The sequence below is a fragment of the Gadus morhua genome, chromosome 18, assembly GCF_902167405.1.
Source record: "Gadus morhua chromosome 18, gadMor3.0, whole genome shotgun sequence".
In the NCBI taxonomy this organism is placed as follows: Eukaryota; Metazoa; Chordata; class Actinopteri; order Gadiformes; family Gadidae; genus Gadus; species Gadus morhua.
In genome coordinates this window covers 23906286-24194643 of record NC_044065.1, presented here as the reverse complement: position 1 = coordinate 24194643, position 288358 = coordinate 23906286, and the positions used below count along the sequence as shown (strand labels likewise).

Here is a 288358-nt window from a genome sequence, read left to right as displayed (position 1 = left end):
AGACACGCCGGCCACTAGGTGGCGCTATACCAAGGGAAAACGCGTTTGGGACTATAACTCCCACACCGAACCTCCCACAGTCAAAAACTTGTACCCACTTATTCACTGGAGTCTGCTGCATCTTTTGGCATAGGCCACGCCCATTTGCGTCTATAATTTTTTTCCGCAAAATTGCGAAAACCGCAAAACAGTTTCTTCCCTACTCCTCCCACATTTCTTGACCAATCGACACCAATCTTTGCACACGGCATCTTCAGACCTACACGAAAAGAAATGCTGCATTACTTTTTTGATCCGACCTTCGACGACGAAACGGTAGCGTTTTGAATATTTTTTTATTAGCTATGTTTTACGTCGAAACGCAAAAGTTCGAAAAATACCAAAATTAGGCATCGGATCAAGTCCAGATTTTAGACACATGTCGGTGCTACCCTTAATGGCGTTCAATAAAAACTTCGGAATATTTCACCATTAGGGGGCGCAATAAACGAGGAAATTGTATATTTTCTAATTGGCCAAAGGAATGTTCTTCAAACTCAAGGGAAACCATCACGGGGTAAACCCGAGTCTATATAAAAATTATGGTCAAGAATTATTAATGTGGGCGGGAGTTATTTGGAAAAGGAAAATTGTCTTTGGAAAATTTCGCCACAAGAGGGCGCAAAAAAACGACGAAATAATACATCTCCCAATCGCCAATGGAATGTTCTGAAAACGCGTTTTGGGCTATAACTCCCACACCGAACCTCCCACAGTCAAAACCTTTGTATCCACAGATTCACTGGAGTCAGCTGCATCTTTTGGCATACGCCGTTTCTCAGTTTCGAACACATGCTTCGCGTTGTGCCGGCGAAATGCACACTTCTTGTTATACTTACCTCCTTGAAAGTGGTACCGCAGCCCAAACCGTAAATGGTGCCGACACGCCAATTGCATGACTAGATCCAGATCCATGGGGACTACGCAGACGCCAAAATCCAGACATGCCGGCCACTAGGTGGCGCTATACCTAGGAAAACACGTTCGGGGCTATAACTCCCACACCGAACCTTCCAGAGTCCAAAAACTTGTACCCACAGATGCACTGGAGTCTGCTGCATCTTTTGGCCTAGGCCACGCCCATTTGCGTCTATGAATATTTTTCGCTAAATCGCGAAAACCGCAAAAATGTTTTTTCGCTACTCCTCCCACATTTCTCGACCAATTGACACAAAACTTTGCACACGGCATCTTCAGACCTACACGAAAAGAATTCCTGCATTACTTTTTTGATCCGACCTTCGGCGACGAAACGGTAGCGTTTTGAATATTGGTTTATTAGCTAAATTAGACGTGGAAAATCCAAAATCCAAAAAAATCCAAAATTACACATCGGATCGACTCCAAGTTTTACACACATGTTGGTGCTAACCTTAATGTCGTACGATAAAAATTTCGGAAAATTTCGCCATTAGGGGGCGCCATAAACGAGGAAATTGTATATCTTCTACAAAATTTTGCCTCGAAAACGCTACACTGACTTCTCGCTACTCCTACCACAGTCAAATCCTTTGTATCCACAGGTTCAGGGTAGCGTTTTGAACACATGCTTCGCGTTGTGCCGGCGAAACGCACATTTCTTGTCGCGTTGTGCCGGCGAAATGCACATTTCTTGGACCCCTGCATAACTGCTTGCAGTTCTAGTTATTATACTATACGCCTTAGAAGTGGTACCACAGCCCAAACCGAAAATGGTGCCGACAAGGCAATTGCATGACTAGATCCAGGTCCGTGAACACTACGCAGACGACAAAATCCAGACCTGCCGGCCACTAGGTGGCGCTATACCAAGGAATACGCGTTTGGGGCTATAACTCCCACACCGAACCTCCCACAGTCAAAAACTTGTACGCACAGATTCACTGGAGTCTGCTGCATCTTTTGGCCTAGGCCACGCCCATTTGCGTCTAGAATTTTTTTTCGCAAAATCGCGAAAACCGCAAAACTGTTTTTTCGCTACTCCTCCCACATATCTTGACCAATTGACACCAAACTTTGCACACGACATCTTCAGACGCACACAACAATTTAAATAATAACACGTTTTTGATCAGACCTTCGACGACGAAACGGTAGCGTTTTAAATATTTGTTTATTAGCTAAATTAGACGTGGAAAATTAAAAATCCAAAAAAATCCAAAATTAGACATCGGATCGAGTCCAAATTCTACACACATGTTGGTGCTAACCTTAATGACGTTAGATAAAAATTTCGGAATATTTCGCCATTAGGGGGCGCAATAAACGAGGAAATTGTATATCTTCTACAAAATTTCGCCGCAAAAACGCTACACTGACTTCTCGCTACTCCTACCACAGTCAAATCCTTTGTATCCACAGGTTCAGGGTAGCGTTTTGAACACATGCTTCGCTTTGTGCCGGCGAAACGCACATTTCTTGTCGCGTTGTGCCGGCGAAATGCACACTTCTTGGACCCCTGCATAACTGCTTGCAGTTCTAGTTAGGGGTCCAAGCCAACAGGTTGGATCCCTATTGTTTTTGTAAGGATTATTATTATTATTGGGTGTCAAGCAACTATGTTGCGAGACAACCTATTGTTATTGTACGAATTCTTATTATTGGGTGTCAAGCAACTATGTTGCGAGACAACCTATTGTTATTGTACGAATTCTTATTGGGTGTCAAGCAACTATGTTGCGAGACAACCTATTGTTATTGTACGAATTCTTATTATTATTATTATTATTATGCTGCCATTGGAGTCAATGGCAGCCCATAGAACCGCTTGGCGAAAAGTTGTGAAATTTGGCACACTTGTTCAGGACTGCCCCATTAGCCCATTAAGCCAATCTAAGGTCGCTAGCCCAACAGCTCTAGCGCCACCAACAGGTCAAATTTGGGCATGCATTCATGTTCATAACTTTTGACCTATTCGACCAATTTTCACAAACCAGGTATCATTGGATTCCTTGAACCAAGCCCAGTTCAACACACCCTATGACGTCATTGTGCCATGACGTATATTTCCGCCATCTTGGTTTATGTCAAAAACCTTCAAAATGCTACTTCTATCACAAATCTTGTCCAATCATCTCGAATCTTGACACACATGATCTTCTGGCCATGCTTGATAAAAAACATCGAATAGATTTGTCAAATTCAAAACCGTTTGTCCGCTAAAGCCAATCAAATTTAACCGCCAAGTTGCCAAACCGGAAGTAAGCCCATATCTCAGAAGCCCTTTGACCTATCATAACCAACCTTGGTAGAGAGACCCATGACCGCATCACGGTGACACTGAATGAATTTGGTGACCCTTGACCTCTAGGTGGCGCTGTTATTAATGTCGATGTGTTTTGACTCCTCTCTCTTCACATGAGTACATTTAAAACTTATTTTCAATGTCTGGTGATACTATCAGACCTCCCCATATAGCTCATATATTACGTCTTGCAGAAATATCCGCGACAGCCAATGATATTCGAGCGCGAAGCCGGAAAACCGGAAACATGCCAATATCTCTGCAGCCCTTTGACATATCATAACCAAACTAGATACATTGACCCATACCATAATCATGGGGACACTCAAAGAATTTGGTGACCATTTACCGCTAGGGGGCGCTATAATTAATGAAGACGTGTTTTAACTCCTCTCTCTTCACATGAGTACATTTCAAACTTATTTTCAATGACTGATGATACTGTCAGACCTACTCATATAGCATATAAATTATTTCTCATTGCAACATCAGAACTTGGCCGCCATGTTGAAAGTTGTCAAAATCAGTTGTAAATTCCCACAGGCCACAAATTATGTCCAATCTTCATGAAACTCTGCATATATGATCTTCAGACCAAGCTGAACTAATGTGTTAAACAGCTTTCTCAAATTCAAAACCGTTTGGCCGTGACAGGCAATCAAACTTGACGGCGCTCATTAATGGGTAGACACTGCACTCGTGTGGCGATAAGCGGTACTTAATGTATAATGCAACAATGACTATATTTACCATTCCGCCCACTTAAAATATAAACTGCAATTCCCACTGGATCAGATGCTTCACGAACCACCTCCAGAAGGGATGCTTGTTTACATGGTGTCTCTTTTAGGGATATTGTTCCGAATACCCCTATGTATTTGTGACATTTGTTCTGTCAGGCAGACTGCATTGCCCCCTTACCTCTAGGTGGGGTCCTTTTCCCATTTACTCATCCCACCGGCTGTCGGTATTGCCGATTTCCGAGGCGGTCGTCATGTAGCCCCCTGGCCGATTGCGTCCATCCGGCAGAATAAGCCTACCGAGTCCGATTATGCTTGACACCCACATTGCTGCTCGCAGCTATATTTATTATTATTATTATTATGCTGCCATTGGAGTCAATGGCAGCCCATAGAACCGCTTGGCGAAAAGTTGTGAAATTTGGCACACTTGTTCAGGACTGCCCCATTAGCCCATTAAGCCAATCTAAGGTCGCTAGCCCAACAGCTCTAGCGCCACCAACAGGTCAAATTTGGGCATGCATTCATGTTCATAACTTTTGACCTATTCGACCAATTTTCACAAACCAGGTATCATTGGATTCCTTGAACCAAGCCCAGTTCAACACACCCTATGACGTCATTGTGCCATGACGTATATTTCCGCCATCTTGGTTTATGTCAAAAACCTTCAAAATGCTACTTCTATCACAAATCTTGTCCAATCATCTCGAATCTTGACACACATGATCTTCTGGCCATGCTTGATAAAAAACATCGAATAGATTTGTCAAATTCAAAACCGTTTGTCCGCTAAAGCCAATCAAATTTAACCGCCAAGTTGCCAAACCGGAAGTAAGCCCATATCTCAGAAGCCCTTTGACCTATCATAACCAACCTTGGTAGAGAGACCCATGACCGCATCACGGTGACACTGAATGAATTTGGTGACCCTTGACCTCTAGGTGGCGCTGTTATTAATGTCGATGTGTTTTGACTCCTCTCTCTTCACATGAGTACATTTAAAACTTATTTTCAATGTCTGGTGATACTATCAGACCTCCCCATATAGCTCATATATTACGTCTTGCAGAAATATCCGCGACAGCCAATGATATTCGAGCGCGAAGCCGGAAAACCGGAAACATGCCAATATCTCTGCAGCCCTTTGACATATCATAACCAAACTAGATACATTGACCCATACCATAATCATGGGGACACTCAAAGAATTTGGTGACCATTTACCGCTAGGGGGCGCTATAATTAATGAAGACGTGTTTTAACTCCTCTCTCTTCACATGAGTACATTTCAAACTTATTTTCAATGACTGATGATACTGTCAGACCTACTCATATAGCATATAAATTATTTCTCATTGCAACATCAGAACTTGGCCGCCATGTTGAAAGTTGTCAAAATCAGTTGTAAATTCCCACAGGCCACAAATTATGTCCAATCTTCATGAAACTCTGCATATATGATCTTCAGACCAAGCTGAACTAATGTGTTAAACAGCTTTCTCAAATTCAAAACCGTTTGGCCGTGACAGGCAATCAAACTTGACGGCGCTCATTAATGGGTAGACACTGCACTCGTGTGGCGATAAGCGGTACTTAATGTATAATGCAACAATGACTATATTTACCATTCCGCCCACTTAAAATATAAACTGCAATTCCCACTGGATCAGATGCTTCACGAACCACCTCCAGAAGGGATGCTTGTTTACATGGTGTCTCTTTTAGGGATATTGTTCCGAATACCCCTATGTATTTGTGACATTTGTTCTGTCAGGCAGACTGCATTGCCCCCTTACCTCTAGGTGGGGTCCTTTTCCCATTTACTCATCCCACCAGCTGTCGGTATTGCCGATTTCCGAGGCGGTCGTCATGTAGCCCCCTGGCCGATTGCGTCCATCCGGCAGAATAAGCCTACCGAGTCCGATTATGCTTGACACCCACATTGCTGCTCGCAGCTATATTTGGGTGTCAAGCAACTATGTTGCGAGACAACCTATTGTTATTGTACGAATTCTTATTATTATTATTATTATTATGCTGCCATTGGAGTCAATGGCAGCCCATAGAACCGCTTGGCGAAAAGTTGTGAAATTTGGCACACTTGTTCAGGACTGCCCCATTAGCCCATTAAGCCAATCTAAGGTCGCTAGCCCAACAGCTCTAGCGCCACCAACAGGTCAAAGTTGGGCATGCATTCATGTTCATAACTTTTGACCTATTCGACCAATTTTCACAAACCAGGTATCATTGGATTCCTTGAACCAAGCCCAGTTCAACAAACCCTATGACGTCATTGCGCCATGACGTAAATGTCCGCCATCTTGGTTTATGTCAAAAACCTTCAAAATGCTACTCCTATCACAAATCTTGTCCAATCATCTTGAAACTTGGCACACATGATCTTCTGGCCATCCTTGATGAAAAACATCGAATAGATTTGTCAAATTCAAAACCGTTTGCCCGCTAAAGCCAATCAAATTTGGCGGCGAAGCCGCCAAACAGGAAGTGAGCCGATTTCTCAGCATCCCTTTGACATATCATAACCAGACTTGGTATATAGACCCATGGCCTCATAAAGGTGACACTGATTTAATTTGGTGACCTTTGACCTGTAGGGGGCGCTGTTATTAATGTCCATGTGTTTTGACCTCTTTCTCTTCACATGAGTACATTTACAACTTATTTTCAATGTCTGGTGATACTATCAGACCTCCCCGTATAGCTAGTATATTATAACTTGCACAAATATCCGCGACAGCCAATGATATTCAACCGCGAAGCCGCCAAACTGGAAAAACGCCAATATCTCAGTATCCCTTGGACAAATCATAACCAAACTTGATACATAGACCCATAACATCATTATGGGGACACTCAATGAATTTGGTGACCATTGACCTCTAGGGGGCGCTATAATTAATGAAGACGTGTTTTAACTCCTCTCTCTTCACATGAGTACATTTCAAACTTATTATCAATGTTTAATGATACTGTCAGACCTCCCCATATATCTTGTAAATTATTTTGTTGATATTGTTCCGAATACCCCTATGTATTTGTGACATTTGTTCTGTCAGGCAGACTGCATTGCCCCCTTACCTCTAGGTGGGGTCCTTTTCCCATTTACTCATCCCACCGGCTGTCGGTATTGCCGATTTCCGAGGCGGTCGTCATGTAGCCCCCTGGCCGATTGCGTCCATCCGGCAGAATAAGCCTACCGAGTCCGATTATGCTTGACACCCACATTGCTGCTCGCAGCTATATTTATTATTATTATTCTTCCCATCTAGAAGTGGTACCACAGCCCAAACCGTAAATGGTGCCGACACGCCAACTGCATGACTAGATCCAGGTCCGTGAACACTACGCAGACGACAAAATCCAGACCTGCCGGCCACTAGGTGGCGCTATACCAAGGAATACGCGTTTGGGGCTATAACTCCCACACCGAACCTCCCACAGTCAAAAACTTGTACGCACATATTCACTGGAGTCTGCTGCATCTTTTGGCATAGGCCACGCCCATTTGCGTCTATAATTTTTTTCCGCAAAATCGCGAAAACCGCAAAACTGCCTTTTCGCTACTCCTCCCACATTCCTTGACCAATCAACACCAAACTTTGCACACGACGTCTTCAGACGCACACGAAAAGAAAAACTCAAACATTTTTTGATCCGACCTTCGATTACGAAACGGTAGCATTTTGAAAATTTGTTTATTAGCTACGTTTTACGTCGAAAATCAAAAATCCAGAAAAATACCAAAATTAGACATCGGAACGAGTCCAAATTGTGCACACATGTTGGTGCTAACCTTAATGTCGTACGATAAAAATTTCGGAAAATTTCGCCATTAGGGGGCGCAATAAACGAGGAAATTGTATATCTTCTACAAAATTTCGCCGCGAAAGCGCTACACTGACTTCTCGCTACTCCTACCACAGTCAAATCCTTTGTATCCACAGGTTCAGGGTAGCGTTTTGAACACATGCTTCGCGTTGTGCCGGCGAAACGCACATTTCTTGTCGCGTTGTGCCGGCGAAATGCACACTTCTTGTTTTTATACTTACCTCCTTAAAAGTGTGCCCACAGCCCAAACCGTAAATGGTGACGACACGCCAATTGCATGACTAGATCCAGGTCTCTTCGGACTATGCAGACGACAAAATCCAGACACGCCGGCCACTAGGTGGCGCTATACCAAGGAATACGCGTTTGGGGCTATAACTCCCACACCGAACCTCCCACAGTCAAAAACTTGTACGCACATATTCACTGGAGTCTGCTGCATCTTTTGGCATAGGCCACGCCCATTTGCGTCTAGAATTTTTTTTCGCAAAATCGCGAAAACCGCAAAACTGTTTTTTCCCTACTCCTCCCACATTTCTCAACCAATCAACACCAAACTTTGCACACGACATCTTCAGACGCACACGAAAAGAAAAACTCAAACACTTTTTGATCCGACCTTCGATTACGAAACGGTAGCATTTTGAATATTTGTTTATTAGCTACGTTTTACGTTGAAAATCAAAAATCCAGAAAAATACCAAAATTAGACATCGGATCAAGTCCAAATTTTACACACATGTCGGTGCTACCCTTAATGGCGTTCAATAAAAATATCGGAATATTTTGCCATTAGGGGGCGCAATAAACGAGGAAATTGTATATCTTCTAATAGGCCCGAGGAATGTTCTTCAAACTATAAGGGAACCATCAAGGGGCGAACCCGATTCTATATAAAAAATATGGCCAAGAATTATTAATGTGGGCGGGAGTTATTTGGCAAAGGAAAATTGTCTTTGGAAAATTTCGCCACCGGGCGGCGCCAAAAAACGACGATATTGTCTATCTCCTATTTGGCCAATGTTCTGAAAACGCGTTTTGGGCTATAACTCCCACACCGAAGCTCCCACATTCAAAACCTTTCTATCCACATGTTGTTCACGGTAGCGTTTTGAACACATGCTTCGCTTTGTGCCGGCGAAACGCACATTTCTTGTCGCGTTGTGCCGGCGAAATGCACACTTCTTGGACCCCTGCATAACTGCTTGCAGTTCTAGTTTTTATACTTACCTCCCTAAAAGTGTGCCCACAGCACAAACCGTAAATGGTGACGACACGCCAATTGCATGACTAGATCCAGGTCTCTTCGGACTATGCAGACGACAAAATCCAGACACGCCGGCCACTAGGTGGCGCTATACCAAGGAAAGATGCGTTTGGGGCTATAACTCCCACACCGAACCTCCCACAGTCAAAAACTTGTACCCACATATTCACTGGAGTCTGCTGCATCTTTTGGCATAGGCCACGCCCATTTGCGTCTATAATTTTTTTTCGCAAAATCGCGAAAACAGCAAAACTGTTTTTTCCCTACTTCTCCCACATTTCTTGACCAATCGACACCAAACTTTGCACACGACATCGTCAGACAAACACGAACAGAAAAACTCAAACACTTTTTGATCCGACCTTCGACTACGAAACGGTAGCGTTTTGAATATTTCTTTATTAGCTACGTTTTACGTCGATACGCAAAAATTCAGAAAATACCAAAATTAGACATCGGATCAAGTCCAAATTTTAGACACATGTCGGTGCTACCCTTAATGGCGTTCAATAAAGAATTCGGAATATTTCGCCATTAGGGGGCGCAATAAACGAGGAAATTGTATATCTTCTAATTGGCCAAAGGAATGTTCTTCAAACTCAAGGGAAACCATCAAGGGGCAAACCCGAATCTATATAGAAAATATGGCCAAGAATTATTAATGTGGGCGGGAGATTTTGGCAAAGGAAAATTGTTTTGGGAAAATTTCGCCAACAGGGCGGCGCCAAAAAACGACGACATGGTCTATCTCCTATTTGGCCAATGGAATGTTCTGAAAACGCGTTTTAGGCTATAACTCCCACACCGAAGCTCCCACAGTCAAAACCTTTATATCCACATGTTGTTCACGGTAACGTTATGAACACATGCTTCGCGTTGTGCCGGCGAAACGCACATTTCTTGTCGCGTTGTGCCGGCGAAATGCACACTTCTTGGACCCCTGCATAACTGCTTGCAGTTCTAGTTTACTATGAAGTTCGTATTTTTAATTGTTGAAATGAAATCAGCGGTGACGAGCTAGTTGTTTTGGTAGCGGCTAAATTAGCATGTTGCGATACTTTGTACAGGGGATCACGTCTGCGCCGAGTAGATGCGCAGAGGGTTGAAACAGCGCTTGTCCGATCTGCTCACAAGAAGGTTTCTTTGGCCAGTTACTGTGATTAAACACGAGTTGTTTAATGTTCACTATGTATCGTTTTTCATGGGGAAAACGAGATGCGTCCCCGGGACGCATGGATAGTGAGTTTAGTGCGTCCTTTCAGATTTTAATGCGTCAGGGACGCAGGACGCGTACCTAGCAACATCACTGCAATGGCTTAAAAAAAAAAACATCTGTAAAGATCAGTGAATGCATAGAAATCAATGACAAGTGGTGTAGATGGTTTTCCCTCTGTGCAAGGTCATTAGCCCAAGTCCTACAAAAAAATAACGACTGTAATAGCAGATGTTGAAGTTGTTAAATCGTTAACTAACCATTTGTATGGAACAATCGGTTAAGGTAAGTTAAGTGCTTGAGTCTCGACACTTTAGACAATGTCTAGCGCGCAACTTGAATAAGCCAGGTGAAGCCTCAGGTAGCTAGGACCATTCATACAGGAGCAAGCAAGAACGTTACCTTTTTCTGTCCTTGGTAAACGAAAAGACGGACAATCCGTTTCCACTGTAAGTGCAGTTTATCATTGCACATTTACGAGGCATTTCTTTTTTAAACTATCTTTATTTTTGTTACGTATTTTAGGAACACAAGCTGTATTTCCCTCACTTAACCAATGGGGGTAGGACCAAATATATAAGCCGTAAATACTACACATAGCCACAAGGGAAAGCAGGACATTACTGAAGGCTGCAATAGATACTTTAGCCACAGAGGGCAGCATCACAGACCAGGCGAGGAAAACCGAGGATTACGTCACACCGGTTCCTCTCCAAGTCTTCCGGTCCTCGCTGAGTCCATAAAGAAGCCCACCTGGCCATGAAAACATTAGAACTCTCCCGGCAGCGATTACCATACGTGGGTTTGTGGCTAGGATCAGCTAGGAGAACACTCTCGCACGTGCTAAGGCACATCTCCAATCTCTCTTTACTTCAGAGCATCAGTTTACCATACCGAAAATACTTTATACAAATAAAGTCTCTTTAAAGCTATTCCTTTGGATTCGACCCCTCTTTCCATGAAGAACATTGCAATTTGGTGACGCCCTGACGTTCTTGGAGAGTTCCGGACCGAGACTAGCGACCGCGAGGCCGTTCGGAAAGCAGTACAAGCTACTTACAGGCGCCACAAGAAAGGTAAACAGAACCTTTTGTCCATGACTGAACTCTGTATAGTTAGAAATAGTCACATTTAGGTGAATAGCTTGTACTGCATCCGTCTGGTTGAGGGGACGTGTGGTCTCGGCAATCGGATTGAAATTCATAGCAGCCGTTTAGATACACGGCCTCGGATACGCTAACAAATTAAATCAAATAACTATCTCACGAAGCAAAGAGCTAGGAGTGTGTTTCATATGGGTTTGTCGATAGACTGTATCCAATCCTGATTAGATCTAAATGTTTGTACCAACGTGGGAGACGTATTACCTGTGGTTAAGTGTTATTTATTTGGTGATAAGCTTCGAGTTCAGCCGGGCCACCATAAGGTATATTTATTACCGACCATAAACTTCTAAACTCTTACGGCGGAGCGAGGAAAGGTCAGGTTTTTAACGTTAATCTAGCTTAGTTGCATATTAAACCGGAGGCTTGGCCGTCGTTAGCCAAGGAGTTCAAATCGAATTGATTCCTCACAGCCCGGTTCATATAACATCTAAATGTGCAATTTTGGTTAGTATAGAACGCAGCCGTAGAGGTAGACTTACGCAGTACAACCCATCTGCTATCAAGTGCCTCGCTAACCCGCCGTGGGGACAAACTTGCAGGAATCTCATTTATAGAGATCCAAAACTAGTTTGTTTCTGCAGCATTTTGGATGTACCACGTGGTGTACGATTTAAAGGGACAACGCGTCTTGGAAACGTGCGTTTCCTTTGTTCGTACCTCCACAGTCTTTATAGTCAGAGCCCTTTCTGAAACAAACGCCATTGCTCAAGAGCAACAGGGGGCCTCAACTTAAGTGTTACATCCTCTCTCTCTCCCTCCCCCTCTCTCTCTCTCTCTCCCTCCCCTTCTCCCTCTCTCTCTCTCTCTCTCTCTCTCTCCCCCCTGCAAGTCAGTAGGGTCTGAATGGTCAGTCTTTTGTTAAGACTGCATGACCTCTGACCTGGACAATAGCAGATCTCGCTCTCTCTCTCTAGAGATATGTTCTATCTCTCTCCAAGCACACACTTATTGAAGGCAACAAGTGTCATTTTTGTCCTGGGTGTTTTGATAAGGCAATGGTAGCCTGCACAAAGGGACCCCCGGTGTGGTCTGTCTGTCTGTCTGTCTGTCTGTCTGTCTGTCTGTCTGTCTGTCTGTCTGTCTGTCTGTCTGTCTGTCTGTCTGTCTGTCTGTCTGTCTGTCTGTCTGTCTGTCTGTCTGTCTGTCTGTCTGTCTGTCTGTCTGTCTGTCTGTCTCTAGAAATATGTTCTCTCTCCATAAAAATATTCCCTTAAAAATCCATCTGTTTCAAATGATAATGTTTTGGCAGTTACTTATTCAGCCAATGGTGTATAATTGTCACATTTCACTAGTCAATAGCTGGAAGTATTATATTGTATATTTCATTCCAATATTTGAGGTATTTAGTTTGATATTGATTTAAATATCAATATCTAGTTCATAACTACAGTTTCCGCACGCTCATTAAGTGCCCTCATCCTCATCCTCTACGAATCAATAAATCCATAGCAATAAGTTGAAAACCATCGGTAAAGCAATAGTTTCTGACACATAATATTTTGGCTATAGTTTTGTAACTAATAGAATTTAACATCTAATGGAGAACAATATTTATGTATACATGTGATAAATCTGTAAATCCACTTTGTTTGTACAGACATATTACTTTTGGGCAACCAGGAAGGTTGTTCCAGTGTCAATATGGGATATTGAAAAGTAATTAACGTTGTACAATCTTGTAACTCCCAATTCCTCGCTCTTTCTCTCTGTCTGCCTGCCTGTCTAAAGGCAGGCCCTCCCTCACCCCTTAAATTCCTCCCCCATCCTTTAGTCCCTATCTCCCACCCCCCCTCATAAAGACCCCCCCCCCCTTCCCCAGAGAATAGAATGAACCCCCACCCTTCCCACATCACCTCTCTCTATCTCTCTCTCTCTGTCGCTATTTTTAACAACGATAACTTTTATTTGTAGTGCCCCTTATCATCCAAGGAACACATAGGACTATCTGTGTATATATACATGTACACACAGCGCGGAGAAAGTGTACTGAGAGCGCAAAATGCGGTTAAGTGGTAGCCTTATGTTATAAGGTACCACAATTTTCAGCCGGACAGATAGAACTCAAAGAAGTTTCTGTAGTCGGCTGATACGCATGTAGTTTGCACCGCAGCCATATTTGTAGTTCTTGGCAGTGCCCCCTACTCGTTAACACGAGATATTTCCCAATTACATCTCAACATCTCCAAATGTACCACAAGTATATAACTTATGAGTCCCAACTAGACGACCCCCAGCTTTCCAAGTAGCCGATCTCTTGCATTCGTACTAAATTTGTTCTCTTTTCTCGTCAGGCCTTTGCAACCCGAGCAGTAATGGATGCCCGACATCCATCATTTTAATAGTTAACATTACTACAAATATTCTCTTTTCTAATCAGGGAGTGACAACACAACAATCAGTTGCCCACGATCATCATTTCACTTCTGTGCATTAAAATCTTAATTCTCTTTTCTCTTTAGGAGGTGGCAACACAATAGGGCTGTCAACGAATATTCGAAGTTCGAATATTCGTTCGAAATGTATCCAAAAACGCGAATTCGAACGTGAAAATTAATATTCGAATGTGAAAAAACACTCCCGCGGTACAAGCGCCTCTATCTGCTTTGTGAATGAGCCTCTGTCTGTTCGCGATGTCCCTCATAATATTCGAATGTGAAAAAACACTCCCGCGGTACAAGTGTAACAGACTAGTATTGTGAAGAGCGAATGTATTTTATCCCCTCGGGGTTTCCGTACTTGGATATAGGTATTCCAGCTCGGCTATGCCATTCAATAAGCATCCGAAGTAGAGCTCAGGGAGCTAGTAGTCTGGCTGGTGAAAGCTGCTATAACGCAATGTTCTCGGCAAAGTCCGAGACAGCTTTTTTTTCATGAATCCGAACGGTGCGTAGTGCTGGCCCTTTCGCTGGCATGGTGGAAGACGTAGGCGACATGCATTTTTTTCTTTATCGATTTTAATAGGCCTTCTCGATAAATGGTAAGCAAAGCAAGGAACGTTACCACTAGCATACTTTGTAACATTCAGAAGCGGGCGTCTTCTTCAGATTACTATAGTTTGCGCGCTTGCAGGTATGGTGGTGAAATGCAAGCGATACAAAGTTGTGGCTTTTCATGATTAGGCCTCCACGTTACTGGGCTGTTTATATGATATATATATATCCCACTAATTTGAACCATGGTTTTGTCGCATTATTGACATATTGACGGCAACTGCGTAAAATAGGCAACCAGATATTCGAATAGTTCGAATTTGTGATTTTTTTCCAAACGAACATTCGAATGTCATTTTTGAGCAATTTTGACAGCCCTACAACACAAGCACTATAGTTGCCAAACACTCATCTTTTGACTTCTCTGCATTGATCTTAATTCTCTCTCTCTCCAGGAAATGGCAGTATAAGAACGAATGCCAAACACTGACAGTAATTATTTTTTTTTCAGGTTGCTAAGCCCTTCTGTCTATTAAACATGCGTTTTGCGTAGCAAGACAGGTGGAGAACCAGGCTGGTTCAAATAGACATGGGGTTCAACTGCTAGAATAATATGTCTAATTAATAAATGGTGCACATGGTTTTAAACGGTGCCCAAGGAGGGAGTTAGCTCAACTGCGGTAGACACAATTACAATACGTTTTTTGCGGATATTAAATCTACATGGGTTAAATTCTGCTATAATCAGCGAATAAACACTGCGTGAAATGTTCAAAGGTCAACTATTGCTTCCATTGGAGCGATTGCAATAGATATAATATCATACCACCAATATGCATGCAATATCTTGTATTCAACAATTAGGAATGCCGGATTCCAGAACCGAAAGAAGTCCTACAAAAGGACACCAACCCAGGGGTCTTGCATCAAACCAGATCCCTATACGACAGTTACACGGTGATCTTAAGATAGGAATAATTATCTAAACTCCGCATCATGAACGGTTAGCCTTTAAAGTTGTCCATAGCGTGCATACCGCTCGTCCACAGAAGTCCGGGGATTAACCAGGCCTGGGAATTCTTATTAGAAGAGTTTTGGGATAACCTGCCTCATAGGAGAGCAGAAGAGTCCCCCCCAATAGAGGATCCTGAGGACAAGCGGTAGAAATGCATAGTTCAACAAACCTGACGAGGTCCAAAAATACCAAAATAAGAAAGATTAAAATATATATTTCATTACAAACTATAAAAAACGTTAGGGTAATAACAGAAGTATGATGCCTAATATTGAAATGCAGATTTTTAATATTAAGATATTTTTGATAATGTTCAAATTTAAGTTTTGTATGTTTGTATTTTCCCATGTGGTCTTGTCACCCTGTTATTCTGCAGGGTCGTTCAAAATCCTTTGAGGTTAGTGGAAGTCAGTTCTCACTCTGTTCCTTTGTTGTCCTGTGTTGGTTTGGGCCCGTTATCCTTGATCCCCAGAGAAGCGCGGAGACGCAAGTGATAAGGAACGACCACCCCATACTTATGACGGAATGATGACTAAGATGACCATATGGTTAACAAAGGCTTTGGGTTTGTTGTGAGGCAGCTGTCCTCAGCAACACTTCTGAAGGTGTAGGAACTCCTGACCACTCAGCGGACCTTTCTGCGGACCCTTTAGAAAATGAAGGGCTCCGCAGGAAGAAATCGCATCTGAGGTCTCAAATTGTTGAATAATATGCTTATTTTTAGGTCTGTTGATACATATTATGATTAATCATCGTTCGTACTTTTCTTAAGAATGTGTATATCGAGATAAAAATAAAATGAAAATAAAAATCAGTAAAAATATAAAATGAAAACAAATGGTGGATTCATATACCATGTGTAAATGTCCTCTTGTGTGTGCCAGAGCCACCAAAATAATGGAGGTTACTCGACTGTTACATACACGAGGGGATATTGAAAGCATACCACATATAAAACTAAGATAATTAGAAAATGGTTCATTATAATTAACTTTCAGTAACTTTGCTTTATCCAATAACTTCTGAATTTTTATTTTAGGTTCAGGTTTTGTTTTGTTTTAGAATATCACCCTATATTTAATGCCCAGATGTGCATATAGTGTAGGACAATCGGGTAGTATAATAAAGGTAGCTGTTGGAACCAGATACGGTTACAAAGAAGTGATATTGAACATACAAATTTTAACTTTCTAATTTCCCTTTTTTCATCTTTTTAGGTTTATAAGATAGGAAAGGGATTAGCAATACATCTGCTCGCCAGGGACAACATAGGCTCAATTTAGATTCAGCAGTAGAGGGTTAACCTTTCAAATGCCACTGCTACTGCTGTAACACTTAGTTACAACGTCAACGTCTCATAGTCTGATATATATATATATATACTGTATATATATATATATTTTATTTTTTTCGGATAAGTTACGGCACACATGTATACTGACTCATGAAACATTTACGGTTTACTGCATTTAACAACAGCGTGGTCTCAAGACGGCTGCATAGACCCACAACTATCGACCTTTGGTTTTGTATGTACTGGTCTTGATTTCTCTTCATAATGGATTGGTTTATGTACAGATGATTAAGGAAAGGAACTTCAACTTGGTTGCACTACACCGTTGTTAGGATTGGTTAATTCTAATGCGCATGGCTGAAGCAATGCGCAAGGAGGGATGTAGTGTGAATATTAAATCAAGGTTGAAGGTTGAAATCAGCTCAGAATAAGGAATGGGACACTCAAAACAAAAATTTAAAATCTGCACAAGCACTAAATAAATCAATTATAATACAAACATGTTTGAAAGGCATACAATTTTCAGGTCCTATGTTTCCAGAAGCAAGGTGAGTACCGTGTATCACTCTGACACAGCTAACTTCGCACGTAATGCTTACGGTTAGATTCATGCTTACACTTACATTTCTAGGGTCCCATAATGGACTTCCATTAGAACAATTAAAAATAGAATTATAGGAAATGTTTTTGAACAACTAACTGCTGTACATGAGTTTGTATTTCTACAATAGAAACAAAAGTTCCAGAACCAGATGCAGACACACTCGGAGCCGATAAACTGCCTCCGCCGAGCAAGGAGTAACAGTCACATGAGGAGACCAAATAACGGCAGGAGTTGAATTGGTTCTGTTTTGCTTGTCCACCATATAAAAATTATGTATATATATATTGTTTAGATAAATTACATGTATCATAATCAGCAACACTTCGTTCAGTTTAACAGATAAAGTTAAAAGGAATATATATAGATATGGAAATGTTATTGACAGAGCAAGGAGGGGTAAATGCGATGATAGGCACAACGTGTTGTACTTTATCCCCAATAACACAGCTCTGGATGGGTTGCTGGCATAATTACAATCCCTCAGGTTAGAATTGGCAGAGAACTCCGGCATTAATGACCCTTTCACAGGTTGGATGGAGAATATGTTTGGGAGGTGGAAAAGCATGATCCAGTAAGTGCCCGTTGCGGGAATAAATGCAGAGACCGTGTTAATTGTCACCGGCTGCCGTTGTATTCCCTGTGCACGAGGGCTACTGCATCTGCTGATCCCCACAACAGTGGGCGCTACAGAAGCGCCAAGTGCCATTCAGGCTTACATGGGGATCAGATATGATCCGATGAAAGTGAATGATACATCACCTGAGGGGCCCGACCATATCCAGCTGTAATATGTAGAATAGTCAACACCTATACTATTCTAGTAGAAGCGCCTGTATATAAGATAATCAATATCCCGGATTTACTTGAATAACACATTTCTAACAACCATACCAGGCTGTTTGTTATTGTATAGTGTTGCGAATGCAACCCGTTATTTCTGAATCGCTACATTGATAATGGTACTGTTGATCTTCCTTGAGACGATTGTTTTACAGGCCACCTGTTGCTGACACGACGACGGAGAACCTGTGTGGAGGCTCCCATGGTGTAGGAGTAACCTCTCTGAGATGAGCCCTTGACAAGGAGGGACGAGTCTTGGGTTCATGAATTACAGACCCGACGGCGACAGAAAAAACAATGACTACAATAATAACAAGGCCCAAACCACCCACATGAACCGGCGCACCAATACACGAAGATCACCAAAACACCCCAAATCCATGCTAGCCTATCAATCATTTTGAAATTTTAAAATTGTATTATGACCACCAATTTTTACGTTACTTTTGCACCTGTTGAATATTTTATGACCTTGTTGCACATAACCAAAAAGTATTAGCTCAGGATTTCTATGGATAGTTTTGTTTGTGTGCTGTTTGGCCATGTGATTGTATGATAACAAGATTTATGTTCATTGTTGTATTGTTAAATAATGACCTGTATTTCCAATAAGACCCACAAGGTGAATGCCGTCTCAGTATTATGGGGACGCGTAGTGGTTTTTCCCTCTCTTCAAGAGGTCTTTCCACGACGGGTGATGGTGTTGATGATTGATCCTACTTTGACTATGTTTTCGGTGTGGTAAATGGTGTTTATGATTTAAAATATTATTGAATGGTCATCTAAGATGACCAAGGAGGGACTGTTAGGTATTTTAGGAACACAAGCTGTATTTCCCTCACTTAACCAATAGGGGGTAGGACCAAATATATAAGCCGTAAATACTACACATAGCCACAAGGGAAAGCAGGACATTACTGAAGGCTGCAATAGATACTTTAGCCACAGAGGGCAGCATCACAGACCAGGCGAGGAAAACCGAGGATTACGTTACACCGGTTCCTCTCCAAGTCTTCCGGTCCTCGCTGAGTCCATAAAGAAGCCCACCTGGCCATGAAAACATTAGAACTCTCCCGGCAGCGATTACCATACGTGGGTTTGTGGCTAGGATCAGCTAGGAGAACACTCTCGCACGTGCTAAGGCACATCTCCAATCTCTCTTTACTTCAGAGCATCAGTTTACCATCCCGAAAATACTTTATACAAATAAAGTCTCTTTAAAGCTATTCCTTTGGATTCGACCCCTCTTTCCATGAAGAACATTGCATTTTCGAAAAATAGACAATGACAGATTAAATGATATTGAGCGGGATATTGACTGTATTATTTAAGGTGGTCATACCGTACCTACCATGTATATAACACATTGAACATTGAACACAAGAAATGGAAGAAATTCCATTTATGCCCATGTACTTTCACCATACATACTATCTAAAAAATAAAAGGACCTGCAGGAAAATATAAATACAGTACTCAAAAATTGAGTTAACACGTTTCTGATTGCTCTTCAGCTTCAGATGCCGTAAGAGGGGTCTCTGGTCGTAATCAGTCGCAAGTCCGTCCCTGACCAATCAGCATTCATTAGCAGAATGCTAGCGTATATGGCCAACAACGGCCCAAACTGTAAGAAATCGAAAGGACATAAGTACTCACTCATTTGACTTTTGAACCATAATCTATATTGAACTTGCGGAATCTACAATAAAATTTGCGATATTTCAACGACAAGCAGGCGAAAGAGGCATAATTAGCCGTTTAGCCCCATAGACTCCCATTCAATCTGGACTCGCCCGCGATCACCCCCAGTGGATGTCTCATGGAACTACAACCAAAATCGGTACAATGGGGCGTATAGGGAGTACCCAGGCTCTTCGTAGACGGGCTCTGGTGAAACGGCGAGATCGAGCCAGGCCCCCAGGATAGGCATATACTTCCGCAATCCACCCGTGCTCAGAGGCCAAGCCTGGTATTGCAGCTGTTTTAGCTGGGAGTGGACGGGGGTCCGTCATTTCATGTGGCCCAGAAGTAGATATCGCCGTCCACTCCAATACAAGTGGGGAACAGGATTGTGTCTCCGCAAAAAATGTCTGGATATCAATCAAAGGCTCATAATTATCTTTCTACCCTGTTCTAAAAAAATTTAAGTTTTTTCTTTTCAAAACGCCTCCTCAAGCGTTTTATTAGCAGTTGATGTTGGGTGGGCAGCTGAAAGGAGCCGTACTGAAACAAACGGCTCCTTGCTATGGACCTATTTTGAAGTGCACGGCTCCATTAACTTCCGAATTAAATTAAATTCCGAATTAACTTCCATTAACTCCATTAACTTCCAAAGTCTGAGATTTGTCCTTTTACTTAACATGAATGGCGTTGAACACGGATATATAACACACATCATTGAAATAGCTGTAACAGGCACGGACGTATTGATTACCTGAATGATTATGGGAGACCTACGTAATTTTCATAATATTGTTAATTGTCTAACATTAACATTTCAGTTGCGTTGGTAGGTATTTCATTTTCATTTGCTTGTTTAGCTATGTATGACAGGGTTATGGTTAGCTATGTATGACAGTTGACAATGTTGGTGTATTACAATTCAATATTTGGGTAGGCTACTCCAACTTCGTTGCTGGTCGATATGTAAACATTTACTTTTATATAAATTATTGATTGCATTCTTCGTAAAATAGTTAGTTGGAAGGAATCTGTTTCTTAAGCAATAACATTGAACTGAATTTTTTAGGCCTACATACGTTTACTATGTTACTATGGTATTATATGGAGCAATCTTACATATTTATGAAGTTTCCAGATCAATAAAGTTCTATCTCTTTTTATTTGAACTGCCTGTATGTCCTCTTGATTATAGTATTACAGTGTGTACCTTGGTTATCAGCTATCATAGAATGGTGTCCAAATGGCTGCATGTGTAAGAAATAGGATTTGAACCAAGTGTTACAATATAAAAAGCTTTTATTAAAAGACCCCCCACCCCAAATTTTAACAAAACACTTTTTTGGGCTGTTTGACTGGGGCAGAAGAGTGGAAGGGGAAACAAAGACAGGTAGCCTAAGAAGTAAGGAAAGGAATGAGAGGAAGAACAGTGAAATGAATGAACAGTGTGATAAACGCAAATGATTACCAAAAAGGTTATAATTACTGATTTATCAAATACGCAGAGAAGAGCATCATCGAATAAAGATTAAGGACCTGGATTATATCTTACAGTATTGAAAACTGTTGAAATTACAATTCAGAGTGGAGAAGGCTGAAGGCATTGGTCCTAAAAGTGTCAGTTTCACCCACTCTGGATTATCGCTTCAAGAGACTGAAATGCTTTTTAAAAAAATGTAATTTCCCCTATTGGTGAAATGAACCTTGTCTTTTAAGTATAAACCACAGCAGTTACACCTTATTCCAGGATGCTCTACGCTGTTGCTTCCTAGCTCTACACTAACAGCTGCATCTTATTCCATTTCGAAAAAGCAAGCATCTCACCAAGCAAAGTTTTGCTAATGCCTGCTCAAGTTATTTAAATACTTCATTCTATGGATATCTGAAAATATTTACAGATGGTTCTAAAGATCCCAAAGGACAATGTGGTATTGGCATATATATTCCAGAATTTGAAAAAGGATATGGATATAGAGTGGGTGACTTTATCAGTATACTCAATCGAGATGGCCACAATAATAACCGCTCTTAGATGGTTTGTAGATACTAAGTTTTATAACAGATAATTCAGTATGTGAAGATTTGGTGATAGAGGTAAAGCATCTTCTTTTAAATATTATAAGCCTTGGTTTAGTTATTCAGTTCTGTTGGATTCCAGCCCACCATGGAATATATGGCAATGAAATTGCTGATAAATTAGCTAAAAGATACTAACCTAATTAGAAGAATTTAACCTTAAGTATATATATTTTTTTATTTTATTTTTTATTTATTCATTTCTTTTGTTAGTTTGTTTTATTTTGTTTCGTTAGTTTGGTTTTTTCTTTGAATTTATTTTTACGATTTAAAGTATCATTCGCCAACATCCTTGTCACAAACTCCTGTGTAGTAGTCAAGTAGGTGGCGGTATATGGGGAAAAACTATGATCCACCACTAAACTAGAAGAAGAAGAAGATCTCTGCATCCGGTACGTCACGGAATAGGTCACGTGTCTTGGCCCCATAACGCGGAAGCAAATCGCTCCTGTATGTTACCATGCGCCACTGAGCAGTTTGCATAGGAATGAATGGGCGGCCATTTTCCAGTCCGTGGTCCATCCTTTATTATGTCCATGGATCGAGCACGCATCAAGAACACTTCCGGGTTTTACGACAGTACTCGCTTAATGCTTGCTTCAAATTGTGCCGTGTTCCAATACCCGTACTTCCATGAGTACACTTAAAGGAAGTACACTATCTGCACTATCCGTACTCACTTGAGTACGCTAATTTTTCAGATGTGAGTGCTGTTCCAAATCGAGTACTCTGTGGTGCACTTACCGGAAATGACGATCACGACTGCCGCCGCGGCTCCTCCCCCGCAATAAACATCCCGCTTTGAACTGTGAACTCTTTACGCCTAGCAGCTATAAAAATCTATAAAAACTACAAAATGACTCTATTAATGCAGGCTATGTGGGAAATGCGCCGACTTTGGCTCAGCCTGGCTCCGCCTCTTCCGCTACGTAGCTAAGATGGCTGCCGTTGAGTACGGAGTGTGTCCTTCGATCCACACTTCACGATTAGCCCATTTTGAGTACGGCATCCGGGTCCTTGAAGTATACTTCTTTTCGCCGGATCTGAGGCCCCGTTCACACGAAGCCGAAACGGGCGAAACCGTTACGGTTTCGATCTATCCGGTTTCGAAGTATCTCCGTAAAGACGAAGCCAAGCGAAACCGGGTAGATCTGTAGAAACGCTGTAGTACACAAGAGGCGAGCATGCGCATAAAGGCTGCCCTTATGCGCATGCTCGCATGTGATTTCTGAGACTCCGCGGGCTTAAGAGCCATTGGCTAGGAGGTCGAGGGGTGGGGCGATGACGTTGCGGTTTCAGTCGGTTTCAGGCGTACACACGAATCCAAAACGAAACCGGGTAGATTTGAAACCACCTCCGAGGGTGGTTTCAGAAGTTTGCGGTTTCGGTCAGCGGATTCGCCGGCTTCGTGTGTACGGGAGGCCGAACCGTACAAGACCTTTGCGGTTTCGCCATGAAATCGGCTTCGTGTGAACGGGGCCTGAATTGGAACGTACTGCGTACTCAAATTTTGAGTACGCAGTACGGACAGTACGGGTATTGGAACACGGCCTTGGAACAGTGCTCGGGCAACGACTGATGACGTTTCACGAGTCCACGAGCACACGAGCACGCTCAAGTACGCGAATTGAGAAACGGCTCTAGTGTGTCCCACTGGGGGTGCTACCATTATGTCCATGGGTGCTACCTACAGCCCAGTAGAGCAGATCCCAGTCCCATCCCAGTGGGGGCGCTACAGCCCAGTAGAGCTGATTCTAGTCCGAGTAAGTCACGAGGAAGAAGCTGCCCAGCTGCACATGCACGTTACCATAAATAGCACGGAAACAACATATCGTCAGATATAAAAACTACAACTGGTATATTTGGTTACACCAGTTAACTTCTGCAGTGGTTTGGGTTTGTTTGATTCAAAATAATTGAAGTACTAACTATCTGAGAGCAGCTCAGGAGACTAAACAGAGAAATGGAGACCAGAGAAGCAGGTCTGTGAATATAAATGATAATGATAACAAGTCGAAGAATCCATATTGACATCGCATTATACTAATGATTACATTCAACCCATTGAGTGCCTGATATAGAACTGACAGTATTTAACATTTACAGAATATGTTGTCTCTGCATGTCCAGTATAGATAGATAGATAACAACTTTATTAATCCCCTGAAGGGGAATTCCTTCGTTGCAACAGCCAAGCCGATGTAGAAAGCTAACCCTAACCCTACTAATGACGCTAAAGTAAAGACAAACAGGGCAGACAAATCAGACTATTAACAATTTCAATTATAAAGTTATTATAAAGTACCAGTACTTCACAGTATATTAAAGAGTATTGATGTGTGTGTGTGTCTGTGTGTATATATGTATGTGTGTATGCGCGTGTGTGTGTGTGTGTGTGTGTGTGTGTGTGTGTGTGTGTGTGTATATATATGTATATATACCTCCTCTCCTACGCTACCTCCAGACTGTCCTGCTCTAGCCCTACAACAGAGCTGGCCTTCCTAACCAGCTTGTTGAGCCTGCTGCTCTCCCCATCCTCGTATGTGTTGATAATGACTCTTCTTACATCTGGTTTGCAGGTTGGACACAGGTTGACCTCAGACGTCTGCTGGGTCGCATCAAGACCAGCATCCCGGCCAGTAAGAAGGACTGGGGGTATTCCCGGACGCAGAAGTTTCTGGACTGGAAGAAGATCACTTTCTCCCAGTACTCGCCTGAAGAATGTCAAGCCAAGTGGAAGCAGATGTTCCAGAAGGTCAGAGACACTTTGAGTCGGTCAAGAGGACGGTGGCTGGGGCCCCTGACAGCATGTCTTAGAGGGCTGGGGCCCCTGACAGCATGTCTTAGAGGGCTGGGGCCCCTGACGGCACGTCTCAGAGGGCTGGGGCCCCTGACGGCACGTTTCAGAGGGCTGGGGCCCCTGACGGCACGTTTCAGAGGGCTGGGGCCCCTGACAACTCAGGTTATTTCTTTCTAGCAGTGGACTGGATGGGAGTGAGAGACCCCCACGTGTTTTTCAGGCTTACTCTAGACATGAGGTTATAATGAAGGTAAAGATAACGATCCTCATGAAACCTGTCCTGATGGTATCAGTGATTTTGTTTTTTGTTTTTCAGATGCGCAAGCAACGAACGTTGACAGACCTCCTAGAGGAGGCTGAAGGGGCCATCAGTGATCCATTCAGGCCCAAGAAGCAACAGGTCAGATATGACGCATGAAAATGGTTTGCAGTGGAGATACAGAGGGATTTTCCAGATCCATAGGTGGTCTGTGGTATTGTCAGTTAAGGGCCATTTAATGCTACTGATATAATATTAACATAATAGCATAATAATGCAAGTCAACTCTTTCAAAGAGCAATTAACTTTTACTTCTTAAAAATATTCTGATTTTTCTCAAATGTATTTCCAGCCAGAAATGACCTAATTTCAGCTGAAATGATGCAGTCCTCCAGAAACACTGATTTTAACCTATATGCCCCGAGTCCCAGGTTATTCCACCTGTGGCTGTCCGACACAAAGAGCTCATCAGAGGACAGAAGCAGCTTGCCGAAGTGGATTTGTGTTTTCGTGGGAATAAAAATCCAACCAGGAATTGTGATTTCAGATTTCCATTTTGACTTGCGAACATCCCCCAGATCCACCCCGAGCTCCCGAAGAGGCCCCCCCTGGCCCACACTCTGTACCTGAAGGAGCACCTGGAGCTGTATAAGAAGCAGCACCCCGATCTCGAGCACAAGCAGCTGATCGCCCGACTGAGCGCCTGCTACAAGAAGCTCCCAGCCCGTGTCAAGGTGTGTAGTCAGTCATAGATGAGATCCATATGAACAAAACATAATAACAAGGTATGCATCGATATATCGACCAAAATAATATTGACCTGTGACCGGCTTCTAAGATGACTTTTCTTCCAAAGTAGCACTGTGCTGCTCTTAAAACCAACAGATTAGGTGCAAAGAGTTTAAGGGGCACACAAAGAGTTTGAGGGGTACAGAAGGAGTTTAGATTCTATAACTGGTCGCTTCAACACTTTTAAATCTGTTATCCATTTGCAGGTCAAATATGTGAAGAAATACAACCTCTCCCGGGACCAGTACGACAAGGAAATGATCAGACTCCGGTAGGGAGAGAGAATCCCTCCTGGCCCTGGACACGTTAATATTATGAAAGGGCTGTTAATGTAATGACATTGTTTCTCCAAGCATCAGAATCCTGCGGTGCGGTGTTAAGTCCTTCCCCGCTGAACTCTTGAGTGCCTATGTGCTCCCTTCAGGCGGCAGTACGGAAAACCCTTCCAGCCCATGAGCAACACGGGGCATTACTCTGCACTGAAGAGGAAGCTAGAGGAGCAGGATGACCTGGACGCTGTGAGTCACACCGACTTCACCCCTTGGTTGAGATAATGTCACCTCTATATATTCCCTGGCTTCAGGGGGGTCATGAGGTCGGCTGTACCTGGTGACCCCAGGGTCATGAGGAGGTCATCTGTACCTGGTGACCCCAGGGTCATGAGGTCGGCTGTACCTGGTGACCCCAGGGTCATGAGGTCGGCTGTACCTGGTGACCCCAGGGTCATGAGGTCGGCTGTACCTGGTGACCCCAGGGTCATGAGGAGGTCATCTGTACCTGGTGACCCCAGGGTCATGAGGTCGGCTGTACCTGGTGACCCCAGGGTCATGAGGTCGGCTGTACCTGGTGACCCCTGGGTCATGAGGAGGACGGCTGTACTTGGTGACCCTAGGGTCATGAGGAGGTCGGCTGTACCTGGTGACCCCAGGGTCATAAGGTCGGCTGTACCTGGTGACCCCAGGGTCATGAGGAGGTCAGCTGTACCTTCTCCTGCGTGACTGATGGCTGGTTGTGTGATCTCCCTTGTTTGATGCAGGAGACTTCCCCCACTTCATCAGGGCCGAGCAGAAAGAGGGGCATTGTAGAGCTGCCCAACCAGCCCCCCGTGTAAGGCCTGACACCTCCATCACAGCAGATCACATGGTGCTGTTCTCCGTTTGACCTCTAGCTGAGAGGTGGTCCGCACCGGTATCCCATTCCACCCAGTTGACTTGATACATTGCCCGTTTGTAATTTATTCTTGCATGCATTATGGTAATGCTATATATTAGAAGTACTTAGTTAGAACCAGGCCCATTGACAATGCATTGGCATCGCTATTCATCTCCCAACTGTACGAGTAAGAAACTGACTGGGTTGGCTTCATTGTGTGTGTGTGTGTGTCCATAGCAACGGGTTCCAGTTGTTGGTGGCGGAGCAGCGGGTGGCGTCGGGGCCCATGGCCCCCAGGGACCACCTTAGAGCCAGCAGCCTGCGCTGGAGGTCCCTGAGGCAGGCGGAGCGGGATGGATACAACACGCGCGCCAACGGGGTCTGCACACGCACACATTGATCAGGGTTAGGGTTAGGGCCAATGGGGTCTGCACACGCACACATTGATCAGGGTTAGGGTTAGGGTTAGGGCCAATGGGGTCTGCACACACACACATTGATCAGGGTTTAGGGTCAATCGCAGAGTCTGTAGTCTATCGCACAATCAGGCCCCCCCACCCCGGTCTGACGGCAAACCCTACCACCTTAACTAACACATTATCTGTGGGAAACCCTGCTTATGTAACATACAACTTGATTGACACGCCATTCATAATCCAGGGTGTAGATGTGGTGGAATTGCTTATTGCTGACGGTGTATGTGTTCACCTTCATGTATGCCTGCATTGATTGTTTACTGTCACATCTTATCCTAAATGTCAGTGCCTCTGTCTTTCAGCTGAAACAACGTTATGGAGCGACTCTGAATGCCTTCTTATCTGTGAGTACCCTCTGGTCCATGGGCCCATGGGCTAATGGGTTGTTTGTTTGTTGTTCAGGGGGTCCATGTGCCCATGGGCTAATGGGTTGTTTGTTGGTTGTTCAGGGGGTCCATGTGCCCATGGGCTAATGGTTTGTTTTTCAGAATTTGACCAAAGAGCAGAAGGAGATTTTGAAGGAGGACCTGGAAATGCTTTTCCGAACCGCTAAGGTCAGAAACATCGAAGAAGCATTCAAAGAATTCCCCAGTACACTGCAGGCCGTAACACCTTAAGCTTCCATCTGAATGATTGATGTTTTTGTATTTGTATCTGATGTTATTGTTTATGACTTAAGTTGAAGTTTATTTATAAAGCACCAGGTTTGTACCAAAGAACTGTACAGATGATTTAACCGTACACTGTACACCGTACAGTGCAGACAGGCAACAACACATAAAGTCAAATTAGGAATGCAATTAAACGGGTAATAAAGTGCATCAATAAAGAATTGCAGAAACTACGTTTTGGAAGATATATTGACATATTTTACCTACATTGTATTATTTCTAGTGCTGGGCAATAAACAAGACTATAACGCACTCACACAGGCCTGCTGGCCCTTTTGACATGAGAGACAAGCCGCTTGGAGGCACAGCACTTTATGTTCGGCAACTAGAGATTACAGGAGCGGATCATGTGACCCAAAAACTATTGTGGGCACGACGTGTTGTCGTCACTGAGACAATTCAGTCGCTGAATTCATTCATACCATTAACTGGTATATTTAACTTTATTCCTCCTTCTGTCCTCTAAATCGCACAACTCTCAATAATGGTACACTACAATTAACCATAAACATGATACCTGTTTCATAGATCTGTTATAGGATGACCAGGCTGCATCTCACTGGGCTTCACTCTCCCAGTCTGTGGCTAATGGTCCTATTCCCAGTATAGTCATATAATGGTCCAATATCCCGAGTCTGTGGCTAGTCCTAGAACAGGTGGCTCCATCCCTTTACTGGAAGATGAGGCCAATTTCTAAATAATGATGTCTCTAAATGTCATAACCCAAGCGTTACGTAGCCAAGCTACTGCAGTTATCTAACCACATGTCAACATAGTTCAATGTGAGGCAGAACGAGGCTTTGTTAAACCTAGACTGTTTTATATTTTAAATGTCGATTTTTGTTCCCTTGTTTGCAAAACTCTTAGAATGTATCCCAATCAATACCGAAAGAGAAGTATATGCTACCATTGATTGATAGTTGCATGGGCGGGAGTTGTCAAACTGAATGACGTTTGTGAGCTTTAAATCGATTATAATAACTCAGTCACAGCAGGACCCGTAGCAATCATTCAATTAATCGATATCAAATATTTGAATTGCTTGTCAGCCCCAATTATTTAATTCAACTTTCTAAACTGCAGCAGGATAGGACAGCATGACTCCATTTGGAAGGACACAATGTGTACCAACTGCTTCGTAACAATCTTCTGTCTTTGTTTTTCATCCAGAAGTACTCAAAAATCAAACCGCTCCTGTTTGATGGAGAGCCCAAGAAGCCATCCTGGTGAGTTTACACTGTCAGAACTGAGGACTGTAGGGAGTCTGCTCCATGAGACATGAGGACACACAGCGGGGGAATATAGTCTATAGGTGGCTACATGGATTTTACCGCACAACCTCCACAAAACACTGCATTTGGTTACAGACAGCGGTTGGGAAAAGCTTTGAAGTCATGACCAAGGGACACCGGTGGCAAGGTGTTTGTGGATGTGTGGAGCTTGTTTTGGGCCGCAGTTAATTCTGATGTTGGCGTCCAGTGAAGTTTTAGCTACTCGGACACTTCATATGCAGTACAACATCCCTCATAATAACGTTTCTTTGGGATTTGAGCTTCACATTTACATTTTATCAAAAGCGACTTCCAATCATTCATTCACACACCGACGGAGGAGTCAACCAAGCAAGGCACAGCCAGCTCATCAGGAGCAGTGAGGGTGAGGTTTTTTGCTCAGGGACACCTCGACACTCGGCTAGGAGGAGCCGGGGATCGCACTAGCAACCTTCCGCTGACCAGTCAACCCGCTCTACTTCCTGAGCTACTTTTGCCCCCCTCAAACTGAAACAGGGAGTCTAGTCACGCTTTGACCTTATACATTTTCCAAAATGTACTTACATCACTACACGTCATCATCGTGACCTTGTTTTTTCCTATCACATGATTGCGTTTGCTGTGATGTTACTGTGCAATGCTTGGGTGAAGACACTGTATTCCCTGCTGTAAATGATTATCCTGAATCCGAGATCCCAATTCCTTGCTTCCCTATTGACACCTAGCAGGTGCTTGTTGTTATCATCTGAATTATATGCTTTACTCACAGGTGAATCAACCTGGATATGAAGCGTCCACTGGTCAAAATAATATTAGTTTCTAAAGAGATAAGACAAAGCACTCTCTCCTCTTTTCCCGTTCATATGCTTTTTTTAAATTTACCTGGATTTTGCCTAAACGAAGCGCAAAGACAAGAGCAAAAAATTGTGTTGTGCTATAGGGGAAACACTGCTGGAGTTCTTGGTGTGGATGGTGTGTATTTTCCATCTGCAACGTTCACACCCTCATAGAGGCGGTAGACGATGTGTGTCCAAACCGACCTTTAACCTGTCGGACCAACCCGTTTATCTTTTTATCTAGAAATGTGTGTGTGTGTGGTTCCACAGTGCTGGGGCATCGGTGTTCTGCAGTCAGAAGATGCGCTGCCTGATTGGGGACTTCCGCGACCACAGAGAAAAGTTCTCGTGGATCAACTCGAAGTGGAAGACCCTCTCCACGGAGCAGAAGGCTCCCTTCTGTAAGGAGGCCGAAACCAGGTTCCACAGATACACCTTGGACCTTCAGGATTGGTTCAGAGTACGAGACTCTTCCCTTTCTCTCATATCCTCTCTCTCTCTCTCTCTCCTCTTTTACCCAATCAAATACTAAGTGATTCATTCGCAGGGGTAGTGTACCTTTGCATTGCAAAAACATGTGTCAAATAAGAAAATTAAAAGTTGTCCTTTTGCTCTCCCCTTTCTTTGTCTGTCCAAATCTCCCTATTCGCCTACTCCCTTATCCTTCATTTAACTCTCTTTCTCTCTCTCTATTTGTTCCACCCTCTCTCGTGCTTTCTTCAAAGTGTCTTTGGATCCCCTCTTTTCTCTCATTCTAGCTTAACATACATATCCCCAGCAGGTACAGCCTCCTCTAGGCTATCCTCTAATAAAATTGTTCTTCTTTTTAGAATTTATCACCAGAGACCAAGGCCGAATATTTGAACCAAAAACCAAGAGTACGTATGTCTAACTATCTGCCAAGAATCAAGAACATTGAACATTTATTTATACTATTATAGGATACTTGGTATATCGTTCTAATAAAACAATGTATGTTTATTGGCAGAACATGGAATACGTTACCTTGGACCTGGAAAAGCCTGTAAAGAAAGAACGACACATGGCCTCCGTCAGTAAACATGACCAGCAACACCACTTCTACACCACTCCTGCACCATTCTACACCACTTCAACAATACTTCTAGAACACGGCTACACCACTTCTACACCACCTCATCCTACATCCATATCATCCTGGTTAGCATTACATTCAAGCTTATAGCATTGCAGAGACAAATTGAATGATGCACACAGTAATATCCTATCATATCAATATCATTATTTCAAATAGAAAAACAATAATACTCTTTCTGCTAAAGTCAGGTGTGTGTGTTATGTCTGATATGTGTGTGTGATGTCTGAAGTGATGTCTGCTGTGTGTGTGTGTGTGTGTGTGTGTGTGTGTGTGTGTGTGTGTGTGTGTGTGTGTGTGTGTGTGTGTGTGTGTGTGTGTGTGTGTGTGTGTGTGTGATGTCTGAAGTGATGTCTGATGTGTGTGATGTCTGAAGTGATGTGTGTGTGATGTGTGTGTGATGTTTGTTCAACACATGTAGGACTCTGAGGATGAAGAATATCTGGACTGCCCCACAGACATCCCTCCTGAGGTACAAATGGGAAGAGGTTTTATTTGTAAAGAAAAACTGCAATGTTATGGGTTGGATTGTTTTACAATGGTACTCTGCTGCTGTTATTAATTTATTTATTCTAGGCCAATGAGGAAGAGGACCAGGAAGATGAAGAGGCGCTCTGGACACATGAGAAGTTTGCAAAGTCAGCATGCCTCCCAGTTGAGTTCAGCAACGGGTCAGGTTCAGACTCTGATTAAGACTGAGACTATTGAACCACAGCGACCAATGCTCAACGGCGCCGGGGCCAGGAGAACCAAAAGACCCTCACATGTTCGCCCGCCCACTCCCACCTCCAAGTGGTATCATCTCACCTCCAGCACATCACATGTTGGCCTGCTCACTCTCACCTACCCGCGGTATCATCTCACCCCCACCACGTCACATGTTGGCCTGTTCACTCTCACCTACCCGCGGTATTATCTCACCCCCACCACGTCACATGTTGGCCTGCTCACTCTCACCTACCCGTGGTATTATCTCACCCCCACCACGTCACATGTTGGCCTGCTCACTCTCACCTACCCGCGGTATTATCTCACCTCTTCCACGTCACATGTTGTCCTGCTCACTCTCACCTACCCATCTCCCAGCGGTATCATCTCACCTCCACCACTCTGGGGCCTTGCTCCAAATGTTTATTATTTGGAAAGATAATGCTGATGATTTTCAGGATGTGAAAATTAGTAATCAGCTAATGTAAATATGCATGCAGTTCAATTCAGTGAAGACTTTTTAGTTGGATTGTAAAGAAAAAAATCCTACATCCAACCATAGAATTGATCAGTACATACATACATAAATTGACCGTACGCCAGCCAATTTGCGATCCCCCTAAATGTCAAAGGATTGTATGAAATTAAAGATTGATTTACATTTTGTGTTTTCTGTTTCTTGTCTTGCTGGGAACAAATATGCATTCAAACAATTTAGGTGTGAGTTGATATGATTATATGAGGTGGTGTCGGGTTGGAGGACCCTGGTAGAGGTGGTGTAGGTTGGAGGATGCTGGTAGAGGTGGTGTAGGGTTGAGGATCCTTTGTAGAGGTGGTGTAGGGTGGAGGACCCTGGTAGAGATGGTTTCAGAGTGGAGGACCATAGTATAGTATAGGTGGTGTAGAGTGGTGCAGGGTGGAGGACCCTGGTAGATATGAGGTGGGGGTAAAGGACCCTGGTGGTTCAGCAGCAGTGCAGCATTATCCGGTGAGACTCGTTCAGCGATCGATTGCTCCTGCCTGGTCCGGTGTAAAGATGGATGCCGGCCGAATGAGGTAAATAAACACAATTAACAGACTACGATTATGTATTCCTTCACACTACATCACTCATAAATCGGTATTTGTGAAATAATATTTGTCTTTGTGACGGATGGTAGACTCGGTAATGTACCGCCGCAGTGCAGTAGTCGGTCTTGGGGAGACGCGGTGGTTAAACACTCGGGATGTGATCCGCTGCATTCACCCTAAGAGTGAATAGGCGTTTTCAAATCGACACATTGCTATTTTAGTCCATCCATCATCCTCCCAGCCGAGCTCTTTGTTGTGTTTAGCCGGGCTAAGCTACACCCTGGGTCTGGTCCCCCGGTGGGGCCGCTTCAATGACTTGTTCTCCTACTACTAGGTTATGACTGGTTCTCCTACTGCTAGGTTATGACTGGATCTCCTACTGCTAGGTTATGAATGGTTCTCCTACAGCTAGGTTCTGACTTGTTCTCCTACTGCTAGGTTATAAGCGGCTGGGTCGGGAATCGACCCTCGTCCCTGGCTGTTGACCGAGCACTTGTAAGTACATCACGGACAGAAAACAGACGCCCGACACACTCGTTTATCTCTACTGTTTTGTCCGTACCGTGTGTCTGTCCTCCGTCACAGCCACTCCTTGCCCAGGCCTTATTGTGTCTGTACCGTGTGTCTGTAGTCCCTCCTGGCCCAGGCCTTATTCTGTCTGTACTGTGTGTCCCGTCACAGCCAATCCTTGCCCAGGCCTTAATGTGTCTGTACCGTGTGTCTCCCGTCACAGCCCCTTCTGGCCCAGGCCTTATTGTGTCTGTACCGTGTGTCTAGCCCCTCCTGGCCCAGGCCTTATTGTGTCTGTACCGTGTGTCTCCCATCACAGGCCCTCCTGACCCAGGCCTTATTGTGTCTGTACATTGTGTCTCTCATCACAGCCTCTCTTGGCCCAGGCCTTATTGTGTCTGTACCATGTGTCCCTCATCGCAGCCCCTCCTGGCCCATCCTGCTTTACTACAGCATGAACACAGCAGTGTCGGCACATCTTGTAATTCTGGCAAATGAAAATGGAAGAGGTTTCAATGTCCAGCCTGGACAACAGCAAGCTGGAGGTAAAGTGTGTGGTGGTAGATTATGTGCAAGGTTACACGTACGTCTAGCACGTTTAATGTCTCATCAACACTATGGGCCAAGCTATACAACGCAATGGTGGCCCATAGCTTCTGAATGTTGTCACCGATGTGTGTTTTGTTGGGTGGCAGGGCCTAGCGCAAGACATCCTGTCTGATCTGGTGGAGGATGCGTGCCTGGGCCTCTGCTTTGAGGTCCACCGGGCCGTTAAACAGGGCTATTTCTTCCTGGATGACACAGACCAAGAAAGTATGAGGGACTTTGGTAAGCACAACAACAATGTGTTATATCTTCAAAACCGCGATGCACACTGGGTCGTGCTTCTAGTCATGCTGTACATCTCTGCTTGACTGGAACAACAAATCTGGCCTGGCATTCTGTACCAGACAGGGCCAACACAATCCATCCCCAAACCACACCAACGATGCAAGTAGAATATTCCAACATTTGGGGCTTAGCCTGGGATCCTTACCTAAAGTTGAGGGTCAGGGGGAGCCTGGAGTCCTTACCTAAAGGGGGGGGTCCGGAGTCCTTACCTAAAGTAGAGGGTCAGGAGGAGCCTGGAGTCCTTACCTAAAGTAGAGGGTCAGGGGGAGCCTGGAGTCCTTACCTAAAGTAGGGGGATTTGGGGCCTGGTCGATTTGGAGGATTTTTAAGCAAATGTATCTGGTGTGCTTTTTAATAAATAGATTTAATATTTTTTTAGATTACCAAACATCGCTTGTTAATTAGCGATGTTGGGTCACTTCTGTTGTTTGAAGCGAGATCACAAACAAACAGAAACAGATCTCCCCTCCCTTCCGTGGTATATGCATCCAGTAAAAACAATGATGAACGCAGCACAAAACACCAACAACACCCACCCCTTGTCTGTGATTGGTTGGAATACTATTTGTTTTGGTTTTTGAGTGGTTGGTAGTACCATTTGTTTTTGTGTACGATCTCGAACATAGGTACAGAGACGCGTTTTTTTGATGGCCTGCTAATGGGGCGGGCAGCTAGCGGATCGTGAGGAAAGATCAGATGAATGTGATCATTTAGTTTCGGCCTAGAATCGCTTATGCAACCTTTAAAAGGTAAACTTCGCTATTTAGGTTGTATAGTCCTGTATCGTTGAGGGGTAGGACTTATGGATGGACAATGTTATCTTTTAATTACACATTAAAGACCGGTCTATTCATGTCATTGGTTCTAATCAAATGTAATCAAACGTATTGCGCTCCCTGGATTGTGGCAAGCTCAGAGAGCAGTGAAGCCTTTGAAGCAAAAATATAGAACCACTTTTCATTTGGCTTAGCTTTTTTGATGCACTATTTATTGGCTCAATACAACAACCTCTAATATATTTCATAGTGTAGTGGCTAGAGTGTTCGATCCCCAATGTCCACAGTGCAGTTATTACTTGTATCTTACTTCATGATACACTTTGGATGCGAGGCAATCACTAAATAGCAAATAGTGCTGAAAGTGCATTTGAAGTTGATGAGCTGAACTATACTTTAATTATCCCAAACAGGAAATAACGGTTGTTTGTGTTATAAATGTGCAGAAATCGTGGACCAGCCTGGAGTGGATGTGTTTGGACAGGTGTACAACCAATGGAAGAACAAGGAGTGCGTTTGTCCCAACTGCAATCGTAGCATCGCCGCCTCGCGCTTCGCCCCGCACCTGGAAAAGTGCCTGGGCATGGGCCGCAACAGCAGCCGCATCGCCAACCGCAGGTACGCCCCAGGTGGTCCCCCCGGCAGGAGGTCCCTGACCCTGATGCACAGCTATCCTCAGGCGGCCATCACACGGCGGGCCTGCCGCGGCCTCCTCTTTTGCGCTGCGCTTTGCGCTTTTATAGTATTGAAGACGCGCGGATATTCTCAACTTTCAGCGCAAGGCACAGAGTATCACCGCTCGTCAATGACACGGCCCAGGCAGCCAATGGTATTAAGCAAGAGGCGGGCTTTACTACTTTACCACTTCCTTACGGTTTTGTTGCCACAGCAACAGCCAAACCAACGGTCTGCCTATGACAAATGCAGTGCACTGCTCTGACCTCTATCAAAAGTCACTGGGATGCTCTGGGTATAAGCCCCTGCTGAGGTGGTTCTGGGTTCAATACCCAATGTCCTCGACCCCCTGAACGCACCCTGGAGCTCAATGCCCGTAACCCATACCTGCTCAATAATTGTTATTAAATGTAAGGGTATCAGGTAAGCTAGACTAAGGATATTGCCTCAGCATCCCACTAAGGTAAGTTAGACACCTTGAGAAGGAGGGACACATCAGAGGGATCCATATTAGGTACCAATAGGCCAGAGGTATAAGATGCTAACCTAAACTAGTAGAAAAATATAATCGGTAATCCCTATATCTTCCTTAATGAAAAGCAAATGCTAAATGACTAAATGGGCAAAGTAGTAAAGAGTCCTCCTTCTTTGTAGGATAGTCACCGGGAACACCACCAATAACAAGTCCGAAAGCGACCAAGAGGACAACGACGACGTCAACGACAATGACTGGTCTTACGGGGCCGAAAAGAAAGGTGAAGTAGGACGTTTTCTGGACGATTTTATTAGAGAAATTACATCAAGTATTTACTGTTCCCCACGCCTTTTGTTCATGAGTTTTTTTATGAGATTGATGCTTGAATTAGTCAATACTGATAAAATATGAACTTCTAGGAGGAAAACAAATAAAAACCATCATCATCATTGGAATCTAAAACCATGTTTTTGTTTGGGTCTTGCAGCAAAGAAAAGGAAATCGGATAAGGTAAGTTTGATATTGACGAAAAAGATGAACAGTAGCTTTTTTTTATGTCCATGGTGCTTAGCATGCATGATAACACATTCTATTGATTTTAATTTCTCTTTTTCCAATAGTATGATGGGTGATAAGGTTTTTGTCAAGCTTTCCATCTGCTCAAATGCATACCATGCAGTTTTTAATGGCATCTGAACATTTAAATTAGAAAAGTGGTTTGAGAAAGGGAAGACCCGTTGTTGTGCTGACTAAACCAACCAGGACCTTTTGAGGGGACATTCTTGCTTTAGAGGACTGTTGTTTTTTCTGTTGTATAATTTCTATTATATTAGTAATTTTGTTTTGTGGGGAAAGCATTATAATTTACTCAACATTCATCTGGGTAAAAAGTTACCTCAAAATGTAAGATATTCTGTTGAACAGGTTTAAATGGCAAATTGAAAGATTTGGATGGATATATTATGGCGCGTTTCCACTTCAGGGTGCGGTACGGTTCGGTTCGCAAAGGTGCGGTACGGATTGCGTTTCCAACACCAAAAGTGGGCGTGACCCGGACTGAGCCGTACTCGTTTTGCCCTCGTCTTCAGTACTCCTCCGTTGGGGTACTGAGACGACTGAAAGGGTGCCGGAAAATTCGAGCTACACACCACCTCCGTTGATTGGTCGACAAGACGTCACTTCCGGGCGATGTGGGAATAAAAACAAACAAACAGTAGCCTCGAGGTATTATTCTTTACAATGAACATGTCGCGTAAAACGCTTGCTTGGGCGAACAAGGAGGTGGAGACGTTCCTCTGCATTCTTGGGGAGGAAGACGTGCAGAGGGAGCTTGATGGAGCAGTGAGGAACGAGAAGGTCTTCCAGCTGGTTTCCTTTTCCATTGTTTTTATTGAGCAGGCTACGCTGTGTCGCGCTGCTATGATGTCACGATGCTTACGTAGCTGCCGCGGCGATTGACATCCAGCCTACCATAAAGGGTTCGGCGGTGGAAACGTGACCTCGGAACTGAGCTGGGCTATACCGCCCCCTCCCTGCCGGACTGAGGCGAACCGAACCGTACCGCACCCTGCAGTGGAAACGCGGCATTGTTCTCAAGCTTCCCCCCCCCCCCCTCCCCCCATAAATGTGCTATTTTTTCCATGTCCCAAAATGTCAAATTTAACCTAACTTTTGTTTTTTGATATGTCTCAGAATCCAAACTCTCCAAGAAGATCTAAATCCTTCAAGCATAAAAGTGGTAGGTTTATGTTCATAACTATGTACTTGTGCTGCCCTGCTACCCCTTCCTGTTGGTTCATAATTTATTGAATGCACACAGATGTTGAGGAATATGTATTGTGTGTTAAGAAGGTGTGCGGGTTGTGTGTCAAGAAGGGGTGTGGGTTGTGTGTCAAGAAGGGGTGTGGGTTGTATGTCAAGAAGGGGTGTGGGTTGTGTGTCAAGAAGGGGTGTGGGTTGTGTGTCAAGAAGGGGTGTGGGTTGTGTGTCAAGAAGGGGTGTGGCTTGTGTGTTAAGAAGGGGTGTGGCTTGTGTGTTAAGAAGGGGTGTGGCTTGTGTGTTAAGAAGGGGTGAGGCTTGTGTGTTAAGAAGGGGTGTGGCTTGTGTGTTAAGAAGGGGTGTGGCTTGTGTGTTAAGAAGGGGTGTGGCTTGTGTGTTAAGAAGGGGTGTGGCTTGTGTGTTAAGAAGGGGTGTGGCTTGTGTGTTAAGAAGGGGTGTGGCTTGTGTGTTGCGAAGGGGTGTGGCTTGTGTGTTAAGAAGGGGTGTGGCTTGTGTGTTAGGAAGGGGTGTGGGTTGTGTGTTCAGAAGGGGTATGGGTTGTGTGTTAAAAAGAAGGGGTGTGGAATGTGTTAAAAAGAAGGAGTGTGGGTTGTGTGTTACGAAGGGGTGTGGGTTGTGTGTTACGAAGGGGTGTGGGTTGTGTGTTAAGAAGGGGTGTGGGTTGTGTGTTAAGAAGGGGTGTGGGTTGTGTGTTAACAGGCATGATGGGACCCCGGCGGCGCATGGACAATCAGGAGAGCCCCCGCATGCTCATGAAAGATGAAGCGTTTCCTTAGCAACCACCTCAAGAGCGCACTTTACCATCTCCGAGTGTTGTGTGACGTGTTCCTATACAGTATATACACACAAATCGACATGCAAAGAAAACACAAAGTGGGAGACAAGTGTTCTGTGATTCTCACACATTCACGATGAGGTAGCTGTGAGATTCACCAACAGCTATCGTATCTATGATGAACTCGCTCTTTCAAAAAAAAAAAGGTTATCATACCAGCGCTCATGTTTCTTCAATTTCAATTTGTTTTGTAAATGATATGCCGGAGTCCAAAAATTATGAATATCTTTTTAGGACTCAACTAATGGAGCTGCTTATTGATGCCGGTCAGTCGAGTGAAGAGTAACTGATGCTAATATGGTCCGTTATGTGTGCACATACCTTTTTCGCAAAAAATCAGAAAACAAACCAAAAATATATATGCCTGAGTTGTACTATATGTCCTCGTGATTTTGGTTAACCCTTTATTTTGACAAGTTATTGCATCATCAGACAATCATGAATAATGGTTGGTCTATTTGGAACATACACTAGATCATGGACAGGATCCATCTAATTAACATTTAAATAGAAAACATGAAAGGGGACTCAACATGTTGTGATCAACATGGTTGGTAACCAACCATCCCAGCTGACTGTACAGGCAGACTGTGCTGTAAAGAGCGGGGGAGTATGGGCTAATAACGTGGTGCGTTGTTGGTTTGGTATTCTTTTCTAGCATTAAACATGTCCCTGTGTAACCTGTGTTTACATTGTAAAGGTAACATGTATCCTCGGTGTGATGTGATAGTGTACATATTTCAATAGTTTCAATTGCTGCTATCATGGCTCAGTTTTTCATCTGTCTAGCATAATAAAATGAATTGTTACCTGTCTGAATGTGTGCTGTTTGTGTCGGAGAAAGGAAAAGGAATAGCCCTAGTTTAAATGCAAAGCTCTATCACTTAATTGTACAGTTAACTTTAAGTAATTTTTCTGGTTAGTCTGTTTCTCAGCGAGAGTCTACAGCAGCAAAAACATTTTTTGCTTTTATAACTAAAATAAGGATTAACAGCAAAATAATAAGTGTGTTTAACATCCAATCATTAAAAAGCATATCCTTAAACTCCACGTTGTCAATGAAAAAGCATGGAAAATCATTGGAAAAGTGGTTATGGTTATCTTATGGTTACAATGGTTATCTTTGAAGCCGCTCGTCATCAAAATAAATGCTGGCCATGTACTTTTTCTGCCTCAACAGAGAATGCAAACAGCCTCTTATGGTGAGACTAGGGAATCGAAACACAAGACAAACATGGTTGATTAAAAAGGTGGAACAGGCAAGTTCTCAGTGGCTCAGTGGAGTTTGGGCAGGCAGGCACAGGCAGGGTTTGAGATTCTATAGACACAAGAGATCAAGGTTAGGAATATCCTTGGGGATACAGTGAAACACTTGGACAGGAGCAAGTTTAACTTGGTTAGAGTAGAACAAAGTTCTGGCGATGAGTGGATTGGAAACCAGGGCATAAATACTGTTAGTTTAATGAGTTGTTAGGCTGCAGGCGTGTAGGCACAACAGGTGAGATGAATAACTGATCGAATATAGAGAAACTGCTACTGTCTTTCCCTTAGATTCTTTTCCTAGGAACTCTGAAAATGGTCCATGAAAATGTGTTATTATTAATTTGTTTCATACTTCCTACCTTTTGGATCTGATATTATACAATAGAGGTTAAAGTGTAAATATTAAGCATTCATTTTTTGGTATTTTCATATACATTCTCCATAAGTGTGGTTGGGATGAGTGAATGGAATAAAATAGGCCACATAGACGCAGCATTGGCTGCTGACGCGAGAAATGCGGCCGCCATCTTGAAGTGGGGATGGGGAGCCTGGGAGCAGCATAAAGTCTGAGGGGAGATTGGAACAGAGGATTGATTTCTGCTTGGGGAACACAGTTTGGCATCGACAACCCCCATTCGGACTTGTTATCATTGGTTGTGTGTGTTTCATAACATAAGATAAGGCTGCGCCACATTGCCAAATTCGCCTCTCTTGAACTTCAGAAAGGGAGAAAGAAGCTATGCAAAGCAGTCCTCTTTCAGGCTTTTAATCCCACACAGATATTGATATTTTTTACATTCACATTGCCTTGCATACACTACATTGGTCCGTCTGCATTTACCCTTACTGCTTTTTTTATTGTATTTGGAATTTCCCTCCTAATTCATGATAATCAGGCCTAATGCGCTAGATTTATTTTCCATGATAATTCTTTTGTATTGTATTCTCGTATTTTTTAAACACTGTATATGGTAAGTCTGCATTACCCTGGCTGCTTTTTATTGTATTTTGAATTTCACTCGTTCTGCTCTGATCATTTTCCTGTATAAATTCCCACCTGCAAACTCCAGTCCATTCCATCCATCCATCCATCCATATATAAACATTCCATCAGCAGATTTGTATCATGACGCATTGTCATTTTAGACAAAGTATTATGGAAGCATATATGTAGCAAAATTCAAATGGCAATGCAATTAGCAATTTCATAATGTAATTTGTAAATACGTCATTCAAAGTGTATTTTAATATGCAAAGTGACAATGCAATCCTCAATAAAATTTGCAAAAGTTATAACAATAAAAATACAATAACATTTTGTCAAATTCTTTGAGTTCCTTTATTCAAATTGAAAAGCTATAGCGTCCCCGTGATTGCATCCACTTCGCCACGCTCCGTGTGTTGCGATATTCAAATGACATTTCAATCCGAAAAACGAACGCTTTGCAAAAGATTAGGCAAAACGGAATCTAAAACGTTTTCCAAAACCGGAATCCAAAACGTTTTCCAAAAAGTCAATATGCAAAGAGGCAAACGTATCAGCCAATCAGCGTCTGGGCGGCAACTACGTCACTTTCTATTGCCTCCAAGGGTATCTCCACGGTGGGTCTCCCGACCCTATGTTTCGCACCCAGTGCCTGTAGCACTTGGGAAATCTTTGTGTTTACCACACTGGCGTCAAAACGTACCAGTGAGGATAAGTCGTCTATCCTATCTCCCAGAACACGCACTCTATCTACTGCATCTGTGTCTTCAACACGATTGTTCTCCACATCATCGGCGAAACTTCGGAGCGTATCAATAATCTCCATTGGTGACCATGGACCTGACACATACGAACTAGAAGTGAACGTGAACAAGGAAATTACGAGCAAGTGACGTAGTTCCCGCCCAGACGCTGATTGGCTGATACGTTTGCCACTTTGCATATTGACTTTTTGGAAAACGTTTTGGATTCCGTTTTGGAAAACGTTTTGGATTCCGTTTTGCCTAATCTTTTGCAAAGCGTTTGTTTTGCGGATTGAAATGTCATTTCGCAACACACGGAGCGTGGCGAAGTGGATTGCTATGGCGACACATTAGTGCCATAATTCACTAATGTGATAAAAGATGCATTCGGGCGTATTATATAATTCCACACGTGTAGATATTAACTGCGAGCGCGAAAATGATCTCTGCTCGCGCAAAACAGCCTCTCGCGCGCGCAAATTACCTCAGCGCGCGCAAAAGAGCCTCTCGCGTGCGCAAATTACCTCAGCGCGCGCAAAACCTCTCGCGAAAGATGTTTTTACGCTCTCGCTCGAATTTAATTTTGGCACTATGGGGGAGGGAACCAAGGCAGGGCGGGCTTTCCTATGATTGGCCGTTTCTGATGCGCGATATTTGATTGACAGCCCTCCCTCCTCACATTCAATTCTGAATTGTACAGTAAATGGCTGAAACGATAGTTACTTATTGTAACTCTAGATTCTATGAGTATGTGTGAAAGGGGTTATGTGGTAGGATCTTTAAGAATGCTTAACTGGGATATTTATATATTCATGGCTCAAATATTAAGGATCATGCTTTTGACGTGTAACTAACGCATTTACGCGGTCAGCGATCCGCTGCCAGGCTTTGGTTCTCCGGGTTCCAGAGGTTTTAGCGTTCCTTTTTCTTGTGATAATGTCCTTCTCCTCGTCATAGCTCAAGTTTGTTTTTAGTTTGGCGTGGACGCGCACAACTCTGTGTTAACCAACCCAGAGTTGATTGAACTAATGCATAACCGCTGCTGTGGAACCGAAAACTCTGGGTTGGTCGGCACAGGGTCAATCAACCTAGAATTCAGCGTTAACTCAGTGTTTGTTAAACCTCCGTTCGTGGAACACCCCGCTGGTCACTTATAGCCTAGGCCTATAGCATATTAACACAGGGTTGTGCGCGTCCACGTCAAACAGGCGTGATGTATGGATCATGAAAACCCTGATTGAAATGGCGAAACGGGCCACTTATTTCAATGAAATGGAACTCCAGGTTCCCCCAGGTTCTTCTATGACGAGGAGAAGGACATTATCCCAAGAATAGGGAACGCTAAAGCCTCTGCAACCAAGAGAACCAAAGCCTGGCAGCGGATCGCTGACCGCGTAAATGCGAGTTACATGTCAAAAGCATGATCCTTAATATTTGAGCCATGAATCTATTAATATTCCAGTTAAGCATTCTTAAAGATCCTACCACATAACCCCTTTCTTCTAAAACAATATGTAGTCTACTCCGATTGCTTCCAAGCGGTCAGAGGATCAAGTATAAAAATGAAGTATAAAAAAACATACAAACTGGTAAGCTTTTCCCACCATCGTATTGGTATAAATTTAAATAAGCCATTTTTTTAAGCCAATCGTGAAAAGGCCGACAGTCTGCAGACTGGATCTGGCCCTCAAATTGTCTTGACGCCGGTGGAGGAGCTGTTAATAAACATAAATTCAGGGCGCCCTGGCATGGAGGGTGTTACGTATTTTAAGAATCTAAGCTACCCACACATAGACCCAATGAAACACAAGTACCCCTGACTGCAGCCCGCAGACGGAGCCCACATGGAGGGGGCGGGCACTCAGTCCACATGGAGGGGGCCGGCCCTCCGCCCACATGGAGGGGGCGGGCACTCAGTCCACATGGAGGGGGCGGGCACTCCGACCTCTGACGATTGAGCAGATTTCTGCTGCTCTTGTTAATGCAAGAAACGGTAATACTATGTTAAGCTAGCGGGAGCCCATGCTGTTAATTAAACTATACAAACAGATGGTACGGGAGTATTGTGACTTGGTATCTTTCTTGCTGCGTACCATGGAACTATTATAAAGTTAAGCATAGCCTAAACGACTTGCAAATACATATTCTCTTGTTTATTTTTTTTTCGCTTAACTGTTCCACTCATGGACCTATTAAGGTTCCACTTAAGAGTTCACGTTACTACCGTTCGCCGTTGCTCAATGTTTAAATCACAGTGCCTTGTTCGTGACCTGTCTCAAATTCACTAAGTGAAATAGTACCCCCTAGTGATCTTTTTTTTTTTTTACTCAGTATTAATAGCCCTACTATTGCCGTTTTCGCTTGAATTTTTGTATTTCTCTACTGATTGCTTTGACAATGCAACATTAAAAGTTACTAACAGCGACTTCACACAGAAGCTCTGGTTTAGGGCCGCCCTTGGGCCCCTGGGCATGTGCCCGGTGTGCCCGTGCGGTAATCCACCCTTGCCTGTAAACAATGCAACGTGTCCAAACTCCTGTACCCGTGAGTAACAGGCCCAGTAAGAGCCAAAATAAGATTTGGGGAACTATGAAGACTGGGACCCAAAGGTATGACCTTAACAGATGTAATGTGAGGAATAACGAAGTGACCACATCTAAGGGCAAAAAATGTACCTCAATAGACATAATGAAAAGCTACATGTGTGAAGCACATTAAGTTACACCAATCACAGGAGCAATAACAACTGTCTTTTTATTCAACAAAACAATTAAAAAATAACAACTACAAAAAATTGATTGTAAACTATAAACATAAAAGATAAATCAATAAAGAGTAGAACAAACAAAGTCAAACAACAAAAGGGGAACACACTGACGCCTTCCTCAGTGAGGTGGATGCCACTCTTGCTTCACGCTCTGTCGCCCGACATCGCCGTCACCGCCGCCATAGCTGCCAAGCGCCGCCATTATGCTGCATCATCAGACTACATTGGAGTCGTGTGGCGCAGGCGTCACGGGGAGGGGGGACGGGGAGGGGGAGAGGTGTTTGACTCAAAAGAGGCAAACACCTTCAGGTTTCTCCTGTCCATCCTCTCCACACAGAACAGTTCATAGTCAGTATGTAATCTGAATGAGAATTGGAATGGTTTCCACGTTTCTTCCTCATCCCCGCCGTCATGGGATTTGCGCTGTGTTGAAGCTGCCATCTGCTCCCAACCTTCCATCCCAATGACCTCTGGGAGAGAAACGCTGTCCTTGAAGGACTGTAACTGGCACCATGCTGCTGCCTGAATTGTGTCCTTCAGGACAACATAATCTTCCTTGAAGAAGAAAGAAAAATTATTTGTGTCTGTACTTGACACCCTACCCTCCCAAAACCACAAAATGGTATGCAAACAAAGGCTACTACTACTGATGAGTTTTCAGTGATAAAAAACACTATTCAACTAGTCATCAGACTATTTCATCTGGCTATACAAACAACCTCCAACATTACACACATATTATATACCAGGTTCCCAGGTTCCAGTTTCTGGTCTTCAGTTTTGTCTGGAAATAAAACAGATTGTTGTCTGTAATGTTGAGTAGGCCAATACAATGGAATAATAAAAGTAGGCCCTAGTATGCGCAATAGATCAGCCATGGAGTAGGCTATAACTTGTATATTGATGGAGATATGTGTACAACTTAATTTGGAAGTAGAAGCCTAATAGAATCAATCATATCTCACAAACACTCTGAATATGTGCAGGCCTACATGGATTCACCTGGATTAACAGTCTATACATGACCTGATCCTTCAGAGCTGGATGCTGTTGGAGCAACTCTAGCCCTTTTTGTGCAGAGATCTTTATCCTGAAATGTATTAGTGGTGGGAGGGTGGTAAGACTATAGTCTTTCACAATTGCTCTAAGACAACATCACACATTACAGTATATGACACGTACCTGTAGCTTTTTTTTCCTCCCGTCTTCTCTTCCTGCTTCCTGAAAGCTCCTCTGCAGACCTTGGTGAGTAAACGGCATACATTACATACATACAAATATATAATAACAATAATAATATAAATAATAATAATAAAAAAATAAGAAAATGTACCTCTGTATTTAACCGAGGCATGGCATTTAATGTGATGGTCGATATCACATTTTGACCCTTTGTATCTGCAGAAGGGGCAGTGATGTAGACCGCTGCTGTCCAGCTGTATTTCAGGGCTCTCGCCATTCACAATTACACTGACGTGTCTCTAAAAGTCAAAGAAAACCAGTATAAACATAAAAGCAGTTTTCTACAAAAAAACATTGCAGCGTTTCGGTTTTCTATTTTTCGGCTGCTTTGTATAAGATGGCTTGTGCATATACACAATGTAATTAGACTAAAATAATATTGATATTCGATTTCTGTGGACGCTTATGAACATTTCAAGACCCAACATGAAGTATCAACTCATTGCTAAGGATATCCACAACTACGATAAAGTTAGAATGGACCAAGGGAGGAGGAGGGTGAGGGGGGCTATTTTGACCCAAGACACTAGGATATATTTGATCTATATTCACTAAACATATTTATTCCACCAAATGGTTGACATTGGTTGACAGATTCTAAGCTTTCAAACGGTGTATGACATGACTATATCACTCAACCTTATGATGCTGAAAATTGACCTAGCATGTTGGGGGGAACATGCTAGGCGTAACTAAAACTTAAAAGACGATTAAGTAGTTAACAAGACATAATACATAATTGCATGAATATTACTAAATATAGGCATTTTGACAGTCTCACTTACTTGCATGTTTTAGGCATCACTAGCTCGGGCGGGCACACTCTAATTTCAGGTAATTTCAGGTACATTTCAGCTAATTTCAGGTCAGAAACGGGATCAGATGCTGCACATGCTGTTTGACCAGTCCTCAATGTGAACTGAGTGGCCGCCCCCTCGATGTGGACGGGCGTGGCGTCAGATCCGAGATCCGAGTCGGTTCGCAGAGAATACTCGAACGCAGCATGAGTATCCGCCCCCTCCATGTGGGCGGAGTGCCGGCCCCCTCCATGTGGACTGAGTGCCCGCCCCCTCCATGTGGGCGGAGGGCCGGCCCCCTCCATGTGGGCTGAGTGCCCGCCCCCTCCATGTGGGCTCCGTCTGCGGGCTGCAGTCAGGGGCTTCTCATGAAACAGGACCAAACATATAAGCCGTAAATACTATACATAGCCACAAGGGGATCAAGACCTTATTGGAGGCGGTGTCACACTAAATTTGTACCGGCTGCCAAATTTGTACCGGGCGCGTCATCCATACGTAATCCATTCCAAACCTGCCTGCAACAGATGATCGCGTCGTCCGTTGCCGGGCAGGTTTCAAAAAACATTCGCGCTCATGTTGCCAAAGACGAAATAACATAGTACAGTTAACGGATCGCTAGATAACACTTGTTTTTACTTTATATTTGTATTGTATTTCATTTTTTAATAAAATTTAGCTAGTAAACTGAGTGTTTAAAGCGGGTTTCAAAAAACATTTGCGCTCATGTTGCCAAAGACGAAATAACATAATACAGAAAACGGATCGCTAGATATCACTTGTTTTTACTTTATATTTGTATTGTATTTCATTGTTTAATCAAATTTAGCAAGTAAAGTGAGTGTTTAAAGCAGGTCAAGGACGAAATAGCACAATACAGATAACGGATCGCTAGATAGAAGGTTCGCGAATGTTCGTGAACCTTGCACGTCATTCGACGCGATCGTCCGTTGCCAGGCAACGGACGACGCGATCATCTGTTGCCGGGCAGGTTTGGAATGGATTACGTATTGATGACGCGCCCGGTACAAATTTGGCAGCCGGTACAAATTTAGTGTGACAGCTGCTCCAGCCACAGATAGCAGATACGAAGAAGCCGAAGCCAGTACGGCATCCCGGCCACGCCCACTTGACGGTCTCTACCTGAGGACAAGGGGTCCTCAGGTGTTTTCAGCGACACCCGCGAGGGCCCATGTCCCGTAGTAGCCAGAGTTCTTATCTCTCACACGTGTTCAACACGATTCCTAGACTTTCGTTCCATAGCCAGTTACCATACCGAAACATGCCTACTTTAACAATAAAGTCAGTTAAAAGCTATCCCGGACTTGAACCTTTCCTTGAAGAAATACGTAAGAAGGGGGTACTTGGAGGTACCTCCTCAGAGAGTCATGGGCCGTACCCCACACTGGTTGAATGTAGGTTTTTGTGTTTTCTTGTATTTTAGATTTTTTTTGCCTTCGAAGTAACACATGCAAACCGTGTGCTTGCCACAGCGCATAGGCCTACTATTCCAAATGTTTCTTTTTTTGGTAACTGGGTAGAAAACCTAAAAGTGACAATTCATCAACTTCACAGATCAAGACGGATCAGTGCTTGTAATGAAGCCGCCGGCTACGATCGAACATTCTCCAGTGGATGCAAGTCCGTTAGGACTATTTTATACTTTATGTTGTAAATGCCTCTCGGCATAGTAGGCCTACTCAGACAATATTGCTCTTTGATAGGATATTGCTCTTTGGTATGATAGGAGGCCGATACAAATCTTGGATGGGTCATCTGAAACGACTGTGATGTGCTCAGCATCTCCAGCATTATAGCCTAGATAAAACTACCATTTGAAAAAAACGGAGGGCTACGCAAATAGTCTGGAGTGAACTGAGGCCAGGACCTCGATTGGTAGTGTTGGCTATATAAGGCTATTTAAATATATTAAAGATTTGCGCGAGAATCTATATCCCTCCACTCCAGCAAAAAGTCATCCAATATGCCAAGATGTCGAGCCGTGGTCTTATCAATCGCTCCCGGTGGATTGCACGTATAATTTGCGCTCTGATATCAGCAGTTCTCTCATCAAAAGGGCATGCCATTGTGAACACATGAAATCTGCGGTGAGCGCCGGTTGAAATACCCAAAACCGGGTTATGTTTCAAACTTAACCTGCGCAAAACCTGGTCCGACCAGGTTTGATTCAGAGCATATGCTGCTATAGCAACTAACATACCGTGATCCTTTTGGCTGGTTTAACATACTCTGAGTTTAATCCTGCGCTCTGAGTTGGTTGACTCAGAGTTCAGGGTTGAAAAGCAACTCTGGGTTTTCGGTTTCAGAACAGTGGGGTGTTCCACAAAGCCGGTTTTATCACATAACCGGGTAAGTTAACCCAGGGTTTGCTGTAACCCTAGGTTTTCCGTTCCAAAAGGATCACGGTATGTTAGTTGCTATAGCAACATATGCTCTGAATCAAATCTGGTCGGACCAGGTTTTGCGCAGGTTAAGTTTGAAACATAACCCGGTTTTGGGTATTTCAACCGGCGTTCACCGCAGATTTCATGTGTTCACAATGGCATGCCCTTTTGATGAGAGAACTGCTGATATCAGAGCGCAAATTATACGTGCAATCCACCGGGAGCGATTGATAAGACCACGGCTCGACATCTTGGCATATTGGATGACTTTTTGCTGGAGTGGAGACATAGATTCTCGCGCAAATCTTTAATATATTTAAATAGCCTCACATAGCCAACACTACCAATGGAGGACCTGGCCTCAGTTCACTCCAGACTATTTGCGTAGCCCTCCGTTTTTTTCAAATGGTAGTTTTATCTAGGCTATTGATCGATTGCATGTGACGTCACGCGTGACTTCGGCGGCCATTTTGGAGGTCGACTCGTTGTGTATTGGACGCGTACACGTGTGCTGCTGCGTTGTGATTTAGCGTTTTACCCATTATTTTCCTCAACAAGTATGGTTTTAACGTGTTGTGCGGTGGACTGCCACAATAGAGCAGAGAAAATGGTTCTGTAAGATTCCACAGAATCCCTAAAGATGTCGAAAGACGTCGTTTGTGGCTTGGAGCAATAGGCAGGAAAGATTTTCAGGGCACCGAGTGCACCCGACTGTGTGGGGCCCATTTCATAACAGGCAACAATAACTGCTGTGTCATTTATTTTTACTGATAAAGTCATATACCTCAGTCGCAGTGCCACAGTCATTTTATATTAGTCTACTAGTATCAGAATTAAATATTGTGTTAAGCCTGGTACAAAAAATTATCTCACTTGACTTTTGATTGCAAAAACTATTTCAGATCATAATGTGATATCTCCAAGTGACCATCATCTTGATTATTTCAGGAAGTTCAGCTGCTGAGTGGGACAAACAACATCCTGATTGGGTGCCAACAATTTTCCACCACAAATGTGATGAACGCAAAAGCCAGAAAGCAGTTGATCGCTACAACCGATGTCAATCAGCATCTAGGAAGCGGACTAGAGAGTCCCAAGAGCATGATGAGTGCCCTCATGAAATCAACGACAATGGTATGCTTCCCTATCTTATAATAAACAAGAACTGAACATGTAAGATAAATAATCCCTACTGGTATTTATTTATAATAACTGACGTGCTTGTTTTAATACCGCTTTTCCTACAACACGTACATTAATGTATATTGTATATTTTCAGATAACGGTGAAATCGAATCCTGTCCATCAGTGTCAGAGAGCAGTGGAGACAACAGTCTACTTGAATCATATGCAAAGGAGCTGGCATCCGTCCGGACAGAACTTTATTCTCTCCGTGAGGAGAACGCTCGTCTCAAATTCTCGTGGGAGATGCTCAATACACCTGAGCAATGCCACTTTTACACAGGACTACCAAAAATTGGATTGTTTTCTGCTCTTTTTTCATTTGTGACAAAAAATGAAGAAAAAGAAAAAGAGAACACAATGGGGAAACTGTCTCTGAAGGATGAACTCTTCATGGTGCTTTTAAAGCTCAAATTGAACTTACACTACGATGACTTGGGCCAGAGGATGAGTGTAGATGGTACAACAGTGTCTCGAATTGTTCACAAATGGATTGACTTGCTATTTCCCTGTATGAAAAAACTTGTTGATTGGCCTGCCAAAGATTCCATCCTCAATACGCTTCCAGATACCTTTTTTCGATTCAATAGAAATGTGAGATGTATCATTGACTGCACAGAATTTTTCATTGAAAGACCGTCCTCATTCAATGCTAGATCGAAGACTTGGTCCAACTACAAGCACCACAACACTGATCAAGTGCTTGATCGGTATGTGTCCTCAAGGGGTCATAACATTCATTTCCAAGTGCTATGGGGGAAGGATTAGTGACAAGGAAATCACCAATGACAGTGGGTTTCTGGACAAATTGGACCATGGTGATGTCATTCTGGCAGACAGGGGATTTCTTGTTCGAGAGGAGTTTGCTGTTAGGGGTGCTTCGTTGATAATTCCTGCTTTCACTAAGGGTCACAAACAGCTTCCTCCTTCAGAGTTAGACAAGTCTAGGGCTATGGCTAGAGTGAGAGTTCATGTCGAGAGAATTATCGGTGTCTTGAAGCGTCGCTATGGAATATTGAAAGGGCCAATACCAATCTCACTTGTTAAGAAGACTGACACTGTATATGCTACATTGGACAAAATTATGGTCATATGCGCTGGTCTCGTCAATCTGGGAAATGGCATTGTGCCCGCAAAAGAGTCTGGCTAGATATGTGTGAATATGTAAATACTATGTTCTGAACTATCTGGTATCATTGCCCATGATATTTTTGTTATACTGATGTATTGAATCAAATAAAAATGTATATAACAGCAAAAATGATTTATTAATTCCAATACATAGTTAGAGAAATTACATATTACACGACCTGGAATGATTACACCTACACAATAAACATACACAACACAGAATACAATATACATTGAGTATACAATTCATTCCTTCAAACATATGTACAGTGACCACAATAGAGCAAACAATAGCCATTTCCACATATTGATGATTATATACATACATACTAAATGCAAACTTCAGAGGAAATTACTGACAACAAGAGATATGATACAATATGCCAAATATAACAAACTAACAAAATCACTTCCTCTTTTTCTTAGGCGGTTGCAAACTCTTACACTCTGGGCAAAACCAAAGTTTGGTCTTGGGGGCTTTTGATAATGTAAGGCAGCTCAAATGGTACCACTGGTTCACACAGTTTTGGTAATCACACCCAACCATTTCTTCGGAACCATCATCTGGTTTCCTGCAATAACAAAACAATTCTTGTGCAGCTTCAGTGGGTGCTTGTTGGGGAACATTAGTTGAGAGAGGTGCCCTTTGAGTGGCTGGAGTAGAGCTGGATGTTGAGCTGGACGAGGTACCGGATGATGGGCCACAGGGGTCACATATCACATCTCTATATTGGCGTGTCATAAGTTCTGGAAGTATTCCAGATTTGTATACAGCATTTATCCTGTCCAAATGCTTTGGAATAAAATTGTCTTCTCTATACACTCTGGTAACTATGCTACCACGGAAGGTGAACATCATCAAGTCACAGTAACTCTTTTCACAAATAGACAGCTGACACTGGATCTGGGTGTAGTGGGGGTGGTTTTGTTTGAGGGATGAGCCAATGATCTCACCATTTCCAACTTCAAATTCAATGGGGAAATCTGGTTCAATCTGGCTAGCTTCCACTGGGTGGACCATCCTGTGCTTATAGGGGCATTTCACCTCCAGCAGACCCTTTTCGCTGCAACAGCTGCAGCTGATGATACCATCGGGACTAGCCCCGAGATGTGGGTACAAAGGGTTAACGATCAACCCAGAGGATGAGTACCTGTACACATGACAAAATTGTAAAATATAGGATATTAGTTTATAATCATTCATACAATGATAAAGAAAGTAAATGAATAACTATAGTTTTAAACCTGTAAGGTCAAAAACTAGGTTGTACCTGAATTTGGTGTGTTGAGTTGATTTCTCTTTCACATACATCTTACGGGCCTTCTTTTCAAACTTAATCCCATGTGCAGTGGCTTTGGAAGTAAATGATGACAGCCCACATATACTTTTGACAAGGGAGGGAGCAGGTGATGTGGGGTCAGTGTGGAGAACACGGAATAGCGTTGAAGCTGTTATCCTCCCCTTTCTCTGTTCCAGCCAGTCATCACTCAACTGCTGTCTTCTGGTGAACATCTCCAGACCAGCACTTTCAGATTCAGTTATCTGAGCACAGCAAGAAGACTATGATAACAATATTATCTCACCACAAAAAGCCAAAAAAACAATAAATGCATCGTAATAAGTTGAGATCATTCATGTAGTGTTTTCTGGAGGACAGTGCTTACCTTAAGGCTGAGGAACACTTTATCAACTTCTCTTTGAAAGTCTGGTGTTGACATGGTTCTATACTCGGGTTTGTATAGTAGTGTAGTAAGAGGTATGGGCATGTGTAGAGGGGTTGGTTCCTCTGTGGCTGTAGAAAACTCTGGCACTACACTGAGTAAGACAGTGGTGGGGTTTACCTTTTGCACCTAAAACAGACAACAAGAAATTATTTGATCAAACAAAACAAGGTACCAGTGTTTGCTATTACAGATATTAGTCAGATGGCTATCAGATAATAAACATACTCATGAATCATAACATACATCAGCAAGGAATGCAATAAAATCACTGTGATTTGGCTCCTTGATCTCTTTGGTAGGCTGAGGCTCGACTCTCCGTGTTGTTTTGTTGTGATTTGGCTTGGAAAAATCCATATCAACGACTGGCCCAGATTTAATCTGTCAGTACACAAACATTTTTGGCATCAAAAAATGTAACTACCAGACAATGGTACAGTCATCTTTTCGACTGAGTTATCATCTCACACTTACCTTCTTCACAAATGTCTTGTTCCATTCACAGAGTTGTGATGTACATGCATCTGTAGTCAAGCCAGTACGGTGACATGCCTCCACTTTGAAGAGGATGGCTGCGACATGGGAACACATGCTACCCAAGCTGTAAAAACAAACAAAAATCTAAATTATTCACAAGTGTCATTGTGTGCATCTAAAGTAGACTGATTAGTAAACTGTCTACAATTATCACTGATATGACCAAGCAAGTTTATTCAATGTTGATTCACTTACCCAGCCATGCAGGTGCAGTGACCATTGACCACAGTCCCATCATTCTGTGTGTTCACCCAGGCCTCATGTGGCTTGTCTGGAGAGCGTTGGGAAGGGTTGACTTTGGCTTTCAATAGAAATGAATCCGTGGACAACTTCTTCACAAAAATATCTCGCACCCAACCGCTTGCAAAATAGTTGTAAGCCTCGAGACTCTTGTAGGCCTTCATATTTTCATTGGTGTAATGCGACGTTGTGCACACGAAATAGGAATAAATGTCACCATATTCCACAACTGGCCACGTTTTGGGCTCATCAACGAACTCTTTGTCCTCAAAAGGACATTTACTAATGTTCAGCTTCTTGAGCTTTGTTATATATGTAACGGGTACAAATAGACTGCGCCTTTAAGACGAATGACGGGCACAGGAAAGGGGAGGGGAGAGGAAAAAGGCGCGGGAGTGTGAACGACCCCGAAATTGTGCAAACACGCTGGTTTTGTTCGTTTTGTTTTTGTAAGTTCAGTTTATTACTAGGTTGGGTTTGGTGCGGTTTTGCGTCGGGTCGGTCGCTGAGAGTGGTGCGGCGGTTTTGGGCGTTCGTTGTTCGCTGAGTCCGGACGCCAGTGAAAACGACGGGGAGAGAGGCCCTCCAGGTGATTGTTGCGAGGAAGGGCGCTGTCCTACGCGGTTGCCTAGAGCTGCCAAGGTCCGTGGACGTTTCGGGAGAGGTTTGCCCTGCCAGCCATCACACATCCCGAAGTGCGATCTCTGCTGTGGTATTGGTAACCTATGCACCCCACATAACCATTTACACTGAAACAGATGACACACCGTGCGCAGCCCGAACAGAACTGTGAATGAACGAACTAACGCTGCGCCGGTACACACACACACGCACACACACGCATACGCCCCACACACACACACACACACGCACACACACGCATACGCCCCCACACACACACACACACACGCACTGCACTGGAAGGGACATTGCACCGCTGTGCATTCGATGCACATACCCCTGTTCAGGAAGGACGAAAAAGAGTGTCTTTCTGTCCGAGTGTTATAATATGTGTGTAATTTGATTTGTGATCGAACGTTAAATGTGATTGGTGTTTTCCCTGTTTAAATGTTATTGTTGATTGGAGCGGATGAATGCTGTGTTGAACATTGGTAGGTGTCTTTTGAACCATTTCTCTGAGATGTCAGTGTTTCATGTTGAGTAAACACCAGAGGTAAAGGACAAACATTCTCTATTTTATTTATTTTATTTTGTATTGTATTACTTACTTGGGGGTAGGGGCGCTTCACCTGTTTAGCCAAATCTTAGTAAAGTAGGGGGGTGGTGTCAGGTCGCAAACACTGCACACACTTTACTGTGGATCTAGACAGCTAAACTACGCACAACCTGTTCACTCACCTGAACATTGAAGCCAAAGGCATTGGGTGTGGGGGACCTAGATCCTGGCCCACCCAGTCCTCTCCAGGTTAAGAACTGCGTTACCCCTACAAGGCGGCGGCAATAATCCCGTCCGTCACAGTTGGCGTCACGAACAGGATAGATTAAGCTATACCTTTTAGTGGAAACCATGGCCGATTTAGAGAAACTGAGGGAACAGTTTGAACAGATGAAGGAGAGATTCGACGACCAGGCTGAGGCCTTACTACAAGCTAGAAGTGAGCAAAGAGAGGCTCTAGCATTAGCTAAGGCAGTCATAGATCAGCAGAATGAGAAGCCGCCTGCAGCTACTGTGTATATCCCCAGAGACCGCAAAATTTCAGATTTCAATGGCAAGCAAGGTGATGTGGATATTGAAGAATGGATCTCATCAATAAAATCTGCTCTCAAAGTCATGAAGGTCCCAATAGACGACCAAGCGGAGTTCATTAAACAGTACCTTAAAGGTGAAGCCAAACTCACTGTCAAGTATGTGATGGACGACGAAGCGGATGATGCAGCGGGCATATTTGGAGCACTACGCAAGACTTATGGCGACAAAGTCCCTTTAGGCACCCGGCTCAAAGAATTCTATGAACGTAAGCAGATGCCTGGAGAGACCATACGTTCCTACGCATATGACATCCAAGAAAAGCTGATGCGGATAAGGCGTAGAGATTCTAATCGTGTCCCCAATGCAGAGGGAATGTTGAAAGAACAGCTCGCGCTTGGGCTCCGAGATGATATCCTTAGAAGAGAGGTCAAGAAAAGACTAAAGGAAAATGGTGATTTTACCTTTGCTGAGCTAATGCAAGATGCCATCTCCTGGTCTGAAGAGGAAGAGGTTCAGACGTCTGATGCCGTGCAAAGCAGTTCCCGTGCCAAAGGTGCCGTGAACGCTACTAGGGCGATCGATGAACCCTCTTCGCAGTTGACGATGGAGGTACTGCATGAAGCAATACAAAAGATAGCCATGCGTCAGGATGAACTGTTCCAGATGATGGATCACAGGGGCACTACCATGAAACAAGGGAGAGACGTGAAAGCAAGAAGCCCCCCTCTGAAGAATGAAGAGGGGCAGTTTATCTGCTACACATGCAATGAGCCTGGGCACACGAGCAGATACTGTCCTTTGAACAGGGGAGCTACGGGCATAGCACGTCCTCCACTCAGAAGGGATGGGCCATCAGGGGCTGTGGGGAACAACCCGGTAGGGGCGATGCACCAGAGTCCAGGCGGCCCTGTCATTAGAAGTCACTTTGCTAAACAGTCCTATAACACTCCTCAAGCCCCGAGTGCAAGTGTCTTTGGAGACTGCTTGATTGTTGAAGTGAAGATAGCAGGCGTTAAGACAGACTGCCTGTTGGACACTGGCTCAGAGGTCACCACAATCCGGGAATCTCACTTCACTGAGTACTTTGGGAAGTCTGCGTTGTCCTCAGCCAACTGGGTCCAGCTCACTGCTGCAAACGGCCTCGAAATTCCCCTCCTTGGATGCCTAGAGGCAGAGTTAGAGTGCATGGGGAAGACCGTCGGCAGGAAGTGTGTCTTTGTCCTTAAAGATGAAAGCCCAAATGTGGAAGGGATGAAAGGTCCCCCTGGTATCCTGGGAATGAATGTGCTAAGTGAACTGAAGGACCTTTTCGTTGCCACGGACGGCATGAAAAAGATGGATAAATATCGGGGCACTGAGGCTAAGGTCCACCGGGTGCTAGCGAACATCAGAAAGGAGGCGGGGTCCCTCGGACAGAGCGACCGAATAGGCTGTGTGAAGGTAGCAGGCAGGGAGACAGTCATCATTCCCCCACTCAGCGAACGCATCCTTGAAGGTCATTGCGGCATGCCTTCAAAAGTAAGCTGTCAAGTGTTAGTGGAGGCCATTTCTGGTGTGAGCCTGCCGAAGAGCCTCCTGGTGGCTAATGTGCTCGCTACAACCAAAGGTGGGCGTGTGCCTATCCGGGTGTTGAATTCAAGTGAAAAGCCAGTGATGCTAAAGCCAAGGTCACGGATCGCCGTAATCTGTAAGCCACAGGACGTGCTGCAAAAGGAACTTGTAGAGTTTGAAGAGAAAGGAGGGGTGCTGCATGTGAAGGCCATTGAAACCAGCCGGGTCAAGGCAGAGGGGGGTGAAACCGAGCAGCTACCTGTCCCTGTCCAAGTTAACCTCGAAGGGCTCTCTCTCACCCAGTGCCATAAGCTCAGGGGTTTATTAGCTAAGCATCAAGATGTGTTCTCAAAAAGTGATTCAGATTTTGGGCACACCACTTCTGTCTCCCACAGTATCCCAACAGGGGAGGCTCCGCCCATTAAGCAGCGGCATCGCCGGGTTCCCCCTCAGGTTTTCCAGCAGTTTAAGAAACACGTCCAAGATCTCGTCTCCCAAGGAGTTCTCAAAGAGAGTTGTAGCCCCTGGGCCTCACCTGCTGTAATCGTGCTGAAGAAAGATGGTAGTGTGAGGTTTTGTTGCGATTATCGGAGGCTAAACGAAGTGACGTGCAAAGATGCCTACCCACTGCCACGTGTTGATGAGTCGCTTGACGCATTAGGGAAGGCACAGCTGTTTTCAACCCTGGACTTAACCTCGGGCTATTTCCAAGTAGCCATGGATGATGCAGACCGAGCAAAGACAGCGGTCACCACCCCGTTCGGCCTGTTTGAGTGGTCAAGGATGCCATTCGGGTTATGCAACGCCCCAGCTACGTTCCAGCGCCTCATGGGCGTGGTGCTTGGCGATCTGACGTTTGAGGCGCTGCTCATCTATTTGGATGACATCATAATCTTTTCCAATGACTTTGACACCCATTGTGAGAGACTGGAAGTCGTCTTCAATAGATTCAGGCAGCACGGTTTGAAACTGAAGCCCAGCAAGTGCCACCTCCTGAGGGACGAAGTGAAGTTCCTCGGCCACATAATATCCGCTCAAGGTATCCAGGTGGATCAGGAGAAAGTGCGAGCCCTGGAGACATGGGCAGCCCCTAAGTCAGTGAGAGAGGTGAGGCAAGTCCTGGGGTTCATGAGTTACTATAGAAGATTTGTCCCCAGGTTTGCCCACCTAGCCCGGCCTCTCCATGCTCTGGTTGGCAATGGAGGTAAAGCCAGGTTTGCAGAGCCATTCAGATGGAGTGATGACTGCCAACATGCCTTTGAGGAGCTGAAGCGTAGCCTGATGAACCCGCCAGTTCTTGCATACCCTGACTTTAGCTTACCCTTCATACTTACCACTGATGGGAGTCTACAGGGCCTGGGGGCAGTATTAAGCCAAAAGCAGGGGGGAGTTGAGTACGTCATTGCCTTCGCCAGCCGAGGTCTGCGTGGAGCCGAAAAGAATGACAAAAACTATAGTGCTTTCAAATTAGAGTTGCTCGCTCTAAAATGGGCGATGACAGAAAAATTTAAAGAATATCTAATGTACTCCAAATTTGCAGTCGTATCCGATCACAACCCACTGCGCTACCTGGGTTCTGCCAACCTAGGAGCAGTGGAGCAGCGCTGGGTAGCCCAGCTTGCAGAGTACAATTTTGAAGTCTGTTATAAGCCTGGGCGACAAAATGCGAACGCTGATGTCTTGTCAAGGATCCCGGCGACCACAGAGCCGGATGAGGAAGATTCAGGGAAGGACTTCATACGCATAGGACCAGACGAGGTGCGTGCTTGTCTCTGGCCAGGGCCTAAAGACAATACAGGTGCACTCAGGGTGGAAAAGGTGGCACAGAATGCCATAAAGGGGACCGTGAGTGGTTTCAGCTGGCCTGAGATAGAACAGGAGCAAAAACGAGACCCCAGTGTCTGGCCTGTCCACTCAGCGGTGTGGAACCACAGAAAGCCCACTCTGTCAGAGATTAGAGACATGGATCCAAAGCTAAAGCGACTCTCCCAACAGTTTGAGCGGCTGAGCCTTCAAAAGGGAGTCCTGTTTCGCTCTATCAGCAATCCAAGAGACGGGGAAGAAATACGGCAATTAATCGTCCCAGGGAGTCTGCAGCGTAGAGTGTTTGAAAGTCAGCATGAACATGGTGGTCACTTCGCGGAACAAAGCACCCTTGACCTCATGAGGCGGAGCTATTACTGGCCAACAATGACCAAAGATGTACAGACTTGGATTAAGGAATGCAAACGGTGCACTCTGGCAAAAGACGTATTTCCCAAAATTAAAGCCCCGATGACATGCACCAACATTATGGCACCCCTTGAAGTAGTGGCAATGGACTACACCATGCTTGAGAGGTCCAATGGGGGGTACGAGAACGTGCTCGTCCTGACTGACATGTTCACTCGGTTTACAGTGGCTGTGCCTACCAAGAACCAAACTGCATACACCACATCCAAGAACCTCATAAAGCATTGGTTTGTCCATTATGGATGCCCGGCACGATTGCATTCAGACCAAGGGCGCTGTTTTGAGGCTAATGTTATCAAAGAATTGTGCCGGATGTACAGAATAGGGAAGAGCCGCACTACCCCCTACCACCCTCAGGGCAATGCCCAATGTGAAAGGTTCAATCGAACCATGCACGAGATGCTGAGGACTCTGCCTGCTGAGAAGAAAAGGAGGTGGGACGAACACCTTTCTGAGCTCGTCATGGCTTACAACAGTCGAATTCATTCTTCTACGGGTTACGCACCTTTTTACCTGATGTTCGCCAGGGATCCCCGGCTGCCGATGGACATCTTAGGGGGAAAGGACCTGGAGGATGAAGAAGTGGATAATCTAGATGACTGGGTTAAGACCCACCATGAGAAGTTCAAAACCGCAGTAGAAGTTGCTAACGCTGCGGCGCAGGACGCATCCAGAAGAAGGAAAAGAGCCTATGACCGCAGAGCTGCCGGGGCCCTCATGAGGGCGGGGGATCGTGTTCTGCTGCGCAATCACTCACATCGGGGCAGAAACAAGATAGGTGACAAGTGGGAACCATTTCCTTACATTGTGGTCGCACAAAATCACGGTGACATCCCTGTTTACACCATCCGCCCTGAGAAGGGAGGCCCCTCAAAAGTGGTTCACCGGGAACAACTCAGGCTCTGTACTTTCCGGTCACCCCCGCCACGTCCTGAAGGCAGACACCAGCCCCGGAAAGACAAAGACACTGGCCCTGACACTGACACAGGCTGTCCCGACCTTATTTGCATCCCTGCCACTGCACACACGCCCCACGGAAACACAGAGACAGGGGATAGAGACGTAGTGGAGGGGCACCCAAGTGATGATGGTCAGGTCGGGGGTGAGGCATTAGGTGAAACTGTTAGGCTCGTCTGTGAAGAGCTGGGAACTACGGGTGGGTCAGATGCAGGGAGTGAGAGTGAAAGTGTGTGCGAACTTAGACGGTCTCAAAGACGGACCAGGGGTACACTTCCCTCCAGATTAAGGAGTGGTTATGTTTTGAAATAATTTGTGCAACATCAAATGTGCTGTACTTACCTTTTTGTATGTTCAGGCATTCGGGTGTTGAGTACTGATGTGTTATGATGCCGTGTTTTTTTTGTTATCAACTATTTTGAGGCTTCCTTATGTGATTTTCGAGATGTTGCCTGTGTTGTGAACTTGCCTTTGGGTACTTTCAGATGGATCAATGTGCTGTACCTTCCTTTGTTCTTTTTTGAAGATCGCATCGTCACTTGGATGTTGGATGGCATGGCAGGGTTTTGCAGGGGGGAATGTAACGGGTACAAATAGACTGCGCCTTTAAAACGAATGACGGGCACAGAAAAGGGGAGGGGAGAGGAAAAAGGCGCGGGAAAGAGGGGCGCGGGAGTGTGAAAGACCCCGAAATTGTGGAAACACGCTGGTTTTGTTCGTTTTGTTTTTGTAAGTTCAGTTTATTACTAGGTTGGGTTTGGTGCGGTTTTGCGTCGGGTCGGTCGCTGAGAGTGGTGCGGCGGTTTTGGGCGTTCGTTGTTCGCTGAGTCCGGACGCCAGTGAAAACGACGGGGAGAGAGGCCCTCCAGGTGATTGTTGCGAGGAAGGGCGCTGTCCTACGCGGTTGCCTAGAGCTGCCAAGGTCCGTGGACGTTTCGGGAGATGTTTGCCCTGCCAGCCATCACACATCCCGAAGTGCGATCTCTGCTGTGGTATTGGTAACCTATGCACCCCACATAACCATTTACACTGAAACAGATGACACACCGTGCGCAGCCCGAACAGAACTGTGAATGAACGAACTAACGCTGCGCCGGTACACACACACACGCACACACACGCATACGCCCCACACACACACACACACACACGCACACACACGCATACGCCCCCACACACACACACACACACGCACTGCACTGGAAGGGACATTGCACCGCTGTGCATTCGATGCACATACCCCTGTTCAGGAAGGACGAAAAAGAGTGTCTTTCTGTCCGAGTGTTATAATATGTGTGTAATGTGATTTGTGATCGAACGTTAAATGTGATTGGTGTTTTCCCTGTTTAAATGTTATTGTTGATTGGAGCGGATGAATGCTGTGTTGAACATTGGTAGGTGTCTTTTGAACCATTTCTCTGAGATGTCAGTGTTTCATGTTGAGTAAACACCAGAGGTAAAGGACAAACATTCTCTATTTTATTTATTTTATTTTGTATTGTATTACTTACTTGGGGGTAGGGGCGCTTCACCTGTTTAGCCAAATCTTAGTAAAGTAGGGGGGTGGTGTCAGGTCGCAAACACTGCACACACTTTACTGTGGATCTAGACAGCTAAACTACGCACAACCTGTTCACTCACCTGAACATTGAAGCCAAAGGCATTGGGTGTGGGGGACCTAGATCCTGGCCCACCCAGTCCTCTCCAGGTTAAGAACTGCGTTACCCCTACAAGGCGGCGGCAATAATCCCGTCCGTCACATATAACTATCACAAACTTCTTTTGTAAGCGATTCGACGTAACTTTGCGCGAACGATTTTCCCATCTTGAAATTTGACCTCCAATATGGCGGACGCTCGCGTGAAGTCACGTGACTGCAATCGATCAATAATGATGGAGATGCTGAGCACATCACAGTCGTTTCAGATGACCCATCCAAGATTTGTATCGGACTCCTATCATACAAAGAGAAATATTGTCTGAGTACTATGCCGAGACGCATTTAAAACATAAAGTATAAAATAGTCCTAACGGACTTGCATCCACTTGTTACGTATTTTAGGAACACAAGCTGTATTTCCCTCACTTAACCAATAGGGGGTAGGACCAAATATATAAGCCGTAAATACTACACATAGCCACAAGGGAAAGCAGGACATTACTGAAGGCTACAATAGATACTTTAGCCACAGAGGGCAGCATCACAGACCAGGCGAGGAAAACCGAGGATTACGTCACACCGGTTCCTCTCCAAGTCTTCCGGTCCTCGCTGAGTCCATAAAGAAGCCCACCTGGCCATGAAAAGTTTAGAACTCTCCCGGCAGCGATTACCATACGTGGGTTTGTGGTTAGGATCAGCTAGGAGAACACTCTCGCACGTGCTAAGGCACATCTCCAATCACTCTTTACTTCAGAGCATCAGTTTACCATACCGAAAATACTTTATACAAATAAAGTCTCTTTAAAGCTATTCCTTTGGATTCGACCCCTCTTTCCAAGAAGAACATTACAATTTGGTGACCACCGACGTTTGGAAGAAAGTCCCTAGATTCCCGGCGGGCGCGACGCTAAAACAACTTCAACAGGCCACACACGTCTGAGGTAAGTATAAATCCTTGTTTTAAAGATTAAATCTGAAATAGGATTGGTTATAAGAACACTTAGGTGTAAGTTTGTTTTAGCCACCGATTGTGCTGCTGCAGAGGCCTAGCATAACAACACGTGTAGATCAACGGTTGCAAGGAACTGTGAAGACCCCCCCCCCCCCCCATCCCTTTGTTTACCTGGGCGCTCCTGGCTGTTTGATAAGGCAATGGTAGCCTGCACAAAGGGACCCCCGGTGTGTTATGTCTGTCTGTCTCTGTCTGTGTCTGTCTGTACCACGTGGGAGACGTAGTACCTGTGTTTTTTTGATTTATATGATGAATGTCTCGAAGTTAAGCCGAGATAAGGTAATCATAAGGTAATTGATGAATGTCTCGAAGTTAGGCCGAGACCATCATAAGGTAAATAGTGAAAGCGCCGAAGTTAAGCCGGGCCACTATAAGGTTTATTTATTACCGGCCACAAACTTCCAAACTCTTTACGGTGGGGTGATGAAAGGTCAGGTTTTTAACGTTAATCTAGCTTAGTTGCATATTAAAACGGAGGCTTGGCCAAGGAGTTCAAATTGGATTGATTCCTCCCGGTTCATTTCAAATCTAATGTGCAATTTTGATTAGTATACAACGCAGCCGTAGAGTGTAACCACGGGGTGTTAAAGAGACGGCGCGTCTTCGTGACGTGGGTTTCCTTTGTCCAGACGTCCGCCATCTTGGGTCTTGCAGAGACCAAGAGCAGCGGGGAGCCCCCCCAACCCCCCCCCCTCTCTCTCCCTCCTCTTCCCCCCCCCACCCTCTCTCTCTCTCCCTCTCTCCTTCCCCCCTCTCTCTCTCTTCTCCCCCCCCCCCCCCCCCGCTCTCCCCCCCCCCCCCCCCCCCCCCCCCCCCCCCTTCCCTCTAGAAGATCCTATCGTGAAACCCCCCCACTCCCTTTGTCCCAGTCTTCACAGGTCCAGTAGTCAGACCCCCCATCCCCCTGTCCACAGGTCCAGTCGTCGGATCCTCCCCTCCCCACCCTTTGTCCCTGCAAACATTCTCTTCCCCTACCCTTCCTTATTCATATTGCTTAAAGAAGATCGGGAACGGTGGGACGGGGGCTTCGATTTAACTAACAATAGAGAGGCCTCCCACCCTCACACCTAGCCATGTGTTGGAGGCAGGATGTAAATTTAGTGTTTGTATATTTGAGGGTCTGTGTGTCTAGGTGCTGAAATACAGAGAGCCACTCCCTAGTTGATATCGGCAAAACACGCAAATGTTTGTGTGGGTTGTAATCAATGATTTTTGATTCACCAACATTAATAGTTTAAACGATCTGTAAATGTTCACATTTGTACTAAATTTGTTCTTCCTCTTCAGGCCTTTGCAACACAAGCAGTGATGGATGCCCGGCATTCATGGTTTTAACCGGTGCCCAAGGCGGGAGTTGGCTCAACTGCTGTAGTTCAATTACAATAACATTTGTTTCATCCGATAACTTCTGAATTTTTCTTTTAGGTTCAGTTTTTGTTTTGTTTATAGAATATCACCATATATTTGATACCCAGATGTGCATAATTGTTGTAGGTTTGGATGACTCTTTGTTCTGCCTAGTTTAGACGGTTTTGATTGACCTAGCTCAAGATTCACCGGGTGTCAGACGTAGGATTGTGGCACTTCCTGGGAGCCTCCTCCAAGCCACACGTTAATCGACTAATCGTTCCTGCAGTGTTCTGAGGTGGTAACGATGGGGCTCATGTGGAGGCCCCGGGAGAGTTGTCATTCGCGGGCTCACACGGGGAGAAATCGGGTAGGTCGGTAAGTCAGAAGGTTGAATTAATGTATCGATTTGATGTTGACCAACAAAAAACTAGATAATTATAATAATAAATACTGTTCATGTAATGTACCTAAAAAAACTGTTTTGGAAATAGTAATGAACGTGTCCGGGACATGTGTAACTATAAAATAAGTAAAGATAAAACTGAGTTTTACTTTACTTCACTTTGCTAAGACATATTCACGTTTGATGTGGTATGCAGAAAGTGGCGCAATAGGATATTGTGCAGAGAATAAGGCGTATTCACGTTTGATGTGGTATGCGATGTACATAGGAGTGAATCAAAGTGTGGACAACATCAAATGCAAGCAATAGGTAGAATAAATGAAGATTAGGTCATCCAATATGCATAGTTAGTGTAGGACAATCGGGTAGTATGATGAAGGTAACTGTTATTATGAGATACGGTTAACACAGAAGTGATATTGAACATGCAAATTTTAACATTGTTAATTCCCTTTTACATCTTTTTGGTTATAGCAACTTGGTTGAACTACGGTGTTGTTATCTTTGGTTGTCATTCAATCCACATGGCTGAAGCAATGCGCAAGGAGGGATGTAGTGTGAAATTAAACCAAAGTAGATACTGTAAAACAATTAAAATTAGAATACATGGAAATATGTTTTTGAACAACTAACTGCTGTACATGAGTTTGTATTTCTGCAATAGAAGCAGAAAGTTCCAGAACCAGATGCAGACACACCCGGAGCCTACAAACTACCACCGCCGAGCAAGGACTAACAGTCACATGAGGAGATCAAATAACAGCAGGATTTGAATCGCACCGGATGGGTTGGTGGCCAGGGCGCTGGTATGATTACAATCCCTCAGGTTAGAATTGGCAGAGAACTCCGGCATTAATGACCCTTTCACAGGATGGATGGAGAATATGTCTGGGAGGTGGAAAGGCAGAATCCAGTAAGTGCCCGTCGCGGGAATAAATGCAGAGACCGTGTTAATTGTCACCGGCTGCCGTTGTATTCCCTGCGCACGAGGGCTACTGCATCTGCTGATCACCACAGCAGTGGGCGCTACAGAAGTGCCAAGTGCCATTCAGGCTTACATTACCTGAGGGGCCCGACCCTATCCAGCTGTAATATGTAGAATAGTCAACACCTATACTATTCTAGTAGAATCGACTGTATTTAAGATAATCAATATCCCGGATTTACTTGAATAACACATTTTAAAACAACCATACCAGACTATGTTTATTATTTGATAGTATTGCTTGGTTGCGAGTGCAACCCGTTATTTCTGAATCGCTGCATTGATAATGGTACTGTTGATCTTTGAGACGGTTGTTTACAGGCCACCTGTTGCTGACACGACGACGACGGAGAACCTGTTTGGAGGCTCCCATGATGTAGGAGTAACCTCTCTGAGTTGAGCCCTTGACAAGGAGGGACGAGTCTTGGGTTCATGAACTAAAGGCCCGACGGCCTTAGTTCATATTTTCCTCTCACTCGCGTTAGAAACAATTCCCTCCGTATAGCTTCAGTTACCATACCGAAACATGCCGACGACTTTATAATAAATGAAGTGAGTTAAAGCAACCCGGGATTGGACAACTTTCTTCGAGAATATGCAACAATTTGGTGACCAACATCAAATGCGAGCAATACGTAGAATAAATGAAGATTAGGTCATCCAATATACATAGTTAGTGTAGGACAATCGGGTAGTATAATGAAGGTAACTGTTGAAACCAGATACGGTTACAAAGAAGTGATGTTGAACATACAAATTTTAACATTGTAATTTCCCTTTTTTCATCATTTTGGGTTTATAAGATAAGAAATGGGTTAGCAATACATCTGCTCGCCAGGGACAATATAGGCTCAATTTAGATTCAGAAGTAGTAGGTTAACCTTTCAAATGCCACTGCTACTGCTGTAACGCTTTGATACGTCAGCGTCTCATAGTCTGATATTTATTTTTACTCTGATAAGTTACGGCGCATCTGACTCATGAAACATTTACGGTTTACTGCATTTAACTACAGCGTGGGCTCAAGACGGCTGCATAGACCCACAACTATCGACCTTTGGTTTTGTATGTACTGGTCTTCATATATCTTCATAATGGATTGGTTTAGGTACAGATGATTAAGGAAAGGAACTTCAACTTGGTTGCACTACACCGTTGCTAGGATTGGTTAATTCTAATGCGCATGGCTGAAGCAATGCGCAAGGAGGGATGTAGTGTGAATATTAAATCAAGGTTGAAGGTTGAAATCAGCTCAGAATAAGGAATGGGAAACTCAAAACAAAAATTTAAAATCCGCACAAGCACTAAATAGATCAATTATAATACAAACATGTTTGAAACGCATACAATTTTCAGGTCCTATGTTTCCAGAAGCAAGGTGAGTACAGTGTATCACTCTGACACAGCTAACTTTGCACGTAATGCTTACGGTTAAATTCATGCTTACCTTACATTTCTAGGGTCCCATAATGGACTTCCATTCGAACAATTAACAATAGAATTATAGGAAATGTTTTTGAACAACTAACTGCTGTACATGAGTTTGTATTTCTACAATAGAAACAATAGTTCCAGAACCAGATGCAGACACACCCGGAGCCGATAAACTGCCTCCGCCGAGCAAGGAGCAGTCACATGAGGAAATCAAATAACGGCAGGAGTTGAATTGGTTCTGTTTTGCTTGTCCACCATATAAAAATTATGTATATATATTGTTTATGTTAAGGGAAAGCTGGAGGTGCCAGCAGGCAGGTAGGACCCAAACGCAGACGGTATTGAGGGAAACGGCACTTTATTCAAACCTAAAGGCTAAGGCACAGGAATCAGGGAACTCGGGAGACAACAGGGAACTCGAGAGGGAACAAGGAACCCGGAACACGCAGGACTAACCACCAACACTAACCACAGCAAACCACAAGCAAACCACAATGACAGCACACCGAACAAAGGAAAGACGAGGGCTTAAATAACAAACACAACGAGGAACAGCTGAGACACATTAGGGGAGGGAACAGTAATCAACACAGGAGGGAAACACAGGGAGACACCCACACCCTGACAGTTTAGATAAATTACATGTATCATAATCAGCAACACTTCGTTCAGTTTAACACGTAAAGTTAAAAGGAATATATATATATATAGATATGGAAATGTTATTGACAGAGCAAGGAGGGATAAATGCGATGATAGGCACAACGTGTTGTACTTTATCCCCAATAACACAGCTCTGGATGGGTTGCTGGCATAATTACAATCCCTCAGGTTAGAATTGGCAGAGAACTCCGGCATTAATGACCCTTTCACAGGTTGGATGGAGAATATGTTTGGGAGGTGGAAAAGCATGATCCAGTAAGTGCCCGTTGCGGGAATAAATGCAGAGACCGTGTTAATTGTCACCGGCTGCCGTTGTATTCCCTGTGCACGAGGGCTACTGCATCTGCTGATCCCCACAGCAGTGGGCGCTACAGAAGCGCCAAGTGCCATTCAGGCTTACATGGGGATCAGATATGATCCGATGAAAGTGAATGATACATCACCTGAGGGGCCCGACCATATCCAGCTGTAATATGTAGAATAGTCAACACCTCTACTATTCTAGTAGAAGCGCCTGTATATAAGATAATCAATATCCCGGATTTACTTGAATAACACATTTCTAACAACCATACCAGGCTGTTTGTTATTGTATAGTGTTGCGAATGCAACCCGTTATTTCTGAATCGCTGCATTGATAATGGTACTGTTGATCTTTGAGACGGTTGTTTACAGGCCACCTGTTGCTGACACGACGACGGAGAACCTGTTTGGAGATTCCCATGATGTAGGAGTAACCTCTCTGAGTTGAGCCCTTGACAAGGAGGGACGAGTCTTGGGTTCATGAAGTCTTTGGCCCAAAACCACCCACATGAACCGGCGCACCAATACACGAAGATCACCTGAACCCCCCAAATCCATGCCCAAACCACCCACATGAACCGGCGCACCAATACACGAAGATCACCTGAACCCCCCAAATCCATGTTAGCTTATCAATCCTTTTGAAATTTTAAAATTGTATTATGACCATTAATTTTTACGTTACTTTTGCACCTGTTGAATATTTTATGACCTTGTTGCACATAACCAAAAAGTATTAGCTCAGGATTTCTATGGATAGTTTTGTTTGTGTGCTGTTTGGCCATGTGATTGTATGTTAACAAGACTTATGTTCATTGTTGTATTGTTAAATAATGACCTGTATTTCCAATAAGACCCACAACGTGAATGCCGTCTCAGTATTATGCGGACGCGTAGTGGTTTTTCCCTCTCTTCAAGAGGTCTTTCCGCGACGGTTGATGGTGTTGATGATTGATCCTACTTTGACTATGTTTTCGGTGTGGTAAATGGTGTTTATGATTTAAAATATTATTGTATGGTCATCTAAGATGACCAAGGAGGGACTGTTACGTATTTTAGGAACACAAGCTGTATTTCCCTCACTTAACCAATAGGGCCGTAAATACTACACATAGCCACAAGGGAAAGCAGGACATTACTGAAGGCTACAATAGATACTTTAGCCACAGAGGGCAGCATCACAGACCAGAGGCCTGTTTCAGGTAGCTGGTTTAACATACTCTGAGTTTAATCCTGCGCTCTGAGTTGGTTGACTCAGAGTTCAGGGTTGAAAAGCAACTCTGGGTTTTCGGTTTCAGAACAGGTGATCAGCGTTGGGTTAATCAACTCTGAGTATATTCACTCTGGGTTGAGGGCGTGCCTGTTGACTATGAAAAGCCATCATCAATGGATCTCTGATAACATGATCAAACATGGACCAAAAGCGTAGATCCACTTACTTTTCGCCCACGGAATTGGAAATTCTAATGAACGTGTATGCCGAGCAGTTACCCATTTTAACAAAAAAAGCAATACCGCCGCGGCAGCGAGAGCGCGAGAGAGAGCTTGGCAGGAAATAGCTGAACAAGTCAATGCGTGAGTCAAATAAATTAGTAAAATAAAATAAAATAAGAGGAAAGTTTAATATCTTCCACTTATTCAATATGTAAATTGTGTGTGTGTGTGTGTGTGTGTGTGTGTGTGTGTGTGTGTGTGTGTGTGTGTGTGTGTGTGTGTGTGTCAATTTACGCAACCCCGAGTTGCCCCACGAGGACTTGGCAGCAAATGAAGTACAAAAATATAGTTTAAACAGGTAAACTAATGTTTAATTGAAATCAAATCAATTGTGCTGTTTTGCCTGCTCTACCTAATTTAACAGCTATGTTCAACATGTATTAGGCTATATATTTGTATACTATATTTAAGCAGTAAATGTAAGTAGTAGGGCTACATTTCCCAGCCACCCCAACACTGCCAATATTTAATAGGATTTAGATATATTAGAAGGCTACACCTAGGCAAAATGCATTATAAATATATATGTGTCTTCAAAATAGCGCTTACTGAATATTAGGGTAACATTTTCCTCCATGTTAGCAAATCGAAAAAAATGCAGAGGCCCGGCAGACTGGAGGGGGTCCACCACCTGCAGCCCTCAGAGGCTGAGGAGATGGCCCTCAGCCAACAGAGTATGCGTCCTGTGGCTGAGGGCATCCCTGGGGGGAGCTCCTCTGATCCCCCCCACCCCCAAGGATAGAAGTGCCTTTACAGTATAAGAGGTTGGTTATTCAAAATAATTAAATATGTACACGCAACCCAGCGCGTTGCAAATTAGATGGGGCAATATTCTGGCTCAAGTAATAATTGCACTGTCTAATCATCTTCCAGTTACTGATGGCGTCATCGCCCTACTTGAACCAGATGCCCTCACCAACCTCCATGCAATTGTAACAATTCAAAAGATGCAAAAGGATGCTTTGGAGATCCACATTTTGGAACATAAGTTATAGGTGGGTGAGGTGCAAACTGGGATAGGCTACTGTTCCCTGCTCTAAAAACATACCCAATATAAAATACTTTTTTTTTTTTGTGCTTTCAGGAAATAAAAAAATCCTCATAATAAGTAGATTGTCTTTATTAGAACACGGGCTGTGGTGGGACAAGTTATTTTGTTGAACAGTTTACTCAAAGGGTTTTACTTCAGTGAACAATGCAGACGATTTTGCTGAGCATGTGCATGTAGAGAAGAACAGCATCTGGTTAAAAGCAGTACCAGGGTCTTTTCTGCCTTGCATTCTTAAAATGAGTTTCTTGACTTGCAGCAGTTATAGGTCCGTGGTTAGTCAGCTACTCTGATCATGGGAAAGCCACAACGTTGAAGTGACTGTAGTACAGAGCGGGTGGGATGCACGGGGCGGATCATTCTGCACATGCGTTAATTGCGATAAAAAATAAAAAAATAAACTTAAAGCATGCCCCCGGTGCGTTTGACAGTTAACATGGGGGCTGAGAAGGTGGTCTAAATAAATGATAGATTGCGCTGAAAAACGATAGCGCTCGTGAAGAAAATTATCAGGAAAATAAAGTATATCCAACCGGGGTCTTAATAATCGTTCCTCACGGAGATTCCTTCTGAGGATCGCAGCCTCTACGTCCACAGGCTCTCGTAGAAAAGGACATGCCATTTCTAACACTTCCTTCTGTCGGAGAGCTGCCTTCAGCCTTATAGACAACAAACTCAGAGTAGGTCTAACCACCTCCCGAGCAGGTTAGGTCCACGGCGTATGTTGCCGCAGCAACTAACTCTCGGTTGCGCTGAACCTGCTACCTGAAACGGAAAACCCAGAGTTTCCACTAACTCAGAGCGAACAAACTCGGGGTTGCCTCAAAACCAGCTACCTGAAACAGGGCTCAGGCGAGGAAAACCGAGGATTACGTCACACCGGTTCCTCTCCAAGTCTTCCGGTCCTCGCTGAGTCCATAAAGAAGCCCACCTGGCCATGAAAAGTTTAGAACTCTCCCGGCAGCGATTACCATACGTGGGTTTGTGGTTAGGATCAGCTAGGAGAACACTCTCGCACGTGCTAAGGCACATCTCCAATCACTCTTTACTTCAGAGCATCAGTTTACCATACCGAAAATACTTTATACAAATAAAGTCTCTTTAAAGCTATTCCTTTGGATTCGACCCCTCTTTCCAAGAAGAACATTGCACACTGGAGAATGTTCGATCGTAGCCGGCGGCTTCATTACAAGCACTGATCCATCTTGATCTGTGAAGTTGATGAATTGTCACTTTTAGGTTTTCTACCCAGTTACCAAAAAAAGAAACATTTGGAATAGTATGCGCTGTGGCAAGCACACGGTTTGCATGTGTTACTTCGAAGGCAAAAAAAATCTAAAATAGGCCTACAAGAAAACACAAAAACCTACATTCAACCAGTGTGGGGTAGGCTATGGCCCATGACTCTCTGAGGTGGTAGGCTACCTCCAGGTACCCCCTCCATGCCAGGGCGCCCTGAATTTATGTTTATTAACAGCTCCTCCACCGGGGTCAAGACAATTTGAGGACCAGATCCAGTCTGCCGACTGTCGGCCTTTTCACGATTGGCTTAAAAAAAAAGGCTTATTTAAATTTATACCAATACGATGGTGGGAAAAGCTTACCAGTTTGTATGTATTTTATACTTCATTTTTATACGTGATCCTCTGACCTCTTGGAAGCAATCGGAGTACATATTGTTTTAGAAGAAAGGGGTTATGTGGTAGGATCTTTAAGAATGCTTAACTGGGATATTTATATACTCATGGCTCAAATATTAAGGATCATGCTTTTGACGTGTAACTAACGCATTTACGCGGTCAGCGATCCGCTGCCAGGCTTTGTTTCTCCGGGTCCCAGAGGTTTTAGGGTTCCCTTTTCTTGTGATAATGTCCTTCTCCTCGTCATAGCTCTCCAGGAGAACCTGGAGTTCCATTTCATTGAAATAAGCGGCCCGTTTCGCCATATCGATCAGGGTTTCCATGATCCATACATCACGTCTTTTTAAGTTTGGCGTGGACGCGCACAACCCTGTGTTAACCAACCCCGAGTTGATTGAACTAATGCATAACCGCTGCTGTGGAACCGAAAACTCTGGGTTGGTCGGCACAGGGTCAATCAACCTAGAGTTCAGCGTTAACTCAGTGTTTGTTAAACCTCCGTTCGTGGAACACCCCTCAGGTGATCAGCGTTGGGTTAATCAACTCTGGGTATGTTCACTCTGGGTTGGCGTGCCTGTTGACTATGAAGAGCCATCATCAATGGATCTCTGATAACATGATCAAACATGGACCAAAAGCGTAGATCCACTTACTTTTCCCCCACGGAATTGGAAATTCTAATGAACGTGTATGCCGAGCAGTTACCCATTGTAACAAAAAAAAAGCAATACCGCCGCGGCAGCGAGAGCGCGAGAGAGAGCTTGGCAGGAAATAGCTGAACAAGTCAATGCGTGAGTCAAATAAATTAGTAAAATAAAATAAAATAAGAGGAAAGTTTAATATCTTCCACTTATTCAATATGTAAATTGTGTGTGTGTGTGTGTGTGTGTGTGTGTGTGTGTGTGTGTGTGTGTGTGTGTGTGTGTGTGTGTGTGTGTGTGTGTGTGTGTGTGTGTGTGTGTGTGTGTGTGTGTGTGTGTGTCAATTTACGCAACCCCGAGTTGCCCCACGAGGACTTGGCAGCAAATGAAGTACAAAAATATAGTTTAAACAGGTAAACTAATGTTTAATTGAAATCAAATCAATTGTGCTCTTTTGCCTGCTCTACCTAACGCAACCCCGAGTTGCCCCACGAGGACTTGGCAGCAAATGAAGTACAAAAATATAGTTTAAACAGGTAAACTAATGTTTAATTGAAATCAAATCAATTGTGCTCTTTTGCCTGCTCTACCTAATTTAACAGCTATGTTCAACATGTATTATATATTTGTATACTATATTTAAGCAGTAAATGTAAGTAGTACATTTCCCAGCCAACCCAACACTGCCAATATTTAATAGGATTTAGATATATTAGAAGGCTACACCTAGGCAAAATGCATTATAAATATATATGTGTCTTCAAAATAGCGCTTACTGAATATTAGGGTAACATTTTCCTCCATGTTAGCAAATCGAAAAAATGCAGAGGCCCGGCAGACTGGAGGGGGTCCACCACCTGCAGCCCTCACAGAGGCTGAGGAGATGGCCCTCAGCCAACAGAGTATGCGTCCTGTGGCTGAGGGCATCCCTGGGGGGAGCTCCTCTGATCCCCCCCACCCCCCAGGATAGAAATGCCTTTACAGTATAAGAGGTTGGTTATTCAAAATAATTAAATATGTACACGCAACCCAGTGCGTTGCAAATTAGATGGGGCAACATTCTGGCTCAAGTAATAATTGCACTGTCTAATCATCTTCTTCCAGTTACTGATGGCGTCATCGCCCTACTTGAACCAGATGCCCTCACCAACCTCCATGAAATTGTAACAATTCAAAAGATGCAAAAGGATGCTTTGGAGATCCAAATTTTGGAACATAAGTTATAGGTGGGTGAGGTGCAAACTGGGATACTGTTCCCTGCTCTAAAAACATACCCAATATAAATGACTTTTTTTTTTTTGTGCTTTCAGGAAATAAAAAAATCCTCATAATAAGTAGATTGTCTTTATTAGAACACGGGCTGTGGTGGGACAAGTTATTTTGTTGAACAGTTTACTCAAAGGGTTTTACTTCAGTGAACAATGCAGACGATTATGCTGAGCATGTGCATGTAGAGAAGAACAGCATCTGGTTAAAAGCAGTACCAGGGTCTTTTCTGCCTTGCATTCTTAAAATGAGTTTCTTGACTTGCAGCAGTTATAGGTCCGTGGTTAGTCAGTTACTCTGATCATGGGAAAGCCACAACGTTGAAGTGACTGTAGTAGGCCTACAGAGCGGGTGGGATGTACGGGGTGGATCATTCTGCACATGCGTTAATTGCGATAAAAAATTAAAAAATAAACTTAAAGCATGCCCCCGGTGCGTTTGACAGTTAACATGGGGGCTGAGAAGGTGGTCTAAATAAATGATAGATTGCGCTGAAAAACGATAGCGCTCGTGAAGAAAATTATCAGGAAAATAAAGTATTGTGGCGACTCCTACCCCCTGGGGAGTCTGGGTAATGGGGTTTTCATAATGTTGTTTGGGGAAAAGGGGTTTTATTGTCTTTAGATAACTTGTTTATGTTATTAGGTTAAGTGGGGTTAACGGGTTTGGGGTTCTTTATTGTTTGTGTGTTAATTGTGATGTGTAGTGTGATCGGGACCATTAGTGAGAGTGTTGTGTGTGTTGGCCATCTGTGCCGTGTTTTCTGTTGTGTGTTTGAATAAAAGGCAGCTCTCGGGGTCGTGCGGTGTATTGAGGCACGAGAGTAGCGCCGCCATTTGAACCTGGGCTCCCGTCTCGTCCTTCCCGCGCTGCTCGCCACAGTATATCCAACCGGGGTCTTAATAATCGTTCCTCACGGAGATTCCTTCTGAGGATCGCAGCCTCTACGTCCACAGGCTCTCGTAGAAAAGGACATGCCATTTCTAACACTTCCTTCTGTCGGAGAGCTGCCTTCAGCCTTATAGACAACAAACTCAGAGTAGGTCTAACCACCTCCCGAGCAGGTTAGACCCACGGCGTATGTTGCCGCAGCAACTAACTCTCGGTTGCGCTGAACCTGCTACCTGAAACGGAAAACCCAGAGTTTCCACTAACTCAGAGCGAACAAACTCGGGGTTGCCTCAAAACCAGCTACCTGAAACAGGGCTCGGCTTTGTGGAACACCACACAGGTTTGATTCAGAGCATATGTTTCTATAGTAACTAACATACCGTGTTCATTTTGGAACGGAAAACCTAGGGTTACTGCAAACCCTGGGTTAACTTACCCGGTTATGTAATAAAACCGGCTTTGTGGAATACCCCACTGAACACTCTAATTTTGGAAAAATGAAATGTTTACGAAAAGACACGTAAACATTTTGAATAAAATGGGGCGTGCCTCCGTGAAATGCCGCAAGAAAGCTGGGAGATTTCCCCACTTGCAACTCGGAAGGCTGGTGTCCGAGGCATCTGGATCACACCATTAGTCTCAGATCGGGGGCGGGATTCGGGCGCTCAACGCACTACGGAACAAAGTTAGTTTCGTAACACAGGCAAAGTGCTATGACTAAAAGTAACATTATGTTAAGTTAACACAAAGAAAGAAGACGGCGGCGGATACATTGCCCATTGCTTAATGTCAACAACAAAACAAACTGTCAGTCTCGTGGAAGCTAACCCCGGAACTAACACGGTGCTAACAGGCTACAGCAGCTAGCTCAGGGTGACAGCGTGGGGACTGTCCCAAACACGAACATTGACTAGATTTTAGTTTCTGGATCGGCGGCGAGCAGAAGTGTGAGAGGTCTGAACCACCTGTCGCCTTGAGATGTCTTCGAGGGGAGGCTTCTCCAGCCCTCCGCTGAACGCGGGTATGAACCCTATGATCGCTGGCCACACACCTGGGATGAGGATGGCCGGGATGCCGCATAACCTGTCGGGGTACCACCGGTCCATGGTCGGTGTCCCTCAGTATCATCAGGTAAGAACATGGTTTAATATCAGTAAAGAGAAGAGGCTGAAAGAGAAGCGGAAGAGGAGACGGCTCGGGTCTCAATGGTGTTTGTTGAGTTGACCTGAGCGTGTGTTACACAACACTGTTCAAACTGATCTAGTGTTACAGTATTGATCTAATGCTGTTCAAACTAAACTAGTGTTACAGTGTTGGTCTTATACTGTCCAAACTGAACTAGTGTTACAGTGTTGGTCTAATACTGGTCAAACTGAACTAGTGTTACAGTGTTGGTGTTGGTCTAATACTTTTCAAACTGAACTACAGTGTAGGTCTCAGTAGTTCAATGGCATATGTAATTTTTTTGTGGAATTCTGGAAGTTGAATTCACAAGTATCACTGGTTTAAAAGTTGGTGTGTGTGTGTGTGTGTGTGTGTACCATGTGTCACAAACACCGATACAGCAATTTGCAGTTACTAACTTCTCCATTTGTTCTACCTTCTCCAATTGCCATCTGAAGTTTTTGTCGAGGTAATTAAATTTACCGGTGTCACTGTTTTTATGTCTCGTCAGATCAGGTAAAGGTTAATCATTAATCAAAGGTGAATACATTGAAAAGGAAGAAAGCTTATATTTGTAACTGTGTTTTCAGTCCTCCCCTAATCCGATGTAAACTACCTTTCCACTACTCCAGCGGCCAGGAATGCAGCCCCACAGAGGAGGGGCCCCATTAGGGAGTATGGGGTCAATGGGGGGCCAGATGCCGGGGCCCTCCTATGGTGGAGGGAACATGGCCATGCGTCCATCCATGGGACCGGCAACAATGGATCCCTCCAGAAAACGGTTCCTTCACCAGCAGCAGCAGCAGCAGCAGCCTCAGGGGGCCATGGTGGGGGCCCTTAGACGAGGGTGAGTTGCAGGGGCTATGGCAACATCGATTTTTGTAACCTGTGTGCTGTTGTTGTTGACGCGTATGGCCAATGGTGTTTACTGTATAACATGGGTATTAGGGTTATGGGGTCGATCTCGAATGAGTGCTGAGCCGGATGCCTTAATGCCTTACCTTTTCCCTAACTGTTCATTATTTATGAAGTCAAAGGATTTAGTTCTAGTTTCACAAAGACTACAGTTTTTCTGGGTTTTATGCAAAGTCTTGGATCATTATCTGTTAAGAATCCCTCAGGCCAGTCTCAACTTTCACAAACTAACTCAGCCTGGAGTTACCCAGCAGTCAATTAAATCTGCAAACGCACCTGCAAACGCACTATTTAGAAACCAGGTTCCATGGGTAAAAAGAGAAAAACTTAACTTTGACTTCATCGTCCCAACCACCAGGTTGGCAACTTTAGACTTGTTTTTGTTTTATTTGTTTTGTTTTTATAGCATGCTCCGAGTTGAAACCTGTCTTGGTAATTAGAATTACTAACTTTATGTAAAAAATATTTTCTGCTCAATCTACAAGGTTAATAACTGCTGTTCTTCGGTTCGGTTCTTGTTTCTTCGTCTTCAACTATATGTTTGTATACAGCTCGCAGGTTGAATGCGCAGGCTCCGCCTCCTCTTCTTTTTTGGTGGAGTTCTGTAGCAGAAACAGCGTCACATATATGCTTGCAAAGTAAAGAAGCAGGATACTTTGTTTTTGTCCACCCTGCCAACTAGTTTGCATACGTTCCTCTACGCTCCCGAAGCAGGAAGCCTTCTTTTGGTGACTTTGAAATGCCTGTATACTGTTTAGGCTGCGATTGGTTTTGATGTTCCCGTCTAAGAGGGTAAAGCTTCCCGGACTCCTCTTGCATACCACCTGGTAATGTGGCCGTGTGAAGCTCCATTAGCAGAGGTTGATCCAGAGGATTCTTTTCAGACAGAGGGTAAGGCTTTAGGATACGTAACGCCACGGTGTGATCAATAAAGACGCTAGGCTACTAAATATGCATTGCAAAGTTGCAGTGAGTTGTAACCATGATGATGACACTTCTCCGTAATGATCAAATCATTGCAGAGACGCATCTAGCTGTAGAAACGCTGTAGTACATTATGTACTACAGTGTTTCTACAGGGGTGCCCAACCAGTCGATCGCGGTCTACCAGTAGACCGCCGACAGATCCCAAGTCGACCGCGAGGGGTGAAGAAGAAAAAAATAAATAAAATAATAATACTTTTTTTTTTTTTAATAAAATACAATTTTACCCTCTTAGACCGGAACATCAAAACCAACCGCAGCCTAAACAGTATACAGGCATTTCAAAGTCACCAAAAGAAGGCTTCCTGCTTTGGGAGCGTAGAGGAACGTACGCAAACTAGTTGGCATGGTGGACAAAACCACAGTATCTACTCCTGCTTCTTTACTTTGATATTTTAGTATCTGGGATAAAATGGCACAGATTACCATGTTGAAGATCATAGAATATGTCTTTCCAAGTTTAAAAGAAAACTACAATGATATTGGGTTCCTGTTTGCAAATGAGGCAGGTCATAAATCCACATTAAGTTGGACTGTTTTTGACATTTATGGCCCAGGGAAGAGAAGACGTTCAGCAAGACAAACTATGGCTCTGCCAAAGGACCAGCACACATCCCAGTGAACAGAAGAGTCCTTCAGAACAAAAGGGTCCCATGATCACTTCTTCAATGGGAACTGGAGTGTGCTTCTGCACTATAAATCTGTCATGCCTCCAGGCCAAGAAGTGTTTGATCATCTCTATCCACAATGAGGTCTTTTGTGTGCCACGGGTTGGTTCGCTATAACGAGGGCGCTTTATGGAACCACTGTGGCCATTTTGTATAAAGCCCCTGGCTTCTCATCTTCACTAAGCTATGATGATGAGGCTGAGTGAGGCTGGGTTCCACTTGCAGCTAATGAAAGACGGTAGAGGGATATGATGGAGATTTTCCTCATTGCTTTTCTTTTAAAGGTTATCTAAGGTCTTACTTGGAGTAAATGTATAATAAGTGAATACGTGTGTATGCTTTTGGTAAAACCTGTGGAGGGACTGAATCTTGGGTACTATGTGTGTATATAGAGTATGAGTTATGAGTGGGGATTCCAGATGTTTCCACAGTATGAATCCTTGATGTTCTCAAGGTTTTTCCTAATGATCTCTCTTCTTCGTATTCTAGGGCAAAAAGACGCAAGATGGCTGATAAGGTCCTCCCACAAAGGGTAGGCCTACGGCATCTTCTGAACATTAAATGGGGAATTGTTTGGGTTCATTATGATAATGATTCATTAGGGTGCCAAACACAAAGTGCGACGGCAACCTATTGTAATTGTTAGTTTTATTATTATTATTATTATTCCGCTACGTTTGACTTACACAGCCAAAACCGCTCGCACGCTTTTTATGAAACTTGCTACAGCTGTTGAGGCTGACTCAAGATTAACAAGTGTAGTTTTAAAAAAGCACCCCCTGCCGGCGACTTTCATTGGTTACTGTTGCAATTTTGTCCCGCACACGGACGCTCTGCCTCATAAGGATAAAAATCACTTTTGGCTACACATGTTCCACCTAGACGTGTTGCAAAGCAACCTGCAAAAAAAACCACAGCTGATACTTGCAGGCGCAGATTCGAGCAGTTGTAACGATGGACTTGTGCTTGCTCATTCAAATGCTGAATCAACATAGCATTCTATATCATTTTATTTGTGAGGAAATTCTTCACAGATGTGCAACTTCTGATGCATTATAGTTCACATTTGGGTTTACGAATTCACACATTTTTGGCATGTTCTCAGATTATGAAACACGGGTGTGCAAATGTGTTTTGCACCAACTGCGCTACAATGATTATAGCAGAAGTGTCAATTGCATGACTCTTTGAAGTTGTGATGCACCGGACAGGATTTGTGCACCTGTAACGCAGACTAGTGAACTCGTATACCTCATTTTGTGTTTACAATGGTAGAAAAAAGATTTACGACTTCAACTGTACTGTTACACATTTGTGACTTTAGTGTACGCATACAAAATCTGCAGTTACAGGTGAATTGTTTTCTGAAACTGCAAAATAGCACCAGGGAATTGTTTTGCCAGAACAGGCCTCCACCTTTCGCTGAATCGCCCCTAGGGGCGCAAGATCCTTCCCTAATTTAGCGACGTGTGCCTGTGGAGGGAAAAGAACGCTCTGCTCCAGTTGCAAACTAGTACCCGACATACTGTGTAAAAAGTCAATCGCGCTCGATGCAAGATAGGGCCCGGAATGATTGATTTGAGCGGGACCAACTTATTGGCTGTTGGGGACCAAAGTTCCAACTGCTCAAGTAAAATTAATTTGATTGACAAAACAACATGGCCGCCAGAGGCTCAAAATCTTCCAAATTTAACTTAAACCAATCCTCATCAAACTTTGTGAAGTCAAAGGCACATGGGTCAAGATGAACCTCCAAATTGTATCCATATCGGGCTATAGGGAGCGGTAAAATAATTAACTGAAAATGCGACCTCTCCAAATTGTACCCAGATCGGGCGATAGGGAGAGCTATTTCAATTAACATAGCTGCAGACTTGGCAGACTTTGGACAGAAATATTATCTGACCTTTCTCTTCTACAGTCATGAAATCCTGTAGACATTTGTATCTCCTCATGTTGAGCAAATGTGCCCTGGAAACCCAGAACCTGTAACAAAATGGCAGCTGGATGTCCAAATTAGCCCAATCAATGATATGTGACTAAAGGCGGGGTTAGATTTAGTCAATCATCATCAAACTTGGTGTATTTAAAGAAGCATAGGTCAAGGTTAACCAGGTTAAAGTCCATCAAAATAGAACTATAGGGCGCGCTAAAGTAATCAATTGAAAACTTTAAAGAATCATAACTCCTCAGCCTTTTGACGTACGGTCATGAATTTCTGTTCGCCCATCAACAGATCCAAGCTGATGCTATTCCAGCGTTGTCAACCGTATGCAAACAAAACGGTCTTAATCGCTGCGTCACTATCTTAATGGGCTGACAAATCATGGTCTGCGTCAGGGTCTTAATGGTCTTATTGGTTGGCTTTAGGCTTGGCACCCGTAAATGTTGCTTGCAGCTTTAATGTTAATATTTATATTATTAAGATAACACGGGGTCTATTATGTTTTTATTCAATTAATGTCTTTCTTCATGCAAAAGTTGAGCCCAAGATCCCTGAAAAGAACAGTGTTTGTTTTTTCTTTCTGCTCAGATCAGAGACCTGGTTCCTGAGTCCCAAGCCTACATGGACCTCCTGGCCTTCGAGAGGAAGCTGGACCAGACCATCGCCCGCAAACGAATGGAGATCCAGGAGGCCATCAAGAAACCCATCACAGTAAGCTGCTCTGAAGATGCACAATGTACATCTTTACACCAAATTCTCAATTCAATATTACCAGTATTCTGTGGCACACTCAAAATTAAGTTGTTTTGTTTCTAACAATAATTATTTAAAGTAAATAATCATTTGAATATCTTTTTTTCGACTATCCCCTTTGCTTTAGACTGGGGGTCTCAAACTGGTCTGGTCATTATATGGCAGTGATTTAGGCTTGTGGCCTGGATCACTGTCATATAATGACCACGGTCCTCTGGTCATTATATGGCAGTGATTCAGGCTTGTGGCCTGGATCACTGCCAGCTGCAGGAGTATTTGTAGGAGATTGTCTCGGAGATGTGCCGTACCCTAGAGAATCACGGTGGCTGGGAATGAGCGTGCTTTTTGAGCTTAGTAAAGTTGATGCAATTACTTATGTTTGATAATATTAGTGTTTTTTTATCACAGTGTGATCTTTGATTGATGGAGTAATGTGTTTCTTAACTTGATAAATGAAAGGGATTTATGTTATGTACACAGAGCAATGCGCTTAAATATATATTTTATAGCGCGCTTATTTTTATATATATACATATTAGGGATGGGCGTGAGGAATCGATTACTCGAGTACTCCTCGTTACAAATTAACTCGGTTGGTGGACAGTAGGGGTGTGAACGGTTACAAAAAATTGTAAACGGTTACACGACCCCCTTTTTTTTCGTGTACACGGTTAACCGATTTTCTTTTTTTTTTTCTTTTTTAAGTGGACCGCAGTCCCGCTATTCTGAGCCCGGCCCGACACATTAACTGTAATTATGAGCCCGAGCCCGGTTTCATACATGTGTAACTTTGTACACATTTGTTACTTAGGCCTACTCTGCTAAATATATATGTAGGCAAAGGGATAATGTATAGAACGCCGGTCATTATCGGGAAAATAAGCACCGACAGGGCGAACAGGACACCAACGCACAGCGGAGGTGTCTTGCTTCGCCCTGAAGGGGCTTATTTTCGATAATGACCGGCGACATTCTATAGGCTACATTATCCCGCTTATTACACGGCTACTTGCCAAAACGAAAAAATAACTTCACACGGTGTGTCTTTTTACAATTTATAATTCGTTACCAGCATTCGTAGTGTTGATCAGCAGAGAAGTAGTCAGCCGAACATCATTCCAGCGTCTTTGGTTGCTAAGCAACCAAAGACGCTGGGATGACAAGTTACCGGACCACTACCCATGCAAGTGAACGGAGCCTTCCACGCCATTGAGAAGACCCGTGTAATAAGGGCCTATAATATTTATGTTTATGGCATAGATTTCTCCTCAGATTGGGCCAATAAAGCAATGATTAAAAAAAAAATAAAGCTTTATTAGGTAGGCCTAATTTCGAATTTGTCTTGCCACAACAAGATAACCACCATTGCATGTCTTTACCTTTTGTGGAAGAGGGAGAGACGTCGGAGGACCCGACGCAGTATATTCATAATATTGTATTGACCACGGAAGAGGCAGTGAATGAAGTATTGAATAGAGAGAGATTTATTAGATAGGCCTACCTAATAAACCGTTGGAACACACAAGACCGGAAACATAGCAACGCCGGTAAACAAACACCGAGAAGCCCAATCCCTATGAGAGCTCCCCGCGCTACGGCCATCCGGAGGCAGACAGAGCTTTTGGCCGTGATATTATATATACAAATATTATATTATATACTATTATATTATATATAGAGCTCCGGGAGTCGCAAACGGCAACATTCACTTTCTCCTCCAAGCTGCAGTTCGACCCGGACTGCACTGCACTGAGTTTGACGGTTGAACGCTGATTGGCTGTTACGTTACACATGTGACTCAGTGGCCACGTTACATGACGTAGCCTATGCCTGGTGTTCAGTTACCCAACATTTATCGCATGCATTTATTAGCTCCTTAATGTTGTCCAAGTGGAACATTTGTAGCTTTATTAATCGCTAAATAAATAGTAGCCTCTGTGTTATTTTTGATAAAATTATTATTATTATTATTTTTTTTTACTGATTTTTCCTAAACGGTTAGGATTTACTAACCGGTTACACGTGTACAGGCCTGATAATGTGTATAGGCCTACGTGCGGTAGGATTATTCACTGTGGTTTAAATAATAAATGTTATAGTTACTCCCCTCTAGACAAAATCGACTTGGTTGCGATGTTGACAGTTTTTGAGTGTGTGTGTGTGTTTGTGTGTGTGTTAGCCTGGTAATGTGTATAGGCCTACGTACGGTAGGATTATTCACTGTGGTTTAAATGTTATAGTATTTCCCATCTTTGCTGAGCAAGAGTTTTGTTCGATAGTTATTGAATGACCATGAACAGATGGGCTATTGAAGTTTTACGGTAGGCCTACCACTGTCATGCACCTACCCGATGTCAAGTGGACAGGGTTGAATTCACTGCGGGTCGCTCTTCTTACTGTCCTTCGCAACACTCTGATCTCACTAAAAGGCTAGCAGCATGAAATCAAGGGATATTTAGAATAGAAAAAATTGTGTGATTAATCGCGAGTTAACTATGACATTAATCGCAATTAAATATTTTAATCGCTTGACAGCACTAATATTTAAAAATGTATTTACATGTATGTGGAAGTATGCAATTTATAGTTGTACAATTGAATGAATAAGAATCAAACGTAGAGACGGTTATTTAACAATATTTTAAGAAATTGTTAAATTATATAGTCTTACAGTTACAACCGGCCCTTTGAGGGCAACCATAATGCTTATGTGGCCTGGGGTGAAAATGAGTTTGAGACCCCTGCTTTAGACTGGTATATGACGTATGTATACATGCTTTACGTCTGCCAAGCTAGTAAAATCTAAGTCCAAGCCATGGGGAGTATTGACGCCCACCGAGAATGCCCCTCACTCAACAAGTGTGTGAAACAGCTTGTTTGCACTCAAACTTTACTCCCGTAACAGTGTGACGCCATACTGCAGTAAGCAGTTTTGAAGTGCAGTTGTCTCGCCTCCCGGCTACCTGCCAAATTATCAACTTCTGTGAATTTGCACACGCGCAAAGCTTTCCACTAGGGATGCACCAATACCACTTTTTTGCTAACCGATTCGATACTTTTATTTTTGTACTTGCCGATACCGAGTATCGATATTTTCTAGATTTGGTCTCTATGAAAGAAGTGCAATTAAATTGAAGGCAGATTTTATTTTCTCCTTTCAAGAATATGTCAAGCCTTTAGTAAGGATATACAAAATGAACAGAAGGATATTCCAAAACAAAATTAAACAGAGCTATTTTTAACAAAAAAGCAGTCAAAGACAAAATGCCATCACATAATGTAAATGTAAATATAACCAGATAAAGCGAACAACAAAGATAATCACAAAGTCAGTAGAACTTTTGTTAATAATAAGCACATTATGGCTGTTTAGAAAGGCTAAACAAATCAACAAACTATGTTGTCAAATGACTATCAACACACAATGTTGCCTCTGAACTAGGCTATGTATTTTTTTTTTTTCAGTTTTTTTTTATGAACAGAATCATCTCTGCATGATCAGGTGTTGGCCTGTTTCTGCCTTCATTCGCAATGTGTGACACTGAGCTAAACAGCCGTTCGCTCTCAACGCTACTGCAAGGTGCTGAGAGGTATTTGCGTGCCACTTTGGCCAGAGAAGGGAACCGCACTTTGGATTGGCCTCGCGGGCCACTGGGGCCTCCCCAAGGTATGTCTCCAATTGTGCGGTAACACCCACAGCACCTGGGGTCAGTGCTACTGACGCCTGCTCATTTGCAATTTCATCAAAGATACAGTCTAAACTGCTGCTGGCCTGGTCCTCCCTGCATGGTTTTCTGGTAGGTGGTTCACAGCGGGTGTCATCTTCCTGATTGTCCTGTCAGTCTCATCAGCATCTCCTCCTTGGCATTTGCAGCAGTGTTGGTGTTCGAGGAATACACACTTTTGTATCTAAAACAGACAACATTTACGTCATTCATTAGGCTATGTGGCCATTTAGGAATTCCTATTTAAAAAAAATCCCAGCCAAGAAACAACTTGCATGGAATTGTTGCGTTCACTGCTCAACACACACACAGACAGCGCGAGAGAGCGAGCGTATAGGCCTACCTCGGATTGAGCAAAGTTGATGTAGAGCGGATTTTCTTCCACGTCGCAAAATCGATTCATGACAGCTGTGGATAACGTTCGCTTCACAGTTTTGATGCATTGGTCCTCCTCGATCTCTCTAGAAAGGAATCTCAGCACATTAATCGCAGGAATTACGTCTGCTGCCATAGCATCCGAAGAGCTGACCCTTCGCGTCAACTCCTCAAATGGACCCGGAACAGACGCAGTCTTCTCCAGCAATCCATTGGCTAGGCACGAGATTGTCTGGGAGATTGTATTCAGATTCGCATCCGTCATGGCCTTGATCATATTTCGTGCGTTATCTCGGAGCACAACGTGGACAGAGCTTTTTTGGATACCCCACATTTGTAGCATGTCTTCGAAGATATTTTCTATAGCTTGGCCAGTGTGAGAGCCCCGAAAAGGTTTCGCGTGTAATATAATGTGTTGAAGGGTAAACGCTTCATCTATCCACTGGGCAGTCAAGCTGAGGAGAGACATTGGGCAGACACTGCTGGTCCATATCATTGTGAAGCTTATTGCCTCAGCATCATGCACCAAGGACCTAACGTGATTTTTCACTTTATCATACACCTTTGGCAACATCAAATCTGTGATGTAGAGGCGACTGGGAATCTCATATCTGGGCTCTAGCACTTTTAGAAGACGGCGAAATCCAACATTATCAACAACTGAAAGTGGCTGGTCATCGAGCGTTATGAAGTGTGTTAGTGCCTCTGTTGTTTTTATTGCCCGCGAGTTGTCTTTTGACATTTTCTCTCGCTTTTGGAAGACGTCAGTTAAGGTGGGCTGCTTCAGTCTTGCGCCGCTAGCATTAGTGAACTCTGTGTACTTAGCACTATGGTAATTCTTCTGATGTTTTATCATATTGCTGGTATTAAAATAAGTACTTTCCTTTCCGCCTCTAGAAACCGTAGCATAACAGATCTTACACTCTGCCTTACTCCTGTCGTCATCCTTTATCTTAAGATATTCCCAAATCGCCGACATGACTTTACATGCGACCGTTAACAGGTCGCAGCCAACTTTCACACACACAAGCCTTTGGAAGAATCTCAGAGTTTCGGCTCATTATCGCCCCCTAGACATTGAAGTTAGGTAGGACAACTCATCTCCGCATGCGACCGGTTTGATGTAGGCTACTGACATGGTGGTATCGGTGCGTGGTATCGGCAATTAAAAAACGATTACGAGTATTTTAATGAAGTATCGGCCTGATAACCGATACTGCTATCGGTATCGGTGCATCCCTACTTTCCACCAATCGCATCAGATAGAGCATCATGACCAATCAGGGCAGACTGGGCCACACGGGAGAGGCGCCTTAAAGCAACCTGATACAAAACACTCTTTCTAAAATAAACTCTTAAATTGGTTTTGTTGAAATTAAGTGAGAATAATACGTTTTGTTATTTGTACATACAGGCATGTAACCCTATTCTAGTAGTACCCCCAAATGCAATCATTAACCCTAAAAAATAATGATATGGGATCTTTAAATTTTGCAAGAGCCTTTCCTAGGCTAAAAGGCCAAAGATTCTAGGGAGGAGAGGCTAAACAACTGCAAAGGCTTCTGACTATTTCATACGTATTTAACTCGAACAACATAAGGGCTTTTTTTCCACCCAGCGCCATTTCAGCTGACTTATTTTGACAGGAAGTCTTTAGCAGGCAAGTGAAATCCGACCACAGAGTTTGCATTGAAGTTCTGAGTGTGGACGTTAGACCTTGGTTCAGATCTGGCACATCCGACCCCAAAAGTGGCACAGAAACTAGTGTGAAACAAGTGGCACCAAGCGCTGCCTGTTTTAATACACGTTGAGGCCTGATAGAGGTCAGGCGTAGTGCCTGAATTCAGGCTTTAGCTCGGCCATGTATGTTGTCAAGAAAAGTGAAAATAGGTGAGCGGTGCCTTTTTAAAATGTCGAGTCAACCTACCTGACCTTTTGATTGACATGTCTGCCACCAACTAGGCGTAGTCTATATAAGGAAGTATTTTACATTTGTATGTTTGCACTGAGGATGGTCTGAATGGGACTGAAAACGTTTTCCATACCACTTGGGTAGCACTTTACACTTTTATGCAATAAAAACGTATTGGTGCATCGGCTACATGGTGTTAAGTTAGTTAAAGCTTTTCATTCTTTTTCATTCCCCTAAGGGCGATTTTGTTTGCGGCAAGACATCAATAGACAACATAGAACAGAAAGTACAACATGACAGACCAAACATACATGCAGATAGTGCAGAGTGTATACAGGCATGCTGATAAGCATCCCTGCATGACATACTCGCGTAAATCAGAATAATAATAACTACTATGTGTCAAATAAAATAAAAAATGAAAAACAGCAAACACTTTCTGCTCTCCATGGAGTACCTTTCATACAGCAGGTAATCATACCTCACACTGCACCAAAAACACCATGTCGGCCCAGAGCTCCAAAATCTGAGTTCAGTAGAGAAATGGCACTGGGAACAAATGAGTCTATATCTATTGGTTTTAACTGCAGGGAATCTGAAACGTGACTTAGAAGGTAACAACTGAAACTCAGGATGAAGAGGATGACCATTTGCTGATAAAATAAAATAGATTCTGCCTTTTTGTGGACAAATCTATTGTACAGGTCTGCTAGACTGCTTTGCTTGGCACCTATGATTTTGCCTCCGGCCTTCACTACTTTGGCGAGTGAGGCTTTATCCTTTACGTTCAGATTTCCATACCAGCATATCATAGAAAAAGATAAAACAGATTCAATGTATGATTTATAAAATATTCTCATAATGGTTTTATCCACATTGAATTTTGCCAATTTACGGAGGCAGGAGAGTCGCTGTTGGCCTTTCTTACATATATTCTCTGTGTTAAGATTAAAATTTAGCCTGTCATCAATTATGCTTCCCAGGTATTTATATGAGCCAACTACCTCTACAGGTTGCCCGTTTATAGCAGTGACCTGGGTAGGGGGGGACTTGCGCCTATAATCAATGACCATGTCCTTCATTTTGGATACATTCAAGTGTAAGTGAGCACTATCACACCAGGCTATAAAATCGTTTAAAACAGGACCATGCTCAGATTATTTTGCATTTAAAAGACTAACAATAGCTGAGTCATCTGCAAACTTTAAAATATGTCTGTTTGTGTGCTGGCTACGACAGTCATCAGTGTATAGGATGTATAAAAGAGGGGACGGGACACAACCCTGTGGTGACCCTGTAGAGGACAGTATCTTTTCTGAGAGTACCCCATTCACCCTCACACTCTGAGTTCTATCCGTTAAAAAATCCAAAATCCAACCCACTAAACTAAAATCTAAATTAAAATTTCTTAACAGCTTATCAACTTAACCTTATCAGGCTAAGCAGAGTGGCTGTAGCATCCTCAACCCCTCGCCTGGCCCTATAAGCAAATTATTGTGGGTCCAATAGATTCTCTGTTTTGATGAGGAGCACCTTTTTCATTAGTTTTTCAAAACCTTTCATCACCAATGAGGTCAAGGCAATTGGTCTAAAATCATTTAAAACCTTAGGGCGACTGATTTTTGCCACTGGTACAATAGTCGAGTTTTTCCAAATTTTGGGGACTCTGTTGGCTCAAGGAGAGCTTAAATATGTAATAAAATATTGGACCAAGTTGTTCAGCGCACGAGGAGAGTAGGTGACCCCCTATGTTATCTGGCCCGGGGCTCTTCTTAACCTTTGAGTGTCTGAAGGTATCTACTACGTCATGCAAATCAAAGGGCGCTGGGGCACTATCCTTTTAGGTCGTTTTTTTTCCTTAAATGTGGGTGAGTCAAACCTCAGATAAAACTCATTTAGCGTCTGTGCCAGCTTTCTATCACATGTGAACCCATCCAGCACCAAATTCGGATTTCTTGTTTTCTTTGTGCCAATTATGTTTTTCATGCTATCCCAAGCAGAGCCTAAATTGTTGTTCCCCAATTGGTCCTCTAGCTTTTCTTTATAGCTCCGCTTTGCTCTTGCGATTTCATGTTTAACTTCCTTTTTTAGTTTTTCAACCTCCGGAAGGTTCCCTGCTCTAAATGCCTGTCTTTTCCTGTACAGCAGTGCCCTGAATGCTTTCGTCACCCATGGTTTACTATTTGGGTACACCTTTACAGTTTTTTCAGGAATAACATTATCTTCACAAAAGGAGACGTAACAACTGACATCATCTGCAAGGACGTCAATGTTCGAACAAGATTGCTTAAACATTTCCCAGTCTGTACACTCATAGCAACCCTGCAGACTCAATTTGGATTCATCAGTCCGGACTTTAACCCGCTTGGTGACCGTTTTTCCCCTCTGCAGTGCAGTGCAGTATGATGGGATAAGCTGAATACAATTATGGTCGGCCCCCCCAAGTGGGGGAAGGGGAATGGCTTTATATGCTCCTTTGATGGAGCCATAACACAAGTCCGGAGTTTTGTTGAGTCTGGAAGGGAACTTAACATATTGGTCAAAGTTCCTTATGGTTTTCTGAAGAGAACAATGATTAAAATCCCCAAGGATCAGCACTGGAGCGTCGGGTGATATTGCCGGTAGATTGCAATATAGTCTCTGAGGCATTGTCAGCGTTTGCCCTTGGATGGATATACACAACCATGACGAAAATTTGGGGGAACTCTCGGAGAAGATAAGGGGGGACAGTTCAATGTCTTTAGTACACAGTCTTTCTCTTACAATAAAGTTTTGCAGTATCTTTGGTTCACGTATAGGCAGACCCCGCCCCTTCGTGACATACCGGTCGCAGCGGCATCCCGATCAAGCCGCACGGGTGAGCCAAAGCTGTCAATGGCAAGTTCGGTGTCCGAATCCCTCTCCGACAGCCATGTCTCTGTGATCGCCAACAATCAAGGGTCTCTGAATTCGTGTTGGAATCTGACGTTGGCTTGCAGCTCATCGACCTTGTTTCGAAGAGACCGCGCATTTGAGAGAATTATGGAAGGCAAGGGGGTACGGGAAAGGGGTTGTTTCCTTAGTCTTAGACGCAGGCCAGCCCGCTTTCCTCGCTTCCTGATCTTGCGGGGAAACGCGCCGGTAGAATCCCCTTTTCCACTTGTTTGATCGGCAAAACTGTTTAGATCGGGAACCACTAGATGCACACCACGAAGATCCTGAAAGTTACTCCATTGGAGAAGAAAGTCTTTGCTGTATGTTATGCGCTCCGGTTTAGTGAACCCGTTTAGCGCTTCCACGAGATGGATCACTGTCCACAGAAGGAACAAGACGGTTAACTCCATGATTTGTTGCTTATCTGGTCAACTTGGGCAATTAAATACTGTGCATAAAAGGTGCATAAAGACACAATCACAAAAAAAATAAAACAGAGTTTATGAACAGACGTGACTTGCTGCCGGTCGCTGCATGAGCATGCGCCCTTCTCAGTGTGCGAGTTCCGCTCCTTTTATTGTTGTCAAGAAAGGCAATTCTCTAGGGTGTCTTCGAATGTATGATAATTTCAGGCACAGATCATTTTACTTCCTATCAGCCCTGTACTTTACATTTGACACTCAAATAATTACTGCCACATTGTGGTCTGTAGGGCTGTAACAATAGGGCTGTAGGGCTGTTTTTTTAATTTAAAAAGCATTTTATTTAAACAACACTTGTAACAATTAACTTAATGTAACATTTAATCACCAATAATTTGGAACGCTGAACAGAAAGAATACTATTAAAGTATTGCTAAATAAATAACCAAAGATTGCAGTTGGAGGATGCTTGCAGGTAGGCAAAAACCCTCAACTAGTTTGGTTGGTTTAGTCAAATATCCTATATGCGCTTCTTATTAGGCTATGTAGCTTAAATAATGACATAATCAGGCTGTATAGAGTGCAACATGTTTAATAGCCTAACTTTCAATAGATGGAAAAAAACATGAACGTCGCAATAACGAGGCATGTGTTACAAGTAGTGTGTGTGTGTGTGTGTGTGCGCGAGAATGGCAGTGTGCGAATGTGTGTGTGTGTGTGAGTGACGTCAGTGAGTGAGTGGACGAGGAGCGAGGAGAGCGAGGGGTAGCATGTGTGTTTAGTGAAGAAGCGAACGAGTCCGGTAGAATAAAGTATCCATCCTGTCAATAATCGGTGGCCGCTTCATTCCGACCTATAAGCAAACAAACTGCCGGTCAAATTACACAAAACAATAGAGACAGGTAGGGCTGAACGATTTCAGGAAAAGATCGAATAGCGATTTTTCCGGCAGATATTGCGATTTCGATTTTCTTCACGATTTTCTTCAAATCAAGCTTCAGTGCAATATTCACAATGTACAGTAATATTTATAAACATGACATCATGCCATTAAAACATTACATGCCATTACTCTAATGTAAGAATGAAAACTAAAGTTAAGAATTGATTTCAAATGTATTTATTAAGAAACATGCATGTAAACTAAAGTCCTTGACCAACTGCAGTTGTTACAACTGAAGAACTAAAAGCCATCTTTGACTGTCTTAACTTAGAAAAGTACTGCTACTTTTTAGTTGTTTTTTACAGTCAAAGATGGCTCTTTTAGTTAATTCGTGCATTAGAGTATAACAACAAAGGGAGAGACGTCGGAGAACCCAACGCAGTCTAGTCATAATATTGTAATGACCACGGAAGAGGCAGTGAATGAAGTATTGAATAGACAGAGATTTATTAGATAGGCCTACCTAATAAACCGTTGGAACACACAAGAGCGGAAACACGGCAACGCCGGTAAACAAACCCCGAGAAGCCCAATCCCTATGAGAGCTCCCCGCGCTACGGCCATCCGGAGGCGCCCAGAGCTTTTGGCGGTGATATTATATATACAAATATTATATTACATACAACTATATTATATATAGAGCTCCGGGAGTCGCAAACGGCAACATTCACTTTCTACTCCATGCTGCAGTTCACCCTGGACTGAACTGCCCTGAGTTTGACGGTTGAACGCTGATTGGCTGTTACGTTACACATGTGACTCAGTGGCCACTCTGTTGAACGCTGATTGGCTGTTACGTTACACATGTGACTCAGTGGCCACGCTGTTGAACGCTGATTGGCTGTCATCACGCGAAACGTGAACGTGCTCGCCTGTGCACGGCAAAAGTGTGGCGCGACAAATCAAAACTTGTCGCTGGTTTTCGCTAGCGAAAAATTCGCCCGATACGCGTCTATACGTTCACTTTGTATGGGATCCTGTCGCCCCGTCGCGTTTGGTGTGAACGCACAGTAGACAGCCATTTATTAGATTACTAATAAACCGTTGGAACACACAAGACCGGTAACCATAGCAACGCCGGTAAACAAACGCCGGTAAACAACCCCCTCAAAGAGAGCTCCCAGCCCCACGGCCATCCGGAGGCTCACACAGCTTTTGGCCGTGATATTATGTATACAATTATATTATATTAATTCGCCCGATTCGCGTCTCTACGTTGACGCGTGAACGCACAGTAAAACCGAAAAAAACGTGGCTTTGGCGATCCCGAGATCGCGTTCTCTGTAATCGCGATTTCGATCAGAAAACGATAAATCGTTCAACCCTAGAGACAGGGATCACACAGGCAAATTTTTTCGCGCTTGGCCCACTCTGGATAAATGTCGTTCAAATTGCATATGAGAACTTCTACGGCCGTGGAGAAATGCAATCCTCCGTAGCCACGGAGAGCTGTCATCACAGAGAGGGCATCTCGTTGCATACTTACGGCGTCGATAAGAGGGGGCGGTGTCAGTAGACTACAAAGCTGCAAACTTGTCGCTTTTCGGCGACAATCGCCGTTTTCTTGGTCAATTTGGTCATTCACGTGAATGGTGTAAAACCGGAGAGTTTTGTTTTGGGGGGGGGGGGTCCAGAATTGCAGAAAATTATTGGATCATTCTTATCCAATGCGCCTGGCTACCGCGCATGCGCATCCGCATGCGCAAGCATGCGGCCAAACAACGCAAGAGAGCTTGCGAAACACTCGTCCAGAGGGGTGTTCCACGAACGGAGGTTTAACAAACACTGAGTTAACGCTGAACTCTAGGTTGATTTACCCTGTGCCGACTAACCAAGAGTTTTCGGTTCCACAGCAGAGGTTATGCATTAGTTCAATCAACTCGTGGTTGGTTAACATAGGGTTGTGCGCGTCCATGCCAAACCTAAAAAGACGTGATGTATGGATCAGGGAAACCCTGATCGAAATGGCGAAACGGGCCGCTTATTTCAATGAAATGGAACTTAAGGTTCTCCTGGAGAGCTATGACGAGGAGAAGGACATTATCACAAGAAAAGGGAACGCTAATGCCTCTGCAACTCGGAGAACCAACGCCTGGCAGCTGATCGCTGACCGCGTAAATGCGTTAGTTACACGTCGAAAGCATGATCCTTAATATTTGAGCCATGACTATATAAATATCCCAGTTAAGCATTCTTAAAGATCCTACCACATATCCCCTTTCTTCTAAAAAAATATGTAGCCTACTCCAATGGCTTCCAAGCGGTCAGCGGATCAAGTATAAAAATGAAGTATAAAAAAACATACAAACTGGTAAGCTTTTCCCACCATCGTATTGGTATAAATTTAATTGAGCCTTTTTTTTTAAGCCAATCGTGAAAAGGCCGACAGTCAGCAGACTGGATCTGGCCCTCAAATGGTCTTGACCCCGGTGGAGGAGCTGTTAATAAACAATTAATAAATAAATTCAGGGCGCCCTGGCATGGAGGGGGTACCTGGTGGTACCTCCTCAGAGAGTCAGGGGCCATACCCCAATGGTTGAATGTAGGTGTTTGTGTTTTCTTGTATTTTAGATTTTTTTTGCCTTCGAAGTAACACATGCATACCATGTGCTTGCCACAGCGCATACTATTCCAAATGTTTCTTTTTTTGGTAACTGGGTAGAAAACCTAAAAGTGACAATTCATCAACTTCACAGATCAAGATGGATTAGTGCGTGTAACGATCAAACATTCTCCAGTGGATGCAAATCCACTGGAGACTATAGTATAAAAGAGAGACTATAGATAGTCCTCCACTGAGGACTATTTTATACTTTGTGTTGTAAGTGCCTCTCGGTATAGTACTCAGACAATATTGCTCTTTGTATGATAGGAGGCCGATACAAATCTTGGATGGGTCATCTGAAAGGACTGAGATGTGCTCAGCATCTCCAACATTATAGCCTAGATGAAACTACCATTTGCAAAAAATGGAGGGCTACGCAAATAGTCTGGAGTGAACTGAGGCCAGGTCCTCTATTGGTAGTGTTGGCTATGTAAGGCTATTTAAATATATTAAAGATTTGCACGAGAATCTATAGGCCTATCTCTCCACTCCAGCAAAAAGTCATTTGATATGCCAAGATGTCGAGCCGTGGTCTTATCAATCGCTCCCGGTGGATTGCACGTATAATTTGAACTCCGATATCAGCAGTTCTCATCAAAAGGGCATGCCATTGTGAACACATGAAATCTGCGGTGAACGAGGGTTTAAATACCCAAAACCGGGTTATGTTTCAAACTTAACCTGCGCAAAACCTGGTCCGACCAGGTTTGATTCAGAGCATATGTTATGCTGAGTATGCTGAGTTTTGTTAAGTCACGCTCAGACTAGTGTCATTTGCATATTACAATAAAAATAACCCTGTGACACTGTCACCTTTTTTCCTCTGAGGAGTTTGCAGGTCTGAGACTATTATTTAGACAAATTATTAGCAAATATCAATCTGACAATTTGACCAGAGAGTTAGAAAGGGCGTATCGCGCTGCTGCCTTCTCACACCGCGAGACAGGTTTGTGGCTGTGAGTGTCGCGATTTCGGTTTCGATACGCGTATCGTTACAGCCCTAGTGGTCTGTATGAGTCACTGTTCACAAATGATCGCTCCTCATTATAATAGACAAATACAATGATTCAACATTTATAATATGTAGGCTTTTATTTAACCACGCAGGCTATTTGAATTACTGTATCAATGAACTAAAGATACAAGAAGTGCTTTTTGGTATTGCTATAGTGACTTAACTTTAGTAATTTCTACATTCAACCACACAAACCTTAATCTTTAATTAATTTAAAGTTATATACAATGTTTTATAACACTCTTATTGGTATTATAAGAGTGATTATTGAGATTCAATTATATTGCTGAGATTTGGTTCTGCTCCGTTGACTTAATTTACTTGAGTGCACTCCCCACTCAGCTGACCTTGTGAGTGTAAAGTTTACTAAGATGGGAGACGCCAAATCTCTCTTTTGGGTCAGTGTTGTGTTTCGAGTCTGGGTATGTGGTCCTTATTGCCTTTTAATGGTGCTCCTCTGCTGGGTGGCCAGCGGGCCCTGTGGTTGGGGGGGGGGGGGGGGGGGGGGGGGCTCTATAGTTCTCCATAGGTAGAGCTCCAACATTATGATGGTGACAGAGAACTTTGGTCACAAGTCTAATCCCGGTTCTGGGAAAAGTCATGAGATCTGCTTGTTCTAAAGGAGAGCAATTCTGTGCGGTTGCTCCGTTTGTCATGCTCCCTCAGGGTATTGGTTCTCCACTGGAAACTGAGTAATACAAGTGGACTTTATAGCAGGACATGATGGCTGAGTCTTCTAAATATCTAACTAATCAACGTTTGGTTGTGTCTGTTGAACTTGGGGCAGCCAGACAGAACCCTGAGCCCGTATTTCGTCTCTTGTGTCCCCACAGCAGAAGCGCAAGTTGAGGATCTACATCTCCAACACCTTCACCGCCGCCAAGCCTGAGGCTGAGGACCATGAGAAGGTGGCATCCTGGGAGCTGAGGGTGGAGGGCAAACTTCTAGAGGAGGTACACACATCCTCATAAACTGTCCACGCTTTTGGTTTTGGCGTACCTACCTCTGGATCCCCTGGGATGATCACCTAGTTATGGTCGTTCAAACTTGTTGCCATGTTCAACCTCACTGTCCCTTGTCCATACCCAGGCTCTGGCCTGCTCCTAGCCACGCTTTTGGCCTACCCAGGGCTCAACACTGCGACCAAAATAGTTGCATAATCAAACATTTATCATGTGGATGTAAGGGTAGAACATGTTTTATTGGACCAATGCTTCAAAAGGCAAAACTGCAATATCACATAAGTGCTGTGTGGAGGAAGTCAGTGTTTTTGGGATCCTCTGCTGCTCAGTCTGTTTCAGCAGAGTTTCAAGGTGTGTGGGTCACACACCAGACCCCATGGCCGCATCCGCAGCAGAAGTAAAGGTCACATCGGAGGGTTTGATTGAGGTCTTGTTCCGTTTTCATTGGAGTTAATGCTGATGGATGGCGACGCGATGCACGCCAGGGTTTGGTTCGTGCTGGAAGTACTCGTCGGCTGTGTTACGGCGCTGGTGTGACCGCTTGATTTGGAAACGAGACCCACTTAAGTTTCAATGAAGGCACGCTGCTCTGATAAAAAAAAAAAAAAAGGTTTTATAGATTGCGCTAAGTTTAAATGAGGTTGCACCACAGAACTAGCGTTATAGCATGCAAAGAAATTCATTGCTCTACATAACAGATCGCCAGAAATGAAAAAGATACCTAATTAGAGTATATGTCCCAATAATATTTATGTCATTATTAGTAGGAAGAGCTTTTTGATGTAGAAGGAGGAGCAGGAGTTTGTTGGTGAGGAAGACGTGCCGAGGTGCTGGCGGTAAAAACATGCATAAAAACTTTCAAATAGTTGTAAATAAACTTCAAAAGATTTTCTAATCTTGATTGGTGTTTTATTGGTCCTTAATGTGCAAAGTAAACAAGGTGCAAAGTATATAAGGTCAAAGTAAATACAGTGCAAAGTGATTCCGGAAATTATTAATCACAGCCCTTGCCGTCTCCGTTGCGTCGACTAATAATAATAATATTGGATGCGCATAGAGCTAGGGAGAGGGACTATTTGCAATTTGCAATACAATCATGACATTATGCAATAGACGATTCATTATGCAATTTAATAATGTAATTTGAAAATACGTTATTCAAAGTGTATTTTAATATGAAAAGTGACAATGAAATCCTCAATTCGATTTGAAAAAGTTATAACAATAAAAATAGAATTAACATTTTGTCAAATTTTTTGAGTGCCTTTTAATCAAATGGAAAAGCTGTAGCACCCCCGTGATTGCAATGCACTTCGCCACGCTTTGTGTGCAAAATTCAAATGACATTTCAATCTGCAAAAGGCTTTGCAAAAGATTTTGCAATCTATCAGCGAATCGCGTCTCGGCGAGACCTACGTCACTACTTCGTAATCGCCTTGTTTATATGCAATGGAGGAGATTGTCGCTACACTCTGAAGTTTGACAGATGATGTGGAGAACAATCGTGTTGAAGACACAGATGCTGTTGATGGAGTGCTTACTCTTGGAGATACAGGCCTGATAGATTTCATGCGTGGTGCCTGAATTCAGGCTTGAGCTCGGCCATGGCCTCTTGGCCAGGACTCCCTCGAAAAAGAGGTTTTTAATCTCAATGGGACTTTCCTGGTTAAATAAAGGTCAAATAAAAAAATACAAAATGTATGTTGTCAAGAAAAGTGAAAAAAAGGTGAGCGGTGCCTTTTTTTAAATGTCTAGTCAACCTACCTGACCTTTTGATTGACATGACTACCACCAACTAAGCGCAGTCTATATAATGAAGTCTTTTACCTTTGTATGTTTGCACTGAGGATGTTCTGAATGGGACTGAAAACGTTTTGCATGCACTCTGGGTAGCACTTTACACTTTTATTCAATAAAAACGTATTGTTGCTTCGGCTACATGGTGTGCAAGTTCCGCTCCTTTTATTGTTAAGAAAGGCAATTCTCTAGGTCTTCGAATTGTATTTGATGATTACAGGCACAGATAAATTCACTTCCTATCAGCCCTGGAGATTTTTCTGTTACTTTTTCTGGTTTATTTTTTCCCACGTCGCGCCCCCCCTGAAGACCTCTGGCGCCCCCCAGGGGAGGCGCGCCTTAGAGTTTGAAAAACACTGGGATAGACGACAGGATAATACTACTCCGACTCTGCAATTCGTTGCCCGATCGATCTTAAATGATGACTACTAACCATGAAAAAAAGGAAATAAACTTCAAAAGCTTTTCCAATCTTATTTGGTCTTCTATTGGTCCTTTTAATGTGCAAAGTAAACAAGGTGCAAAGTATATAAGGTCAAAGTAAATACGGTGCAAAGTGTATTTTTTCGTTCTCAGACCAATCACAGCCCTTGCCATCTCTGTTGCGTCGACTTCAGCTCTAGTGCGCGTGTAGGGCTAGGTAGAGGGTCTAAAACAACAGAGAGGGCTCTCCGTGTCTACGTACAACACTTTACGGAGGAGTATAACCAGCCCTCATCCTAACTGGTAGGCTGACGAGGAAGGGACATAATTCCCGCCCAGACGCAATTCGCTGATGGATTGAAAATTCTTTTGCAAAGCGTTTTGTGGATTGAAATGTCATTAGAATTTTGCTACACAGGGAGCGTGGCGAAGTGCATTGGAATCACGGGGGCTTCCCATTTGAATAAAGACTTTATTTTTTTCATTTCCATTGTCACCTTTGCATATTGAAATACACTTCGAAATAACGTATTTTCTAATTACATTGTGAAATTGCATTATGAATTGTTAATTGCATAATGCAATGACTTATTGAATTGCAAATTGCACTGCCATTTTAATTTTGCTACACATATGCTTCCATACCTTCAAGCCATGGTACGAATCATGATGTATCCTTACCTTAGATCCTCTTCTGATCACTGGCTCTAGTTGCCAATATGATCAGATCTACGGTACATCTTACTGGGTGTTTGCTGGTACTTTTTGTTTTGGGAGTTGTCCATGTCGCTTTTATTGTTGAGTACTTGTGCTGTATTTCCACAGGAGGGTGCGGGTCGGTTCAGTGTGGCTATTTGGAGTCGTGAAGGTACCACAGTACCCTTATGGTAGGGCGGCGTTTAAGCCGGATGGCGATAGCCGCGGCAGCTACATTAACATTGTGACCTCATAGAAGCCCGAAACAGTGTAGCCTGCTAATAAATCCGAGGAAAAATAAGAACGCGCGCACAATCAACAAAGATCAACAATGTAGGACGTCCAAGAAGGAAGGCAAGCTTTTGCGCGACATTTTCTTCAATAAATGAAGCTTTCGCCATTTTACAGAAATACCTTGTGGATAATATGTTTGTTTGTTATTATCCCCCTGTCGCACGGTAGTTAAGGTTGGGGGATCATCTACAAGCTTCCATCGTCCGATTGCGCCCCCTATTAAACGCCGATAGTCGATACTATCGGCGGGGGGGTCGCTAATTTATCACATTCTAAAATTGCCGTTTGATTTTTCAATTTTTTTCTTTAAAACGATTAGGATGGTCTTCCCCTTGGACCAGCGTGAGCCTCCGCTGATTTTAAGTTTCGATACGTCGTGCCGGCGGCGCTGTCATGATGACACAGTCGGTGTGTCTCAATAGTGAAATCACCGTTACACTCATGTATCTTCAATAATATCGAAACGAAATTTCGATAGCTTTTATACTTTTTTCCAAATCAGTTTGTTTCTTTCCGGCATAGTTTTCCTTACTCTCATTGATTTCCTTTGACACCAGAGCGTTAGGTCGTTCATGCGCGCACACACACACACACACACACACACACACACACACACACACACACACACACACACACACACACACACACACACACACGCAATAGCTCCGCCACATAGCCACGTTTATGGACACTTCTGATCCGATTAGAAGTGGAAGAACGGCTCAATTGGAATAAAAAAATTTCATACGCCTCAATCGGAATACAATTCTCTGATCGGAATAGAATTCCATGTCCTGATAACTTATCAACCCATGCGTGTCCGGTTGCTAAGCGACGTCAAAGTCTTTGGCAGACTATTTCTCTGCTGATCAACACTACGAATGGTAATTGTAAAAAGACACACCGTGTGAATTCAATATATTGTTTCGTTTTGGCAAGGAGCAGTGTAATAAGCGGGATAATGTATAATATAATGTATCCCTTACATATATCATAAAAGTCAAGACCAACATAACGGTTGTGCGCGAGACATACGGACGTACGCTTACCACTTTTGTAAACGCCATATATACATTACATTCGGATTGCATGATAGGAAAAGATCTATTCCGTTTAGAAATCTAATTGGATGATCAGAAGTGTCCATGTTAACACAGCTTGGACACACATGCAATCGCTCCGCCATTGTCTTAATACGCACATAAACACACAGACGTAGACACACATACACATAGATGAGCGACCATCAGTTCTTCAAAGTGACATTCAGCGGAGTTTGATGTAATTTCGCCGTGCGAGCAGACCGGTAGGTTTCGACCCCCTCCCCTCTCCTCTCCTCTCGTAGCAGTAAGTGAATACTTCAGTTCAGTGCTACAGAGTGTGTTTCCTCCTGTGCCAGTTAACTTGTATTACAATTTGCGGGGCCTTTTAAGCTGTAAAATTAGCCACACACAGCACACCACAGCTCTGTTTTTCTAGCAATAAAAAAAATAATGACCAAAAAAAACGCCTTTTCGTCTGCAACTTGCGACGATCGGCGATGGAATCCATCGATAGTCGATAGAATCGACCATCGGCCCATTCCTAACGGCAGTGCGATTATGTCGACAGGCGGCGTGTGTAGCTCGAACTTGCCGGCACCCTTTCAGGAGTCACAGTACCCCAACAGAGGAGTACTGCGAGAAGAGTACGGCTCAATACGGCTCAGTCCGGGTCACGCCAACTTTTGGCGTTGGAAACATGATCCGTGCCGCACCTTTGCGAACTGAACCTACCCGCACCCCCCGGTGGAAATGCGCCATTAGAGTACTATCCAGTCTGTTCTTAAAACAATTGACACTTGGTGCGTTCACCACTTCTGATGGTAGGTTGTTCCATATATTGGTCACTCTCAGGCTGAAGAAGTATTTCCTAAGTTGAGTTTTGGGTCTTTGGGTTTTTAGTTTGTACTGGTGCCCCCTGGATGAATGTCTCTGGCCGTCACAGACACAGGCGGTGTTGGGTTGGTGCCTCTTCGTTGGACAACCCCTATGCTGTCTTACAATTTCTCAGCACTGGTGTAGTCAAGGGTTCAACGACACAGTGCTTTGTATATGGTTAAAAGGATGTCGGCATCCATTGAACTGAAGGTACGTCTGAGGAGTCAGAATATGGCATTGGATTACTTTGTTTTGCCATAGATGTGGATGTCAAAATGCAGGTTTTGGTAAAAGGTAACTTGAAGGTCTTTTTCTTATGTGTTTTCCGGATCGTGTCTTCCTTTGTCGTCTGTGAGATGGTATTGGTATGTGTTATCGGATTTTCCATACGAGATAGCTTTACATTTATCCGGATGGAACCGGAGAAGCCAAGTGTCGCTCCACTTGTTGTTGCGTTGATTGTTTAGATCTTGTTGTAGAGAATCTTGGTCTTTTTTTTTTTTATTGTTCTGAATATCTTTGTCATCGGCGAATGGGAAGATGTCTGAATGAACATTATCTGGTAGATCATTAATAAATATAACGAATAAAAGGGGTGGACCGTTATCCAATCCACGGCATCGGTCCAATATTGGGCAATTACGCTGGACCGGATATCAGAGGGGAGAAAGTAATATGATCCGATCCGCAAGGCGTGTCACGTGATAACTAGTGATGGATTTAATGATTATTTCGGTCAGTTCGCCAAGAAGAATCGTTCAGAATCATTCGTTCGTTCAGTCGAGTTTCCGGTAGCGGTGAATCGAATCACGGAATGCACGGTTCTCAGCTGAGTCAGTCAGACTCAGCTCCTCCCTCGTTCTCATTCTCAAACGATCGTGGAAGTCGGTCATCAATCGACACAACATTACAACTTTAACCAAGCGCAGCGGGATGGGGGGGTGTAGTTGATTATCGGATGTTTAACATATCAGCAAAAGACTTGATTTAGCAATGATGGTGGGGGTCCCGGGTGGAGAACGAACCATCAAAGAATGAGACAGATTGAGACATTAAAATATTTGATTAATCTGGCATGACACAGATAGTACAAAGACGGCATGCATTTACCATTTCATTGATATTGAATCGTACTCTCGCTCACTAAGCCTCTTCCCTCTTCACCACTCAGTAAGTGAAGAAATAGCGAGTCAGTGAGTCAGTCACTAGTGGGTTTGGTAGGAGTCGAGTCTGAGAACGAACGAGACCAGCGAGAGCGAAGAATCAGTTTGGTTCGTTCTTGTTAATGATTCGTTCATTCGAACTGATTCGGTCGCAAACGCAATGATAACAGTAGTCATCTATTAGTCGCATGTGCATGAGAGCTAGCACATGAGAGCTACCTGTTGAACAGCCATGTCAGCAGTGTGGCTGTACTTCAACCTTGAAGAACAAATAAGTGCAACAGCCTGGGCCTGGCTGTTGAGCGGCTCTCCTTGGCTGTTGAGCGGCTCTCCTTGGCTGTTGAGCGGCTCTCCTTGGCTGTTGAGCGGCTCTCCTTGGCTGTTGAGCGGCTCTCCTTGGCTGTTGAGCGGCTCTCCTTGGCTGTTGAGCGGCTCTCCTTGGCTGTTGAGCGGCGTTCCTTGAATGTTGAGCGGCGCTCCTTGAATGTTGAGCGGCGCTCCTTGGCTGTTGCCGAGCGCGAATACGCGGTCACGTCCAGGGTTTAAAGTTATTAAGTGAATGAAATTAGGCCAAATTAAGGCCATTAAAAAGTAATAAACGTCATCTGACGAGGTATTCACATTTCCAACAAGGACTATGAGTTTTTCAATTTGTGTAATTTACGTGCAGGCCTATCTCCTAAAATTACTAAAACTGGATTTGTTTTTATCCACGCAAGTTGTCAATTTGCATATTAAAATACACTTTGAATAACGTATTTTCAAATTACATTATTAAATTGCATAATGAATTGTTGATTGCATAATGTCATGATTGTATTGCAAATTGCAATACAATACACTCAGGTCCTATTGCTAGTAGGACCTGAGTGATATCAATGATACGTGGTGCGTGTGCTGAAACAAACTGGATATACCCGGCTGGCTTGCTGCCAAACCACTTCGCGAGTTCGCTTCTGTTAGTCATTGATCTGTTAGTTCACATTGAGAAATGCAAATTTTCAGACCTCTGGCTGGAGGAATTTTACGGTATTAACGTATAGGGGGATTATTTGTTTATCAACACGGCGGATGCGCGTGCAGAATGATCGCAAGAAGAACATTTGTTTGACCAGTTGCCATGGTTATCTCTGTGTGGTTAATTTGCAGTTGCGGTGTTAATTAGCAATGTCTTCAGCTTACTGTTACATTAAACTGTCATCAGAAGACGCGGTTATATGCTATAGACCAGGGATGCAACGGCCCGCATACGGCCCACATCCTCACTCAGTCAGGCCCGCACATAATTTTTATTTTATAAAGTGTGGTTGATCGTCCTTTCATAAATCCAAATTGTTCGTTGCTGAAGAGGCTGTTTTTGTCCATATGTTTCGTGATGTGGTCTCTTACTAATTTCTCCACGGTTTTGCAAATGATCCTTGTTGCTGTATTCCACATCGTTTCCCCTAGCAACTGGTTGTCAAGTTTTGTTCAGTGCCCTTTTGTAGTTAATCTCCCCTGAGACCTGACTGCCCAGCACTGAAGTTCTGGTTCTGCTTTGACTCTTATTCTGACTATCGTGCAGAGGAACCAGATTTAAATTATCTGCATGTGCTTTGCACGCCCAAACACGCACACGCATGCACATGCACACAGCAGCGCTCAACCTCTCTGACCACGGGTTTCCCTTGATAAAAGGAATTGAAACTGCAAGTGTTTTTGTGTCTCTAGCTCTTCAATCAACCGAAAACCAATGCCGTCTGTTGAATTTTTTTTTTGTTTTGTACATTTCTGTTGTCCCACCCACTGCAATATGTAGATTGTCAGTTTATAAATAAAGGCATTTTTCGTTTCATAGTGCCCAACCGACAACCAGGACAGAAATGGCTTTCTGTTGAATCTGTCCTAGTCCTATTTATTTCATTTTCTTTCTGGCGGTGTTAAGGGTAGGAGAGCAGGGATGGGCGGGAGACGAAGAGTCCTGTGTGGGAGGAAGGGAGGGCGCTGGGTTGCGCAACCATGCGAGTTTGGCAGGGCTGAAGCAAGCTGGGGGCACAGGGTGCAGCCGTTAACACTCTGGTGCGCTCTGGGTTCCTCCCATCAGCGTCTCCTCCCGGTGTGGTCAGAGCCAAAACATTGCAGCTGTGCTCGCTGTCACAACTCTTAACGCAAAACAGCCTCTCTTTTGGTATTGCTAACAGTGTTGTTATGCAGCCCAGCGTTGACATGTAGCTCCGTGTTTATTTAGGGAGATAAGCTGGTCAGTTTCAAGTGTTTTCAGCCAGGAATGGAAAAACATCCAAATTATTGTTTTTCTCTTTATTTGTGGCGTTCTACTAAAAATGGTGTCGAAATTGGCATTAGGGATTCAGAAGGACTAAGGGGAATGTTCTGTTTTTGTTTTCCTATTCATCCTTGTCTATTTCCCTTTTTTATTTTATCCTTTTGTCCGTAGTCTGGGAAGCAGAAGAGAAAGTTCTCGTCGTTCTTCAAGAGCCTGGTCATCGAACTTGACAAGGAGCTATATGGACCTGACAACCACCTGGTGGAGGTACTTGGTTCTTCCTCCTTAAAGGGGCCTACACACCGCTCAGACTCAGTCCAACGGCCAACTGCCTTATCCGACGACTCTGTTGCCTCTCGTCTGCTCCGTTCGGCAGGAAAGTTGCATTCAAACAAACCGCACCAACTACTGACAACTGACAACTACACAGTAGCGTTTACGCTCAGCGCTTGGGTGAGATGCAATAATTCTCCTTAAAATCGGGTGGCGGTAGTCCGCCCCTCCCACCCACCGCGCTGATTCTCTTGTTGTGCTAGCAGCACACAACCAATCAGAGGCTCCGATCCCCAAATGCCAACACTCTCAGACTTTGCATGTTGAATCGGACATGACACCGTCCACGTGCTTCAAAAAGCTTCCAACATAGTTGAACACACAGAACAGATTTGTTTCCGAACTCGTCAGTCTCCCCAAACGTTTCAGATGAGCAACGGTTGGGCCAGTGTGTAGAAGCCTTAACACCTCCCTCATCTTCGAACAGGACTCCTCTCCCGGTATGAATGATGCAAGTATGTGAATGAGGACTTATGGCGTGGAATGGTAAAAACAATGCCCTGAATGGACCCTGTCCATGTAACATTCATCTGTATTTAGCAGTGCTTTGGGTTGGTTTGGGTTCTTCTCCTTATGAAAGTAACCACATCCATTGTCCGACCAAGAGCATATGTCGGACCTAGTCATGAGGAATTATTGTCATTCGTACTCACTAGTAGAGGGAAGTAATTGGACTCCTAACCCTCCCTGGAATGATCTCCCACTGAATCCCCCCCTCTGGGTCCTCAAGAGTTATTCCCTGTTAATTAAGGGAGGTTATTATTATTCTTGCCTTTAGGGGGGCTAGGATTAGGGAATGTCAAACATATACAGCCTGTAAAACCCTTTGAGACTGGAACTGTTATTGACAGCTATAACGATACACTTGCTATGACGTGCAAAAGATATCAAGCCTTCATGGATTCTTCCTAATATGACTATTTCGTTTTGACTCATGTTGCACGGGGCTCTTTGGTCATGGAGTCTACCTATAATGACTGTGTAGTTTTGACTCAGTCTTTTGTCTTCTCTTGCTGGCCAGTGGCACAGAATGGCCGCCACTCAGGAGACGGATGGCTTCCAGGTCAAGAGGCCCGGGGAGATCAACGTGAAGTGTACCCTGCTGCTAATGCTGGACCACCAGGTCACACGCGCGCACGCACGCACGCACGCACGCACACGTACACACAATGTGAGATCTTTATTTAATACTTGTGTGTCTCACCTCCCTCTCTCCTTGTATACCTCCCTCTCATTACATTTATTTAGCTGATGATGGTATCCAAAGCAACTTATCCAAGCAAAAAAAAACAGAAATTGCAAGAATTCTGGGGGTACATGAAAATACATGAAGCTTAAACACTTTGGGTTCATCACATCTGACACACTTGAACACATCTGGGAGCATCAGATGAGGCCCCCATAGTGAGGGAGCAGCTGGCGGTCAGCCTAGTAGACGAGGTGCATGGTCTGACCCTCTCCCCCATTCACCCCCCAGCCCCCCCAGTATAAGCTGGACCTGCGTCTGGCCAGGCTGCTGGGCGTCCACACCCAGACCAGAGCCAGTATCATGCAGGCGCTGTGGCTGTACATCAAGACCAACAAGCTGCAGGACTGCCACGAGAAGGAGTTCATCAACTGTAACCGCTACTTCAGACAGGTACCACTAACACAGCCATAATTCACAACACATCCACCAACACATCCATAGTGCTGAACTGCAACCGCTACTTCAGACAGGTACCATGTCCACTAACACATCCATAGTGCGCATCACATCCAGAACACAACACATCCAATAACACATCCCAAGTGCGGTACCAGGGCAGGAACACCTTTAAGAAGGCAGGAATGGACCTTTTATAGGAGGAATATGACTAGGGTCTGTTGAGCGTATTGACCGGTTATTTTGGTAGTGTGGGCTGGATGGTTGGTTACTGATTGGTTTGTGGGTTCATTACTTGGTTTAATATTGATTGATTTTGGTTTGGTTAAAAATAGACTTTGACCGTGCATTTATCCTATCTTCATTTGACTAGTAAAAGACAAAACGACAAAAAAACACAACCCAAATGAGATCCAGCGCAATGACCCCTGCGAACTCCATTTGGGTGGTTCACTATATTGATGCTCTCCACCTGCTGGCAGATCTTCAGCTGTGCTCGTATGAAGTTCTCTGAGATCCCCATGAAGCTGGCGGGTCTGCTGCAGCACCCTGACCCCATCGTCATCAACCACCTCATCAGGTAGGATCACATCACTCTGCTTCTGAAGTGGTTATTAAAGCCCTCATCCGGGCATTACCCTGCTCTAAATTAAATGGACATCGTTTGGCACAAGCTTTTATCAAAAGTGAATCCATAGTGAGGCTTGGAACCATCACTGTTAAGCTGGGCTACATGGGGGGGAGGAGACAGACTGTCCATTTAGCAGCCTGACCGCATGGGGGTACAGACTGTTGGCCAGCCTTCTAGTTTTGGCCCTGATGGACCTATATCTTCTCCCAGGGCAGTGGTTGAAAAAGGTTGTGTGCTGGGTGTAAATTGGTCGTCAAGAATGTTTTTCATTCGGCGCATGCAGCGGGAGGTGTACTAAGTCTTAATGTCTGGAAGGATGACCCCAATGATCTTCCCTGCTGCTCTCATCACTCTGTGTATGGCCTCCTTCTCTGCACTGATGCATCGGGCAAACCAATCCAGTAACCATTGGGCCTAAAAAATTTTTTTGTTTGGTTCCGGTTTCCGACCGACCCTGTCAATTTATGTGCGACCCAAATTATTTTATGAGTTTTATAAAAAAAAAATAATAATTTTTTATGTAATTACGTTTTGGTATAGCACCTCTATAATTACGTTTTGGTACAGCACCTCTTCATTCTGTACAAGGATGAGCGAATTTTCTCGTTTTTAAATGAAAACAACCTACCTATCATTCGCTGCCGCTGGAAAAAATAAAATAAATTCCCTACCTACCCATGACCTCAACTGACAACCAACAGGAACCAAACTTTTTTTTTTTTTAGGCCTTAGGTCAGCTCACTCTCCACTGCATAGTGGTAGCACTGCTCCACTGCCCCAGAGACCAGCTTCCTGAGGAAGTAGAGGCGTTGTTGGGCCTTGGCTGTGGCAGAGCCAATGACTTTCGTGGGGAGTGGCTCAGTTGTCCGGTCTTACGGAAATCAATAATACGTCATTGGGCTTTTTTCTGTTGAGGACCAGGTTGTTGCTACCAGCAGTTGGACTTCTCGCTTATATGCAGCCTCATTATTCCCGGTGATGAGGCCGAGCACTGTTGTGTCGTCGGCAAATTCTATTACGTGGGTGGATGGGGAGGAAGAGCTGCAGTCGTATGTGAAAGTGTGTAGAGAAGTGGGCTAGGCAAACAACCCTGGGGGGACCCGGTGTTGAAGGTCATAGTGGAGGACGTGTGCTTGCCTGCTCTTACTGTACGTTCACACCAAAAGCTATAAAGTGTCTCGAGCAATAAACGCCCATTCACTTTCTATTAGACATGTGCGATAGGAGCAATAAAACGCTTGAGCGATAGCTTTAAAGCTGTAAAGCTGTAAATGAGAGTTGAAAACAAACAACTCAATGCAAATGAGCTAGTAGCATTTCGGCTGTAAACGACCGCCAGCCAATCTGAATGTAGATGTCTCTCGCCGGCGTGGGTCCCAGTTAACATACGCGCAATTCGGTTCAATTCAGTTTAACTTTATTGTCCCAAAAAGGGAAACTTGTCTTGCAGTCTAGTACACATAGAAAACACAATATACACAAGGACACACGACAAAGAGATAGACGCAGGCTAATTTAAGTTAAAAAACGGTCATACTTATCTAGTCATCAGATTCACATACATTTACAGGTATGTGCAAAGAATTGTGCAAATTGAGCAAACGAATTGCGCTATGGATTAAAGAGTTCTTTGTCCTATTGGACTTAGAAAGAGGGACTCTTAGTCGCCGGCCTGAGGGAAGGGCCTCAAATGAACAATGAAGGGGGTGATTTTTACAGTCCAATATAGACATTGCTTTCTGAGTAACCTGCTTCTCATAAATGTTCAGCAAGGATACTTGTGGACTAGGGCCCGACCGATTTATCGGCCTGCCGATTTAATCGGCCGATCATAGCCTTTTTGAAAATAATCGGCATCGGCCAAAAAGACGCAGATTACAACCGATTTATTATTTTTTTTAAATGTTATTGCGCTTAGTATCCTGCAGATTGCGCTCCTACTCGCCTTGCTAACTAACAACTTTAGCTGGAGTAAAAAAGAGGAGATTGAATTTTACCGTACAACATGAAAGCACGCTCGCTCAGGCAGCTGCGCGCTCACCTCACCAATGTACACAAGACGCGTTGTTTGAGCATGTTGTGCCTGTTTTTCTTTAGGTCCCAGGCCATAACAAATTAACATTTGTTATACTGTAGACTCTAACGGTGAGACCATACTGCTCAGCACGCACGCGTTAGTCACTGCTCACGAGCGCAGCACATTGGGAGTTAGTTATTTATTTTACATTTTACATTACACTCATTTTTGACTGTAAATGTATTCTAAAACACTCAAAGGTTCTGCATTCAATTCACATATTCGTCAAAAGTGTTTAAAGTATATTTAAGGTATCAAAAACTACGTTTTATATGCTTTTTTTTTTTTTTTTTTTTTTTTTTTTTAATCGACCGATTAAATCGTAATCGTAATTTTTCTCTGAAAATAATCGGCATCGGCACTCAAAAATCAATATCGGTCGGGCCCTAGCCAATCAACTTCCCAGCCACCTTCACAATATGGCTGAGGTTGTTTTTTGTCCCCAAGACTGATGCCCCTAGCCTGGCTCCGCCCGCCTAAGTACTTCCGCTCAATTTGAATTTCCCTTCAGTACTAGGTCTGGACCTGCTGTATGTAATTTGGTTTTCTGGTGCCGTCACAGCAGCCACCAATCAGCGAACAGAGGGCGTGTCTGAGAACAATGACGATAAAGTCGTACGCCAGTTTGAGTTGTTGTTGTAGGTCGGCAGTTGATTTACAATGTGCAATTTTTCCCTGATAAATTAAATTCGACGAACAAAACCTGCAGCTGTCGTTGACGGACATTTTCGTGCAGACGCGCAAGGTGTTTGGTTTGTGTACAACCTGCGCGTGATTCCCGGCGCATGAAATACGTCACAACCAAACGTTAGCGATTGGTTATGGCAGATCCAGAGTGGCACTGGGCAGATCCAATCCTTTTAAACTTCAACAGACACCCGCCTTCAAGTGAGTTAACGTTTGTCAATTGATTAGGTCCAGACTCTCTGTACAAATGAAATGAAGTGAAGTACGAGAGTCTGGTAGAACTATGATGCAGGCTATGATGCCCCCATACCAGGCAAAAAATGAAAAAGTGCGAACAGATTCTATAAAAGATTTATAAAATAAAGACAACATAACCTTATCGACATTGAAGGAGTTAAGCTCAGAAAGAAGTACAATCGTTGTTGCCCCTTCTTGCAAATAGTACGTCAAATTTGAGTTTCTTGTCTATCATTGTTCCCAGATATTTATACTGGTCAACCATCTCTATGCAGTTTCCATTTATGTATGTAGGTGGTGGAGAACAAGATTGGTTTCTTCTAAAATCAATGGCCATATTTTTTGTCTTTGAGATGTTAAGATGAAGAAAATACTTGTCACACCAACTGACAAAATCATCAACCACTGGCCCATGCTGAGATTCATGTTTATGCAGTAAACTAACAATAACAGTCATCAGCAAATTTCAGGATGTGTCTAATATGCTGACTTCTACAGTCATTAGTGTAGAGGATATACAGTAGAGGGGAAAGTACAAAACCCTGGGAGGGCCAGTGGAAGAGACACGCCTTTCCGAAAGACAACCATTTACCTTTACTCGTTGTTTTCTGTTAGTTAAGAAATCCATAATCCAGCTCACAAGATTACTCTCAAGATTAATATCTGTTAGTAGTTTACTGACTAAAACATGTGGCTGGATAGTATTAAAAGCAGAAGAAAAATCTAAAAACAAAAGCCTGGTGTGTGTGCCCGGACCATCTGTACAGGAGATTTACCGTAGCAGTGTAATCTGGGCAAGGGCATCCTCCACCCCTCTTCCAGCCCTGTGTGCAAATTGCCTTGGGACCAGGGCCTCACCCACCCTTAACAACAAAAGACACTTCACAATCTTTTCAAATGACATGACCAGTGAGGTCAGTGCCACTGGTCTGAAGTCATTTAAACTCTTTGTAGTGTTGCTCTTTGCCACTGGAACAATAATGGACTCCTTCCATGCCTTTGGGACCCTTCTCTGTTCCAAGGACATCTCAAAAATATCAGTGAACACCCCGCAGAGCTGTTCTGAACAGCACTTTAACAATCTCCCAGTAATACCATCTGGACTCAGACTTTTATTGACCTTATTTCCCTTAAAAACTGACCTAACATCTTCTTGTGTAATTGAGAATGGTGTGGACTTTACCAGAGCTTGCTCTGAAAAAGTATTCAATGCTTCAGATAAATCGTTATCACTCTTATACATTGGGATATGGGCTGGCTTGTTTTGTGTTTTATGCAAACCTGTCATTCTTTTAACACCATCCCATGCTGCCTTCAAGTTGTTACTTCCCAGTCTCTCCTCTATCTTATTTTTATATTGTAATTTAGCCCTCTTTATTTCTGCTCTGACCTCCTTAGTTGCCTCTCTATTTTCATCCTCATCCCCATTGTGAAAAGCACTGTTTTTTCATAAGCACTTGTTGCAGGGAAATAGTGACCCATGGCTTATTATTTGCAAACACTTCAACATACATATACCAGTATCTTGCCTACCAGTATCTTATCCCTTCAGAAGCATTTATATCGAAATTAGAAGATACGATTAACATACCGTGATATAATACCGTTACCGTCTATGCCTCAAATCATTCGATAAGAAGATGGTGAGAAGCTGTGTTTTGAAAGGATTGGCCTTTAGCCTGGATCGCACTCCCCCGCGCTTGCCTCTCTTTTGCTAAGTAGCCTATTGGGTACGCTATACTTAATATCTTGTATATATACGCAGATGCAGATAAAAATGAGTGCTCTCATGCCCTTTGATCCTTTGCTTCCAGTGAAGTGAATCTATCTGGTGAAGCTGGGTGTGGATTGGTTCATCTCCTGTCTCTTTTCATCTTGCCGGGATGAGACTTTTTTCGCACCGATGGACCCTCCAACTTTTCCTAAAATAACTGAAAATCCAAAAGCTAGGCTAAATGATCAAAACTTGTCCAAAATGACCTAGCTAAGCTAAAGCTCAAACAGCTGTATCTACTCTGTGGTTATGTTTCAGGATGTTGTATGTTTTTCTTATTGTGACGCTGACATAGTGTGGAGTCGCTGGAGCAGAAGAAGACGGCGTGCTACGACATTGACGTAGAGGTGGACGACCCCCTGAAGGGCCAGATGAACGGCTTCCTGTCCTCCACCACCAACCAGCAGGAGATTGCCGTGCTGGAGATGAAGGTACGCACACTTCTCCCGCAGAAACGGAAATGCAGGACATGAAATACAAATGCTATACAAACGGACGGTAGATATCAACAGTTTCAGCTTTCTAGTTTGCATATTCAGCCACAAAGGATAACTTGGGAGGCGGCCCTTGACCCTAAGCACCAGGGGCCCGAGGACTGGCGTCGGCCCCAGCATCCTAAGCATTTGGCTGAGGCTTTATATAAAACCAATCTGAAAAGGATGGTTATAATGCTGCGACTGGGCCCCCCAATGTGGGCCTTCGCTTCACCTCTTCAGGCCCAATCAATGGGTTTATTGTGTGAAGCAGAAAAACAAGGACACCGCTTGGTAATGCTGAATACTGGCTGGTCTTTTTAATAACATCCTCTATCCGCCATATTTATTCTCTCTCTGTGTTCCACGGTTCAGATCCACGAGACCATCGAGTCCATCAACCAGCTGAAGACCCAGAGAGACTTCATGCTGAGCTTCAGCAACCACCCCCAGGACTTCATCCAGGACTGGCTCAAGTCCCAGAGCAGGGACCTGAAGGTCAGCCCCCCAATCCCATGCCCCGGTCCAATGCACCTGTACCACGCTAAGGGGAAAGGCTTCCGAGCAGTGGCGGATGCAAAACGTGACAGATGGGTGGGCCTCAATCTATCTAGGGTGTTAAGACCAATCATTTATAGGGGGATTATTTGTTTATCAACACAGCGGAGTTCAAGTAACTCGGGGTCTTGTTCGCGAGTGAGGGTACTATGGAGCGTGAGATTGGCCGGAGAATCGGAGCAGCGGGGGCGGTATTGCGTTCGCTTTACCGCACCGGAAGGGAAGTCCGGGGCCCCCTGCCCCCAGCGGACGAAGATGAGATGGTGTGTGTGTGTGTGTGTGTGTGTGTGTGTGTGTGTGTGTGTGTGTGTGTGTGTGTGTGTGTGTGTGTGTGTGTGTGTGTGTGTGTGTGTGTGTGTGTGTGTGTGTGTGTGTGTGTGTGTGTGTGTGGACCAGCCATGGAGAGGATGTCTTTCCTGAAAGGCTGGTAGCCTTTAAGGAAAGACATCCTCTCCGTGGCTGATAGTGTCTTATATATATATGTGTATATATATGTATAAATGAATGATAAGGTAATACATAATTGGTAAGGTATAATATATCTGAGTTATAATATATATTGAGTGCCTGAAGAGACGTCAGCACCAAGATTCGAAATGCCTCAAAATTCTAAGCAACTGGGTGTTGCACATAGGGGTTGTAATACTCATAAAAGTAGGAGAAAAAAGAATGCGCTAGACCACCCATTATTGTTGTAAATCAATTCTATGAGGTCAAACAAATTAATAATAAACAGTAAAAAAGGGCATAATAGGGCCCCTTTAAGTGATTTCTTGCCCATGATCCATTGCTGCCTTTGTGAATGTCGGCACACATCGAATAATCGATTATTCGTTCATACCACCTACCGATTATTCGACCATGAAATAGGGGGGTCAAATGTTTACCTAACCAACTGTCACCCTTCAGACCTTCTGAATCGCTTGTGAACGTGTTCCTCAAGTATTGTTTGCACAGTTGACAAAGGCGAGCAGCTCCCTTTTCTTTACTGGAGGATTTCCTCCAGTGTGCTGTCCCATGATGTGACCCATCTCCCTGTTGTCTCTGTATCCCAGCTGATGACGGATGTGGCGGGGAACCCGGAGGAGGAGAGGAGGGCAGAGTTCTATCAGTCTCCCTGGTTACCAGAGGCTGTGGGCCGATACGTCTACTCCAAGGTAGCTTCCAACCTGTCGCCACTGCACCATTCTCAATATGGCTCACGAAACATTTAGGTACCTAAGAAACACATTTACCCACAATGTCTTTCATTTTCAATTGCTAAGAAACCAACCACTCTGTAGAGGATTTAATCATCTGTTCTATGCAAATAGGCCCGTAAAAACCCATGCACCGTTTCCTCAGCTACCAAGAATCCACCTTTTAGCTAAACTACGATTAAAAGATCTTCTCAGTGATACTGAGGTGTGCTAACCAGGGCTCCGAACCGGTTCAAGGAACAAAAACGAAAACGAACAGAATTTTACGAGGAACGGAAACTGCGCCGCCCGCTAAGCTCAGTTGTCACAAATTCCCACCACCACCCTGGCGAGAGGCGATTTGGAAGCAACATTTGCACTGAGCTCTATCTTCGACAAAGGTAACGTGAGCTAAATTAACCGAGTCCACTATATCGCCTTTGCATTGTTTCTTGTTGGTGGGCGTGCCCTTAACCCGCGTCCAAGTTTCATTGACATGATCAAACAGCCCGACCGCTCCCTGATGACAGCCCTCACTGCTGTCTACACACAGCTATTTGATAAGCGCCAGATTATAAAACACACATTTCAAAAATCGAGCCTGACTGTCAATAACAATGCGGGACAACGTCTCATTTGCAGGACGTGTACAAAGTAATGGAAATGCAGGACTGTCCCGCACAATGCGACACATCTGGTCACCCTATATCGACCCCAAAAATAGACTAGGCCCAATAACACTGCCGGAACGTTAAGAACGAACGTTATTTTACGTTCCGAACCGGTTCAGGAACGATATGTTGGTGGCGGAACGCAAGAACGAAAACGTTAAATATACCGGTTCCGTTCGGAGCGGAACGATTGAAAAATTATTTCGTTTTCAAGCCCTGGTGCTAACCTAGCAATGGAACCGAGCACACAAGCAAACAGACACACCCTCAGAAACACATACTTAAGGCCAATTTCCACCGGAATCGGCACGGAAGCGGCACGGAAGCGGCACGGCAGCGAACTGGTCGACGAAAATAATAGAAACCATTAAAGTCAACCTAGGCTATTCCACTGGATACGGCACCGGCACGGCACGGAATCGTCCCCAAACCGGCACTTCGTTTACGATACTTGCCTCTTCTATTTCTGAAAGTTGCCGGTTCGCTGCCGTGTCTCAGAACACGACTACAGCTAATCAGTTTGCCTTTGCTCATGAATATTCATGAGCTCACATCGATCCCTATGCAATTCACAGGGTATTGTAATATTATTACAGTAATATTACATATTATTAGTCTATCTATGGTATTAATAGCTAATCAGTGGCAAAGAAGAAATCACAGTCTGCGTCGATGCCTCGTAAGTCCATTGTCGCGAGTGGACGTTGCCATGACATCTAGAAATCATAGGTCTACCGTATTTAATGGGTTATGTGTATGGTTGATTATAACTTGTGAATAATATTGTATTAATCATTCTAATTACAATTCATACAGGCTATTATAATTCGGCACGTCTTGAGCCATCAGTCGGAATATGTCCGTGCCGCTTCCAGTGGGGATTGCAGTACGGAACACAGCCGCTTCGCTGCCGTGGCGCTTCCGTGCCGGTTCTGGTGTAAATTGGCCTTTACAATACAAAACACTGCCTTGCAACTCCTCAGTTTCCAGGGATGCAGATCACATACTGAAAGGCTTCATCGAGCACTGACTGACACTCCAGCCATGAGTCAGGGACTCTCTTCTTGGTCTCGGTTGTGCTGGCGGGGCTAGACTCTGTGTGTGGATCTAGACTCTGTGTGTGGATCTAGACTCTGTGTGAGGATCCAGACTCTGTGTGTGGATCTAGGGGCCATTCACAATAGGGGCGTTTGCCTGTTCCGTGCTGCAGGAAGATTCAGCACGATTCCCCCACTCCCCCCGCTGGCCCGTGGTCACACTGCTCCCAAAGGCCGTGGCCTGGGCACGATTGCTCCATCATACATACGTCATCACTTCATAATACGATAAATACGTCATCACCAAGCGTCCTCGCCGCCATAACAACAATGGAGAACAACAACGTGAATGCTGTCGTCGGCCCAAATTTCAAGTAAACACTCGACTTCACTATCGCACCAACGTAAACCCACTCGTGAACCGCTTGCCGCCATTGTTTAAAATGATTGTTGTGGGGAAGAAGGGCATGGACCTATAAGGAAAGAAGGGTCGCACAAGGACTACGTCATCCAGCTCACGTTGCGTATCCGCGCGTGTCATCTCATTAGCATCTGTACTTAGGCCACGGCACACGTCTCCCAAGTGTGCCGTGGCCAGGGGGCTGTTCCGTGCTGGAATACGGATGGCGTGGTCACACTAGCCAAACGTTCTAGACTTTAGTATGCAAATGAGCTCGGGCACGGGCCGTGGCCCTAGTGTGAGTGGCCCCCTAGACTCTGTGTGTGGATCTAGACTCTGTGTGTGGAATTAGACCAGGGTTGGACAACTGGCGGCCCGTGGGACGCCAGTTGCCCACTCAGTGCGGCCCGCAGATAATTAAAAATGTAATTTAAATTTAATTAAAATATATACTTGTATTAGGGACGTGCATTTCTGGCAAAAATAATATTCGATATTCGCTGAGAAGTATTTGAATATTATTCGAAAATCTGTCAATCAAGAACCCCCCACGCACGCACACACGCACCTCGTATACACGCACCCACAATGACACAGTGAGAGGCTTCTACGAATTGTATGAAATCAATCTGTTTATTTCAACAACTGCGCCATCAACATTCAACATCAAAATGATTTCAACGTGGGCTTAGGCAGATACGCCTTCATGCTCCGAAAACAGATCGCTATTTATTTTACTGAACATAGCCTGCATGACGGTGAACTAGACACGTCTTTAGCACACGTAAACTATGGCCAAAAAAATATCTTCACACGTGTCTTTTTACAATTTATTTGTTTCCAGCATTCATAGTGTTGATCAGCTGGGAAATAGTCAGCCGAAGACGTTGACGTCGCTTAGCAACCGAGGACGCTGGGATTGAGGTTAACGGACTACCTGCAGAGTGAAACGACAGAAAAAAATAAATCCACTTTCCTTGACAGGGGTCAAGGAAATTATATGCTTAGCAACAAAGAATTATCAAAAGATTATTCACCACCGGAAGTTGTGAAGGCACATGAGAGTGAACGGAGAGTTGAAGTCGTGACTTCAACTATTCGACGATCTTTGCCCATCCCTAATATATACAGGTCCTTCTCAAAAAATTAGCATATTGTGATAAAGTTCATTCTTTTCCATAATGTAATGATAAAAATTAAACTTTCATATATTTTAGACTCATTGCACACCAACCGAAATATTTCAGGTCTTTTATTGTTTTAATACTGATGATTTTGGCATACAGCTCATGAAAACCCGAAATTCCTATCTCAAAAAATTAGCATATCATGAAAAGGTTCTCTAAACGAGCTATTAACCTAATCATCTGAATCAACGAATTAACTCTAAACACCTGCAAAAGATTCCTGAGGCTTTTAAAAACTCCCAGCCTGGTTCATTACTCAAAACCGCAATCATGGGTAAGACTGCCGACCTGACTGCTGTCCAGAAGGCCATCATTGACACCCTCAAGCAAGAGGGTAAGACACAGAAAGAAATTTCTGAACGAATAGGCTGTTCCCAGAGTGCCGTATCAAGGCACCTCAGTGGGAAGTCTGTGGGAAGGAAAAAGTGTGGCAGAAAACGCTGCACGACGAGAAGAGGTGACCGGACCCTGAGGAAGATTGTGGAGAAGGGCCGATTCCAGACCTTGGGGGACCTGCGGAAGCAGTGGACTGAGTCTGGAGTAGAAACATCCAGAGCCACCGTGCACAGGCGTGTGCAGGAAATGGGCTACAGGTGCCTCATTCCCCAGGTCAAGCCACTTTTGAACCAGAAACAGCGGCAGAAGCGCCTGACCTGGGCTACAGAGAAGCAGCACTGGACTGTTGCTCAGTGGTCCAAAGTACTTTTTTCGGATGAAAGCAAATTTTGCATGTCATTCGGAAATCAAGGTGCCAGAGTCTGGAGGAAGACTGGGGAGAAGGAAATGCCAAAATGCCTGAAGTCCAGTGTCAAGTACCCACAGTCAGTGATGGTCTGGGGTGCCATGTCAGCTGCTGGTGTTGGTCCACTGTGTTTTATCAAGGGCAGGGTCAATGCAGCTAGCTACCAGGAGATTTTGGAGCACTTCATGCTTCCATCTGCTGAAAAGCTTTATGGAGATGAAGATTTCATTTTTCAGCACGACCTGGCACCTGCTCACAGTGCCAAAACCACTGGTAAATGGTTTACTGACCATGGTATTACTGTGCTCAATTGGCCTGCCAACTCTCCTGACCTGAACCCCATAGAGAATCTGTGGGATATTGTGAAGAGAAAGTTGAGAGACGCAAGACCCAACACTCTGGATGAGCTTAAGGCCGCTATCGAAGCATCCTGGGCCTCCATAAGACCTCAGCAGTCCCACAGGCTGATTGCCTCCATGCCACGCCGCATTGAAGCAGTCATTTCTGCAAAAGGATTCCCGACCAAGTATTGAGTGCATAACTGAACATAATTATTTGAAGGTTGACTTTTTTTGTATTAAAAACACTTTTCTTTTATTGGTCGGATGATATATGCTAATTTTTTGAGATAGGAATTTTGTGTTTTCATGAGCTGTATGCCAAAATCATCATTATTAAAACAATAAAAGACCTGAAATATTTCAGTTGGTGTGCAATGAATCTAAAATATATGAAATTTTAATTTTTATCATTACATTATGGAAAAGAATGAACTTTATCACAATATGCTTATTTTTTGAGAAGGACCTGTGTATATATATATATATATATATATATATATATATATATATATATATATATATATATATATATATATATATATATTAGTGCTGTCAAGCGATTAAAATATCTAATCGCAATTAATCACATTAATGTCATAGTTAACTCTCAAATGTTTTTTCTATGCTAAATATCCCTTGATTTCTTTGTCCCATTAATTTTTCTCATTTTAATGCTCTTATCAACATGGAGAAGTGCATCGGCTTGCCTTGTGCAAATGTTTTTTTATTGATAACAACATTGGCATATACTGATCAAAGCAGGACGATACAAAAAAAAAGCCTATATTGCAATTAAACGATGAACATAGAAACATAGTGCCTTGAACATAGCAGTCAGGCTACTGCTTCTTTGTTTTGAGCCAAAAAAAAAAATCAAATAATAAATTGCGTTAATCACGCGATAAAAAAATGAACGCTGTTAAAATTGGTTTGCGTTAACGCTGTTAATAACGAGTTTAACTGACAGCACTAATATATATATATTAGAGCTGTCAGTTAAACGCGTTATTAACGGCGTTAACGCAAACCAATTTCAACGGCGTTAAAAAAATTATCGCGCGATTAACGTGATTTTATTTAAAAAAAATATATATATATATATATTTTTTTTCTTTGGCTCAAAACAAAGAAGCAGTAGCCTGACTGCTATGTTCAAATTGCATTTGTTCAAAGCAGTCGTTTAATTGCACTATAGGCTCTTTTTTTGTATCGTCCTGTTTTGATCAGTATATGCCAATGTTGTTAATAAAAAATCATTTGCACAAGGCAAGCCGATGCGCTTCACCATGTTGATAAGAGAATTAAAATGAGAAGAATTATGGGACAAAAAAATCAAGGGATATTTAGCATAGAAAAATAATTTGCGATTAATCGTGAGTTAACTATGACATTAATGCGATTAATCACGATTAAATATTTTAATCGCTTGACAGCTCTAATATATATATATATATATATATATATATATATATATATATATATATATATATATATATAATAGTCAATAGTCACTTTTCCATCTAAAAGTTGAAGCGAATCTTTAGGAAGTTTGCAAAAAAGAAATTCGAATTAGGTGCGTTTCCATCAAGTGGTTGGAGCGGAAAACGACACACATTCCAGGGCTTGTCGTATCTTTTTGATAACATGCTCTCTCTTAGGTCCTGATATATAGTGGAATTGCGTTGTTGTTTTCCATCTATAATAGCTGTAATGTTTTTTTCTACGATGACGGCAAGGAAAAGTGTTACCTCTTCAGCGGTCCACACGTATCTATTATTCACATTGGCCATCTGTTCCATGGACATATTTAAAGGATACATTGTACATATTTATAATTCTAAATTCGTCGCAGCCTTTATACCACAGATACTCTAGGTCTAGGGTCTATAGCATATAACCGTGTTAGTTACATAGTAGGTATATCAGGGATTAATGGACACGGTATAATTAAAGGATTTAAACATAGACTTCCAATAGCATGTGTGTGTGTGTGTGCGCGTGTGTGCTATAGGATGTCTATGCATACAAACACTTAAATATATATATATATTGACGCTACAAGTTGATCAGCAGTGAGCAGTGTTGCAATGGCCGTTCGTTATGCGGAAATCGGAAAGTTGTTGTCAGTCCTGTGTGTTCAATGTTCCATACATCACCCGACCGGAAACGGAGAGGGGGGTCGTTGTAGTCTTTTCCCTTGGTTCTCTGTATCAACAGTAGGGCTAGACAGTAGGGCTAGAATGAAGACTACAACCAACCCCCCCTTCCCTTTCCGGTCCGGTTTCATTTACGAAATGCAGATTTTACCAAATAAAACACGACAAACTGTATTTCGCTACGATCCTTGATGAGGAACATCAACGAACACCACTAACCACTCCATGAGTTTCACAATTCTGAAAATGAAGGTTAAGGGGTGTTTTTGAAGGCCCATAGCCAGCCATTGTGAAGCAGGCAGGGGCGATTTGAAATTAGCCAAATACTGGAGACAGGACCAATATAATTTTTTTTTTGTGTTAACCACTCTATTTCATCCTAGACAAACCAGAAAGGGGGCTCAATGTTACAAATACCGGAATTGTCCTTTAAGTCACCACTAAAACTACTACAACTGCACTGAATATATGATTTATGACTTAATTTTGTGCCATCATTGAATGATGTATATGAGCCATTTGTACTGGAAGAAATACTACCACTCACGTGGCTACAGGCATATATTTATACAAATATTTTGTTATTTAGAATTATTTTGTAGCTTCTATCATATCCGATTAGCTGAAGTGTGTGGTCATGTGGCCTTCTGATGGTGATGATGAAAAATCGTGGCCCTCTTTATCATGAAGGCTGATCTATACTGTGTTTGAATCTAGACTCTGTGGATCTTGACTCCATCTTCGGTTTCAGGTGCAGCAGCGGAGGCAGGAGCTGGAGCAAGTGTTGGGCATTCGGCTCACTTGAGCACATGGCCGATCCAGCGTTCTAGATTTCTCAGGCCTTCACTTCCTCTTTTTGGGATTTCCACACGTTCAGTGTTTCTGCTAGATTTGTTCTTTTGTGTAATCCTTAATCCGATTTTTGCTTTAAATTGCCAAACAAGCTCACGTTTTATACGATTATCTTGTGGAACCAAGGGCCAGCAGCGTTTCCGTGGTTATCTCGCCCGTTGCCATGGTTTCTAGTCCCATGATAATAATTTGACCACATACTTTTTGGGGGCCATTCTGTGATATTATATATGAAATATATAAAAAATAGTTTGACATGCTTTATTCACTTTTTAATGTTGAACCTAAGCCAGGTTCAGGCCGACTTGGCCTTGTCTCATATGTATGTGGTACGGTGTGCTGAGGCAGTGGTGCTTCCTTTCCTGCTATTTTTGTGCGTGTGCGATCAGCAACAGTTGTCTTGTGTTGGTCCTACTTTGGAAAAGCCATACTCTGTAGAGGGAAATCCAAGCCAATTTTGTCATATCAGTGAGTGAGCGGGTGGGATGAAATTGGTGTTTATATCAGATATATCCATTTTATTGCAATGTTATGTACATGTTTGTGATTGGTTAAACAGTTTGGTTTATCTACTGATTTTTTTATTTCTTATGCAATATGCAACAATATTCAAAGGCATCTATGGAGGGTCTTGTTTATTTGTATTCTTTGTGAAAATCTGTTTTTAGGGGGGTCCACTTGTGTCCAGCTGTTCTGACTCAATAGAGTGGAGGGGTTGAGATTTTTTTGTACCACTTGAATGTTGCCGTGCTGTTCCAGTGTGTTGTGTTGAGTGTCCATGTCTCCAAGCCAGGAAAGGGAGTTCATGCTAGGCTAAGTCTGGGGGGCTTCCTGGAAGCTGTAACGCTTGAGTCGTATCCCCTGAGGTGGAACGCTTTTGATTACACAGGAATGTAAATGCAATCACATTGTAGTAATGAACCATCTCGATCCGTGGTTCGCCGTGTTTTGGAATCGTTCTATGTTTGGGGAAGGAATTGTGAAGCTAGCCGGACCCTTGGATGGGTCTAAACAGTCCATGTTGTAGCACTGTCTAAAACTGTTCTAATGAAACCGTTTGGACTTTGTGAAATGGTGCTGTTTAAGTTCTTTATTTTTCATATAAATGTTAATGAGAAATGTTTGCTTGTTTTATGGTTCATCAAATGAACCATATTATCTTTTTATACCTTTTTGATATATTTTAATAAAATATCCAACAGAAGATTCTGTCACAAATTATTATGAAATTGACTTATATAGGCTATACTGTTTTCTTTAGCAGGATTTTTTGTTGGTGCAATTCCAAAACTTTAATAGATGTAAAATAGGGATGATGAAGATATTAATGACGATACTTTTGTGGTTATTTTCTTAGGTTTTTCTTACTTTATTTTTATTCTATTTCTCATTTATGTTGCTTTCTGATGTGTATTCTCACCCTATGAGAGTAATACCTGGCGTTATAAAGATTCAATGTTTAACCACTAAAAAACATTACCGTCTAACACTGTTTCTATGTGCTACTTGTTGTAATATAATAGGCTTTCATGTGGCAGTATTCATGCCCAGACTAGCTGTTTTTGGAGGTTTCGGAGGACAGTTTTAAATTGGCTAGACTGGTCAAACCTGTATCTGATTCTCGTTAAAACTAACAAAGGCTTTACTGTAATTGCATGCTGTACACATTCCATTCTGCACCTAATGCATTGGATTAATCTTGATTAATCAATACACTACAATTATACACTTCTATAAAAAAAAAAAAACTATTGTATAGTATGCATATATACTGTAATACTATGGGTCTGTGGGTGGGTGCGAGACCCATCTGAGAACGTGAAGGGTATCACCGCCTGTAGGGGGCACCGTGGGCAACAGTCAAAGTATGTCATCGGAAGGATAAAGCGGATGTACGGGTCTGCGGCGGAAGTAGAACCTTCAAGATGAAGATGGACGTGGACGGAGTTGATCATGTAAGCGTCTTTATTTTATTTAAAATGCATCATCCGTGCTGATTTTTCTCCAAGCCAGGCCAGACATGTAGCGTTACACAGGAGGCGGCGGGCGAGGCGTTACGGGACTGACTGTGTGTTAATAGGGTTAATGAGGGCAGCTCTACGCTGTTTGCTGTATCATGGTAGCTATCAGGCTAGTGTCAACACAGGCTAACACCTCAGAGCCACTGGTCATGTTTCTGCTGTACAGATCAACCTGTTGTAGAAATGAAACGTATTGAGTGTACACAATATGTGTGTAGGTGAGTCTGGTTGGTCCTGCTGTCCAAAAACAACCCGTCTTCCACGTATGACGTGATCTCAATTCATTGTACCAACAAGTATACATCACTATCACTTTTATACAATTCTACATCACTGACTATACCAAGAATACATCACTATCACTTTAATACATGAATACATCACTATCACATTTTATACCAAGTATACATCACTATCCCTATTTATACCAAGTATACATCACTATACCAAGTATACATGACTACCACTATTTATACTACCGTCTGCATCACTTTCATTATTTATACAAGCCATCATCACTTTCATTATTTATACAAGCCTTCAGCACTATCGATATTTATAAAAGTCTACATCACTATACAAGTCTACATCACTATCATTATTTATACAAGTCTACATCGCTATCTATACAAGTCCACATCACTATCACTTTAGTACCAAATCACATCATTATCGCTATTTATAAAAGTAAACCTATAATCCAAACGAGTTTTCTGATTTCCAATGCGAGTGCCTGAAGCTCTGTAGCGTTACTGTCCGTCCACACCAGAAGCGAATTGAGCGACCAAATCGCCGGAAGTCATTCACTTTCTATGGGCAAGAGCGACCGAAGCGACCAAAGCGACCAACGCTACCAGCGGCCAAAGTTGAGCGACCAGAGCGTCAAAAAGAAGTTGAAAACTTTTTAACTTTATGCAAATGACTATTATTCGCTTCAGCGGCCAAACACTGACAGCCAATCGGAATGTAGGCGCTCTTCGCTTGCGTGGATCCCAGGGAACATCGGCAGGCACTTTGGTTCCTACCTACCTTTATTCACTCACTGAACAAAATGTCGGCTGAAGTATTAATCGCGGCTGTAACTGGGCACCCGGTGTTGTACGAACCCACCCCTTTTCAGTTCAGAGATCGAAACGCCGTAGTGGTTTGGATATCAAGTGATGATAAGCGGGAGTATTTATAGGCTACATCTAGAACGTTCGTATTTAAGCGGGAATCATTTTAATTTGCTCTCCATGCCACCAATCTAACCAACCAATCGCGTGTAGCATGATTTAAACAAAACCAAAAAAGTTTTTGAAATCGTCACATAAACAAACTAATCGACAAGACGAGGGATAAATGACAAGGGATATATCTAGTCTAGATAGATAGAAAGCCTAGTCAAGTCTTTATTAATACCAAACGACACAAATCGTCGGGAATCCATTTAGGTGGTTCGGCCCACACAGGACAGTAGCCTACAAGACCACACAGAACAAGTCTGACTGGACATACACACAATACATCACATTAAAACTAGACACGCGTTGATAGATAGACAGAAAAGCCTAGATAGATCGATATGTTCCATTATTTGCCTTGCGGAGCCAACCAGTCCTGTGCGCGTATGCAAATTAGCTATGTGCACGAATGTCTACTTGTTTTGAATGCGACGAATGAGTGCAGATCATGATTTGCAGATCCAGATCAGTGAAACATATTTTAACTACTACAGCATGCAGGGATTTTTGTTCTCGGTTGTAATTAGCCTACATTTTAGGATTTGTTTTGTATTGGGGGGAATCACTGTCCTACTTGTTGTCGAAGCACTTTATCGAACAAGCAAAACCGTCTCGGCAATATGGCCAAGGTGTATGGGAGAGTTCACTATTTGATATGGCTGTCTGTAGGGCCTACTAAACGCATACGGCTCCTTTAAATGCGTCTGCATAATTGAATTGTACGTCATGAGCGACTTGAGCGACCAAAGCGAACAGAAAAATTCGCAGCGAAACTTTGTGAGCGACCAAAGCGTCTTTGACGCTTTGGTCGCTCCTGGTGTGGACGTACAGTTACTGTCCGTCCACACCAGAAGCGAATTGAGCGACCAAATCGCCGGAAGTCATTCACTTTCTATGGGCAAGAGCGACCAAAGCGACCAAAGCGACCAACGCTACCAGCGGCCAAAGTTGAGCGACCAGAGCGTCAAAAAGAAGTTGAAAACTTTTTAACTTTATGCAAATGACTATTATTCGCTTCAGCGGCCAAACACTGACAGCCAATCGGAATGTAGACGCTCTTCGCTTGCGTGGATCCCAGGGAACATCGGCAGGCACTTTGGTTCCTACCTACCTTTATTCATTCGCTGAACCAAATGTCGGCTGAAGTATTAATCGCGGCTGTAACTGGGCACCCGGTGTTGTACGAACCCACTCCTTTTCAGTTCAGAGATCGAAACGCCGTAGTGGTTTGGATATCAAGTGATGATAAGCGGGAGTATTTATAGGCTACATCTAGAACGTTCGTATTTAAGCGGGAATCATTTTAATTTGCTCTCCATGCCACCAATCTAACCAACCAATCGCGTGTAGCATGCTTTAAACAAAACCAAAAAAGTGTTTGAAATCGTCACATAAACAAACTAATCGACAAGACGAGGGATAAATGACAAGGGATATATCTAGTCTAGATAGATAGAAAGCCTAGTCAAGTCTTTATTAATACAAAACGACACAAATCGTCGGGAATCCATTTAGGTGGTTCGGCCCACACAGGACAGTAGCCTACAAGACCACACAGAACAAGTCTGACTGGACATACACACAATACATCACATTAAAACTAGACACGCGTTGATAGATAGATAGACAGAAAAGCCTAGATAGATCGATATGTTCCATTATTTGCCTTGCGGAGCCACCCAGTCCTGTGCACGTATGCAAATTAGCCATGTGCGCGAATGTCTATTTGTTTTGAATGCGACGAATGAGTGCAGATCATGATTTGCAGATCCAGATCAGTGAAACATATTTTAACTACTACAGCACGCAGGGTTTTTTGTTCTCGGTTGTAATTAGCCTACATTTTAGGATTTTTTTTGTATTTGGGGGAATCACTGTCCTACTTGTTGTCGAAGCACTTTATCGAACAAGCAAAACCGTCTCGGCAATATGGCCAAGGTGTATGGGAGAGTTCACTATTTGATATGGCTGTCTGTAGGGCCTACTAAACGCATACGGCTCCTTTAAATGCGTCTGCATAATTGAATTGTACGTCATGAGCGACTTGAGCGACCAAAGCGAACAGAAAAATTTGCAGCGAAACTTTGTGAGCGTCGCTCCTGGTGTTCAGAGATGAGGAGTTTGGGGGGTCTTAATCTGCTCCTTCATTATTGCCTTTTTTCACTTCTGGCAGATGGAAACGGGAGACTGCAAAGGAGGGTCCGGCCTCCGACAATATTACCTGTCCAAAATAGAAGAACTCCAGGTGAGCGACACGTGAAATGTATTTTTATCCCTTCTCTTGTTGCGAATTATTTGACGTGTTGACTCAAATATCCATTTTAACGGTAATCCTCGCTGTCAATCCAGCTGACTGTGAACGACAAGAGCCAGAATCTGAGGCGTCTGCAGGCACAGAGAAATGAGCTCAACGCTAAAGGTATGTCATACTGCTGAAACTCCAAATAGTTTGTAACGCAGCGTTCTTAAGGCGGTGCGAATAATCAAAAAGAGCCTTTATGGTCTAGGGGTGTGAACACAGCCCCTTTTTTTTTTTCGTGTACACGGTTAACCGTTTTTATTTTTTTTAAAGTGGACCGCAGTCGTGCTATAGGGGGATTATTTGTTTATCAACACAGCGGATGTGCGAGCAGAATGATCGCAAAAAGAAAATTTGTTTGACTGGTTGCCATGCCATGGTTATCTCCGTGTGATTAATTTACAGTTGCGGTGTTAATTAGGATGTTGTCCGCTTACTGTTAGATTAAACTAATCAGAAAACGCGGTTATATGCTATAGACCCTATAGTATCTGTGGTATAAATGCTGGGACGTATTTCGAATTCTAAATATGTGAACTTTATGTTGAAAGTATGGGCCGTTGCGATTCCCCTTGAAACAATGGTGTGGTGATTATTATTATTTTTTTACGGTTTTCGTTTACTGATTTTTCCTAAACGGTTATGATTTACTAACCGGTTACACGTGTACCCATGCACACCCCTATTATGGTCTGCAAATGGTATTGTGTCTACATGAAGATACTGTCTCACGTGATGCCCAAATTTGTAGGACACGCCTTTTTTAGAGAAAGGGAAATTAGTTTGTCTGATGCCAAACTTTACATAGCCAGATACTTCAATGTATTGATTTTCTGTTAGGGTGCACTCACCAAGGCCATCTGGCCTTGGCCGTATTCACACCTAACCGTGCTCAACTGGCCCCATTTTTCTCTGGCCTGCACTCACACAGGGGTACTCAAGTAGAAATGATGAGGGGCCACAAAAAAAAAATTCAGTGACTCAAGGGGCCGGTCGGTATACGTGTGACTGAGGCCGATATATGCTCTGTTTTAGACGTAACGCGTAAGCACGTAAGATACATAACCCCCCCTTGCGCGGTAAAATATCCCCCCTTACGTGCTTAAGTGCGTCGGCCAAAATTCCTGACTATGCGACTGAAACACACCCTACGCAGCTCGCAAAGACTGTGATTGGCCAGCTAACCACATCCTTTCAGGAGTCTCACATTTCCGGTTTTACAGCATAATAGCGCCATTTTTAAAAGGCCGTGACAGAAGCGAATGAAGAATTTTGAAGAAGGAGAAGAAGAAAACACAAGAACGAATTATGATAATTATAAATATAAACAAGCCAGCGATTTCCACTTCCACGCCCGCAGATTCGTTCGTTGCTCCCCCTACTGTTCTGGCGGAGAATCCCCTTGCAACACGCGCAATCCTTAAGGAACCTTAAAGGAACCGTAAATCAAAACTTGTCTAAAACAAGTCCCTTGTGTAAATTACGTGCTTACGTCTCTGCGTCTAAAACGACCCTAAATCGGCCTTGACTGCTGCTGAGATGGACTGTCTGCCTCGAGTTTGGGAGGGCTGGAGCGGTCTGTGGGCTGGAGTGCTATCTGTTTATCGTTGCAACCCCCAGCCTCGTATTGAGATCGCGGCGCGCGGTTTCAGAATAAGAGCGCCCAACACGATTTTTTATTTTTTTATTTTTATTTTTATTTTTTTTTTATAATTAAAAAAACTTTTCAAAAAAGCTCGAGGGCCATTAATAGACACCCCGCGGGCCACAAAAGGCCCGCGGGCCGCTACTTGAGTATGACTGCACTAGGCCATCTGGCCGTGGCCGGCGCAACTGCGGCTTGGCCACGGTAGGCTCTTGTACATCACGTCGTAACACGTCATCCGCTGCATGGACCATAATAAAGTCTGCCGCCAGTCAGAGTTTTAACAACAATGGACAACAACACAGAGAACAAAGTTCGCACTTTGCTGAGTCTGTTGCTTATCGTCTGCCCAAATGGCTAACATACACTCGACTTCTCTATGGGACCAACGTGAACCAACAGTTGAACTGCTTGACGCCATGTTTATCGTTTAATGGGAAAGAAGGCTCGTCGCCTTTATTATGTCCATGGTCGTCGCATGGACTATACGTCATCCAGCTCAGGTTGCGTTGCCGTGCGTGTGCGCTAGGGCTGGCCCGAATGCCATTTTTCAGGCTTTGAATACTCGTTGGTTTTTCCGAGCGAATATTCGAATACTCGTTCCAGAAAAAAACACCATCAAAAACAACATTAATAATCCCTATATACTCCATGGAACCGATTTTGACAGTATCTGCATATTTTGTTGAAGATTTAATAGCTTTTAAACGTTAATTAGTAGGCCTAAGTAGGTTGAAGTTCCTTAGTTTTTCCCCGTGAAAACGAACAGCTGTTGCTCCATTCCAAATCAGCTGTTCTCTGCCATCTCAGCCCTTACTGGAGCTTTTCAATTCATCCTGGAACGTGCATGTTTTCAGGGAATTTGTACAATAAATCCATATCAAATACCGAATATTGATTGTCTTATGTGTCCATATTATATTGACCGGGTATTCCCAAGACGCTCACGCTCTGCAGCAAGCCAGTCACAGTTGATGGCGCGGCGCTGTACAGCGAACGTAAACAAACAACTAAGCTAACGTTTTAAGTATTACTTTTCCTCCAGAGATCCCGCTAATGTTGTGTTATAAAGTAAAGGGAAACAAGATATCTATTCTTCCTCCACCTCTCTCGCTTCTCTGCTTGGTTTCGCTGACGCTTATAGTTTGCCTCCCTCGCTCTGGTAACGTCACGTACGTGAAAAAAAAAAAAAAAAACGAAGCTCCGAATACTGATTTAAGCTTCGAATACTAACTTTCCAAACGAGTATTCTAATAATTCGGGCCAGCCCTAGTGTGCGCGTGTCGGCTCATTAGCATTTGTACCGTGGCGGCCCGGCACGCCATGATAAAGAGAGCCACGATAATATACAGATATGTATCCAGCTGTTCTGTCGAAAAAAACTATTACGTTAATATTGTGATCGTTTGATGCTGAAAGCGCGATAACAATTCGATTAATCGCTCAGCCCTGCGCTGTGTTACAGTGTGTTTGCTGCGCTAGGCTAAGGGTTTTGCCTGCTGTATTAGTTTGTTTTCTGCGCTAGGCTAAGGGTTTGGCCTGCTGTGTTAGTTTGTTTTCTGCGCTAGGCTAAGGGTTTTGCGTGCTGTGTTACAATGCGTTTGCTGCGCTAGGCTAAGGATTTTGCGTGCTGTGTTACAGTGCGTTTGCTGCGCGAGGAGCTGCAGCTGCTGCAGGAGCAGGGCTCATACGTTGGAGAGGTGGTCCGTGCCATGGACAAAAAGAAAGTGCTCGTCAAGGTAAGGATCAATCCCTCACATATTTTTTTATCATCTAAAGCATGACTATGTGTGAGCAGTGTTTGTAATAACGCTGTTTAAAAGAACAACCTTTGGTAGCGGCGTTATTTTTTCAGTAATGGGATAATCGATCTAATAACTGTTTCTGTCGTTACAATGCCGTTACTGTTACTGTACGTTAAATGCAGTTCTTTACTATGAATTGATAGAATAAACTGCGTAATCCCTGGCTCGAGACCGGGCGGGTTAACAACGAGATAAGTGATTATGATTGGCTAAGGCAAAGTCATGTTTATGGTAGCTTGTGTGTTTTTACAGCTTGTGTATTTTTACACACAAGCTAGGACATGCGTGCCACACACGCACACACCAAACAGATTCAATTAAGCAGCAGAAATGGCGAGTCCGGAGCAATTCAATGAAAGTTGGCATTTTCTGTAGTATTCCGGCATATGTTCCAAAGCCTTTCCAACCAATCAAATATATTTTAAGTTGGAAGTATGTCAGGGGCTTGAATGGGGAGTTCAGCCATTTAACACATTAAGGCCAAGTGAAAACTGCTCAGAAAAATCCAAATTCTTAACCTTTCTTTCAGTAGCGCAAATAGTTACTTTCCCTGGTTAAGTGTTACTTTCATTATAGAGGTAATTCAGTTACAAACTCAATTACTCACTGCTTATTCCAAAAAGAAACTAACTAATTACTTTTTTAAAGTAACGTTCCCAACACTGTGTGTAATGTGTAAATATGTCGATTTAGTCCATTAAAATACTGGTTGGCTTTGTAATCTATTTCAAGTAGAATGTCTGTAATTTATTGCATCAGTTTTCAACCGTCTGTAACCATGTGGTTTGGTTCTAGGGAGAGGACTATCGGGTATTAACTTTCCTCTCTTCTCCCCCGGCAGGTGCACCCAGAGGGCAAGTTTGTTGTGGATGTGGACAAGAACATTGACATCAATGATGTAAGAGCTGTGCCCTATACCACGAAGCTCGCTGAACATACCCAGGCTTTCTTGGGAAAACCTGGCTCGACAGAGCCGCAACTCGCAATCAGAGTTAAATGGTACCACGAAGCTCACTTTAGATTCAATTAGTAGAACCAGGTTTTCCGCTTTAGGTTCAGTGCGCGTTCACGTGAAAGGGGCGTTTTTTGCGTCATTTTTCTCACCTTTACGATAGATCAAGCAGTCTATATGAGTATAAGTGAAAAGATTCTGCATATTGTCTGTAAAATAACTATGCCAAATGCAGAATTGTTAGCCATTAATCCAAATAGAATGATGATGATTTAAAAATGCATAAGCAACGTCCATCCTGCCTTATTCTATAATTTAGGGAATTCACTTTAAATACACCCTAAGAAATGTATCGCATGTTTTCGACCGCTGAGAGGTAGCGGCTGTAGCGTAGTGGATTAGTATAAGACCCGAACGCCAGCGACCGGGGTTCAAATTCGCCGGTCTTTCATCATGCATTTTACCCCCATAGATGTGGTGCCAGCACGGCCTTGAAACTATGGGTTCAAGTTCGAAATAAGCACAAAAATATAATTCCATAAGCTTTAGTGAATAAGTATTCCATATGCATGAGAATTAGGACTTTTTAAGCTTCACATAAATTCGCGTCACTTGGGAGTCGAACCCCCCGCGCAGAAATTCAAGACTGACGCGCTACCTCCACTCTAGCATCTGTCACTGAGACACAATGCGCAACAGTAATCATTGTCTACATAAGGTCCAAAAGGACGATCAAATAACGAACACCCTCTGATGAGAATCTGTATCTCTCATGTAGAACCCCAATTTCGTTGTTTGCACAATGACAATAAAGTCTGAAATCTGAATATCGTCAGACAATGCCAAGGGATCGGTTCTGTCCCGTAAAACCCTTGTCTCCGGAGAGACGCCTGTACGAGAAGTGCGCCGGGTTCACGGGAACACCCACAAATGGTGATGCCATTGTCAGAGGAGGGGCTAGGAAGCTGCGCACGCCGATTTAAGTAACCGATCTCCGGCTAGACTAAGCCGAAAAACTGCTCCCGACCAGGTTTGGTTGCGAGCATAAGTCACCATGGTGATACATCGACGCTAAAAGAGATCGACTTTCGTGGTACAACTAACCCAGGCTTGGAGCTCAACATACCTCGCTAACCCTCTAAGCGAGCTTCGTGGTACAGGGCTCTGTTCTTGTGTGGATCTTTCTGGAATGTAGCTGTGGTTTTTATTTACATTTAGTTTAACGATTTAATCTAATGTGACGTACAAGTTAGGCTGAAAACAAGAACAAATGTGGAGTAGCTACAAAATATATTTTGTATTCCGGTTCAGTGGATATCACGATTTTTTGGTCCGGTTCGGTACGTTTCTGGTGATTTTATATATATATATATATATATATATATATATATATATATATATATATATATATATATATATATATATAATTGTGACAACATTCAAAAACCCTTAACAAAGACTTATTTGGTTGACAGCCAAAATGCACTTTATTTTCTATTCAAATATATATATATATATATATATATATATATATATATATTAGGGGTGTGACGATACACTCGGCTCACGAGACGAGACACGATATTCGGTTCACGATCGAGACGAGATTTTAAGAAAACTACAATGACAAAATATATGACTGGACCAACAGACTTTTATTTAACCGAGTTGCACATGCATTTTGAAATGTTTTATTATAACTCTTAACATTCATGAAATTGAAACTAAAACAAAAATGTATAAAAGTTGAAGTAAATTAAATTAAATAATTCTCTTTTTTTTTTCAAGTGCAAACAATATTATGTGCAAAACCAAATCAAAGTTCTACTCCATCAACACAGAGGGTAAATAGTGCAAACAGTCTGACCAAGTATGTCACAAGTATTGTCCGTGTCTTATCAGTCACTCTACTGCCATTCATAATTTCCGCCGGGTACCCCAAATGCTGCCAAACAAATCATTTAAAAGTGGCGGGGGCATCTTCGACGGTAATACGGGTATTTTCCGACGTCATTCTGGCTGCCTATGGCTGCTTCCCCTGCTTCCCCTCCTTCTCCTCCTCTTCTTCTTTTCCTTCTCCTTCGTTAGGTTCTGGCAGGCTAGATGTATCAAAGGCTCATTACTGCCCCTACAGGCCACAAATAGAAGTTTGGATAGCTCAGAAATCTCGCGAGACAGATTTTTAACGCGACGGGTAATATCGTCGAGTTTAATCTCGTCACACCCCTTATATATACGCGTTAAATTGACAGCACTTTTTTTTTATCACGCGATTAGCGCTCCTTTGGCTTGGCAAACGTTGTTGTTTTTTCACCTGCTGTCTAGCAACATCTAGTCACGTTAGAAAAACTACAACACCATACCGGATCTAGCTACACCGGAAACAAAACAACAAGCACGGCGCACAAACTTGTTGGGGCAAGCAAGAATACGGAGCGGCTGAAAAACTCCTTAAAAGTGTGTGCGTGTTTGTCACTCTGTTCGAGCCTGCATGAAAGTTCAATGTCGTCATTAGCTTTTAGTTCTTTCTGACCAATCGCAGTTCAAGGCCCACCTGGGTTGTACACCTTCGGGAGGGGCCACTCAGTTACTCCCCTCTAGTCAAGTCATTGGCTAAACAAATGACCACTGTAGCATATTTAAACACAATTCAAATGAACACATTCAAAAGTATTTCTGCTCAATTTAAGAGGTTGAATCTCCTCGTGACTGAATGTTTGTATACAGAGCGCATGCTGTATGCGTGCAGGGTTGATGCGCTCCACTTCTTTCTGTGGAGAACCAGCGCCTTGAATATTCCGCATAAAACGAAACCGGATCGTTTTCGCCCGTTTCGGTTCCGTGTGGACGGGGCCTTATTTCCAATCGGTCATTCTGACCGGAGACATTTAGAATTTTCGGTCCTCCTCATTTTTTTTCCGGTCAAAGACCGGTAATTACCGGACAACGGGAACTCTGCTGTGTGTGTGTATGTGTGCTTTATTGACTTTAAAATAGAGCTGTCCCGATGAAGACACGTCATTGCTGCAGCGGTCTGATTGGTTTAATACCGGTGTTGAACCACAGAACCGCAGCAGTGACTAGGTCCTGTCCTGTGTTCAAAGAGGTGATGGTGCTGCCATATGGGCTCCGGTTAGGTCCTGTCCTTTGTTTTAAGAGGTGATGGTGCTGCGATATGGGCCCCGGTTAGGTCCTGTCCTGTGTTCAAAGAGGTGATGGTGCTGCCATATGGGCCCCGGTTCGGTCCTGTCCTGTGTTTTTTAAGAGGTGATGGTGCTGCCATATGGGCCCCGGTTAGGTCCTGTCCTGTGTTTAAAGAGGTGATGGTGCTGCCATATGCGCCCCGGTTAGGTCCTGTCCTGTGTTTAAAGAGGTGATGGTGCTGCCATATGCGCCCCGGTTTGGAGCAGGGCTGGAAGTTCTAGCGTGGCCGCATACTAGGAAATGCTCTATTGTAGATGAAGGAACGGAGGAGGTGGAGTGGGAATAGTTGGTTGGTGAGGACAGATGTCCAGACGTTCGATGTAGAAGAAAAAAGGAGCAGCGGCAAAAGCATTTGAGAATGTTTTTAAATTGAGTCCATTTTTTAAAACGACAGATGGATGGTACATGACATGGCATGACGGAGCCGAAATGGGCGTACACGATCCGGTTTCGTTTTATGCGGTTCAGGAATATCCCCGTAAAGAGGAGTCATTGAGAAACCGCATCGAGCTGTAGAAACGCTGTAGTAAATGATTAAGGAGCTGGTTCTCCACAGAAAAAAGTGGCGCGCATACAGCCTGCGCGCTGTATACAAACATTCAGTTACGAGGAGATTCAACCTTTTAAATTGAGCAGAAGTACTTTTTAATGTACAGTTAATAATTACATTTATCAAGGGGCTTTCTTTAAAGCTACAAAAAGAATACAAATAAAATTATAAATAAAAAATTCAACGCAACTCTGACGTCACCCAGCTGGTGGGGGGCTAATGACGTCATCGTTTGCGTTTCAGCCGTCCACACGAATCCCTGAACGAAACCGCATAGGTCCGGATAGTTTTGAAACCACCTCCGAGGATGGTTTCAGAAATGTGCGGTTTCGGGCTCCGGATCCGCCGGCTCCGTCTGGACGGTCGACCGAAACCCTTGTGCGGTTTCACCCAAAAATCGGCACCGTGTGGACGGGGCCTAAGAATCGGCAAAAGAAAATGGGAAACCAATTCTTTCAGGGTGCAACCAAATAAAAAAAGTTAGTCTTGAGCCCTGCTTGGACAGCGACAACACATCCTCAGACACAGCGACCCAAACGGTTCGGATGATGTACCGGTCCATCCCTAGTTTGTATTATTCCTAGATTTCCTTTAAACGCATCAGTAGTTCCTAATGGACCCCCTTTGCCCAGGTGACCCCTAACTGCCGCGTGGCGCTGCGTAACGACAGCTACACCCTGCACAAGATCCTGCCAAACAAGGTAGACCCCCTGGTGTCCCTGATGATGGTGGAGAAGGTGCCCGACTCCACCTACGAGATGATCGGGGGCCTGGACAAGCAGATCAAGGAGATCAAGGAAGTGATCGAGCTGCCGGTCAAGCATCCTGAGCTCTTCGAGGCGCTCGGCATCGCACAGCCCAAGGTCGGTGAAATGAAGCAGGAAAAAACCTCAGGGGCTGGGGGGAACTGACAGCTTAATAACTGACCGTTTCATAGTGTTACTAGAGCTGGGTAGGACTGACGGCTTAATAACTGACCGTTTCATCGTGTCACTAGAGCTGGGCGGGACTGGCTAATAACTGTTACATTTTGTAGTATTATGAGGGCTTAATTACCGTTATTTAGCTTAACGACAGCTAAATAACTCGGCTACTTCTAGTCTTGGTGGTATGGATGCGAAACACCCTCTAGGTGCGAGCCATCCCATATAGTCATGCATCACTTGGTCATAGCGCTGCTACGGGCTACCGCTATGGCCCTGCAGTGCGGTGTTGACCGCAGCATAACATCATGCGTGTCTCTTCCCCGACCCCAGGGAGTGCTTCTGTACGGCCCTCCTGGCACAGGGAAGACCCTGCTGGCCAGAGCCGTGGCCCACCACACGGACTGCACCTTCATCAGGGTGTCGGGCTCGGAGCTGGTCCAGAAGTTCATCGGAGAGGGTGAGGGGTGGTGTGATGTCAAGCACCTGGTTTATTACAAATAGTTGGAGTTATTAATGTGTATCTCCAGTCATCTGGTCACAATTTAAACCTCACAGACATTCAGACTCCTGCCCACCAGTCGCCATATTCTCTAACAAGATATTCAGATTATTCGGACAGAATCCTCTTTCCAGAGGATGTTAACCCTTGTGTTTCTCCTCCCAGGCGCCCGCATGGTGCGAGAGCTCTTCGTCATGGCCCGCGAGCACGCCCCCTCCATCATCTTCATGGACGAGATCGACTCCATCGGCTCGTCGCGTCTGGAGGGCGGCTCGGGGGGAGACAGCGAGGTGCAAAGGACCATGCTGGAGCTGCTCAACCAGCTGGATGGCTTCGAGGCCACCAAGAACATCAAGGTTCACACACACCTGCACGCACTCACTTACGTGTGTTAGAGCTGGGACGATTAGAAAATCTTCAAAAATTCGTCGACATGAATAATTTGCGTCGACGCGTCGCCTTTCCCCCCCCCCCCCCCCCCGCCACTCTCACTCCAGTCGTGGCGGTAAATATGCACCAGAACGCTATTCGCCAATCGTTTAAATTCATAACAATGGCGGCGGCAAGCAGTAGCGGGAGCACAGAGGCTGGTGGTATAAAACTCGGCCAAAAGCCGAGCTCCGAGGGTTTGTTTACCAGCGTTGCTATGGTGACCGGTCTTGCGTGTTCCAACGGTTTATTAGGTATCTAATAAGCAGAGCTGCAAACTTGTCGCTTTTCGGCGACAATCGCCGTTTTCTTGGTCAATTTGGTCATTCACGTGAATCGTGTAGAACCGGAGAGTTTTGTTTTGGGGGGGGGGGGGGGGGGGGGGGGGGGGGGGGGTCAGAATTGCGAACAATTATTGAATCTTTCTTATAATTGACATTTCTCTGGGCCAATCGGAATTTTGAAGCACACAGCGCCAACTGAGCTCGCCATTGGATGAGGCGGTCGCCTGGCTACCGCGCATGCGCATCCGCATGCATGCGGCCATACAACGCAAGAGAGCTTGCGAAACACTCGACTCGTCTAGAGGGTTGTTCCACGAACGGAGGTTTAACAAACACTGAGTCAACGCTGAACTCTAGGTTAATTTACCCAGTGCCGACTAACCCAGAGTTTTCGGTTCCACAGCAGCGGTTATGCATTAGTTCAACCAACTCGGGGTTGGTTAACACAGGGTTGTGCGCGTCACCGCCAAACCTAAAAAGACGTGATGTATGGATCATGGAAACCCTGATCGAAATGGCGAAACGGGCCGCTTATTTCAATGAAATGGAACTTCAGGTTCTCCTGGGGAGCTATGACGAAGAGAAGGACATTATCACAAGAAAAGGGAACGCTAAAGCCTCTGCAACCCGGAGACCCAAAGCCTGGCAGCGGATCGCTGACCGCGTAAATGCGTTAGTTACACGTCAAAAGCATGATAGTTAATATTTGAGGCATGAATATATAAATATCCCAGTTAAGCATTCTTAAAGATCCTACCACATAACCCCTTTCTTCTAAAAAAATATGTACTCCGATGGCTTCCAAGCGGTCAGCGGATCAAGTATACAAATGAAGTATATAAAACATACAAACTGGTAAGCTTTTCCCACCATCGTATTGGTATAAATTGAAATAAGCAATTTTTTTTAAGCCAATCGTGAAAAGGCCGACAGTCGGCAGACTGGATCTGGCCCTCAAATTGTCCTGACCCCGGTGGAGGAGCTGTTAATAAACATAAATTCAGGGCGCCCTGGCATGGAGGGGGTACCTGGAGGTAGCTACCCCCTCCCTCAGAGAGTCAGGGGCCATACCCCACTGGTTGAATGTAGGTTTTTGTGTTTTCTTGTATTTTAGATTTTTTTTGCCTTCGAAGTAACACGCATGCAAACCATGTGCTTGCCACAGCGCATACTATTCCAAGTGTTTCTTTTTTTGGTAACTGGGTAGAAACCTAAAAGTGACAATTCATCAACTTCACAGAATAATTATTGTTTTTTGTCTCTCCAATAATAAGTAAAAATAATAATAATAAAAAAATTGTGACAGTTGTAAATATAATATTTTTTATAAGCCTCAAGGATGTTTTGACATTGATTTTTGATAAAGTATGCTGAGTTTTGTTAAGTCACGCTCAGACTAGTGTCATTTGTATATTACAATAAAAAAGAAATCACCCCGTGACACTGTCACCTATTTTCCTCTGAAGAGTTTGCAGGTCTGAATAAGCTGTCTAATCACTTCATTCAATGCCTCTTCCGTGGTCATTACAATATTATGAATAGACTGTGTCGGGTTCGGATTTTATACTCTGGTGAAAAGAGAACTTTTGTCATGTTATGTAGTTCTAGTCTAGCTGTTGACTGTCGGAATTCCACGATCTAGCAACCAGTTCTAAGTAGTAAGAACTTTTGTCATGTTATGTAGTTCTAGGCTAGCTGTTGACTGTCGAAATTCCACGATCTATCAACAAGTTCTCAGTAGTAAACACACACTACAAGTTGACAATTTAAATTACATAAATCCTTTTCGTAGTTGGGTCTCTGAGGTGGCAGTGCATTATTTTTCAGTTTGCACAATGAGAGAGGGAGGAAGGAGTAGAACAGTATTTTTATATTTGGTATATTCCTCCTGATTGACTTATTTTGTTCATTTGTTAGATACTACATATGGCATCAAAATGCGCTATTTTGCAGTTTGCACAATTTAAGTGCCGTGTTGCACAATGTTATTGCACAAAAAAGTGGCATGTTAAAGAAATGTTTAATAAATGTTGATATTTTAACAACAAATATTTTGATATCCATATTGTGTGAAAAGTTACATTGATGAAGTAATGTGAAATAATCGGTAACTGAAAAAATAATCGTTAGATTAATGGTAAAATTAGTCGTTAGATTAGTCGACTAATCGAAAAAATAATCGCTAGAATAATCGTTTGAAAAATAATCGTTTGGGACAGCTCTAGTGTGTGTTTACTCTCTTTTTAAAGTCTGCTCTCCAGAATAACAGTGATGTAGCGTGGTTGTACTAAAGTCTGCTCTCCAGACTAACAGTGATGTAGCGTGGTTGGACTAAAGTCTGCTCCTGTAGCGTGGTTGGACTGAAGTCTGCTCTCCAGACTAACCGTGATGTAGCGTGGTTGGACTGCTCCAGTGTCGTCCCCATGGCGGTGGGAGTCCGTCTGTAACCACCTCCTTTCTCCTCCAGGTCATCATGGCCACCAACCGGATCGACATCCTGGACTCTGCTCTGCTGCGGCCTGGCCGCATCGACCGGAAGATCGAGTTCCCCCCTCCCAACGAGGCCGTGAGTTCCGCCCACCAACACCCCTTATAACACTGCCCACAAACACCAACTTACGCTTCGGCTATTGTTTACATGTCATACATGTCATTGTGTACATGTCATGAGGTACTCCCCATCAGTGGGCAGGGTAGCCGCGGGGTCTTAAAAGTCTAAAAAAATTCTTAAATTTCATGTTCCTAAATTAAGGCCTTAAAAAGTCTTAAATTGCGTTACCCTAGTCTTAATTTTTTAAAGATGGTCTTAAATTTCCTACTAGGATATGTTTTCGTAGTCAACCGGACTGTAACACAAGGGGAAAATGGGGGGCGTTTTGCGTATCGGGGTTTTGCGTAACGTCAGAGAACGCTTCATTTATTGGAGTATGCGCGAACATTACTTTGGGTTTTCGCGCCGGCAACCTATTTTATTAAAGCCTCATACATGTTCACATTGAATTTGCGTTGCGTTCCTCTGGGTCTGTCACAAACTACTTAAGCTACTCCCTCCCCACCTCAGTTCTGTTCGCTTTGCATTGCTGGAAGTGAGTAGGGGGAGTGGTTAAGTAGAGCCTTCAGATTGAACGGTTTGACTTTAGAGTTGCCGTCATGTTTTGTATTTTTTTTTTTGACATTATTGTTTTATACAGGGGATTGATAAAGTTCTATCTATTGAACAGAAAGAAAAACTTGGTCATACCTTTACACACTTTACCACAGCCTTGGCCTACTGAATGCCACAGATATATTTTAAGCATTGGACTGAATGCCACATAAATATATAATTATGTTTTTGCACGTTTGCAACGTTTAAAAGTTCAGGGAAAAGTATAGCCTCTACTTGTGTTGCTTAGGCCAATATCCTTTGAGGCAGTGTTGTTTCCGAATATAAGTGTTCAATGTTTCCCGCAGGATTTTTTTCAGCAGCGGGGGTGTGGTCCCCGAATCCTCTAGGGGGGTCCGGGGGCATGCTCCCCCAGCCGAATTTTTTTTGTACCCTTTACATTGGAATGCATGAATCTGGTGCACTTTGAGAGGAGAATATGCACTTAAATCCTATTCAAACAGTCCTGTGTATTACTGTAGATGGGATTATTGGTGTTGTAACTTTGCCTTTTGTGTCTTCATTTACATATTTTTATATTTTTTTTATAGTAATATTTAAACAAAAAATGCCACAACGCAAATATAATTTGCACAATTTATTTACAGATTTTTGCCTAATGCTTAAACACTAAACATGGTTGCTATGCCCAAAGCATAACTGTTTTTTTACATAAGACACTTTGTTCAAAATGAAATCTCCTGCAACAATGGGCAAAACACATCTTTTTAAATTATAAACCTAACTAAAATTTGAAAAGAACACAGACTCACACACATGAAAAATAAAAAAGAAAGCTAATTGAATACCAATCAGTGTGAGCCTTAGCACTACAAATAGACCTCAGGTGAGCTCAGCTCCTTTGTGAGACAGTGAGAGTCAGGGGAAGAGGACAAGAGAGCGACAGGAGGATGAGGACAAAGAAGACAACAGACGGAGAACTGTGAAGTTTTTGCTCATCAACAAAGGCTACATCCAGCCTGGGAGCATTTAATTCTCCTTGGCTTTTTAAAGAAGAGCTCCAGGGCTCTTCTGTAGGGGAATTCGGTGGTGGGGGGGCCATTGATGCTGACTCTCAAACAAGTCGCCAGATGCTAATGACCACATGCTTACAGGCGATTAGCATAAATCCCTAACTAAGATACGCGATGAAAACTGATTTTATATGGCAATAAAGAACAACATCGGATCTAACAGTATGGATTAATTTTTCTAAGTTCCCGAAAATACCTATAGGCTATAAATTCCTGACTGGATATAAGCTCCTGTAAAGGCTATGAGTGATCCCAAAAAGAGCGACAACACGCACACACATACATAGGCCTACACACACACACACACACACACACACACAATACTAGAGGAAAAACGGCACAGAGGTTGCGGTTTATAGATACAATAAAATTATTGGGCTCAGAGGGTTTTTAACACTGGTGGTCATGTAGCGACACATTTTAGCAACTTACTTTCTCTCTCTCTCTCTCGGTCTGTCTCTCTCTCTCTCTCTCTGTCTGTCTGTCTCTCTCTTTCCTTCTTCCTTCGATCTTCCGCTTCACTCGCTACTGCTAGAATCAATGTAACTTTGCAACCGTGTAGGGTAGCCTACTGCCAACAACTGCCACACTCGCTGTGTATTTTTCTTCTTTGATGTTGGTTACGTGACGATGTGCCGCGGGCTGCGCAATTGACGTTACACGCTGTACATTTTCTAAAAGGAGCTACGTAAAAAAAAATTAGAAGGATTTTTATTGCAGCGGCGGAGAAAATTCAGCAGCGGCGGCGTGTGAACGTGGGGGAAACACTGGTGTTAAGGGCCAATAATGCTTACTATCATACATTAGTCACCATGTCTGTGGACGGGTTAGGGTTCGGGCTGGCTCCATACATTACGAAGGAGTTAGTAAAAGAGGTCAACGAGGCAAGTGGAGGATTCATTGAAATGGTTGAGGAAATTTGAATGCTGAGAAACTACAGCAATTTGAAAAGAGTTTGTTTGTTTATATTTTATATTGTGTGTTGAAAGTTTGATATTTAAACCAAAAATACAGCTACACTTTCACACCATCACTTTGTGTATTGTTTTTTTAATCTTTTATTATAATTTCTGGGTACATGGTTTTAAAGGTCCCATGACATGAAAATCTCACTTTATGAGGTTTTCTAACATAAATATGAGTTCCCCTAGCCTGCCTATGGTCCCCCAGTGGCTAAAACTTGCGTATGGTGTAAAACGAGCACTAGCTGTTCTGCTCGCCTTTGAAAAAAACGGAGGCTCAAGCGCGCTGATTTGGAATGTCTGTATTCATGACGTCATCAGGAATCTCAGCTCCTCCCCTTACTCTGCCTGGCCCGCCCAGAGACGTTGGCCCGCCAATGACTCGACCGTGTGTGTGTGTGTGTGTGTGTGTGTGTGTGTGTGTGTGTGTGTGTGTGTGTGTGTGTGTGTGTGTGTGTGTGTGTGTGTGTGTGTGTGTGTGTGTGTGTGTGTGTGTGTGTGTGTGTGTACACACACTTTAACGCAAGTGTTTCTTGTCGGTTCTTTGACGTGTCTTGTATTTCCACAACGAGACTGTTGTGGGGGTTATCTGAGCAATGGTTGAGAAGGAATTGGGGGGAAAGGAACTTTGGCTTTGACTCGCTGAAGTACATGAACTGCGTCATGCCGCCGGTTGCCGCGAGGCACCATCGCCCGGCAGCGGGCAGCCGGCAGCAGGCAGCGCCCGGTTCAGTCGACTTCAGGTTGATGTGAAAGTGGAAGAACCAGAGACGTCGCAGAACCCGACAAAGTCGTTTGTGATTCATAATATCGTCTGGAGGCGCACACAGCTTTTGGCCGTGATAATATGTATGCAATGATATAGATTTCTATTTATTATATGTTATTTAGATATAGAGCTCCAGGACTTTAACGCAAGTGTTGTACACTTCCTTATTATTTGGATAACCGTTCTGCTTTTGGTGTTATGGCGCATAACACGTCGGACTCTCGTCTCTGGTATTTCTACAACGAGACTCGTATTGGGGGTTATCTCGGCCATGGTTGAGAAGGAATTGGGGGAAAGGAACTTTGGCCTTGACTGGCTGAAGTACATGAACTGCGTTATGCCGCCGGTTGCCGCGAGGCACCATCGCCCGGCAGCCGGCAGCAGGCAGCGCGCGGTTCAGTCGACTTCAGGTTGATGTGAAAGTGGAAGAACCAGAGACGTCGCAGGACCCGACAAAGTCGTATGTGATTCATAATATCGTCTGGAGGTGCACACAGCTTTTGGCCGTGATGATATGTATTAAATGATATAGATTTCTATGTATTATATGATATTATTTAGATATAGAGCTCCAGGACTGTAACGCAAGTGTTGTACACTTCCTTGTTATTTGGATAACCGTTCTGTCTGACTCTTGTCTCTGGTATTTCTACAACGAGACTCGTATTGGGGGTTATCTCAGCCAAGGTTGAGAATGAATTGGGGGGAAGGAACTTTGGCTTTGACTCCCTCAAGAACATGAACCACGACATGGAGGAGAAAGGGATTGTTGGCGGCGGATGTCTCCCGCTTGAGACTAGGGCTGCACAATATATCTAATTTTTATCGCGATGACGATATTGGCGTCCCACGATGACACGCAGTGTTCCCGCGATATTTTTGTGATATTTATTTTTTATTTTTTTTTAAAATTTAAATGTAAATTTTAAATAATGCACCCGCAAAAAAAAGAAAAGGAAAAAAGAAACGAGCCCCGCCCATGCAGTAAACGCTCTACCTCCGCTGCAAAGCAAACCAAGCGCTCCCTGTACACCTGTCTGCGACTGCGTGAGTCCGGCGCGAAGCGTGAAAAGAGGGGGGGGGGGGGGGGGGGCCTGGCCTGGCGGAAATTTGCCGCTGAGCAGTGTGTGGCTCCTACCACAAGGGGGTGGTAGAAATTCGAAAGATTTTTTTTTGAATGAATAATCGTGGTAAATAATCGTGATATCAATATTGATCAAAATAATCGTGATAATCATTTTGGCAATAATCGTGCAGCCCTACTTGAGACCCGCTGAGGGACCACCGCCGGAGGCGGAGGTGCCTATAAGCGCTGCCCGGCAACGATCCCTTTCTCCTCCTTGTCGCGGTTCAGTCTACTTCACATTGATGAGGACGTTGAAGAACCAGGAACGTCGGAGAACCCAACGCGGTCGTTTGAGATTCATAATATCGGCTCACACAGCTTTTGGCCGTTATAATATATATTATATGATATAGATATCTATGTAGGCTATATGATAATATTTAGATATAGAGCTCCAGGACTCCCGTGTGTTCTAGAATATTTACAGAACACGGCTAAAGGCTGTGTGCGCCTCGCAATTGCGATACAGCCACTGTAAACAGAGCGCATGGTACCGTGGCTGCAAGCTGCTCAGGGCCACACCCCCACCCTCCTCCTTGACCCGCCTCGCTCCTCCTCATTTGCATTATAGCTACAGACACCAAAACAGCGCATTTGGGGGAAGCTCAATGTGCGACTGGCTCGGAGTAGCTGTAACTCTGCACCACGGCTGAATTTCGGGAACGTCTTTGAATACTGTGTTAGTTGCCCACTAATACCTATATTAAAGAATACATAAAATAGCATGTCATGGGACCTTTAAGAGACATCAGGCCTCTAGGCTTTGAGTTAGGCCCTCGGTTTGGCTCTTTGATTGGTGAGTGCACACATCCTTTGGCACATTCATTAATGTATTGACATGAATGTTTAATATGTTCCAAAACAACATGAATAACATATGCACTGGTGTTTTACGACCGCTTAATGGGTGCGATGTAGGTCTTAATTTTCATTGAAGTGGTCTTAAAAAAGTAAAAAAAAAGTCTTATATTTGGGTTGATCAAACCTGGGGAAACCGTGGTGGGATCCCCAGATCAGTGTTTCCCATACATAGACCAATGTGGGGCGCAGCGCCACAGATTCAACACCGAGCGCCACAAATTGATTCCGCTTATTTATATATTTTTTGCGATTTTTAAAGATATATATAATTCCGTTCATTCATCTCCTCATAGCTCTTTCTCCCTGACATTCTTGTTCACACAGACATACGAACACGCACACAAAGAGACGAGCGCGCATTCATGCCAGTAGTGAGCGGGTACACTTATAAACAGCTGATTTGCCCGCTCCTCCTCTCAACGCACCCATCAAAAGAAAACCCAAAGCAGCGGGATATAAGGCACGGAGAAGACGGTCGGCGACCATTTTAAAAAAGTCTAGTATGATATACTGTGCTCAAAAACACCTGCCCAAAATTATTGTTAACTCAGAAAAGATAATGTTAGCCCTTATGAACTCAACATTATTGATGTTGAACATCCCGCACCCTAAGTCAGCACAGAAAATCTTGGTAACGCAGAAAACGATACGATTTAATATGAAATGCGGTTATAGTTGAGATAGGCTACGGTATTAGACTGGGTACCCCCTGCCCGTTCTGCCGCTATTGGAATTCGCTCTGCAGAAGGGGCTGGAGAGCAATACATTTCTTTCTGTTTCTGATCCGCTTCTACTGGAGCCAATCATCAAGCAGTTTTTTTTTCCCCCTGGCGCGTTATTGGCTGATATTTGGCTGATATAACACAATGACGTCAGGGAAGCGATTGTTGCGATTGAAGCGATCGTTGGTCTGATTGCTTCAATCAGACCAACGATCGCTTTCCCCCGTCAAGATTCCACGTCCCCCCCCCGCTGGCACCACACATTGCTTTCTGTCTGTGGGAAACACTGCAGTGGGTTCCCCATCGCTAACCTCATTGGGTGTTGAGTGAGTCTGATGTCGTCGTCCCCCTCCCCAGGCTCGTCTTGACATCCTGAAGATCCACTCCAGGAAGATGAACCTGACCCGGGGCATCAACCTCAGGAAGATCGCCGAGCTTATGCCCGGAGCGTCCGGAGCCGAGGTTAAGGTGAGCCCACGACGTACATGGACCCAGACTGGGATCAGACCCAGACTGGGATCAGACCCAGACTGGGATCAGACCCAGACCGGGATCAGACCCAGACCGGGATCAGACCCAGACCGGGATCAGATCACGATTAGGGATCAGATCACGATTAGGGATCAGACCCAGACCGGGATAAGATCACGATAAGGGATCAGACCACGATTAGGGATCAGACCCAGACTGGGATCAGACCCAGACTGGGATCAGAGAGGGTTCAGCTCCATGGAAGTTCCTCTTCAGGGTAATCGCATAGTCTTTATAGAGTATTAAAAAAGTATTACTTTTCATTTTCCAAAATTAAGGCCTTAAAAGTATTAAATTTCATCTTAATTTTTTTAAGGGTTTTACATTATCAATAGATGGCATAATTCAAATATTCTGCGTAATTTCCATGAAGCCAAACATTCTGGAGTCTTTGCTACAAATGTCAATTCATACTTGGAGTGGTGCTGTCAAAAATATCAATTTTTCAATGGATTTTTTTTAACTGTTTCAATAATAATTTTCTGCAGTATCAATACATGAATACTAGCTGCGCTTTCTCGCTCTCCTCTCTCGGATAGCGAGACACACAGCGCCAACATGGCCCCGCTTCCAGTCAATCTCTCGCGGTCTCTGGACCCGCCTCCTGTCATTCAATCGCGTTCTTTGGCAAAAATCGACCAAAACTCTTTTGCCACTAAACTTGGTGTTTACAATCAATAACTAGAGAAGGTTTCTGTGGAAATTGGTAAATTGCCTTCAATCATAGCGCTGAAGACATGTCCTTTAGCGCTATCTGGTGGCCATATTGTTTATTTGCGAGTGGTGTTTTTCGAGTGGTGTCAAAATTGTACAAGAGATCTACCTGTTTGTGTCTCATAGTACTACAGGGTTACAAACTGATAATGACCAACTGATCATTATTTCAGGTGGAAATGTAATTTTCCACTTAGTATTCTAGCTTTATGCCCTCTTACCTAGTAGTTTCCTAATTGAATATTTCCCTTGCACAGGATCCTTCTATTATTTTTCCTGTGGTATTGAAATGGTATTGAACATTGATACTTTTCAAGGTATTGTATCGAAGTTAGGAAATCCAGTATTGTGAATACACTACTTCGCAGTCACGTGACTACTGCTACGTCGCTTTGCGTTGGAACTGCGTCATTGCGGACCCCTCTGCGGTCTACGCATTGGTTACGACTCATGCCCGCTATGTCACGTGAGCGCGAAAGCATAATATCCTTACTGTGTAGCATGCGCAAAACAGTGGGGAAAATTGGAAGAAGTCAAGAGAGATTTTTGGGAAGTGTATCAATAATAAAAAAATAATTACATTGCAGTTTAAATCTATTTGATTGTTAAGTAAGGGTAAGGGTTATGCCGTTTGGGCCTTGGACTGGAATGGTCAAACACTTGTTAAATGGGACATATGAAAACAACACTTTGCCTGGGATTTGGGTTGTTTTGGGTCTCTGGTGCTCCCACATGCATACAAACTTTGAAAATAGTCTGTACATGATTTTTTGAGTGAGATATGCATTTCTGAATGTACCCCGCCTATACCAAACGAGCGAGTCAGTTTCGGCGCCCCCTCTTACGTAGGAAGGGGCACAGTTGAGTGATCGTTCAAATGAACCACTGATCAGTGATGCATACACGTGATTTATGATGTGGAATATTGTTTAAGGTATAAATGAAAGACGTAAGTGGATCTTTACACTCTTCATGTATTGGGGGTCAGGGCAGCTGACCTCAGCTCTTCATCCTGTTGTACTGCGCTTGCAACTAGACAGCTGGTTGACCTCTAGCTGGTTAGGTCGCAGACGTGTTAAACTGGCGTCCAGCAGGTTGTGATGAGAACATGTGTGTGACGATAACGTGTGTGTGTGTGTGTGTGTGTGTGTGTGTGTTGTAGGGAGTTTGCACAGAGTCCGGCATGTACGCCCTGAGAGAACGAAGAGTCCATGTCAACCAGGAGGACTTTGAGATGGCTGTGGCCAAGGTCTCACACACACACACACACACACACACACACACACACACACACCCCCCCCCCCCCCCCCCCCCCCACCTTCTAGATTTTGTTCCACCATTTGTGTCTTCGTAAAAGGCCACATTGCCCATCAGAAGTGTTTATTTACCAACAAGATAAATTGTACTCGTACATTTTATTGACCTTTAGTTGACAATAATGTGTAAGTTACCTTTTTTAAATCTTCAAATTTGACGTTAATTGTTTATACTTGACCCAATCCTTATGCAAAACATCAGCTGTACCTTGTGACCCTTTGATCTGAAGCCCTTTTCAAACCCTCTGTCCCCAGGTGATGCAGAAGGACAGTGAGAAGAACATGTCCATCAAGAAGCTGTGGAAGTAAACACCTGTAGTGTTGAGGCCTCGTGCAGAAACACCTCCGCCAACAAACTAGTGTATATTCTCCTTACTTTTTGTTTATGCTTTGTACTCGTAGCCTTTAAACCATCGCAAATTAAAGTTTGTCCCGAAGTAAAGGATGTGGTCTGTCTGACTTATTAAAAGAATGCAGTCCAGAGACTTGTTCGACTTTTGTTTATTGATGGAACACGTCCACGATTGGAAGCCAGATTAATCATTTGCAGAGGTCCATTGTTACCGTTTTACATTGATTGATTATGCATATTGTTTATGGCACAGTATACGTTTCCTGATAAATAGTGGTACATTTGCTCGAATCAGACTTTTGAACACTTAATAGAAGTCCTCACTAATACATGCCAGATACACAACATTCAGGATATGATTCATAGAGCAGGGTTACATTAAAACAAGAAACCGCTGCTAAATCAATCCTCATTCACACAGATGATTCGGAACGGAAGTTTGTAATGGGTTCAAATCTGTCAGGTGATGTCATTTTCAAGTTAGTATGACATCACCAGTTCAACAAATAAGAAACGTCCTGTTAACTTGTTTTTTTGGTTCGGGACAGGGTTGAGGTGTTCGGTGTTTGGTGACAAGGGGAAACAGTCAACACGATGCAATGAAAGAAAACATTGTTCTTATTTCGGTAAAAACTGTCGCATTAAGCCCAGTTCAGACCAAAGATCAAAGAGGCATTCTCAAGGACAGCTACATGTCTGGTCCCGATTTCCAACAGCTGACGTAGCCACGACAACAAGCGACGCATCCGGCTAATGGTCACCAGTTAACAAGGTCACGAGTTTAACTTAATAATAATAATAAATGAAATTTATATAGCGCTCAATATGGTAGGCCTACTCTAAGACGCTTTAAAACACCACACCAAGTGCCACCGCAATTTCGCAACATGCTTTCTTCTTGCTGTCCCTGTTGCTATACCCCTTTCTGCCAACGTCGTAAAGGACAGGTTGCTCCTCCAGCAAGCGAATTAAATTCCCCTCCCTCTCTTCGGACCAGAAGTCTGCCATCTTCGGATGGTGGAGTGGACAGTACGGTACCGGGACGGAGTAAAGCCGTGACGTACAAGTTGTTCTGTGCTGTGATTGGCTGAAGAGAAATAGTTAAATCGCCGCGTTCTAATCTCTGGTGACTCCTTGCAACTCCTTGCGACGCCTTGCAACTCCTTGCAACGACCCGTTCACACCGCCCCTGTGACATTCTAAAACCGTCTCGTTGCAAGTCGTTGAAAGGTGAATCTTAGGTCTGAACTGGGCTTTAGTTGTAAAGATTGTGCAGGCTACGATGGTAGTGATGTAGATCCAGCAGTACCTTAACTTCAAGCCCCCCCACTGCCCTACTTGGTCTCAATAGTCCTGCTGCTTCGGACCCAGGAGACGGGGACCCAGTGGGGCTCGGCCCCCCCTCCCAGTTCTAGGTCCTGACCCAGGAGACGGGGACCCAGTGGGGCTCGGTCGTTACCCGCTCCAGCAGGCCCTGCAGCTCCAGCAAGGCCCCGGCGGGCTCCTCCTTCACCAGGACGTAGTCCACCCAGTGGCCGTGGAGATCATCCATCTGCTCAGCCGACTGCCTCATCTCCTCCAGGTCCTCCTCCTGGGGGACAGGTCAGAGGGTAAGACATGGTGGGGATAGCCACACGGGTGAGACATGGGGGGCACTGACCACGGGGTGAGACATGGGGGACAGAGACACGGGGTGAGAAATGGGGGGCACTGACCACGGGGTGAGACATGGGGGACACTGACCATGGGGTGAGACATGGGGGACAGAGACACGGGGGGGGACATGAGGGGACACTGACCATGGGGTGAGACATGGGGGACAGAGACACGGGGTGAGACATGGTGGACACTGACCATGGGGTGAGACGTGGGGGACACTGACCACGGGGTGAGACCTGGCAGACACTGTCCACGGGGTGAGACATGGGGGGACACTGACCACGGGGTGAGACATGAGGGGACACTGACCATGGGGTGAGACATGGGGGACAGAGACACGGGTTGAGACATGGGGGGACACACATGGGGTGAGACATGGGGGACAGACACATGGGGGACACTGACCATGGGGTGAGACATGGGGGACAGACACACGGGGTGAGACATGGTGGACACTGACCAGGGGGTGAGACATGGCGGACACTGACCATGGGGCGAGACATGGGGGGACACTGACCACGGGGCCAGATCCTTATTGAATTGACATGAATATGATTAAGTAATAAAGTAAAATAATGCAGCATGTGTCCCAAACGTTATTCCGAACGTTGTAATGGCCTGGAGAATCGAGTTCAAACTAATATTGTACGTCATGTCGTCAGGTTACAGATAATGCCTTCATGCATTTACTTTCTGGTGGCTGTTAAAGGATATTGCACAGATGGATATTGCACAGATACATCTTACTATGAAACTACTTCTTCGAGTTTAACTCCCGCTGCATCAGCAATCGGCTAGTTGGCAAACATCAGGGTGAGTAGAAAGGGACATTTGTTTACAGACCCGCCGTGGTTTAATTAGCAGCTTGGAAACATAGATCTGTGATATCGTCGGAGTAATAGTTTATACACTTTATGGTCGGAGTGCTAGCTTGTGGAGATTGACATGACAGGGGCTGATTGACATCGGAGGGTTAGTCAGTTTTAAGGCTGCCAGCCATGTATTAAGGGCTGGTTTCCTATTCAAAGGTAGCCTGTGGAAATGTATGATTACCCCAGCTGCCTTGGCCCTATATAATTCATTACTGCAGCCAGGGGCAATGCAATAAGATGATCCTCCTGTAGACCTGGTTGTTTGCTTTTCCGTAGCCATTTCAGCGAGCCTCAGAGCCTGACAAATTATCTGCTATGACTGCTAGAGCCACAGAGTAGTAGGTTACCATGCCAGTGACGTAGCTGATTGTTGAAATCCAACATGGCGGCGCCCTGTAACTCTTTCACCGTACAATTTAATCCCCTTTAGCAAGTTCAGCCGTTTTTTGTTGTTGTACCAATGAGAAGGCAGACAATGCATCTGTTATATCATCCAAACTTTCAAATTTCAGTTCAGTTAATCTTTAAGGGCTCCCCAGGACTAGATAGTGCCCCCTCTGGATCCTCGACCCACCGTGATGGTGGTGCTTAGCGAGGAAGTGGAGCCCAGACGCCTGCAGTGGCTGCTGGGAACCCGCGGCCTCACAAACACCACGTAGGGCCTGAACTCGGCCGTGCGAAGGCTTTTCAGCGCCTGGGAGAGAGAATAAAACACATGATTAAAGGTCCCATGACATGAAAATCTCACTTTGTGAGGTTTTCTAACATAAATATGAGTTCCCCTAGCCTGCCTATGGTCCCCCAGTGGCTAAAACTTGCGTTTGGTGTAAAACGAGCACTAGCTGTTCTGCTCGCCTTTGAAAAAACGGAGGCTAAAGCGCGCTGATTTGGAATGCCTGTGCTCATGACGTCATGAGGAATCTCGGCTCCTCCCCTTACTCTGCCTGGCCCGCCCAGAGACGTTGGCCCGCCAATGAGACTCGACCGTGCGAGCGCCACATGTGTGTGTGTGAATACACACACTGTAACGCAAGTGTTTCTTGTCGGTTCTTTGACGTGTCTTGTATTTCCACAACGAGACTGTCGTGGGGGTTATCTGAGCCATGTTTGAGAAGGAATTGGGGGAAAGGAACTTTGGTTTGACTCGCTGAAGTACATGAACTGCGACATGCCGCCGGTTGCCGCGAGGCACCATCGCCCGGCAGCGGGCAGCTGGCAGCAGGCAGCGCGCGGTTCAGTCGACTTCAGGTTGATGTGAAAGTGGAAGAACCAGAGACGTCGCAGAACCCGACAAAGTCGTTTGTGATTCATAATATCGTCTGGAGGCGCACACAATATATTATATGATATAGATATCTATGTATTATATGATATTATTTAGATATAGAGCTCCAGGACTGTAACGCAAGTGTTGTACACTTCCTTGTTATTTGGCGCATAACGCGTCGGACTCTCGTCTCTGGTATTTCTACAACGAGACTCGTATTGGGGGTTATCTCAGCCAAGGTTGAGAATGAATTGGGGGGAAAGAACTTTGGCTTCGACTCCCTCAAGTCAAGACCATGAACCACGACAAGGAGGAGAAAGGGATCTTTGCCGGGCAGCGCTTAGGCACCTCCGCCTCCGGCGGTGGTCCCTCAGCGGGGCTCAAGCGGGAGACATTCGCCGCCAACAATCCCTTTCTCCTCCATGTCGTGGTTCATGTTCTTGAGGGAGTCAAAGCCAAAGTTCCTTTCCCCCAATTCATTCTCAACTTTGGCTGAGATAACCCCCAATACGAGTCTCGTTGTAGAAATACCAGAGACGAGAGTCCGACGCGTTATGCGCCATCACACCAACAGCAGAACGGTTATCCAAATAACAAGGAAGTGTACAACACTTGCGTTACAGTCCTGGAGCTCTATATCTAAATAATATCATATAATAAATAGATATCTATATCATATAACATATTGTGTGCGCCTCCAGACGATATTATGAATCACAAACGACTTTGACGGGTTCTGCGACGTCTCTGGTTCTTCCACTTTCACATCAACCTGAAGTCGACTGAACTGCGCGCTGCCTGCTGCCGGCTGCCCGCTGCCGGGCGATGGTGCCTCGCGGCATGTCGCAGTTCATGTAGCCTACTTCAGCGAGTCAAACCAAAGTTCCTTTCCCCCAATTCCTTCTCAACCATGGCTCAGATAACCCCCACGACAGTCTCGTTGTGGAAATACAAGACACGTCAAAGAACCGACAAGAAACACTTACAGTGTTTACAGCGTTACAGTGTGTGTATTCACATTGATGTGGACGTTGAAGAACCAGGAACGTCGGAATATCGGCTCACACAGCTTTTGGCCGTGATAATATGTATTATATGATATAGATATCTGTGTAGGCTATATGATAATATTTAGATATAGAGCTCCAGGACTCCCGTGTGTTCTAGAATATTTACAGAACACGGCTAAAGGCTGTGTGCGCCTCGCCATTGCGATACATCCACTGTAAACAGAGCGCATGGTACCGTCCCTGGCTGCAAGCTGCTCAGGGCCACACCCCCACCCTCCTCCTTGACACGCCCACCGAAACAGCGCATTTGGGGGAAGCTCAATGTGCGACTGGCTCGGAGTGGCTGTAACTCTGCACCACGGCTGAATTTCAGGAACGTCTTTGAATACTGTGTTAGTTGCCCACTAATACCTATATTAAAGAATACATAAAATAGCATGTCATGGGACCTTTAAGAACGCGTAGCGCTAGGTCAAATAACAAACTTATGTTTATGACACACACAGTTGGCATTGACTTATGTATACATACACTAAAGATGTGTTTTAGTGTCTGTTTTCGAGTAATTGTCATTAATTTAACAAAATGTCGAATGCCTTTAGTTGAAATACAGCTTCAGCTCTATCATCAACCATATCAACCATCTCAAACGAAAACCAAGCTGTACCGGATCCCTTATCCATTTAAAAAGCTGTTAATTTACATATCAGCAACATGTTTCGACCGTAAATCAAACCCCTCGCCACTAGAGGACGCTGTCCCGTGCGCGCTCACTTCGGCATGCACGTCCACCAGGCAAACTTTGCTGCGGTCCAGCACGCTGCGGATGGATTCCAGGCTGGTGCCGTAAAGGTTGTCCTTGTACTCGCCAAACTCGATGAACCTGGGGAGGAACGTCGTGATCACATGCTTCATTACACCACCTGGTTATTTGTTTTGTGTAACAGTGGTCATACAGCGCGGTTCGGTCCTGCACACGCCCGGACTCCCGTTACATCAGCTATCATCATGATCTCTATAGTAACGCTGATTAACATAACCCAAGTCCGCGGGTTAACAGTTCAATAACCATCACAACACAATCAAACATGCCCGATAGCGTGAAAAAAATAACACATTTTGTTTCATAGCCCGTTTTCCTCCTTCCTCTTACTGTTGTTCAGTTCCAGCTGCTCTGAGCGTAGTCTCCACGAAAAGACTGTTGCATTTCAAATACAAAATATACAGGCCTAATTAGGCCTCTGCATGCGATCTCTTTTCACGTTGCCTGGGCCGCTGTCACGGTGCCCGCAGTTTTTTGACCATTCATTCATTCATTCATTCATTCATTCACGGGGCACGGCGGGAGACGCGGGGGTGCAGTGGCCGCGCTCACGGTGCCCACGGTTCCCGGGACGCGGCGCCCACGGTTCCCGGGCCATTCATTCATTCGGCCCTCACCTTAATAACCAAGGCCTCATAATTGAAAGTGTAGCCTATTGTCTGCCCTTGCTTTGGATTGTATCCAGTACCGCGGGAAGTGCTGGGGGTGCTGCAGCACCCCCTATCTGAGGCCCTGTCTTATCACAGTCACAGAGAACGATCATTTCTAAAAACTCCGGCCAAAGTGGAGATTTCTGAAAAAGCCGGTCATGTGTTGTCGTGTCAACGGGGAGAAACGGGATTTTAGTTTCTGAAGCGTCACATTATGCACCAGGAAATACTTAACGTCATGTGAGCGCCCGCTGTACCGTATTGGTCCGAACATAAACACAAACCCCATTGTAAGACGACCTATATTTGGAAAAAGGATTTGAAGACCAGATCTTGTTTTTATAAATAAATAAATTGTATTCATTGAAATAATATACGAAAATAGAATAAAACACTGCATTGCCACTAAACAGTAGTGCAAATAGGCCGTACCAAAGACTATTCCTGACACTCCTCTGCCCCGCTGTGTTCGCTCTGGCTGTGGTCGCTCCGCACTGTTTCGGCCCGTGGCAAAGTTAGTCATCCTCGCTGCTGTCCAAGGCATTTTGAGACGCAGCATTTATTTAATGCTCATATGACCTAGTGCTGAAAAAAGTTACATGAAAAAGTGTGAGGGGAGCGGTGGTGCGCTAAACTTGTTCTGTGAGCAGCTGGATGTGAATCATGGTGTGAACACAACGATCGATTTTCGACTGTGCGAGCATGCACTGGTGTAAATTGAGCTGCACTGTATGGCGACACATTAGTGCCATAATTCACTAATGTGATAAAAGATGCATTCGGGCGTATTATATTATTCCACACGCGTAGATATTAACTGCGAGTGCGCAAATTATCTCTGCGCGCTCGCAAATTACCTCTGCGCGCGCAAAACAGCCTCTCGCGCGCACAAATTACCTCAGCGCGCAAAACAGCCTCTCGCGCGTAACAGCCTCTCGCGAAAGATGTTTTTACGCTCACTCGAATTTAATTTTGGCACTATGGGGGAGGGAACCAAGGCAGGGCGGTCCTTCCTATGATTGGCCGTTTCTGAAGCGCGATATTTGATTGACAGCCCTCCTCAGCCTTCTTCTCATTCAATTCTGAATTTTACAGTAAATGGCTGAAACGATAGTTAGGTATTGTAACTCTAGATTCTATGAGTATAGGCGCAGCCTTTTAAGGCTATCGCTATTGGGTTATCCCTAGGCGTGAGCCGTAGCACTGAAAAATGTGTAATCCCCAACCACCAACAGCGTGGGCCTCAAATACGTCCGCGTGCGGCGTGCCTCAACGACGTCCGCATTTCGCAGATATAGTCGGGCGCCGGCGGACGTTCTGCTCCCAATAAACAGCTTTTCTTCAGCTATTTAAAGGACAATGAGGCCGACACTTAAAAGGCTGCGCCTATACTCATAGAATCTGGAGTTACAATACGTAACTATCGTTTCAGCCATTTACTGTACAATTCAGAATTGAATGAGAGGAGGGCTGTCAATCAAATATCGCGCTTCAGAAACGGCCAATCATAGGAAAGCCCGCCCTGCCTTGGTTCCCTCCCCCATAGTGCCAAAATTAAATTCGAGCGAGCGTAAAAACATCTTTCGCGAGAGGCTGTTTTGCGCGCACAGAGGTAATATGCGCGCGCGCAGAGATCATTTGCGCGCGCGCAGTTAATATCGACGCATGTGGAATAATATAATACGCCCGAATGCATCTTTTATCACATTAGTGAATTATGGCACTAATGTGTCGCCATAGCACTGCCATATATCTTTTTTATCAATGTAGCGAGTTGAGAGTCTAGTGCAGGCTGGAGTTTTTTTTTTATATACGTTCCCGCGGCTATGGTTGTATCTGTTCGTTTTAGCAACGATAAAGGAGGTAGTTAAGAATGGGGTTTCATCTTGTGTGTTTAAATGACTTCCTTCAATTTGTCTTCTCTCCCTGTCTTTCTTCACCTTATCTTCTGAGAGCCAGACTTCAATTTATTTAACTCTCTTCAATTTATTTAACTGTGGCTGTAACATATTGCCGCATCTCCATCTAGGTAAAAAAGTTCACCGTAAGAAGTCACAGCAGTCTTTGCTTTTTATTACAAATTTATTAAACTAATACTCTAAGATCGTATTTAGATCGATATTCATCATGACATTTCGTGATGTTGTTAAACTATTTGAACAACAATCAAAAAATACGAAAAGAAATAATAATAATTGAAACTTCCCATGGACCCCCTCTGCCTTGGGCCCCCCCAAGCATATCCCCCCTTACAGCCCCAGTCCGTCGGCCCTGGGTATGCCCACTGTGCTTAGCCATAATTAGGCCCATGATTTTGTAGCGAAGTATTATCCATGCTGTTGCATGTCCTTTCTACTAGATGGCAATAAGATTCTAAAGCTGGGGGGCTTTTGAAGTGAGTTTCGGGGCTTGAGCCCCGAAAGCCACCCCCAAGCTTGCGCCTGTTGCGTATTGTATCCTGCCCTGCCTATGAAATTGTATTTCTTTAGCTCAAATCGTTATTGCAGGAATGCGATGTCCTGCATACTACAGTGAGGGTTGCAGTGCGCCCTTACACTGAATCCCCTGCCCCTTCCCTTGTCTGTTCAATTGGGGAACATGTTTTGTTTCATTTTCCTTGTTTCGTATATTTTAATTTATTAAGGGTGCCACCAGAGGGCGCCTCAGACACATATGCCGCCCTGGGCGATCGCCTACGCCGACCGCCGGCCCTGCTCAGAATCCACCATGTTGGACGTTAGAAACCCTCACTTGTTGTTCTGCACGTCGAGCTCGAAGGCGGCCTTGGTGATGAAGTGGTACTCTACGCCCTCACGCTCCTGGCTCTTCCTCGCCCGCGTTGTGTCTGCCGACGCCGTACAGACACCAGGAAACAAAAGGAAATACACATTTCTGGTTGCTGATGCTCCGCCCCCCGGCACTGTGGGCCCTGGCCCATGGCTCAACCGCACAGTGGGCCTCCCCGCGCCACGGGCCCCGCCGTACCGTGAGCCACAGCGCGGTAGGGCCCATGGCGTGGCGGACCCCACCGTGAGCCACAGCCGGTGGGGCCCGCCGCGCCCCAGGCCTCTGCTGCAGGGAGGCCTTGGGCCACATCCTGCGTGTCATCAGGCATCAATTGAGGAGTCAAATCCCTTCGGGCTAGGATTAACGGGCAGCCCAAAAGGTTTTACCAATACAGCGGTACTCTGATACACAGGGCTGTCTCAATGTATCAACTGTGTCTCCGCCCCCTTACTGTTGAGGGGTTTGAAACGCTAAGAGTGAATTCATCCAACAATGGCTCATTCAACAGTTATTATTCTGGGACTTCAGAATATTGTGAGGAAAATCTGGGAAATCAAACTGCCAATCAAGTTATGTCTTTAGTAAATGGACTGCATTTATATAGCGCTTTTTCTGTAACCAGTGGCCACCCAAAGTGCTTTACAATATTGCCTCACAATCACCCATTCATACACACATTCACACACCGGCAGCGGAGTCAGCCATGCAAAGGCGGCTGGTCGGGAGCAGTTAGGGTTAGGTGCCTTGCCCAGGGACACTTCGACACTCTGAGCTAGGAGGAGCCGGGGATTGAACTAGCAACCTTGCGGTTACCAGCCAACCCGCTCTACCTCCTGAGCTACACTCCATATTTAAATACATGTAGTGTTATAAATAAACATGTAGGTATTCTGAATACCATTTGGAAAGTTCACTGTTAGAAAGCGCAGTACAAACTGTAGGCATGAAATCGGTCGGACAGTAGTACTCACGAGGCACAGCCAGACCGTAATGTCTGGGGTTCTCCGCTATAACCTTCTGCTTGAGCTCATTGATCCGGGCCCCGAGGGATCCTGAGGGCCACAACACACAGGTAGACACGCAGTGAGTCAGCACACAAGGTTTAAAAATACTACTGACGCATGACTTTATTTTCAAGTAAATGTCTGACTAAATGAGGTCACATGGAGCTGTGACATTACGAGGTAAACTGAGGATATTGGGGTTCGACCCCCAGAGGGACCCTAGACCTCCTACCGATTAGCACGATGAGCCGCGCCCGTTCCCCGCGCCGCGGCTGGTACCGCGTCACTTCCTCGTAGATCAGGAAGTCTGTGTGGGCATCAGGCGAGCGGGGGTCTACCGGGGAGCCCCCCTGTCGGTCCCTCTTGAGACGGAAGCTCCTCCGCAGGCCGGCTGCCGTTAGAAGAGGATGGGAGGGCAGGGTTCAGAAAGGGTTGAAGCAAGCAAATTAACGCCAAAACAAATCAAATAGAAATACCAGAAGCTGTCAAAAAACAATAACAGCAGAAAAAAACACCAACAGACCTGACATTTGTCACCAATATTGCAAAGAAAAGACAAACTGAAAGCAACCAAATAGGCACACTAACAAACGGCAGCGGTAGAAAGGTCACTGAACAGTACCTGAGTAAAAATCCCATGAGAAGGCATTGCCGCAGGAGACGGAGGCCTTATTGGTGGGAGAAACTACAGCTAATGTTAGCGGGCCGCTCAGCGCTACAGCGCTCCACCACAACAAAGAGCTAGGCTGAAAGACATGCATTACTGCCTCTACCTTCTCAACATAATGACTGGAGCATGTAGCATGATTACACGCCTGTAGCATGTAGCATGATGACATGCCTGTAGCATGTAGCATGATGAGGTGCCTGAGGCACGATGACATGCCTGTAGCATGTAGCACAATGACATGCCTGTAGGATGTAGCACAATTACATGCCTGTAGCATGTAGCACGATGACATGCCTGTAGCATGTAGCACGATGACATGCCTGTAGCACGATGACACGCCTGTACCAGGGACCGTCTTCCATTCCAACATGTCCCCACTCCGACATTGATGTCTAATTGTGAGAGTGGCGGCACTTCCATTGTTTTCAAACGTCCCACCACTCCGACAATTTCTGTTTCCATTGTCAGAGTGGCGGTACTTAACCTTATTTCAAACGTCCTGCCATTCCGACATGAGGTCATTAATATAAATTTCATTACTATTATCATTGTCTCATCTCATTTTCGTCCGCTTATCCGGGGTCGGGTCGCGGGGGGAGCAGCTCAAGCAGGGGGCCCCAGACTTCCCTTTCCCGGGCCACATTGACCAACTCTGACGGGGGGATCCCGAGGCGTTCCCAGGCCAGTGTTGAGATATAATCTCTCCACCTAGTCCTGGGTCTTCCCCGAGGTCTCCTCCCCACTGGACGTGCCTGAAACACCTCCCAAGGAAGGCGCCCAGTGGGCATCCTTACCAGATGCCCAAACCACCTCAGCTGACTCCTTTCTAAGTAAAGGAGCAGCGGCTCTAATCCGAGTTCCTCACGGATGGCTGAGCTTCTCACCCTATCCCTAGGGGAGACGCCAGCCACCCTTCTGAGAAAACTCATCTCGGCCGCTTGTACCCGCGATCTCGTCCTTTCGGTCATCACCCAGTCCTCATGACCATAGGTGAGGATAGGAACGAAGATCGACCGGTAGATCGAGAGCTTTGCCTTGCGGCTCAGCTCTCTTTTCGTTACAACGGTGCGGTAAAGCGAACGCAATACCGCCCCCGCTGCTCCGATTCTCCGGCCAATCTCACGCTCAATAGTACCCTCACTCGCGAACAAGACCCCGAGGTACTTGAACTCCTTCACTTGGGCTAAGGACTCATTTCCTACCCGGAGTAAGCAATCCATCGGTTTCCTGCTAAGAGTCATGGCCTCAGATTTAGCGGTGCTGATCCTCATCCCAGCCGCTTCACACTCGGCCGCCAGCCGATCCAGTGAGTGCTAAAGGTCACAGGCCGATGATCCAATGAGGACCACATCATCTGCAAAAAGCAGTGACGAGATCCTCAGACCACCGAACTGCAACCCCTCCCCACCACGACTACGCCTCGATATCCTGTCCATGTATATCACAAACAGGATCGGTGACAAGGCGCAGCCCTGGCGGAGACCAGCACCCACTGAGAACGAAACTGACTGGCTGCCGAGGACGCGAACACAGCTCTCGCTTTGGGAGTACAGGGATTGGATGGCCCTGAGGATAGACCCCCTTACCCCATACTCCCGCAGCACCTCCCGGGGGAGGTGTTGCAGTTTCTCCCGGGGGACCTGGTCATACGCCTTCTCCAGATCCACAAAAAACATGTAGACCGGATGGGCATACTCCCAGGCCCCCTCCAGGATCCCTGCGAGAGTGAAGAGCTGGTCCGTAGTTCCACGTCCGGGGCGAAAACCGCATTGTTCCTCTTCAATCTGAGGTTCGAAGATCGGCCGAACCCTCCTTTCCAGCACCTTGGAGTAGACTTTACCAGGGAGGCTGTGAAGTGTGATACCCCGGTAATTGGCACACACTCTCTGGTCCCCCTTTTTGAACAGGGGAACCACCACCCCGGTTTGCCACTCCTTTGGCACTGTACCCGACTCCCACGCGATGTTGAATAGGCGTGTCAACCATGACAGCCCCTCAACACCCAGAGCCTTTAGCATTTCTGGCTGGATCTCATCAATCCCTGGGGCTTTGCCACTGCGGAGATGTTTGACTACCTCAGTGACCTCCACCAGGGAAATTGACGACGAAACACCATCAACCTCGAGCTCTGCCTCCAACATAGAGGGCGTGTTATTCGGATTCAGGAGTTCCTCAAAGTGTTCCTTCCAACGTCCGACGACCTCCTCAGTTGAAGTCAACAGAGTCCCATCCTTACTGTACACAGCTTGGATGGTTCCCCGTTTCCCCCTCCTGAGGTGCCGGATAGTCTTCCAGAAACACTTTGGTGCCGACCGAAAGTCCTTCTCCATGGCCTCTCCGAACTTCTCCCACACCCGCTGCTTAGCCTCATTGTCATTGTACTTTAATTAATTAATTCATGCGCTCTAGTGTCCTACACTGGCAACCCTCATTCGTTGTGGATATTTGGCCCAAAACATAAGGCCCTTTTCCAGTCTATCCCAAAATCCCCACTGACCCAATTCTTGCTTGGACTTTTCGATTCTGTTTCTTAATGTTGGGACTGATGGACAATGAACTCGGGGGGTTATTTGAACGTTCATTGTGAGGTGGTTTACTGTAAAAGGAGCTTCAGAAATCATTCTTGCGCACTGAGGCCATTAATTAATAGAATGCTGAGAGAATGCTGTAGAGTCGAGAAAAATAAGACAAAATATGAAAACATGTTATGTGCATCTAACAACTGCACGCAGGCCTATGGCACGAGAAAAAATAAAACTGTCGTTAATCTGTGGTTCAATCAATTTCACCTTACCGGCTGTTCTGAGCGTCTCTGAAGTTGGGGGTTATTGTTTAACAGTCGATGTTTAAAGGATTTTCTTTTTATGGGCAATTTTTTTTTTTTTTTTATTGCTCCCCTTCGAAAATTTGTTTGAAAAGGGCTGGGTCTAGGCTATATTCTCGCCTCTCTCTTTTGTAAAGGGCATTGTATTGCCTTTGAGCCGATATGAAGTAAACTGCGCCCATTCCTTGATTTGTTCTGTCGCGGCACTCCAAGCAATTAAATTTGTTCCAATGTTCGTCCAATCCACTCAAATAGTGGCCCTGCATTGAGTTTAAATCCAACACTAAGAAATAAATTGTTGTTTCATAGATGATTTAAATGTTCCCATTCTTTGAAACCTTTCATACCAGGCATGTCAAATAAGTGCACGCCCTGCCACTCACACTTATAAAATGCAGTCGTCAATTGATGGAATGGGTTATTTCGTACATCATCACAACCAACATTTGGAATTAATGAAATAAATGACAGACAGATAATACTGAAATAATTCATGAACTACTGCTCTGAACCTCAAATTCTGAGAGTAGTAATTTAGAGAAGTGATGGCTACTTTTTGTATATATAGCCAACAACATGCCTGTATCATGATGACTTGTCTTTAGCATGTAGCACGATGCTGGGCTGTGGCATGTAGCACGATGACACACCTGTAGCATGTAGCACGATGACATGCCTGTAGCATATAGCATGATAACATGCCTGTAGCAAGATGACATGCCTGTAGCATTTAGCATGCTTATAGCCAATAACACGCCTGTAGCTCGATGACACGCCTGTAGCATTAAGCACAAAGATTTGCTTGTATCACGTAGCATGACACACCTCTAGCCTATAGCATGACACGCTTGCAGTATGGAGTGCGACGACACGCCTGTAACATGGTGTGAGTTAAAAGCTAAATGAGCTGCAGTGAGCTAGGATGAGCTGTAGCATGAAACACCATGTCAGAATGACTACAGTTTACTGTAACCTTGTACCACAGCTGTACAACTATGTACTGTATAAATTAACATACTCAATATGCAATAATAGATAAAAACATTGCAATACAAAATGCAATGAGCATTGTTTTTTTGCCCAGAAATGATTAAAATCAAACCTAAACAATGAACAACAAATATGTCGGAGCTTGTGGCCCAAATCCATCCCACAGCAAACAATCAGTCCCTGGATGGTGGGTGACAAGCTTGTTGATGCTATCAATCATTTATACACACAATAATACATCTCAGGTTTAAATGATAGCCGTGACACAGTGTAGCAGGGATTCACAGAGCATTCATCCATTCCCTCTTTGAATTAATCAAATCTATGAACAAATATCGAAAGTGGCAAAATTAATCAATCAACTATTTTAATTAGCATATCTGTGAATTAATCAATCAACCATAAATTAATTCATTCCTCACCTATGTCCTGACCCCGGTCACTGTCACAGTCTTCTGTAGGGAGGCAAGGGGAGAGGTTAGGGGGGAGGAGGGAGGGACAATGGGAGGAGTGATGGGGATGATTGTGTTCATTGTCACGGGTTCGATGGTGGAATGGATGAGAGAGGTCCATGCATGTAATCCTGTATGAAAGAACCCATTGTGGGATCATAGAGAGGATTGAAACACCATTTAAAGATCCAGAGCACAGATCATTGATGTATATTAGCATATCAGATTGGGATGAATTCCTCTAGTTTCATTTTACCAATCAACCATTTAGAATTGCGGGGTTTTGCAGAAGACCCCTCTTCACTCTCTTCAGCGGATGCAGATACGATCTCTCAATAAAAGTATCTTCATGGTAGACTTCAAGAGTTCACCACAGCAAAAACTTTTTTCTGATGAGCCTGTCTTTATTCTGTGTTTGAGGATCTAAAATTGTGCTTAATATGGATTGTGACTTTTGACATACACACCTTTATCAGCACGGACGCCTGGCGTTAGCAAGGTGAGGAATCAAACAGGTCATTAGACAGAGGATATCAGAGGCATTACACAGTAGAACAGGGATACCATCATATAGGATAACATGTGGTGTGATGGGAGCTATGGGGTCAGACCTAGGGCAGAGTGAACCGGTGTGTCTGGTGATGTTCGTTACGGGCCCTGGCATGCAGACCTGTTCAGTGTTGCCAGATTGTGCCAGTTTTCCTTGGCCCATTCTGGCAACACTGAACCTGTTGGTAAGGTAACGAGCGACACCTGTCTCCATCCCTACGGTTAGAACTCTGAGATAAAGGGATCCGATCCAATAATCCCAGACATTACGTCCTATCCGTCCTAGCCGTCCTTTCCTCACCACCTCGGTGATGGGATATGTCAGGAGATCAAGCAAGAGGAGACTTATGGCGCGTTTCCACTGCAGGGTGCGGTACGGTTCGGTTCGCAAAAAGGTGCGGTACGGATTGCGTTTCCGACGCCAAAAGTGGGCGTGACCCGGACTGAGCCGTACTCGTTTTGCCCTCGTCTTCAGTACTCCTCCGTTGGGGTACTGAGACGCCTGAAAGGGTGCCGGAAAATTCGAGCTACACACCCCCTCTGTTGATTGGTCAACAGAATCGTCACTTCCGGGCGACGTGGGGATAAAAACAAACAATCAGTAGCCTTGAGGTATTATTCTTTACAATGAACATGTTGCGTAAAATCTTGCTTGGGCGAACAAGGAGGTGGAGACGTTCCTCTGCATTCTTGGGGAGGAAGACGTGCAGAGGGAGCTTGCTGTCGCGTTCAACTTTTCCATTGTTTTTATTGAGCAGGCTACACTGTGTCGCGCTGCTATGATGTCACGATGTTTACGTAGCTGCCGCAGCAATCGACATCCGGCCTACCATAAAGGGTACTGTCGGCGGTGGAAACGCGACCTCGGAACTGAGCTGGGCTATACCGCCCCCCTCCCTACCGGACTGAGGCGAACCGAACCGTACCGCACCCTGCAGTGGAAACGCGGCATTAATGAGGGCTAAACAAGGTGGTGCTCAGAGAACCAGACTGGTTCTGCCATGGGGGTCCAATGGTATTCATGCAATATAAATGTGGACGACCCCGGGGAAAAATCACTTCACCACCACAGTCGGAATTGAGTTACAAGTGTTGAGAATAGCTGAATACAAGTGTTGAGAATAGCTGCCCTACTCTAAATGGAGCTGCATAAAGAATAGTCAAGTGTACCGTGTGCTAAAGTAGAAGAGTGAGGAAGCTCTGAAGCCACTGGTGGTGGAGTCTTCTTGGTCATTTCTGGATTCTTCCTAAATCAAAAATACTATTCCACCATAGCCCGCTTCTCTTCAAATAAAATCTTAAACCGAGCAGTAAACCAAACATTTCTGTAGCGTGTCTGAACCCAGATGATGAGATAAAGATCTCATCGTCAGAAAACTTCAATACATTACATAAATGCATTAAACAAACATCAGTCATGAATTGAGGAGTCAAATCTCTTCAGGCTACGATTAACGGGCAGCCCAAAGGGTTTTACCATTACAGCGATACTCTGATACACAGACCAAAAGGGTTATACCATCACAGCGCTCTGATCGGGAGACCAAAAGGGTTTTACCATCGAAGAGAGCTGAGCCACAAGACAAAGCTCTCGATCTACCAGTCGATCTTCGTTCCTACCCTCACCTATGGTCATGATGGATGGTTGATGACCGAAAGGACGAGATCGCGGGCGGAGATTTTTTTTCTCAGGAGTGAGGCTGGCGTCTCACGGAAAACCTCAGCCATCCGTGAGGAGCTTGGAATGGGGCCGCAGCTCCTCTACTTAGAACGGAGTCAGTTGAGGTGGTTTGGGCATCTGGTAAGGCTGCTCACTGGACGTCTCCCTTGGGAGGTGTTCCCGGCATGACAAGTGGGGAAGACCCAGGACTAGGCGGAGAGATAATATCTCAACACTGGCCTGGGAACGCCTCGGGATCCCCCCGTCAGAGCTGGTTAATGTGGCCCGGGAAAGGGAGGTCTGGGGCCCCTGCTGGAGCTGCTGCCCCCGCGACCCGACCCCCCCGCGACCCTTCCACTGATAAGAGGATTGAAGATGAGGATGACGCGCTCTGATATACAGACCAAAAGGGTTTTACCATTACAGTGATACAGAGACCAAAAGGGTTTTACCATTACAGTGATACACAGACCAAAAGGGTTTACCATCACAGTGATATACAGACCAAAAGGGTTTACCATCACAGTGATATACAGACCAAAAGGGTTTACCATCACAGTGATATACAGACCAAAAGGGTTTACCATCACAGTGATATACAGACCAAAAGGGTTTACCATCACAGTGACATACAGACCAAAAGGGTTTACCATCACAGTGATACAGAGACCAAAAGGGTTTTACCATCACAGTGATACAGAGACCAAAAGGGTTTTACCATTACAGTGATATACAGACGAAAAGGGTTTTACCATAACAGTGATACAGAGACCAAAAGGGTTTACCATCAAAGCGCTATGATACAGGGTGAGGTTAAGGGTCAGACCGTTGGGGTGAGAGGTCATATCCCCCTCTACTCTCCTTTGGCAGTCCTTCTGCCAAACTTCTGAAGACTTATTTGAATGTGCACAGCCAATAGAAAGTGGAGGAAGGGTGTCGCCGGGCAAATGTGACGGTGGGTGGGGCCAGATGGTTGCCATGGAGACTTACAGTATCGCACCCTGGGGGACAGAGCCTTCGCCATCGCCGCCCCTACCCTCTGGAACTCCCTCCCTCTGGCCATCCGAAACTCTCATACACTCTGTTCATTCAAAAGTCAACTTAAAACCTATCTCTTCAGGACCACCTACAACATTTGACAAATCATCCTCCGCCATCTTCCACTCTCTCCCGCTCTCTTAATGTGTTGCCTATTGTTGTGGTGTTGTTTATTTATTTATTTTTTTTCCCTTTTGTTTGAGTGTCTGTACTGTCTGTATGTATTCCTTTCTTATTTGTAAAGCGTCTTTGAGTACTTAGAAAAGCGCTATAAAAAACTGATTTATATTATTATTACATGGGGCTATCTTTGGGGAGACGGCCGTCGGGTAGGTGCCCATCTTCCTCCTGTACCTCAGCCGCCTGCGGGCGTAAGAGAGCAATGGAGAATCAGAAGAAAGAGGAGAGAGAGAGCACAGGAGGCGTCAGAGTACAACCTTATTGAAACAACGCACATCGTTTACAGTCAGAGTACAAACTTATTGAACCAACACGCCAAGTCTGCTGTGATTGTTCAGCATGCTTTACGCGTGCGTCGGCAAATTCATACCCCCGACAAGTTTTAGAAATTACGGCAGGAGGCAGGACTTCTGTCTGATGTCACACTGAAAAGTTTGAGGGCAAACAAGCTGTTTCAGGCACTTATTGAGGGGCGTTCTCGGTGGGTAGTAATACTCCCCCTTGCTCAGACTTACGTCATATAGCAGTCTAAAGCAAAGGGAAAAGTCAAAAAGCATGATCACTTAAAGGTCACCCCTTTAAGAGGACAAGGGGAGCGGTCCTCACCGCTCCTGGAACTGGGCCGAGGGGACCAGGGCGGCCCGCAGGCTGGGGTCGCCCACCTTCTTGGCCTGCCACCAGATGGCGTCGTCCTGGCTCACCACCTGCAGGACGTCCCCTCGTCTGAAAGGAAGTCCCGCCTCCTGGCAGGGCGTGGCCTTGTCCTCGAAGGGGGTGTAGTCAAACAGAGCCCGCAGGTACACCTGTGGGGGCGAGCACCAATTGAAGCGAAGCCACTTGATTTAATTCATCCAGGTCCATAATGAGCGGGTTCTGGGGGCGTGGTGGACGTTGAACTAGGGCTGGGATCCTTATCGCCTGATATCATGACTTCGGTTCTGATTCCATCTGTATTGGGATTTTGAACTACTGTGAATCAGTATTGAAGCAGCCATGAACAAGAGAATCGGACTGAATCACCAGGATCCAAAACAAACTGAAAGAAGCAGAACCTGTTGGCCCTCGACAGTTGGACACATCTGGAGGTCCTAACCCTAACGAGAGAGAGAGAGAGAGAGAGAGAGAGAGAGAGAGAGAGAGAGAGAGAGAGAGAGAGAGAGAGAGAGAGAGAGAGAGAGAGAGAGAGAGAGAGAGAGAGAGAGAGAGAGAGAGAGAGAGAGTTTTTACACTACCAAAAATGCACGCCTTTTTCCCGGCATGGCCCGCACGTTTACACTGCCCGAGGTAAATTGAGAGAGAGAGAGAGAGATTTTAATGAATAATAAAGTAGTCTCACCCGACTCTCTTTCAGTTTGTCTTCTTCTGCGGTAGCCGGAATGATCTTGAGGGTGATAGACCCCTGGGACTGAGACTAATAAAGGTATTGATTATTATTATTACTACGTGATGAAGATCTTGATGATCATCCAAAGAATATACTGCACATGCATATTGCATACAAAAAACATACCCACACAAACGCTCACACACACACGCACACACACAGTTTACCAGAATCTGACTGATTTCATCCGGCCGTTTGTGGATAATCAGATTGCCATTGACCTCCCTAAGCTCATCTCCGACATGAACCAGACCTGGGAACACACACAAACACACGTCAAAAGGCAAACAAGAGATAAATCAAAATGTAAGTACACAAGCTGAACACAAATACTGTTGCATTTACTGTTTCACTGTAAATGTTCAACACTATCACCATGGCAACGAGCACAGAGACTCTTCTTGTGATCTCTCTTGGGAGACAATCTTGTGTCGCTAAGCCCAAGGATTTGTGGCAGACAGACGGTCTGAGTCAAACTTTAGCATTGAGGTTTAGTGTGACACATCCCTGTGTTATAATCTCTCTCTATGTGCCTTTTTACACTACTGAGTACTTTTTACCCTACTGAGTGTAGGCTAAAAACGTGATTAACTATTTACATGTGCAAAAACGCCAACATATTGTACACCTCTAACCAAGTCCCACCCCTGGAACCACAATGCTGTCTAATTGCATTTACATCTGAATGAAACCGCCAATGTGTGAAGGGTCCGGGAGGGTAAATTGGGGCGCTAGCTCAAGCTGGCAATTTACCTCGGGCAGTGTAAACGTGCAGGCCATGCCGGGAAAAAGGCGTGCATTTTTGGTAATGTAAAAACGTCTCTCTCTCTCTCTCTCTCTCTCTCTCTCTCTCTCTCTCTCTCTCATATGTAAAATCGTTGTTTGCCATGGCCAAAGCCAAAAAAAAGGACAAATAATATACCAGATAATAATGATAATAGTAAACATTTTAAGGATAAATTAATATCAAAAATACAACATATCACATTTGTGATATATTGATATATTTCAAACAGTGCTCTGATACAGGGTTAGGGTTAGACCGCTGGAGTCAGAGGTCATATCTCTCTCTACTCCCCCTCGGCAGTCCTTCTTCCAGAGTATAAAATACTGGAAGAGACTTATTTAAATGTGCACAGCCAATAGAAAGTAGAGGAAGGTGTCGATATAAATTCAAATTTAAATGTGTATACAGCGAAAAAGTGGCTATAATATTAGATGATGAGGTATAAGATAGAGGAATTAATCAAACAGAATCTCTTGTTCTGTCGAGGACAGTTTCAAACATGTTCCTGTTATCTCCAGGAGGACGGTGTAAAGCCGGTAGCCCGGCTCCTATCTACTGTGTGCAGTAGCTCTTTCTGATACAATGAGGTGAGTGACCTGTCCAGCCCCTGGTTGTATTCGGCAGGTTATTTTATGGGCTTAGCGCTCGAATGAGTCACAATTGGCAAATACAAACATTCAAACACATTGTTTATTGATTATCTATCCCTTCTTCATACGTTTTTTGCAGAAATGTCTTGTCTCTATTGTTGTGAAGATATGAATCCCTTCTATCTGGTGGGTTGAACCGTTTCTTTGATACAAATAATCAAATGTTTGTTTGTGCTTGCATCTGTATGAGTGGTTGTGTGTCTATGGGCTAGTGCGGGGGTCGGCAATAGGCGGACCGCGGTCCGGACCCAACTGACGTCCTCTCCGGACCGAGACACAATTGCAACAATAATATTAATAATGCGATTTCTTTTTTATATATATAATTTTCACCAAGAGATTTTAACAACTAATGTTTGGGTGACTTTTATAAACCCGTTAAATACATTAAATTAACTATAACTTTATGGTAGGCTATGTTTTTGTTTAAACCTTATAATGCCAGTAGCCAATCAGATGATAGCCTGCCCTACGAGCTGTGCGACTGGTGCACGCAAGCGCTGCAAAATTGCGAAAGAAAAGAGTGCCTTCAGTTGAGAGAGAAGGCTTCATTGCAGTTCAAGAGAAAGATGGCGTGCTCTAAGAAGAGAAAGGTAGATTGTGAGAACAGAGCATTTAAAGAGGAGTGGACAGACTTATTTATGTTCATTCTGCCTGCATGCAGCTCTAAGCCTGTGTGCCTGATCTGCTCCGAGACGGTGGCGCTCGTCAAAAGCAGCAATGTAAAACGCCACTACGAAACGAAGCACAAATAATTCTGCATAAATCACCCTCTCAAATCCGAAGTGCGTGCACAAAAAATTAAGGATCTTAAAGCCCAATATGCCCGATCTACAAACATGTTGACTTATTCATTCACTGCCCAACAACGAGCAAACGAGTGTTCATTCCGAGTAGCATGGATTTTGGGTCGGAATAAAAAAGCTTTCACTGACGCAGCCAATGGCTGAAACTTTGCTAGAGGGAAAACAAAAGCAGGACATGTGTGAGAAAATCAAGCAAATACCTCTGTCAGCACGAACAGCCACAAGAAGGAGTGAAGCATTATCCCAGGATGTGCTAGCACAGCTGTATGAGGCCATTCAAAAAGCACCCTGTGTGAATTTGGCAGCAGATGAGTCTACTGATGTGACTGACAATGCTCAGCTGCTTGTTTGTGTGAGGTGAGTTGTACAATTGTGTCAGTTCATCCATTCCTTCATTTAATTAATGTAATTCATTTAATTAAATCATTCCATTCATTCATTCAATCATTCATTTAATACACCATTATTTCATTTCATTCATCATTCAGGTTCCTGAACAAGGACAAGAAGATGTTCCAAGAAGACCTGTTAGGATTAACAGCCCTGAAGACCAGCACAAGAGGAGAGGATATCTACTTGGCCATAAAGGAGATGCTGAGGAAGAGGGGAATAGACCCCAAACAAGTGGTTTCAATAACCACAGATGGAGCTCCTGCCATGGAAGGGAGAGAGAAAGGAGCAGTGGCAAGAATGAAAGAGGACAATCCCGAGCTCATCTCTTACCATTGCATCATACATCAATCAGTCCTGTGTGCTGCCCTGTCAGATGAGTATGCTGAGGTGATGACCACAATGATGAGAATGATCAACTTTCTCCGGGCATCTTCATCAGGGGCGGACTGGCCATCGGGAGGTTCGGGAGATTTCCCGAACGGCCGGACGATTTTAGGCCGAGCCGGCCGGCCGTAATTCTTTTAGATTTTTTTTTTTTTTTGTTGTTGTAAAAGTTGTCAAAAAAAAATGAAAAAGTTAAGTAAGCCGTGATTTGGGGTGGCCTGCTGCCGGATATTTACTTACAGCGCGAAACGGAGCTCTTGCCTGACAGTGAAACGGGGCCGATGTATTACTGTCAATTTAGAGGGGGGAGCCCGGAGCACCCCCACAGTGTATGGGGGCAAAGCGAGCGGCCAAAGCGAGCGGCCGAACGGCCCCTCCCAACTTGGACTGCTCCGCGGTCTGTCATTTCTGATTGGCTCAGCCTGACACACGGCCGCCGGGCCGGGTCACTTACCCGGTACTTCTCGTTGGTCTCACTGAAGTTACACAGAAATATGAAACTGTCAAAAAGGAAAAAAGGTGGTGGAGAGGCAAAAGGGTGGCGCTCAGAAGTTGAGGTTGAAAAGGAAAAAAATTTTTAGAGCAAGACGCAGCCAAATGTGCTAAATTAACCAACCTTTTCCGTGGAAAAGTCAAGGTTGACGGCGACGCCCCTGTCAGCGAGACCAATGGTTAGGCGGGAACAGGACACAGCAGCATAGCTATGACAGGTGCACTAGCGAGCATGTTTGGCAATATAAAAATGACTTAAAATAATTATGGAAGTACCAGAGACGTCGGAGAACAATTCATAATATTGTAATGCCCACGGAAGAGATAGTGAACGAAGTATTGATTAGAGAGCGATTTATTAGATACCACCGCTAATAAACCATTGGAACACTTCAACACCGGTAACCACAGCAACGCACAACAAACCCCGGCCCGCCCCATCTCCCAAACCCTGTGTATGTGTATGACAATTTTTTTCCACTAAAATAATTGTATCTTGCACTATTTAGATCATTTTCAGCCTTGATTTACCTTTCTAGGCACATGCAATTTCTAATATTTTGTACATGGACAAGATTGCTCATAAAATATTTCCCAGTGATCTTCACAATATTCTAAACACATGCACATCCCAACATTGACATGCCGTTGCAATGCACATATCCACGGATAAGGACTAGTTTTTATTATTTTACACCGTGGCAAAATTCTACGCGTGCTATTCCCGCGGTCTCATAAGAGGCCTCTCCATCCCAAAGTCCCGGGCCAAATTTTTGGGCCAGTCCATCCCTGATCTTCATCCTATGAACATCGCATGCTAAGGGAATTCCTCCGAGAAGTTGATGCCGATTATGATGAGCTCCTGCTCCACAATGATGTTAGATGGCTCAGCAAAGGCAGGGTGCTGGAGCGCTTTTGGTCCATTCGAAAAGAGATCTCAGCTTTCTTGGCACAGCTGAAGAGCCAGAAAGCAAAACCCTTTCTCTTTTTTTAGAAGATGAGAGGAAGATGCACATTGTGGCTTTTTTGGTTGATATCACTTCTCATCTGAATGGACTGAACCTGAAGCTACAGGGCAAGGACAGTTCAATTGGTGACCTCATGACAGCTGTCCGCTCCTTCCAGAGGAAACTTGAGGTGTTCAAAGAAGACCTGCAGGGAGAGTGTGCAAACTTCCCAACAGTGAAGGAGGTCCAGGGTGAGAGAGATCAGACTCCTTTTGTTGACTTTGTTGACAAGCTGATTGTCAACTTTGGCAAGCGTTTTGACAGCTTCAGCTTTGGACAGCAGCTCACCCTGTTCATCCAGAACCCATTCCTGATCACAGATATGAGGGGATTCACACAGGAAGTCAAACAGCTCTTCAGGTGGGCAAACGCTGGGCCTATCTGAGACAGCCTACCCAGGTCTGAGGAAGGTAGCCCTGCACATCCTGACCATGTTTGGCTCAACATACAGCTGTGAGGCCGCTTTCTCCACAATGAACATAATAAAAAATGAATATCGTAACAAGCTCACTGATGAGCACCTACAGATGTGCATGAGAATGGCCCTGACACCACTCCAGCCCAGATTTAAAGCCCTGGCAGGAGAAGCTAGAGCTCATTTCTCACACTGAGCAAGAGCGATAAGTTTAGCACAGTCATATCATTTTTTTATTGTTAAGTTCAGCTCTTAATTTTAAAGGAGCGTAGGTTTTTTATTAAGCCCTCAGGTTTTTATTTTCTATTTTATGTGCAGTTGAATAGCAAAAATTTAAATTACAATGTTTAATTGTTATGTGGAAATAAGTGGTATTGTTTGTTGGATATTATTGAATGCACTTTAACACTTATGTGGCCCCCTGCTGGACAATATGTTTTAGGTTAATAAACACTGTTGAAATATTATTGAAATGAAGACCTTAATTTGATCTGATAGTCAGTTGTTGACCAAACAGACACTGATACTACTAGCGCCTTAAGTACTTATATTGGCTAAATATGCCTCTGAATCATAATGCACACCTTGACTGTTGGTACATAAAACACATGCAGTCCTATATCAGTGAAAACAACGGTCATAAAAAATGTGTGATAGACCCCCGGACCCAAGCTTGAGGATTTTTTTTGAAACTGGACCCATTAGGATTTTAATTGCCTACCCCTGGGCTAGTGGATCTGTGTGTGTGTGTGTGTGTGTGTGTGTGTGTGTGTGTGTGTGTGTGTGTGTTCACTCCTTACCGCTGCGGTCGGCAGCCCCTCCCCTCATGATGCGTGCCACGATGACCGCGCCCGTCACCTCGTCCCTCCGTATCGTAGCTCCCTGCAACACGCAGCCAATCAGCTCACAGCATTACACCCTGGAGAACCCAACCAGCCAATCAGCATACAGCATTACACCCTGGAGAACCCAACCAGCCAATAAGCTCACAGCATTACACACTGGAGAACCCAACCAGCCAATAAGCTCACAGCATTACACCCTGGAGAACCCAACCAGCCAATAAGCTCACAGCTTTACACCCTGGAGAACCTAACTAGCCAATCAGCATACAGCATTACACCCTGGAGAACCCAACCAGCCAATCAGCATACAGCATTACACCCTGGAGAACCCAGCCAGCCACTCAGCATACAGCGGTGGTTCCCAAGCTGTGCCGGAGGGGGCCTGGCCTCTCACCAGGGGCTCCTTGTTCTTCACCAGACGGACGATCTTCACCGACTCCTCCTCCAGCTCCTCCTCCAGGTCCTCGGGCAGCGGGGGCAGCACCGGGTCGAAGCTCTTCTGGGCCACCGTGTCATGGGCGGCCAGGACCGCCTGGGTGCACACACACGCACGCACATTAAATTCTTTATTTGAATCCACCAATCACATTACAAGAGACAAGATTCAAATATTTCAGAGATAAGATAAGTCATTGTTCAAGGGTACAAAAAACATCTCCTGCGCCACACTGCCAGGCTGCTTATCACTGCTGATATAAAGCAGAACTTTGCTAATTGTTTAGATTTTCTGCAGGAGAACCCAGCCAGCCTTAACCCACTGAAAACACGGTTGTGGACATGCCCAAAGCTTCCAAAAATAAACACTATTAGCTTGCATTGGTAGCCTAGGTCCCTTAGTATTTCCAGAATGGGCTGGTATTTAATGATTTTATCGTTGAAAGCAATTTCCATGTACAGATCAAATACACAGCCTATCTCAAGTAAGAGCACATCCCTTCTGTCTCTGTTTAAAAACACAACATGAGGGGTATTTGGGATGTTACACATCACATCAATAGAGCTGTTAAACCATTCCGGCATGATGCGTGAATGTTTGTACATGGTCACATTTTCTAGAGATCCTTCCTTAACATTACTGGAAATTAGATCGACAAGTCGGTCATGGCGTGCAATATACAGTCCTTTGTACATAGTACAGCCATTCACAACATGGGCAACTGATTCAAGTTGATGTCCAGAGTGCATTATACAGTGTGGATGGTGGTGTGCAGGATACCATAATGCCAGATTGTATTTGGTAGGTAGCACCTGCAGCCTAGCTTTGGCAGTGAAACAGAGGATGTCCTCCCCAACAGCAGCATTTTTGTACATGGAGTGGGAAGCAGAGTGGTCGGCAAAGTCTAGGCATGCTAGCTTTCCCTGCATTCTAAGTCCAGTCCAGTGTTGTTTGGTCTCTGTTTGTTTTACGTTGAGAAGGAATCTCCTTGCTGTTGTGTTCTGTAATATGTGTTGTGCCTCTTTGTGATATACAGTTGCCTCTGCGGTTACAGAAGGGTCGGTGACAACTACATCAGATGCCTGTGGTGCTGTGTGTGAGTTTTGTTGTGTCCATTCCAGTTTGACTGACATTCTGTTGCACGGATCATTTAGGTCCGGCTAGTCCGACCGAACTCCAAAGCCTGCAGCTTGTGTGTCCAGTTTCCCGCTGCTTTTCCTCCCAAAGCCTAAGAAGCTGTCCTGGCCTGCTTTGGCCAGAGGGACCTTCCTCTTCCTGAGGTCCAGCATGAGGGAAGCTCTGGCAAGCTCTCTGACAGTGGCATCATCATTGTTGAGCATGCTGAGGAGGTGTGTCAGCCTGGTAGCAGTGTAACCCATTCCACGTTTGGGACACCCAGCCCCCCCTCTTTACGTGAGAGGAAGATAAGGTCCCGGGTAGAGTGTGAGTTCAGCCCTAGCCATTTTCGGACAGCCTGAACTGTTTTATTGTTCATGTCCTGTAAGACATTTTTCAGGATGTGGACGTTTGCAAAGAGGTGTTGAACCTTTGCAAGGGCCACCTCTCTGATAGCGTCCAGTTTCATGACTACAGGGAGTGGGGAGGAATCAATTAGATAGATTCTGTTCTTATAGGCACTACATAGCTCCTGTGCCTGCTCCCCCCACTCAGCCGCAATGTTGATGTTATGGCCAAGATAGGTGTATAATAATAATACATTTTATTTAACAGCGCCTTTCAGGTCACTCAAGGACACTTTACAAATTTAAAACAATTTAAAACAAGGGCAAACAAATAACAAAACCATTAAAAGTGCGAGTAAAAAAAAACAAAAAAAACATGACAACTACAGTGAAAATGCTATCCTGAAAAGGTGGGTTTGAGAGAGGATTTGAACTGAGGGAGGGAGTCAATATTTCGGATGTGAGGTGGGAGTGAGTTCCAGAGTTTGGGAGCAGAGCGGCTGAAAGCTCTGGGAAAGAGAAAGAGAGGGAAAAACTGTCAGATTTGAGTAGAGTTGATTTAGTACCAACTAAAAGGATTTCTGTTTTATTGCTGTTAAGTTTGAGGAAATTTGAGGTGAACCAGGTTTGTACTTCAGAGAGGCAATCTGTTAGGGATGAGGGAGGGAGGATGGAGTTGGGTTTGGTGGAGAGGTAGAGCTGGGTGTCATCCGCGTAGCAGTGAAAAAGAATATTAAATTTACGAAAAATAAGGCCAAGGGGAAGGAGGTAAGTAATGAAAAGGAGGGGACCCAGGACAGAGCCCTGAGGGACACCAGAGGAGACAGGGGAGGGTTGGGAACGGAAGGATTTGGGTTGGATGAACTGAGTGCGGTCTGTGAGATAGGAGTGAAACCAGTCAAGGGGGGTGCCTGTGATGCCGATGGAGGATAATCTATTGAGGAGGATGGTATGGGAAATTGTATCAAAGGCCGCACTCAGGTCAAGGAGGATGAGGATGGAGATTAAACCAGAATCAGCTGCAATAAGAAGGTCGTTGGTGATTTTCAGAAGGGCCGTTTCAGTGCTATGACGGGGACGGAAACCAGATTGAAACTGTTCATATAGACTGTTTTGAGATAGATGGGAATGGAGTTGAGAAGCAACGATTTTCTTAAGTATTTTGGAGACGAAAGGTAGGTTGGAAATGGGACGGAGGTTGTTAAAGTTGTTGGGATCTGAACCAGGTTTTTTGAGGATTGGGGAGACAGCAGCAGTTTTGAAGGGTGAGGGAACTGAACCAGTAGTGAGAGAGGAGTGGATGATGGCAGCAATAAGAGGGAGCAGTGAGGGGAGGCAGGATATGACCAGGGCAGTAGGGAGGGGATCTAACTGGCATGTGGATGGTTTTGATTTACAGATGAGATCAGAGATAGCAGAGGGATCAGTGAGATGGAAAGAGGAAAATGGCAGACTGTAGGGGAGAGGTTCAGAGGAGGGGGAAGGTGAGGGAGTGGGGCACAAGTGCTGGTGGATTTTTTCAACTTTCTGATTAAAAAAACAGAAGGAGGGAGTCACAGGTGTCCGAAGAGTACAGATGGGGGGGTAGGAGATCTGGGGGTTGAAGGATTTTGTTGAGGAGTGAAAAGAGTGCCTTAGAGTTGCCATGGTTGGAACAGATGAGACTGGAATAGTAAGTAGATTTGGCTAAAGCAATAGAGTCCTTATACTGTAAGATATGATTTTTGTACATGTCATGGTGGACAGTGAGACCAGTCTTATTATGGAGACGCTCAAGTTGACGTCCTTTGGACTTGATGGAGCGGAGTTCAGGGGTGAACCAAGGGGCAGAATGGGAGAACGAGACAGACCGAGTTTTAACAGGAGCGAGGGAGTTGAGAATGGTAGTGAGCGAGTTATTGTAGTGGAGAACCAGTATGACTCGTGGCGTGAGTAGACCCTGATAGGCTGCCCCGTTATTGTGAAGGAGGGCGGTTTGTCAGATTTGGCTTTATACCAGCGGTTGCCACCACTGCGTCGCTCATAAAGAGCTGCACACTTGGTGTGCTTCACCTCCAGCTTTGACCAGTGAAGAAATTCATCTGTTCTGGCCAGCATGTTATGTATGACACTCTCGTCTCTGGAGGACACCTCGACATTGCAGCGTAACCCTGAACAGGGTTTGGGGATCTGATATCAGGTGGTGCACACTGACCCAGCCACTTGAGCCACTGGTTAATGGCAAGGATGAAGTTCACCGCACTGCCTGTTTTAATCCCAACCTGGAGCGGAATGGGCTCTGTGAGTTGGTGTCCACAGATCACCTGCAGAAAATATCCCTTATATACATCCGTTATGATGTCTGCAAAGGGCTGAGGTAGATGGATCTCCTTCAGTGCATTCAGCATAATTTTGTGGGATAGTGTTCCAAAGGCATCTCTAAAATCTAGGAATACAGTAAAAAGTTTACATGATTCATGTTTAAAATCATCGACTCCAGTTTTAAGGCAGAACACATGCTCGTTCATACCCTGTCTGGCTATGTAAGCTTTTTGTTTGGGTGAGAGGATGCCTGTGTCCACAAGCCCTGGGAAGATGCGGCCAAGCAGACATTTCATAACAATTTTGTAGACAGTGGGAAGGAGAGAGATGTCTCTCCATGTGGATGGGTCGCTTGGAATATTGTCTTTCTTAGGTATTCTATGGATGAGGGACCCCTTCCATGATCCTGGCACCTTACCATTAATCAAACAGGTGTTAAATAAATATGTTAGTATTTGGGTGGACTGGGGTTTTCTGGCTTTGATGGTCTCATAACGTCACCCCCATCGTATCCAATGGCACTGTTATTGGGCAGGTGAGAAATAACTTTATCTACTTCTTCAAAAGTGAATTTAGCAGTGGATGGATAATAATCTGGGATAACCGTCCCCAAGCTTGTGGGCCAAGGGGGCGGGGTCAGCGTTTGCGTCGGGGGTGATTGACATTTGGCCATATAGTACTTATAGACGTCAGTAGTATTATTGACGGTTGGCGGGGGGGAGGGAAACATGCTATTTTTTTCAATTATGTCAATAGCAGTAAGCAGAGACAGTTTGTCTCTGCTTACTCTCCTTTGGCGTTTGTGGCGTTCGTCTGCTGCCCCTCTGCTGAGTGATGGTTGGATGACGTCTCTCACGAAGATCAGCTGTCTCTCAATCCAGGAAGTAATGGAAGCTGGTGTCAACTCCGTTGGATGTTTATCGCTCAATGGAAACTTCTTTAGAATCCGTGTTGCGTATTTCAGTAGTGGTAATCCGAACTCTTTCCCGTTGATATTTCCTGTGCGGAATATTCCATTTTGGAAGAATACTCCAGTTGGATGGATGCCACTTTAACTCCACTTCGCAGGATCGCCGGAGCAGGCAAAGTGCGCTCTTTCTTGGAGTAGTTTGATATCCAATGATTTCCTGAATTGTCTTTCATGAGTCTCGAACATTGTCCATTCATGGCACTGAAGTTGGCACACGTAGTTGTTAAAATCCACGGGGAGGTCTTCACCGTCCGATGGTGGTTGCGGGACGGGATCATGGGTTTGCCTCAGTTGTTTGTAGATGCGGCCACTGGCCAGGGCTTGTTTGAAGGCGATCCGTAGCACTGTGACTAGGCACATGTTAGATACTAATGTCTAAAGTATATTCTTTTCTCTGCTGCATTAACGATGGCAGTTCACAGCGGCGGATGTTATACTTGTATGTTTGTTGGTGCGGCATGCCGGCGTGCTGCCTACCGGCGTGACGCATGCACACACACACACACACGCGTACACACACGCACGCAAGCACACACGCACGCAAGCACACACACACAGCAGGTACCTTAAGGTGGGCTGTGTTCAGTAGTAGCAGTATACTAGGGTACCTTAAGGTGGGCTGTGTTCAGTAGTAGCAGTATACTAGGGTACCTTATGGTGGGCTGTGTCCAGTAGTAGCAGTATACTAGGGTACCTTAAGGTGGGCTGTGTTCAGTAGTAGCAGTATACTAGGGTACCTTAAGGTGGGCTGTGTTCAATAGTAGCAGTATACTAGGGTACCTTAAGGTGGGCTGTGTTCAGTAGTAGCAGTATACTAGGGTACCTTAAGGTGGGCTGTGTTCAGTAGTAGCAGTATACTAGGGTACCTTATGGTGGGCTGTGTTCAGTAGTAGCAGTATACTAGGGTACCTTAAGGTGGGCTGTGTTCAGTAGTAGCAGTATACTAGGGTACCTTAAGGTGGGCTGTGTTCAGTAGTAGCAGTATACTAGGGTACCTTATGGTGGGCTGTGTTCAGTTGTAGCAGTATACTAGGGTACCTTAAGGTGGGGTGTGTTCAGAAGGTAGAGCAGCTCTCTCTCATCACTCTCCATGGGTCCGCAGTGCAGCTCGTCCGCCAGCTAGTCAGATAAATAACCTGTTTCATTTCTCCATACGTCTCCATGATCGTACATGTTGTTAATCTTGTGTGATTTGCTTTGTCACAACAAACTGTACTTACGTCCTCCACCAGACAGGAGGCATTGTGGAGGACCGGCACAGGGCTTTGCTTCTCATACAGCTTCAGCTTACCATGAATCTGGATGAAGTAGAGCAGAGAGACAGGGGGTGAGGCACGACGTTATGAGTTGAGCTTGTGACGTATTCCATCATGTTTCAGCTGGATATCAAACCACCAACAGTTTTTTTGTTAATACTATGTGAACTACTTCATCACCTTGGATTAAAGCATCTGTTAAATTACTCAGAGTAATATCAGTGTAAATGTTGAATAGCTAAATAACCAATTTTGACGCCCTCTTTAAAAAACCCTGACCCCGCCTTGGTTCGACACTTTCAGTTTTGAGCTGAGCTGTTTTTTCATTAGACCAACTAAATCCCTCTTTACTGTTCTTCCTTGGTTAATGAGCACGAGACAATCGCATAAACGATGACGATTGTCTGAGGTACAGTAACATTTCATGATAAGCCTATCAGAGGTAGTGTTTGACGGGTGTTGTTTACACAACTTTGAAAGAGCACATAGGCGGACACACAACGACACAAGTGAGTCAACGAAAAACAGGAATGGTGAGCCCAAATAATCCCAAAAAAGCCTTCTTTAATGGAAGGATAGCCATTACTTTTCCCTCCAAGAAGATAAAGGAACGAGTGTAATCATGAAATGCCTCTCCCACGTCGTTCTCAAGTAATTCAAACTTATTCAAACATCTTTCAAGGTAACATGCTTCCATGCATTCAATGCTTCCTTGCATGAACATGCACATGTATTTGAGTTCCGTTAAAGAGGGGTGGAGGTGGGGTCCAAGTTATTTGACACATTTGAGCATTTAAAAATGTACTTGAAAGTAACGCAATAGTTACTTTTAATTTGTTACTCCAGCCAGGGCTGGAGTAACTAATTGAGTGAATTTTTGGGAGAAGTAACTAGTTACTGTGACTAATTACTTTTTTTAAGTAACTTACCCACCACTGTGTACAACATGGGGACCATACCTTCATGAGGTAAGCAATGCTTCTCTCCGAGAACACATCCTGGAGGAAGAGCAGGTCCTGGTCGGGGTTTGCGTCGGGGTGGAGCTGAGAGGTGAGCAGAGCCAGGGTTTCATGGAGACCTGGAGACAAACCTACAGTGATTAGGTTCTCAAAGTCCAAAATGACTACATATATATCAAGTAGTTATACGTAAATAATTATCATCTTATACTACATATCTATATCAGTTGGTATCTTGGCCAGAGAGAGAGAGAGACGGCTTAGAGCAGTTGTCTTGTTACCGAAAGGTTGCTAGTTCGATCTCAAGCTCCTCCTAGCTGAGTGTTGATGTGTCCCTGAGCAAGACACTTAACCCTAACTGCTCCCGACGAGCTGGCTGTCGCCTTGCATTGTTGACTCTGCTGTCGGTTTGTCAATGTGTGTATCAACTGATGTAAGTCGCTTTGGATAAAAGCGTCTGCTAAATGCTATGATGTAATTGTAAATAGAGAGAGAGATATCCAATCCATTTCACGCCCAGTGGAAATGTGACCCTTGGCCCAACATAAAGAAAATGGATTCCCAAAAGCCCAAACCCATGAGTCTTGTGATGTTCATCCCACACATGGCTAAGAAATTGATGCAGAGAGCAGTCATGGTGGGGCTGAACTCTGACAATGACGGGAGATAGCCTACCTGGATGAGGCGGCGGACCTGACACTCTGGTGTCTGGAGAACTGCCTCTTCATGAATGTCACAAAAACCAAGGAGATGATTGTGGACTTTAGGAAAGGACACCAACTGAGGATGAATACCCCACTGTGGATTAATGGGACTACCGTGGATAGGGTGAGCAGTTTCAAATACCTGCTAGTCCACATTGCAGAGTTTACCTTCGGCCACTAGGGGATAGTGTTGTATTGCAGACCGCTGACCGGCTGAGTTGGCGGTCTACCTTGTTGTGCTCGCTAGCATTGCAGACGTTCCCGTTGCATAGCATGTTGAGCTGCTGGCATGATTCATGTGAGTCTTTCCTGATTAATACAATTGTTATTGTTAGATACTTGAGATGCTTATGTGTGTATGCATTTATGTGCATGTAGGAATTACTGTTGTTATTACGTTTGTAGCTTACATTGTTATTGTGTGTGATTGCTGCAGGACTTCTTCATCTTTGTCATTAAATCCAAACTCTGACATCGAGGAGTGTATTTCTTCATGAAGAAGTCATGGTTGTCGTTGGATGTACTGTTCCTGGCTGCGCTTTTGAGACCGGAGATGTGTCTGAAGCACTCGCCATTGCGCTGTTGACGAATCACGGACTTGTCCATCGGAACCCGCCGGCCCAGATCCCGACTACGCATGGTCCGAAACTTGATCGGCCTAAGGTCGATGTTGGCGTGACGATAGAGGAATGGAACTTTTTCATCCGTCGCTGGGACGTCTTTCGCACCGGTTCAGGCGTCGGGGCTGCTCACGCCCCTTTCCAGTTATTTCAGTGCGCTGGGCCTGAAATTGGAGATAGCATGTTGAAGGCCAATCCCAACATCACCTCCGGACCCCTGGTGGATCTGATCGCTGCCATGCGTTCACTAGCCGTCATTCCGGTTGCCACATGTGTAGGCCTGTCACGATAACAAATTTTTCTGGGCGATTAATTGCCCCAGGAATTATTGCGATAAGCGATAATATTGCCGTTTTTCAACTATATAATGATAAAGTACACCCTTTCGAAGATCAATAAACTTTATTTTTAAAGAACCTGGAACTGGACGTCTGGAAGACATTTAAAATATCCAGAATAAATTAACCAAAACCACCAAAAATAATCAATTATTAACAAAAAATGCTCTTGAATAAAAACCAAACACCACCAAAAACAATAATAAAATTGAAACACTAAATAAAAGGGTGTAAAACAAGATTGCGCCAGGACTCCGCCTCCCCACACAGACCAATGCAACAAGTTAGTAGCCGAGTTTACATGGCACTCTGATCCGCATCTGATCCGCATAGATTTCTATGCGGCATAGATCTGTTCCTAAAATGTGTTTCCGAATGTAGGCTACTGTATACATGGACAGTAACAAAAGTGTCCGTTCTGTCTCTCGCGCACGACCTGACACATCTCTGGACCGGCGGCGACATTATGGATGTCTTATCACTATCGGGGATTTTAATTTGATTTGAATGAAAGCACAGCAGGAGAGAGCTTTTCTCTGCCTGCTCCTTCAATTAAGAAGGAGGAGGACAGCGCAGCAACGTCAATTTCTCGTCAGATCTTTATATTTACCTCAAGCTCCGCCGCAAACAAGAGGAATTTGGATGCGAGTCGGCAGCCAAGACTGGTGGAGAGAGTGGTCTTACAGGAATTTAGTGACCAGGATCCTCGAAGGTCCATTTGCGACTACTGCAGCTGCCATCTCTCTAAGTTAAGAAGTATTTTAACGTTCAGTCCTGCAAAGTACTACTAGTAGCCTACTCATTCAGTTACCCTCGGACGCGCGCGGACACTACGATACGCGAACACGTCATTAAATAAACACCCCATGTCCCGTCGCTTAGCACCGGACACGATTACCCGGACTACTTTTACGGAGTGATAACAAGACGTGAATCAGGCAATAAATCCACTTTCCTTGACAGCGGTGAAGTTCGGTGTGCTTAAAAGTACAGATGGAGGCTCAGTGGACGCATTGCGACACTACTGCGGCTGCTCAAATTAAAAACCCCATCTATTCGGAATAAGTGCAGTACATGGCGATTAAAAACGGACTACACCACCTCTTCTATTCGCATAGAATCTATGCCGAACAGATAATTGTATTCGAATGAGGCGTATACATGATCATTTTCTGTTCCGCATAGAAATCTATGCGGAACAGAATGTGTCCATGTCAACGCGGCTACTGACACTTGACGAGGGGGTTTCACTCGTTGTGCCCTGTAATTATGAGCCGGAGCCCGATTTCAAACCCGACATTTGTTACTATAGGCCTACCCTGCTAAATATATATAATATATATAATGCATAGAGCGCCGGTCACTATCGGGAAAATAAGCCCGACAGGGCGAACAGGGCGACCGACCGGCCAGCGGAGGTGCCTTGCTTCACCCTGAAAGGGGGCTTATTTTAGATAATGACCGGCGACTGTTCTATACTACATCATCCCAGCTTATTACAAGGCTACTTGCCAAAGACAAAAATAACTTCCATGGTGTCTTTTTTACAATTTATTCGTTAGAAGCATTCGTAGTGTTGATCAGCAGAGAATAGTCCTTCAAAGACGTTGACGTTGCTTAGCAAACGAAGACGCTGGGGTTGACAAGTACCGGACTATCTATGGCAGTGAACGGAGCGTTCCCACGGCATTGAGAAGACCCGTGTAATAAGGCCTATAATATTTCTGTTTATGGCAATAGATTTCTTACTCAGATTAGGCCAATAAAGCAATGATTTTAAAAAAAAAGAGTGAGAATGGAAATTATTGCGGCCCGGCAAATATTATTGCTCATTTTATTTATCCGGCAATTATTGATTTTATTGCATATCGCGACAGGCCTACACATGTGTCCTGCGCACCGAGCTGCTTCAGTTGCACCAGGAGCGTGATGAAGCATTCCGTGCCTTCACCGCCAGGGTGCGAGGGAAGGCGGAGACATGCGCCTACGTTGCGGTATGTGAGTGTGGCAAGGATGTGGAACTATACCGACCACATCATCCGTGATGTTCTGATCACGGATTTACCGACTCAGACATACGCCGCGAGACACTGGGGATACCTGACATTCTGACAAAACCAGTGAACGATCTAATTGCAGTCGTTGAGAACAAGGATATGGCCCGCAATGCCCTCCCATTGGCTACTAGAGAGATACGCCTCATCCACATACCTGACATTCTGACAAAACCAGTGAACGATGTAATTGCAGTCGTTGAGAACAAGGAAATGGCCCGCAATGCTCTCCCGTCGTCCACTCTATCAGCCATGTCGTCATTCCAGCGCCTACGGAGAGATCAACAGACGGGCCCCGTCCCGACCCCAGCCCCAACAGACAGGGCTAGGCAAGCCTCGTGCCTGGGCTGTAAAAGCACCTTTAAGGTCTTCACGGAGGGACCTCGCGGTTGGAATACCAAGCCTCACCAGATTTGTGTCGGTTGCTATAGGGCCCGCCGACAGGAGAGGCGTCAACAGCCATCCAACGACGGTCAGCAGGCTGCCATGGAATCGGTGCCGATCTCCCAGATTTCATCGGTTCAACTCAAAGCACGCCCTGGCCAACGCTGCGGGGGCCGTCGCCGCACTCAGATGACACACAGCACTATCGGTGGTCCCACACCCATCAGGCTCGGGCACCACATTTTCTCCAGGGGGGAATGGAGGCGGGCCAAGCTAAGAGACCACCCCCGAGTCTTAATCACCATCTCGGTCGACAGGTCAGTCGGGCCGCGGGGCAGCATCAACCACCGAGGCTTGGACAATGAGGTGAGCATATCCGCGATCGCAGACACTGGCGCACAATCTGATCTGTGGTCTCTTGAGGAGTTCCTCGCCTGCGGATTCTCGCGTGATGACCTGCGTCCTGTTAATCTTAGCCTGTCAGCTGCCAACCGCTCCCCCATAGCCATTGAGGGAGCATTCTTCGCTAGGCTCTCAACAGCCCCCAGCGACAGTGGTGTTACGTCCTGCCGCTCGATGGTGTACGTGAGCAGCTCAGTTCGAGCGATGTACCTCTCCTACGAGTCACTGCTTAACCTCGGCCTCTTCCCTGCGGACTTCCCATCAGGTAACAGTGGAGGACCCAGAGACGAGCATGGCCCTGGCGCACGTGACATACCAATCAAGCCCTTGTTTGTGAATGCTACGAGGTCTGCCGACAGTGGCTGCACAGACCAGGGTAATCCCCAGGACGCTCAGTGCTCATGCCCCAAGCTTACAGCCCCTCCACCACGGCCTCAGGCGTTACCGTTCCCCTGCTCACCGGAGAACAATGGTCGGATGAACGATTGGCTACTAGAGAGATACGCCTCATCCACATTCAACACTTGCCCTCATCAGGCTTTGCCTTGCATGGAGGGGCCCCCTATCGAAATGCACGTGGACCCAGCAGCCACGCCGAAGGCATGCCACACCGCGGCTAATGTGCCTTTGCACTGGCAGCAGAAAGTCTACGACGACCTCCTTAGGGACGAAGCCCTTGGAGTCATTGAACGTGTGCCATACGGTGAGCCAGTGACATGGTGCCATCGTATGGTAGTCACAAGGAAGCACGACGGCTCCCCCGCAGGACCGTGGACCTTTCACCTCTTAAGAAGTTCTGCCAACGTGAAACCTTCGCCACTGAATCCCCATTCCACCTTGCACGTCGCATCCCGGGGGACACCTGGAAAACCGTCACGGATGCCTGGAACGGCTACCATAGTGTGCCCCTGCGTGTGTCGGACCATCGTCTGACCACCTTTATCACGCCCTTCGGCCGCTGGCGCTACATCAGGGCGCCGCAAGGTTTCCTGTCATCTGGGGACGGCTACAACCGTCGTTTTGACGCCATCCTCTCGGACTTCGAGCGCAAGGAACGTTGTGTGGATGACACTATCCACTATGAAACTGACCTGGAGCATCACTGGTGGAGGACCATCGACTTCCTGAAACTTGTCGGCCGGTCGGGCATTGTGTTGAACCCAGATAAGTTTCAATTTGCGGAGAGGTGCGTAGACTTTGCTGGGTTCAGGGTGTCAGAAGCCACCATAGAGCCGCTTCCGAAGTACTTGGACGCCATCCGGGACTTTCCCAACCCGGACTCCACGACGGATATCAGAAGCTGGTTTGGCCTGGTCAACCAGGTGGCGAACCACGCCCAGTTGCGCGACACTATTCAAGACGTTCCTCAGCCCACGCTGCAAATTCTCATGGTCCCCTGAATTGGAAGAAGCCTTCCAAACATCCAAACAGGCAATAATTGGGGCCATCCATGGGGGCGTGGAGATCTACGCACCTGCCTCCGCCCTGACTGGTTCAGGCGTGGCATTGGCTACTTCCTGCTCCAACAACATTGTAGCTGCACTTCGGGCATACCTGACTGTTGCCCCGGAGGATGGAGGATCACCCTCGCCGGTTCGCGGTTCCTATCCTCGGCGGAGCAACGCTATCCGGCCATCGAAGGAGAGGCCCTGGCCGTGGCCTGGGGCCTGGAGCAGACACGATACTTCACGCAAGGATGTGACAACCTCATCGTGGTCACCGAGCACAAGCCCCTTGTGAAGATCTTCGGCGACCGCACACTAGATGAGATAACAAACTCACGCCTGTTCAGACTCAAGCAGCGTACCCTCCCATGGCGCTTTGACATTGTGTACCTACCTGGCAAGAGCAACCATGCTGCTGATGCGACTTCGAGGCATCCTTCCCTCTCGGGCTCTGCGAACGGCCTCTTATTGGGATCGCCTAGCGTACCTGACACTGTAGAATCCGCACTTATGGCTTCCATCCGCGACGATGCACAAGAACTAGGAGCCATCTCATGGTCCCTTCTCGCACGAGAGACAGCAGCTGATGCGTGCCTCGGCCACCTTCTGTCCCTGATCGAGCATGAGGGTAGGGTTGATGTTAATGACCCTGCCCTAGCGAGTCTGTCACCAGTCTGTGGGTCAATCTACGCGCAGGATGGCGTCCTCCTATATCACGACTGTGTCGTGGTTCCACCGTCCCTCCATGAAGGAGTCCTTCGGCACCTCCATGCCGCCCACCAAGGAGCTTCTGCGATGGAGCAGCACGCGCGTGCCATAATCTTCTGGCCCGGGATGTCGAGGGACATCCGAGCCACCAGGTATGGATGCACAGACTGTAACCGCAATGCTCCGTCACAGGCAGCCACGCCCCCCCTACCATCCTCACCGCCATCCACCCCGTTTGAGGCGGTGTTGCTGACTTCTTGATTATGGAGGCCGCCACTACCTGGTTGTCGGTGATCGAATCTCGGGCTGGGTGGAGGTCTCTGCTCACAGCGGCACTGATCTGGGAGGCTCGGCTGGCTTGGTTCGCCACCTACGCACGTTCTTTGCCACCTTTGGCGTGCCGGAGGAACTTTCGAGCAATGTGACGTCAGACATCGCGTGTCCTCGGTTGGTTTTCCACAGTAGAATGGGGAGGGCGGGAAGTTGCGGTGAAGACTGCTAAGCGTCTTCTGGTGTCCAACACTGGCCCAACTGGTGGTCTTGATCATGATCGTTTTTTGCGGCCATGTTGCAGTTGCGCAACACACCTGACCCCGACTGCAACCTCTCACCGGCGCAGATTATATTTGGTTGTCCCCTTCGAGACTCTTTTTCTTTCGTCAACAGGCTAGAAAAGTTCTCGAACCCTCATATCCGACCGCTCTGGCGCCAGGCATGGGCCGCGAAGGAGGACGCCCTTCGGACCCGGATGTCCCGCACCACTGAGTCTTTGAGGGCTCACTCGAGACCGCTCCGCCCATTGGTACTTGGTGAGACAGTATTCCTCCAGAATCAGCAGGGCCCGAGTCAACACAAGTGGGATCAGTCAGGGGTCATGGTGGAGTCACTGGGTCACGATCAGTATCGGATTAGGGTTGACGGGTCGGGGCGCCTGACTTTGCGCAACCGGCGATTCCTTCGCAGCTACACTCCAGCCACCCCCTACGCCCGGCAGCAGCCAGCTGCCCTGTTGACGCCGCCCGCGACCTTGGACCGCCAGCTCCTGCCTGTCCACCCTGGGCTAGTGACGCCCCGGGGTGTCGTTTCTCAGGCGGCAGATGGACCCCGTGACGCGGCTTTGGACACCTCCCCGCCGGAGCCCCCTGGTGAGGCATCCTCTGGTCTCGGGGCCCAGGGGGCCCCCGTTCCTACGGGCGTCGACCCAGATGCGTCGCTTCCAGCGTCGCAGTCGCCCCATCTTGGACAGCCGTGCCGCGTGAGGAGGCCACCCAGACGCTACGAGCCCGAGACGGGCCGTTGGATACAGGACTGAGTCCGTTAACCTATTCCCGTTCATAGCTTTCCGGACTGGGGGGGGATGCAGAGTTTACCTCCGGCCACTAGGGGATAGTGTTGTATTGCAGACCGCTGACCGGCTGAGTTGGCGGTCTACCTTGTTGTGTTAGCTAGCATTGCAGACGTTCCCGTTGCATAGCATGTTGAGCTGCTGGCATGATTCATGTGAGTCTTTCCTGATTAATACAATTGTTATTGTTAGATACTTGAGATGCTTATGTGTGTATGCATTTATGTGCATGTAGGAATTACTGTTGTTATGACGTTTGTAGCTTACATTGTTATTGTGTGTGATTGCTGCAGGACTTCTTCATCTTTGTCATTGAATCCAAACTCTGACATCGAGGAGTGTATTTCTTCACACATCACAGATGTTCTGACATGGTCAAGACACATTGACACTGTGGTGAGAAAGGCAAGGCAGTGGCTATACCACCTCAGGTAGCTTAGGTTAATTCAGAGTCTCCCTGGGCATCCTCAGATCCTTTTACTCTGGAGCTGACGAGACCATGCTGACAGGTACGCGGCCTGGTTTGGCAACAGTTCTGCCCCAGGACAGGAGGACTCTGTAGAGAGTTGTACAGCTGGCTGAACGTACTACAGAAACTACTCTCCCTCCCCCAGCAGGAGTTAAACACCAGGAGGTGCAGAACCAGAGCCTGTAGGATCATGAAGGATTCTCATGACCCCAATAACGGACCGTTTGTAGTGCTGCGATCAGGCAATCGCCTCCGCTGTCATGCAGCGAAAACAGAGAGACTGAGACAGTTTCTTTCCCCAGGCCGCGCGTTATCACTGCCCGAGGTAAATCGCCAACTTGAGCTAGCACCCCAATTTACCCTCCCAGACCATACACCCATTGGCGGTTCATTCGGAAGTAAATGCGACAAGACGGCTCCGTGGTTCCAGGGGCGGGACTTGGGTAGAGGTGTTGCTGCATTGTCTAGACAGAGAGTGCACTATCAATGAAGTCAAACGGGAGCGTGCGGAAAAGACCCAAACGTCATCTGTCACGGCACGCAGGCATAACATGATACAGGACTGTAAAAACAGTCCTGTATCAGACAGAGACCACCAGAAAGGAAAATGTCCCGCCTATGGAGAAAAATGCAAAAAATGTGGAAAGCTGAATCACTTTTCAAGCAAGTGCATGTCCAAAGCATATGCAACAAAAATGCCAGTGCACATGGTAGAAGAACAGTCTGACTTAGATTCAGAAGAAATGTTTTAGACATGGTAAAAGCAAAAAATGGTGAAGACTGGGAAGTAGACCTTATAATAAATGACATAAAATATACACAGGAGCAATATCGAAGAAGTGATGGCTCGGATGGCAGGAGCAAAAGTGTTCAGCACACTATATGCTCAATGTGGATACTGGCAGGTCAGGTTGGACAAAGAAAGTTCAGCGCTGTGCACTTTTAACACCCCTTTCAGTCGCTATGCATACAAAAGGCTACCCTTCGGAATGAACACAGCAGGAGAAATATATCAAAGACTCTTGACTATGATGTTCGAGGACATGGAGGGAGTAGAGGTGATCGTTGATGACATCCTCGTATGGGGGGGAAATGAAGAGTAGCACAACCAGAGGCTGGAAAGGGTGTTGTAGCGAGTGAGAGAAAAGAACATAAAACTCAACTCAGAAAAATGCACATTCAATGAACAAGAAGTCACATACATGGGGCACATCCTAACAGCAGAAGGAATTAAGCCAGACACCAAGAAAGTGGAGGCAGTCAGGAAAACGCAAAAACCCACTAACAAGACCGAGCTACAAATATATTCAGGGATTGCGTGGGAGTCGGGTACAGTGCCAAAGGAGTGGCAAACCGGGGTGGTGGTTCCCCTGTTCAAAAAGGGGGAGCAGAGAGTGTGTGCCAATTACCGGGGTATCACACTTCTCAGCCTCCCTGGTAAAGTCTACTCCAAGGTGCTGGAAAGGAGGGTTCGGCTGATCGTTGAACCTCAGATTGAAGAGGAACAATGCGGTTTTCGCCCCGAAGTGGAACTACGGACCAGCTCTTCACTCTCGCAAGGATCCTGGAGGGGACCTGGGAGTATGCCCATCCGGTCTACATGTGTTTTGTGGATCTGGAGAAGGCGTATGACCGGGTCCCCCGGGAGAAACTGTGGGAGGTGCTGCGGGAGTCTGGGGTAAGGGGTCTCTCCTCAGGGCCATCCAATCTCTGTACTCCCAAAGCGAGAGCTGTGTTTGCGGCAGCCAGTCAGTTTTGTTCTCAGTGGGTGTTGGTCTCTGCCAGGGCTGCACCTTGTCACCTATCCTGTTTGTGATATACATGGACAGGATATCGAGGCGTAGTCGTGGTGGGGAGGGGTTGCAGTTCGGTGGTCTGAGGATCTCGTCACTGCTTTTTGCAGATGATGTGGTCATCATTGGATCATCGGCCTGTGACCTTCAGCACTCACTGGATCTGCTGGCGGCCGAGTGTGAAGCAGCTGGGATGAGGATCAGCACCGCTAAATCTGAGGCCATGACTCTTAGCAGGAAACCGGTGGATTGCTTCCTCCGGGTAGGAAATGAGTCCTTAGCCCAAGTGAAGGAGTTCAAGTACCTCAGGGTCTTGTTCGCGAGTGAGGGTACGATGGAGCGTGAGATTGGCCGGAGAATCGGAGCAGCGGGGGCGGTATTGCGTTTGATTTACCGCACCGTTGTTACGAAAAGAGAGCTGAGCCGCAAGAGCTTCTCACCCTATCCCTTAGGGATAGGTTGAGAAGCTCAGCCATCCGTGAGGAACTCAGATTAGAGCCGCTGCTCCTTTACTTAGAAAGGAGTCAGCTGAGGTGGTCCGGGCATCTGGTAAGGATGCCCACTGGGCGCCTCCTTGGGAGGTGTTTCAGGCACGTCCAATGGGGAGGAGACCTCGGGGAAGACCCAGGGACTAGCTGGAGAGATTATATCTCAACACCCGGCCTGGGAACGCCTCGGATCCTCCCGTCAGAGCTGGTCAATGTGGCCCGGGAAAGGGAAAGTCTGGGGCCCCCTGCTTGAGCTGCTCCGCCCGCGACCCAACCCCGGATAAGCGGATGAAGATGAGATGAGATGAACATACTTAGCAAAGTTCATACCGCATCTGTCCACTGTAACTGCCCCACTCTGGATCCTGTAAGAGAAGACCACAGAATGGAGCTGGATGGAGGAACAAGACAAGAGCTTTGAGAAGCTGAAAGAGATGGTCACAGAAGCTCCAGTACATACATATTATGATGCATCAAAGCCAGTCAAACTGAGCGTGGACGCCTCTAGTTGTGGAATAGGAGCTGTGCTCAAGAAGAGATGAAGTGTCCCCATAGCTTACGCTTCAAAACCCTTTACTGACCCACAAAAAAGATATGCACAAAAGAAGAGGATTTGGCCACCATCATTTTTGGCTGTGACAAGTTCTACAGTATCTGTTTCGGACGGGGTTCGAAGTTGAAACAGATCACAAACCCTTGGAAACCATAATGAAAAATCCCTTTGGCCGAGACCCCACTAAGACTTCAGAAAATGCTCCTCAGGATCCAGAAATACAACATTACTGTGAAATACAAAGGAAAGGGAACTTCACGTGGCTGATGCCCTGAGCAGGAACTATTTTAAAGGATACAGATGAAAATGAAAATAAGGATGATATACAAAGTGTGTAGTGTGCAGTGATGTGCTTACCCATAGCACCCGCCAGACTCCAGGAAATAATCACAGAAACCAAGAAGGACTCAACCTCACAGCAGTAAAAAAAAATCCTCCTCCAGGGATGGCCAGGTAAAAGATCAGAAACACCGGACGAGGCCAAAGTTGTACTGGGACTACAATAGTGAAATGACAGTTGAAGATGGACTGATATTCAAAGGCAACAAACTAGTGATACCAAACACCCTGAGAAGAATGATGCTGAAAAAAGTGCACTCCCAGCCATCAAGGGATCGAAAAAACGAAGAGGCTAGCAAGAGATGTCCATATTCTGGCCTGGGGGGGATGCAAGCCCAGATAGCTGACCACAGTCTCAAGATGTGCCATATGCAACATATACAGAAAACCCAAACCCAAAGAAAGCCTGAATTTGTAACAGAGAGACTGAACTTATAACAGATAACCGAGAACAGTTTAACTCCTAACTTTTGTTATTCCTTTGCAGGTTAACTCGGAACATTCTTACTTAAATACGGCCTTACTGAATATAACATTTGTTATAAATGTTATTACAGATACCCGAGAACAGTTTAACTCCTAACGTTTGTTATTCCTTACAGGTTACCCGGGAACGTTCTTACTTAATACTGCCTTACTGAATGTTACATTTGTTATGAATGTTATTCCCTAAGATACAGAGAACAACCTGACTTTTAAATGCTGCTATTGTGTAAAGTTAAAACTTTACACAATACTGTTGCCCTTTATTCCAGTTGAGTCACCTTAGAAAAGGGAAGATGTAATGATATGATGAGGTCCCCAGGACACAAACTGATAGGGTAATTCTCTGATATTATTAATCTTAAAGACTGCGGCGGGTTCTCCGACTCTCTGGTACTTCCACAAAAAAGACTCGTAGTGGGGGGTTATCCTCGGCCATGGTGGAGAAGGAATTGGGGGAAAGGAATTTTGTCTTTGACTCTCTGAAGTCAAGATTGAACCGCTACAATGGAGGACAAAAAGGGATTGTTGCCGTATGCGGGACAGCCCAGGGCTGGACTGGCCATCGGGCTGCCGGCCCTTTTGGGCCGACGAGGTTTACCTTGAGGTTTCTTTGAACCTGCCCGGCCCAGCCATGTCACACAGCCGAGGGCCGAGGTCCGTTCCTTCCCTCTCGGTTGTGCGGGCTGTCAACCTAACCTGAAAGTTCAATAAAGCTTTGGCCCAGGCCATAACTCATTATGATTGGTTCTGGGCTGGCCCTGGCCCTATCACACACACAGCAGAGGGCCGAGGTCCCGCCCCTTGGGCCTCGGCTGTCAATCAGTCACGTCACTAACTGACAGAAAAATGGAGAAGAAACGTTAAGGAAGCGCGGAGAATATCTCTCTCTCTCTCTCTCTCTCTCTCTCTCTCTCTCTCTCTCTCTCTCTCTCTCTCTCTCTCTCTCTCTCTCTCTCTCTCTCTCATACTTTAGGGTGCCACTTTGACTTATTGTGTTATAATTTGTTGTGTTTTAGTTAGTGTAGGCCTTAATAAAATAATACATATATTTTGTATTCTTCCTGTTGTTCTGTGTTCTTGCATTTTTTGCTGATTATGAGACGGTTCAAACAGTACATATTATAAGCATTAGTAATTTCAGAGGGGATTTGACCTAGCTGCAAAAGTCTCTACAAGTATAGTGAAAGAGCGTATCAATTTTTTAACATGGTTACTCTCTTCCATGTAGACTACTGCGCTTTATTTTAATTGTTGAAACAGCACAATATGCGGATATATCCTCTGGTATGTTGTGTGCCTCCGCATGTCGTATAAATAATCATAGTGGGCTGCCATGGCCAAAAATGCCAGGGCCATTTTTTGGTCCCAGTCCAGCCCTGGGGACAGCTGTCAGTTCACTTCGGGTCCATGTCATTTCTCCGACGCTCCGTTGTTCCTACCTCTCGGTCTGACAGCGTGAACTGACAGCTGTCTACTGAAAACATCTTTCTCGAATGCCACCTGTGACGACGGGGGATTTTACCCCCTTGGCTTTACACAGGCAAGTTCGGTCACTGCCAAGCCGCGACCAAATCTGCTTGGCAGTGTGAAAAGGCCTTCACACACACACACACACACACACACACACACACACACACACACACACACGCACACACACACACACACACACAACAACAAATGCATAAACGCCATTACACAGACATGTTCCTGCACACACCCGTGCACGCTGAGCCGACGGGCATGGCTCCCAGCCGTGAAGGAGCAGCTTGGGGCACCAGAAGGATGGCTGCAGGGAGGTCAACAAAGATGGACCCTTATCCCGCCTCCTGCCTCCTCCTCCCCTGGCGCCTATCGGCCGCAAAGCTGTGAAAAGACCAAAGCCATGGAAGAAATGCAGAGAGGTTGTTTTGTAATTTACTGACAGATAAGGATTTGGTCTAGGATTAGGAAGAAACATTGTCGTTTATCCTAGATGTGCCTCATCAACTCTTCTGTGTGTGTGTGTGTGTGTGTGTGTGTGTGTGTGTGTGTGTGTGTGTGTGTGTGTGTGTGTGTGTGTGTGTGTGTGTGAGTGTGTGTGTGTGTGTGAGTGTGTGTGTGTGTGTCTGTGTGCGTGTGTGCGTGCGTGCGTGTGTGTGTGTGATATACAGTTTCATCATGAGGAAACTGTCTTTCTATTTCTATTAGGCCAAGCAGCCCTGTTTTATAAACAGTGACAGCAGCTCTGGGGAACCCCCACACATCTAGGCATGGGTTAAAAAAACTAGACAGACTTCCTGCCTTGTTATAAACAAACGAGAATAAGTAGAGCTTTATGTCATGCTGTAAAAATAAGTATAAGTTATTATCTTTTAGTTTGGTCGAAAAGGTAAAAAGACAAAGTTTGGTCCTTGTTGTAATGAATAACGTTTAAATAAAGGTTGAATCTTGAATAGGACATGACGTTCCAGCACAAGCAGCAGCTAAAACAGAACGTTAATGAGGAAACGGGAGTAGAAATATAGAGAGACACTAATGTATGTACTTGTGTACGACTGCAGGGTCTGAAGGATAATCGCCCCATCGTCTGAAAAACTGGTGTTTCATTATGAAAACTAGCCTGGAAATCCTTGGACAGAGATGAGCTGGGAGAGGAGCCATTATCATTACGGATATCATTACACTAAAACACAGCGCATTATGGACAGGCTGTCATGTGCCTGTGAGTCAGTTTTTCTTCCTAGTGGATGTAGGGCGAAGATGATGATGATCAGATACACCATTTATCAATGAACACATGCAGAGGTATGATAACAATGACACACACACACACACACACACACACACACACACACACACACACACACACGCACACACACACACACAGAGGCATGTCTTTCCAATGGCACAGAGATAAGTCAATACATAATATATGCATGTCTTCGGTTACTATTTAAAAATAATCATTATTAATCATATTATTATAATAATAATAATAATTATTATTATTATTTGTATTATGTGTGAGGACGTAAATTACTCATGGTTATATTTAAATTTCTTAAAATATAATATCATAAACTCAATTATTTGTTCTGTTCCAAGTGTTTTTCAAAGTGTGGCGATAGTGTTTAGCCCATGTCTCTCTACATCCTCATAGTGGCCAACGTTGCATCTGGCCGTAGTGCTATGTTTGTTATTTGTCGATTCAGCGCCATACAGCAAAAATAAGAGGACACAGCATTTTCATATATATACCTGCACTGCAACAAACTATACTACTGTGTAGGCCTAGCATAGAGCTAACTGAAGCTATGCTATTAATCCACGTCTAACCTGATGTGAACTTTGACGTAAATCCGCCTGAATTAAAAAACACACACACACACACACACACACACACACACACACACCAGTCATTTCCCAGATTACATAGGTTAAGCTGATCTCGAACCCTCCACACAAGACCACCATCGCCTCTTCACCAGCCCTATAGCTCTATATCCATCCTCTCGCTCTTTATCGATCCATCTATCTACCTAACCATCTAACACGTGCTTCTCACAGCTACACAAAAACAAATATAGTAGCTTTTCAGTTTTATTTCCTCCGGTTCGGATCAATGATGAACTAATAACTTGATCTGCTCGTCAGGTCAATCCACAGTGACTACGAGACGCTGCTCAGAGTTCTGGTGACTTCTGGATCAGCATTTCCATTATATTTCAAATCGCTTTTTTATTTGTAAGATTCATTTTGTTTTGTTTCTTTGATACAAGCTCATGTATAGTTCCAGTTAAGGTTTGCGGTTTGATTCCCACTGGGGCCGCCCGCAGGCTAAAACATAAGCACCAAACGTATTATAACGTTAACAGATATGATAAAAGCATCTGATGTGTGTTCTTCATGAGTCATGTCTTGGAGAGAGAGGCATGTCTGACAGAGCTCTGACCAGAGAGACACACAAGTTCACATTCACTCACACTGCGAGAGGCTTACTGTCAAATCAACTCTTCCCACACACACACACACACACACACACACACACACACACACACACACACGTTTGCAAGACTCATTTCCAGCCGTTGAATTCCAATGAGAGGGATGGAGACAAGGTCACGACCACATGACCAACACCATCTGCCTCCTATTCTGACTGGAGTGGTGTGTGTGTGTGTGTGTGTGTGTGTGTGTGTGTGTGTGTGTGTGTGGTGTGTGTGTGTGTGTGTGTGTGTGTTGTGTGGTGTGTGTGTGTGTGTGGGGGGGGGGGGGGGGTCAATATAAGAAGGGGAGTGTATGCCTCATCAATACTTTTCTGTTCTGATATTAATTCTGATCCATCCTGATCTATTCATGAGCCTCCAAGGAACATTTCACAGTTCATTCCACACCTGTGCGCGTGCGCGCATGTGTGCGTGTGTGTGTGTCTGTTCGTGCGTGGGGGTTTTTCCAAACAGTGAACTCTTTGCCCCATTCCTTGTTTTATCAGCCACAGCTCCCACTGACTTCCAAGCTCATCTTCCTCTTCATCGTGACATGAAGAAAAGCCTTATGGCCCCAAGTTTATTTTGATAAAAGTGGTGATGTTGGGATCTTAAATTCATTTGCAGAGTAGTGTATTGGAAATGAAAATGTTTTTACATACCCTGAAATGTTTCATTTCCAATGCAGCATTCTGCAAAGGAATGTAAGATAAGACACCATGAGTATAATGTAACACTAGTATGTGTTATCAGGTTGTATATTTGTTTCAAGCAACATAATGGTCAAAGGTCACGTCCAGTCACGTGGGGTTTGAATCGTCGTTCACACCGAGGAGCGAGACCTCTACATCAGTATTAACATATAGCTTTATAAATAACACAATCTTCCAGACAGTGGATTATCTTTCAAATATAATTACATCGTTTGTATTTTCTGGAAACATGTGCACAGGGTAATAGATTTAAAGTAGGCACCTTAACGCTTAAGATGCACCCGCCCAGAAGACATGATTGATCCAGGAGCAGAGAGATGCACCCTGACGGCGCCCAGCAGCACACCCAGACCCCCTACCTGGTTCAGCCTCGTTGTCTCCACTCAATGTGCGGCTCTGGTCGCTCTCTCCTCCTTTATTACGCCGCTCCGCGTTCTCTCTCACCAATCACTTCTGGTACAGTGCTCCCTTCTCCTCATCCTCCTCCCCTCCTTCCCTCCCTCCTTTTCTTTCCCCCTCTTTGTTTATGGATTCCTTCCGTGGCCATCCCGCTGAGACGCGTGCCTTTCCCTTCCTCGCTCAAACAACCACTCCCCCTAATTGGTCCAGTCCGGAATTCTATCTATTCACGCGCACCCAGGAACACCGCACAAAGACACTGCACACACAAATGCACACAAATTGCTCCGCCCCCTTTCTGATCAACCACGGACCATGACCCCCCCTTTTTCTCCCTCTCTCTCGTCCTTCCCTCTCCCTCTGTCTCCTCCTTTACCTCTCTCTCTTTTCTAATCCTCTCTCTCCTCCCCTAACCTCTCTCTCTTTCTATCTCTCTCTCTCCTCCCCACACCTCCCCCCCCCCCTTTCTCTCTCTCCTCACTCCTCCCCCCCCCCCCCCCCCTCTCTCTCTCTCTCTTCCTCTCCTCTCCTCTTCTCTCTCTCTCGTCTCCTCTCTCTCTCTCTGTATCTCAAGCGTGCAAGGCTCCATGTTGCTCATCCCCTCTGTCGATCAACCACTACCGTTGCTCACCCCTTCTCCCCCTCTCTCGGTCTCTCTCGGTCTCGTGTCTCTCTCTCTCTATCTGGGTCCCTCTCTCTCCCTCTCTCTCCCTCTCCTTCCCCACCCATCTCTAGTTTCAGGCATGGTAGAGAGCGGTTGAGTGGGGCTCTTGATGCTGCAGAGGACCTCTAGTTATGGGAGACGGAGAGAAGAGAGCAGAGAGGGTGACCAACACACAGCTCAATCAGGAGAGACTGTTTGGATCCAGAATGATAATTTATTATTAATCTAATCGTCGATAGGACTCCATGAATGCAATAAAGTATTTAAAGGTTGGAGTTGATGTGGAGATAGATGACCATGGGGTTGGGGAGGGGGGGGTCAGATGACACAGAGAAGAGCAGCAGTACCATGGTGATCGGTCAGATGGAGTTCTTCCTGAGTGGAGATGGGGATACGGGCTTTGCATTTACTTAAGGTGTGTCAAGCTGAGGTCTGCAGCGTCAAAGGGTGCAGAACAATTCTTTCAAAGGGCATGTAGCCTTCCAGTCTGAACCTTTTGCTATAGCTTCATTACTGCAGTATAGGGTAAAGATATATGTATGGATATGCAGGCACTGAGGCTAGATAGATTGTGTATGTGTGTACCGGTCAAGTCCGCAGGTGACAAGGCTTAGTAGGTTCATTTTATGGGATAAGTTATCCCCAGCAGTAACAGTGGTTGATGATAGGTGGCAGGATAGTGGATAGGGTGTTAGACTACAAAACAAAAGGTATGGTTGAATAACAGCACTCCATAAACCTATAACATGAGTTCATCTGATACAAACAACACTGCTTTCATTCCCCATGTATACTCTCTTAGCTCAGCTCATTGTTTTCGCTCCTGTTCATGCCTGCTTTTCCTGTTAGCAGAATATCTCAATTGACATTATATTACCTTGTTCTTCTGATTCCTATGGCAACGCTGCCCTCCTGTCCAGCTGTTTCCTTTACTTAGTTATGCAGCACTATAACTTTCTTTGTAGCTAGTATACAATGTCAAAGAACAATACACAATACAACCATATTATTAGTTTGGATGGTATGTGTTGACGCGTTGACCAAAACCCTTCATATCTAGCGTAAATACATTTTCTATTTCTTTCTTGTGGTGGCTAAAATAACATAGACGTGTAATATTAAATATATACTGTGTAATATAACATAGATGGTGTAACATAAAATATAGACTGTATAATATAACACATAGGCTGTATAATATAACATAAGGACTGTGTAATATAACATATAGACCCTGGCAGTCTGAATCTATCCCCATGGAAACTTCCTCCATCTATAACTATGCGTAGACCGTATAAAATTTGCGCACACAACATTGCACTATTTGGAACCATGGAACGATAGTGGGCAGACAGTTGCTGACAGCATCAGGATATCTCAACACGATTGCTCGACGTTTTCGAATAATATGCGAGATTGCTCAGCAATGACGATATTTAGAACGATCTTCTAAAGCAGTGGTCTCAAAAGGGGTAGGTTTACCCCTGGGGGTACTTGAAGGCACTCCAGGGGGTACGTGGGAAGAATACATATATTTAAAAATAGCATTCATCCGAAATTTTAAATAAAATATAAGTTGACAAAGATTTATATTCAGAAGGTTATTCAATTTCATTACCCTAAAAACCCAGAGTTTACCCCGTACCAGGAGGATGTTATGACCAAACCTGGCACGCGCCACATATTATCAACTGTCTGTCACTGTTGCCTTGACAACTCAAAGGATGGTGGATAAAGCACAGTTGTAATGCTACTGAAAATACAGAAGGACAAGTGGTAAAGAAGGCAAAAATACAGCCGGTAAAATTCTGTCTATATTCAGAGGAATATGTTTCCATGGGATTCACGTCCTCAAGCTGTGACCCACCCATGGCACTGTGCTTTTTCTGTGGAGAGAAACTAGCTAACAGCGCCATGAAGCCGGAACATCTTTAAGGCCTACGTGCAGGTTAACCGGAAGTTTTGATTAATTAGTACATAAAGTACTCAAAATATGTGTATCATTTATAAAATGTCTCCAAAATAGTGTTAAAGTCCAGTTTTTGTCGTCTTGGGCAGTAACAGGTGTTTTCTAACGCCATTCGGCAATGACGTCACGTTGGGGAGACGTGGTGGAAGGTAGCCTCAGCCTAGTACTAGAACTATGGCGTCTGACAAGAACCACAAATCATTGCCCACAGCAGTATCATTTCGAACCTGTCAGACGTGAGAGGGCGAATGAGAAATTGCCGAGAACTGATCGCGGTCAAAGCCAATTAAATGCATGGTCAGAGGAGAATGAGTGGAGAGTTGCGATCATTTAGCAACGCAGCAACGAGCGCTGGAGCTAGTCAATGAACAGCAGTGCATACAATAACGACACTTTTATTCATTTTTACTGTCAGTGAATAGCACCGAGTGACAGTCAACGTTTTCTTTATATCTAGTGACAGCGATTATGTCGTAAGTACCGGTAAACTTAGTCAGAAGATCTAGAAATAGAAGGCATAATGGGGGTCATCCCTATGTTCCCCGGGTCCTATGTTCCCCGCTCGGGGAACATAGGACCCTTTTTTTAAAAATAGGTCCTATGTTCCCCGTTTCTCTTAAAAAGGGTCCCATGTTCCCCTGTAGCAATACATACCGGGGAGCATAGGACCCTTTTTCTGAAAAAGGGTCCTATGCTCCCCACTGTTGCGGGAAACATAGGACCCTTTTCTGGGAAAAGGGTCCTATGTTCCCCGCAATCTATCAATCTTTAAAAATATTTAATATTTGACGCGACATTCGCATGATGATAGCCAAACAGCGTTCAACAGCGTGGCCACTGAGTGACATGTGCAACGTCACAGCCAATCAGCGTTCAACCGGCCAACTCACTGCAGTGCAGTCCGGGGTGAACTGCAGCATGGAGGAGAAAGTGGTTGTTGCCGTTTGCGACTCCCGGAGCTCTACATATAATAGTTTATAATATAATATAATTGTATACATAATATCACGGCCAAAAGCTCTGTGCGCCTCCGGATGGCCGTAGCGCGGGGAGCTCTCGTAGGGATTGGGCTTCTCGGGGTTTGTTTACCGGCGTTGCTATGGTTTCCCGGTCTTGTGTGTTCTAACGGTTTATTAGGTAGGCCTATCTAATAATCTCTGTCTAATCTTCATTCACTGCCTCTTCCGTGGTCATTACAATATTATGAATAGTCTGCGTCGGGTTCTCCGACGCTCTTCCCTCCGCCCTCTTCCACAAAGGTAAAGGACATGCAATGGTGGTGTTATCTCGGCCAGAGTTTGGCAGTAATGGTGGGAAAAGTAACAGGACCGGAGCATTTTTTAAAAAAAGGGTCCCTATGTTCCCCGGGAACTATAGGACCCGGGGAACATAGACATACTCCCGCATAATTCTAGCTATGGGCTAACTTAGCCTATCGGACAGCAATCAGTGCGCTTGCAAATGAGTGCCTGCAAGTATGACCGATCGTGCTGTGACATTATTTAACCATCAATCTACCGCAAATACGACCAGACAGATATACATTGAACACATACACAAAGCACACCGTCCAACCCGGCGGATGCTGACAGACAGCCCACAACAAGCCAAACATCACCATGGCGGGTGTGCTCTCTCTCACTCCCGCACGCCCGTACTGTCGTGTTTACTGAATAATAACGCACGCAAGTTCACTGTTAACTGGCTACCACTTTATTGAATGAATCGCAGCATTCCCTAGTATCACGTGATCAACACTTCCCGTGCATCCGGCTAAACCTTCCCTCAACACATAGGTTCCTATCACGTCATTATTATTATGAACTAAAGTGCAATAATACCACATCTCCCCTTTCTAGAGAACAAAGGGTAGACTGCCTTTGTCTCATCAGACCTTAGAGGATTATTCTGCCTCTTTGTTGAAAGATCTGTCCCTCTTTGAACCCTGTAAGGAAGAACAAAGTAAATAAAGGCAGATTGTTTTAACAACAAAATAAAATACTGTTACAGTACACAGTAACACAGTATTTTTTTTTTTATTTCGTTTTAGATCAGAGGTTAAGTCTACCAGGTGCGACTATAGCTCTCCCATACCTGGTTCTGAGAGTGGGAGTCTCTGTAGGTGAAACATGCGTTGTCAGAGCAGGTATCACAGGAGCCTGCTCAGGAGTTGTCGCTGGTATTTGCTGTGTTGGAAACCTCTGTCTTTTCTAGGTGTATGTAGAGGTATCAGGTGACTGCGGTTGCGTCTCACTGGGGTAGATCCACCAAGTAGGACCTAGCTGAGTGGGAAGAATTTGCACTGTGGTGCGAAGATGCCTACACATAAGGAGTTGAGCTGGACTTTACCCACTCTGAAGGGGCGTGGCTCTATAGGCGAGTAGAGCCAAGTAGGGGTCTGCTGCCTTCTTCAGCAGATTTTTGAAAGTCTGTACTGCCCGTTCCGCTTCACCAATACTCTGCGGAAACCTTGGGCTGCTGGTGACGTGTCTGAATCCATACATATCATCTTTTAGATCAGTGATTTTCACTAGTGCATTTAAGCTTGTCGCTCATTAATGTCCAATGTCAATGATTGAAGAATTCAGTGTCCCCCTTGACACAAGGGACAATGTTTTTTGCCCAATTTGTGCCAATCAGTGGCAGCAGGTGTTTCTTGACACCATATTTAAACCCCTCAGCCCCACCCTGACTCTTTTAGTCTGCAGTTACCGAGCCATGGTGAGAGGGAGAGATTGTTAGTGAGTGTTTGTTACTTGAATAAAGAGCTTGTATGTATATTGTAGCTGGAAGGTTTTGCTGTTCATGCATTATCCATCAATGCGCGCTATTGATGGGCAGTTAAACAGACAGGGACAGTGGTCAAACTGTCACATCACCTCCCTCCTCTCCAGGAAATGCAAGTTCAGGAAGGCGGGGACAGGTAATTCGGCAAGCAAGTTCGTGTTTCCCGCTCTGTGATTAATGTTGAAGCAATATGGCTGTAATGCCAAGTACCATCTGGTGACACGGGAATTCTTATCCCTCATGGAGTTGATCCAGCTCAATGCCCGGTGGTCCGTTTCCAAATCAGAGGTCCGTCCAAGAAGTTAATACCGTAGGCTGTCCAATGCCCACTTGTTGGCAAGACATTCCTTTTCAATGGTAGAGTACCTAGTTTCCCTGGGATGAAGTTTACGGCTCAAATAGAGAAGAGGGCATTCCTCACCCTCCTTTCCTTGTGCTAGGACGGCTCCCAGGCCCACACCAGAGGCATCGACTTTGGTTAAAGTCAGGACTTTGCAAGACCGGGGAAGAGCACAAGATGGCTTTTAGATTGGAGAAGGCAGTTTCACATTTTTCTGACCATTTCACCGGGTTAGGGGATGCTTTGGTAGTCAGATCTACAAGAGGAGCTGTGATGGTAGAGAAATGTGGCACAAATCTCCTGTACCACCCAGAAAGCCCCAAGAATGAACGGACTTGATTCTTTGTCCGTGGTCTAGGACTGTCTCGGATTGCCTACACCTTGTCCACCTGAGGACGTATTTGGCCATTGCCAAGATGGTAGCCCAGATAACAAACCTCCCTTTTGGCCCACTCACATTTCTTGGTGTTAAGTGTGAGGCCAGCGGAATGGATCCGGAGCAAGATCTGACGCAGGTGAATCAAATAGTCTTCCCAGGAAGTACTAAAGACCACCACGTCATCAAGATACGGCACATCCCTGCAGAGCTCGATCCATAAGCCGCTGAAAATTGGCAGGGGCTCCATGGAGTCCGAACGGCATGACTGTGTAATGATAGAGACCCTTCGGGCCACGGAAGGCAGTGTACTCCCTTGATTCCTTCTCCAAAGGCACTTGCCAATATCCTTTACACAAGACAAGGGTGGTAATGAACACAGCTTTGCCAAGTTTCTCCAGGAGTTCATCAATTCGTGGCATAGGATAAGCATCGAATTTAGAAACTGCATTCACTTTGCGTAGGTCATTACAGAATCGTATGGTGTTGCTTTCTTTGGAACAAGAACGATGGGATTACACCACTCACTGTCTGAGGGTTCGATCACTCCTAGATCCAGCATGGTTTGTATCTCATTGTTGAGGGGTTCCGTCATTCGCTCAGGCACCCTGTATGGGCTTTTGACGGATAGGGGTAGGGTTCTTTAACCGAATTACATGCTCGTTTAGTGGAGTTTTCCCGGGCTTTCCACTGAAAAGGTCTGGGAACTCCTCACACACCTGCAAGAGTTCAAGGGCTGGTTGTGCAGGCAAGTGACTCACGTCAGGTTTCTGTGATGTAGTAAGCATGGCTAGATCTGCATCCTCTTCAGCATCCTCCATTTCCACTTCCCGTGCCAACATCACCTTTTCCACTCGTAACTCCTTGTTCCAAGCAAGTCCTCGACTGTCCTGGACGTCAGTTCCTTCCACAGATCCTTTCCTCTCCCTCCATTCCTTTAGAAGGTTGATGTGGTATACCTGGGATGCCTTTCCTTTGATGCCTTTCTCCTCACCTCAAAGGTGACGGGTCCAACTTGTCTGGCAACGGAGTAAGGACCTTGCCATTGGGCTAGCAACTTATTGCTGGAGGTTGGAAGCAAGAGCATGACCTTTTGACCTGGCTGTAGCACCCTGTGTCGTGCTTTTTGGTCATACCAGGTGTGATGGAAAATCCACATGTTGTATTGTTTTGGTCTATGTATGAATTTAAGTTTTGTTCCTATTCTGTGTAATTTAATAAAGTGCCTACGTTCTACTCCTTGTGGGTCATCTAAAGTGTAAACCGTCAAGGGTCGAGTGATGCATTTTGATTGCCTGCCCTTTCTTTATCTTTCGTGTGTTGTAATCAGCTTCCAAGCAATGCTTTGATGTATGGGCCTGTTCTTCGACCCTCTGGCTAGCGTCAACAAAGCCAGAGGGTTGCATTGCACGGCCGCCGACCCCACCTTAGTCTAGGGGGGGGGGGCTTCAATTGTATAGATTACCATCTGGTACACAAAGGCTTTTGGTTTATTGGGGGGCACACCCCCTCCAGAACCCAACCGAAGTGAATAAGAACTCATTGGACTTTTCAATGGACTTTTTCCAAGCGTGCCTTTAGTATATGAAGTACCACGCACGGAGAACTCCCATCTGAGGCCTCAGATTATTGTAATGTATGCCCGTTTTATTGTTTATTGATGCATGTTGTGATGTATCTTTGTTCATACTTTTATTACAAATATAACAACTAATTGTCTACAGTATTGTGTGCTTTTTGCATTTAAATATCTCATCTGTCTTAGACGCAAACTTTGATAGAGAAGTTGCCACGACAATTTGGGGGCTCGTCGGGATACCTAACCTGAAGATCCCGTGAAAAATCCCTGGGTGTCTGCCAAGTCAGGTCTGAGGATTCGGCCTCAGTCCCAAAGCTCTACCTCGCCTCCAGGTGACTGTAACCAGCCTAATGGGGTCGAGGAAAGGATGTCTGTGGGGGATGGAGTAGGGGTTCTTCAGTACGGTATCCAAAGGAAAAAGAATTCGAGCAGGTGAGATCACAATACTGTTTAAAGCTTCCAAATAAAATCTGTTACAGGAACGGTATATAAATGTAATAGGTATTCATTAATAAATATATATATGTGCAGTAACAAGGTTACACTGATATTAGATAATAATTAATAGTGTGTACGGATCTAAAAATATGGGGAACAAATCTGGAAAAACTGAGATAACGGGGCCTGCAAAGGTGATGTTGGAGAAGCATGGTGAAGCGGCTCTGGAGGGTTTAAAATATTGGTGCAAACTGTGCTTTCCTGAAATGGGGAGTTTTAGCTTAAAACGATTACAGGAGTTAGAGAGACGATTGTTGGGAGTCAGAAATGAAAAAGAAAAGTTCCAAACTATGTTGGTGTGCATTTTATTTGTGGGAAAGAGAGGGCCAGGATAGAAAAAAAAAATCAGACAGGGACAGAGAGCGTAGAGAGTGTAGGGATTTTTAATCTCAATGTCACCCGAGATATAGACCCGGACCTGGACTGCACCGGCGGACCGCGTGCGAATCCCCCTTCTCCTCCCCCGTATGACAACGCCCATGAAGCCGCCTCATCAGACAATCTCTACCCTGACCTCGAAGAAGAGGAGAAAGCCCCCGCTCGCAGCGCGAAAGAAGATAGGCCTGCAACTCGTAGCCAGGGGAAAGCTCCACAATCATTCCAGCAGGCGACGGCCACACCGACCTAGCGGGAACCCGTCGCCAGCCGCTTGAGGAACCAGGGAATGGCGTTCTCCCCAACTCCTCAACATGGGGACGTGATGGATGGACAATTCCCATGATCGAAGTACGGAACTCCCAGGATGGCAGTCCAGCATACGTTTTCCGTGCATGGATACCCAGTGACATTAAGGACATAGCGGAATGGCTCCCAGACCCATCTGCAGTGGGAGGGGCTGCCTTCGCCACAGCCCTTCAAGCAAGTGTCATTTATAAGGACATTAGCAAGCTATTTGTAAACGAGTAGTCATGTTTGTATGAACATTTTTCAAACCATTTTCTAATTATTTATAAGATCATTAATAAGGTATATAATAATGGTCTGCTCACATTTTACAAATGATTAAGCAAGCAGGTTTCAATGAGTTAGTAATGATTCATAATATCCTTTATAAGGCATGTGTTGATGGTCTGCTCACCATTTATGGGTCATCATGATCATCAGGAACTTCCTGAAACTCAATGGAAACAAGACCGAGGCCCTGCTCATCGGATCCAAATCCACCCTCACTAAATCACAACACACCCCAGCTCCACTCATAATTATCGATGGATTCCCAGTACCCTTCTCCTCCAAAGTCAAGAGCCTCGGCGTCATCCTGGACAACACCCTCTCATTCGCACCCCATATTCACAACATCACCCGGACTGCATTCTTCCACCTCCGCAACATCGCCAGACTCCGCCCATCACTGACCCAATCCAGCGCTGAAATCCTAGTTCACTCATTTGTCACATCACGCATAGACTACTGCAACGCCCTCCTCACCGGACTCCCCACCAAACTTATCAACAGACTGCAGATCATTCAGAACTCAGCCGCCCGGATCATCACCCGCACCAAATCATCTGACCACATCACCCCTGTCCTCATTCAACTTCACTGGCTCCCAGTACACTACCGCATCCAATACAAAACCCTACTCCTCACCTACAAGCTCTCCACAACCTAGCCCCCAGTTATCTCTGCGACCTCCTCCAAGAATACACTCCCTCCCGCTCCCTCCGCTCAACCTCTGCTGGACTACTATGTATCCCCACATCACGACTCACTTCAATGGGTGCCCGGTCATTCAGCTGTTCAGCACCCAGGCTCTGGAACTCCCTCCCCCCACACATAAAACAGTCAGACACCATTTCAACCTTCAAGTCACAACTCAAAACTCACTTGTTCAAACTCGCACACAACGTCTAACTGATCACTGTTTTTATTTTTTTTATTTATTTCTTATTGCTTATGTTTATTTATTTATTTATTTATTTATTTTTTTATTTTTTCCACAATGTCTTGCTTTTTAAAAAATGTATGATGACTATATGATGACTGTACACTTTCCCCCGCCACTGTATATTCTTATTACCTCGCTGGTAAACACCTTGCCCCTTCCGGTTCTTTGCCCTTTTCCCCTGCTTCCGTCCTTTTCCCCTGCTGTTCTTCTTCTTCTTCTTCTTCTTCTTCTTCTTCTTCCGTCCCTCATCCGAGGAGGAAGAGTCGGAGGAAGAGTCGGAAGAAGAGTCGGAAGAAGAGTGGGAAGAATCAGGCCCCGACTAGGACGAGTCGGTTTAGTCGGCTCCCTGCGACTGGCACTCCTTCGCCTGGGGTGGACTGCCCTTGTCCTTTTTTCTTGCTGCTAAAAAACAGACAATGACCGAGGATGATTAGTGGAAAATATAGGCATGTGCGTGGCACACTAGTAAGTGTGATGGTCTTTGGAAGATAGTTTTCTGAGTTCAAAATCATCCCGTTACTGTTTTTTTGTTTTATTATTTACCGTATTAAAAATATCATAATTCATTAGTTATTATTAATTAAAGTTTGGCTTTCTGTAGAATAAAGAAACACAGAACACAGAAAATAAATATACATAATAGCAACCTGTACCAATATCCTTAATATTTAACAATATACATAGTAATTATTCATTATTTATAGGGGTGGGAATTGGCAAAAATTTGACGATTCGATATTATTGCGATATTTGGGCGACGATTCAATATTATTGCGATTCTCAATATATTGCGATACAGCAAGTATTGCGATTCAATTCTGCGATATATTGCGATTCATGTTCCCCATATTATTCAAAGACATTACAAAAAAAGAGGAAAAAAAGACTGCTCAACTCACTTCAAATGGCACATTTAATTATGTGAACAACAGTGCAAAAACTTAGGAGGGTAGTGCAAAACTTTGTCCTTGAACATTCAGGACACAGGACCGTTGTAATTATTTCGGAATAGGTGACCTCTCACATGAACGCTGAGCTCCCAGCACATAAATTAAAATTATTTAAATACAATAGAGTAACACAAAGCAGACTTAATAGAGTAACATAAACCTTAGAATACTCATATAAATAAGAGTAACTCAGTGCTTCGATCAACTTGAGAAAAATAAACAAAAATGTGAACTGCTAGAGTCCAGTCTAGTTGGCTGCAAGGTCATGAACCAAAATGTTAAATTAATTTTGGAATGTTGGCATTTTTGCTCAGAAAAAGCAGTTGGTCAACATGCTCAGATGTTAAAGTGCTCCTCTGGGCTGTGACTATATCCCCTGCAGTGGAGAACAGCAGAACCCTTTCAGCAGACACACTTGTGCCTGGAATGCTCAGGTATCTTTTGGCGAGTTTGGCCAGGAAAGGATACATTTTCTCATGAGCTTTCCACCAGTTGAGAGAGTTTTCTTAAAGTGGCAGTGGAGAAGCCTCCTGGTATCTCTTCACTTCCTCTTCAGCTTGGGAAAATGCTGACTTTAGTGGGGCTGTGGTAGAAAATGTTTCTCCCAGTAAATCAGCTAGCCCAGATCTTCTTTTAGGTTGTGGCTCTTCAAGCACCTCAAGATCCTGTCCATCCATTTCTATTCCAGAGGCACTGCTGGTCTCTTCTTGCCTAATAGTGGGCTATAGAGAAACATTTGATGTTAAAAGAAAAAACATCTCAGGTTTGGAATAGCTGTGGAATGCTCAATGCAATTAAAACAGATGTAAGAAAATAACCCAAAGTAGCCAGATGAACATAGGCTTGGTTTTAATAAATAAATAATAAATCATTTGTAAACTCCTTTATGATATTTTAAAATAATAACTAAATAATAAACTAGTAGTTCATTAAAGCCTACCTGAAGGCTGGCTGCCTCCACAACCAGTTTGGAATATGTGGCACTGATGTCATCTGGGGTCAGGAAAGGCAGTGACTTAAATCGTGGATCCAGGGCCGATGCTGTGTGGAGGGTGTTTTTCTCCTCAACAGTGCTATATCTCTTCTGCAGATCTTGATTTATTGCCTGTTTGATGTCCCTCACAATTGGTTTGTCCCCCATTGCCTGATGTGTGTCATTTAGCAGCTTTGCATGCACTGGAGCAATGATGGACAAAGTGGGATTCTTCTCCTCTGAAACTATTTTCGTGGCTACAAACATCGGTCGAAGTGCCTGCATTATGTCCTCAGCGTCTGTAATGCCATTTTCGTTGAGGGTGCAAATATCACTTCCTGACCGCCTGACGTCAGAGGACAACAGAGCAGCACAGATCGCTGGTTGTTGTTCCAAGAAACGCTGAAGTATTTCGTAGCCACTGTTCCAATGGGTCACAACATCGGTCTTAAGCTTGTGTGTGGGGAGGTCCAGGAGCTTTTGTTTTTGTTCCAACATGGAGTTGGCGATTGTACTGCGGTGGAAAAAAGTGGTTATTCTCCGGACTCTTCCCAGTAACCTAGCGACAGCAGGCAGCTTAAGTGCGCGCTGTGAGGCGAGGTTGAGGGTATGGGCAAAACATTTCACGTGAAGGTAGCCCCCGACCTGCGCAGCCACTACCATGTTGGACGCATTGTCCGTTACCAAAACAATCGGCTTGTTAGAGATGCCCCACTCTTCGGTTGCCGTTTTCAGCACCTCAGCCACATTAGCCCCGGTATGACTCTCATGCATCGCCCTGGTTTGAAGAACATGAGCTAAAAGCTGCCATTCATCCGTGATGTGATGCGCCGTTATGGTCATGTAGGATTCAGTAGCTCTTGATGACCAACCGTCACAAGTTATAGCAACTCCTTCGGCTAAACTTAAAGTTCCATTTACCTCCTCTTTGACTTCGCTGTAGAGTTTGGGGATGGCAGTGTCGGTAAAATATTTACGTGAGGGGATCACATACCTGGGCTCCGGTATGCCTAGCAGATTCTGGAAACCTTCATTCTCCACCACACTGTAAGGCTGTAAGTCTTTGGGGATGAAGTAGGCTATTGCCTCAGTGATTTTCTTTGCCCTTTCGGAGTTTTGAGGTAACTTTATCACTTTAGTTTGGTCCAAGGTGCGTTGATTTGCGGGTAGGACAACTTTGGGTCGTTCCTCAGGGGTCGCTATCGCTAACTCTAAATGGTACCTTGTGAGATGCACTCTCAAATTCGTCGTATTCCCACAATACTTAATTTTCATCCGGCACTCTTTGCAGATGGCAAACTGCATGTCAAGGTCTTTACTAGTATTACATTTTCGATAAAAACCGAAATGTAGCCACACTTTCGACTTAAAAGAAGACGGAGCTTCGTGTACAATCGGTTGAGATGGTGAAGCCATTTTCATTTAAATTTGTTGAATGCAAGGTAACAAAGCACCACCTAATTTGTTGTTTAATGCACGTCATCAAAGCACCGCAACAAGCGCCACCTTGTGGTTGTAATATGGAAATGTAATATTATCAGAGTAAAGTCAGAGAAAACCCGAAAGTAAAACACATAATTATATAATTAACTATCGCAATACTTCGCGCTACTGTATCGATATAATTGCGAACACAAAATATCGCGATACTGAAGTGAATCGATTTTTTCCCCCACCACTAATTATTTATAATACATAATTCACTATTGTGCAATTACATATTAATAATTCATAATATATAATTCACTATTATGCAATATGCAGATTTGCTATGCAAACAACTGAAATAATAATAATAATTGTTATACCAATCACCTGCACTCAGTGTATTATAAACACTAGAATTACAATGCAGTTACATAAATATACCACAAAATGGCGCTCTAAGACCACAAATGGAAAATACAGGCATTGCCTAGGAGACTATGTCCAGCTACCACCACGATCCGAACATGCGAATCTCCGTGGCACAGTGTAGGAGACAGGCTAGCACAGGTCGATGCAAACGTACGTGAGGAAATGACTAGAATTTAACCAATAATGTTAATCAACATAAACACGAAGAGAGTAGGCTAATGCTAGCAGGAACATACAATTATGCACTTACATCATCAGTAACCAGAGGTTGAAAGAGTACTAAAATATTTTACTCAAGTACAAGTACTGTTACTCTGTTGAAATTGTACTCAAGTACGAGTAAATTTTACCGGTCAAAAAAATCTACTCAAGTAAAAGTAAAAAAGTAAATAATTTAAAATGTACTTTAAGTAAAAGTAAAAAGTTACTTTTTTACAATCAGTGTTTTCTGCCTCTACTGTGATGTGCAAAAGCCCACCTGGGAAATCGAAAGCCCACCTGGCAAATTCCCATTGTGACACAGCACACAGTGCTCAGTCACTGCACACAACAAAATTGCATTTATGCCTCACCCATGCAAGGGAGCAGCCCCAAATGACTACTCACGGTAAAATAATTTCCAAAACACATTTCTTTTTATTTAAAAAAGTGCTACATAAACTACATAGTGCTACATTCAGCAAAAAGTGCTTGTGCACTGACTGTGGTTTCATTTCAGTTTCAACTCACCAATAAACATTCCACAGAAACATCTTCATAGAAAAACCTAAAGAGACTCATCAAAAGTGCAGATATTTAAAAAAAAGAACCGGTTTCAAAACATTCCATAAATAAACAATGGAAATAGAAAACAAACAAATACTCTTGTTGGCTGTTGTGGCTGTCTGTGAGTGAGAGAGAGAGCGCTCTCTCTCTCTCTCTGAGTGAGTGAGTGAGTGAGTGAGTGAGTGAGTGAGTGAGTGAGTGAGTGAGTGAGTGAGTGAGTGAGTGAGTGAGTGAGTGAGTGAGTGAGTGAGTGAGTGAGAGAGAGAGAGAGAGAGCTCTGTGTGTGTGTGTGTGTGAGAGAGAGAGAGACGCTAGATGGACTATGAATTAATCTCTAAACTTCCTGTTCAGTTTGAGCAGGAGTTGGTTCTCAAAGTTCACTGTGTTCATCCTAGCGCGCTTCGGGGTGAAAAGCAGGCCGGCACAGCTGAAAAGCCTTTCACAGGCAGCTGACGCAGGCAGACCTGTGTTGAGTTTGAGGGCGAGTTTCTTGATGTGTGGAAATGACTGGAGGAGATCCATCTTACTTGATGCACAGGCAAGATACCCATCCAGCTCTCCCGTGCCTTGTGATCTTCTGACCTTCATGGATGTGAAGAAGTCCTCCTCATCATCAGATGAAGTTTGCCCAACGACCTCTTCCACCTCTGCCATCCTGTCAAGGTGCTGCCTCACATAGGTCAGGCCTGTTGAGAGCCAAACACACAGCATATGTACATATTGAGTATTTCTGACATGTTTTGATTAATTAGACAAGAGGAGTTTATACAAATGCAGAAATCACAATACAATTTTTAGTAATTTATTTCCAGAATTCATGCATGCCTCTCGTCGCTGTTTCCACCCCCACCACCCATGCTTCTACCTGGATTCTTATGCCTGGGTGGATAACCCCACCCCAACAATCAGGAACAACTTTTCTGCTCTAGGAATCTGCACTCTGCACTAGGACAATTACTGTGCTGCACTTGGAGTTTTTCTCCAATACAGCCATACAGGATGATCACTTTTTGTATGCTCAGCCGCAAGTGTGTGTGTGTGTGTGAGTGAGTGTGTAGAAGTGGAGCGGGGCCACACATACTCACAAATAATGTAGAAACACAAGTAATTAGGGGGCAATAATGTCAAAAGATTATGTCTGCATAATTACGGCGTAGTGTCAAAAAATGAGATTATACCTGCTTCAATGACATCGGCTCTGTCAGTCCAGTTGCTCTTGAATTTAGGCAGGAGGATGGCAGCAGCAATGAGCTCTGGGTCCTCCTGCATCTCACCAAAGCGTCTGGAGACACCATCCTGAATTGCTCTGATGAGTGGCAGGCAAATCTTTGAGGAGCTTTCCATATTGTTGAGCTTCGTGGACAGCTGTGAAATCACTGGAAGGAGCCACCCCATGTGCGTGTTGGTCTCTGACTGCAAGATGTTCAACGCCTTTACCAAAGGTTCATCACCTCGCGATACTCTCTGAGAAAAGTGATTTCTGCAGAACTCAACCTGTATGAAATCAGAGCAAATTAATACAATTTTAGTCTGGAAATGTACTCTTAATTAAAAGCTAATTTATTTCAAAATTAAATAATATCACATTACCGGTACATTTACCAGATGTTTATTATATCCAAAGCTACTTACAAAAGACATAATAGCCTACAATACCTATAGAAGTAGCATATAATGGCCCAGCATCAATGTGCTTAGTGCATCAAAATGTTTAGTACATATATGTGTGGCGGGGCTCAGGGGAAATAACTAAAGGGGGACCGACAACGCCACCTGGGGAATTACACCCCAGGAAATATAGAACAAAGAAAGTTAAACTATGATATTACAGAAATAATAAGGACACAGGTTCAAGAACTAAAGAGGCAGAGACAATAACTATATTAACCGTTTCTTTTATTACAATAACTAAATAAAGAAAACAGGAGCAAAACCTCACCAAACCAAACTGCAAAACAGGGGTTAAGTAACCCAGCAAACCAAAGGTCAAACAATGAAACAGAAAAGGGAAAATAACACAAAAGCTAACTTAACCAAAGCACCCAAAACAAAATAGCAAACGGAACCAAAACAAAACAGCTAACCAGAACAACTAAAACCATACAAAACAGCAGCAGGGGATCCTAAAAACAAGAGACACTAATTAATAAAAGTTCAAATGGGAACTCACAACTATTAGAAAGCGGGGACCCTACTCACCACCCTAGGAGGCAACCAACAGAGGCTGACTTTAGCCATCTTGGCCCTTTTATCTGCACCTGGGTGCAGGAGGAGGAGCTTAGATGGGGTTGCATTCACAACCCCTACTGAGGTTCACCACAATCTACCCCCTGGGTTTTTAATCGTCGGCCCGACGATTTACATTTACTGCCATGGCCTAAACACCACACAGCCACTAAGCACGGGCATCAGAGAGTTAGCAGCCCCAATAGCACTACTCCCAGCAACCTGAGGAAAATGGTGAAGGTTTGGGTGTCTTCCTGCGGTTGGACGGGTAGTTCTTCTCAGGGAGGCCTCACTGGTGCTTGGAATTTCAGTGCTAGTTGTTGAATACGCTGGGCCTTCGCTTGGCTGAGATGTAGCAACAGCACGAGTTTGGTTTGGTGAGAGGGTGCTGATGACAGGCCGCGCTGGTAGGTGGTTTCTTGGGACAGCCATGGGTTCAGAGGTCACTACAGCCCAGTCGCTATCAAACGATGACTCATCTGCTGAGATGGATCCCATCTGTTCAGGGGGTTCACTGGGGGGACAATCCACAGCACAATCCACTTTGCCTTTTATGAGAGAACGATGAACATGCTTTACCTGCTGGGGGTTATGCACCGGAGCCACAGTATACACAGACCCTCCCATGCCAGGGGCCTTCAGTACTTTATACACTGTTGAGCTCCAGATGTCTTGAATTTTGTGACGGCCCCTTGCACTGGTGTCTTTGAGGAAGACCAGCTGACCTTCTTGCAGTGGGATATCACGAACATGCCTGTCATAGAGTTCCTTCCGCCGGGAAGCTGCAGCTTCCAGATGCCTGGTTGTACCCTCAAAAGCATGACGTAGCCGGGTCTGGTGTTCCACGATCCAATCATGGGGGTGGCCAGGTACAGGTTCCTGTACTCTACCCAACAGAAAATCAACAGGTAATTGTGGGTCTTGGCCAAACATCAGGAAAAACGGAGACTCACCAGTCGACTGATGTGCTGTTGTATTGTATGCAAAGGTCACTTGGGGCAGGTAGCTGGACCAGTCTCTCTTTTTGGTGATGGGCAGAGTGCGGAGAAGGTTGTGTAAGGTGCGGTTGAACCTCTCAAATTGGCCATTTCCAGCTGGATGGTAGGGTGTGGTGCGGCTCTTCTCAATGCCGTACATCTGGCAGAGCTGCTGGATGAGGTTGCTTTCAAAGTTCCTGCCCTGCTCAGAGTGGAGGCGACCAGGCACACCGAACCTGCAGAACCACTCATTAACCAATACTCTGGCCACTGTGGATGCTCGCTGGTCATGGGTTGGGATGGCTTGTGTATACTTCGAAAAGACATCGGTCATGACCAGGATGTTCTCTGCCCCATTCTTCGAAGGCTCCAGGATGGTGAAATCGATGGCCAGGATCTGATTTGGACGTGAAGCTAGCAAGTGACCCATATAAGCACAGGCAGTAGGTTGAGTGTGTTTGGATACCTGGCAGCGTTCACATTCCCGACACCATTGCTTGATGTCGTGGTGCATCCCCGGCCAATAGCACCGCAGACGGACCAGCTCTGTTGTTCGCTCAACACCTTGGTGCCCATGTTCATTGTGCAACTGCTGAAGTACCTGTGTCTTGAGCAATGTAGGGAGTACTAACTGGAGCACTTCATCTCCTCTAGGGATGGTGACACGGCGATAGAGCACCCCTCCTTGCTCCACCAGCCGGTCCCACTGTTTGATCAGCACCAGGACTTCTTTGGAGGCCTGCCGTCGCTCAGCTGCATCCGGGGCCCTCTTTCTGGTCCAAAACGTCAGGAACTCTCGGATTACTGGATCAGCTTCCTGTAAGCCAAGCAAGTCAGGGGGGGAGTAGCAAGGGAAAGCTGAAACAGAAGCCTGGGTCACTCGATTCTCCACAACAACCTGTTGTAGCAATTCCGGGACTGATGTGCCTGAAGCTACATACTCCGATGCTTGAATGCTTGGTGGATGTTGCCTGGAAAGTGCATCTGCATTCTTGTTGCTTTTACCGGGCCTGTATTTGATGGAAAAGTCAAAGGAAGCCAACTGTGCAGCCCAACGGTGCTCGGTAGCACCCAGCTTGCCTGTGGACAGGTGGCTGAGGGGATTATTGTCTGTATACACCACACACTTCTGTCCCAATAGATAGTCCCGGAATTTTTCAGTCATAGCCCATTTAAGGGTGAGAAATTCCAATTTCATGGAGCTGTAGTTTGTCATGTTGCGTTCTGTTGGCTTAAGACCACGGCTTGCGTAGGCAATAGGTCTGACCTTTCCCTGCTGTTCTTGGGACAGTACAGCACCCAGTCCGTTGTAGCTGGCATCAACCTCAAGGATAAAGGGTGATGAAAAGTTAGCATAGGCCAGGACTGGAGTTGACACCAACCTTTTCTTCAGCCCCTCGAAGCTCTGCTCACACTCTTCTGTCCATGCAGCATGAAGGCTTCTACCTAATGGTTTCCTGGCTTTGGTGCCAGTGAGTTGAGCTACTAGGCGATGTAAAGGGGCTGCCAGCTTTGCAAACCCCTCCACAAAACGTCGTAGTAGTAGCTGGCAAATCCTAGAAAGAGCGCAGCTCTGGACACATGGTTAGGTTCTTGGACACCCTGCAACAGCCTCGATTTTGCCAGATCAGTGGCTACACCTCTCTAGAAATGATGTGACCTAGGTAGTTCACCTCTCGTCTGAAGAAGAAGCACTTCTCCAACTTGGCTTTCAGTCCTTCTCGCTGTTAGGCGGCCCAAACACGGCATCCATGCGTTTGAATATGTTCTGTCACAGTGGCAGAAAAAACAACAAAATCATCAAATACAACAACCAATGACTGACCATGTTGGTCCCCAAAGATCCTCTCCATCAATCTTTGGAAAGTGCTTGGGGCGTTGCACAAACCAAAAGGCATCCGGTTCCACTCGAACAACCCAAAAGGGGTACAGAATGCCGTCTTTGCCTTGTCCCTCTCTGTGACAGGTACTTGATGTACCCAGCAGCCAGGTCCAATGTGGAGAACCAGTGGGCCCCTGATAATGCATCAAGGGATTCTTCAATACGGGGCAAGGGGAACGCATCCTTGCGAGTCTTGCTGTTCAAAAGCCGGTAGTCCACACCACAAACGAAGGCTGCCGTCTTTCTTTTTCACCAGCACAATGGGAGAGGCAAAGGGCTGCTTACTTTCTCTGATGACCTGTGCATCCAGAAGTTGGCGAATGTGGGCTTTTGCCGACTCATACTCTGAAGGTGGGATACGCCGATATCGCTGGCGCACTGGCACGTCATCTAGTAGTGGAATATCGTGAGAAATTAGGTTAGTACAACCTAAATCTCCCTCATAGGCTGAAAAGATACCACTGTATTTCTGCAGTAGCAGCCTAACTGACACTGCTCGTCCTGAGTGAGTGCTGTTAAATCAACTGCAGCGAACCTTATCCTGCACTGAACTGGTAGTCTGTGAAGAGACTGTAACTTCTACCCCCTCCTCCACAAGGTTATCAGGCGAGTTGGCAAAGTGAGCTTCACTAACATTACCTAGAAGGTATTGGGGTATAGTACAACACACTGGGTCCCCACATTGACAACTGGAATGTATACAGTACCTTAACCATGTGAAACCAGGGCAGGAGAAGCTAATAGCCCTGCAGGCAAGCCACTGCTGCTGGGCTCAAACAAAATCTGGATCGGCCAAATGTTGGGGACCTGTGGCTGCCACCATTTTCATTAGTACCCCCTGGGACTCTGCAAAACCCTTCCCCTTTTTACCCTTACACAACCTGAACGTTCAGGAGGGCTTCGTTTTGGACCCAATGACACCTGCTGAAGAGCCTGCTGAAGGGTGTGGGGGCCTGTAACACAGAGGCAAGTCAAAGAGGGCAGCGCCATGTTGCACAAACAACTCCCCGTAACATTCTTGATGATGTTCATTCCCAGTACACCAGGGGACTAAGGCTACACTATGTGGAGTGTTTCTGACAACCAACACCCCCCCATCTTTTAACAGTTTTCCACAAAGCTGTACGTCTAATTCTAGATAACCCACATATGGAATTGCTAACCCATTTGCAGCACTTAATCTGAGCCAATTACAAGACTGGAGTTTTTCTAGGCCCCAGGGCTCAAAATGCTGCAAAAAAGAAACTCTCGGTATCGTTGACACCATTGATCCCAGTGTCCACTAAGCAAGGAACCTGCACCCCTCCCATAAGTACAGCAATATTTGGACATGCAAAAAACCAATCTTTCATGACTAGCAGCAACATTGGAGCCAGATGATCCCCCACCTGAACTTTGGCTCAATGGTTCAGGGGGTGAAGTTTCCCTGATTTTCTGGGCGGGACATGGGTTTGTGTGGCAGCAGGAGCTTGCTGGGGCTGTTATAGTTGCATAATTCCTCTCTACACTCCCTAGCAAAGGACCTGGTTTTTGACATCTCATACAGATCACAGTTCTCTTACCATGCCCTGATCTGAGTTCTAGGGCCTTCCTTAAGGGCTGTAAGGCCCTTCGTGAGGTGGATCAGTTGCTCTTGCTGGTTACGGAGGATTTCCTTCAGTTCACTCAACTCAGAACTGAAGGACGAGTTACCTGCCCCCTGGTGCTTAGACTGATTACCTTGTACAGTTTGCTGGTAACCAAATGCACTTGGAACAGAATAGCTTCTGCCCCTTGCACCCCCAGGCATCCCTTCTTGTTCCCATCTAATAGCCTCAGCACGGACCTCTATCAAGGTGGCGGTAGGGTGGCCCCGGACAAACTGCTTTAGTTCTCTGCGAAGGGAACGATCAAACACATGTTCAACAAATTGATCTCTCAACAACACCTCCATATTTAGTGAACCATGAGGGGATTTTTGTACCACCTTCTCCATCAAACACATTAATGCATGCGAGAACTCTTGTAACGTTTCATCATCTTGTTGCTTCTTGGAAAAGAAGTCTTCCTGCAGGGACACATATGATTTTGTACACCCAAGAGTTCTTTTAATATAAGTAGAACCTTATCTGGATCTGCCCTTTCTTCTGGGGACCGATATTTAATTTCTTCTCTTGCTTCTCCCTCCAGGTGATCATAGATGAAGAGCGCTTGGTCCGCTGGAGACAGGTGACGAGCTCGTACGCAGGCGTGGACCTCTTCAATCCACTCCCCAATGATTAGTCCTGTCCTGCCCCGAAAGAGTGGGCATTTCCGGTCTCTGGGGAAATGAATCAGTCTCTCAGTTACTGTAGGAGCTGAAGAGAGTCCAGGAGCTGAGGGAATTGCTGAGGAGGTGTTGGGCCAAGGCAGGTGAGCCTCTCGCTCTTGACGCATGTGTTGATTCTCCGTTTGCAGCTGATTGACCAAGTCCCTTAATTGGGCGACCTCCTCCTCCATGAGGAAACTGTCCGTGCCAGGAACTGCCCGGCACCTGCTGCTGTTTTGCAGAAATAATAAACCTTAACAAACTACGTACAAATCAATTGGGTTGTGGAAAAATAATGAAAACTACAAGTCTCTGCCTGAAAGTAATCCTGCCGACAACGCCAAGATGTGGCGGGGCTCAGTGCAACAGTCAATATTAACGAGGGGAGGGGGAAATAACTAAAGAGGGACCGACAACGCCACCTGGGGAATTACACCCCAGGAAATATAGAACAAAGAAAGTTAAACTATGATATTACAGAAATAATAAGGACACAGGTTCAAGAACTAAAGAGGCAGAGACAATAACTATATTAACCGTTTCTTTTACTACAATAACTGAATAAGAAAACCGGAGCAAAACCTCACCAAACCAAACTGCAAAACAGGGGTTAAGTAACCAGCAACCAAAGGTCAAACAATGAAACAGAAAGGGAAAATAACACAAAAGCTAACTTAACCAAAGCAACCAAAACAAAATTAGCAAACGGAACCAAAACAAAACAAAAGAGCTAACCAGAACAACTAAAACATACAAAACAGCAGCAGGGGATCCTAAAAACAAGAGACACTAATTAATAAAGTTCAAATGGGAACTCACAACTATTAGAAAGCGGGGACCCTATCACCACCCTAGGAGGGCAACCAACAGAGGCTGACTTTAGCCACCTTGGCCCTTTATCTGCACCTTGGGTGCAGGAGGAGGAGCTTAGATGGGTGTGCATTCACAACCCCTACTGAGGTTCACCACATATGCATCAATGATTAAATGTGCATTAAAAATGGTACTTTAAAAACTCACATTTTGAGTCTGAATTCTTCGCAGGACATTTCGGATCGCCGACCTCCCCCTTGTAATCTATGATCCCGGGCGGCTAATCCTACAATCCTGTGGGCAGGATGGGGTTCTGCCAAATAGGATGGTGAACTCTGACGCAACTCTTTTGGAGTTAGGCGATTCCTTGGTGGAACTTGAAAGGGTGATAAAGGCCTCAAAGCCAACAACTTGTATGTTGGATCCGCTCCCTTCTAGGGTTCTTAAGGATCTTTTTCCAACGGTGGGGCCTGTTATCCTCTTGCTTAGGAATCTTTCGTTTTCAACAGGAATTGTTCCTTCCAATTTCAAGGCTGCGGCGTTAAAACCGCTACTCAAAAAGCCTGGCCTAGATCCTGAATTAGTCAGGAACTATCGGCCTATATCGAATCTGCCCTTCTTGTCTAAGGTACAGGAAAGGATTGTAGCAAAGCAAATTGTTGACTATTTGACGAGGAATAATCTCTTCGAACCTTTCCAGTCGGGGTTCAGGAATTTCCACTCAACTGAAACTGCTATTACAAGAGTTGTAAATGACATCCTTCTTGCTTTGGATAAAAATACAAGCACAATGCTTGTGATGTTGGATCTGAGCGCTGCGTTTGATACGATTGACCATAGCACTCTTCTTCCCCGTCTTGAACACTATGTTGGTTTCGGGGGTACGGCTCTTGGTTGGCTTGAATCGTACCTCACAGATAGAACCCAATTTGTGCTTCATGAGGGTGCAGAATCGAAGCATTGTAAATTGCGCTTTGGCGTACCACAAGGGTCGGTTCTTGGTCCATTGCTTTTTGCAATTTATATGCTTCCCCTCGGTGACGTTATCCGCGGCTTCGGAATTAGTTACCATTGCTATGCGGATGACACCCAGCTCTACCATTCCTGTAGATTCCGGGGATTCTGCCCAGATTCAAAAGGTTGAGTTCCTGTTTGGCTGCTGTGAAGGGCTGGATGTCACAAAACTTCCTACAGCTTAATACTGGGAAGACAGAGCTGATGATTATCGGCTCGAAGCGGGGACGGGAAAAGTTGAGGATGTCTCTCTGTGGTTGGATGGCTTCGCCATCCCACAGAGTGCATCCGTCAGAAATCTTGGTGTCTTGTTTGACCCTCAACTATGCTTTGATCAGCATATAAGAAGTTATAACTAGAATTGCCTTTTTCATTTGAGAAAATTGCAAGAATCAGATCATGTTATCTGTAGTGGATGCAGAGACACTGATTCATGCGTTTGTCTCGTCAGACGGACTATTGCAATGCACTGTTCTCTGGGATTACCGAACTCTACTACAAAGAGTCTACAGGCTGGTACACAATGCGGCAGCTAGATTGCTGACCAGAACGAGAAAGTTTGATTCATATTACACCTATTTCTCGCCTCTTTACATTGGTACCAATAACTTTCAGATCAGACTTTAAGGTGCTATTGCTGACCTATAAAGCCTTGCATGGACTATCTCCATTGTACCTGAAGGACCTGATCATTCCTTATAGTCCTTCTCGGTCTCTCCGGTCTTCGGGGAGCCGGCCTTCTTTCATTGCCGAAGGTTAAAAAGTAATCGGCTGGACAGAGAGCGTTTGCTATCGAGCCCCCTTTTTATGGAATAGGCTGCCATCAGCGATTCAGGGAAGCTGACTCTGTGAGCTATTCAAAGGGAAGCTCAAACGCACCTCTACTATCTTGCATTTGGAGTGTGAAAACAAACAGATGGTAGTGAAGACTACTCTGTTTGCTTGTGCTTTTCTTATACATTATACATTCCCACTATGTACTTTTCGTTGTAATTCACTATTCTGTCAGTTGTAGCGTGCTGCGGGTGCTGGACTGGATGCCTGGACTCTCCTCATGGATAACCGGCCAGAACCCATCACCATTTTAATATGATGTACATGTATTTACCTGTATGCCAATTGTGGCACCCATTGCACTCCTGACCATCCCTGGAAGAAGGGATCCCCTACACTGCGTTTCTTCTCAAGATTTCTTCCATGCTGATTCAAGGGAGTTTTTTCTTGCCCGTGTGGGGGCATGGGTAAAGGGGGGTGTCACAAATATTTGGCCTGTTAAAGCCCTTTTGAGACTGTAATGGTGATTAAGGGCTATATAAATAAAATTGAATTGAATTGAGTTGAATTGAATTGAATGATCCGCAGCAGTCGCTCAATGGCCATGTAAGTGGACTTCCACCGGGTTTGATTAGGTCTTATCAGCTGAAGCTGGCACTGATCTTGAACAAATTCTGCGGCCGTATATGACCGGCCCGTCTTGTTCCATAATCCCTACCATTTCGCGAAGGATGACCGAGACAATCTTTTGTATGTGTCATTTGCTTCTGCCTTCGTTGCATCGGTTGTTGCCACGAGGTTCAGCAGATGGCACGCACACCTTTGGTGTGAGGGGAGTTGAAATTCCAGCCGAGTGTCCTCTTCCAAAATGCTGAATGCGTCTACCAGGTCATTGGTATCGGGTTCTTCACAATCTGGGTCGGACTCCTCTGGATCCTGGCTGTGTTCCCCAAAGACAGCGAAAGCTTTGATGAAATTGGACCCACTGTCGGTTGTAGTCCTCACGACTTTTCCCCAGATTTTATATTGACAGTGGATATCATCGATTGCAGCTGCCAAGATGTCAAAGTGTGGGAACCTTCAACCGCTTGCACGCCAGTGCAGCAGACTGCCTCTCCAGGGTGTGCTCGTCTATCCCAATGGACCGGTCATTCCTAAGAAACTTTGTTGGTGCGCCGTCCAACAGTCAGTGGTGGTACCAACATAACGGACCTTGGCGAGATGTGACATCAAGTTTGTCTTCATGTGATTTGCTGCTTCCTGTATTCTGATGCGAAGAGTCGGTCTTGAAATCACATGGCTTTGGGGATTCAGCGTGGTTATGAGGTCCTTGAACGCTGGTTGCTCTACCACAGAAAGGGCATGATGCCCATCACAAATAAAGGCCATCACAAGCTTGTCAAGTTTTGACTGTGGCACACGTCTGCCGACACCAGCTGCCATCATCTCATCCAGTTTGACTTGCTTGGCTACCACTTCTTGAGGCTCCGAGTCGATGGTCCGTTTTCGTGTTGCCACGCAGTCAATGAAGGCCTTCATTTTTTGACGGATGTCTCCTCTGAAAACACACAAATACACAAATATCTTTCATTGGTATGTATATCATTACCTTCATTAACATTTAGCATTTAACTATTTATTACATGCAGACATGTTTTCTGAATCTGTACACACTTATATATTTTGTGCATCTTAATAAACATTTTGGTCACAAAACCTGCAACATGTCTCGCACTCGCTAATCATCAGTGTGCTGTGTTTAACGGATGTCAAATGGCAGAGTGGAGTAGCAAACTAGCGCGGGATCACCTCTGTCATAGTATGCTTCAGCTCAAATCTGTTGCCGAATGTAATAGGGAAATGTCCCCTCCTCCAATACAGCCTTGAAATATGACCCAATACACAGATTACAATGCTTTATACCACGGTCTGCGGGAATACTCGATTCTGATTGGATGCAGGGTGTGCATTAACTCCTGATATACGGACACCTGGACAAGTAGTTCCGTCAAATTGTCTGTTTACCGTTCTCAATTAATGCGCTAGCTGGCGTATCGTCTCTAAAATAGTAGTAACCAATGTAGCAACGAGAAACAAAACAAAGCTCAGCGGACTATAATACCTCCCGCTACCTCCCGTTCTAAAGTCGTAGCTATGGTCCGTCCTAATTACTGGAGGAGTGAACAACGTTTCCGTTGCATGAGAACCCAACGGGCGTGTAATGGTGGTTCCGGGTATTAGTCGGACCCTCAGGCGTAACCAGGGAAACAAATGTATGTTTTCTGGAAAACTTTATATTCAGATTGTAAAACGCATGAACATATAAATTAATGGTCTTAATTTGGTCACCGTTGGTAAGTGACCGTGGTATAAGCGGGATAATGCCCTTCGAGGTGTCCATTATCAGGAATTAATGGACTTCGCGGAGGCAACCGTCCGTTCACGCCTCCACGTCGTCCATTAATTCCTGATAATGGACACCTCGTCGGGCATTATCCCTTACTTCTACACCGCCCTGACTTTACAAAGCATTATACAAGAAATATGAAAGTCAAATGTAGCGCCGAAATCTCGTAGCTTGCCTGATTGCACCAACAGTTCATGAACACATGAAAATGGTAAGCCCAATGTCACTGCGAGAAAGACGGTTGGTTTCACCACCGAAATCGTAGTTGGCATTGGCAATGGCAGTTGACCGTTTACATATCTGCGGCTGTCAATTGAAACATTGGGCTTATTTGTTTTGTTTAATATGCTTTCTGGTCTGATGGATGCATTTGGTAGGACGGTTAACGGCAGGTTAGCAAGCTAACGTGCTTATACTATTATTAGCCAACTGAATAAGCACGTGGGCATAGTTCTAGCTAACTGCCGTCACAGTGCCAACAGGTTGCTACTTCAATATTGTATTACAGTATTAGCAGTACCATACACAGTTTTCGGGATATGGCTAGCTTGTTGTCAGTTTAAACCTGGAAAGGCACGAGAAACATGACTTACCTCAACGTGCTTTCGGAGATTCGACGTCGAATTCTTGTAAGCTGATATGTTGGACTTCTTCGGCACACATAGTTTACATTGCATGATATAGCTTTCTCCACGTTTCTCCACGAAGCTGAACATGTTTTGAAGATAGGGCCAGGGGTGCACTAGGTTAGAGGATGAACGGCTCGTGTTGGTCTCCTCTGAAGTAGCAGGTGAATCTCCATCGTCTGCCTCCATGTCAGCCATCATCGTTTGAGTGAGGGACGGCGCGCCGGCGCGCCCCTGCGTGCTGCCGGCGCGCAGGGGCACAACGTTCAGTTTTTTACATCCCGTAATTCATTACCAGAACACTTTTTTTTTGTTTCAGTGAGATTTTTTTTTACTCAGTAACGCTTGTGCTGTAAAATGTACAGAAGTACATTACTCCAAAGAAAATGTACTTAAGTAAAAGTAAAATTACACATTTTAAAAAGTAGTTAAAAAAGTACAAGTACACAAAAAAGCTACTCAATTACAGTAACGCGAGTAATGTAATTCGTTACTTTCCACCTCTGTCAGTAACGCATACGGCAACACAATGATAACTTTATGTTAGCATAAGAGATTATAAGCACGTGGTATTAGACCATGAGGGCACGTTTGGGCTGGCACGAAAAGGTTTCAAGTTAGCAAGTGTATTGTCAAATAGGGCAAATTGACTTACTCATAGCCAGTTGTTCCAGCAGGAAGTCCCTTTCTTTGGTCAAGTCTTTAACCAGCTCCTGCTGCCAGTCCAACTTCTGCCTGGCCATCTGCAGCTCATGGCGCAGTCTCGTTGAAGCCAGTTGGGCATTAGAAGCGACTGTGGTCCTAGCTTAATGTTTGGGGGAAAGAATACAACTTTTCAATAAAAAATTTCACACCGCTCATTTCCAATAATGAAGGTTAATCATATGCACATTAAGCAAGAAGGGAAATCGTTTTGATAGTCTAAGGTTACTAGCTAGGTGGTACATCTGTACATTAATGCCTGTCGGAACGACACTCCAGGCGTGAGACAGCTGAACACGTGGATGCTAACTATCAATAGCTGTCAATGGCAAGCTAGCTAGCTCTTACAGCTGGTTAGCTAGCTTACCACCGCAGCTCTCATGTGCATTAGCTTGGCCTTGCAACTTACCGGTGGAAGACGTTCCCGCCGCTTCCTCCTCAACCGATTCGTCTCCGGCGGCAGGGGTATTCCTTGCCGAGCTCAGCGTGTTCGCTGGACGTTTAGACCGAGAGCGGGTATCAGCACGTCTCATGTCTGCAACAAGTTGGCAGTTGTGTTCCGACTCCCTCGTGTGATGAATCTAAGTGCCCACCTGATTGGCTGTCCCCCTCTGCTCAACACTGCTGGAACTATGAATGGGTTTTAAATAAAAGTATTTCATGTTACATGTTTAATTGTTTCATGTGATGGAAATATGCGCCAAATAAACTGGAAAGTTCTCCTGAACAACTTTTCAATTTATTGCTGGTTAGCCAACTTTAGTTATTTTTGTTTTCTGGTGAGACATTTGTGGGTGAAGAACAACCACCGTTGACGGGACTGTACCAAAACTCTACCTTCTCCTTCCTTCCATTACGCATTAGTAAGAGGAAACATTGGTCTGTGTCCCAAATAAGTGCGTGTGCTGGAAAACTAGTTTATGATGAATAGATTGAATAGGAAATTGCTGGAGCTTATTCATAGGCGCAGGTCGAAGAAACGAAGCCTGAAGCTAATCAAATGGCTACAGAAAAAACATCTGTTAAGGCCACAAATGAAATGCAATCTCTGCAATCGCAGGATGAAATTGAAAGAAGACAAGGGTGGAGATTACACTTGGTAAGAAAAGGTGTTAATATCAATGTGGATTATTGATGCATATTGACAGCCTAAGCTAATTGATAAAATATGTACAACTACAGTAAAAGTACATTAATTAGGCTCCCCCCCCCCCCCCCCCCCCCCCCTGTTTCTGGGAAGCATGTCCCCATGCTTCATAGTCCTATCATAAAGCAATCGCGCATTACCAGTGAACATGCTTCTGACTGTCTCATGCACTATCCCAAATCTATCCTGGTTTACTGTTATCCCAATATGCCTATTTACAATGTTTTATACTATTTTAATAGGATAGGCACAGGTCCATATTCAGCCGTTCGAAAACCTCTCTCTGTGACTGGATGCGGTTCATTCACAGGTATGACTGTATACAATTGTTGCATTCGGTGCATATTGCAGACAATATACAGTAAATACATTTAAATCAATGTTTACTTTATGTTTATTTAGATTTTCACAGGGACTACGCATGAGACAAATCGATATGATGGCTGACGACATAGCAGGGAGCTCTGCTACCCTCACTAAAATGTCTAAAAAGTTGCGGAGGGTCTGTGTGACAGCGATTGAAAAATTTAGAAGACGGAGAGGACAGGTCATTGGTGGACGGAGAGAATTCGTCCAGATTGATGAGAGCCATTTCCGACATAAAAGAAAGGTGTGTTTTGTCTTTCCGCCGCATCTCTTTCCGTGGCAATATCGGCCAATTTTAATACATAGGTGGAGTACAATTGGCTGCTTGAGCACAAAAAAAATTATGTTGGGTCTACAATCATAGACCGCGGAACGTGTTTGAACAAGGGGGGGCCACAATCGCAAGAGGGGGTCACCAACATTTTAGGTCCGACATTATCCATAGCCAAGGCTATGCACGGTATACGAGGACACGCACGTAATGCCATCAGTCACGTCAGCCAGCACAGAACAGCGCAGAATAAAATGCACAAGAAAGGTACCTCGGTGGTCGGTGGTAACGCAACTAAAACTGCTTTCTTGTACCAGTACTAAAGAGAGAGAGAGAGAGAGAGAGAGAGAGAGAGAGAGAGAGAGAGAGAGAGAGAGAGAGAGAGAGAGAGAGAGAGAGAGAGAGAGCGATCGAGAATGCGGATGCGGATGCACATCACTTTGCCAGGATGATTTTATTTTAAATGTCCAAACAGCCAACAACACTAATAACCCAAGTCCAAAATATTACAAATATACAAATTGCCAAAACAGTCAACACAGCACAGAAGGCTAGCCTACATAGATGAATCAATTATGGTCATGACTTAAGCCAACAACATGCCAGCACATAACTGTGCAGAATAAAATGCTCAATCAGCCAACAATACACAACAAAAGCACCACAGTCAGATGTTAACTCAACATAAACTCACTTGTATCAGTACAATGCAGTATAAAAACATTGAACAAAGAAGAGTGCACACGGCGGTGCTAATAAAACCATTGACCTACCCTTAAAACTTCCCAAAGGCCTGCCTGCGTCTGTCATTGGCCTGCACGAACTCCTTAGTGATGGCTGTCATGTCGATGTCCTCCAGAATGTCACGGTGAATATGGCAGTTCATCAAGTCATTCAGTCTTTTTTGTGTCATTGTGGATCGGAGGTATGATTTCAGTCGACGAAGTGTAGAAAACGAACGCTCTGCTGATGCCGTACTGACTGGGATGGTGAAAAAAAGTTTCAGAAGTTTGTGTACTTCGGGCAGCAGGTCTTTTGCGACAGGAACAGCATTCATTGCATTGCTTATTACTCTCACTGACAGTTTGTCATTTTGAAGTGCAGATGTCTTAATCGTGTCTGGCAACATGCGCAACTGTGCGGAGAGTTGATCAAAGTCAAAATCTTTGTATAGAGACGTAATGGATGATGGGAGTGTCACCTCATCCCCGTTCCCAGCTGTCACTAGTAGCCTCTCAATGTCCACCACTACTCCGAAATCACGCTGGTCGAAGCGCCTATCCAGCTCATTGTCAATGATGTCCAACACCTCAAAATACAGCTTCCTGAAGTATTGTGATGCACCATCAAACAGGTGCTGTGTATCACCTCCAAACTTTTTGGGCAGTCTTGGTTGCCTGGGTAGCTGGGGGCGCTCAGTCAGATCGGTAGATTCCTCACTAACTGACTTGAAGAAGCTGTCAAATTCCTTGTCCGATCGTTGCCTTTGGATGAAAGCCCGTGTCACAGTGACTGCGCTTTGCGCATCTTGCAGCATTATGTTGGTATTTTGCAAAGTCTTGGACAACTGCTCAGTTGGGGAAAAAATCTAGTGCGCCAGGCGTAGACCGAAGTAGGTGCTGAATTTTTCAAGCACAGCCAAAATGCCTGCAGCTTTTCGACCAGGTTCATCGTGTGATTCTTCCGAAAACTCCTCCATCGCAGTGGTAAGTACAGAGTAGTTGTCTATGACTGACTTCAGGGCCCTGCTTCTCACCATCCATCTCGTAGGACAGAGCGTGCGAAGGTTCTGTGTTTCTGGTTTCAGCTCGGCCTTTAGTGACTGGAATGCGTTGTTTCGTTTGGGGGACTGCTAAATTAGCTGTGCCACATCATGCACAATGTCTAGTGCATCTCGAATCATTTTGCATTTCTTTGCGGCATCTTGAAGGCAGAGGTTTAAACAGTGCGCCAAACAGTGCACAAATATTGCTGCAGGATTTTGCTGTTTAAATCTAGCAGAAACTCCCCTCAGATGGCCGGCCATATTAGCAGCACCATCGTAAGCCTGCCCTCTGCATAAACCCGGTGACACATTGCATCTGGTCAGAATGTCGTTTAGGACATTAAAGATGGTCTGCGCATCTGTCTTGGGTAAATCGAAAAGCCCAATGAAATCCTCACGAACTGTGTACGCATCGTCAACCCATCGAAGCACTGTGACAAGCTGTTCTTTGTTGGATATGTCTCTGGATTCATCTGCGAGGATAGCATAATGTCCATCCCGAATAGGTGACAGCACTTTTCGTAAATCATCAAGTGAAATCAGGTGAATCATTTCATTCACTATGTCATGAGACATGTAGTTTTTGTCACAGAGCCATCTGCTAATTGACGGACAGTCCTCTGATCGGAGCTGCATCAACTTGTACAAGTTACTGTTCTCGGGCTCGTTGCCGTCTATTGGAATTCCCTGGCCCGCCAGAAAACGTAGCGAAGATAGCTGCTTCAGCAGCATTTCTCTCTTAAGCTTCTGGTTTGACTGTAACTGTTTGTCCAACTGAGCTGCTACGCTGGGCTGCTGGGACACCAGAATTTGAAATTGAGCAACACTGTCTTTGTGATGCTTGCTGTTTGTATGCTCCCTGAATGTATTTACAGCATTTTTCCAATTGTTGAAACCGTTCACGGCAAAAGCAGGCTCGTTCTTACTCACCGCTAGGTTTTTCTTAGCACAGCAGCGACATTGCGTGCAGAACAGTTTCCCTCTGGTCTCACATAGAGTCAGCCAAGCAAAATCCTTGAACCACTGGTATTGCAAGGATCGTGTGCGTTGTGAAGAACCTGTCCCTTGCACCCTCTTGGTTATTTTTAGCACATCGGGATTGCTTGGTTGATGAGGCGTTGTAAGATCCCTGCAGCACTCACTTGAGCAGTTCCCATGGCTAGCCTCAGCTAGGTTTGGTTCGGTTAGCGTAGTTGGAGTTGAAGAACATTCCTCTCTGTTGCTTGGTTGGTGGTCGTGGTCCACAGTTGAAGGTTGGGGTACAGCTGTCCCATCAGATGATGCTACGCTTTTTATTTGTTTTCCTTTGAAATATTCAAAAATGGTTTTGTGCCTTTTCATTTTGATATTCCAATCCACGCCGGGAACAATCTCTGCAGTCTACCACAATCACTATTTCTACTTCTTTCGTGCGATTTTCAGTGCTGCGCAGTTGGAGGTCTACATTTTAAATTTGCAACATTCATGCATGACGTGTGACGTGAACAATATTGGTTTAGAAATACGCTTGATTAAATTATTACAGCATGGGTTGTGTTTAAGTTTGATCTTGTCGACAGGTTTTGAGTTGAAAAAAAAACATTCATTTATTTTTTTAATAATTTTTTTAATAAAACAACTCCACGATCTACAACCAGGCGATTGGATAGTGGTGAAGGATAATCGAAGACGGACCTGGAACTCACCAAGGTGGTTGGGACCATTCCAAGTCCTTTTGATCACATCATCAGCTGTCAAGGTAGCTGAGAGGGCCACCTGGATCCACGCCAGCCATTGCAGAAGGGCACCACCACTCACGCCAACGGCTATTTCCGACCCAACCCCCTAGGCCGTCACCCCAACACTGAAACAGGGTGAAGTGCTGTACACTCACCCTCACACACACGCAATCACGTCAGATCCAGGCCCAGAAACTTTCTCTGGCCAGGGGAGAGACGCAGCCAGAATCAACATCAATCAACATGGACACCAGAACCAGACGACGACACCCCGTTCAGAGGCTCGGATGGAGGATCCGAGGAATCATTTGTGGTCTTGTTGTTTTAAGTGCAATTATGTTTATTCCATCATTTTTAACGTGCAAATCAGTAATGACACCAGAACCTCATGTAAATCCAATATCGGCGGGAACAAGGGCCAAGAGAGAGGTGGGACCTGAAATTGAAAATTCAATAATTTGGTTAATGCACGAGACAGTAAGAAATCTAAACAAAACAAATGGTTGGATGTGCATGCACATACCCAGCAGCGCTGAAGGGCCGGTCGTGGCTGCAGTTCCGCTGTCCCACCTAAAATTTCTAACTCTGAATTGGCGAAACTTAACATAAAATAATTTAAACAATGCTATTGATGACCCAAAAGATGAAGCCTCGCTACAAGAATACTACATAACAGCGCCAGATATCGTCAACCAAACACGGATCATCGGGATGGCGATAATATCAAGTATTAAAGGTAACTTTGGTAGTCTATTAACAGTGAAGTCATATCATGCGCAAATTGACTGTGTGGCTGGTGAAAGCGGAACACACTGTAACTGCCCACTTGTAGGAGCAATATGCAATAGGTCGCATAATATTCCCAGGATCGAGTGTTCAACGGTGCTGACCTCATCAAGATTAGCACCACCAACCCTGCGTGCGACCCGTGCAGAAACCAGGTGTGAACTTCCACACTCCACTAACCCCACGTTAAAAGAACAAAAAACATCTCGTCATCAGTTCACAATAACAAAATTGTTGAACGTTACAAATTGCATAAATATTACCCAACTCAATCTGAACCCCAAGGACGTAATCCATCTGGAAAATAGCAATTGCATTGGCCCATTGCGCAAATTATCCCTGAACGAATCAATGCAAATCAGTCCTAACTCAGTAGTTTTACCAACCGGAGTGTTCCTCGCATGCGGCAGGAAAATGTATAGCTTTGTACCGAACCGTATGGAGGGTACATGTTACTTAGCATACGCAGTACCAATGCTTCGCATAGTGACCCAGCAAGAAATATAGGTGTTAGACGGACACCATGCCAAACACAAACGTGATCTCCAGAGATTTCTAGGCATGATATACCTGGATATGGGGTGTATTTAAACCAACAGGAGACAAAGGCCCTATCCACCGCATTAGAGGCTCACATTAATAGCACGGACAGGCAGTGTTGTGCCTGAACGCATTCATTGAACGATAGTTCATGAACTCGTTCATATTTTGGGCGAACGTGAACTGAACGTACTGTATCTCTGCCTGATGAACGTTACTGTGAACTAGTTCATTCTGGTGTCTGTGAACGGCACGCTCACTCGGTTTAACTTCGTTCGATTCTTTGTTTATCTACACGGCGGATGCGGGGGATTCTTTGTTTATCTACATGGCGGATGCGTGCGCAGAATTAAAATGTTTGACTGGTTGCCATGGCAATGGTTATCTCTGTGTGATTAATTTGCAGTTGCGATGTTGTCAGCCTACTATTACATTAAACTGTAATCAGAAAATGCGGTTATATGCTATAGAGCCTATATTATCTGTGGTATAAAGGCTGGGACGAATTTCAAATTATAAATAAGTACACTTTGGGCCCTATCTTGCATCCGGCGCAAGTGACTTAGTCACTGGCGCATGTGTCATTGCTAGTTTACAACTGGCGCAGAGCGTTCTTTTCCCACCACCGCCACTCGCCGGTAAATTAGGGATTGATCATGCGCCCCAAGGGGCGGTTCGGCGGAAGGAGGAGGCGTGTTCTGGCGCAAACGGTATTTTGCCGTTTCTGAATACCATTGCGCTACTGACCAGGAAATACCTGGTTTAAAGTCAGTGGCGCGTTGTTCAGATGCTATTTTAAGGGCGCATGCATACATACGCATGCGATGCATACGGATTGCTTGTGCACCTCGCGCATACACTTTGCTTCTCCCATCTACCTAGCCCCACATTCTTGGTATATTATTTGGGAAAGAACAGCTGATGCAGCGGTAATAAGTTGTACTTTTAAATCAATGCATCTGCAAACACTGTACAGCAAACACATATTTTCTTGACAGAGACATCGTGTAGGCCTACATGCCCAAAACTTTTAGGATTGATGAGTATTTGATCGTGAAAAACATTGTTTTACCCCGAGTGAGTGTTAAAAAGAATGAATGAATGCGGGCGCGCCTGTGTGCTCTGTTTAAACACACGCAAACTAAACACGTAACGCATAATACAATCAATGGCAATGTCTATTACCGCGGGGACACATGCATATTAGGATAGCATACAATACTGATAAGAAACAATGTTTATAATGTATTGCGTATATCATTAAATAGAACCACAGTTACCGCATATCATATGTTATATCATATACGTTTTCTTTGCCGAAATTTATTTGAGGACTCAGTACTTCTGAAGTTGTGGAAGAAAACCCTTTATTCCATGTGTGAATTAGGCCATATTATTTGGCAATAAACTGAGCCATTTGCAGTTTGAAATTCATGTGCATCTGTCTCATCGGAGACTGCAGACGCGCTGTCAAAATATCAACTCGTCCGATTCAAATGCGCTCATGGCTCTTAAGGGGGATGGGAGCTGGCACTCTCATTGGTTTGTTGGACGTTACGCCCAAACCACACCTACGGGTAACTAGGCTGCTTCAGACCAACCCTTTTGACACTTGCGCCGCGACGCAAGTGTCATTTATCCGCCTGTAAAATAACGATAGCGCCGTAGAACCGCCCACAAGGCTACTTGCGCTTTGCGCTTCCCACTTGCGTTTCAGACCGTTAAAATAGGGCCCTTTATGTTGAAAATATAGACCGTCAAGATTCCCATTGAAACGAATGGAGCGGTGATTATTCTTCAAAACGAGCTGGTAAATTGTGAAAAATGAATTTAACTGTAATCAGACAACGCGGTTAAACGCTATAGACCCTAGAGTATCTGTTTTATAAAGGCTGGGACGAATTTCGAATTATAAATATAATTCGAAATTCACCCCAGGAAAAACACCCTATCTGCCTGGCAACACAGCCACCAGTGTCGCACGACGCGCATGCTTCTTCAAAACAAAAACATCATGGCTACGACAGCAGCATGTAGGCGATTAGACTCGTATAATAATTTAAAAGAGTTGTATGACAAGGTCGGTGAGGATGGGAAAAATCATACATTTCTGTGCAAACTTTGCCCGCCGGCTTTGAAAAAGAAAATCCGCACTTCCGTCACATCCACAGCAAACCTGAAAAGGCACATTGAACTGAAGCACCCGGCTAGCCTTTCAAGGTATGTGCAAGCCAATAAAAAATCCAAAGACAGTCAAGACAGATCCTCGACCTCGACCCAAATCCCATTAACCGCGTACAGCGGCTCCTTTTTCATCTCCCAGCCGCAGCTGGACCACCTGGTGGTGCAGTATATTGTCGGAGACCTGCAGCCTTTGAGTAAAGTGGAAAGCCCAGCTTTCATAAACTTAATTAAGGGGTTGCAGCCATCCAAAATGGTGCCATCGAGAAAGAAAGATACAGACACTGTTAAACAAGAAAAAGACTGAACTGTCTGAGACCGATGCTGTGTGCACAACAGCAGATTGCTGGTAAGCTGTGAACAAGGCATTTATGGGAATCACTGTCCACTGGCTAAACAAAACTGATGTTTCTAAGAGATACTCTGCAGTACTGGCATGCCGGCGGATTAAAGGAGCACATACACATGATGTGTTGGCAAAATTATTGTCAGAAGTAAACAAATAATTCAAAATCCAGAACAAGGTTGTGTGTACAGTAACAGACAATGCTGCAAATTTTGTCAAGGCATTCAACTGTTTTGGGATGGATATTGATACTGAAGTGCCAGAGACAGTGGTCCACTTTGATGAAACTGAAACTGAAGATGACAATGAGGTGTCAGCCTTTGCTGCCGCCAGTGAGGACTCAGATGAAAATGACCAGATGGAGCCTGAGCCTCTCTCAGGTCTGCATCTTCCCTCTCTCCCCCCTCACAGAACGTGCATGGCTCACACCTTGAATCTAGTGGCCAAAGATACGGAAAAGGTTACTGAAAAACGCTAGAAAACAATGTCGAGGGCTGTTTTTGCAAAAGCTTCTGCTCTGTGGAACCTGGTTAAGCAAAGTACAAAGGCTTCTGATGCTGTGGAGGAAAAGCTTGGGATTGGTTTTGTTGTGACAAATGACACAAGATGGAACTCAGTTTTTCTCGCGATGGAGCGACTGTCTCGCATAGCAACACTAACTACCAAGGCAGAAATGAAAGTGGCTGAGGTCACCCCTGAAAATGATGCCACTCCCCTACATGACAAGCTGCTTTTGCACACTGTGAGTGATGAGTTTGGCTTTCGCAGATTTACTCAACAGGAAGTTGAATTCATACACAAGTTTGTGGATGTGATGAGGCCTTTAGCACTTGCACTAAACATCCTCCAAGCAGAGAAGAACCTCTTTCTTGGCTACCTGGCTCCAACAATTGTGCAGCTGCAATGTCATATGAATGACCTGTTGGATGAGAGCATAAAGCCCACTGCAGCAGAGGGTCTCATTACATGCAGACCCCTCATAAAGAGTATCTTGGAATCCCTGAGCAAAAGGCTGGCAGGTCTTCTGGAGAAGAGGGACCACATTCTCTCCGCTATGCTGGTGCCAAGATTCAAGCTAGACTGGGTCCAAGATGAGGAGAACAATTGGAGTACAGATTGATGCTGAAAAGAGAATTTCAAATCCTCAACTCTGATGACTCAGGTCCAGCACAGTCCAGTGGTAAACCTGTCAAGAAAGATCCTGCAGCGTCATTCTTCAGATTTAACCAAAAAACTGAGGTTAATCCAAAAACTGAAGTGGACGCCTATTTGGACGCCCCAACCACAGATGGGTTTGATGAATACCTGCAGTTTTCAAAGCTCAGAAGGCTGTTCATTAAACACAACACTGCCCTGCCCTCAAGCGCTCCAGTAGAGAGGCTCTTCAGCATCGGTGGTCTAATATTCAGGTAGGAATAAACTGTGATTATATTACATAATTATTATTCTTTGGTAATAAGTACAGTAAATACCCAGCCTCAAATTATAGTTCTTGGTGATATCATTCTAGTTCTGGTTTTCAAAAGAAAAAAATATTTCAGTGATTGCCTCAGTTCACAATTCCTTTAATACAGATTACTGTTAATTTTTTTGGCCATAATAATCATGATGTTAAAATCTCATTCAGACCCAGGAGAAACCGGCTGGGAGATGCCAACTTTGAGAAGCAGCTCATCCTGAATGCCAACAAAAAGTTTTGACGGTATGTTAAAAAGTGTGTTTACAGGGTCGCTGCTAAGCTCTTGGGTACCCTAAGCTCAACTGGTCAGGGAGGCCAGTTGAGCTTTTCAGCACCAGATTCCTGTTGTCTCTTACTTGCCATTATGAAGAATCGCCATTCAAAAACAGCTTGATAAAACCGGCAAAAGCATGTCTCCGATGCGAAAAGACGAGAGCTTCGAAGGCTGTACCGTTAGGGTCAGGGGGGCTCCTTTTATATATCAGGTAAAAACATCCAATTTTCCGAAATTTAGTGATAGGTTATACAATTAAGAAAAAACAACGGTCTCTTCATAACTCATTTATATATTTTTGTAATTCAATTTATTTATTTATTTTTGTAACCTTACTTTTTGGTGCCCTACGCACTCTGCGTACTCTGCGTATAGGGAGCGGCGGGCCTGGCCGCATAAAAATAACAGCATACCTGTATCTTGTTTTTACAGGAAGCTAAAAAACAGCAGATCCACCAGGGAGAGAACACTGTGACCAATGACAGAGGATCTTCATTCAGATAAGGGATTGGCCCTGCACACTGACTTTTTTTCATTCATTATTATTATTATTACTTTGGTTATTTCTGGAGCACTGTCCATGGCCTTGGACTCTGACTGACTCTTTTTAAGTTATTGTTTTGTTTTACGTATTCATTTGGCAAACAAAGTGACTTAATAATGTTGAAATGTTTTGCACTTTGAATATTGGACTTTCAAGTTCAACCTTGATTTCCTACCTCAGTTTGTGTTATTGGAATGGTTAATTTACTGTTCATGTAATGTAACTTGTTTGTTGAACCTGCCTGGTATATTTTTCCAGGATTCCAGTATTATTAAAAAATAACATTCAAGCAGCAAGTTTTTCCTCATGTTTTTGAGAATATACTGTAGGGTGAAAGCTGCAGCTGCTACTAGTGTGGACTGAATGGACAGCAACAAAGCGTTAAAGCAACAATGGGGAAAGGCTGTCCCCTCAATGCTAATGTATACCCTGGTTGGATAAGGATTGGATCAGGATAATTGGATATGAAGAGGAAATCTGATATAGTTTCAGTGATAAAACTGATAAAAGAATTGCTGTCTGTGGTTCTATATGGGCTGTGGCAAACATTTTGAAAAATAATAGCACACAGCAACATATTGAAAAAAAGAACTATGAACTAGTTCATATTTGGAACTTGAATTATGAACTTTGAACTGAACTAGTTCATTTAAAAATTTGTGAACTGAACTTTGAACTAGTTCACGTAGAAAGTGAACTTTCCCAACACTGCGGACAGGGTCGTCACAGACATGTCAACACAACTCGAGGAGGTTACTAAGGTGGCACTCCAAAATCGCATGGCATTAGACTTAATCCTTGCCTCAACCGGAGGTGTGTGTAAAATGATTGGCTCGGAATGTTGCTCATACGTACACTCAGCAAACCTATCTGTCGTGAAGTTCCACAAGGAAAACAGCAAGGCCATTAATGACCTCGCTAAAATTACTTCCTGGGATATCGAAAGTGTGTTCGGGAATTGGTTCTCGGATTGGAGTACACCTTTTGTAAGAAATACGATAATGTTTTTTGTAGCCCTATTGATCATAGTAATAATACTAATTATAACAATTGCGTGTGTTAAAGCTTGTGTGAAGCAATTAACCACAGCCGCGGTCTCCCAATTTATAATAGTTGAACCAATTCAAAACAAGTACCCAGCTTTGACGCGGGTAGCTGGAACATACCCTACCTCGGATTGTAATAGTTTAAGCAGTGAGGAAGAGGAGTAGCGAAAATGTATTCTTTCCTGAATAGTCTGAACAACCTCCTATAAAAGCGGAGAAGTGCTGATGGTCGAACATGATATGTTGTGATTATAAAATAATCAAAGGGGGGAGTGTGATGGAAAATCCACATGTTGTATTGTTTTGGTCTATGTATGAATTTAAGTTTTGTTGCTATTCTGTGTAATTTAATATAGGGCCTACGTTCTACTCCTTGTGGGTCATCTAAAGTGTAAACCGTCAAGGGTCGAGTGATGCATTTTGATTGCCTGCCCTTTCTTTATCTTTCGTGTGTTGTAATCAGCTTCCAAGCAATGCTTTGATGTATGGGCCTGTTCCTCGACCCTCTGGCTAGCGTCAACAAAGCCAGAGGGTTACATTGCACGGCCGCCGACCCCACCTTAGTCTCGGGGGGGGGGGCTTCAATTGTAAAGATTACCATCTGGTACACAAAGGCTTTTGGTTTATTGGGGGACACACCCCCTCCAGAACCCAACCGAAGTGAATAAGAACTCATTGATTCGAACACTCAATGGACTTTTTCCAAGCGTGCCTTTAAGCTTTTATATGAAGTACCACGCACGGAGAACTCCCATCTGAGGCCTCAGATTATTGTAATGTATGCCCGTTTTATTGTTTATTGATGCATGTGTGTGCATGTATCTTTGTTCGTACTTTTATTGACAAATATATATAACAACTAAATGTCTACAGTATTGTGTGCTTTTTGCATTTAAATATCTCATCTGTCTTAGACGCAAACGATGATAGAGAAGTTGCCACGACAATTCTTCTGCTTCAGCTGGGCCTTTCCAAGATTTAGGTTTGCCTCAGCTCGGTATTGTTCTAGTCGGTCTCGCATCTGCAGCACATAAGAAGCGCACCCTGTGGTGCGGGTGGTTTGGACTCCCAGGATTTCTTCAAGAGATCCAAAGGACCTTGAACAGGGAACCCATACAGAAGTTCGAAGGGCGAGAAGCCGGTAGAGGCCTTTAGGGAACCTCTCGATAAGCCAAAGAGAACAAGGGAAAGCCATTTATCCCAGTCCTCGGACCGGTGTTGTCTACGAACTTCCGTAGCCATGGACTTCAGTGTTTGGTTAAATCTTCCACCAACCATCAGTTTGTGGATGATAGAGGGTGGGCGAAATGCCAGTAATGCCAAGTTGTTTGTGAAGCTGCCTTCATAAGATTGGAAGTGAAGTTTGTGCCTTGGTCCGTAATTATCTCATCTGAATTCCAACTCGTGAGAAGAACTGGACTAGTGAAACTGATGATTTTGGGTGTCTTGATAATCCTCAGTGGGAAGGCCTCTGGAAACCTGGTTGCGTAGTCACGGAGGACAAGGATATATTCATGGCCTGCACTGCTCTTTTCCAGTGGTCCGACGATATCCATTGCAATCCTCCGGAAAGAAACATCAATGAGAGGAAGAGGGAGTAGTGGAGCTCTCTCAGGTCGTCTCGGAGAAGTCTTCTGGCACTGCGGACAAGTTTGACAGTACTCAAGGACATCTTTGACCATTAAAGGCCAAAAGAAGCGAGCTTTGACTTGAGCCAGAGTCTTGTCTTGCCCAAGATGACCAGCCCAGGGTATGGAATGAGCCAGATGGAGTACAAGAGGCCGAATACAAGTTGGAACAACCAAGCGATTCTCTGGCTGACATGCTGTATACAGGACTCCATCCTCCAGGAGGTACTTCTCACTCTGGTCTGGCTGCAAGGTGACGTTAGCATCTGTCATCTTCGCCAGTAGGGGTTCCAGTGAGGCATCGGCTCTTTGTAGCTCTCTGATGTCTTCAGGTACCTGCCACTTTTCATCAGGTTTCAAGTTAGAGAGATTGCCTAACAGTGGAGTACCTTGGATCTTCTCCAGGCGGCGCTGGCGTTTGCTTTTCAGGGGTCCCTTCTGTTCACCCTGGCATAAAGAAGGGTCCAAGTCAGGAAGAGGCTCCAGCCCTGGCTTGGCTGTCTGGGAACGGGTAAGTACTGGATAAGCCTCTTGAATGGCTGGGGTTGAATTGGACTTCACCCGCTTCTGGCGTGCCTGAAGCACAAGGTCATGGAGAAGGGGTAAGTCTCTGCCCAAGATCATGTCATGGGGCATGTTTTCAAGTACCCCCACACGGAGCAAGAAAGCCTCGTCTTCAATGACGACGGTCACATCAGTCACTGGACATCTTCTTTGATCACCATGGACACACTGTATGGCTGTGGCATGAGGATAGTCAAGATTGCCAAGCAAGACAAAGGAATGGTTAAGCAGTGTCATAGAGCTACCGGTGTCAAGTAGTGCTTGCACTTGACGACCGTTAACATGAGCTGGGATCATGATAGGCTCAGTATCAGCTTCAAGCTCAGGTTCAGGATCTGGTGCTAGGAACGGTGCCACAACTGAAGCTGGGTGCGATGGATGTGGCACATGACAGAAGCTGGACAGTTTGGGCCCTTTCAAAGGCCTGACTGAGGCCCAATGCCCTCGCTGTTGACAGTGGTAGCAGATGAGATCCTTCACTGGACCCGGTCTCAAGAATCCTTCCTTCTCCCCAAAGGTGCCTGGAACACTCACGGGACCACTGGCCCTATGCTTCTTTGTGAGACACGTCAGCTGCCCCTTGGGCTGCTACTCGGTATTCTGTTGCCTTGGCATCTGAGACCTTTGCGAGCATTCAAGTACTGGCCTGCAAGCTTAGCCGCAGTAAGTCCATCTTCTGGCTGGTGTTCCTTGACCCAGGTCTTCGTTTCGTTGGGAAGCATGCGCAACATTTGCTCAAGAATGACAAGCTCGGCATTGTCCTCTTTGGACCGCTGCTCTGGCTTGATCCATCTTCTGTAGAGTCCTTTGAGTCTGTTATAAGTCTCCTTGGGAGATTCACCAGGGGGAATGTAGGTTGACCGGAACTGAAGTCTGTACGTCTCAGGAGAGATGTCAAATTTTGCAAGGAGTGCTTCATTAAGGCTAGCGTAGACGTTGGAATCGTCTTCCTCCATCGCGGAGTAGGCATCCAGGGCTTTACCCGTCAAGAGAGGAATGAGCCGACAAGCTCATTCAGACGGAGGCCAGCCCCAGGTGCGAGCGATCCGCTCAAAGTGCACAAGAAAGTGCTTAATGTCCTCTCCCTCTTGGAAAGGAAGCATCTTTGGACCTGGACGCAGAGGTGTGTTGGAAGAATCCCTGGCCGGAGACGGAGGAGGATTTGGTGTTGAAGCTTGGGATCTGGGAGTGGCTGTGGTCGTCTGCACACGAAGACTACCATCAGAAGGAAGGTTAAGAGGAGGGTTAGCATTTTGGCTAACAGGTGAGGCGGTTATGTTAGGCAGGGTAATGGCCGTTTTTAACTGCTGAATTTCACGGACCAATACATCCTCCCTACGTTGATGTCTACCAGTGTAGGTTCACCTGGCATTGTTGTAGGCCTCGGTGGCTCAGCAGACCACCTAGCCCCTCTAGACCCCTTTTTGTCCCGCCTAGGCCTAGCCCCAAAGTTCTCATAGCCTTGAACATCTTCTTCAGACTCCGCGGTGTTCCATCCAAATCCTTCACGATCCTCAACAACGGCCGCCGCCCCTTCCAGCTCCATTGCCATGGCCCTCGGATTGGCCACCTCTTCAGCCTCCTCTGTACTTGCTAGCACTGACACTTGGGACCGTAACCCACGTCTCGCCCTGCCTCTGCCAGGCTTGTTAAAACCTCTGCGGCCTGCCATCCCACCACTGCCACCAATTGTCACACCCCGCCTCGGGTGAAGGTAATATAACCTTAATACACCGGACTTTCAAACCCAAAGGATGGCAAGGCACACAGTTGAAAATAGGTTTTTAACATTTATTCCCCCAAAGTGTCAGATGAGTTCCAAACGTACAGAGGAGGCCAACCTCCAAATATCTGAAAATAGTAAAATAAAAACATATTCAAAAGCAATTCCAAAGCCAAATAATTCAAATAACCAATAATCAAACATTCTCTATAATAAATCAAGCATATTCAAAATCAAATACCGGTACTTCAAATAATCAATGTCAATAAATCACATAATCCATTATCTAAATAAATGCAAATTAAACTCAATCACTGAGTGCATTAAACCATCATTTACAACATAATGTAATAATCACCTCAGTAGATATTTCGCATCTCGTGGAGAGCTAAGCACCCTGCTCAACACAGACACCGTCTTCCGGCAACAGCATACAGCAGACTGTCAGAAAGACAGCAGCTCACCCCTTTTATACCCCATGGCCCCTCCCACTAGACAGGCTCAATCCACAGGGGGATTATAATATGTGGCATTTGCAACTCACCATGAATAAACTCGTCAAATATACAGCATGCATGTTAAAGTTCATATCATCTTTTAGATCAGTGATTTTCACTAGTGCATTTAAGCTTGTCGCTCATTAATGTCCAATGTCAATGATTGAAGAATTCAGTGTCCCCCTTTGACACAAGGGAAAATGGTTTTGCCCAATTTGTGCCAATCAGTGGCAGCAGGTGTTTCCTGACACCATATTTAAACCCCTCAGCCCCACCCTGACTCTTTTAGTCTGCAGTACCGAGCAATGGTGAGAGGGAGAGATTGTTAGTGAGTGTTTGTTACTTGAATAAAGAGCTTGTATGTATATTGTATGCTGGAAGGTTTGCTGTTCATGCACTATCCATCAATGCGTGCTATTGATGGGCAGTTAAACAGACAGGGACAGTGGTCAAACTGTCACAGATAGCATGCCTTGATGTTCTCCATCTCTATGCTGTCCACACGGATGAGTAAACCAAGGGCCACTATGGCTGGCCTCCCGAGCAAGGGCGTTCTCAGGTTTTTGACCGCATACACCTTCTCTGCTGTCTGTTTAGTTCCTCTCCTCAGCTGAAGTCTGACGAATCCCGACACGTCCAGAGGGTTTCGTCCCGGACCACACAGGAGTTTCTCTGCTTTTTGGAGAACAGGCTGCTGTGTGCCAGAAAAAATGTTGTTTAAAACAGTCTGTGAAACGACAGTGACATTTGCTCCGGAGTCAAGTTTGAAAGTGACATCTTTGTCACTTTCAGAGGAAAGTGAGAGCTTCTTTCTCGGTTTAGTTGATCTTGTTGTGGCGCGGCAAATTCGACAAAACTTGCACAGCGGGCAACACGGGCGACAAATGTCGCGTTGGGTGTGAACGCACTGTAACGCTAAGTTCACACCAAAAGACACATTTGTCGCCTGTTTGCGTTGGCACCCAAGTTTTGTCGCGCAAACGGTGCTTAATGCCTATTCCTTCTCAACCATGGCCGAGATAACCACTATTGCATTTATTTACCTGTTGTGGAAGAGGGAGAGACATCGGAGAACCAGCCGCAGTCTATTCATAATATTGTAATGACCACGGAAGAGGCAGTGAATGAAGTATTGGCGGATAAATGACTCTTGCGCCGTACGAGAGAGAGGGTGCGCCGAGAGGATGGTCGCACTGACAATGGCTCCGCATGCACTACGCTGCTTTATGTTTATAATTGTTTTTATTGTTAGTTTTTTTGTACGTACTGCACTGTCGCTCATTCAGTATGATCGACTGGCACTTTTGGAAATTCGTTCGTCACTTAAAACGGAGTTTTTCTCAACTTACCGGAGTGCTTGCTGTGACTCCTTTGTCTTACCGCCGGTATGCCTACCAATACGCCGACGGAAGAGAAAGAAGAGAGGCAAGCGAGCCGGCATCCTGTGCAGATCTCGGATGAGATACTGCAACCCACCGCTTCCAAGCATTCTACTAGCGAATGTGCAATCTTTGGACAACAAACTGGACGAGCTACACGCACGGATCGAATTCCAGCGGGACATTGCAAACTGTTGTGTACTGGCGTTTACCGAGACCTGGCTGGATCCTATGGTGCCTGACTCTGCCGTCACTCCGACCGGCTTCTCCATCTACCGGCAGGACAGGACTTCCGAGTCAGGTAAAAAAAGGGGAGGAGGGGTATGCTTGATGGTTAACTCTCGCTGGGGCTCGGATGTTGCTGCACTTTCAGCACACTGCTCACCAGACCTGGAGCTGTTATCGATTAAAGTTCGCCCCTTCTACCTCCCAAGGGAATTCAGCTCCGTTATTGTCACAGCAGTATACATTCCACCGCAGGCGGACAAAACGTGCGCGTTAGAGGAACTTTACAGAGTAATTAATGGACTTGAGGATGCTCACCCTGAGGCGGTTTCTATTGTTGTTGGAGACTTCAATAGGACCAATATGAAGAAAGTTTTACCGAAGTACTATCAACACATAAACTTTCCTACCCGGGGTGATCAGATTCTTGGTCATTGCTACTCACAGATTCGAAAGTGTTACAAACCCCTCCCCCGCCCCGCTTTCGGAAAATCGAATCACACCTCCATTATGCTTATCCCTACCTACAGACAGCGCCTAAAACAGGAAAAAACGGTTTCTAGGGCAGTTCAACGCTGGAGTGCTGAAGCCATTAGCACTCTGCAGGACTGCTTTGACACAACAGATTGGCAGATGTTCTTTGTTGCAGCTGATGGGGACATCAATGAATACACAGACTCTGTCTCCTCATACATCTCCAAATGCATTGATGATGTCGTACCTAGGGTCAGTGTTAGGACCTTCCCAAACCAAAAGCCCTGGGTAAATGGTAATGTCCGTGCTAAGCTCAAAGCACGGTCCTCTGCCTTTAACTCTGGTGACCAGGAGGCTTTGGGGAAGTCCAGATGTGACCTGCGGACGGCCATCAGAGATGCAAAGAGAGAATACAGGGACAAGCTGGAGTCCACCTACCTCAGCTCTGACCCCCGATGCCTGTGGGGTGGCCTGCGACACATCACTGGCTATAAAGGGAGGAATAGCAGTGATGATCAGCCTGCCGCCTCTCTCCCTGACGACCTCAACACCTTTTACGGAAGGTTTGAGGCAACCAACCCCCTTCCTTCAGCAAGACTGGCCGAGGACCAGGATGACTACACTCTGTCCCTGACCGTGGCTGACGTGAAGCGAGAGCTCCAAAGGGTGAACCCCCGGAAGTCATCGGGGCCCGATGGAGTCCCAGGCCGCGTCCTCAGGGGGTGCGCTGACCAGCTTGCGGAGGTATTCACCTCCATATTCAACTTATCACTGCATCTGTCTGAAGTCCCCACCTGCTTCAAACAGGCCACCATCATCCCCATACCAAAGAAAACATCAGTAACCTGCTTGAATGACTACCGCCCTGTAGCACTGACCTCCACAATTATGAAGTGCTTTGAGCGGCTGGTCAGAACCCACATCTGCTCTACCCTTCCCAACACCCTGGACCCCTTTCAGTTTGCATACCGTCCAAACCGATCAACAGACGATGCCATTGCCCTAGCTACACACGCCACCCTCTCCCACCTGGAAAAGAGCAACACATATGTGAGGATGCTGTTTGTGGACTACAGCTCAGCATTCAACACTATTGTGCCTGCCAAGCTCGTCCCGAAGCTCAGGGGCCTGGGTCTTAAAACACCCCTGTGCAACTGGATCCTGGACTTCCTGACGAGCAGACCCCAGGTGGTGAGAATGGGCAACCACACCTCCTCCTCACTGACCCTGAGTACCGGGGCCCCCCAGGGCTGCGTACTCAGTCCCCTCCTGTACTCCCTGTACACGCATGACTGTGTGGCAACACACAGTTCCAACATCATCCTGAAGTTTGCAGACGACACTACCATCCTGGGTCTCATCTCTAACAACGATGAGACCGCCTATAGAGATGAGGTAAGGGTCTTGGCAGAATGGTGCCAAGACAACAACCTGTCTCTCAACGTCTGCAAAACCAAGGAAATGATCGTGGATTTCAGGAAGCTGCAGAGGGGGGGTCAGGACCCCATACACATCGAGGGAGCTGAAGTGGAGAGAGTCTCCAACTTCAAATTCCTCGGTGTGTACATCAAGGATGACCTAACCTGGTCCATGCAGGCAGGCTCAGCAGTCAAAACTGCACAGAAGCGGCTATACTTCTTGAGGAGACTCAAGAAGTTTGGCATGTCTTCAAAAACTTTAACAAACTTTTACAGATGCACCATTGAGAGCATCCTCTCAGGCTGCATCACTGCCTGGTATGGTAGCTGCTCCGCTGCCGACCGCAAGGCCCTGCAGAGGGTGGTGAAGACAGCGGAGCGTATCACCGGCAGCCATCTCCCCTCCGTGCAAGGCATCTACAACAGTAGATGCCTGAGGAAAGCAAATAAGATTCTAAAGGACAACAGCCACCCAGGCTATGGACTGTTCTCATTGCTGCCGTCTGGTAGACGCTACCGGAGCATCCGAACACGGACTACCAGTATCACAAATTGCTTTTTCCCCCTGGCTGTAAGGCTTCTGAATCAGAAACACTGAACCTCTGAACAGTTGCCACCTCCACCTACTCCCTGCTCCCCCACTCATACAATTCACTTCATAGATATATTTGTACAATTTTAAAAACTTTTAACTTATGCTTAGCATTTCTTTTTAACTTATTCTCTATTCACACTTAAACTGCTGCTAGCCCTTCTACTGTACTCTGCTACAGAGATATATGTTGTTTTTTAAATTGTTGTATGTTAAATGTTACATTTTATTGTCATATTGTTTTAGAGTTTTATGTTATTTTTGTTATATGTATGACGTCTACTGCGTAGATGAATGATGCTTGCCAAGTCGTAAGAATTTTGCTGTGCTGAAGCAATTTGGTACATGCAACAATAAACACACTTTGACTTTGACTTTGACTTATTGATTAGACAGCGATTTATTAGATACCACCGCTAATAAACTGTTGGAACACACAAAACAAAACAAACCCCACAAAGCCCAATCCCACAAGAGTTCCCCCCGCTACGGCCATCCGGAGGCGCACACAGCTTTTGGCAGTGATATTATAAATAATATAATATAATATTATATGATAAACTATTATATATAGATCTCCGGGATTCTCAAACGGCAACAATCACTTTCTCCTCCATGCTGGGGTTCACTCTGGACTACACTGCAGGGAACGGTTGGCCGGTTGAACGCTGATTGGCTGTTACGTGACGTCACTAAGAGAGTGAATGCTGATTGGCCGTCATCACGCAAATGTCGCGGCAAAGTTCAAATATTTCAACTTGGGCGAAAGTGGCCGGCAGCGGCGAAGGCGGAACCCTTCAGGAGGCCGGCGAGGGCGAGGTAGAGGGCGGGTCCCCTCAGGAGGAAGGCGAGGTAGAGGGCGGGTCCCCTCTGGAGGAAGGCCAGGTAGAGGGCGGACTCCCTCTGGAAGGCGGGACCCCTCAGGAAGGCAAGGTAGAGGGCTGGTCCCCTCTGGAGGAAGAAGGCGTGCCCCTTCCGAAAGGTTTGGAAGGCGGGACCCCTCTGGAAGGCCTTGAAGAGGGACCCCCCTCGGGAAGGAGTGGAGGGAGGGCACCCAAAGGCAGGAGCGGAGGGCGTGCCTCCCCTGGACGGTCTGGAGGGCGGGGCCCCTCCGGCAGGAGCAGAGGCCGGTCCCCCTCTGGAAGGAGCAGAGGGCGGGCCCCCTCAGGCAGGAGCGGAGGGCGGACCTCCTCAGGCAGGAGCGCAGGGCGGACCTCCTCAGGCAGGAGCGCAGGATGGACCTCCTCAGTCAGGCGAAGAGGCCGGTCCCCCTCTGGAAGGCGAGGAGTGGGCTCAGGAACCGGACAGGGCTCGGGGACCGGAGTCGGTTCGGGAGCCGGAGTGCAAGGAGGAACCGGGTGGCACCCCAAACATACCACCCCCACTCTGATAGTCCGTAAGGGAGGAGGCTGGTAGCTGGGGACCGGGGGCAGAGGCTGGTAGCTGGGGACCGGGGGCAGAGGCTGGTAGCTGGGGACCGGGGGCAGAGGCTGAAAGCAGGAGCGCGGAGGCTTAGGCCGGTCACCAAAGTCCGGTGGTAGTGGCATGTAGCTCTCCGGCCAAAAAGCTGTGGGGTTGAGTAGCTTGACTGCCCACTCGGGCAAGGCGTCCTCCAACACGGGCCTTGAAGCAACAGCCCTGCACGTACGCCCCAACACAGCCTCCTGCTCCTTCCTGCTGGGAATGTTCTCCCAGCCATCCATGGCTATGATAATTGACACTAACATATCCTCCAACTCACAATAATTAGAGCGTCCGCTGGGTCCAATCTTGGTGCTGTCATTCTGTTACGGTTACGGTTGTAGGCAAGCAGGTAGGACCCAGATGCAGACGGTTAGGGTAAACGGCACTTTATTTACGCCCAAAGGCTAAGGCAAGGAGAAAGGAGCAAGGGAAACACAGGGAAACACATCAAAACACGACACAGACCATGACACCATCGCATTTGGTGTGAACACACAGTTTATTGTGGCGACTTCTACGGGGTTGCGCAGGGGATTCTGGGTATCCAGGTTGCCTGTTGACCAAAGGGGCTTTGTCTTTCTCTTGGTAGTTGTTTGGATAAGTGGGGTTAACGGGTTTGGGGTCTTTATTGGTTGTGTGTTAATTTTGTGTAGTTCCATTGATGTGTGATTGCAACCATTAGTGAGTGTTGTGTGTGTTGGTCAGGTTTGCCGTGTTTTTGTTATGTTCGGTGTACGTTCAATAAAGGCATCTCTCGGAGTCGTGCGTTGTAAGGGGCACGAGAGTTGCATAACCGTGTAACCTGGGCTCCCATCTCGTCCTTCCCATGCTGCTCGCTCCATTGGTGTCAGAAGTGGGATTGGCCTGCCCATGCGGATAGAGGATTGGGATTGATGGTCGAGCCCATGGAAGCCCCAACCTACGCCAACGCACCCTGTGTTGTGGGAGTGCAGCGGCCCACGGATGAGGAAATAGCAGCTGTCAACCACCCCCTGGTGCCAAGGACGGCGGTGAAGCTGCCGAAGTTCTCTGGGGAAACGCAGCTTGAGCCGTACCTTGCCCAGTTCCGGCTTGTTGAGTGGCACAATGGCTGGGGTGCCGGGGAGGCGATCGTCTACCTCGCCCTGCCGCTGGAGGGGACTGCGGTGCAGGCGCTCCTGGACCTGGCTCCAGAGGACCAACGGGACCTCCGCGCCCTGATCCGGGCGTTGGAGAGGCGTTTCGGGCAGCGGGTGGCCGTGAACCACAGCCGGGAGGACCGCTTGGGGGCCTACGCAGCGGACATTCAGTTGCACGCCCGGCGTGGCTACCCCGACTTCCCTGCTGCGGCTAGGGATGAGCTAGCCTTGCATTCATTCCTTCAGGGACTTGCCCCACTGCGGCTGGGGCAGCACGTCCGCCTCATCATGCCCCCGACCCTCGATGTGGCTCTCGACGTGGTGGACGGGCGGAGCGGGAGTTTTCCGACCAACCCAGCCTGCAGCCGTCCACGAAGGATGATTGCCAGGACCAGTCTGGTCCGGCCAAGCACTGCTGCCGTCGCTGTGGTGCCCGGGTGGACGCGGCTGGGGCAGCCTTCTCCTGTGGCACAACGCCAGTGGCGTTCCAGTCCGGGCAGGAAAAGGACCGGGTCCGGAAACCCAGGCCACCGGACCTCAAGCCGGAGCAGTGTCGGCGAGTCAAGGACCGTTGGTGGACTGGATAGTGGCCAGTCCATCCCAGCCGCCGGCGTGGCCGTCAACGGGCCGGACGGCGGAGGGCAACGGAGGATGGAGTCCCCGAACAACGCTCAAGCGCCCCCCTATGGCAGAAACTGGTGGGGTCCCCGACCACAACCCGAGGGCTACTGTTGACCCGTGGGTTCGACAGAGGAGGGCCTATTCCGCCCTCTGCGAGGGACGGGCGTCACAGACTGCGCCGCAATTAGGCAGCCCCAAGACGGCGAGGCGGCGCAGGCCACCAGAACATTTCGGACTATGCAATGGGTGTTGGGGTCGTCGGGATGACTGACCCCTAAGATGGGGGCTGTGTGGCGACTCCTACGGGGTCGCACAGGGGATTCTGGGTATCCAGGTTGCCTGTTGACCAAAGGGTCTTTGTCGTCCTTTTGGTAGTTGTTTGGATAAGTGGGGTTAACGGGTTTGGGGTCTTTATTGGATGTGTGTTAATTGTGTGTAGTTCTATTGTTGTGTGATCATGACCATTAGTGATAGTGTTGTGTGTGTTGGTCAGGTGTGCCGTGCTTCCGTTTTGTTCGGTGTGCGTTCAATAAAGGCAACTCTCGGAGTCGTGCGGTGTAAGGGACATGAGAGTTGCCTAACCCTGTAACCTGGGCTCCCCGTGCTGCTCGCCACAATATACACATGCATATATATATATATGCAATTTATATATGCATATATACCTGTTTATATTCTGAGAAACGCTCCCATCGAAAATGCATGGGTTTACATTTCGTTCTGTGCAGTACGAATAAAGTCGGACAATCGTATTCTGGCACAAGATTCAATAGATTAATCTTCATGAACATGAGCACGAAAATGTTTTTGCGGGGGTCTGCTGTAAACACGGGATATCAGATTATCCCTAATACACATTTACCCTTTGATGCATTTGCTGTTTTGACACATACATAATTAGAGGGTGCCCTGTACTATCTGCGCACACCCCTTCTATAGTCGAAGAAAATATCCCAATTGAAAGGTTTGAATTTTGTTCTGTGTAGCACAAAATAAGTCAGACAATCAGGCTCTGGGACACGATTGTGAGTGAGGGAGTTTGACAGTGTGTGTGAGAGTGTTTGTGAGTGAGTGTGTGAGTTTGAAAGTGTGTGAGTGAGTGAATTTCAGAGAGTGTGTGTGAGTGAGTTTGAGGGGTAGGGTGAGGGCTCTTATTTGTACATGAACTTGCTCTTCTGTCTTTCTGAATGGCAAACTTCTCAATGACTTGGTTTGTTTAAGTCAAGGAATGTTCTCTATCAGGTTTTTCACCATGGAGAGCATAGCTAGTGCGTTCAGGCGGTCTTGTGCCATGGTGTTCCTAAGGAATGTTTTTATCCTCTTTAAAGTAGAGAAGCACCTCTCTGATTCTGCTGTGGTCATCGGTGTGGTGATGAGATCTTTAAAAGACTTACAGTCTCGCTGAATGTGTCCTGAAGGTTGTTTTCCATGAAAACCTGGAAGAAAGCCAGTGCGCCACTGCAAGACTTGAACTCTTCATTTTCATAAACCAGGGACAATTCTGTCTTCAGTTTGGCCTTGTGCAGTGTGGGGTAGGCTTCCACAGTGGTTTCCAGCGCTGAATCTGGGAACTTTACGCTGTGTTTGGGGAACAAGTCTCCTTGCAGCAGAGTGGCACTGATGAGGTGCTTGGTGAAAGAGAACCTCTCCTTGGAATGGTATCACATACCTATGAAATGATACATCATTTAAAAAAAAGGTCACTACACATAATAAACAATATAATTAAATGTTCATACATCACCATGTAAATATCATTAGTATCTCACAAGGACAAGGACAGCTTATTGTTAAATATCATAAATATGAAATAACTACATCTAAACATTTTAGAGTGTTTGCTTTTTTCAGTAGCTGAATCATGGTGAATAGTTCAAAATATTTAAATGCATAGGCTACCCTTTTTTATACAGGAATTTAAGACAAACAAAGATACCAAAAGTAAAACACCTCATGTCCTGTATATAGAACAATGTTACAGCTTACCTCTGTAGCTAACCGGTGCTGCTCCTCTTGGCCTAGGGCCTTCCGTTTCTTTGTGGATGGCTACTGCACAGATAGAGGAACGGAGTCCCTGATACAAAACAGATGATTCATAAGTCGCTGTGCACAATTACAGTTTCAGAAACCTGCTGGAGATATAAAATTAGTCCAGCTCTGTGTATTGTCACTACATTAATACATTTTTACTAGCTCATCCCAAATGGAAGTCTTTAAAATTGTGAAAAATGGCTTAGTTATTATTATCAAAATTATGAGTGATCTGACATGTAATTAGTGTTTGTTCTTTCCATAGACATTTTATCAGTCAATGTGAAAAATGACATAGCCTACCCGATAGCTTGTATGCTGTTGGTGAACCTCTGAATGACTCCTGTGATGTTGACAGAGTCGATGTTCCTCTTTTGCAGCTGGTTAAACAGCATATCTACATGATCCAGCATCCTCTCAAAACCCCCAGCCTCTCTCACAGTTGTTTCATCAAATTCACCATTCTCTCTGCTGGTCCGAAAACACTTCAGGAGGTTGTCCTTGTGCTCAAAAATGGTGTTAACAGCACGACTGTGAAAGTTCCACCTTGTTGATGGAGCTCTAGAAAGTCTGTGTGCCACCAATTTATCAAGCACAGCGGTTCGCTTGGATGACCTGGGGAAAAACACAGCAAAACCACCCAGATCCAAAAAAAAAGCACCGACCTTGGTGATGTGGGCTGTTGCCTGCTGCATTATCAGGTTGAGCTGATGAGCATAACAGTGTACGTAGTGGGCCATCCTGTACACGTCTGTAACCTTGCGCTGCACTCCACCTGTGGCTTCTCTCATCACAGCAGCTCCATCATAGACTTGGGCGATTAATTTCCCCCGTTGTCCCTCAGGAAGAAAGGTGCCATGCCGTAATTCCGACGCCTCATTGTTCCAACGTCTCAATGGTCCGAAATATTTCCCATTAGATCGACATGCCACTATGCCGACGGTTCAATGTTCCGAAAACGGAACCCATTGGTCCGAAGGTCCGACTTTTCAAAAAGGAGGCGCATTAGGCTGACAGTTCAATATGCCGAATAGGCCAAGTGAGGGGAAAAACGGTCTGTCTAGTTACTGGACCAGATGAAATGAGACGGAGAGGAAATAAAGTCTGTCGGCACGAGGACCTTGGATTTATTAAGTAAAGTGGCAACGGTTATACAGAGTCATAAAGCGTGAGAGATCGAATATGTCTAAGTCCCTAATCAGCGCTGATGGTTCGTCCAGAGCTTCGCCTCCGTGGAAGGTCTGCTTCAGAAGAAGATCAAGAGTTCCAGAGTGATACAGTCTTTTGCTGTATCCTCCTCTCGATGAGGTGTGTGCGTTTGAGGTGTGTGTGGTTCTGTGTGTTTTTGCTTGACCTTGGCTCCCAGGCCCTGGTATATGCATGTGTCCTCCTAACGGGGGAGAGCTTCGAAGTGTCTCCTGTGTGATAAATTAATGTGGCTCTCCCGTTCTTGAGGATGACTGGTGCATTGTCTGAGTGTCTACCATTTGCCTGCTTGGGAAATGGGGCCTTGGCTCTGGCCTTGACCTGACTATATTATCATGTTTGTGTTATGTGTTAAAAGTTGACTATATTGTAATGTGACTGCCATGTGATGTGCTCATCGGGCTAGGGTAGGAGTTAGCTATATTTGTAATGTACATGTGATGTACTCAGCAGGTTATTTTTCCCAACACAAGGCGCAATTCCACATGTGTGATTATGAAACCAAAAATAAAAGACGATAGGCTAAGTCCCAGCAGTGATCTTCACCAAGCCAGACTGTTGCTGTGGGCTTGAAGGGTCACAAGAGGTGAATTTTTGAAGCGCCCGTAAAGAAGTCAAACGGTGAGTGAAAAACAAATACAATTTTTATCTTTAGTGTGTGGACCTAGGCCTATATGTGTTGTTTACTGTGTTTACAGTGGGCTTTTAGCCTAAATAATTTCGCTGGTATTGATTTAGTCAAACTTATACCTCATACCGTATACTTAGGTGTGTGTGTGTGTGTGTGTGTGTGTGTGTGTGTGTGTGTGTGTGTGTGTGTGTGTGTGTGTGTGTGTGTGTTGAGAATTAGACCTACGCTCTCTGTCCATGGGGCTGAAACACCCTGTTGAAATGAAGTGAAGCGTTGTCACTTTGCTCTCCAATATTCATTGGAACGTGATATATAGGCCTATGTTGTATTTTGGAGAGCGAGTGAGAGAGAGCGAGAGCGAGGTATACGCCCCCCCGGTATAACTCTTTATATGTAGGCCTATTCGGCATATTGAACCGTCGGCCTAATGCGCCTCCTTTTTGAAAAGTCGGACAAACTGACCTTCGGACCAATGGGTTCCGTTTTCGGAACATTGAACCGTCGGCATAGTGGCATGTCGATCTAATGGGAAATATTTCGGACCATTGAGACGTCGGAACAATGAGGTGTCGGAATTACGGGCAGGCCCCGGAAGAAAAGTGTTCAGCCTTTCCAACACCCCGAAAAAGGCCAGGGTTGTTGGAGGATGCCGTCTCATCGTGGCCCCGCAATGCCAGCTCAAAAGCTCCACAGAATTTCACACATCAATGATCTTCGATAAAATGTGTCTGTTCTTATCCACCTCTTCGTTGTGTTTCCTCACCGCAATCCTGTTTCCTTCATCCAGCTGTGCAACTATGCTAATCCTTCCTAGCATAGCTAGCTTGACGGCGTTGTTCATGTGCACCTTCGAGCATTCATGTTTTTTAATGCGCTTGGATAAATGTTTTATGTCTCTAACTCCTGTTACAGTCCATGTAGTATCTGTCCCCGGCATTTTAAAAAGTAAAAACGGGAAGCAGAATACTGCATTTGCAAAACCACATCCAGTTAGCCAAGCCTTCCTGTCATACCAGTTAAGAGAGAAGCTCCTCTGGTGCATTTTACCTTTCTCCTGTGTCTGCTGTGTTCAATTCAGGCCGGGCTTCTCAAGTCCAAGTTCTTTAACGCAGAGTTTTTCCCCTAAAGTTCTCCTTTCGAAGGGGTTTAGCAAGAGAGATTTTACAGAATTTATGGGTAGCTGAAGCCCTGTGTGTTCTTGTTCTTGTCTACTTGACGCCGCCATCTCGATTTCCCACAGTAATTTCTGGTTGCTAGGATACTTAAAGCTTGGGGCGATATTTTTAGCGCCCCAAGCTTATCAAATTTGGTGACGCTAATTGGCTAATTTACCCGTTGCTATGTGTTTTTTGTCTCAGCAACAGCCTACCATTGGCTGAGCTGCTGCAGTGCTGGGGCGACTTTCCCAGCGCCCCAGGAGGGAGCAGAAATGACCATGGACACAAATTACCCCCCATCTAATGGTTTATAGTTTATATTATATATATGGCTCGTTCTTGATAATTCAAAACACATTTATTTGTAGAATAAGCAGAACTTATTTATTTTAAATTATTGTTAAAAAATATATATTAAATTCAGGTGGGGCGGCGCCCTAGCGCCCCCTATTGGCCAGCCGCCACTGCGTTTGGCCTTATCGATACCACTGTCGAGTCCTGTCGTTCATTCATTATTTTTTTTGTCCCGTAGGTCCTGTAACGTCGCGTCACGGCATTTCAATCAAATCAATCCAATCACTGCATTGTGTCCACCAGTGTTTTTGAATGGAATTGTAAGCAAACAGTTATTACAAGCAGTGTTGTAAACGTTACTTTAAAAAAGTAATTAGTTATAGTTGCTCACTACTTTTCCAAAAAGTAACTGAGTTAGTAACTGAATTACTCTATAATAAAAGTAACTAGTTATCAGGGTAAGTTTACTATTTGCGTTACTGTAAAAAAAAGAAAGTTGCTATATGTGAAAAAAATTGGATTTTTGTACCCATTCTAGGCCCTGATATGCTTCCAACTGAGGCCCCGTCCACACTAACCTGGGGAAATCTACAAACGCATCGATATTTATCCGTTTAGTCCTTCCGTCCGACGTTCGGTTGCCATGACACTGCCATGACACTGCCACAAGCTTGCGCCCGAGACCGAGAAGCTAATCAAAAAAATGGCAGGTGAAATGCAAATGAGGATCTCTCGCCTAAATGTACAGATTTATCTCCAGAAACAACTCGACGTATTGGCTCAAACATATTCTTTGCTCCAACGCCGGGGGGCGAGCCTTGTATTTAATGTTCTTAAGTGATGGTAAAAAAAAAACGAAAGACGACAATTCAAACCGTACTTGGCGTGGCGTTTCTGGACAAGACAATCGAAAATGATTAACCAGCTGATCAACTGTAAATATCATCTGATCGCGTGCCTGTAATCTAAACAGAGAGGCGTGGCGGAATTACGTTACCATGACAACAACTGTTTATCAAAATGATTTCAGTAGCCGCGTTTACATGGACACATCTGATCCGCATAGATTTCTATGCGGAATAGAAAATGATCATATATACGCCCCATTCGGAATACAATTATCTGTTCGGCATAGAATTCTATGCCGAATAGAAGAGGTGGTGTAGTCCGTTTTAATCGACAAGTATACACTTATTCCGAATGGATTGGGGTTTAATTTAGAGCAGCTGCAGTAGTTTGCAATTGGTCCACTGAGCTCCATCTGTACTTTTATGCACACCGAACTTGGCCGCTGTCAAGGAAAGTGGATTTATTGCCTGATTCACGTCTTTGTTACCACTCCGTAAGTCGTCCGGTAAGCGTGTCCGTTTTCTGAGCTACGGGACATGTGTGTTTATTAATGACGTGTTCGCATATCGTAGTGTCCGCGCGCGTCCGAGATAACTGTAAATGAGTAAGCTACTACTAGTACTTTTGCAGGCTGAACGTTAAAATACTTCTTAACTTAAGAGAGATGGCAGCTGCAGTAGTTCGCAATTGGACCTTCGAGGAGACAAATGTCCGCTTGGAGGTGGGGGTAAATATAAAGATCGGACGAGAAATTGACGTTTTGCTGTCCTCCTCCTTCTTAATTGAAGGAGCAGGCAGAGAAAAGCTCTCTTCTGCAGTGCTTTCATTAAAATCAAATTCACAATGCCAAATAGTGATAAGACGTCCATTATGTCGCCGCCGGTCCAGAGATGTGTCAGGTGTGCGCAAGAGACATAACGGACACTTTTGTTACTGCCATGTATACAGTACATTCGGATCACATTTTAGGAACAGATCTATTCCGCATAGAAATCTATGCGGATCAGATGTGCCATGTAAACGCGGCTACTGTGGAACGTGGATGCAAAACATTCCGAAAACGATATGAAAACGATACTGTGGACTGAGTTAATTTTCTTGCGGATGTGCGTTTTTACATTTTCCCGGGTTAATGTGGATGGGGCCTGGATTTCAATTTGCTTGGTTGCAAAGGCTGTGGAACATCTGCAGAATACTAGGCCTACAGAAAATGTCCAACTTTTCATCGGATTGCTCCGGACTCGCCATTTCTGCTGCTTCATCGAATCGGTTTGGTGTGTGCGTTTGCTTTTGAGTGACGCGCGTGTCCTGGCTTGTGTGTAAAAACACTGGCTCCGATTGGTTACCATGAAACATGACTCTGCCTTAGCCAATCATAATCGCTTATCTCGTTGTTAACCCACCCGGTCTCCTCACTAGCAGTTTGTGTTTGGAGCCAGGGGGTGCGTTCGGATTACGCAGTTTATTCAATCAATTCATAGTAACGCACTGCATTTTTCGCACAGTAACGTTAACGGCGTTGTAACAACGGAAATAGTAATTAGTTAGATTACACCGTTACTGAAAAAATAACGGCGTTACGTAATGCCGTTATTTTAAACTGCGTTATTACCAACACTGATTACAAGTGAAGCAAGTGAAGTCTGGCAGTTAACTTTGCTCGCGAGGGTGGCTGAATGGGCGAAAAGGGCGGAAATCATTCATTGTAAAGGGGGAAAACACAACCTCAATGGCCAAGCACATTAGCATTGTGCATCAAATAAAGGCCAAATGCAGTACCTTCGACTTTCTCCGAGTTGAAAAGACTCTGTATCAGGCTGTATCTGAAATTGCACACTTACGTAATTGCATCTACATTGAGTGCACTTCATTATCCCTACAGTACACTTACTTATAGGGGCAGTGCTCTCCTTTCTTCAGTGCACTGTCAAAACCAGGCCCCCAGGAGCAGTGCATACTTCCGCAATCCACCAGTGCTCAGAGGCCAAGCCTGGTATTGCAGCTGTTTAAGCTGGCTGTGGACGGGGTCCGTCATTTCATGTGGCCCAGAAGTAGATATCGCCGTCCACTCCAATACAAGTGGGGAACAGGATTGTGTCTCCGCAAAAAATGTCTGGATATCAATCAAAGGCTCATAATTACCTTCATGCCATGTCCTAAAAAAAAATTAGTTTTTTCTTTTCAAAACGCCACCTCAAGCGTTTTATTAGCCGTTATCTCGCTGGGGAAGAGGGGTGTGCAGCTGAAAGGAGTCGTAGTGCAACAAATGGCATCCGAGAGGGCCTAGTTCAGTGCTCCGTTAACGTGTCCCATTTTTGGACTGGTTCATCTGCTGCTCAATAACTCTCACGGTCCTCTGCTTGCCATCATTGTGATTCATCATGTATTGATCCATTTATTCAAAAGATCCAAAGACAAAGAAGCGGTGCATTACGGTATCATTTTATGTTGTTGTTGGACCGGAGTGGGGGGATGGGCACGCATGCGTTCTATATTTCTGCATCCGGTACATCAAGGACTAGGCCACGTGTCTTGGCCCCATAACGCGGAAGCAAATCGCTCCTGTATTTTATGCGCCCTGCGCCACTGAGCAGTTTGTATAGGAATGAAGGGGCGGCCATTTTACAGTCCGTGGTCCATCCTTTATTATGTCCATGGTCAAAACAGCCTTCGCGCACCTACCGGAAATGAGTTTGCCGTTGATGTTTGAAAGTGTCCATCGGTCCACACTCAAGTTTTAGATCGTTTTGAGTGCGCCACCGAGGTACTTCCACTCAAAAAAGTAAGTGTAAGTATAGAAGTGAGCGATTTCAGACACATCCTCTGTCTCCTTCTTCATCCGTCGCACCACAGACGGGCCCGTCTTAATCATCCACTCAATGTACGAGTGGATGATTAACCACACACACAGACATTGTCGCTAGTCCCGTCAGTTGAAAATATTAATCCAATTGTGAAATCGGTGTTGAAATCGGCAGCATACAAGCTAGTTATCTTAAAAAGTAAAAAAAGTTTCAGATGTTCTGCGTGATGATGTGTTGAGCTTGGCTCAGTAAAGCGACTGTTAGGTTTTCATGATGCGTTTAAATGTAACATAAAGAAACAGTAAATTGAGTTTTTGGTGAGAAGCATGGGTAATACTATATTACTCTGTTAATATAGTATTAATATGCCATAATATAGTTAATATAATAATATAATATAGTTAATATAGTATTACTATGTTTCTGTATTGCTAATAGAAATCTATGCGGATCAGATGTGCCATGTGAACGCGGCTACTTCTTCTTTCGTGTAACATCAGAGGTCCAACTCAGTGTCTTGTAGCCATGCCCTTGTCTCTGGTCCCACGTCAAAGAGGCCGGCTTCCGAGGGTGGTCTGTATAGGGGGCAGGTGGTCATAATATGCTCGACAGTCTGTTCAGGGGCACCACACTCGCATGCAGCGCTGTCTGCCAGGACACACTTCTTCATTGAAGATTTGAACCGACCCCAGTACGTAGACGGTTCAGAAGAGTCCATTGCCGGCGTGGAAGATCGTCTCCTGTGGCTCCATCTCCTGGATCCAAGATGTAGTGGTGGATTTGGGTTGGCCCAGCCCTCTCCCACTCCTGCTTCCAAGCTGCCGCCAGCCATCCATCTTTGGACAGGTCCTCAGTGGTGGAACGGAGCAAGTCTTGTGCCGCCTTGTTGTAAGGGTGGCGGGACTTGAGTCTGCTCAGAGGAGCTGCTGTCTCTGTGGTGTTAGGGAGGATGTGCCAATCATGCTTCCGTGCTTTCCTTGCCAGGGCGAGAGTGGCAGCCTCTCGTCGTAGGCCAGCTGGTGCGATTCCTGCAAGGACGATAGGGGTAGACTTCAGGCATCCAGTGATGATCCGGAGGGCGTTGTTGATAGCCACATCCACCTTTTTTGCGTGTGGACTTCTGCTCCATACTGGGGCACAGTACTCCGCTGCTGAAAAGAACAGGGCTTGGGTGGATACCCGTAGTGTCTTGGCAGTGGCTCCCCAGGTTGTGCCAGCGAGGCGGCGGATCAGCGCGACCCTTGATATTGTCTTTGCCCGGACATCTTCAAGATGTTGTTTGAAGGTCAGTGTCCGGTCCAGACGCACACCAAGGTATTTAGGGGCTTGCTGGGACTCCAGGCGCTTGTGGTCAGTGTATACCTCCAGTTTCCTCTTGGCGTCTCTGTTGCAGCGATGGTATGCTGCTGTAACAGTCTTGCCGGTGCTGAGTTGCAGGCGCCACTTTCGTAGGTAGGCTACTAGGACGTCCATGTCTTGGTTGAGACCGTCTTCCAGTGCCTTCCATGTGGGTCTTCTCAGCATGATTGCGAGATCGTCTGCGTAGCCGTACTTTCTGGATGCTGTGTCTGGTAGATCATAGATGTAAATATTTAACAGCATCGGAGAAAGGACCGAGCCCTGTGGGACACCGTTCCGTAGTCTTCTTAGCCTACTGCGCTGGCCATCGCTGGTCTGTAGGACAAAACTGCGGTTAGACAACGTCTCCATGATGAATTTCACCATATGTTGATCGGTTATTGTCCTCAGCAGCTTCAGGTGAAGTCCGCTCGGTGCCAGACGGTAATCGTACGCGGCGGTTCAGGTCCAGGTACACTACCCCAGCTTTCTCATTATCCTGGAAGCTGTCCTCGATGTCTTGAGACAGAAGTGTAACCTGGTCCACTGTGGACCTACCGCGACGGAAACCGACATGTTCCTGTGGAAGCTGTGGGTCAATCACTGGCTCAATGCGGCAGTGGATCATTCTCTCCAGGATTTTAATGAACACAAGAGCAGCGATATGGGTCGGTATGCTTGGGGTCTTCCTCAGGTTTGTTTGGCTTTGGCAGGGCGATTACAGAAGCACGGCGCCAGGTCTTGGGCAGCTTGCATCTCTGGTAGCAGGATGAGAAGAATGCACGGAGCCAGCTGGATGTTATTTTGCTCTGGTGCATAACAAACTCTGGGTGGATGTTGTCACGTCCTGGAGCTTTGCCTGGCTTGAGCTGTCATGGCCTTACTGAGTTGTCTGCTGTGAATTCCCTGAGAGGTTGGATCTCGCACTGGCCACCCTGGAGCAGGGAAATCACCCTCCTGCGTTATCAGGACGGGCAACATCTTTGTCTGCGTCAGGGAAGCGACCGTTTTTTTCAGGGAGCTCGGACTGCGATGGCACTCTGCTGTGACTGGGCAGCTTGGGCTGGCTTTGTGCATCTGCCTGTTAGTCGGTTTATAGGTTTGCCACGCCTTCCGACTAGAGTGGGTAAAGTAAATTGACTCAACAACCTTCAGTCCATCTGTCTCTGCTGCGTGTGTGTGGTGCCAGTCTTTGAAGCAGTGCTTCTGCAGTCGCCATCCACAGCTTCCCTGGAGCTAGCCTCTGGTGGGCGCTCAGGAGGCGGCTGCACTCCTCGTCCCAGCCAGGAATGTAGATCCTGTTGTAGCCGCGTGGGATGGTCTTTTTTGCCGCTCCTAGGAGGACCTTACAGTAGGCTTCATAGGCGGCGTCCACGTTGGCTGCATCAGGTTCTGGCAGACTAGCCATCCTTCTTTCTGTCTCCTGAGCGAATGACTCCCAGTTGGCCTTTCGAAAGTTCCATCTTTTGACAGGTTTCCCTGGTACCGGTTGCACCAGTGATGTGACTTTAATGTACGGAACGGTCGGTGGTGTGAGCGGGGAAACCTGTCTAGGACGCGTCTCTCTGGTTTCGGGTCATTGCTCCGGCACACAGCGAAGGCCAGGTCCGGGTTGGTAGAGGTGTTCCAGCGTACAGAGAAGAAGCTTGGCGGCTCCTTGGGGTCGTACAGTAGCAGGGCATCGGTGTTGGAGGCCCATTCACTCAGCGCCACTCTGTTTGATGTTGTGTAGTTGTAACCCCAATCTGTGTGTTGACAGTTGAAGTCACCTGTGTAGATGGCGGGGGCAGTTATGGACAGGAGTGACGTAGCAGACAGCTCTGATGGTTGGGGCTTATATACGTTGATGACTGAAGTTTCCTGGATTTTAGCAACCAGACACTCGATGTTGGAGCCTGGTGGGGATTGGCTAGTGGCTGACCAGGTTAGTTCAGTCCTCACGAAGGTTGCCACTCTGTGCTGCTTGCTGTGAATGGACCCAGCGAGATGGAAACCTGGCATCTTGACGATGTTATTGTTAGTGCAGTGTTTCTCCTGCAGGAGTACAACCGCTGCCCCATTGGAATCAGCCAGGTGACGTATGATTTCGAGTTTGGCGGTGGTGAGTATGGAGTTAGATTCATGCCAAAACCCCGCACACACGCAAAACGTGTTTTGCTCACGCATAACGATTCACACGCACACAAAACGTGTTTTACTCACGCAAAATGATTCACACACACGCTCAGTGTGGTTTGCAAATACAAAACATCATTCACAAACTAATGCATTTTGCTTCAGAAACAAATACAGTATGTTTTACATAAAGTACAAAAAAAAATCCTTCAAGTACACAAAACAATTCTACAAGTACGGAACACAAAAGCTGCGCGTGGATCGGAATGCATTTGCGCACGGATCGGATTGCATTTGCGCACGGATCAGCAAGGCGGAAAAGTCACGTGACAAATAAATGTCCTGTGATTCACACTACACAACAGCAGGTGGCGGTGTTGAGTCAGTTTAAGGCCGCCAGGACGATCTTATATGTTTTGTATGATAACGAGTTGAAACGTTCGTTTTGGAGCACAAAAAACGCATATAGACGCTTTCGTGGAAGTTGGCTTTTTTTAGCCGATTCTATCAAAACGCTATAAACTTGGAACAATGGGGGCAGTGGTTATGGTAAAAACTAAATCGCTATTTTAAACCATTTAAAATGCTAGAAGAAGCCCGACACTTCTTTGGTAGTACAATAAGGGTCTTAAGATATAAAACGAGGCATTGAGAACTTTATAAGTGTACAGATTGTTTATTAAAAAGTACATTTTATACACACAATACCATCAGTAGATCACCCGTTGACGCCATTTGGTTTTTAAGACTCGATAAGTAGATTGGCGAACACAGAGCTTGCGTGTTGCTGACGGATGTCACAATCTCTGTGTTCGTCAATCTACTTATCAAGTCTTGAAAACCAAATGGCGTCGACGGGTGATCTACTGATGGTGTTGTGTGTATAAAATTTACTTTTTAATAAACAATCTTTCAATCGGAGTCCAATTGACGTGTCGCCGCTCTGTTTTGGCATCAAATAAAGATTTTGGGGAGAAAAAAGATCGTCCTGGCGGCCTTAAACTGACTCAACACCGCCACCTGCTGTTGTGTAGTATGAATCACAGGACATTTATTTGTCACGTGACTTTTGGCACTAATTTTCCGCCTATCCGATCCGTGCGCAAATGCAGGGGCGGACTGGCCATCGGGAATACCGGGGACATCCCCGGTGGGCCGATGGCCAAAATATAATCCCACCGGCCCATCACTATCACGTACCGGCCCATCATCGCATCAGCCGAAATGATTAACACAGCGGAACAAGCGTAATTTTCTCCAAGAGCTATACCTATCTTAATCGCACTGACTGACTGACTGACTGAGTTTTATACTGCTACTCGCAATCGGTCTTCACACTCATGGTGACTATTTTTCGATTTTTTTTTAAGTGTCTTCTAATATGTGTTTTACAAACTTCGAAGTCCAAAGTAAGAAAATATCTCCACCTTATTAATAAACACCTCTAAATTGGTTCTTACACAGCCGAAGTGTTCTCAACTGTGCGGATTGAGGTAGAGAATTTGGATTTGCATACATACACGCAACGCGGCACCCAGTTCTACGCATGCGCTCATGAGGCCCAGTGATGCTGGTGGCGATACGATACAACGACCTACGGTAAGCTTACTGATCATGAATTAAAACGTCTCTAAAATATGTTTGACTTAGGACCTATGTTCTATGGCCAAGTTCGTTTGCATTGTAAAATACAAGACAAGTCTGTAGCTGTTGCTAGCCCTCAGCCTACTCTACTCTGAAACAGCCAGCCGTTAGCCTACACTCTAATGTTGTGTGTTTGAGTGGTGGGCTAGCCCGTTAGCCCATTGGTGCGCGGTCCAGATACCGAATTATGATAGCCCTATACTCCGACAACAAGAAAGTCATTAGTCCGACAGCCCACCGCCCAGGATAGGGTGGTGTCATTTATGTGCCATGGTGTACTGTATGATGATGTATGATGTTCATTTATGAAGACGTGAAAACAGTGGTAGCACCGGCGTGCGAAGTGCTGCAAGATGCGGCGGGAACCACACCACCTCCACCACAAAAAATGAATTCAGTTCACAATTTAGTGGGTACTACTCTTGATACAGTAGAGTAACATCTGATCCATCATTTATTCTCTTTTCTATTCTTTGTCTTTGTCTTCTATTTTTTGTCTCTCTCTTCTATTAAACGCAGGTACACACCCAGTCGGATGAACTCTACCCATTACTGTGATGGACGTGGAGTATACTTTTTTTGTTAATAAATAACACCTTTTGGAAGTGTATAATGCGTCCACTCTCACTGATTGCTATTAACTCATTGCATGGCTTAAGAGGTATGTGGAAAATAGTTGCACAGTTGGAGTCAGGCTTTTAGCTAGGATTTTTTGTACAGCACTTGATCGTTTTTAGGTAATATTGCAATTACACTGATTTATTTATATGTTTAGTAATTTAATACATAATAACAGTGAGTGTAACTGAAACTAGGTAACAAGGTACAAAATTCAAGTAACAACTTTAACAAAAAGAAACAACTTTCTACACAACTTTAAAGTGTATGATGTATATTGTATTGTATTGAATTTAGATCAATTAAGACCACCACCTTAACACACAAACTCTTGTTGAACTCATAAAGTAGTAGGTTCAGTGACGTGCGGTGAGACAGCTGTCTTCTGTAGCTTCTGCGAGCCCGTGAATCAATGTTTCGTTGGAATCATGATGTAACGTTGTTGTAGCGGGAATACAGCAATGCTATTTTCTAATTGGCAGGGCATATGTATGATTCTAGACTTCGCTAAGCACTGAAGCGACTGAAACGGTGAATTTTGATCACATTCAGCGAAGTTAACAGGTAAAACGGGAGAAAAATAGGGCGTCTTTAGGCCGTACTGCCTAAAAGTAGGGCGTCCCATTTCTTCTTATTTTTTAGTAGACTATAGGGCAGACGCCCTGCTAGTTAAAAGCCTGGTTGGTGTAGACATTCGAGAGACCAAAAAGACTGAAAAGGTGTGTTATCGAATTTAGTGGGCCGGTCTGGTTCAAAATGCCCGGGCCGATATTTTGTCCCAGTCCGCCCCTGCGCAAATGCATTCCGATCCACGCGCAGCTTTCGTGTACCGTACTTGTTGAATGGTTTTGTGTACTTGAAGGATTTTTTTTTGTACTTTGTGTAAAACATACTGTATTTGTTTCTGAAGCAAAATGCATTAGTTTGTGAATGATGTTTTGTATTTGCAAACCACACTGAGCATGTGTGTGAATCATTTTGCGTGAGTAAAACACGTTTTGTGTGCGTGTGAATCGTTATGCGTGAGCAAAACACGTTTTGCATGTGTGCGGGGTTTTGGCATGAATCTAACTCCATAGGTGAGGCCCTCGACGTTGAGTTGGAGCACTGGAAGACCACGGTTTTCGACGGTCGGGATGACCGTGCGTCCTGAGTGGGGCGCTTCTCCGTTCCTTGGCCTGCCAGCTCTTTGTTTGGTTAGCGACATTCGTTTCACAAGTTGGTCTTGCACCATCTCTTGTTACTCACAGGGGAGGCCGCGTGAAGGCTGTCGTCTTCTCCCCTAACGCGGTTACTGTGGAACGTGGATGCAAAACATTACGAAAACGATATGAAAACGATACTGTGGACTGAGTTCATTTTCATTGCGGATGTGTGTTTTTACATTTACCCGGGTTAGTGTGGATGGGTTGTATAGTATTCTAATCATTTTAGTATATATAATTAAAACTACTGATGTCAATATTTATTAAGAATTAAATATTTAATTTAAAATACAATTATTTATTTCCTATGTATTTTCCTCATCACTAAAAACGCTTCGTATTTCCACCAATTAATAGAAAAGTATTGATAATGGCATCGATAAAGACTCGGATCGTTAAGGAGTATCGAAAATGGTATCGATATCAATAAATATTAATGATCCCCATCCCTAACGTGCATGCAGTGCGTTTGCATTAGGGCCCGTGGTGGGGACCTCGTAGGGAGAGAGCGGGCCCTCCAACAAAGTGTTTGGCAGAGAATGGGCCCTTGCGAGTGATTCTGATTGCCACCTCGGAAGATTTCATGTTCGACGTGGGTAGTTACTGAGGAACGAATGAGTAACGAATGATGAACGACCAGGGGGCCCTAACAGGGCCCTGTTAGGGCCCTAAGTGAGTTACTCAGTAACTACTGAGGAGTTACTGGTAAACAGGTGGAGCTGGATCCAGCTGGTGGAGCTGGATCTGACTGATGATGAGTTGTTACTCATTCGCGAACCATTGGTTCACCAGTAGTTAAGCTTTTTGAACCATTCGTTCACCAGTAGTTAAGCTTTTTGAACCATTTGTTTACCAGTAGTGAAGCTGTTTGTGTACCTTCATGTAAAGTAATGCATCATATTGAGTTGTTACTCTTTCGCAAACCATTCGTTCACCAGTAGTTAAGTTTTTTCAACCATTCGTTTAGCAGTAGGGAAGCTTTTTTAATCATTCGTTTACCAGTAGTGTTGCTTTTTGTGTACCTTCATCTAAAGTAATGCATCATACTGAGTTGTTACTCTTTCGCGAACCATTCGTTAACCCGTAGTTAAGCTTTTGGAATCATTCGTTTACCAGTAGTGAAGCTTTTTGAATCATTCGTTTACCAGTAGTGAAGCTTTTTGTGTACCTTCATGTAAAGTAATGCATCATACTGAGTTGTTACTCTTTCGCGAATTATTCGTTAACCAGTAGTTAAGCTTTTGGAATCATTCGTTTACCAGTAGTGAAGCTTTTTGAATCATTCGTTTACCAGTAGTGAAGATTTTTGTGTATCTTCATGTAAAGTAATGCATCATACTGAGTTGTTACTCTTTCGCAAACCATTCGTTCACCAGTAGTTAAGCTTTTGGAATAATTTGTTTACCAGTAGTGAAGCTTTTTTAATCATTTGTTTACCAGTAGTGAAGCACTTTAGGGTTAGTTATAAAACGCCAAACCAATGTTGATGACAATGAGGGATCTACAGCCACTTTAGTTAAACATTTATAACATAATAATAACATAATAACAGGGTAATACAGCAAATATTAACAATTTAAAACACAAACTGAAACAGAAAAAGGCATTTTAAAATGGAACAAAAATAAAGGCTGCACTTTTAACAAGGCATTTCTCAAGAACACTGAAAAACCTAACACTGAAAAAAACGAACAAAAAAAAGATGTCTACATCAACTCAATGAAATGTTATTGATGGTGTTCGTGGCGAATGTCATGCAGCAATCTGCCAAGGGCAAGGGCGTAACTTTGGGTATACCATTGGGGGGGTTAAACTCGCGGCATATTTATTTATTTATTTAATCAATCATCTTCTTGTGTAAAAGGTAACATGCCAATTTGCCGTTCCTGTATTAGAAATACATTGCAATACCTTTACGGATTTTGGCTTCTTTTTGACTATTTATGCCATAATGACACAGTAGTAAAATTCAGTGTTTAAGCATTAGTCAGCAGTGGCAGCTTCCACTTAATTGATTTTGTGTGTGTCTATCTTATGAAAAAAACACGCAAGAACTTTAGATAGATTAATCAATTGCATCACTGTATTATTGACACCTACATCCAGCAAATTCACACAATTCAATACAAATGCACAATTCAATAAACATATTGTCGGGCATCACCAGCTCAAACTATCAACATCTAAACAAAAGCAGGTAAATACAAAAGAAGTATAAAAGCATTTCACATAAAAGCACCAAACACCTGTTTGCGTCTTGGTGTAAAAGAAATGAACTGTGCACAAATTGACTTCTTAGTTAAGAGGTCCAATTTGTCCTGATGGATGTTGCACACTGCAACATGGTTCAGCCTCTGCTGTGACATACTTGTGCGTAACCAAGTTTTTAATCGTCGAAGAGCACTAAAGCTCCTCTCTGCCTCAGAGGATGAGACTGGTACCACAAGGAGTAATCTCATCAGAGTTTCGACTTCGGTAAATAATCCTCGCACCTCTGCTGGCAACTCTCTGATAATGTGTGTAGCCTCTCCACAGGAACGGTACATGTAATTGTGTTTGAACATCGTTAGCTGGATTTCCAGCAGCTGGGCATTAATTTCTGGGTAGTCATGAACCACCGGATCAATATTTCCAGAAAGCAAGGTGTTCTCCAGCTTTTGGAGGGTAAGAAGACCACCCTGCTGGAAACGTTCAGTGAACTGTGTGTGAATGGTGTCAAGTACCTTATAAAACTCAACTCTGTAATATTCTATAGGAGTTTTAGGACTGAATCCACTTGATTCTCCATAGCACTTGGGTGGTTGTCGAACTCTTGGCATTGTTATGGGTTCTAAGTCTACAGAATTCACAACTGTAGATGCCCTCTCAAAAAGGTGTTGGAAGGCCTCATCACTCCTCTTGCCATTGAGAGTAGACTGAACCTTACAAACAGCAGCCCGCATACCAGAAACAGTCTCTGTCCTTCTCTGAAGAGACCTGTTGAGACACTCTAGCTCTCCAATAACTGCTTGTGCCATCACAAGACCAACTACAGTGCTGCCTCTCATAAACTGCTGAAATAGACCATTTGCAGTGGTTGCAGTGGGAGAGTTAGTCCCTGCCATTTCCTCTAAGGCAGTGAGGATTGAGTCATACTGTGTTAAAACAGAATGGATGGCACCGTGTCTGACGGTCCACCTAGTTGCACAAAGTGGTTTCAGGGCACTTGAGGTTCCGTGGTCAGATATCGCTATCGTATGAAACATATGTTTGAATTTGCCAGACTGTCCACACAAAACTCCTAATTGATGAACCCAGTCAAGGGCATCTCGCACAACTATAGAAGCTGTGCATGCCTTCTGTGCTATCAAATTAACACAGTGTGCTCCACAGTGCACATACAAAGCAAGTGGTTGTTTCTTCCTAATGTGAGCCTGTGTTCCAGAATATTTGCCAGACATATTTGCTGCGCCATCATATGTCTGCCCACGCAGAGCTGACAATGGCAAATTTAGTCTGCAGCTAACATCTAATACTACATTTGCAAGAGATTCTCCTGTGGTCTCATGCACTGAATACATCCCAATGAATTCCTCATGAGGATTTAAGTCATGATCCACATAACGAAGACATACAGATTCTTGTTCATGACCTGATATGTCTTGTGTCCCATCAACAATCAAGGCAAACTGTGTGACTGGGAGGCATCTAATAGTGTCAGCTATTCCTCTTATAATGTCTTTGCTCATTATGCCTAGTACCTCGTTTTGAATGAGAGGACTTGTGTAATCCTGCTTGCGTGTCTCTAACCACTTCTGAAAAGCAGGGTCATCCTCTGCCTTTTCTTTCAGATGTTGGGATAGATTACCCTTCTCTTCCACATGACCTCGTAGCGGTAAACCTTGCCTAGCTAAGTATTTGATTGAGCCTACAATCTTCATCAATCCATACCTTGCTTCCTCCTGTTGTCTGGCAACAGCTGAAGAAAGCTGTGAAGCTATAGTGTTACCTTTTTGTGCATAGATGTTCACGGCATGGATATGCAACTGACTTTTTGCATGTTGTGAGAAATTCTGGATAGCTTTTTTCCAATTTCTAAAGCCTACACTCACAAAGGCAGGGTCACACTTGCTTGCATATGTTGGCTGATTCAAAAAAAACCTTGGCACAGTGAAAACATATGACTCCTTGTAAAGTGGCACTGTAATGTAACCAAGGAAAAGTTTTGAACCATTTCTCTTGAAAAGACAACACACAGTTATCTCGCTTCTGCACTACTATAAGCTTAGGGTCAGGTTGTGCAGGCTTTGTGCAGGTGAGGATGTCTGAAACATAAAATCCCTGGGGCTCAATATCCTGTAACATATGACATGAAAACGTGTCACTCTCTGAAATAACAATCCTATTAAATGAATGTATTGATCAATAATGCTCTTCACAGCTAAATTATGTTCCCTTGTGTTCTCACCTGCTCATTTGCCTGACTGCTGCCCTCATCATGTGACCCTCTGTGAGGAAACCACAGCAACCAAATTCCTTACTTTACACAAGATCTCTCATTCAAAACTAAATACTAGGCACAATGAGCAATGTCAAGATAACTCAGCACTTTTTGAAAGGGCATCTACAGTTTTATTTACACTTAAAACCCATAACTGGGATTCTGGGATTCCTCAGAATTAAGAGTATGTTACAAATTAAATGAATTATTATTAATATTATTATTATAACAATGCCTAGAGTTTGACAACCCCCCAAGTGCTATAGTAGAGAATCAAGTGGTTTCAGTCCTTAAACTCTTATGGAATACTACAGAGTAGTATGCAGTTCACAGAACGTCAGTGTTCTGACAGTGTATGGCATGCACAATTTTGTTTGAAGTCTCTTACCTGGTCATCTGTGCCTCCTGCGCTGCCTGTCTCTGTGCTCTCTCTCCCTCACTTTGGCCATCTGACCCTTTGTCGCCTCCTCTGTCTCCTTCTTCTTCTCTCTCTCTCTGGTCACCTGACCCTCTGTCTCCTCCTCGCTCTCCTTCAATTGCTCTGTCACCTCCTCTGTCTCCTTCTTCTCTCTCTCTCTGGTCACCTGACCCTCTGTCGCCTCCTCGCTCTCTTTCAATTGCTCTGTCACCTCCTCTGTCTCCTTCTTCTCTCTCTCTCTGGTCACCTGACCCTCTGTCGCCTCCTCGCTCTCCTTCAATTGCTCTGTCGCCTTCTCTCTCTTTCTGGTCACCTGTCCCTCTGTCGCCTCCTCTCTCTCCTTCAATTGCTCTGTTGCCTCCTCTGTCTTCTTCTTCTCTCTCTTTCTGGTCACCTGACCCTCTGTCGCCTCCTTGGCCATTTCCCTCTCTTTCCCTCTTCTCCTGATATATAAAAAAATATTAAATGGGTTGAGAGAGGTGGTATCGATATCAGTTTTGGAGAATATGTGTTCCCTCACCAAAAAGTTGTAAAGCATTTTAAAATCATTTTGCCCACTTGCTAGCACATTTAGACTGCTACACATTTTTGTATAAAATAATAATAATAATAATACCATTATTATTATTATTAATAATAATAATAATAATAACAATAATGCTGTTTCAATGTTTCCTACGAGCAAGCCTACTCACATGCACCGTCATTAACTGTTGTGTGTGTGTGTATGTGTGTGTACAGTACAGGAGTGCACGCTCAAAAGGAGTGGTGTAACCTCTGAACTAGCCCACAGGAGCTAGCTGTCAATGGATGACATCTCTAAGTAAATTAATGCATTCCCCCAAAAAACTGTATGTGTGACTGTATGGTAGCAAACAGCAATTTGGTCTCTGTACTCACATTGCATTTTACCCACCCGTAACCGAGTACGTTTGAGGCAGTGGGTTCTAGAATCTTAGTTTGAGGATGTCTATCGATGCCATTACAACGTAGCCTATGCTAATCATATAAAGTTCACATAGTTAGCTAGCGAGCTCTTACAAAGCGGGAAATAAATATCTGGCATGAATCAGGAATTATTCAGATCGTCTGGTTTTACTGCACATAGCACACCAACGATACTGTTTGAATGTGAAATTATGCTCTCAATCGAAAATTATTTTGTTTCTCCACTGATACCTCTTTATTCTGAGGGTTTGTATGGGGAAAGTGAAGGTCCCTCTCCACTTTAAATGGAGGCGTAAACTATCCAGGTAGTGAAAAAATATAGAGTGGATGATAACACCTAACTTAACAATACGGGTATTTACCTCCTTATCGTCAGGATTTTTACTCCTTTTGGCTTTTGGCTCCTTTGACGACCAACAATTAAATATTGTTGTCTGGCCCTGGCTGCCTTTCAGTGTCCTTTTCATATCCATTCATGTACAGTTTCATGCGAAATAGTTCGGGTAATACCCAAGTAGTCGGTGGGCTGGGGGGGGGGGGGGGGGGGGGGGGAGTACATTACAGATTATCAAAACATGATACTATCTTGCTGACAAATTAAATTAATAAAGAAAACAAACCAAGGTATTAATTCAGAATATTTCATTTTTTTTGTTCATCTGAATTATGTGTGATGATATTGAGGGGTTTATATTAGCTGGATCTGATTATTGAGGGGATTATAACCCCTCTAACCCCCCCGTAAATTACGCCTATGGCTATGGTGGTTGCTATCGACCAGCCCCTCTAATCCTTTCATGGCTCTAAAAACCACGCGGCAAAGGAGCTGCCGTCCATTGTGTGTTTTTGTCGTAAACTAGGGTCCGATGGTTAAAAAATAGACAGATATTCCAAGGTATCCTTAAAAGGCAGCTTGAGATGTTTTTATTTTCTGCAGTTTAGACTCTTCTATAAGCTATTTTTTAAGCAAAACATCATGCTCAATGATTTAACGAGGCAGGGCTTATTTGAAACAATTTATTCAATATATATTTGTGAGAGGTCATTCCTTCTCCTGAGTTTGCTTCCTATTATGTCTAGTGTACAACCCTACTGTCCACAAGCATCACCCCCCCCCTCCCTATATGGATTTGGAGAATTGTTGCCACGTCCCAGTGGTGGAGGTATCATATATATGAAAGAGGGCATTCAATTATACTACAATGATCAATTAGGAGGCCGAAGCCCTAAAGGAAGTGATGCAATAGGTGACTGCAGGTCGACAACATTTAAGTAAGCTGTACTTTGAGGTCTCTTATATATCAAAGGGGGTCTCAAAGGACGCATACGCTTCAACCTGTGGCTCCAGCCCTACAGGAAATGACTCAGCAAGTGCTCCATCTCGTTGCACTTGCACCCAGCGGCTCGCTTGCAAGATTTTGGCCTGAAGTTCTTCCCAGACCTACACCGTAGCCATCCAACCTGCATATCTGAGAATCAGGCCTCTCTTTAATAATGACAAAAAGTTATGAGAGAAATACACATTAACTTTTGTCTCATAAGCGGCGTGGTGCCGGCTCCTTTTGACCTTTTGACCCAAGACTTCTGGGGGAATAGCTGAATCAATTCATTAGTCAATCAGAAGCATGTAAATATCTTCCCGGTAGCGTAAGAGGGCGAAGAAGGTGTCCTTCAACATCTACGCTTCCAGGCGATTGCAACGGTGCCACACATGAGCATATTCGAACATGTTTAATGGTAGTAATTAGCTGTCGAAATTGGAGGCCTTAATCAATAATGAGCAGCTATTGATTTGCTTCCCGATAGAAATTTGTGACAAATGACATGTTATTTAGCATCTACACGTTGAGCTGAGTCCAATGACACCCAGCATGACACTCTAGCAAATGGTAACATGTATTTTACATGGTACACCTAGGTCTAGGACATGATCTCGGTGTAGTAAGAGGGCGAGCTTGATCTCATTGGACTCAGCTTAACGTGTGGATGAATCTCCATCGGGAAGCAAATCTATAGCTGGTCATTATTGATAAAGGCCTCCAAAATCGACAGCTAATTACTACCCTGAAACATATTCAAATATGATCATGTGTGGCACTGTTGCAATCGCCTCGGAACGTAGATGTCAAAGGACACCTTGTTTGCCCGGTTACGCCACCGGGAAGATATTTTCATACTTCTAATGGATTGATTCATATTTTAAGGTTCTCGGAGTGAGACTTTAAGCGGCTGCAGCAGAAGTGTTGAGACGAAAGATGATATCAAGACATTTAAAGAATATTCCCATTCACATTATGATTCTTCGTCATAACATCCGACCAAACATCCTTTACAGTCACCGAGCGAGGATTATGAAAGTTCAGGCCCCCCCTTCCTGCACTCGGGGTCCGACTGGGCCAAGTTTCGGTGCGGGGGTCCCAGTTAGGCCTTAGAATAAGGTATTCAAATTTAAGGGCGGTAGGACGTTCATATCTCAAAAACAGTTTTTCCACCACATTCTGAACCATTAGGTCTTGCAGTTAACACTTCTGAGGGGCTTTGTCCAAATGACAGTCCATTTGGTAAAACTTTTTTTCTCTAAGGGCTAGAACTCCAAATCTCGGATATGTCGTTCTCGGGGCCCCGGGAAATGTGTGTAAACATTTTAGCCTCCCTAGCAATCTCGAAAAGGCCGGAAAAGGGGCGTGACCTCCAACAGTACAGTAAATGTACATAAGACAGAGGTTAGTTTCTAGTCCCCATTTTTTGTGGGATGGAGGTGTACATTTGTGGCTTAAGGTGTGTAGACACAGCTGGCATGTGGCCACGTTTTTGAAGTTTGGGGTCAAAAGGAGCCGGCACCACGCCGCTTATGAGATAACAAAAAGTTAATGTGTATTTCTCTCGTAACTTTTTGTCATTATTAAAGAGAAGCCTGATTCTCAGATATGCGTGTTGGATGGATAGGGTGTAGGTCTGGGAAGAACTTCAGGCCAAAATCTTGCAAGCGAGCCGCTGGGTGCAGGTGCAACGAGATGGAGCACTTGCTGAGTCATTTCCTGTAGGGCTGGAGCCACAGGTTGAAGCGTATGCGTCCATTGAGACCCCCTTTGATATATAAGAGACCTCAAAGTACAGCTTACTTAAATGTTGTCGACCTGCAGTCACCTATTGCATCACTTCCTTTCGGGCTTCGGCCTCCTAATTGATCATTGTAGCATAATTGAATGCCCTCTTTCATATATATGATACCTCCACCACTGGGACGTGGCAACAATTCTCCAAATCCATATGGGGAGGGGGGGGTGCTTGTGGACAGTAGGGTTGTACACTAGACATAAATAGGAAGCAAACTCAGGAGAAGGAATGACCTCTCACAAATATGTATTTAATAAATTGTTTCAAATAACCCTGCCTCGTTAAATCATTGAGCTTGGTGTTTTGCTTTCAAAAATAGGTTATAGAAGAAGTCTAAACTGCAGAAAATAAAAACATCCAAGCAGCCTTTTAAGGATACCTTGGAATATCTGTCTATTTTTTAACCATCGGACCCTAGTTTACGACAAAAACAACACAATGGACGGCAGCTCCTTTGCCGCGTGGTTTTTAGAGCCATGTAAGGATTAGAGGGGCTGGTCGATAGCAACCACCATAGCAACCATGACGGTCAAGTGACTGGATGCAACCCCGTTGAAAAAAATAGAATACCACCCTACACACTGAGGAGAATAATGATATTTAAATTATTATGACCATAAAGTCTTTATTTGCATGGGTATACATTTCGTTCTGTGTAGCATGGAAAAATCTGAGAAACACTCCCATTCAGAATGCATTGGTTTACATTTCGTTCTTTGGAGCACAGTTATTTTTATTTATTTTCAGTTTTTGTGGAGGTGCTTCAAAGATTCTAATTTTTCTGCAATAATCCAAAATCCAATGGAAAAACCTGTTGGCTTTTGTCAAGGGAAACCCAGGTCGACGCTCACTTCCGGGTTGGCCAACATACATCATCCCTCCACCACCCTATACTGTAAAAACACATGTTCAAGTTGAATGATAATGCATGAATCTATTCATGCTATTCATGACAATTATTTTGGCCATGGTGGATCCAGATCTGCTCCGGAGCATTTCTGCACCTCGAGCAACAGCGCAGGGTTGCCAGGTCCTGCCTGCAAAAAACGTCCTGCCCACATACCGTTCAAAATCCACCCAAAATGTCCTAGAAGCAGCCCAAGTTGTTGTTTTAGCAGCGAAATGCATTGTGTGTGTGCAGGCACGTGCACAGACATTTTGGGGGGCAGGTGCTAAAAAAAAAAAAAAGGGCACCCATCGCCAAAATTATTTATGAAATTAAAAATAATAATAATAAATAAAAAAAACACAGAAGGAGGTTTTCAACTTATATATTTATTTGTGTTAACAAACTAGATCAAATGATCGAATTGAATAAATAAATGAATAACAGGCATAAACAGACAAAACAAGGCCATATTGTATAAGCAAATAGTATGTTAAATAATCGAACAATATTCTAACTTAAAACTTATCAAAACTCTGCTCTGGATAAATAAAAGGATCTTCACAGGAGCATCCTCCTTGGTGCAAGTCTTGGAAGATTTGTATCACTTCACTGTGATTTATTTCAATGTCATGCTCAATGGCAAGCAGGAGAAGGTCAGAGAGTCTTTCTTCCCCACAGAGACTCCTGAGCCTGTTCTTTATAATCTTCAGTTTTGAAAAGGATTTTTCCACTGAAGCTGTTGTCACTATAAACATAAATTCAACATACTTTTGAAATTGTCTAAACGGCATTTATACAACACAAAATATGCACTTTCAGACAAATAATGTCATTTAACATGACACACGTCAGTAAACAGCAGGGCAATGCTTTGAAATCAAGTTAGTTGTTTGTTTATTTTTTTAGGAAACGTCGGACCAGTTATGTTTTCAGACGTAATGTTTTCAGCGGCACTAATGTTGTTGTTAATTTATAAAAAAAAAAACGTTGCACAAACACTGTCATTACCTGTTAGTCTGATGCTGCAGGTCAGTGAAGACGTAGTCTGCACCGGTGTGGCCTTGCACTCAGCACTGATGTGGGGGATCAGGAGGGAGAGGCGCGGCGGGGGCTTGTGAGCACCCGGGAGCATAGGCATAGAATACGTATTCTACGTCTATGCCGCGGAGCATGTCGGGGCGAAATTCTCACAAGAACTCAAATAAATAACCCCTCAGATATCAAAACACATTTGGGGAAATTGATGACAGAGAAACTACTTGTATTCTAAAAATATTGATGAATGAAAAAAAAAACTGGGCTCAAGAAAAAAAGGGCACTTTTTCTCGACCAGGGCACAAGGGCTGGTGCTTGAGCAACACTTGGGGTCTATCTGTGCACGTGCCTGTGTGTGTGTGTGTGTGTGTGTGTGTGTGTGTGTGTGTGTGTGTGTGTGTGTGTGTGTGTGTGTGTGTGTGTGTGTGTTAGCGTGCGTGCGTGCGTGCGTGCGTGCGTGTGTGTGTGTGTTAGCGTGCTTAGCACGCTATTTTATGTTGAAATGCGACGTAATCCAGTGTTCACGAAAACGTACACTGTCAACGTATGCTTTTGGCGACTGGGTTGGCTCTCAGATAAACGGGTTTCTAACAAGATGATATTGTTGCGTCACAGGGTTTGGGAGGAAGGGGCGGGCCTTCTGAGAGGGGGTTCCGGGGGTTTCCTTCCGGGCGGGAGTTTTGGTTGTTGTAGTTTTCCGGTGGAGCTGTGCCTGCCTGTCCGATTGTGGAATCCAATAAACCTGCTATCAAGCTTACTTCGCTCAATACCTCGCCTGTGGTTATTACAATATCATTAAAAGTTACATAAAGTAACGGTTTAATAACACAAACGCAGGAAACACGTGAGCTGCTAGTTTAGCCAAAGCAGCGTCCCTAGCAACCTGACGTTGTTGAAACATGCGAGCGAGCCGATTAAATCTTCCTAATAACTATAAAACTAAAGATCATACACATTCACTGACTGAAGATTATGCAAGGAAAATGTACATTTCTCGCTAGAAATGTCATTAGAAACACGTTTAATGGTGTATCTGTCCTAAAATATTGCATTTCCCATTCAGATAATAACGATTAATATGGCTACGTAACAATTTCACCAAATGCTAGGAGAACGTATCGCTGTTGGTGCTATTCCCCCATTCATTTCGAATGGAGAAGGACGCGTGTTCAGGGTGACACTTTGGTCAGGCAAAGCGTGACCCTGAACACGCCTTGCGATGTGGACGGACGTATCTATTTTACGCCTTGGCGTGATACCGGGTATGTAATGTAAGTATAATAAAGTGTATGGGCGTTGTCCTTATACCGGGTTGTATCCTTATATCCTTATAGCATACTCATCAAATGAATAGATTTAGCAAAAAATGTGAGTTATTTTTTCCAACCGTTGATTTGAGTTTTGATCTTAAATCATTTACACCTGAATAAAATGGCTAAAACCCTGAATGCACAGAGCAACAACATATATGTGGCATACATACCTCCCGCGACCTGTAGAGGCGCTCGTTTTTGATACGTTCCAGTGGGTCGTAATCCGTGGCAGTACAAACGACCTATACGGTCGTAAGATTTTCCGGACTTGTTGGTTTTTTACCTCTCGTTTGGGGAGGGGTAATTTGTTTTTTGGGCTGGGAGGGTGTGGGTGGGGGGAACTATGTGTTTTATGTTTGTACACTTCTTTACTCTTTTAGCTTGAATGTGTGTGTGGCAGTGTCATTTTCAAAATGCTGTAACATCCTTCAGTACCTGTTGGGCAAAATAACCTGCTGAGTACATCACATGTACATTATAAATATAGCTAACTCCTACCCTAGCCTAATGAGCACATCACATGGCAGTCACCTTACAATATAGTCAACTTTTAACACATTGATGAGCACATCACATGGCAGTCACCTTACAATATAGTCAACTTTTAACACATAGCACACACATGAGAATATAGTCAGGTCAGGGCCGGAGCCAGGGCCCCATTTCTCCTCCAGGCAGATGGTAGACACTCAGACAATGCACCAGTCATCCTCAAGAACGGGAGGGCCACAACAGGAGATACTCTGAAGCTCTCCCCCGTGAGGAGGAACACAAGAAGATACACATGCATATACTAGTGCCTGGGAGCCAAGGTCAAGCAATAACACACAGAACCATACACATCTCAAACGCACACACCTCATCACGAGGAAGATACAGCATAAGACTGTATCACACAGAGACTCTTCACCTTCTTCTGAAGCAGACCTTCCACGGAGGCGAAGCTCCGGACGAACCATCAGCGCTGATTAGGGACTTAGACATATTCGATTTCTCACGCTTATGACTCTGTATAACCGTTGCCACTTTACTTAATAAATCCAAGGTCCTCGTGCCGACAGACTTTATTACCTCTCCGTCTCATTTCATCTGGTCCAGTAACTAGACAGACCGTTTTTCCCTTCAATTTGGTGACCCACGACGTGATTTTTTCTGAATTGGACCGCAACTGGGAAACGAGAGACGGAGAGCGGCACGACCTCGGGACCCCGGAGCACCGGACCGATTCCTGCAGTCTCACCTCGCGATCGCCCAACAAAAGGTAGGCAGAACCTGTTGATAAAATCCAAACTCTGTATAGTTATATAGGAACCACATTAGGAGGTGAGACTGTGAGAACGGTTCGCTACGGGATATCTCGTGGGGACGAATAGGACTGCACCCCAGCATTTCCCCATAAAACCCGATTGACCCTGAACGCGTGACACATCGAATATCGGCTCGTTGCATGGTGAAAGAATACCCTCGAGACCATAGGGCCTATAAGAATCGGTCATAGTGATACAAGACTACCGATGGCCAAAGTAATAAATGCCTGGGCCATAGAGTGGACCCAGAGGGATGCCTGGGCCGATGAACGGAACCCAGAGGGAAAAGAGGGCCTATAAGAATCGGTCCATAGTGATACAAGACTACCGTATGGCCAAAGTATAAATGCCTGGGCCATAGAGTGGACCCGAGGGATGCCTGGGCCGTGAACGGAACCCAGAGGGAATAATAAATGCCTGGGCCATAGAGTGGACCCAGAGGGATGCCTGGCCGTGAACGGAACCCAGAGGGAAAGAGAGGAAAAAAAAAAACTAGGCTCGTTGCATGGTGGAAAAATACCCTCGAGACCCTAGGGCCTGTAAGAATCGGTCATAGTGATACAAGACTACCGATGGCCGAGTATTGGATGTGTATTAAATAATTCTATGTGGTAAGAAGGTTAGAGTCCTTTATCAGGGTTAAAGTCCCTTTGCAGAGGAAACAGTATGCCTGGAGCATGAGTGACACACAGAGAGACAGTGTGTGTATGCGCGAGTGAAAGAGAGACAGTGTGTGTATGAGAGAGAGAGAGAAAGAAAGAGAGCGAGCGTATTTGTGGGCCGGCTAAATATGGAAATAAATCAATCAATGATAACCCGGCTATGTGTGCAACGCTTGCTTGCTTTGTTATGCTCAACGCTATTTTGCCGTGTCTGATGATTGTGGGTGCGGGACACAGAATGAGAAGTCTGTCGATATGTTTCTGTGTGCGTCTGCGAGAAAGAGGGAATCTGTGAGTGAATCAGTGGGTGTGTATGCGTGGTCCGCTCTATCTTTGCCCGTTAAACGGGTAAAAGTAAGAATAGATAGATTGATAATAATGAATAATGTCTCTCTGACGTATTACGTTGCTCTATGGCGTAACCTGCGGAAATAGATAAATTGACAATGATAAATAACCTTTTTTACTGTGTCGCTTCAATTTACTGTTTGAACCGTTAAAACTAGACCTAGACAAGTTGACAAGGATAAATGATATCTCTTTTACTGTGTTTCTTTGAATTACTGACGGACCTGTCGCATAGATAAACTACGATACTAAACAACATCTCTTTGCCGCGTTGGTTGACGGTTTAGTCTGTTGAAGCAGATTAATCAATAAAGATAGATAACGATTATTGGCTATGAAGAATATCTGGATGTATTGAATAACGTCTTTAGGCCCTGTTGTTGTTTTTTGCTTCCCTCCCCCCTGTTTTTTCCTCCTTTTTTCTCGTTCTCCTCCTCCAAGAGTGACAAGAGTTACCCCCTAGTCTCTCATCCGCTCTCGTGTGTTAGACAGGCCACACAGAGTTATAGCATCACGGCCGCCATTTTTTGAGTTCTCTCACTCAGTCCCAAGCCACACCCTCCCCCTCCGCCAAATTTGGACCACTCCAACCTTACCCTTCCCCAACTAGACTGCCCCTGCTGGACCACTCCAACCTTACCCTTCCCCAACTAGACTGCCCCTGCTGGACCACTCCAACCTTACCCTTCCCCAACTAGACTGCCCCCTACTGGACCACTCCAACCTTACCCTTCCCCAACTAGACTGCCCCCTACTGGACCACTCCAACCTTACCCTTCCCCAACTAGACTGCCCCCTACTGGACCACTCAACCTTACCCTTCCCCAACTAGACTGCCCCCTACTGGACCACTCCAACCTTACCCTTCCCCAACTACAGCGCCCCCTACTGGACCACTCCAACCTTACCCTTCCCCAACTACAGCGCCCCCTACTGGACCACTCCAACCTTACCCTTCCCCAACTAGACTGCCCCCTGCTGGACCACTCCAACCTTACCCTTCCCCAACTACAGCGCCCCCTACTGGACCACTCCAACCTTACCCTTCCCCAACTAAACTGCCCCCTGCTGGACCACTCAACCTTACCCTTCCCCAACTAGACTGCCCCCTACTGGACCACTCCAACCTTACCCTTCCCCAACTACAGCGCCCCCTACTGGACCACTCCAACCTTACCCTTCCCCAACTACAGCGCCCCCTACTGGACCACTCCAACCTTACCCTTCCCCAACTAGACTGCCCCCTGCTGGACCACTCCAACCTTACCCTTCCCCAACTACAGCGCCCCCTACTGGACCACTCCAACCTTACCCTTCCCCAACTAAACTGCCCCCTGCTGGACCACTCCAACCTTACCCTTCCCCAACTAGACTGCCCCCTGCTGGACAACAACAACCCTGCCCTTCCCCAACTACACCGCCCCCTACTGGACAACAACAACCCTGCCCTTCCCCAACTACACCGCCCCCTACTGGACAGCATCAATACCATTCCAACCCCGACTCTCGATCACCCCCTGCTAGAAGAATTATCCCGGTTACTAATAAAGATAAAGAGACAAACCTCCCCGCACCCGGCCTTCAGTACAAGGGCGTCCACAACCCCGACCACCCCCATTTGTCGACCTTACACCATTAAGGCAGTACAGAGAGACACACTAACACACAGTACAGAGAAAGGAAATAGAGAGTGTGTTCAACTGAAAAGCGTGTGGTGGCCATACGCCATAAAATAACCACATATCCAAGGAATACAGGTAGAGCTCTGTTGAGTTTTCAGGCTTTGATAAATTTGTAGTTCCCCGTCTGCCATGTTTGAAGTTCTTTGTAGTCTCTGTCCATAGGTTTCACCTGAACAACCCCTCTGCTGGCCGAGAAAAGGAACTACCACTGGTTTCTCCCACACCCAGCCCCCGGAGCCCGCTCGCTTCAAGGCGTTATGGCCGCACCCAAAGTGGGAGGGAGACACGCAGGGAGAGAGAGCGTGTTCTCCTGAAGGAGGGAGAGAGTCACAGGGAGACACGCAGTGGATATTCACATTATGGCTAATTTGTTTTTCTTTAAGTTTAGTTTTTATTTTTTTTATTTTTTTTTGTCTTCCTAGGACAACAGTAATGATAATCTAATGCAATTGGACTAAAGAAGGTGTTGCTATGAACTAAGTGATTATTATTATTTTCACACAGGAAAGAATAATTGAATAAATATGGATATGATAAAGATGAGGATAATAATTAAAAATATATACATAAAGTAAAAACGTAATCTTGATAAACTGTACAAGTAGGACTACACCAATTAAAATATAGGGTAAATCTCTTTGGTCAAGGATGACGGGGATTAGCGCTACATCTGCTGGGAAGGGATCCCACATGCTATGTTGTCAATTTGGATTCGGAAGTAGTGGGTTTACCTTTCAAATGCCACTACTGCTGCTGCAACACTTTAATAATTTTAACTCTGATAAATGACTTTTTGTTTTATAGTTTCCCTGAGGTGTATCTTTTACGCACTGTCTCCATCCCTCCACCTTGCGATCTATACCACCATATAGGTGGGGATTGATCGTATCCCAGGTACGGCATCCTGCAATAAGCCAGTATGGAAGGCTGGTTAGCCAACGACGGGTAAGATCCCACCTCGACACCCGGGACGACCTAAGGCAGGCACAGTCACGATTACTTGGCAGAGTCGCTGTGGGCACTGGCTCACTTGATCATGAAGTGACGAGCTGCAACAATCATGGGAAGTGCCGGGTGGGGTGTAGGGTGGAGGAGGAACAGGAGTCAGATATGTCAGCTCTTGCAGCAGAGGTGGTCTTGGAACGGGGCATGTCGCGTTTTATTTTATTTTATTTTACCTTTGTGGTATAGAAGGCCACTAACGCATGTACGTTTTAGTTCGGTTTAGTGCATGACTTTGGAACAGCGTGGTTTCAGGCGGCTGATGGTAAACCCACCCATATTGGGCTTTGGTTTTGGACACACTGGTTCGATTTCCCTTCCCAAAAGATTGGCTTTAATTTGCTGATGGTTAAGGTTAGACGTTTCGATGTTGGTTGCACCAACGGCGTTCTTAGATTTGCTTATCATTTAATGCGCATGGTTTTGACCATTGCGCAAGGGGTGAGGTATTGAGGAGAAAAAAAATAAATAAATAAAAATTATAATAAAAAAAATAATTAGAAAACAAGGTTTTTCTTCACCATGCTTGCAAACAATGATTGACATCCAGCTAAATGAGTGTTAAATATTTGAAAAAAGTTTTCAACAGATGGGTAGAAGCAGTCCCATCAAAAGACCAAAGTGCGACTACAGTAATCAAGTTTCTGACTGGAGAAGTCAAGACAAGGTTTGGAAGTCCGTCAGAAATAAGGTCAGACAAAACGTTTATTCAGAGAACACTCAAACATGTGATTCAACATTTGCATGTCAAATAAAGACCAGATTATGCCCCAATCCTCAACCACAAGGTATGGTGGAGAGAGGAATGGGACGCTCAAGACAAAGATTAACAAAATTAAATTAGAGTACTAAATTAAAGGATTGATGCACTACCACTGACACTAATGAGTTATCGCATGAAAACTAACAGAACGACACATCTAACCCCGCATGAAATGCTTAAGGGTCGACCCATGCCTTCACTTAACATTCGAGGGTGCCAAAAGGGACTTCCATTAGAGTAATTAGAAATAGAATTAAGGAAAATATGTTTGAACATCTTACTGTTGTACATAAGTTTGTAATTCCAGCAAGAGAAACACAAAGTTCCAGGGCCAGAGGAGGAGCCAGATGCAGACACGCCCGGAGCCGACCAACTACCCAAGGATGATGCAATCAGATTTCGTACGGATGGGTCGGTGGCCAGGGCGCTGGCAGGGTTACAGTCCCTCAGATTAGAGTTGGCAGAGAGCTCCGGCATTAATGACCCCTTCACAGGATGGATGGAGAGCCCAATGAGCGATGGGTGCTACAGCAGCAGGTGCCATCCAAGCTTACCTGGGGATCGAGTATACACCGGAGATACCATACCCCACTAATAACATAACAATAGGCCATGCTCTGATGAGCATGGTTGATTGTTTGCGGCAAAGAAATAATGGCTGACAATATTACAGTAAATTGCATTAGTTGGAACACCAAAGGCCTAAATCATATTAATAAGCGTAACAGGGTATTGTCCCATTTAAGAAGTATGGATGTTAATGTTGCTTTTCTCCAAGAAACTCATCTCAGGTCCTCTGACCATAACAGCAATTATATCATTCCATTTTTGAGGTGAAATCTAGGGGTGCTGCTATTCTTATTAACAAGAATACTCATTTCATCTTGCAGAAGGTTACTGCAGACCATCTGGGAAGATCTGTTGTGGTCACAGGTACCCTGTATAATGTACCTTTAATCTTGGCCAGTGTTTATGCCCCAAATTGGGATGACGTGCAGTTTATGAAAAAATTCTTGTCCTCATTACCTTGTTTAAATACACACAGGCTTATTTTAGGGGGTGATTTCAACTGCGTATTAGACCCAATACTGGATCGCTCCTCGAACACCAACTACAATATATCAAAATCAGCTAGGACGATTAATGCTTTTCTACAAATGTATAATATGTCTGAACCCTGGCGCTCCTCGTATCCCAATTCTAAGCATTATTCATTTTTTTCCCCAGTACATAACTACTCCCGCATTGATTACTTTTTAATTGATAACCAGCTAATGCCCTCGGTTAAGGACTGCAGATATGAGGGCATTGTCATCTCTGACCATGGGCCCGTGGTTTTACAAATACCTTTTCCAAAGAAATCTGCTCGGCGTCCTTGGCGTTTTAGTAATGTTTTGCTTGGGGATGAATCATTTGTTAGGTATATTAATACGCAAATTGATATTTTCCTGTCCATACATGATACGTCAGATGTTAGTAAATCCACCCTCTGGGAATCCCTAAAGGCTGTTTTAAGAGGGGAGATTATCTCTTACACCTCCTGGGAAGCCAGGTCGAGAAAACTGCGTCTTAAAGACCTTTCCGACCGAATTAAACAATTGGATTATAAGAACTCAATTGCTCCCACGCGTGATTTTTTAAAGGACAGATTGACTCTGCAGACAGAATTTGACCTAATAACTACCCGCCATACAGAACAGCTCCTCCTCCAGTCTCGATCGAGGTTATATGAACATTCTGATAAGGCTGGCAAATTCCTGGCTCAACAGGTTAGACAGTCTATGACCTCTACTCTCATTACAAACATCCGAAAGCATGATGGTCAAATTTCTAATGATGAGCAGGAAATGAATGATGAATTTAAGAGGTTTTATTCATCTCTTTATACTTCTGAGGTGATATATGACCCTTCTAAACTTGACCTCTTTTTTCAGAACTTAAATCCACCTCAAGTTAATGTATTATTAAAGGAGCAATTGGAAAAACCTATGTCTAAGGAGGAAATTAGGACGGCCCTTTACAGTATGCAGAATGCAAAAGCTCCAGGCCCTGACGGATTTACGTTAGAATTTTTGAAAAAATTTGGAGATAAATTATTGCCAATCTCGCTATCAGTTTTTGAACAGTCCTTTGTCGAAGGCCACCTTCCACCAACCCTTTGTCAGGCCTCTATTTCGGTTTTACTGAAAAATAATAAGGATCCCCTCAATTGTGGGTCATTTCGCCCTATTTCGCTCCTGAATGTGGATTATAAATTGTTGGCTAAGGCCTTGGCTCACCGTCTAGAGATCATTTTCCCTTCGATTATTTCACCTGACCAAACTGGTT

At 44.9% G+C, this 288358-nt stretch overlaps 6 protein-coding genes and 2 long non-coding RNA genes across 16 annotated transcripts; 5 read left to right on the top strand and 3 right to left on the bottom strand.

Annotated features, from left to right (window-relative positions):
- The first annotated feature begins 23693 nt into the window (after window positions 1–23693).
- LOC115531143 (nucleolar transcription factor 1) lies at window positions 23694–32679 on the top strand. Of its 3 annotated transcripts, none has more exons than XM_030340223.1 (16): window positions 23694–23921; window positions 24519–24694; window positions 25056–25139; window positions 25577–25732; window positions 25994–26058; window positions 26212–26305; window positions 26824–26894; window positions 27177–27318; window positions 27718–27759; window positions 27904–27969; window positions 29257–29312; window positions 30464–30653; window positions 31024–31071; window positions 31182–31244; window positions 31729–31779; window positions 31884–32676. In XM_030340223.1, exons 1-16 carry the CDS (start codon window positions 23903–23905, stop codon window positions 31998–32000), a joined length of 1440 nt encoding a protein of 479 aa, XP_030196083.1. In that variant the 5' UTR covers window positions 23694–23902; the 3' UTR covers window positions 32001–32676. The 3 variants fall into 3 exon arrangements, with proteins under 3 accessions (XP_030196083.1, XP_030196081.1, XP_030196082.1); XM_030340221.1 differs by having other exon boundaries at window positions 23695–23921; window positions 31182–31372; window positions 31884–32679; XM_030340222.1 differs by having other exon boundaries at window positions 23707–23795; window positions 31182–31372; window positions 31884–32679.
- A 113-nt stretch (window positions 32680–32792) lies between these two features.
- On the top strand, window positions 32793–39842 carry atxn7l3b (ataxin 7 like 3b). Of its 2 annotated transcripts, none has more exons than XM_030340224.1 (9): window positions 32793–33071; window positions 33525–33581; window positions 34020–34141; window positions 34292–34424; window positions 35710–35881; window positions 36593–36693; window positions 36901–36923; window positions 38106–38151; window positions 38892–39842. In XM_030340224.1, the coding sequence occupies exons 3-9, from the start codon at window positions 34091–34093 to the stop codon at window positions 38966–38968; spliced, it is 603 nt and encodes a 200-aa protein (XP_030196084.1). In that variant the 5' UTR covers window positions 32793–33071; window positions 33525–33581; window positions 34020–34090; the 3' UTR covers window positions 38969–39842. The 2 variants fall into 2 exon arrangements, with proteins under 2 accessions (XP_030196084.1, XP_030196085.1); XM_030340225.1 differs by having other exon boundaries at window positions 33968–34141.
- Window positions 39843–51721: 11879 nt separating this feature from the next.
- LOC115531404 (uncharacterized) lies at window positions 51722–53356 on the bottom strand. The gene is made up of 3 exons (XM_030340649.1): window positions 53208–53356; window positions 52814–53085; window positions 51722–52693 (listed from the first exon to the last, which is right to left on the bottom strand). Exons 1-3 carry the CDS (start codon window positions 53307–53309, stop codon window positions 51949–51951), a joined length of 1119 nt encoding a protein of 372 aa, XP_030196509.1. The 5' UTR covers window positions 53310–53356; the 3' UTR covers window positions 51722–51948.
- Window positions 53357–75867: 22511 nt separating this feature from the next.
- On the top strand, window positions 75868–123321 carry smarcd2 (SWI/SNF related BAF chromatin remodeling complex subunit D2). Of its 2 annotated transcripts, none has more exons than XM_030340775.1 (13): window positions 75868–76413; window positions 77079–77293; window positions 79503–79545; window positions 81547–81669; window positions 96455–96574; window positions 105310–105405; window positions 106493–106594; window positions 106949–107110; window positions 107599–107696; window positions 112818–112953; window positions 113371–113493; window positions 114609–114767; window positions 122017–123321. In XM_030340775.1, the coding sequence occupies exons 1-12, from the start codon at window positions 76261–76263 to the stop codon at window positions 114765–114767; spliced, it is 1530 nt and encodes a 509-aa protein (XP_030196635.1). In that variant the 5' UTR covers window positions 75868–76260; the 3' UTR covers window positions 122017–123321. The 2 variants fall into 2 exon arrangements, with proteins under 2 accessions (XP_030196635.1, XP_030196636.1); XM_030340776.1 differs by having other exon boundaries at window positions 76261–76413; window positions 114609–114710.
- A 635-nt stretch (window positions 123322–123956) lies between these two features.
- Window positions 123957–149576, top strand: psmc5 (proteasome 26S subunit, ATPase 5). The gene is made up of 12 exons (XM_030340777.1): window positions 123957–124072; window positions 127535–127606; window positions 127711–127780; window positions 130947–131044; window positions 131952–132008; window positions 136449–136679; window positions 137073–137199; window positions 137407–137597; window positions 140422–140520; window positions 146931–147041; window positions 148981–149067; window positions 149390–149576. Exons 1-12 carry the CDS (start codon window positions 124043–124045, stop codon window positions 149441–149443), a joined length of 1227 nt encoding a protein of 408 aa, XP_030196637.1. The 5' UTR covers window positions 123957–124042; the 3' UTR covers window positions 149444–149576.
- Window positions 149577–149619: 43 nt separating this feature from the next.
- Window positions 149620–199772, bottom strand: LOC115531471 (MAGUK p55 subfamily member 3). 5 transcript variants are annotated; one of them, XM_030340770.1, is made up of 21 exons: window positions 199635–199750; window positions 199225–199254; window positions 196315–196460; window positions 182470–182588; window positions 181475–181552; window positions 181293–181373; window positions 175479–175616; window positions 175040–175121; window positions 169473–169558; window positions 169258–169332; window positions 168528–168724; window positions 168040–168104; window positions 164962–164979; window positions 164465–164497; window positions 160181–160243; window positions 159791–159949; window positions 159526–159606; window positions 158519–158612; window positions 155069–155177; window positions 152592–152711; window positions 149620–151077 (listed from the first exon to the last, which is right to left on the bottom strand). In XM_030340770.1, the coding sequence occupies exons 3-21, from the start codon at window positions 196337–196339 to the stop codon at window positions 150898–150900; spliced, it is 1803 nt and encodes a 600-aa protein (XP_030196630.1). In that variant the 5' UTR covers window positions 196340–196460; window positions 199225–199254; window positions 199635–199750; the 3' UTR covers window positions 149620–150897. The 5 variants fall into 5 exon arrangements, with proteins under 5 accessions (XP_030196630.1, XP_030196629.1, XP_030196632.1 ...); XM_030340769.1 differs by lacking the exon at window positions 199225–199254 and having other exon boundaries at window positions 199635–199772; XM_030340772.1 differs by lacking the exon at window positions 199225–199254 and having other exon boundaries at window positions 164465–164494; window positions 199635–199772.
- LOC115531474 (uncharacterized) lies at window positions 197033–208221 on the top strand. Its single transcript, XR_003973892.1, has 2 exons — window positions 197033–197381; window positions 207576–208221. It is a non-coding gene; the product is annotated as an uncharacterized LOC115531474 (long non-coding RNA).
- Window positions 208222–216199: 7978 nt separating this feature from the next.
- LOC115531409 (uncharacterized) lies at window positions 216200–217198 on the bottom strand. The gene is made up of 2 exons (XR_003973886.1): window positions 216520–217198; window positions 216200–216443 (listed from the first exon to the last, which is right to left on the bottom strand). It is a non-coding gene; the product is annotated as an uncharacterized LOC115531409 (long non-coding RNA).
- Between the last annotated feature and the right edge of the window lie 71160 nt (window positions 217199–288358).

Coding starts and splice junctions, on each gene's coding strand:
- LOC115531143 (XM_030340221.1), top strand. Junction 26,059..26,211: donor AAGGAAATGATCAGACTCCG/GTAGGGAGAGAG, acceptor TGCTCCCTTCAG/GCGGCAGTACGGAAAACCCT. Junction 31,072..31,181: donor ATTTGAACCAAAAACCAAGA/GTACGTATGTCT, acceptor GTTTATTGGCAG/AACATGGAATACGTTACCTT.
- psmc5 (XM_030340777.1), top strand. CDS start 124,043: ATGAAGATGGACGTGGACGGAGTTGATCAT. Junction 140,521..146,930: donor TCCCCCCTCCCAACGAGGCC/GTGAGTTCCGCC, acceptor CCCCCTCCCCAG/GCTCGTCTTGACATCCTGAA. Junction 147,042..148,980: donor CGTCCGGAGCCGAGGTTAAG/GTGAGCCCACGA, acceptor TGTGTGTTGTAG/GGAGTTTGCACAGAGTCCGG.
- LOC115531471 (XM_030340769.1), bottom strand. CDS start 196,339: ATGCCCGTCGGCTCAGCGTGCACGG. Junction 168,725..169,257: donor ACAAACTGAAAGAGAGTCGG/GTGAGACTACTT, acceptor TCGCCCCCACAG/GTGTACCTGCGGGCTCTGTT. Junction 151,078..152,591: donor CGCTAAGCACCACCATCACG/GTGGGTCGAGGA, acceptor CCTGTCCCCCAG/GAGGAGGACCTGGAGGAGAT.
- LOC115531404 (XM_030340649.1), bottom strand. CDS start 53,309: ATGCCCATACCTCTTACTACACTACTATACAAACCCGAGTATAGAACC. Junction 53,086..53,207: donor AAGTGTTCCTCAGCCTTAAG/GTAAGCACTGTC, acceptor TGCTGTGCTCAG/ATAACTGAATCTGAAAGTGC. Junction 52,694..52,813: donor ACTCAACACACCAAATTCAG/GTACAACCTAGT, acceptor TCATGTGTACAG/GTACTCATCCTCTGGGTTGA.
- atxn7l3b (XM_030340224.1), top strand. CDS start 34,091: ATGAAAATGGAAGAGGTTTCAATGTCCAGCCTGGACAACAGCAAGCTG. Junction 34,425..35,709: donor AGAAAGTATGAGGGACTTTG/GTAAGCACAACA, acceptor ATAAATGTGCAG/AAATCGTGGACCAGCCTGGA. Junction 36,924..38,105: donor AGAAAAGGAAATCGGATAAG/GTAAGTTTGATA, acceptor GATATGTCTCAG/AATCCAAACTCTCCAAGAAG.
- smarcd2 (XM_030340775.1), top strand. CDS start 76,261: ATGTCTTCGAGGGGAGGCTTCTCCAGCCCTCCGCTGAACGCGGGTATG. Junction 105,406..106,492: donor CTGACAACCACCTGGTGGAG/GTACTTGGTTCT, acceptor CTTGCTGGCCAG/TGGCACAGAATGGCCGCCAC. Junction 113,494..114,608: donor CCCAGAGCAGGGACCTGAAG/GTCAGCCCCCCA, acceptor TCTGTATCCCAG/CTGATGACGGATGTGGCGGG.